General features: G+C 44.6%; 2 protein-coding genes across 10 annotated transcripts; one reads left to right on the top strand and one right to left on the bottom strand.

Moving 5' to 3' along the window:
- Positions 1-67,943: 67,943 nt before the first annotated feature.
- DGKA (diacylglycerol kinase alpha) lies at positions 67,944-238,233 on the top strand. 4 transcript variants are annotated; one of them, XM_088473074.1, is made up of 26 exons: positions 67,944-68,177; positions 68,308-68,368; positions 163,908-164,083; positions 174,715-174,805; positions 174,966-175,042; positions 175,828-175,975; positions 182,403-182,483; positions 189,167-189,216; positions 189,928-190,002; positions 190,658-190,777; positions 192,366-192,483; positions 203,600-203,688; positions 203,837-203,956; positions 208,988-209,086; positions 209,267-209,353; positions 211,767-211,840; positions 213,130-213,204; positions 213,311-213,396; positions 213,588-213,677; positions 214,697-214,857; positions 219,156-219,220; positions 221,579-221,669; positions 224,254-224,446; positions 226,826-226,946; positions 232,977-233,037; positions 236,702-238,233. In XM_088473074.1, the coding sequence occupies exons 4-26, from the start codon at positions 174,733-174,735 to the stop codon at positions 236,780-236,782; spliced, it is 2,235 nt and encodes a 744-aa protein (XP_088329200.1). In that variant the 5' UTR covers positions 67,944-68,177; positions 68,308-68,368; positions 163,908-164,083; positions 174,715-174,732; the 3' UTR covers positions 236,783-238,233. The 4 variants fall into 4 exon arrangements, with proteins under 4 accessions (XP_088329200.1, XP_088329199.1, XP_088329201.1 ...); XM_088473073.1 differs by having other exon boundaries at positions 67,944-68,368; XM_088473075.1 differs by lacking the exons at positions 67,944-68,177; positions 68,308-68,368 and adding an exon at positions 68,667-68,732.
- Positions 238,234-241,704: 3,471 nt separating this feature from the next.
- PMEL (premelanosome protein) lies at positions 241,705-279,963 on the bottom strand. 6 transcript variants are annotated; one of them, XM_088473077.1, is made up of 13 exons: positions 279,894-279,963; positions 252,022-252,119; positions 249,853-249,984; positions 249,358-249,504; positions 247,883-248,023; positions 247,621-247,782; positions 246,826-247,185; positions 244,611-245,015; positions 244,336-244,488; positions 244,145-244,238; positions 243,477-243,679; positions 242,343-242,430; positions 241,705-242,094 (listed from the first exon to the last, which is right to left on the bottom strand). In XM_088473077.1, exons 2-13 carry the CDS (start codon positions 252,083-252,085, stop codon positions 241,947-241,949), a joined length of 2,097 nt encoding a protein of 698 aa, XP_088329203.1. In that variant the 5' UTR covers positions 252,086-252,119; positions 279,894-279,963; the 3' UTR covers positions 241,705-241,946. The 6 variants fall into 6 exon arrangements, with proteins under 6 accessions (XP_088329203.1, XP_088329204.1, XP_088329206.1 ...); XM_088473078.1 differs by having other exon boundaries at positions 252,022-252,149; positions 279,894-279,941; XM_088473080.1 differs by lacking the exon at positions 279,894-279,963 and adding an exon at positions 279,811-279,830.
- Positions 279,964-288,358: the final 8,395 nt, after the last annotated feature.

Below are 288,358 nucleotides of genomic sequence, written 5' to 3'. Positions count from 1 at the left end.
GACACAGCTTCACTGGCTTCATCAGCATGAATTTCCCAGCCATTATGAGTAACCTAAGGGTTACTCAGATGACCGATGGGTACTACTACAGGGGGGGTACTACTACCGATGTTCACACAGATAATCTGATGCTGCATTCTTGGATCCAGCAGCGGATCAGAGAAGCCGACAGGAGGCGTCTATTTCCACAAGACGCCTTCTGCTCATTAGCATATTAATGCACAGCCGCTGAAAAAAAAGAGGCAACGACTGTGTGCTATATGTCTATCTCTAAATCAGGCCCTATATGCATTTAAAGCAGAGGCGTATCTATAATACGGGGATCCGGCGCTGTAAAAACGTCTGGAAAATGGCCATTTTCCTGTCGTTTGCACATGCGCAGTACAGGGAAAATGGCCGCCATGGCCATTTACCCGGTGACCTGCGCATACCCAATAGACTCTGGGCACACTCTAGTGCCCAGAGTCTATAACTCCGGCGCTGGCCGCGCACAGCTCAGAGCGCTGCCGGCTGCCGAAATGGAGAGGAGGGGGCCCATGACGGAGACTGCACATGGGCCCCCTCCTCACTAGAAACATCCGTGATTTAAAGCTACACTTGAAAAACTGAATTCACCTTTATGAAAGGGCATTGCTAAGTGTGCAACCACCCAGAGAAGTGTGCAACCACCAAGTTACTCACTTAGTACGTTTCAAATGTAGAAGGGTCCAGGGTATGGCTGTGATTGGTGGAGCCTGAATTTCTGCAGATTCAGGCCCACCACTGTGATTGTGAGATCTCACTGCCTCTGGACCCATGGCAGCTTCCGTGGCCTGGCGGAGGCCTCAAGCAAGGTGGCAGCCCTGCACCCCGGGGGATCCAGTCCCTGCTCGCTAGTGCAGCAGAGTTCGGCAGCAGCCATGCATCCAGCGGTGGTGGGAATCCATGAGCACAATGCCAGACCTGAAGCTGCAGAGATTCAGGCCCCGCCAATCAGTGCATTTTGAAGATGGCTTCATGAGCGAGCCAATCACAGCTCACCATGATGCAACTTCAAGATGGCTGTGGTGAGCCAATCATGATGAGATGCCTTATATTAGCCAGCATGAAGCGGTGGGAGGCAGTCTGATGGTGGTGTAGGACTGGGGAAGAGCTTTAAAGGTTAAGGAAGAAAGAAGATGCTGGAGGCTCTGGGAAGCATCAGCCATTGCAAAAGAACTTAAACAGGCCACCCACCACGTGAAGATAGAAGAGCCGACTCCCGATGAAAGAGCGGTCGGTGAAGATGCTGTAAGCCCTGGGGCAGCAGACAGTGGCCATTATAAAAGAACACTCCAGGTGAAGGTCAGCACCACGGATGCTTGAAGCCCTGAGGTGGCGAGAAGTGGCCCACCTCAGGTGAAGATGGCCAGAAGACCTGAGGCAGTGGGGGTTGGCCCACCTCAGATGAACACTGCACAGGAGTCTCTGGCTGATCCAGGATTGGTTCAGCTGAAGACAGGACCAGTAAGTCTACGATTGTGCCCCATTTCCACTAAATGCATGGATTGTGCACAGGTGGATGCTAGACCATGGTGGGCATTAGGCTATTAGACTATTGTGTAAGAGTCTACTGATTAGGCGGGCACCACACTCAAGCCATTGTGGGCATTAGGCCCTTTAGTAATTGTAAGAGACTCCACTGACAGACAAGCACTAGGCCCAAGGCTGAAAAAGGGCATTAGGCCAATTTAGAGATCGGCCCGTAGCACAGAAGGGCACTAAGCCCCGTAGTGTGTAGGCCCCTATTGCTATGTAACATTATGTCATTGCATCTCCTACAGTATGGCCCTCATTATAGGTAGGCTGATGGTAAAGTACCTGCTTGTTTTTATTGCATTGTCTTATAATTGTATTGTTGGGGAATATAGTAGTGTGTTGTCAATAGGTTAGTGCACTACCCCAACCTGTGATTGTCATTGTTGTTTCACCGGGTCAGTTAGAATTACAGGGTCCATATATCTTCTCCGTAGTTAGGCTGTTGTGGGTAATACACGCTTAGGGAAAAGGTCAATGTAGTACAGGCGTGTGGGTGGGCTATTTGTTGTGCTTATTTGGAGTTACTGAGATTGTGACAGTGCATCCATCAAGGTGACAGGAGTACCCCCGGTGAGGGTAATCTGCATTGTGTTTGTAACCCCTACCCTCTTCCCTTCGATGGGCTTTGACCTGGGGTGTCACTAAGTTTGAGGCCAAGTGTGCAAATGATGTTCTTCCACTAAACCCAATGTCTGCCTTCCTTTGCAGGGTCCTGGATCAGGATTTTTCCGCCTGCACCATCTGCATCCGACCTGCATTCCAAGACCATCATTTATCGGCAGCCTGAAGGTGAGAGCAAGTGGAGCAAGGTAAGTGCCCAACTACATCTGCACGGCAGCAGGCTTTCACTCGCATCCCCCAGACACCTCTCACACGCTCATGTGAGGAAATCACAAATATTGGCTCTTGCTGAGGTGGAAAATTTACCCATAGCAACCAATTAGCCTCTATCTATCAGTTTATAGAATGCACTTGATAAATGACAGCTAAAAGGTGATTGGTTGCTATAGAAACTTGTCCTTTTTAGAAGGTTTGATACATCTCTACCTAGGATGGGGTTATGATGTGGCTATATGGTGAGAGTGTACAGCGTGTCATGGATATTAGAGTGTTTATGATGGACATATTAAAACTGAGCCATGATTATAACCATGAGCCATTGACAGTACCTATACGCCACATACATTATTCAAGCCAGGACACTCACTAATTATATTTTAATATTTGCCATTGATTTTTTAAAAGAGCACATGACATACCTCTATCACAGTCTAAAATATGCTCCAAGCATTTTGAAATAAGGGCAAAACTATCTCCGCCTAATTATAGTATCTCTTATTTCAAGTTTATTTAAACTTTTGTCACAGTCATAACTGCTCCTCTGGGTTAGAAAGAATTAGGGATGTGCGCCGACCCCCGTGTTTTGGTTTTGGTTTTGGATCTGTATCTCCTTTGAGGTTTTGGATCTGGATTTGGTTTTGCAAAACTGCCCTTGTGTGTTTTGGTTTTGGTTTGGGATCTGTATTTTCTTTAAAAAATGTATTTAAAAAACAGCTGAAATCACATAATTTGGGCCTGTTTTGTTCCTACAGTATTATTAACCTCAATAACATTAATTTCCACTCATTTCTAGTCAATTTTTACCACCTCACAGCTCACAATATTGTTTTCATCAAGTTTAGGCCCAAAATTTCACCAAGCTAGCTGGCTGACTAAGCTGAGCGGCTGCGGTGGGCGGCACAAACACGTGGCAGTTCAACTCCCAACATGGTAATACAGAAACATATATTTTTATAAATCAAGAGACCTGAGGGAGATAGAGTATGTATGTAGTTAAAGGCAGGGAAATGAAGGGTCGATTCATAGTAAATTTAATTTCATTTTTTTATTCCAAAGCAAATTTATGAGGGAGGAGGGCAGAGCATGGGTGAACAATATGTCCCATGTTTTGCCCACAAAATCAACTTGGTGGTTCAGAATATTTTTTAAACTTAAAGGGGCATGCAGGAAATGCTGTCCGTGGCCATAAACCATTCTGGACATTTTCGGCATTCAGCAACCGCATGTCAAAGATTGCAGCAGCTGTGGCAGTTCAACTTCCAATATCAACATCAATAAACAAATGTTTTTATTATTCAAGAGGCCTGAGGGAGTGGGAGTATGTATGTAGTTGAATGCAGGGAAAGGAAGGGTTGATTAGTAGTAAATTTAATTACATTTTTGGATTCCGAAGCAAATTTATGAGGGAGGATGGAGGCATTTACAAAAAATATTTTTCTCATTCACATCAGTCCTTGCCTCAGTGGAGCTTCTCGGTGGTTCCGAATATTTTTAAGAGAATCAAAGGGGCATGCAGGAGATGATGTCTGACACAGCACACAAAACGGATTCTCTGAACAGGAAGGGGATAGAGGGATTTTAAAGCCTGGTACTAAACATCTCTTATCACTGTGCTTCTGGGATTATGTATGGGAAGGCTGGGAGGGGAGGACGGAGAACACCTCCAGATACCATCACAAAATAACCTCTCCATTTGGTGTTTGAGTTGCATCTGACCAAACATGGCTGTTATGATCAAATAAATCCAAGCCCACCAGGTTGGTATCTAAAAATCAAGGTTGAAAAATGGCATAAGAGTATTTTGCAAGTATGCCTATTTGTGATTTTAGTTGAAATAAATACAGTATGAAACAAAAAAAAAACGAAGCATTAGAGCAGCGGCACATAAGCACGGCAGTTTAAAAAAAATAGGACCTCTATGAAACATTTGCCACACAGCAGTGGCAGATAGGATGGCAACTTAATAAACTATAAAATTAAACATGTTAGGCAGCAATGCCTCAAACAGCACATAATGAAAGAAAAGAGGTGCAATGTGGAATTGTCCTTGTGCCCTTCCACCCACCCTTATATTGTATATAGTAAACAGGACATGCACAGTTTAACAAACCAATCACTTCAGCAACAGGTACTGCCAATTGTGGCTGAAGCGATTGGTTTGTTTGGGCCCCCACAAAACAAGTTACCAACGGGCAGATGAGATTGCTGGCAATGATCTCTCCATGCACAAACTAGCTTTACAGAGGCAAGATGTCACCATCATCATCCGATTCTTCACCCTCATCAGTGTGTACATAATCTTCACACAATATTAATTCATCCCCGCTGGAATCCACCATTACAGCCTCAGGTGCCTCTGTAATGTTTGGATGTAATTGGCAGTAAAGGTCTTCCACGTGAAATTTGTAGTTCATTTTGATGAACATCATCTTTTCCACATTTTGAGGAAGTAGCCTCCTATGCCCATCACTGACAAGGTTCCCGGCTGTGCTGAAAACTCTTTCTGAGTACACACTGGAGGGTAGGCAGCTCAAGTAAAGCAAAGCCAGTTTGTGCAAGGGCCTCCAAATTGCCTTTTTTTCCAGCCAGTAGTAAAAAGGACTGTCTGACATGCCTATTTGGATGCTTTCATTAAAATAGTCCTCAACCATTCTTTGAATGGTGACCGTCACAGATGGAATCACAGTAGAGGTGTCAGGACCTGGGGGGTTTTTGGGCCCGGGATGGAATCAGGAGTCGAAGCAGGAACGGTCTTGTTAAACTGAAAGGCAGCTGGTTTAATGGGGGTATTCAGATTCATGGAATTAAACAAATATATAAATACTATAACAAAGTAACAAAGGTCCATGGGTGAACTGAGGATAAGTGTCTGGCAGAAAATAATAGTCCAATTGCTGTGGAATTGCAAAACAAGTGTCTGATTAAAAAAACAATTCCAATAGAAGCAGAGAAGCAGGTGTCTGGTAATGAATGAGTCCAGTTGATGTGAGGCAGGGAAACAGGTGCTTGGTAATGAACTGACAGGGAAGAAAATCCAATAGAGGTATACCGAGGATCAGAAGTCTGTAAACTGCAGTGGGATTTGAGTGCAAGCGGCTGGTGGGCAACCAGTGGAGGGTGAGACGTGGGGTATAGTTGGTGCAGGAATCCTGGGAACTGCCTGGAATGCTGACAGGAAGCAAACAAGACACTGCTGAGACTGCAATATACCAAGGATAGGGAGCACAGGTAACTCTCACACAGCAAGGCTGAGAACATGGTGCACTGGCAACTAGAGCAGGACCGCAACTAGGAGGGGGCTGGAGTTGCACATGCACCTGGTGCGCTGCTGCACCCACCGCCAGTGTCCTCCAGCCTGTCGCCACAGGGGGGCTCCAACCTGGACGTCCACTGAGGTTTTATTACCAGCGGGCGCCCGGCACCTTCCCTGCAGCGCCGCGGTAGCCGGAGGCTGGAGTCCTCTCCTTAACTCCAGCTTCCGGCTTTCCCCACGGGCACTATGGGAGAGACGTCATGACAAGGGCACTACTACAGGGGCACTACTACAGGGGCATTACCATATGGGCACTACTACATGGGGCATTACCTCAGGGGGCATTACTATATAGGTGCACTGCTGAAGGGGGCATTACTATAGGGGCACTGCTGCGGGGTACATTACTATGGGGGAATTACCAGGGGGGGCGCCAAATTACTGTCTTGCCCCGGCTGACAAAAATCCTAGTTTCAGTCCTGACTAGAGGGTGTGCTGAACACCCTTAAGTACCAAAGGAGGGTGCAAGATAGGCTGCTGAGAGTCACATGCAAGGCTCCAACCTGATTGGCCCATTCAGGTCACATGCCCAAAACTAAGATGGCGGCACCCAGCAGTCTGCAGCATGGAGAAGCTGCCAGTCTTACCTGTACCAGCATGGCCTGTTCCCCCGGGACCTCTTCACGCACCTCACGCCAACCTCCAGGAACCAGCACCCCCACCGGTAGGACCGTTCCAGAGCGCACGCACAGACAGAGACCGCGAGCCAGCAGGTAAGGACACTCTGGTTGTGACAGTACACCCTCCTCTATGGGTGGCCTCTGGACACTTCCCAGGCTTCTCTGGGTTGGAGGTATGGAACTTGCGGATGATACTAGGAGCATGGACATCCGCAGTTTTGATCCAACATCGCTCCTCAGGGCCATAACCCTTCCAGTCCAGCAAATATTGTAAGTGTCCATATCGCATATGAGAGTCTAGGATTTGTTTCACCTCGAACTCCACCCCCTTCTTGGTAAAAACTTTAGGAGGTGACAGCATGACTTTGAGAAATTTGTTAAGAATAAGTGAAATATGGAAGGAATTAGAGATCCTGAGGTAGGAAGGAAGCTGCAGTTTGTAAGCCACTGGGTTGATGACCTCGATGATGGAGAATGGGCCAATAAATCAAAGTGCGAATTTCATAGATGGAACTCTGAGGCGTAGGTTGCGAGTAGACAGTCAGACATGATCCCCTACTTGCATTCTGGGAACAGTTCTGCACTTTTTATCTGCACCCCTTTTGTTTCGCTGAGAGGTCTTGAGGAGGGTAGCATGAACTTGTGAACAATATCTGGGCAAACCTCTGCAGGGTAGAGTCAACAGCGGGAACATCATAGACTGGCAGGTCTTTAAATTCAGGAACCCTTGGATGGAGACCATAGACAATATAAAATGGTGACTGACCAGAAGACGAGTGATATGAGGAGTTATGTGCAAACTCAGCCCATGGAAGAGACTCTGACCAATTATCCTGGGAGGACAACATGTAAATTCTCAGAAAAGTCTCTAGGTCTTGATTCACCCTTTCTGTAGATCCATTGCTTTGAGGGTGGTAGGTTGTTGAGAAGTTTAATTTGACTTGTAAGATGGAACAGAGAGCTCTCCAAAACATTGCCACAAACTGAACCCCACGATCTGGGGAGTCCGTGCAGGCGGAATATGCGAAGTACAAATAGATGAGCTAACTCAGAAGCGGAAGGTAGTTTTTTAAGTGGAATGTAATGGACCATCTTGGAAAATTGGTCGACTATCACCCAGATGGTGGTATATCCATCGGAAACCGTCAAGTCTGTCACAAAATCCATGGACAGATGTGTCCATGGATGGGTTGGAACGGGAAGAGGCATCAGGTCTCCAGCAGGAGCTTGTCTAGGGGTCTTGTGTTGGGCACACTGAGTGCAAGAAGCAATGAACTCAGCCACCTCTGTTTTTATAGCGGGTCACCAATAAGAGCGCTGCAGAAATTCCAATGTCTTGTGGTTACCTGTATGGCCTGAGAAGCGAGATGCATGAGCCCAGGACAGTAATTGTGTCTGTAATTCCGGGGGCCATGAAGGTTTTGCCAGGGGGAGCTTGCACTTGAATACTGGCAAAGACTCTGGAGTCGAGGACTGGTGTGGACTTCCTTATCAGCCTTTTGGTTGAGGGATCCTGAACGAAAAGTCAGTGTGAAGCTGAAGCGGGCAAAGAATATGGCCCAGCGAGCCAACCTAGGACTGATACATTGTATATTCTTTAGAAACAGCAGGTTTCTATGGTCTGTATATACTGTGAAAGGATACTTGGCACCTTCGAGGAGATAACACCACTCTTCTAGGGCTAACTTGACCGCCAGCAAATCCTGTTCCCCAATGGCATAACTCTTTTCTGCTGGAGAAAACTTTTTAAAAAAGTAGCCACATGGGTGGATCCTGTTGTCTTCAAATCTCTGTGACAGGACAGCTCCCACTGCCTCCGAAGAGGCATCCACCTCCAGAAGAAAAGGCCTGTTGGTGTCTGGCTGCCTTAGTACCGGAGCTGAGATGAACGCCTGTTTTAACAGCTGGAAGGCTGTTTCTGCCTCAGGAGGCCACTTGGAGGGACTGGCTCCTTTACGGGTCAAGGCTGTGATAGGAGCCACCAGAGTAGAGAACCCCTTAATGAATCATCTATAGTAATTAGCAAAGCCGAGAAGTCTTTGGACTGCCTTTAAGGAAGTGGGGTATGACCAATCCAGGATTGCTTGAACCTTTTTTGGATCCATCTCCAATCCGGAGCCCGAGATGATATACCCCAAGAATGGAATGGAAGGGACTTCAAACATAAATTTTTCAAGCTATAGATGGTTCTCCCTCAGCTGTGACAGGACTTCTTTGACGTGGGCTTGATGTTCTTGGAGAGTAGATGAGAAAATTAAAATATCGTCCAAATATACCACCACAGAAACGTAAAGCAGATCTCTGAATATCTCATTCACAAAGTTTTGGAAAACTGCGGGGGCGTTACAGAGTCCGAATGGCATCATCAGGTATTCGAAGTGCCCATCTCGGGTATTGAAGGCAGTTTTCCATTCATTACTGGATCAGATCCTGATGAGATTGTATGCCCTGTGAAAATCAAGCTTTGAGAAAATAGAGGCACCCTTGACTCGGTCGAACAATTCCGTGATGAGTGGTAGCGGGTATCGATTCTTTGTAGTGATATCGTTCAAACCTCTATAATCAATACAAGGTCGGAGACCTCCAACCTTCTTAGACACAAAGAAAAATCCGGCACCGGCCGGAGATGTGGGTGGGTGGATGAATCCCTTACACAGGTTCTCCTGGATATACTGTGACATGGTTTTGGTTTCAGGTAACGATAGGGGGTAGGTACGACCTCGAGGATGAGATTTGCCCGGCATCAGATCGATTGGACAGTCCCAGTCTCTGGGGGTCATTCAGACCTGGTCGTTAGCGCTGATGCGCTCGGACCGGGTTGATGGCCCCCCACAGAGCATGTGCACGATGGCGCCGGTGCCGTAGTGCGCATGCGTGAGACCCGCTACGACCGACAGCGCCGGTCGTAGCGGGTCTCGATCCAAAGGGGGCAAGCTGTCGATGTTGATTGACAGCTCGCCCCGTTTGGAAGGCGGGCCAGGGGGGTGGCAGCCCAAACGGGGGCGTTCCCATGGGAATGCCTACCGTTTGGGGGCGGCCCCACTGACATCACTAGTGATGTCAGTGGAGAGCTTCCGGCTCAGACAGAGCCGAAAGCTCTCTGGGGCTTACGACAAGGGAAACCCTACCCTAGGGTCTCGTCATAAGCCCCGATGGTCGCGATGGTCTTGACCATGTGTTAACCCACAGCCTTACCACCGCAAAGGAGGACGTCTTGAAAATTCAAGACGTCCTCCACTCATTCAGACCGACCGCACGCTCTGTGCGACCGGCTCTGAATGAGGTCCTCAGTGTGGAGGTAAGATATTAGCTTTGTTTTCAGAAAACACATCCGAGAAGGATCTATATGCCTTAGGGATTTGCAGGTCTTCTGATGCCTGAATTTTCCTTATAGGTTTAATAATCGGCAGACAAGACTTCTGGCAAGCATCGTCCCAGGACTGTACTTGCATGGAGTGACAATAGATTTTGGGATTGTGTTTACACAGCCAGGGATATCCTAATATCACATCATGTGACGCTTTGGGTATAACTAAAAAACTGATGAGCTCAGAATGAAGGGCTCTTATGCGAACTGTTAGGGGTTGGGTCCATTCAGAAATTGTACCATTGACAATTTGATGGCCATCGACAGCCGACAGGGTAATAGCATGGTTGAGGGGAATACGAGGCACTAGAAGCTTTCTAGCTAGTTTGAGAGTAATAAAGTTCTCTGCCGCACCATAATCCAAGAGGGAACAGATGAACACAGGGCCTTGCTTCAAGTCTAGGGCTATGGGTAGAACAGACTCAATATTTCCTGGGGACGGAAGCACTACTCCCAACCGAGTGTCCCCAGAACCGGTTAGTTTGTTTGTTCCAGGAGTAGGTCAGAACTGGAGGCGATCAGGCCTATTCTTCTCGGCCTGTCATTCCCTGAAGCGGAGGTCCACCTTGTTGCACAGAGAAATTAGGTCATTGAGGTCAGTAGGGAGGTCCTGGGTGACTAGATCATCCTTCAAATGATCAGAGTGGCCATTCCAGAAAGCCGATGTTAGCGCTTCCTCGTTCCATTTTAACTCTGACGCTAAGGTCTGAAATTGGATGACATACTGACTGACTAGACGAATCCCATGTCTGAGGCGCATAATTTTGGATGATGCTGAAGTCGACCTCCCAGGTTCATCAAAAATCCTCCTAAATGCTGCCAAAAAGTGAGAATAATCATCCAGTAGAGGATCTGATCTCTTCCAGAGTGGGGAAACCCAGTCCAATGCGCTCCAGATAGCAGGGACACAATATAGGCCACTTTGGTTTTCGGGGTAGGGAAGTTAGAGGGTTGAAGTGTAAAGTGCATGTTGCACTGTTTGAGAAACCCCTGACACACCTTGGGATTGCCATTAAACTTATTGGGTGTAGGTAGGTGCAGACGGGGTGGAGCACAGGGAGTAGGGACCATTGGTGTGGACTGGGTGGCAACTGCTGGGGGACCAGCTGTGACCAGAGAGGCATGCAAGGTGTCTTGCCAGAGAACCAACTCCTGGAGAAATTGTGCCATTTGCTGTTGCATAGCCTCCAGGCCTTCTAGCCGATTGGCGATACCGTGTAACAAATCCGTTCTGGACTGTGGTCCAGTGGCTGAATCCATTAGGCCAGTGCAAACTGTCAGGACCTGGGGGATTTTTGGACCCGGGATGGAATCGGGAGTCGAAGCAGGAACGGTCTTGTTAAACTGAAAGGCAGCTGGTTTAATGGGGTATTCAGATTCATGGAATTAAACAAATATATAAATACTATAACAAAGGTCCATGGGTGAACTGAGGATAAGTGTCTGGCAGAAAATAATAGTCCAATTGCTGTGGAATTGCAAAACAAGTGTCTGATAAAAAAAACAATTCCAATAGAAGCAGAGAAGCAGGTGTCTGGTAATGAATGAGTCCAGTTGATGTGAGGCAGGGAAACAGGTGCTTGGTAATGAACTGACAGGGAAGAAAATCCAATAGAGGTATACCGAGGATCAGAGGTCTGTAAACTGCAGTGGGATTTGAGTGCAAGCGGCTGGTGGGCAACCAGTGGAGGTTGAGACGTGGGGTATAGTTGGTGCAGGACTCCTGGGAACTGCCTGGAATGCTGACAGGAAGCAAACGAGACACTGCTGAGACTGCAATATACCAAGGATAGAGAGCACAGGTAACTCTCACACAGCAAGGCTGAGAACATGGTGCACTGGCAACTAGAGGGTGTGCTGAACACCCTTAAGTACCAAAGGAAGGTGCAAGATAAGCTGCTGAGAGTCACATGCAAGGCTCCAACCTGATTGACCCATTCAGGTCACATGCCCAAAAACTAAGATGGCGGCACCCAGCAGTCTGCAGCATGGAGAAGCTGCCAGTCTTACCTGTACCATCATGGCCTGTTCCCCCGGGACCTCCTCGTGCACCTCGCGCCAACCTCCAGGAACCAGCACCCCCACTGGTACGACCGCGCCAGAGCGCACGCACAGGCAGAGATCGCGAGCCAGCAGGTAAGGACGCTCTGGTCGTGACAAGAGGTCTCATTAATTGTAGGCAATTATTTTAGGCCCGACCAGGGTGTTGACTCATCTGCATCACCAGTGGGTCTTTTTTTGGGAAAGTTTATTTTTTTCCTGGCAGCAGCATTTGCTGCAGAAAATTAAGGAGGAGCCATCGCTGCATCACGTGCTGCTTGAGCTGACAATTTGCTTACCAACAGTTATTTGCATCTCTTCAAATCTGTGTCCACAGGGAAAAAAGACACAACATATGACTTAAACCTAGGATCCAGCACGGTCGGCAAAATTTATTGATCCAAGTGTAAGATCCTGACAACCCTTGGATCCTGTTTGATATAGAAAAAGAAGAAAACTGTTGCACAGGAAAATATTAACAGAGTGAACATGAAAGGTACTCCTAATAATAATGATTATCAATCCTAATTATAGTTGGCGGTGCTACCACGGATCCAAGAGATACATACCTCGTATATTGAAAAAGAGAAAGAAAAGGGATCTGTATATGGTGCACGTGTGTTAAAATCTAACCTTTATTATATTTTTTTATATTATTCAAGTAACACAAAAGCAAAGCAAAGTATTTTGTTAAAATTATAGAGAAAAGTTGTGTATAGTATGGAAAAAATGTGCTTAAAATAAAAGAATAAATATTCTTTTAAATAGTCGAGTTCCTTATTCTCATGTCTTTCAATAAAAGGTTCAATCCATACCCTAATATTGATTTCTGGTTTTATTGTATATATATATTATCCTATATACTGGTACGATCGTACATAAATTAAACTGCTATTCCCACAAAATATATCAAATTGATTCCAGTTAGTTGAAAATATTGCCTATAATTGGATTAATTCTGTATCTCTGATACTAATGTAGTGTATTGAAACAGTGACTCATTAACTATATCAGATACAATTGTAACTTAAATGAAAAGGATACAGTTACCCCTGGCACAGTTATTTAAACTATTGCATTCCCCACTACATGAATGTCATGCAACCCTTTACTCCGTGAGTTATAATAATATATCAGATATTCAATATATAAACTGTGGTTGGGATTTATATATATATATGTTAGTAATTTATACAATAATCCTTACGGTAGCATATCAGAAATTGAATATATAGAATATATGAGATTCCAATTCATAAAATCTCATGAGGATAATATAAAAATTCATATTATGATTTCAAATGATCAGATATCGTATATATGTGGAAGTAGTCCTTTATTAATTAGTATTCATTACCTGATAATTAGTCTAGTATAGAGTATGTATCTTTCACTTTATTGAAAGAAAGTAGTGAGCAGTCTTCTAATAAATAGATATAATCTGATGTATTCAATTTATTCCAATAATTACAGTGACACTGCATCAGTAAGTCAGTATTAATACATATCTGTGATATAATATTATTATCAATATTACACAGACAAGTGGGTCACTCTTCCTTATCATATGTGTATTATGCCGCTGTGGTGTCTGTTACTACCACTGTATCCTTATTCTATATAACATGTATTTAGGGATCAGTCTGATTAGGCTGAATCCATGGTTAGTCAAACATTTTGGAGGACACTAATTAATTTTTTTTTAACGTCTCTGTACAGGCTGGTAATTGCTTTTCTAGTGTAGTGGAACCTAGATGAGATTTGGTAACGGGGACACAGGACCTCAATTAACTGTCTAAAACCCACTGCACTAATGGCGGATATCAGACACACATATAATATCAGCATAGATATTATGGTGTCAGTGATCCGTTATGCAACTGGGTGATTGCTGTTATACTTGCTCCCCCTTACAAAGTATTGTTTAACAGTCAATTGTTTTTTAGAACTACTACTAGTAGTCTTCCTGGTCCCCTTCTAGGATAAAGATCCAAACAAGCAGCTGCAGCTGCAGCTGCAGGCGTAGCACTAAAGGATTCTTCTGAGGAATCCAGGATAGGGGAGGACTGAGTTAGCCATATCAAATTGGATGCAGGACTACTTCTGATCATGATTGAGGATATTGTTGAGGAAGGTGTTAGTGGTGAAGATGCCTGGTGCTTGGATTTATCAGAGAGAAGGGGAGCTAGCTGATGCTGGACTGCTTGTTGTTACTTTTTAGCCAAAGTTTCTGAATTTTGCAAACACTTTTGATGGATGCTCTGTAGATGATGTAACAGGAAGGTGGTTCCTAAATGGTTAGTGTCCCTACCTCTACTTACTCTGGCATGACAATGGGTACAGATTTCTTCACAATTGTTGTCCAGATTTGGGTAGAAATTATTCCACACATAAGAAGTGGATTTTTTTGGTTTTATGCTCAAGCATGACAATGGTTTTTTCCTTACCATGGCCAACAGCTGTTTCCACTGGGGCCTGATTTACACAAACAACATCCTCATCAACAAAATCCTCATCATCAGCATCCTCATCATCAACATCCTTATTAGCGTCAGCTCAACAAATATCCTCCTCATCCTGGTGCACTTCCACAGAAGTATCCTCAATTTTTATGTCATCATGCTCATCCCCACATTTGCAGAGCACATACAAGTGGTGGAAGGAGGCTCCTCTTCATGTACAGTTTTGGAAAGATCAGGCTTACACATGGCACCTGCCGACACACTTAGACTCTCCTCAGGGATTTGTGACATTTCTAAGCGTACAGATTGTTCCCGTGCCTTAATGATTTTTATTTTTTTTAAACGTCTACAGGGAGAAGGGCTTACATCATCAAAAGAGGCAGAACCACCAGTCATAAATAAAGACCAAGGCCTTAGCCTTTCCTTGCCACTTCATGTGGTGAAAGGCATATTGCCAATTTTATATCTATTTGCAGCTAACTTTCCTTTTGTTTTTTTCTTTACCACTGTAAAAGATTGGTTCTTTGATTTTAGGTGCCCTGACTTAAGCCCTGTATGCCCTTGGACATCGGCTTTAGTAGATTATGTAGACGGACTAGTATCCTCATGACTGGTGGCACTGGCAGCAGCTCCAGCACTAGTATGTGGTTCCCGCTTTCTCAACTGATCATTCTGCATATCAACAAACATGAATGCACTGCACACACATCAATTTGTACCAATTTTAAATATTACACTGCAGTATCAATGACCTACAGTGTCACAATATTTTTTATTAATAAAAGAATAACACACTGCGCTACCACTTACAGTGTCACAATATTTTTTATGAATTACACACTCTGCTAACACAGTGTCACAAGATTTTTATGAATAAACAAATAACACAGGCCCTGATTCAGAGCCGGACGCTGTGACAGAGCGCTAGCTCTGAATCAGGGCCGTCCCTCCTCCTTTTTGGAGCGGCCTCCTGGCTATAGCGAGTGGCCAAAATGATGGTCACGATGGTCAAGACCATCGCAACCATCGGGCTTGCGACGAGACCCTTGCGGTAGGGTCTCGCTGCCGCAAGCCCTGGAGTGCTTTTGGCTCTATCAGAGCCAAAAGCACTCCCACTGACATCACTAGTGATGTCAGTGGGGCCGGCCCCAGACGGTAGGCGTTCCCATGGGAATGCCTCCATCTGGACAGCCATGCCCCCAGCAATCACCATCGACAGCACACCCCCTTTGTTGCGAGACCCATAACGACAGTTTGACCATCGTTATTCGGGTCTCGCACATGCACACGATGGAGCCGCCTCCATCGTGTGCATGCGCACTTGGGCAACATTGACCCGCTTGTGAGTGCTCAGCGCTTGCGAGCGGGTCTGAATCAGGCCCACAGTGTGCTACCAATAACAGTGATGTCATTATGTTTTATATATTACGCATGTTATTTAGCACTTTATTGTGGTCTTGTAGTCGGCATGTACAAACTAATCATTTATTCATGATTGAGGAAAAATGCAAAGTACAGTGTCAGAATATTTTATATGAATAACAAAAGAATAACACACAGCGCTATTTACAGTGTCACAATATATATATATATTTTAATCTGTTATTTATAGTAATAGTTGATGCAAAATACTATTAAGTAATTATCCAACACAAAATATATACAGATAATTACTAACAAAATATTATTTCCGAAACAGTGTCACAATATTTTTTATGAGTAAAAACACTGCGCTACCACTTACAGTGTCACAAGATTTTTTTAGGAATAAGAAAAGAATAACACACTGCACTATGACTTATAGTGTGACAAAACGTGGATGATGTCTGGCCAGCAATGTCACCGAATAATATTTTTTTTTCCACTGGGGAAGAGCACCCTTGGACGAAGCAGCAGCCCCTTGATGAACAGCACCCCTTTATGGACAACAACCCCATTATGTACTGATTACTGAAGCCCACCTTTATCTACTGCAGCCCCTTTATGGACAATACAGCAGCAGCCTACAGCCTCAGCCCCTGACAGGACAACACAGTGACACAGCAGTACGTGCACAGACAGAGCACATCTGTTTTGTACACTCTCCACAGCCAAAATGAAAATGCAGCCGATCACCGGGACCTTTATAGAATCCAAAACCTGCGTGAATCCAACAGCGGGAGGATGACCTTTTGCCTCGATTTTGGATCTGAGTTAGATGGCAAAAACTGAGCCAGACTCAGATCTCGGCTCGTATCACGAGGTTCGGGTGGGTCAGGATCTCGGAGAATCAGACCCGCTCAACTCTAGTTACTACCATTCATTGCTGCTTTTAGATGTTCTCAGCACTTCACCATAGCTGCATTTATTCTGTGGATATTAAAACTTGTACATGACTGCAATTAGGTGTTCTCAGCACTTCACCAAAGCTGCATTTGTTCGATGGACATTATTAGCTGCATTTCTCTACTATCAGGTGTTCTCAGCACTTCATCATTGCAGTATTTATTAAGTAGATATTACTACCATTCATTGCTGCTTTTAGATGTTCTCAGCACTTCACCATAACTGCATTTATTCTGTGGATATTAAAACTTGTACATGACTGCAATTAGGTGTTCTCAGCACTTCACCAAAGCTGCATTTGTTCGATGGACATTATTAGCTGCATTTCTCTACTATCAGGTGTTCTCAGCACTTCATCATTGCAGTATTTATTAAGTAGATATTACTACCATTCATTGCTGCTTTTAGATGTTCTCACCACTTCACCAGAGCTGCATTTATTCTGTGGATATTACAAGCTGTACATTATTGCAATTAGGTATTCTCAGCACTTCACCATAGCTATATTTATTAAGTAGATATTACTACCATTAATTGATGCCTTTAGATGTTCTCAGCACTTCACCATAGCTGCATTTATTAAGTAGACATTATTGCCATTCACTGCTGCTTTTAGGTGTTCTCAGCTTGTCACTTCAGCTGCATTTATTCTGTAGATATTATAAATTGTACTTTAATGAAATTAGGTGTTCTCAGCACTTCACCGTAGCTGTATTTATTAAATAGACATTAGTATCATTCATTGCTGCTTTAAGGTATTCTCAGCACTTCACCATAGCTGCATTTGCTTTATGGACAATACTACCTGTATTTTACTACTACAGGTGTTCTCAGCACTTAACCATTTCAGCATTCATTAAGTAGACAGAACTACCATTCATTGATGCTTTTAAATGTTCTCAGCACTTCACCATATTTGCATGAATTCTGTGGACATTAAAACTGCAATTTGGTGTTCTCAGCATTTCACCTTAGCTGTATTTATTAAGTAGATATAACTAGCATTCATTGCTGCTTTTAGATATGCTCAGCACTTCACCGTAGCTGTATTTAGTAAGCAAACATTACTACCATGTATTGCTGCTTTTAGGTGTTCTTAGCACTTCACCATAGCTGCATTTGTTCTATAGACATTCCTAACTTTATTTTACGCTTACCAGGTGTTCTCAGCACTTCACCATTGCAGCATTTATTAAGTAGACATTACTACAATTCATTACTGCTTTTAGATGTTCTCAGCACTTCGACATAGCTGCATTAATTTTGTGGACATTACAACCTGTACATTACTGCAAATAAATGTTTTGAGCACTTCACGATAGCTGTATTTTTTAAGTAGACATTACCATTCATTGCTGTTTTTAGGTGTTCTCAGCACTTCACCATTGCTGAATTTGTTCAATGGACATTACTACATGTATATTTCCATGACCTGGTGTTCAACTTCTTAGGACCACTTCTGCTGCATTTGTTCTATGGCCCTAATACCTGTTTTTACTATTATTTGCTGTTTTCAGCACTTCACAATTGCAGCATTTATAAAGTATATATTACTACCATTCATTGCTTCTTTTAGATGTTCTTAGCATGTCACCATTGGTGCATTTATTCTGTGCATTACAACCTGTACATTATTGCAATTAGGTGTTCTCAGCACTTCACCATAGCTGTATTTATTAAATAGATATTACTAGCAGTCATTGTTGCTTCCAGGTGTTCTCAGCACTTCACCATAACTGCATTTGTTCAATGGAAATTACTACTTGTTTTTTGCTATTTGCAGTTTTCAGCACTTCAGAATTGCAGCATTTATTAAGTAGATATTATTACCATTCATTGCTGCTTTTAGGTGTTCTCAGCACGTCAACATAGCTGCATTTATTTTTTGGAGTTTACAATCTATACATTAATGCAATTAGATGTTTTCAGCACTTCACCATAGCTGTATTTATTAAATAGATATTACTAGCAGTCATTTTTGCTTCCAGGTGTTCTCAGCACTTCACCATAGCTGCATTTGTTCAATGGAAATTACTACTTGTTTTTTGCTATTTGCAGTTTTCAGCACTTCATAATTGCAGCATTTATTAAGTAGATGATATTACCATTCATTGCTGTTTTTAGGTGTTCTCAGCATGTCACCATAGCCTCATTTATTTTTTGGAGTTTACACCCTATACATTAATGCAATTAGATGTTTTCAGCACTTCACCATAGCTTTATTTATTAAGTAGACATTGCTACTATTCATTGCTGCTTTTAGCTGTTCTCTGCACTTCAACATAGCTGCATTTATTCTATGGACATTACAACCTGTAATTTACTACTTCCAGGCATTCTCAGAACTTTACCATTGCAGCATTTATTCTTTCGAGTTTACAACCTGTACATTAATGCAATTAGATGTTCTCGGCACTTCATCATAGCTGCATTTATTCTGTGGACATTACAACCTGTACACTACTGCAATTAGGTTTTCTCAGCACTTCACCATAGCTGCATTTATTAAGTAGAACTTACTACTATTCATTGCTTCTTTTAGGTGTTCTCAGTACGTCACCATAGCTGTAATTTTAATATAGACATTACGTTTTGAATTTTACTACTACCAGGTGTTCTCAGCACTTTACCATTGAAGCATTTGTTTAGTAGATATTGCTACCATTCATTGCTGCTTTTAGGTGTTCTGAGCTCTCACCATAGCTGCATTTGTTCTATGAACATTACAACCTGTACTTTACTGCAATTAAGTGTTCTCAGCACTTTACCATAGCTGTATTTATTCAGTAGACATTATTGCCATTCATTGCTGCTTTTAGGTGTTCTCAGCTTGTCACCTATTTACCATTGAAGCATTTATTAAGTAGATATTACTACCATTCATTGCTGCTTTTAGATGTTCTCAGCTCTTCACCATAGCTGCATTTGTTCTGTAGATATTATAACATGTACTTTAATGAAATTAGGTGTTCTCAGCACTTCACCGTAGCTGTATTTATTAAATAAACATTACTATCATCCATTGCTGCTTTAACCACTTGCCTGGCATGGACGTCATTTTCTGCCCACACCAGGCTGTGCTTTATCTGTACTGGATGTAAAATTTAGACCAGTCAGATAAACATGAGGGCGGCTGCAGGAAGAGAATCTTCCCGCAGCTGCTGCTCTCAGAGGGACCTTCCGGTCCCTCTGCTTGCCAGCATCCTCTCCCCCTCTGTCTGCTGTGCTGCCGATCACTGCTGATCATCCAGCAAGGCAGGACCCCCTACCCAGTACCTGCAGAACTGTGCAGCCGCTGGGGAAAAGTAAAGTTAACCTCCCCCTAATGCCCCTAACATACCTGGTTCCTGTTTCCAGTCTCCAATTGAACATCGCAATGGTCACGATGTTTCTGATGTTCCGATGGTGGTTCCAATGTTCAGTTATTTTAAAAACTTTTTTTTATACAAATCTTAAAAAAAATTATTTAATTTTATTAAACCATTTTGGATAAGTTAAAATGGATGTTCCTCGCCTAATTCACTCATAAAAAAACCCAACAATTTTGGAGAGGTTTTTGGGAAAAAAAAAATCGTCAGTTAAGTGGTTAAGGTGTTCTCAGCACTTCACCATAGCTGCATTTGTTTTATTGACAATACTACCTGTATTTTACTACTACATGTGTTCTCAGCACTTCACCATTGCAGAATTCATTAAGTAGACATTACTACCATTCATTGATGCTTTTAAATGTTCTCAGCACTTCACCATATTTGCATTAATGCTGTGGACATTCAAACTGCAATTTGGTGTTCTCAGCATTTCACCATAGCTGTATTTATTAAGTAGACATTACTAGCATTCATTGCTGCTTTTAGATGTGCTCAGCACTTTACCATAGCTGCATTTAGTAAATAGACATTACTACCATGTATTGCTGCTTTTAGGTGTTCTCAGCACTTCAACATTGCAGCATTTATTAAGCAGACATTACTACAATTCATTACTGCTTTTAGATGTACTCAGCACTTCAACATAGCTGCATTCATTCTCTGGACATTACAACCTGTACATTACTGCAATTAGATATTTTGAGCACTTCACTATAGCTGTATTTTTTAAGTAGACATTACAACCATTCATTGCTGTTTTTAGGGTTTCTCAGCACTTCACCATAGCTGCATTTGTTCAATGGACATTATTACATGCATATTTCCATAACCAGGTGTTCGACTTCTTAGGACTTCACTACTGCTGCATTTATTCTATGGCCATAATACCTGTTTTGCTATTATTTGCAGTTTTCAGCACTTCACAATTGCAGCATTTATAAAGTATATATTACTACCATTCATTGCTGCTTTTAGATGTTCTTAGCATGTCACCATTGCTGCATTTATTCTGCACATTACAACCTATACATTATTGCATTTGTGGTGTTCTCAGTACTTCACCGTAACTGTATTTATTAAGTAGACATTACTAGCAGTCATTCCTGCTTTTAGGTGTTCTCAGCACTTCACCATAGCTGCATTTATTCAATGAAAATTAATACCTGTTTTTTGCTATTTGCAGTTTTCAGCACTTCAAAATTGCAGCATTTATTAAGTAGATATTGTTACCATTCATTGCTGCTTTTAGGTGTGTTCTCAGCACGTCACCATAGCTGCATTTATTCTTTGGAGTTTACAACCTGTACATTAATGCAATTAGATGTTCTCAGCACTTCACCATAGCTGTATTTATTAAGTAGACAGTACTGCCATTCATTGCTACTTTTAGATGTTCTCAACACTTCACAATAGCTGCATTTATTCTGTGGACATTAAAACCTGTACACTGCTGCAATTAGGTTTTCTCAGCACTTCACCATAGCTGCATTTATTAAGTAGAATTTACTACTATTCATTGCTTCTTTTAGCTGTACTCAGAACTTCACCATAGTTGTATTTTTAATATCAACATTACTTTTTGAATTTTACAACTACCAGGTGTTCTGAGCACTTTACCATTGCAGCATTTAGTAAGTAGACATTACTACCATTCATTGCTGCTTTTAGGTGTTCTCAGCACTTCACAATAGCTGCATTTGTTCTATGGACATTACAACCTGTACATTACTGCAATGAGGTGTTCTCAGCACTTCACCATAGCTGTATTTTTTAAGTAGACATTATTGCAATTCATTGCTGCTTTTAGATATTCTTAGCATGTCACCATTGCTGGATTTATTCTGCGCATTACAACATGTACATTATTGCAATTAGGTGTTCTTAGCACTTCACCATAGCTTTATTTATTAAGTAGACATTGCTAGCAGTCATTGCTGCTTTTTGGTGTTCTCAGCACTTCACCATAGCTGCATTTGTTCAATGGAAATTAATACCTGTTTTTGCTATTTGCAGTTTTCAGCACTTCAAAATTGAAGCATTTATTAAGTAGATATTATTACCATTCATTGCTGCTTTTAGGTGTTCTCAGCACGTCACCATAGCTGCATTTATTCTTTGGAGTTTACAACCTGTACATTAATGCAAGTAGATGTTCTCAGCACTTCACCATAGCTGTATTTATTAAGTAGACATTACTGCCATTCATTGCTACTTTTAGATGTTCTCAACACTTCACCATAGCTGCATTTATTCTGTGGACATTACAACCTGTACACTACTGCAATTAGGTTTTCTCAGCATGTCACCATAGCTGCATTTATTAAGTAGAACTTACTACTATTCATTGCTTATTTTAGCTGTTCTCAGCACTTCACCATAGCTGTAATTTTAATATGGACATTACTTTTTGAATTTTACTACTACAGGTGTTCTCAGCACTTTAATATTGCAGCATTTGTTAAGTAGATATTATTACCATTCATTGCTGTTTTTATGTGTTCTCAGCATGTTACCATAGCTGCATTTATTCTTTGGAGTTTACAACCTATACATTAACGCAGTTAGATGTTCTGAGCACTTCACCATAGCTGTATATATTAAGCAGACATTACTATCAGTCATTGCTTCTTTTAGGTGTTCTCAGCACTGCGCCATAGCTGAATTTATTCTGTGGACATTACAACCTGTACAATAATGCTATAAGGTGTACTGAGCATTTCACCATACAGTAGCTGTATTTATTAAGTAGACAGTACTACCATTCATTGCTAGATCTCAGAATTTGACCATAGCTGCATTTATTCCTTAGACATTACAACTTGTACAGTACTGAAAATAGGTGTTCATAGCACTTCACCATAGCTGTATCTCTTAAGTAGACAATCCACCATTTATTGCTGCTTTTAGGTGTTTTCAACACTTCACCATAACTGCACTTATTCTTTTGATCTGGTAATCTGTACATTATTGCAATTAGGTGTTCTTAGTATTTCAAAATATCTGTATTTATAAAGTAGTGATTACTATCCTTCATTTTTGCATTTAGGTACTCTGAGCACTTCACCATAGCTGCATTTGTTCAATAGACATTACTACCTGTATTTTGCTACAACAAGGTGTTAAACTTCTCAGCACTTCACTATTGCTGCATTTGTTCTATGACCATACTACCGGTTTTTTGCTATTATTTGCAATTTTCAGCTCTTTATCATTGCAGCATTTATTAAGAAGATTTTACTAACATTACTAACATTCATACCTGCTTTTGAACTTCAGCCAAAGCTGTTTTTATTTTTTTTTACATATAGCCTCTACATTACTGCAATTTGGTGTTCTCAGCATTTCACCAGAGCTACATTTGTTCTATGGACATTACTACCTGTATTTTACTACCAGGTGTTCTTAGCACTTCACTATTACAGCATTATTAAATAGCCTTTACTACCAATCATTGCTGCTTTTATATGTTCTCAGCACTTCACCATAGCTGCATTTATTATGTGGATATTACAACTTGTTCATTACTGCAATTTGGTTTTCTCAGCACTTCAACATAGCTGAAGTTATTAAGTAGACATTACTACTATTCATTACTTCTTTTAGGTGTTTTCAGCATTTCACCATAGCTGTATTTTTTCTTTGGACATTACTACTTGAATTGTACTACTACCAGGTGTTCTCAGCACTTTACCATTGCAGCACTTATCACGTGGACATTACTACCATTCATTGCTGCTTTTAGATGTTCTCAGAAATTCACCTTAGCTGCATTTCTTCTGTGGACATTACAACCTGTACATTACTGCAATTAGGTTTTCTCAGTCTTTCACCATAACTGTGTTTATTAAATAGACATTGCTACAATTCTTTGCTGCTTTTATGTGTTATCAGCACTTCACCATAGCTGCATTTGTTCAACAGACCTTTCTTCCTGTATTTTGCTAAAACCAGTTGTTCAACTTCTTAGTACTTCACTATCGCTAGATTTGTTCTATGGCCCTACTACCTGTTTTTTGCTATCATTTGCAGTTTTCTTCACTTCATCATTGCTGCAATTATTAAGTAGACATTACTACAATTCAATGCTGCTTTTAAGTGTTCTCAGCACTTCACCATAGCTGCATTAATTCTGTGGACTTTATAACCTGTACATTAATGCAATTAGGTGTTCTTAGCACTGAAGTTGTATTTATTAAGTAGACATTATTCCAGTCATTGATGCTTTTAGGTGTTCTTAGCAGTTCATCATAGCTGCAGTTGTTCTAAGGACATTACTACCTGTATTTTACTACTACCAGGTGATTTCAGCACTTCACTATTGCAGCATTTATTAAGTAGACAGTACTACCATTCTTCATAGCTGCTTTTATGTGTTCTTCGCACTTCAAAATAGCTGCATTTGTTCAATGGATATAAATGCCTGTTCAACTTCTTAGGACTTCACTACTGCTGCATTTGTTCTATGGCCCTACTACCTGTTATTTTGCTATTATTTGCAGTTTTTAGCACTTCACAATTGCAGCATTTATTAAGTAGAAATTACTAATATTCATTGCTGCTGTTAGATGTTCTCAGCATGTCCCCATTGCTGCATTTATTCTGGACATTATAACCTGTACATCAGGGGTCTTTAACCTTGGCCCTCCAGCTGCTGTGGTACTACACATCCCAGCATGCACTGCCATAGTTTTAGCATGCTGTTATATCAAAAAGGTGGCAGTGCATGCTGGGATGTGTAGTTCCACAGCAGCTGGAGGGCCAAGGTTGAAGATCCCTGCTGTACATTATTGCATTTGGTGTTCTCAGCACTTCACCATAGCTGCTGTTATTCTGAGGACATTACAATCTGTACTTTATTGCAATTAGGTGTTCTCGGCATTTCACCATAGCTGCTGTTATTCTGAGGACATTACAATCTGTACTTTATTGCAATTAGGTGTTCTCTGCATTTCACCATAGCTGCTGTTATTCTGAGGACATTACAATCTGTACCTTATTGCAATTAGGTGTTCTCGGCACTTCGCCATAGCTACATTTATTAAGTAGACATTGCTACCATTCATTGCTGCTTTTAAATGTTCTCAGCACTTCTCCATAGCTGCATTTTTTCTATAGACATTACTACTTCAATTTTACTACTACCACGTATTATTAGCACTTTACCATTGCAGCATTTATTAAATAGAACCTTTCACCGGTTTCCCCGGCCAAAGCATTACCTCTGACCGCTAGTCAGCCCAGGCAGGGGATCCCTGGGAAGGTGGGAACCCCCCAATAAAGGGGTCCCCCTCTCAAGGGCATCCCAGGCCTAGGCTAATAGCCCGGGGCTATCCCCGGCACCCCTGGTTGATGGGTGCCGGGTTGATAGTGTAGATGTGTTGTGTAACATAAACTGCAATCTTAGGTTCTGATTCAGGTTGGTTTGCAAGGCTGTGTTCGCACACAACCTGGCTCGCTGCGAAAACATGCTAATGAATGCAATGCCACACTACCGCAGTACTATACCAAGATGCCCATCACTGTATAAAGCCTGCCCACTTCCCATGACATGCACCCACAAGTCAGCAAAAACATCGGTACCATCGAGTAACATCGGAACCATCCACACAGTTGTGGTTGACCTGACCCTACCGCAGAAAGTGCTAAACTTCCTGACGCCATCTAGACTCCTGCCAGCGTATGCTATCGCAGGGGCTTAATAATGCACGCCCCTGTAATAGCATTTAAACACCCAGGCACACGCCTGCGTTTCTCTGTACACTCCCCCCCCCGTCACTGTGTGAAGACTCTGCGTGCTCACTGCGATTGCTGTGGCCGGTTCGCGCATGCGCACTGTATCTTATATGCATGCACAGATTGCAAACATCGGCTGGCTGCTTGCGTACCAGCCTGAATCAGGCCCTTAGAGCATGAAGTTCTATACGAGTAGTAGATGAAATGGTATATTTGTTGCAAAATAAGTTTTTCAATAATAGGTCATTATTTCACATCTATAGATTGTAAGCTTGCGAGCAGGGCCCTCTTACCCTTATGTATGTCTTTTATGTATGTATGTATGTCTTTTACAACCCAGTATAATGTTAATGTTGATTCAAATTGTAAAGCGCAATGGAATTTGCTGCGCTATATAAGAAACTGTTAATAAATAAATAATAAATATGATGCAGCATTGTGTTATATTGTTATAGCAACACCGCATGGGTCACATCAAATCATAGGAATAACATATGGTTACAGATCATAAGCATCATATTGTAACCAGAGGCAGCCAGTGTGTGATAACCCTTTGATGATATATAATTTGGAAGGGGTCCAATAAAAGTAGATACAGTAGTTTGTCCTTAATAAGATGAATATCGCAGACAGATATTTTATATGAACAGTAAGTTGCTACAGGACAAACAAAATATTCTTCAACAGCCAACAAAAAATATTATCAAGTAATCACATATCACTAATTTCAATTGAGAAAAATAAAATGCAGAGAGATAAAGTGGACGGATATAAAGATAATACATTGGAGCTGTATCAAACCTTCTAAAGACAGGTGATGAAGTTGCCCACAGCTTCCAGCTATCATTTTATAGAAGGTACTTGATAAACAAAAGCTAGCAGCTGACTAGTTGCCTTGGGCAACTTCTCCACTTGACCTCTTTAGAAGGACCCCATGGCCTCACACTGACATATTTACTATGGTAAGCGGTGCTCCCCCTTTGTCCTATGCAAGGGTACTACTGGTGCAAAGGTTCTCTGTACAGATATAAGGCTACTCACCCTCCTTGCAGTAATGTTTTTCTGCAGCCTTGTTGCACAGCACAGTGCCCTTCCCCCGGCCCATAACTAGGGGTGTGTAAGTGGTACAGTCACACAGAGCGCAGAGCTGTGTGGGCAGCACCGTCACTGCCCTATGGCCCCTGCATCTGGTTAGCAGGTTGCCTGAAACAGCACCCCACAGCCAGTATCGCTGCTGCAGTGCTGTCCAATGTGTCCTTTAGACGCCCCTGACAAGTACCCTGCAATCTGTACAGCGCTGAGGACAGCTTTGGGCACTGCTGCACTTCCCATAGGCTTAGTATTGCATGCTGGGGCTTGGTGCATATGAGAAATGTGGTCAAACCCCTGAAAACTGCATTTTTGGGGGTTTGACCACATTTCTGACTTTGGTGCATCCCACCTACAGGCTGCTACAGCTGACAAGTAAGGTTAGGAGGGACTGGGGGCAGACCCAGGTCCCTGCTGGGCCACTCCATCAAGCCTGGGTCTGGGCAATTAATACCCGCTCCCCCCCATTTCAGTGCCCCAGATTCTAACCATGAGTACCATACAAGGCAGCCATCTTGGGGACACTACCTAGGTTACAATGGGCAGAGCATTATAAACACGGTATGAGTGACATTATATAGCCTTCATATTATCATTCCATGTCCTTTTAATATCATTATTATATAAATCCATCTCAAATCATTCTCTCTCCCCCATATCATCAAAGCTTCCTTAATTACATTCTACCTTAAATATCATTCCATTTCCTTTATATTGTTCCATGTACAGTCTCCCATATCCAAATATTCCAAAATACGGAATATTCCAAAATACAGAATAATTTTTAGCATGACTGAGATAGTGACACCTTTGCTTTCTGATGGTTCACTGTACACAAACTTTGTTTAAGCCATAAAATTATTAAAAAATATTGTATAAAATGACCTGCAGGCTGTGTGTATAAGCAGAGTCGTCCCTAGGTAATTTGGTGCCCTAGGCAAAATTTTGACTGGTGCCCCCTAGCAGATAATCCCACCAGCAATCTAAGTGTTTATATGCGGATGTAGTTATATTGCTGGTGGATGGGTTGCCAGCTGTCCATATACTGATGCAAGAATCCCTAACGTCCATACTTGGGTAAGTATGTTAAGTTTACCCAGAATGTGGGGGTTAGATTTAGGAACTCCCAGGGGGGGAGTGATTAGGGATAGGCACCCCCCGTAGTGTATTAGGGTTAGGCTACGGGGAGGGGGGTTAGGGTTAGGCACCACTGGGGGGGAGTTTAGGGTTAGGCACACCCTGGGAGGGTTAGGTTGGTTTAGGGTGCAGGAAAGGGGAGGTCAGTGTTAGGTACCACTAAGGGAGGGTTAGGGGGGGAGAGGGGGAGGGTACTTATCTCCTCTGTTGGGATCTTCAGTGATCGAGCTTCCGTCTATTTAGCCGCCGGCATATCATACTGATCCCACACATATATATATATATGTATATATATATATATATAGATAGATATATAGATATGTATATATAGTGTGTATATACTGTACATATATATAATGTATATATACACATATATATTTACACATATATATATATATATATATATATATGTATATATACACATATACATGTACACACAAATATATTGTACACATACATACGCATTCTATAAATATATATATATATATATATATATATATATATATATATATGTTGTATAATGAAGTGGCACTCTGAGACTTGAAAGCAGGTAACGAATGTTGTTTATTCCATAAGCTGGAAAAGCGACCGCTTTTCCAGCTTATGGAATAAACAACATTCGTTACCTGCTTTCAAGTCTCAGAGTGCCACTTTATTATACAACATATTTTCCTCCATTAGGAGGCACCTGAGCATCGTTTTGATGGTGGATTTACTAGAGTGCCGGACTATTTGTGTATATATATATATATATATATATATATATATATGCACACACACACATAGGTCCCAGTGCCTTCAAAATTAATTAGTAAAAGCTGCCTCACTTACTTTTTCTAGCCGGCAGACTGCATGGCCACGTTCCTCTCTTCAGAGGACAAACGGCTTCCTTCCTCCGGCCCCCTTCTTGCTTCAGCCTGCCAGTCACTGAGCCGCAGGCTGCACAAGCCATAGGACAGCTGAGCCGTCGCTCAGCTGCCCAGTACCTCTCTGCGGCGCCGGTGGGTGTGACTGTCAGGCAGGTGCGCTGGTGATCGGATCACTATAGAGATTCGATCTCTGGCAGGAAGGCGTAGCGGAGGGGTGGGGGGCATCGACAGAGCCCTGGAATGCCCCTAGGCATTCCAGTCGCCCCCTAGGCATTTGCTTAGAATGCCTATGCCTAGGGCCGGCTCTGTGTATAAGGTGTATATGAAACATAAATGCCTTCTTTGTTTAGATTTGGGTCTCATTCCAAAGATATCTCATTATGGTATGCAAATATTCCAAAATACGGAAAAATCCGATATCGAAATTTCCCCTGGTCCCAAACATTTTGGATATGGGAGACTCAACCTTTAGTACAATGCACATATCAATACATTTATACAATTCAATGTCAACAAATTACTCTTAGGTTACAAAATACCTTTAGCGCTAAATTAACTGTTGGTTCTCTTCACAACACGTTACAATAAATAACTTGCACGATACAACAATTTACCTTTACCAATATTTTAATGTTATACTGCAATATAAGTATATAAGTAACCTTGGTTTAACCAAAATGTCTTTACATTTGACCTAGATAATGAGCTGGGTGGTGTACACTATTTATTTGCTTTCTCTTGTAATATACACAGGATAATGTTTGACTGACGATTGTAAATATAGCCAGTGTAAGCTAGAATCACGTTAGAAGAAACTGCTATTGCACGTCAGTGTAATGTTAGGCTTTTCCAGTGAGCATCTTAGTTAAACAGTTGTTGTTGTTGTAGCTAAAGGTTTATAAATGGAGAAGTTTAATTTAAAGTTACTGAGTCTGGGCACTGTACCCGAGGTGCGTCTCAGAGTCGGAGGCCGTCCCCTTCTTTCTGACTGCTCATCAGCGTTGATAGGGCCCAATGTATCTTCCAACAGCCAGATATCTCTGCCCAAAACCTGTCAATCTCACTGGCTCCACCTCAACTCCCACTCTCACACCTCCACTGGAACTGGGCATCACAGGAGCGACATGCCAGACACAGTTGGCGGAATTCAAATGATTCCAGCCCCTATCACACCAGACAGAGCTATTCAATTCTTGCTCCTGTCGGGTGCGATCAGCTGCCAGCGCTACATTTCAGCTCGCAGCCCCAGGGGGATGAGAGCTGAAATGTGCGAAAAGTGACCTGTTTGGGCGCCCAAACAGCACTTTTCGCGGTCGCGCCCAGCACTTTGGTCGGGTTTGGCTACTTTACGCTGCTAAACCTGACCTCTATGGGCACGATCAGCGCAAAAAAACGGCATCAATTGAATAGCGGCCCACGATCTCCTGTCACTTTAGACGGGAGATCCGGACCACGTAATCAATTGAATTCTGCCCTGCTGGTAACCTCAGGAAAAAGACACTCAGGGTCCCAGCGTATGCAGCTTCCAACTGCCACTTCCAACTGCCACCCGTGTGCCAAGAGAAATCTTGGGCCCCGGTTCAGCAACTTCCTGGGCCCCCACCCCCCCTAGACTGGGTGTGGCTACAAATGTCGGGAGCGTGGCTACGCTATGGCAATAGGGATTAATATATATATACAGTATACACATTATATATATATAATATACATATCTATCTGTACATATCTATCTATCTATATATCTATCTATATATATATATATATAGATATTTATATATATATATATATGTATATATACACACTATATGTATAATATATATATATAATTAGATATCTATACTCAGTAATATACAAGCAACTTCTCTCAACCATCCAAGAACAGTTTGGTGATGAACAATGCCTTTTCCAGCATGATGGAGCACCTTGCCATAAGGCAAAAGTGATAACTAAGTGGCTCGGGGAACAAAACATTGAAATTTTGGGTCCATGGCCAGGAAACTTCCCAGACCTTAATCCCATTGAGAAATTGTGGTCAATCCTCAAAAGGTGGGTGGACAAACAAAAACCCACAAATTCTGACAAACTCCAAGCATTGATTAGGCAAGAATGGGCGGCCATCAGTCAGTATGTGGCCCAGAAGTTGATTGACAGCATGCCAAGATGAATTGCAGTGGTCTTGAAAAAGAAGGGTCAACACTGCAAATATTGACTCTGCATAAACGTAATGTAATTGTCAATAAAAGCCTTTGAACTTATGAAATGCTTGTAATTTTACTTCAGTATACCATAGGAACATCTGACAAAAATGGCTAAAAACACTGAAGCAGCAAACTGTGAAAACCAATACTTGTGTCAATCTCAACACTTTTGTCCATGGCTGTATACTACTGCTATTGTGGTCATGATTCCAACTGCTGGACGGATCAGGTCTGCACATGTGTGTTTGGAAATTCATTTAGACAGACTGTGTAGAAGAAAGAAAAAGAGAGAGAGAGAGAGAGAGAGAAAAAAGAGAGAGAGAGAGAGAGAGAGAGAGAATAATTAAAGTCGATCTACAAGACTATGTGAAAAATATACTTAGAAACCCAGCATTTAATGAGCTGTAATCTGAGATTGTTATATTTCTACCTCTCCTTCCCCACCTCTCCTATTGTGTCTTTCTAGTATGTCTGTTTGTCCATATGTGGTTACATTCACTATGTAGATATATTTTACAAGATATCTTATATAATATTAACAATACTTACCATAAGCTTGGATTTTGTATAATAGTTATATACAAACAATTCACCTATGCCGACTCTATTTAGACTCTAACTCTACTTTTTCTGTTGTAATGATAATGATATCTGTTGGACTGGGTATAATCGTTTGAGTCTATTAATATTTGTATAGGCTATGTTATACAAAATATTTACAATGTATGTAATTCAATCTATTATAAATCCTAATAAACAGATTTAAACAAAAAATAAAAAACTGCTAAAATCAAACAAAATAAATAAATAAATAAAGTACATTTTATTCCTACATTTTGATTATGCTAATTGGAAAGCAGAACAGCTAATATCTGCATAAGCTTTGAGAATGCTCTAACCTCCAACAGGTTGAGCTTGTTTTATGCTAAACATAGCAGGTGCACAAGTGTATTCATTACTCATACCCCTTTCACACTACAAGCAATAACCTGGGTTACTGTGCAGTGTGAATGGGCCAGGTTGAAGTAAGCCGGGTCGAGCAACCCCGTATTTCAACCCTGGTCACAAGAGGGGTTGAACACATGTTTAACTCAGGTCACGGCGTAGAGTGAACAGGTAACCCAGGTCTATGTGACCCGGGTGTCATAGGAAGAGCCGGCGCTTAGAGATGATCTCGTCTCCAAGCGCCGGCTCAGCATATGATGATGGTGATATCATTGACCCGGCATTAGTGCCGGGTCAGGCCGCCAGTCTGAAAGGGGTCTCATATGGGTAGCACCTGGGATGGACCTGTGAACAAATCCCGGATGCGACCCAGGTGGAGCTAATTATTCCACTTGTGATTATGTGAGGGAACCTGGAAAACATGCACCGTTTGGGGTCCTGAGGACCGAGTTTGAGAACCTGATTGCTAAACAAATAGTTTACAATGGTCCATGCTATACAGCAATTAAAATATGGTTAACACAACAGGTCCAAAAACATGTCAATCAACTTTCAAGTCATCTAATTACTAAGTGCAAATTATGCATTGGAATGAATCTAGGCAGCTGTTGTTGTTTACTTCCGGTCGCTCAGCGAACCAATGGTTGAGGCTGTTTAGTTTGGAACTTGCAGGGTCAGTGATGATAGTCTTTTGTCCATTGTATGCACAATATGGTGCAACAAATAAAAACAACACAATACTATTGATACAATATGTCCTTAAAAGAGAACGATGGCAGACTGTGGACCTGGTTCTGAGATTTACGCTAAGGCAATCGCAACTGCAATTTCTTACAGACTGCATTAGCGATAATATGCTAATATCTTCCAAAGTGTAGGGACGTCCACTGCTGCCTTTTCATATTCGTCTGACGATGCACAACAGCATAAACATTGGTAACATTGACGCAGATCGAGCAGCCATGCCGCTTCTGAGTAAAGTCTGACCTGCCTTAAATACTGCGTCTCATGCTGCAAAGGAGATGGCAATGGTTAATTTATGCACTATACGTACTATTAGGAATTTGCATGTTAGGTTTGGTGAACACAAACGGAATATCATGAAGGGGTATTAGAATAGGGAAATTCTTGGTCCCTTACCAATCTGGACATTAGGTTACTGCCCTATACTCTCCTATTCAATCCACTACTATACAAGGTTACATTTATGATGGGCAGTCGCACCTTTTAGACATAGTATTTACTTTTGTCCATATTGTAAAACCCAAGTGTATACTCTTTTGTTGAACTGTGGACCATAAAGCCCTAGGCTTGATTAAAAGATTTAAATCAATAAGTTTTTAGGTCAGATACTCATTCATATGTTTATGGAAAGCTTGAAAAGGCAGCAATTAAATTGTCCCCTCAGGCAGCAGAATGACTAGGTGCATTCCTGAGCGTGGAAGAATCGTTAAAGGCGAGCATAGTTTGCAGCATGGTAAAGGCCCATTAGTGTCTGATCAGGCAGTGCTGTAGCAGGACGGCAGTGCGCTCTGTGCTGCACTGCCGCGCCTCTCGCTCCCCCTCGCCCCCTCCTCCCCGTAAGCGCACATCTTTTCACCCGCCCGATGGGTGGAGAGCGGGAATTCCTTTAGAGAGCCTCGTTGCACTCCAGGAGGTCTCTTCCTGCAGACCACCGGAGCCGGGCAGGTAGCGGCTGGTGACCTTGCAGGATTCCGCCCTGTGCGGAGGCACCGGCCACACCACCCTCCCTACAGCCCTGTGATCAGGTGATGTAAGATGGGACAATATAGTTCTGTTCAGTGGATCTTTATTTTTTTTCAGTAGTAACTCAGGGCCTGATTAAGCAGTGCACGTTACTGCTGAACGTAGATTCCTGATGTTTGGGAATCTGTGCAGGTGCCAGACCAGTTCTGCGCATGTGCAGAAGGGGCCTGCGAGTCCGAGACCACTTGCAATCCGGTAGCAGACTGTCAGTGATTTCCTGGCCTCTTCCTGTAAACTGCGGCTGCTGGCTGCGGGACCCTATGGGTCACAACAGCCGGCCAATGGTACGCAGATTAACCAATGCTGCGTTGAACAACGCAGCTCGGTTAAGTAATGACATGGGGGCGCGATGCCTCCTGTGCATTACCATATAAGCAAGGATCGCAATTTCAAAGCTGCCTGAGTGTAGCTTTGCAATTACGATCCTTACAGAATCAGGTCTCTGGAGTACCTTTACTAACCAGCAGGTTGCTAAAGCCACTGTCATCATAGGCGGATCCGGGGGAGGGCACGGAGACATGTGGCCACCACTGTCTTTTCTGGTGCTTTTTTTTCCAATAAGTTGTAGCGTTCTGGAAGCGCCCCTCCATCTCCCTGTACCAGAAACGCCCCTCCGCTGTCACCAACCGGAAGACAAGACCCAAAGCAAGGCAAGCAGGTACGTCTGCTGGAGGGGAGGGTGTGCTACAAGATGGGCAGTAAAGGGGATGTATGTGATGTGAGGGGGACATTATGTGCTGTGAGGGTGACAGTATGTGGTGCTACAAGGGAGACAATATGTGCTGTGAGGGTGACAGTATGTGGTGCTACAAGGGAGACAATATGTGCGGTGAGGGTGACAGTATGTGGTGCTACAAGGGAGACAATATGTGCGGTGAGGGTGACAGTATGTGGTGCTACAAGGGAGACAATATGTGCGGTGAGGGTGACAGTATGTGGTGCTGCAAGGGGGACATTATGTACTGCAAGATGGGCAGTGAACAGGGAAGTATGCATTATTATAAGGGGGACATTATGTGCTGTGAGGGGGACATTGGGTCTCATTCAGACCCGGTCGCAAGCACTGAGCGCTCACAACCGGGTCGATGTTGACCCACTGGGCATGCGCACGACGGAACCGGCTCTGATATGCGAATGCGCGAGACCCGGTTAGCGACGGGCGGTCAGTCGCTATGGGTCTCGCACCAAAGGGGGCGAACTGTCGATGTTGAATGACAGCTCGCCCTGTTTGGGAGGCGGGCAGGGGGGGTGGCCGGCCAAACGGGAGGTGTTCCCGACGGAACGCTTGCCGTTTGGGGGCGGCCCCACTGACATCAGCAGTGATGTCAGTGGGGAGCTTCCTGCTCGATCAGAGCAGGGAGCTCCCTGGGGCTTGCCCTTACCGAGACCCAACCTTAGGGTCTCGTCACAAGCCCCGATGGTCGCGATGGTCTTGACCATCGCGACCATCACCCTGGTCGGTCGCTAAGCTGTGGGTGGTAACCCACAGTTTAGCTAGCGACCAGGAGGCCGCACTTCAAGATGCAAGTGGGCGCCCTCATTCAGAGCGACCGCTTGCATCTAACGACCGGATCTGAATGAGGACCATTATGTGCTGTAAGGGGAACAGTAGGTGGTGTTGTGAGGAGAACATTATGTGCTTTGAGGGGGACAGTGTCTGGTGCTGCAAGGGGGACAGTGGGTGGGATGCATGACGTATCGCATTCAGGATGCGATGCATCCCACGACTCTTCGCATGCATGCTGGTGTTAATTACATCGGTATGCATGGCGGAAATGGCAACGGACAGCTCTCTCTGTAAAAGTTGTCCTTTTCAAATGGGGGACTTCCGGGTCTATGACCCAGAAGTCCCTCTGGCGTTCTTCTGCACATTCTGGGAGGGATCCGATTGGGGGACCATCGTGAATAGAAGTTCATAGGCTTTAATTGGATGCCCACCACATCAAAGCCCCAGAAAATATCACATTCCTGGGCTTAGTGCATATGAGAAATGCGGTTTGACCACATTTCTTGCTTTGGTGCATCCCACCCCTTATGTGCTGTGAGGGAGGCAGTGTGGTGCTGTGAGGGGGGCAGTATGTGGTGCTGTGAGGGAGGCAGTATGTGGTGCTGTGAGGGAGGCAGTATGTGGTGCTGTGAGGGAGGCAGTATGTGGTGCTGTGAGGGAGGCAGTATGTGGTGCTGTGAGGGAGGCAGTATGTGGTGCTGTGAGGGGGGCAGTATGTGGTGCTGTGAGGGGGGCAGTATGTGGTGCTGTGAGGGGGGCAGTATGTGGTGCTGAGAGGGGGGGCAGTATGTGGTGCTGTGAGGGAGGCAGTATGTGGTGCCTTGAGGGAAGCAGTATGTGGTGCTGTGAGGAAGGCAGTATGTGGTGCTGTGAGGGAGGCAGTGTGGTGCTGTGAGGGAAGCAGTATGTGGTGCTGTGAGGGAGGCAGTATGTGGTGCTGTGAGGGAGGCAGTATGTGGTGCCTTGAGGAAAGCAGTATGTGGTGCCTTGAGGGAGGCAGTATGTGGTGCTGTGAGGGAGGCAGTGTGGTGCTGTCAGGGAAGCAGTATGTGGTGCTGTGAGGGAGGCAGTATGTGGTGCTGTGAGGGAAGCAGTATGTGGTGCTGTGAGGGAGGCAGTATGTGGTGCTGTGAGGGAGGCAGTATGTGGTGCTGTGAGGGAAGCAGTATGTGCTGCTGTGAGGGAGGCAGTGTGGTGCTGTGAGGGGGGCAGTATGTGAAAGTGATGTGAAATGGTTTTTCTCCCATGTTGCATTTAAGAGGTGAGGTGGGCAATGAATGGGGCAGAATGTGATGTGAAGGGGCAATATGTGCTTTGAGGTGGACAGTGAAGGGGGAATATGTGGATTATGTGAAGAGGGAAAGTGTAAGCTGTGGGGTGTGTCAGTGCTGGGAGAGGTCAGTAAGGGAGCAGGGATGGCCATCAACCAACGTTGATTCCAAATAATCAATGGTTTATGGTTGATGTTGAATACTTTTACCATCGATGACAGAGAACTAAATGGTGTCCTGCCATAGATGGTAGCTGTATGCCCGATGTTGATTGGATGCCTCTTTTACAGGCTGAGCTGTCATTCACAGTTCTGTCCTGCCCCCGGTTTTCAGTAAGAAGCAGAGCCAGCTGCAATAACAACGATGGCAAGACCATCAATAGTACCAGACTGAATAGTAACCATCAATGGTTTGTGTTACCATCGATGGTATTACCGATGGCCATCCCTATAAGCTAGTCAAAGAGTGCTGTAAGGTGGGCAATGAGAGGATTATTGTGTGTGTGAGGACTCAGGGCCTGATTCAGACCCGCTCGCGAGCGCTGAGCGCTCACAAGCAGGTTGATGTTGGCCCAGTGCGTATGCGCACGACGGAGCTGGCTCCATCGAGCGCATGCGCGAGACCCGGATAGCGACGGGCAAGCCGTCGCTCTGGGTCTCGTACCAAAGGGGGCGTGCTGTCAATGGTGAGTGACAGCACGCCCCCTTTGGTGGGTGTGCCGGGGGCATGGCTGCCCAGACAGAGGCGTTCCCATGGGAACGCCTACCATCTGGGGCCGGCCCTACTGACATCACAAGTGATGTCAGTGGGAATGCTCTCAGCTCTCGGCTCCAGGGCTTGCGGCAACGAGAGCCTACCACAAGGGTCTTGCCGCTAGCCCGATGGTCGCGATGGCCTTGACCCACAGCTATACGAGCGGCCAGGAGGCCGCTCTAAAAATTAAGAAGTACGGCACTGATTCAGAGCGAGCGCTCTGTCAGAGCGTCCGGCTCTGAATCAGGGTCTCGGTGTGTGTGGGGCTGCAAGAACTAGGCGTACATGCTGATGGTGTTGGTCCAGTGATTGAGAAAAGATAAGAATGTCATCCAAATAAACAACCACAAATTTTCCCAGGAATTCTCTAAGGTTGTCATTAATGAGATCTTGGAAGACCGTCGGGGCGTTGGATAGACTGAACGGCATTACCAAATACTCATAATGTGCGGTGTGAGCACTGAAGGCCATTTTGTATTCGTCCCCACTCCTTATTCTATTCAAGTTGTATGCTCCTCTAAGGTCTATTTTTGAGAAGATACTGGCCTGGCGCAGCTGATCAAAAAGTACCGAGATGAGAGGAAGCGGTAAGGAGTTTTTGATGGTAATGTTATTCAGACCTCTGTAATCGATACATGAACAAAGAGACCCGTCCTTTTTCTCCACGAAAAAAAACCCAGCCCCCACTGGTGACTTATAAATCCCTTCGCCAATACGTCTTTGATGTAATCTTTCATCGCCATGTCCTCTGGAACGCAAAGGGAATACAACCGGCCTTAGGGTAATTTGGCACCGGCATTAAATTGATGGCACAGTCGTAAGCTCGGTGCGGAGGAAGAACATCTGCCAGCTGCTTGGAAAAATATTGGCGAAATCTCGGTACTAGAGTGGGATGGTCGGAGGAACCTCAGCAACTGCAGGATGAACTGTCCGAGCATCGAGTCTCACAGGCATGGCTCCATTTTATGATTTCCCCAGAAGACCAATCCACTATGGGGTTATGATCCCTGAGCCAGGGGAGACCGAGAACGACAGGGGCCAAGGGACAATGGAGGAGATAGAAAGACATGGTCTCTGAATGAAAAATTCTGACTGACAAACGGAGAGGAGGAGTTTTAAACTTAACATGACCTGACAAAATCAATCCTCCATCCAGTCCACAGATTGGGATTTTCTGATCCAAAGGGATAGCTGGTACACCCAGTGTGAGGAAAAAATGGAAATCCATAAAGTTGCCAGCCACCCCACTAAGTAATCAGAGTGGAGTTGGCAAGTTGGATAGCTGCTGGAACTGGCACTGAGTTTTTGGAGAAAATGGGAGCCAGGCCTAAGTGCAATTCCTCCTGAACACCTAGGCCTTGCCTTTTACTGGCTTAAGTGGACAATTATTCATGGTATGCCCCTTGTCTCCGCAATACATACAGAGGCCTAGAGACCGCCTTCTGTGTCTCTCTTCAGGTGATAAGCAAGATGCACCAATCTGCATTGGCTCTTCTATGTCCGAAGGCGGAACCCAACTGAGAGAACAAGGCAACCTAGTGGGAAGGTTCTGTTCTCGTCTTTGTTCCCATAGACACCGGTCAATCCAAATGGCCTGCTGCATGAGATCATCCAAGAACTTAGAAGGAGAATGCTGTATGAGAATGTCCTTGATGGCCTCAGAGAGACCGAGACGGTATTGGCTGCGTAGAGCCGGATCATTCCAACCCGAGTCGGTTGCCCATCTGTGGAATTCTGAGGAGTAATCTTCTGCTGCCTTCTGACCCTGTTTGAGGGAATGTAGTTCAATCCGGGTCATCATATAACAGGCCTACGGCCGTGAAGAAGGCATCAACGGTCTGTAATGCAGCATGGGTTGAGGGCAACCCGAAGGCCCAAGTTTGTGGATATCCCTGAAGCAGAGAGATTACCAGTCCCACTTGTTGCAAGTGTGTCCCTGAAGAGACTGGATGAAGCCTAAAGTACAGTTTACAACTTTCGCAGAAGTTTAAAAACTATCGGCGATCCCCAGACAACCAATCCTTGGAGAGGAGCTGGAAGAACAGGAGAACGGCTCTCTTTGACAAGTATGGAGAGCTCCTGGACCTTCTAAGTGAGAACCTGAATTTGAGCTGCAAGCACCTGGGCAGTGTTCTGCGCCTGTTCCATGTTATGCGTAGCTATCAGTCTGATATTGCTCTTTCTTCCACTTCTTTTTGGCCGACTATAATGTTATGAATTCCAGGGACCACTCCTAGTAAGCCATCTAGAACTCAGGCTACGAGGTCTTCCACCACTAACAACCGCCCGTTGTTCCCTTAGAGACAGTAGCTCACCGGTACTTAGGCGGCCACCTAGTCTTACTGCTCGGAGTAGTAGCAGCTTACAGGAGTGTCGGTTGGAATCCTATGATGAAGGAAAGAGTTGCAACAGGAAGAGTCAATGGTGTAGTTTAGAGAGGTGCGGCTTGTGTGCCGATGGTGTGGCAAATGTGCCGATGGTGTGGCAAGAGTCGATGGTGGAAAACTGATTATGAGTGCTGCAGTTTTGAGAGCTGATGCAGCGGCAAATGTGCCAATGGTGCAGCTTGTGTGCCGATGGTGCGGCTTGTCTGCCAATGGTGTGGCTATAGCCGATGGTAGACAGTTGGTAGTAGATGCTGCAGCTTTGAGAGCCAATGGTGCAGCAAATGTGCCAATGGTGCGGCAAATGTGCCGATGGTGCGGCTTGTGTGCCGATGGTGCGGCTTGTGTGCCGATGGTGTGGCAATAGCTGATGGGAAACAGTTGGTAGTAGATGCTGTAGCTTTGGGAGACGATGGTGCGGCAAATATGCCGATGGTGCGGCTTGTGTGCCGACGGTGCGGCAAAAGCTGATGGTAGAGAGTTGGTTGTAGGTGCTGCGGCTTTGAGAGCCAATGGCAGCAGGGTTGTATTGATGCGGCTAGGAAGCCATAGAAGAAGCTGGAGAGCCGGGGACAGCACGGAAGCTGCTGGTGCAGCTAAGGTGCCAATGGTGCGGCAAAAGCCGATGGTAGAGAGCTGGTTGTAGGTGCTGCGGCTTTAAGAGCCGATGGCAGCATGGTGGTATAGGTGCAACTAGGAAGCCATAGGAGAAGCTGGAGAGCCGGAGACAGCACGGAAGCCACTACAGGAAAACCAGAATCTTCACCACGAGGAGGAACAGAAAGCTGACCAAAGGCCGAGCCTAAGGAACCCACAGGAATGCTATAGTCGATGAGGCGGCAAAAGGCCAGTGTGTACAAATAGGAGAACCATCCAATCACACAGTGCTAAGGATAGCATGTGATGTCCTGAGGAACCGAGGGAATTGGAACAACCGCATCCAGAGAAGGCGAACTGCTTGAGGGAGACAAGTTGTGACCGCAACTTGTAACAATTGCATACACTATACTTTGTATGTATGATGTATATAATAGCTGGTTAAGTGCTAATTATGGCCCTGATTCAGAGCCGGACGCTCTGACCAGAGCGCTCGCTCTGAATCAGGGCCCACCTCCATAATTATGGTGCGTCCTCCTGGACGCTCGTATAGCTGTGGGTCACCACCCACAGCATATACGAGCATGCAGGTTGATGGTCGCGATGGTCTTGACCATCGCGACCATCGCCACTGCGAGCCAAAGCCTGCGGTTGAGTTTCTCAACTGCAAGGCCCGGAGTGATTTTGGCTCTATCAGAGCCAAAATCACTCCCACTGACATCACTAGTGATGTCAGTGGGGCCGGCTTCTGACGGTAGGCGTTCCCTTGGGAATGCCCCCATCTGGGAGGCACGCCCCCGGCACGCCCACCAAAGGGGGCGTGCTGTCAATCAACATCGACAGCACGCCCCCTTTGATCAGACACAACGAGCGAAGAAAAAGTCCTTCGCTCATCGCGTCTCGCGCATGCGCACCATCGACCCACTTGCGAGCGGACAGCCGCTCGCGAGTGGGTCTGAATCAGGCCCTATGTCCTCTTCATGGAATGGACACACTTGCTTTAAAATAAAGCATTTGGAAACCCACCTCTAGAAATCCTGCGTTTGCCACTGAGTCCCAGGGGAAATGCCCCTGTGTGTGTACTCAAAAGAATCAATCCTGAATGTAGAGGAGAAGCAAATCAGATTTATTCACACACACAGGGTACAGTGCAGGACATAACAGGTGGGAGGCACAGGTTCAAAAAAGGTCAATAATTAATTACTTTAGGAAAGACTAAGGAGCTCATTCAGACCCGCTCGCTAGCAAGCGGCCGCTCATTGCAGACGATGTTCGCTAATGTGCGCATGTGTGTAGTTTGCAATGCGAATGCGCTAACTAGTACGAGCGATTTTGCTCGCTCGCCCTGCAAAGACAGCCCAGTGGAATTAGTGACAGGAGAGGCCATTTGTGGGTGGTAACAGGGGCAGGGCAGCAGTAACGGGGGAGTGGAGTTGCCAACACAGGCATGCCAGAGTGTTTCCACACCGTTTCTGGGGCGTGCATAATTAACAGGCAGTGTGATAGTACACGTCACCTGTTTGAATTATACACTGAAATGCTCGCAGTGCTTGCGGTAGGGTACAGTCAACCGCAAGCGCTGCGGCTAGATCCGATGTAACCTGATGTACCGATAGTTGAATATATTTCCTGGAGATGACGTACGCAAGTGGGCGGCTAAAGACAGGCTGGTGGGCGTCTATAAACGCAAAGTGATCGCTCGCCAAGACATAGTGGGCGTGCTTATGCCTTGCCGAGCGAGCAGCTGCCTTGACATCACTTTGCAATATTTAAATACGCTGGGAGCAAGCAACCGCAATTATCGACCGGGTCCGAATGAGCTCCTAAGTTATACCGCTGAGCTGAGGGCAGAATCAAATGCACTTGAAAATGCACATGGGATGTGTTGCAGACAAAAACAGAGCACTTTGTAATGTTGGTTTAAACAGTCTTAGAACAAATAGCAGAATACTGTTTAGAACTAGGGGCCTGATTCAGAGCCGGACGCAATTAGCGCTCGCTCGTCCAGAAAATAGGGGTGGCTATTCAAATGAACCGTTCGCTGTTTGCGGTCTGTTCACGCCTCTAGGTCTGAACGAGCATACAAAACTTGCGGTCGTTTTTTAGGAAACTACGCCCCCTGGCCGCTCGCATCCTACGTCATGTCCGCTATTTATTAGATTAATCGAGTACATCGAACAGGGTATGAACTGCTCGCTATTCTTGTGGTTGGTTTTTGCTACCACAATTTTGCGAGCAGTTCTGGCTATAAAATAACCCAGTGACGTGGTCAATGACGCTGCTGTTTTAAATATGCACACCCATAAAACGCCCATTTTGACCTTTAAGCACGCCTGCGATCGGATCTCCACTCCCCGTTTTCAAGCACCTTCCCCTGTTACCACCCACATACGCCTCTTTCTGTCACTCAAATTAGCAGGCATTCGCTATTTTGCGAGCACATGAATTTCGGCCGCACTGACTGGTTTGCGCATGCGTATAACGATCCGTACGCATGCGCAGTTGGGCAAACATCGCTCAGAGCGAACGAGCTGCCGCTTACGAGTGGCTCTGAATCAGGCCCTAGGAGTCTTATAACTGAACAGGCTGTTCAGTCAATATGATTTAGCTTTAGAGTCCTTGACGCAATAACAGACTGTACCAGGTTGAAGACACAGTAAACAGGTTCAGAAGCACTTAGCAGATGCAGACTGAAAACACTGTTGAGGGTCGGGGACACTATAGTAGATTGCAATCACACAGGTCAATCAGTGGTGAATTGTTAATTCAACAAAGTACAGAAATAAAAGAAGCACTATGAACATAGCAACAGAAATACAGTCTTGATATATCTAAAATAATGCTGTACACACATAGGGTCTGATTCAGAGCCGCTCGTAAGTGGCCGCTTGTTCGTTCCGAGCGATGGTTGCCCAACTGCGCATGCGTACGGATCGTAATACGCATGCGCGAACCAGTCAGTGCGGCCGAAAATCGTTTGTTCGCTAAATAGCGAATGCCTGCTATTTTGAGTGACAGGAGGAGGCGTATGTGGGTGGTAACAGGGGAAGGTGCTTGAAAACGGGGAGTGGAGATCCAAACGCAGGCGTGCTTAAAGGTCAAAACGGGCGTTTTATGGGTGTGCATAATTAATACAGCAGCGTCATTGACCACGTCACTGGGTTATTTTATAGTCTGAACTGCTCGCAAGATTGCGGTAGGAAAAACCAACCACAAGAATAGCAAGCAGTTCATACGCTGGTCGATGTACTCGATTAATCTAATAAATAGCGGACATGACGTAGGATGCGGACATGACGTAGGATGCGAGCGTCCAGGAGGCGTAGTTATCCAAAAAACTACCGCAAGTTTTGTTCGCTCGTTCAGACATAGAGGCGTGAACAGACCGCAAAGAGCGAACGGTTCATTTGAATAGCCACCCCTTTTTTCTGAACGAACGACCGCAAATAGCGTCCGGCTCTGAATCAAGCCCATAGTGAAGATTAGCGGCAGCTCCTATCCTCTTAGAGGAGAGGGGCTGCCACGGCCAAAAAGACTCATTCGAGGGGGACTCACCGTTGGAGTAGCTGCGCCTGCAAAATTGATGTGACAGGCACTGGGACCGACGCATGCGCACTAGCGGCAGGGAGCCGCGCATGTGCATTTTCACCGGCTTCCAAAGGGCTGCATCATCTGCAGCCCCTAGGAGCCAGGTAGGGCAGGCTGAAACACAGAGTAGCGGCTTCCTCCTGGAAGTTGCTCTCTGCAATAGCAGCCAAGACTGGCAGTCTCAGGGGGAGTAGACACCTCCCCCTGAGACTGCCTGTTGTGTATCTGACTGGCAGATGGCGCTTCTAATAGGAAGCCACTGCCAGTCACAGTGTAGAGAGTGCAGTCACGGGCTGCACTGACTACACTGAGGTGGCAAATTTTACTGGGTGGGCTGCAGCATCGCAGCCCCTAGGCAAAATCCCTCACTGGTGAAGATTTCAGGTAATAACTGAAGAAGCTAAATATGGTCTTACTAAGAAGTACCAGGATAACCAGACAGAATGGCAGTGTAGGGAATAGAACTCAGAACCAGCAGTACAGATGCCAAAAGTAGTATTGGAAACTGGAGCTGATAAAGAGAGAACTGATTAAAGTATGCAGCAGGTGTGATTCTCAAGCAGCAGAGTTTAGTGCAAATTAACAGGCACAAATTTCCATGTATGTAACTGAGCACAATTGAACTTGCAAGCTGAATACAGGAACAGATACAGTAACAAATCAGAAACAGGAGACCAGACTCGAGTTGAGACAGAATACGCTGATGATCCGACACGGAGAACTAGAACAGAAGTTCTGACACGGTGAACAGACACTGAGCTTCCTGACATGATTCAGCAAGGGAAGCATTTTGAATTAGGTATTTCGCAGGCAGTCAAAGGTGCAGCCCATAATACAGACTGGCTTGCAGAATTTTGGAAGGCAGAAAAAAAGAGATTTGCCCTCCAGCACACTGCAGCAAAAACAATACTTAAATCCTACATGATAATAGCGATTCAGAGGTATTAGTTACATACATTTGCAAATATATGAATAAGCGCCAGGCCAATCGTCAAGGCTCCTCTATACTGGCGTCCCTAGCATTAAGGGGTTCACGTCCGAGATGCAAGGCACCCCAAAAAAAATTCCAACCAAGGGCCATCCCCAGGGCATCACACGAAAAAGGGAAAAAGGTGATAGTGAAGTATAAAGAAAAGATGTGTAAGTATAAATCAATAAGTGTTAATGAAATGAGAAAGAATTAAAATGACATAAATAATATACAAACAAATAGAAAAGTGATAAAGGTATTCTATGAGAATTAAGTGGTGATGCCATGAGAAAGGCCCAGTCAGAACCCCCCCGGGGGCCCCACTCCCAAACGCTCACCCCAAAATAATTATTGCTACATAATAGTAGCACCCACTCTGGGTCATATAATTACAATTGATGTACTGCATGATAACAGTACATATATAAGCTGAGAGCTAACTTACCTTGGAGGTACCCCAAAAAACCTCCACATGGCACTATAAGCATCAGCACATCCTCCTAATGCTGACTGCCTTCATGCCTCTCCAAACTTGCAAAAAAAATGGTAGTTGCTCAGATCAGCTTAATTGCATAACACAGGTGCTTGTAAAGGGCGGGGTTTACTCAGAACACAGAAAAAAAGAGATTTGCCCTCCAGCACACTGCAGCAAAAACAATACTTAAATCCTACATGATAATAGCGATTCAGAGGTATTAGTTACATACATTTGCAAATATATGAATAAGCGCCAGGCCAATCGTCAAGGCTCCTCTATACTGGCGTCCCTAGCATTAAGGGGTTCACGTCCGAGAATTTTGGAAGGCCATGGGACTAAACAAGATGGAACATACTGACAGGCACCACTGGGTACAGCAGCACCATTGGCAGGAGAGTGGTACTGCAACAGATTGTGACACCTAGTTACCAATATACAATACAGAGAGCATTGTAGTGACCACCATACTATACAGAGTGTGTCATAGTAACCACCATACAATACAGAGAGCATCATTGTGACCACCATATCATACAAAGTGCATATTAGTGACCGCCATAAAATATAGAAAGCATCTTAATGACTGCCATATAATGATTAGAATCAGTGGTGGCTCCAGAGGTGGGGCTTCAGCGCAGTCCAAAATTGAAATGGGGAGCCAGTGATTCACTGCCAGGCATGGGCGCAGCTATGTTGGTTCATCTCACCTGATAAGTCACCTCCAATGGCAGCCCTGCTAGTCTCCCAGCTGATCTCATGATACAATGACCAGCTTCCTAGGGGTATTTAGGTCCGACTCCTGCAACAGGAAGTTGCTGTTCAACTTAGCTGTTCCTGTACTGTGCTCTCTGGTGTTTCCCAAGAAGAACCTACAGTTTCTTGTTGCAGCCCTCACACTGACCACCAGTGCTGCTTATATTAGCTTCCATGCTAAATCCCTATGAGTTACTTCAGTTCTCACAGAACTCCAGTGTGTTTTGTAAAACCCTGTGTTCCTGTGGTGTCAGCTTTCATGCTAATTGCTAGTAAGCTTTCAGCTGAAGCTCTAGCTATTCCCAGTACATATCTGTGTCCCTTTCCTTTGTGTTTCTCTGTGCAAACCAGCACTTGGACCTCTAGCTATTCCCAGTACATTCTCAGGTTCTTCATCAGTGTTCAAGTATTTACTTCATCACCAGTGTGCAAGTATTCCATTCATCGCCAGTGTTCAAGCATTCTCAAGTTCATCACCAGTGTTCAAGCGTTCTCAAGTTCACCACCAGTGTTCAAGTATTCTGTTCATCACCAGTGTCCAAGTATTCTGTTCATCACCAGTGTTCCAGCATTCTCAAGTTCTACACCAGTGTTAAAGTATTTACTTCATCACCAGTGTTCAAGCATTCTCAAGTTCATCACCAGTGTTCAAGTATTCCATTCATCACCAGTATTCAAGTATACAGCTCATCTACATTGTTCCCATATTCAGTTAATCTCCAGTATTATAGTATTAGTTTATACTCTATTCATTTAATATAGATCCGGTCTTCTGCCACTGCCAGGTACCTCTCCAGGGATTCAGTATGATTGACCACCGGCCGCCTGGCCAACGGTTCAAATCCCAACAGCAGCATCCCAGCAGCAGTGAAAATCCTGATTGTCCCAAGGTATTTCCTACCCTATTCTACCCCCTAACCCTCCCTTAGGGGTGCCTAACCCTAACCTCTCCCCCAAGTGCTTAACCCTAATCCCCCCTCTAAGTGCCTAAACCTAACCCCCCCTTCCCTGCCACCTAAACCTAAGTCCCCAGGGGGGGTGCCTAACCCTAACCCCCCACCGGGGGTGCCTAACACTAATCCTCCCTTCCCCTAGCCTAATCCTAAATCCAGGGGGGTGCCTAACCCTAAGTGCCCATCAGGAACCCTAAACCTAACCCTCCCCCCGCAGCTGTTTGTGCCCAGCTTACCTTCGATCAGTAAGCCAGGTGTCAGGCTCCCAGCGTAGGTAAAATGACAGGTGTCGGGTTAAATGACAGGCGTCGAAATCTCCTTGCCGGGATTAGACATTCGGGAAGCCCACAGTCGGGATTCCGGCCGTCTGCTTCCCCTATCTAAAGGGCTGCGACCTGCCCACTTGGTGCAGCGAAACCAAAATTCCGTCTGGAGGGGTCACTGGAGAAGACCACCAAGTAGGTAAGACTCCGCGCCCCTTGGTAGGTCTAGCCAAACCTGTGTTTGGTCGCAACTTAGTCATTATCTTCCTGTCATTTACATCACGGCTTATCCTAACCCCCCCGGTTCTCGACCTCAACAGAGGTCTTCCTAGTGCCCAAGCTTGATGGTCCAGAGGTAACCTAATTCTGGATGTTAAATGTCCAGCATTGCAAATGTTATGTAGTCCTGCTGCAATGACTGCAGCAACTGCTCATTGAAACTACATGAGAACATGATATCTGCTGCTGTCGAGATAAGAAGTGTGGCCAGCAACCAGAAGGAATGTAGTCAGTCACCACAGAGGGACTTGGTCAACAATTAGAGAGGACATGTAAAGAACAGGGACCATTTATAAAGGAGGGGGCATGGGTGTTTCAGGACCACCCACTTTGATTTTTGCAGGAGCGCTAACCTTGGTGTAGTTTTTATAGTAACAAATAAAGTATCCAAGTTCATTCTTGATCATGCTCCACCAAGTCACTGACCCCTAGAGGAGGCAGTGCAGGACAGAACAGCAAGTTCCAGAAGAAGAGAGTGGGTAACTCGGAAGTTGGCCAATTGTGGCAGGTGAGGCTGAAAGAAAAAAAAAAGCAGTTATAAATGTTATCAATATAAGAAGGAGGAATAGAGGAGAGGTTATTGGGCGTGCATGTGCAGTGCCACATCCCATGTAGAGTGAATGGGAGCATTACAGACCGCCTGATTAATTAATGCAAAAAAGCTGGAAAACTGCTATTTTCAAACCTTACATACGGTACCTCAAATCGCCATACCGTAATTTACATAGAAAAGGTGGGCTGTGGTATCCTTTCAGTCCTTTTGAATTCTCTCAAGGTTTACTATGTCTTTCTTGACACCTGCCCAAACTCCTGTACAATATATCTCACAAGTAAAGTGTTTGCATCCCATGTATCTATGGGCACAGCTCTCGCAAGCGGGTCGATGTTCCCGCACTGCGCATACGCGAGCCCCAGCGAGCGACGGCAGCTCACTACAAGATGGGGCGGCTGTCGATGTTGATTGACAGTTCACCCCGTTTTGTAGGCGGGGAGGGGGGTGGCTGCACAAATGCAGACATTCCCTTAGGAACGCCTGCCATTTCTGGGCGGCCCTACTGACATCACTCGTGATGTCAGTAGTGGACTTCCTGCTCTATTAGAGCAGCAAGTCCACCTGGGCTTGTGGGAGCAGAGACCCGCAGGGTCTCGACGCCCACCAGGCCGCTCACACTAGCTGTGGGTGGTCACCCACAGCTTTGCGAGCGGCCTCGATGCCGAAACAAAATTTAAAAAATGCCCTGATTCAGAGCGAGCACCCGCAAACAGCGAGCGCCTCTGAATCAGGCCCTATATCTCCTTACGTCCTAAATGCCTTTTCTGATGCCAAATTCTATTCACATATAAGTGGTGTTAATGTTAATTTCTTCTTCATCATCTTCCAAATAAGGTCACCTTTAATTTAAGAGTTAAACTTGAAGCTAGTCTGTAAATCCCAAATGAAAACATACATCTGTCACATATCAAGGTATCGAACAATACAATAAAGAAGCTAACAAAAATCTGAGAGAGAGAATAGGGGGTAAAAATTTACTAAAGTGAAAGTTTTTAGAAGAAAGTTTTAAAAGTGATGTTGCCCATAGCAACCAATCAGATTCTACTTAACATTTAACTAGTACCTTCTAGAAGATAATAGCTAGAATCTGATTGGTTGCTATGGGCAACATCACTTTTAAAACTCTGGGCCTGATTCAGACACGCTCGCGAGCGCTATGCACTCGCAAGCGGGTCGATGGTGGCCCAGTGCGCATGCGCACGACGGAGCCGGCTCCGGCGTACGCATGCGCGAGACCCTGATAGCGATGGGCAAACCATCGCTCTGGGTCTCGTACCAAAGGGGACGTGCTGTCGATGTTGAGTGACAGCACGCCCCCTTTGGTGGGTGGGCCGGGGGAGTGGCTGCCCAAACGGTGGCGTTCCCATGTGAATGCCTCCGTTTGGAGTGGCCCCACTGACATCATGAGTGATGTCAGTGGGAGAGATTTCGGCTCTGTGAGAGCCGAAATCTCTCTGGGGCTTGCGGAAACGAGACCCTACCACAAGGGTCTCGACGCAAGCCCGACGGTCGCGATGGTCTTGACCATCGCGACCAATTTCCTGGCCGCTCGCTATAGCTGTGGGTGGTCACCAGCAGCTATGCGAGCAGCCAGGAGGCCACTCTAAAAAACAAGAAGGCCGGCCCTGATTCAGAGCAGCTTCTGGCTCTGAATCAGGGCCTCTCTTCTAAAAACTCTTACTTTAGTAAATTTACCCCTAAGAATTTAAAAAGCACTGTAGATTGGGATTCCACTTCCAGACCCATTCTGATATTCTGGGATTTCAGGATTACCAGGAACCATTGCTATTAAAGGTAAAGTGGTAATAAAAAGCAATAATGTTTTAATATATTTTTATTTGTTCACAACTAAAGAGTAAGAAGAATAAGCATAACAACATAGGGGTCTATTTACTAATCCTTGGATGGAGAGAGAGTACCAACCAACCAGCTCCTGTCAGTTTTCAAACACAGCCTGTAACATGGCAGTTAGGAGCTGATTGGCTGGTATTATCTCCATTCACTTTATCTCCATCCAAGGCTTCGTAAATAGACCTATAAGTTTCTTTAAACAGGTGAAAAAATCTTTTGCAAGGCAAAATAATTAAAATAGCAATAAAATATTACATTTACAGAAATATCTTGGTTTTTAAAACAGTCTTTTTGCAAATTTGTAGCTCAACATGAAAATTGTTTTAAAGTCTCCAGTAGTAAAAAAAAAAAAAACTGAATGAACGCCAGATTGCGATTGTAAAAAAAAAAAGAAGTGAACAATGCCGCTGACAAAGATAAGTAAATGATTAAGTAACTTTATAAGTGTTGAGTAAAACTACTTCTTTACTCTGTTGTCTATTCTACCTTGGAAGTTATGCCGGGTACATACTAGACAATATGTCGTCCGATACGGCGGATCGGAGCGGCATATCAGCACATCGGCCAGTGTGTTCCCGCTATGTCGCTGATGAAGCACCTCCGGCTCATCATCAGCGACATCACCCGTCGGACCTGCATGCAGGTCCAAAGGGCGATATCGGCATCGGGGGCCCTGGTGTCAAATGCAGCAGGGCCCCGATGACGTTTCGTCGCTGCCGGCATCGGCAAGTGTGTACGTACTTGCGGGTCCCATCACTAACGAGGTTGGTACACACTAGACATTCTGGCTCTCCACTGGTGGGCAGACTAGACAGTAGGTACTGGTACAGCTCCAACTGGTTATCTCCTCCCTTGTATAGTTCCATATCGTTTTTAACTGTCAATGCTATTCCAGTTAATTGAATTTCTGGATGTGCTGGTTTCATTAATTTTGCAATTTCAATTTCAGATATTTGCTTTAAAGTATAGCAAGTCTATGCCTGGGCCTAGTGTTTTCCTTGCTATTCTTTCTGATTCTATAATGCTTTTGCGACTGGCTCATTTGTGCATATTGCTAGCCTCTCAAACTTATTTTCCATATACAGTACTTCCTTATTATTGCTTGACGAGTTATCTATATAATAAGCGAGAAAGCGTGTCTGTCTGTCCATCTGTTTTTTTCCTTTCATGCATGGCCAGAGTTTCTGACCTAGCTCCACCAAATTTGGCATGGTGGTGTAGTTTGACCAGGATTAGGTTTTTGCCTAGGTTTGAACTACGTCAGAGCCACATACTGTAACACAATTCCTAACAATGGGGACACTTTTAAATTACACAGATTCCAGGGCTGGCTCCAGGGGAAATTGGCAGTCTGCCAAAAACCTGTGGGACAGCTACAAAAGTCATCTTTTAACCTCAGTCTGAGCAAACTTGATGACTCATGCCTCCCAACTGGCAGCGCTGTCTCTCCATGACTGCCAGCCAGTGTGCAAGATGTAATCAGCTGTCGGGCCAGTACCAAATCAACATGGCTGGCACCTGGGTGTTAGGAACTGGAGGTTTAGTCAAGGGATATAGGGGGTCATTCAGACCTGGTCGTTAGTGCCGATGCGCTCGGACCGGGTCGATGGCCCCCCACAGAGCAAGCGCACGACGGCGACGGCGTCGTCGTGCACATGCATGAGATCCGCTACGACCGACAGCGCCGGTCGTAGCGGGTCTCAATCCAAAGGGGGCGAGCTGTCGATGTTGATTGACAGCTCACCCCGTTTGGAAGGCGGGCCAGGGGGTGGCAGCCCAAACGGGGGCGTCCCCATGGGAACGCCTACCGTTTGGGGGCGGCCCCACTGACATCACTAGTGACCGTGCCGCCAAGATGACACTAGCGGCAAGTAGTATAAATGCGGACCGTGCCACCTAGATGACACAAGCGGCAAAAGCAATAAAGCTGACTGGATGCAGGAAACTCGACTGAATACAGGAGACAATACCAGATATGGAAACACGTGGAACACTATCACCGGCATCGGAGCAGAGTCCACACAGGGAGGAAATAGAGACAGGAACCAATCAGGATTAATCCCAGCATGATGGACAGGAGGTAGGAGGAGTTTCATCCGGCGTTCACCTCATCCTGAAGCAGTTCGGCGGCTTGTGACTTTGAGCCCCCCTCGACGGCCCTGACTAGACCGGCACACCTTATGTGCATGACTGGGTGCAGGGGGAGCATCGGGCCACAGAGGCAGATCTGGCACCATAGCAGCCACACCTCTTGCACCTACGGTAGTTACGCCACTGTTTGCATGCATGTTAGCAAACAGTGGGGTCCTTTTCGGGATCAATGGAATGGGGTTATAGGCGAGGACAATGTAAACAAATAATGGCTGCAGGTGAACTTCAGGGTCCTAACTTCAACCCAGACAATGCCGGGTATCCCAGCTAGTATTGAATGTAAACAAAGTTTTTTCTGGCACATGTTCCCTCATTTGGAGAGTCTATGATATTTCTTAAAAAGCCAGGATTTATTAAGAGTCCATCATCTACTACAGTGATTCTCAAACTTGGTCCTCAGGACCCCACATGGGTAATGTTTTCAAGGTCACCAGCAGGTGCACAGGTGTAGTCATTACTCATGGACAAATTTTAAAAGATCCCCAGGTGGAGCTAATTATTTCACTTGATTCTGTAAGGAGACCTGGAAAACATGCACTGTTTGGGGTCCTGAGGACCGAGTTTGAGAACCTGTGTTCTACTATATAAAAGTGAAAATTTGTCCTTCTGTCTGTCTTTCTATACAAATCCACAGTTTACAAGCCAAGATCATGAAATTTTACATATGAGCGTATTAAAGCACAGCAGAGGCACCTAAAAATTTTTTAAATCTAAATTAATTACTGTTAATTTTTAATTAATTAAAAAGCACAATTTTTGCATAGCATTTGCCCTCTACAGGTCAGGTACGGAATTAGAAAAGGATTTAGCCCACAGTTTACAAGCTAAGGCCCTTATTCAGAGCCGGACGCTCTGACCAGAGCGCTCGCTCTGAATCAGGGCCGTCCTATTTAAATGTGGAGCGGCCTTTTGGACGCTCGCATAGCTGTGGGTTACCACCCACAGCTTATGCGAGCGTCCATGATGATGATCGCGATGGTCAAGACCATCGGGCTTGCGATGAGACCCTGCGGTAGGGTCTCGTTGCCGCAAGCCCTGGAGTGATTTTGGCTCTATCAGAGCCAAAATCACTCCCACTGACAACACTAGTGATGTCAGTGGGGCTGGACCCAGACGGCAGGCGTTCCCATGGGAACGCCTCCGTCTGGCAGCCACGCCCCCGGCACGCCCACCAAAGGGGGCATGCTGTCAGTCACCATCGACAGCACGCCCCCTTTGGTGCGAGACTGTCCGGGTCTCGTGCATGCGCACGACGGAGCTCCCTCCGTCGTGCGCATGCGCATTGGGGTAACATCGACCCGCTTGCGAGCGTCCTGCGCTCCCGAGCGGGTCTGAATGAGACCCTAAGATCTCTCATGGTTATACACCTAAAACACCAAAGAAGAATAAAAGCATTGTCCTGTTTGGTTTATTGTTAGATGCAGATTTGGACAGCATTCTTCTTGGGCCATCTGCAAGGTCAATAATAAAAATATTACAATTTTATTTTTGTTTCATTTCATAATTTGATTTTATAACATGCATTTTGCTACATATTAAGGAAATATGAATTTTATGCTGTAGCATATAATCTAAGTATCTGAACATCATTTACTATGGCTCTCGCGTGGAGTTTACAGTACCTTTTATATGCTGTATGAATTTATTAGGGATGAGCGGATTCGGTTCTTAGAGAACCGAACCCACCCGAATTTCGGGGATCCGGGGCAATCCGAGCCAAGCTCAGATCTCCCTGCCTGCCCCGGATCCCTCACCCGAGGCAAAACCTTGCGATGCCGCTGTTGGGTCGCGAGGTTTTGTATTGAGGGTGCTTAACGCTAATTGCCTGAGAGAGCTGTCTGTCATGGCTCTCAGCCAATCAGTGTTAAGCCCATTTAATATGCACACAGGAAGCAAAAGAAGATGGCGCCTGCCACCCCCCGCTGCTGACAACGCCGGCACCTTCACTGGCAGCATCCCCTGCTGCTGACACCACCGCTGTCGACACTTCCGGGACACCCGTGCAATGCTGCCCCATGTACTGAGGACACCGTTAGTGACCCCCACACTGCCGACACTGCCGGCACTCCCACACTGAGGACACCACAGCACCCCTGCACTGCCGACACTGTCAGCACACATGCACTGAGGACACCACTGGCAGCCCCGCACTGCCGACCTCGCCAGCACCCTGCATTGAGAACACCCCTGCACTGCCTACACAGTCATCAAACCTGCACTGAGGACACCGCTGGCACCCCCGCACTGCCGACATCGCCAGTACCCTTCACTGAGGACACTGCCAGCACCGCAACACTGCCATTCCATGTACTGAGGACACAGTCAGCAACCCCGCTCTGCCGACACTGCTGTCACAGTTAGTGCTAGTGTTAGTGTATCCAACCCACACTGTATAATACACTGTATCTGTGCTGGAAACTGGAAGCTGAACTGCCACATGTTAGTTCCGCCCACTGTGTCTCTTAGCTTAGTCAGCCAGCTAGCTGGATGAAACCTTTTGCCCTTAACTAGATGAAAAAGATAATATTGTGAGGTGGTCAAAATTGATTGGAAATGACTGGAAATAAATGTTATTGAGGTTAATAATACTGTAAGAACAAAAACAGGCCCATTTTATGTGATTTTAGCTGTTTTTAGGATATTTTAAGAAAAAATCCAGATCCAAAACCAAAACCGAAAAACAAAACACCAAGGAAAAAAACCAAAACCAGATTCAGATCCAAAACAAAAACCAAAAAACGAGGGTTGGCGCATATCTCTAGAATTTATAACCACTATTGATATTAAGCCAGGCTTATTATGAGTCTGAATATGGTAAAAATTGATATCTGCATCCATGAGGAGAGATCCATCTGATTTACAATCAGGCCCATAACGATGGCAACTACTGTATACTGGGATGCAATAACGCAGCTCTGCAGCACAAATTTTTAGTTACACTTGCTCATGCATCAGCTTACACAACTAGATGGTGTCAACAGTGGCGACCAAACTTTTTTGTCTACCTACTTGGTTGGTGGACCACACTATGGAACGCACAGAGGCTACTTCCGGTTCAATCCTTTGTCAGCCCCTGAAGGGTAAAACCGATTGGATGAATCTTATACATCGTGGAGACCCTGAATGCCGGAAACAGCTGCACAAGGAACTGGAAGTAGTTGCTGTGCATTTCCTAGTGCGATCCAGCAACCAGGAAGTACACAGTCATCCTGGTATCAGAGCAACAGAAGCTCTTGGCCGTGTTTACACTGTACATCCGACAAATTTTGAATGCTTCTATCTCCAAAGTTTGTTTTACACTGTTACAGGTCCTACTTCCTTCATAGACCTTAGGACTGTGAATGGGGAAGTTTGTCACACTTTTCGTGAGGCCTGCATAAGGAGAGGTTTGTTGGAGGATGATGTGTAAACAAACATTCTTAAAATCCTGGGCAACGCTGGGTACTCCAGCTAGTAGATAATAAAATCAATCACATCTGTGTCATTAAAGGCAACAATCAATGATACACGTTTCATGAGACCGCTGCCCACTTCTTCAGACACATTATGCCTAAAATTTTTCTGCTGATTGAAATTCCAAATCGTGGTATAAATATAGCCACATAATTCCTTGCAGAGTACCAGTACTTCACTTAGCCTGTTTCCTGTCAGGAGTCCAAACCTGAACTCCTGACAGGAAACAGGCAAAGTGCTTGCACTCTGCAAGGAATAACGTGTGCTATTTTTATCCCAAGATTTGGGATTTCAATCAGTAGAAAAAAATTTAGTCATAAACTGTCTGAAGAAGGGTGCAGCAGTCCCGTGAGACATGTAACAAAGTTTATGCAGAATTTATGTATGCTGTATCAGATTGATGCCTTTTAAGACATTGATGTGATTGAATGTATGATCTATAATGAATCCTTAATAAATACTGTTTTTTTTTATAAATATGCTAGACTTTTCAGGTGGGGGAACCTGGGCCAGAAAGGGCTTAGAGGTATATTTACTAAAGTGTGGGTTTATAAAAGTTGAGATGTTGCCCATAGCAACCAATCAGATTCTACTTATTTATCTAGCACCTTTTAAAAGATAATAGCTAAAACCTGGTTGGTTGCTATAGGCATCACCACCACTTCTATAAACCTGCACTTTAGTAAATATACCCCTTAGTCTACATTGGATCGATATCGATCATCCAGCACACCCGGGTGATCGTACAACAATATCGTTATCGTTGTCGATCATCCCGTGTGTACGCACCATAACCCTCAACCCTGCACATGCACAGTGCGACTCCTGCACATACTCAGATCTGCAAACATCGGAGATGTATGTGAATATCGAATTTCCGTACATCTCTGAATTAGGACCATTGTTATCATTCTATTTTCTTTTCTTCCTAGAGAGCAATTTTTTTACTGTGTGATACTATCACTAGAGGTCATTAGTAGCAGCTTCCTGCGTGTCTGCCCAATGTTTTAAACAATAATTTAAAAGGCACATTTCAAATTATTGCCACATGAAAACATCAGGCAAATTCGCCAGTTTTAGACCACAAAATGTTCTTCTCATTAAAGACGCTCCTAGTGGTCAATGCTAATGCAAAACTCATGAAAACTTTATATTGTTGGTGAAGGGGCCAGGAATTGCATATAACAATGATCTTTGGAGAAGGTGTGTAGTGACTTAAAATCGGACTTGATATGAGCACCAATATCATATCAGCTGGTTATATGTCTATACATTTTCATACAATGGGCGGAATGTACTAAAGGAAAAATGCGGTAAAAACCCAGTTTTAGTGTACTAACCCCGGCCGCCCTATTTTCCGTGTGGAGGGTAACGCCAGAAAAACCTGACATTACCCTATAGAAGCCTATGTGCTTTTTACCGCATCATGCTCCCAAAGCTTCGCCGCCTGTCCACCCCGCAGTCGACCAGCACTGGCCCCCACTCACCTCAGTCTCCTGTATGCCAGCCCGTGCTCCTCCTGGGTCCTCCGCCTCCTTCTCCTCCTAATCTTCCAGGTGCAGGGAAGAGGAGGAGGAGCCCAGGACTTCCTGCACAGGTCACCAGCAGGAAGCTCCCGGGGCTCGGAGGGGGTGGAGACCTCGGAGTCCCCCTCACCCGGCGTCGGCAGCTTCGCAAAGGGCAGCTTTTATCGCAAGAGCTGTCCTTTGCGATACTAATCGCATATGTTAGTACATATGCGATTAGTCATTTTGAGGAGACTAGCGGGATGTACACTGCAAGGTTAGTACATCCCGCCCAATGCCACATACCTGGTTACCTGTCAAATACATGACTGGCATCATGACAAAGTTTTAGTAAATTGAGTTTTGTGATATTGTTTATTAGGGGTCTAGTCATGTTAATTATCGGGGTCCGAGCGGACCACGTTAATTAACATACTAACTCGCTGCAAGCGCCGTAGCAATTCATCATTGCTCCAGTGCGGAGACAGCTGATCCGAAAATCAGCTGTCTCCCCGAATGGCTTCACTGCTTCTTTCAGAGCAGTGAAACTTAGCACTGACGAGTCTGACTTGGCAGTGCTAGTGCGCCTCCGTGAACAATATGCGGGTTTGTGCAAACGCACAAACCCGCATCATCTGGGGGAAGGAGACGGACAGGAGTGAAGGGATCCCAAAGGCTCCCTCTTCGCAACCCAGGACTCCTTCCTGTAGGCAGGCTTGGACTGGGCTGCCGGGGATTCGGGGGATTCCCCGGTGGGCCCCAGTGATTTATAGCCACTCCCTCTGCTGCAGGAGGGCGGGGCCTAGCCCATGTCACTGGTACCCTAGCCCATGTCACCGGTGCCGTGGTACAAACTGCAGCTTCTTGCCGGGCAGTCAATTTAGTTGACTGACCCAGCGGCTGCAGGAAGTGGGGAGCGTGCGCTGGCATCAGGTAACATCATGGGGAGGAGTCATAGCAGTGCAGACGTTCCCCTCTTGCCGGGTCAGAAAGGCTCCCCGTTTTACTGACCCGGCTGACGGCTAGGAGGTTTGCGGAGGCAGGAGCCGGCAGGTGAGCGCTGGCTTATATTCATGTTGCGGCAATCTGTATGTTTTATAAAAGCAGCAGCTGCCCGCTGCTTACTGTGTTAATGTCACGTGCAGCCAGCCGGGGGAGGAGCCCAGGCTGCACAGACACAGAGCGGAGGAGCCGGCCCAGGTCTATTCATCACTGACAGACATATCTTCACTCTGGGTAGGTAAGTGCATGTGGTGGTGTGAAAAATGTTTGTGTTATTTAAGAAGGTAGGTATATGTGGGGGGAGGGGGGGCGATTTTTTTTTTCTGGGGGTGTTGCAGTTTAATATTGTCTATGGTGAGGTGGAGTATTAATGTTGTATGTGTGTGGGGGTGTATTAATATTGTGTGTGTGGGGGTGTATTAATGTGTGTATGTGAAGGGTGTATTCATATTACTGTATCTGTGTGACACTATTATATAGTGAGCACTGCGACGCTCTGCATTATATGGTGTTTACTGCGGCACTCTCTGCATTATATGGTGTTTACTGCGGCACTCTCTGCATTATATGGTGTTTACTGCGGCACTCTCTGCATTATATGGTGTTTACTGCGGCACTCTCTGCATTATATGGTGTTTACTGCGGCACTCTCTGCATTATATGGTGTTTACTGCGGCACTCTCTGAATTATATGGTGTCTACTGCAGCACTCTGCATTATAAGGTGTTTACTGCGGCACTCTCTGCATTATATGGTGGGCACTGCGGCACTCTCTGCATTATATGGTGGGCACTGCGGCACTCTCTCCATTATATGGTGGGCACTGTGGCACTCTGCATTATATGGTAGGCATTGCGGCACTTTCTGCATTATATGGTAGGCACTGCGCACTCTGCATTATATGGTGGGCACTGCGGCACTTTCTGCATTATATGGTGGGCACTGCACACTCTGCATTATATGGTGGGCACTGCGGCACTCTCTGAATTATATGGTAGGCACTGTGGCACTTTTTGCATTATATGGTGCTTACTGCGGCACTCTCTGAATTATATGGTGTTTACTGCGGCACTCTCTGAATTATATGGTGTCTACTGCAGCACTCTGCATTATAAGGTGTTTACTGCGGCACTCTCTGCATTATATGGTGGGCACTGCGGCACTCTCTGCATTATATGGTGGGCACTGCGGCACTCTCTGCATTATATGGTGGGCACTGTGGCACTCTCTGCATTATATGGTGGGCACTGTGGCACTCTGCATTATATGGTAGGCATTGCGGCACTTTCTGCATTATATGGTAGGCACTGCGGCACTTTCTGCATTATATGGTAGGCACTGCGCACTCTGCATTATATGGTGGGCACTGCGCACTCTGCATTATATGGTGGGCACTGCGGCACTCTCTGCATTATATGGTAGGCACTGTGGCACTTTTTGCATTATATGGTGGACACTGCAACACTCTGTGTATAATATTGCGATCACTGCAACACTACTATATGGTGGGCACTGCAAAACTCTACATTATTTAGTTGCCACTACGACACTCTCTGCATTATATGGAGGGCACTGTGGCACTCTCTGCATTATATAGTGATCAATGTGATGCTCTGCATTTTATAGTGAGCAATGCAACACTCTGCATTATATGATGGGAGGGTGAGGTTTAGGGTGCTGGGAGGGAGAGTTAGGTTTAGGCACTAGGGAGGGTTAGGGTAGAGCAGTGGTTCTCAAACTCGGCCCTCAGGACCCCACACAAGTCACGTTTTCCAGGTCACCCAGCCGGTGCACAGGAGTATTCATTACTCACTGACACATTTTATAGGATCCACAGGTGGAGGTAATTATTTCACTTGTGATTCTGTGAGGAAACCTGGAAGACATGCACTGTTTGGGGTCCTGAGGACCGAGTTTGAGAACCGGTGGGGGAGGGTTAGGATACCGACTGAAAGGTCATGATTCTAAACGCCGGATACTGAGCGCATGGTATCCCATACCCAATCCATTTTTCCCTCACCGTACATACTGTACATTTCAGACTTTAAAATGCGGATAGCTGTATCCAAGCTAGCTCAGTGTGAGAGCTGCAGCTTCTAATTCCTGCCTTCTGGAGACTGGACATCAAAATTATTACTTACTTGGTTTTAAACTATAACAGATTCAGCATTATTGTTGTCATTTTTTTATTTGGCTCTGGACCTGTGCAGTTTTTTTTATTTTACTTAATGCTCCTCTGCTAGCTAGCCACACCCCCAGCTGGCCACACCCCTTCAGCTTTGTGCCGCCTCTTTTCAGTGGGCACCTACCATTGTATCCCCCCTGTGGGCCCTTCATGTCCCAGTCCGACACTGCCTGTAGGGAAGGAGCGGGGTGAGTTCTGCAAGTGGGAGCAAACACCATCCGAAAATGGCGATTGCTCCCACAGTGGAGCTCTGAAAATATTGTATTTATAACCAAGTAAAATCGAATCGCTCATCTCTATTTAAAAGGGCAATGCTTTTACTAGCCGTGTTTTGCTACTAAAAGCATTGTCCTTTTACATTTTGAGAATAAAAGCAATTGGCATGTGCAAGTGTTCATGAGGCTGCGATTGTACTCAATGTTACCGATGGTTTCGCAGTCTTGCTAAGTATTACGGCTGTATGTAAGGTAGAGCAGGCGTCCTTATGTTAGGCTGCGTATGGCATTGCGATTGCAATCATTAGCATATCTTCGCAGTGAGACTGCGTGTGTAATCACTATTGCGATCGCAATAGCAATCCTTACTGAAACAGGCCCTGAATCCAGTAGACTTACCAATAGACGAGATTACTTAAATTGCTGCCAATTTGAGCTATCCTGTCTGCACTATATGAGATGTATAATGCGTTGGTAAAAGAATTGTCAGCAATGTTCTCAGGCTACAGTACATACCTTGATGAAGCATTAAACAGGTTAGTCTACATCAGTGGTTGCCAACCTTAATTGAGGTCTGAGCTACTTTAGTAAAATGAAACCTCTTGAAGAGCTACTAAAATTGTAGAAGAAAAATCTAGCTAATAACCGGACAATTGAAGGTCATTTAAGGAAAATTTAAACAAATGTTTCACATAAAATAACAATGTATTTAATTAATACAGTGATATTGTTGTAGTTTGTAAATAAAATGTAAGCACAGGCACATTTCACTGTTAATTACCGTCTCGATATCGAACTTCGAACATCCAGCACATGCAGGACGATCAGACAACGATATCTGATCATTGTCTGATCACTCCGTGTGTACAGAGCTTATGTGTGTGGCAGCAGTAGGATCTCTAGCCAGGAAACAGGTGCAGCAGTGGTGCTACAGGCCCTCCCATCCCCATTAATACAGTATGAAAATAAAATCTGCTTACATAACAAGTCATAACATACTCCCCTATCATAGTGCCCTCATTATATTAATAATAAGTATTATTGCCCCTTATCCATATTTTTTACTCTCCCGAAATGGCTTGGAGCCTCCCAAAAATCGGGTGGTGCTCCCAACCTCCCAGAAAAGCAGACAAGTCTCCCGGCCGGCTACCCACCCCCAGATATCTCCGCAGCTCCCACACAATGAGGGGCGATTAGGCGATTCGTGCTGAGTCGCATCATCAAGGTAATCTCAGCATTGTGTAGCAGGATGGAGATAAAATGACCTGATCGCATGGTCATGCCCTCTCTGCTCCGTACCTAATGCCGGATAATATTTCCGGCCACGCCCACTAGCCCTCGCCATGCCCCACCCCGCTATACGGACCTGGCTGTCCCCTCCCAGAAGGGGCAGCCAGAATGTTGGCATGCATGCCCTTATCCTTTGGCACCGAGGACCTGTGTGGTTAAGTCCATGTCCAGACATTAAGTAATTTCTACATGATTAGCACTGACTTATGTAAAGAGGTTATTTATAAAGCTTGAAGTGAAGGAGATATACAAGGATTAAAAAGCAGAAAGTTGTTGTCCTCTAATTATGGCACACTATATTACATATAAAACATAACTTTTATTATTTTTCTCAATAAAAAGAAAATTATATACATAAATTTGTTCCAGCGAAATGTTAAAAAATAGTCTCTAGACCAGGGGTCAGGGAACTTTTTTACCTTTTACCCCAAAATATATTTAGATATACCGATGTTACCCCCTTGATTTGAAAGGAAGGAAATCATATAGAAGTGTCTGCATATAATGCCCCTGTAGTAGTGCCCCCATAGTTATTCCCCTGTAGTAGTGCCCCCATATAATGCCCCTGTAGTACTGTCCCCATAGTTATGCCCCTGTAGTAGTGCCCCCATAGTTATGCCCCTGTAGTAGTGCCCCCATATAATGCCTCAGTAGTAGTGCCCCCAGTTATGCCCCTATAGTAGTGCACCCATAGTTATGCCCCTGTAGTAGTGCCCCCATATAATGCCCCTGTAGTAGTGCCCCCATATAATGCCCCTGTAGTAGTGCCCCCATATAATGCCCCTGTAGTAGTGCTCCATATAATGCCCCTGTAGTAGTGCCCCCATATAATGCCCCTGTAGTGCCGCTTGTACAAAAAAACAAACAAAAAAAACACTTACCTTAATCCCCGCTCCTGCATTTGCCGCCGTCCTGCTCGCCCGGCTGCTCCTCGGAACTATGGGAGAGATGTCATGACGTCTCTCCCATAGTGCGCATGGAGAGAGGCGGAAGCTGGAGTTCAGAAGAGAACTCCAGCCTCCGGCTAACGCGGCACTGCAGGGAAGGAGCCGGGCGCCCGCTGGTAATAACATCTCATTCTATATTATAAAATGTTTCATATGCATGCCCGGCTGTCTGTCCATTACCCCCAGGAATTTCATTTTTACCCCATGTGGGGTAATTTACCCCTGTTCCCCGACCACTGCTCTAGACAAAGACAAACATATATAGTGTAGACGTGACACGTAGAATGGAAATGTGCTTAAAAACTTTATGTCCCGCTGTGTACTTATTATAAACCAGCGGTGGCCAACCTGCAGCTCTTCCGTTGTTCTGATGCGGCTCCCCTGACTGACACTGACTGCCTCCTCTGTTCAGAGGAGGCTCGTCCTTTGCTGTAACAGTCTGCTCCGCTCCAGAAGCATGTATGGACGTTGCGGTGATGTCACGCAACAGTGTAAGAGCTTTTGGGGGGTTTTTATTTGTTTTTTTTTTCATTTTATTTGACATGTGGGGGGGGGGGGCTGGAGTGGCCCGTGGAGTGGGAAGGAGTGTGGGGGATGGTGGCTGGACTGGAGTGGCACATGACACATGGACACATGAGGCGCTGCTGTAGTGACACATGGGGGGTTGCTGCAGTGACACATGGGAGGGCTGCTGTTATGACACAAGAGAGGCTGCTGGAGTGACAAATGAGGGTCTGAAATGACACATGGAGGGGCTGGAGTGACGCCAGGGGGGGTTGGATTGCATTATATGAGTCTGTTGTGTGCATGTGCTTTTACATGCTCCTACGAACATCATACCAGGGGCGTGGCATAGCTGACCACAGCCCTTTTTGCATGTGCGCCTTCGGCGTGCGCATGATCTCGACTCTTTGACATACCTACAGATATTTTTGGGCTCTTTGCCTCTGACTGGTTGGCCACCCCTGGTCTAAACTATTTATCATTATACCTTTGTAGTATAGGCTTAAATCGATGCACATGTATTTAGGATCTCCAATTACTCTAATTATTGGGGATATTCTTTATAAATATATGTATATAAATCCCTTTATATTATAGTATCAATGGCTCGTCTTTAGCAACATAAATTGCAAATCCCAATTGCTAAAGACGAGCCATTGATACTGCATAATTAAATGTTGCAATTATGTGTCAATTCCCGGGATTGTTAAAATGTTGCAATTGTTATGTGTCAATTCCCAGGATTGTTCACATAAAATTTTATCCCAGTGACATCTATTCATTCATATTCTCAATTTACGGTCAACTACTAAGGGATTATCTTTAACAAATACAGCAGTAGGAGATCCTACGTACTTTTGTATCACAGTCTATAATATTTAGGCCTCACTGTAGCTTCTGGCAGTTGTAGCAAAAAAGCTCATGTCACAGCATCATGGGCATAACTGCACATGATATTGGGTTGGTAAAAGCATGTAATTTTCCCTTGTAAATTTGTACGTAGCGCCATTTGTGTGTGGAAAGATGACAAGCCTTTTGAAGTCTGGCAAGAGAGGTTATAGGAAGGTCTGTCTTCCTGGGTCAGCCATAAATCTGTCACAATGCATAGGACATAAAATAAATATGTCCGTGGAAATTATAGGACAGCTGGCCAGACCCTTGATAAATCAGTCATTAGGAGCCCTGTGTCCTGTTTGGAGACAGCAATCAAAAGATAGACACTGGTTTTAGCAGTGTGAATTTTGGCACCTAGTCGCAGCCTGCTTCCCATCTTCACAGAGAGCTGAATGTATAATTAATGAACCCCTGCTCATGTGGCCAGGAAACCCTGAGCTTCAGCCAGCTGGACTATCCACTCTGCTGAAAAAGGGTTAAAATCACCCCAGGGAGAGGGGTGGGGGGGTGCCTGGAAAAGCAGACATAAATATGTGACTTAAGCCTAGCTTATTGTTCATCTACATGAGGCTATCGAAGGATACAGATGATCCAGAGTTCATCATTGGGAAGACCTCATCCCAGAACCATTCAATCCAACTGAGTGGTTTGTTTCCCCAATTTGTTATTTTATATTAGTTTTGGAAATTGTAAGTAACTGTGTGATGCTTTTTAACATTCTGATATTCTTTGTAACTTTTTGTACATAAGCTTTTAAGATATTCTTGATTTAAACATTAGTTCTAGTTCTGGATCTGTGTTTTTATGACCCAAGGCCTCATATGGCTCATGTTACCTATTTTTCTAAGTATTGACAATTGTGTATGCAGGTGAGAGAGGAAGCTCACCTTATGCTTTAGCATTAAAGTTTTCTTCTGATGGTGGCAGTTACCAGGTTTAGTTAACCACACGTGCTGAGGTAACTTGTAAAAGTCACTGGTGGCGATTCTCAGATTGGCGTATCTGGAGGGTCAGCTCGCAGGACCGTGACAGCAGTGGTACCCAAACTGGGTGCCGTGGCACCCTGGGTTGCCTTGGGGCACTAGCCGGGGTGCCACGGGTAGGTGGTCCAGAAACCAATCAAATTATTTATGGTCAATGTGTTAGGAAAAGCTAGTGTTAGTACATGCCAATTATAAGATATATGGACAAACGGAGCACAACCCTGTCCACCACCATATAACAGAACCTACAGATGACATAAGCACAATTTACTTAATTTAATAATTTTTGCTAAATTCCTCAATAAGAAACCTTTGGACTAGGGGTGTCATGGAACAAATGCTGCTACTCTAGGGTCCCGTTATTCTAGAAAGTTTGGAAACCACTGGCCTATGGGCTTCACTTTGCAAAATGTAACTGTAGAGGGTTACTCCAGAAACCTCCACAACATACTTACCGACTTTCTGGCCACCCCCTCCGGGAGGGAGCAGCCAGGTTGGTGCAGGAGGGTGCGTGGCGGCAGTGCGGGGGGCGTCGCAGTGTGATTGCGTCATCCTAGCACGCTTTACAATGCCAATATTACCGACATTTTAAAGCAGAGTGCGGGGCTACGATTATGCAATTCTGCACAAATTGTGTCATCACCCCGCCCACACACACACTTTCTCTCGATATGGGGAGCGGGGGGGGGGCAGCAGCCAGGAGCGTATTGGGCCACCAGGAACTCGGGAGAGTTCCCGCTGGGCTGGATCCCTGCGGCTTGCCACCGGACCACCCTTCAATGTTGCGGGGCCGGCTGCTTTGATCGAAGCTCGGCTCCTATCAGGCAGCATTGGCAGTTTGGAGGAGCCCTGGCTGTCTGTAGTAATCTCTGTTAGCTGCACTGCTGAGACTCAGAGACTGCCGGAGAGGAGCCGCAGACAGAATAGGAGGGAGCAGGAGCACCAGAAAGACACTGATTACTGTGAGGCTGCTGCGTGGTGTGCTGCTTGGCTGAAGTGTGTGTGCTCGCTGGAGGACTTTCAAAGGCTCATACACGCCCTATAACTCACTCTGTTTAGGAACAAGTTGTGAGTGGGGCTGGAGGGACAGGTTACAGCATCAGCTACAGTACAGTAAATATAGTGAGTTCGGCTGCCACCTTCCTCCTTCCACCAGAGCTGAATTTAGGACTGTGCCCTGCCCCTGTTACCTCTGTCCTGTCCCTGTTAACCCTGTCCCTTCTGTTCTGGGCCTGTCACATCTGTCCTTGTCCTGTCCCCTCTGTCCTTGCCCTCTCAATGCTGTCCTGTCCCTGTCACCTCTGTCCTTGTCCTGTCCTTTCTATACTGACACCTTGATCCCGTCATCTCTGTCCTGTTCCCACTGTCTGGACCACCAGACATATTGGACAGATATATCTATAGGTGTGTATGCACACTTAAGCTGGCCACACATCTAAAGATTATCTGTCCAGCCAGCCAACTAGTAGATTGGTTGGAATGAAAATCTGGTAAGGAATACAATCTGCAACTTGCTCCCAGACGCTGAAAAATGGACCGAAACTGTTGTATAAACAAATAGTTTAAATCAAACATTTAACAAACTTGTCAGATGACCATTTTCATCTGCTTTCTGGCATTTAGGAGTAAATTTCTGATCATCATTTACTCCCATTCCTTACCAGATTTTCATTCCAACCAATCAACAAGTTGGCTGGTTGGGTGTAAGTTGTTCTAGTGTGTGGCCAGCTTTAGACCAGTTTCACATATGCCGGTTTTGACCGGCCAGGCATGAATCGGGCGGTAGCCATCCAGGTTTTTCCAGGCACTGTGTGCCTTTCACAAGCAGCGGCTTCGAGCCGCTTTGTATGTTTTTTTAAAAAAAAGAAAAACAATTGGGCATGCGCAGCAGCAACTGCTGCCGCTCAAGCCCGGCCGGCAGAAGCCAGTGTGTGTGAAAGGAAACATTTTTTCCTTAACACCACTGTCGTGCAGGGACGGCACAGGCACGGCACGGCACCGTCCTGCACAGTAGATATTTCCGGCTGCAACACGGCGACCGTGCTGTGGCTGTGCCGTGTGACAGGAGCCAGCAGATTCCCTGCATTACTATATTTCACAGCCGGCTAAAAACCGGGCGGCAAAACCGGCAAATGTGAAATAGCTCTTAGGATTAATGGCACAAATATCAGAAAAGTTAAAAGCTGGCATATCAAGGTCAGACAAACCTGGTAGTAAAAAGCGTGTCCAGAGGAGTCACAGATGCAACGCAGCAAAAGACACAAGGAAGGCCAAGGCTCCTTCCTACTCAGAATCAGGCCTTATGAGGAGGGAGAATCCCACCACCTCCACAGACCCCGCCCCTCAACAGACGCGCCCCCATTATGGCTGCTTCCAGAAATTTCCCAGGCTGGTTTTCCATCCCAATCCGCCCCTGGCAGCAGCCAACCCGGGAGAGCTGCCTGCTCTTGCGGGGGGACCAGGAGCACCACAGGATTTTCGGGAGGCTTCTGGCAAAATCAGAAGAGTAGGCACGCATGCTCCACAGCAAAGGCCGCTGCACATGCATGCACAGTAGGTCGCCAGGGTGTCCCAATATAGTAGTGCAGGGACTACTAATGCAATAACGTCACTACTACTAACACACCGCAAGGACAAGATCCTTTCGGAGCCCCTGTCCCTGCATACATTCAGGTAGTAAATAATTTATTATTGCCACAAATAGTGGTGATTGGAGATTACAATTATTAGGTCCAAAACCTGATAGTTGATAAATATGCTCCATAGTATGGATCCAGCTTCTTCAATGTTTAATTGGACAGTTTGTACTGTATTGTAGCTGTACTGTACATAGTATAACCACACTGATCACTGCATTGCTGCTAGGTTTAGAGCTAGCAGACAGCAGAAAGAAAAATGATGGGAGGATTCCCCAGCCAGCCAAATGTCCCTAGTCAGCAAATAGCCGTCATCCCAGTGACGGGAGTAAAGTGCTTTGGTCACACACACACATAGTGCTGGCTGCTTCTTCCTGAATAGTACAAAGATCAGACACGTACAGTGAGCTGGGGAGTCCTCAGGCTACTCCGCTGCTGCACATGTGTGTGTGTGCCGGGGGGAGAGGCCGAGCTCAAGGAGGGTGTGAGCTGACTGGAGTGTCTCCAGCTCCTCTGACTCAAACCTGTTTTAATCTCCTCGCAGTCTCTCTGAAAAATGCAACCACTATTGTTACACTGGTAAAGTTTCACTTCCTGGCTCGACTTCATCTCCACATTATTACTTTTATTTAACGCCCACTTCTCTTACTCCTTGCTGGTCTTTTTATCTTTCTTTTGTTTTGTTGCCACATCCTGTCTGCAAAAAAAGAGATAGAAGAGAGAAGACAGTTGTTGCAGGGTAGAGACCCCCCTAAAGTGCTTGGAGCCAGGTAAATGAGGATCTATCTGTATCATGCTGCTTGTTGTGTTGTACAAGGTGGGAGTGTCTGTTCTGTAGCTGCAGATCACCATTAAAAATGGATTTTGGCCAATATCATGATATTTCTATATTACTGTATTGTTGCACTGACAGAGGGGCGTTGGTGGTATCCCTGTCTCTTGCAGGGCAGTTCATGTAATCGTGCATTCATTGCAGACATCTGGTTTAACCAAGCTAGTCATAAACACTGCTCAAGAAGGATTGTGGATTGTTTATGAAGTCAGAATGCTGCAGTGTAAGGGGGGCATACATGCATTGTAGATGTTAAAACATCATTCCTATGTCTGTGTTTTCAAGTTTTTTTTCTTCTAAAGGTAACAGCATGTGTGTGTTAGTTATGTGAGTTTGCACATATGAAGTTCCTGCACAAATAGCAGCAGATTTGTGTGGTTTGACAGAAGTAAACGACCTATGGCTCTCTAACTGCTATGGCACTGCAAATACCAGCATGCCCTGTCAGCAGAGGTTGCTTAACAGTTCTGTAATGCATTGCCAGTTTTATGTGAAAATGAAAAGTCCAAATAGAGTTGGCATGCTAAAATGTTGTTACATATTGGACTAATTGCACTTTGTCAATTATCATTTAGATTAGTGTGGATCACTTGATTGTCACATTGTACAGACCAGCTGTTATTGCATAAGGACATATTTGCTGTTCCCTGTTTATGATTACTTACTTTTGACATTAATTAGTAGTTGCACCTCCTGAAACTTTCACAATTTTGCCTACATCTATTATACATTTAGGGGCCTATTTATCAACCCTTTTTTTATTTCATATAATTATGTAGAAACTGCAATTGCTATGTACTAACAGCCTAATGCACGTGATTTAACAGAAATCTCCTACAGCAGGCTACTTAGTGCTGCAGATTGCAGTCCTCATTATTTAGAATGGGGACTACGGTTTGGCCCCTATGTACCAAACTCCGTAACGTGAATCTTAAGCTGGGCACACACTGATAGATATATTGCCCGTTCCATTGAACGGGCGATGTATCTATAGTGCATTGCCAGATGTGTACAGCGGATTGGTCTGTGAACACTGTCGTTCACTTCACACACATATACCCGATCTGCTGTGCAGCACAGCAGATGACCGATATATCTTTCAGATATATTGGCTATCTGCTGGTGTGTACGGGCGGCCTGCCGATCACCAGTACACATGCTGCAGCACCCGAAGGTGATTGACAGCTCAACTGGGTGAAAATATCTGTTACGCAACTAACTGATAATCGCGGCCTCTTAATTTTTACAGAGAACCTCATACTAGTTATTCTGATGCCATATTTCTTGCTGTACTACATGTATATAGTGCATTGCACACCAAAAAATTAAAAACAAGTTTCCCTAGGAGAGCATTAAATCCAGCTCCCTCTTTAATGCAGTGATTCAGATTAATGTTTCAGAAAGCAAGTCGGGATGTTCGAGTAGTGCTAGTACCAGCTTCCTTTATACTTTACAGATCTCCTCCTGTGGGAAGATAAAGCCAGACTAGGAGAGAGCATAGCACATAATAAGAACACAAGATTTGTGGGTCTATATATCAAGACCCCTTGTAAATGGAGATTTTCTATTGCAGTGATAGAAAATCATTGTTCTTGCAATTTATCAAAATAGTCCAGTGGTCCTCAGGACCTCACACAGTTCACGATTTCCAGGTCACCCAGCATGTGCACAGGTGTATTCATTACTCACTGACACATTTTAAAAGATCCACAGGTGGAGCTAATTATATCACTTGTGATTCTGTGAGGAGACATGGAAAACATGCACTGTTTGGGGTCCTGAGGACCGAGTTTAAGAACCTGTGAAATAATCAATAGGACAGTTCATAGATAGATGTTCAATAGATGTTCATCTACCCAATGACACTGGGTGGCATCGGTAAGAATAGTCTTACCACTTGCCAAGCCAATCAGCTGTCAATCAGCACATACACGAGCTGGCTTCCAAGCTCCCACATGTGCACTAGAACTGAAGCCTGCTGTGGCTTCCAGTTCCAGATTAAAAAACCAAGATATAGATAATATATATAACAGTATTTAACAGTAAAGCATTTTTTTCCAGTGGGCACCCCCAAAAAATATAATTTCAGGTAATCTGAGGTCAGCGGCAATACTTGTACTGCCACTGTCCAAGATACATAGGCTTCGTGCATGGGTTATCATTGCAGGACACCCTAGTGAAGACTTGTACCGGTGAGGAGTGCTTTGATATATACAACCTTTAATGTTATTTCTTGGATTAACAGGATTACATTTTTCCCCCATGGTGCATAAGGTTCTACGGAGTAAAGCGCTAAAAACATATCGGGGAATCTGATGACAGATTCTATTTAATTTTGTATTTTGTCTAGTAAGATTAATTAGCAGGATGCTCCTCCGCTCCTATTGTTTCCTTGTTACCCTATTCAGAGATACTGGCATGTTACTGCTCAAATCACGTATCGGGCTTATAACCTTGTGCCAGTTTCCCAGGCACTGTAATGTAATCCGGTCATGCTGCAGCGCTTGCCCTGATAATATCCCCGCAGCGTGGCAAGGGTGTCTCATCTGTAGGTGTGCTTCCTGCAGCTGGCCCTGCTTGTGTTCTGTAATCCTCTTTCTTTTCCTAAAATGGGTGTCAATGAAAATGTGTATTTGCAGGAGCATTATCATATAAGGATTTGTCTCTTGCTTTTTTGTGTTTTTTCTTTCAATATTTTTTGTACAATTTTAGTCATAAAGAACCGTGGTGCATTTGCACACACTAGCCTAGAGTACAGTATGGACAGTTGTACATATGCCTGTGACACAAAAATATTTGACTATTAAATGATGTACAAATTGAACACATAAGAGAATACAATAGCATGTACAATGCAAAATATGTTTATTAGTATTTAACTGCTAGAATTGAGATGTTGCATAAATATATGAATTACTACCATACTTGCCTACTTTTGAAAAAGCTTTTCCGGGAGATTGTGATAGCAGCACCTATGAGCGCGATGTACTGCTACACCAGAGAGGCGTGTCATAAAATTGCTTTATATCTGAATGTAAATGAGTCCCAAAGCAATTAGTAAGATCTACTTGTTGATGAAAACACACTGATACTCATAAAATGCATGTAGCCATAGGGAACATTGGGCCTGATTCAGACCCGCTCGCAAGTGGGTCGATGGTCCCCCACTGCACACGCCGAAGCCGGCTCCAGCGTGCGCTTGCGCGAGACCCGGCCAGCGCAGGGCGCTCCGTCGCTACTGGTCTCGCACCAAAGCGGGGCAGCTGTCGATGGTGATTGACAGCTTGCCCCTTTTTGGGGGCAAGCGGGGGGGGGGGGTGGCTAGGCAAACAGAGACATTCCTGCAGGAACGCATGTCGTTTGTGGACGGCCCTAATGACATCAGTAGGTGGACTTCCTGCTCTAATAAAGCAGGAAGTCCACTGGGGCTTGCGGCCACGAGACCCTACCACAAGGGTCTCGTTGCAAGCCCGATGGTCGCGATGGTCTTGACCCATTACTTTTGGCCCCTTAAAAAGTGGGAGGCACATATAGAAACCGTTGCAATTCCTACACCATTCACCTGATTTGGATATAATTACCCTCAAATTAAATCGGAAAGTCTGCAGTTAAAGCACATCTTGTTTGTTTAATTTCAAAGCCATTGTGGTGATGAATAGAGGCCAAAATATGAAAATTCTGTCAATGTCCCAATATTTATGCACCTGACCTGTATATTTACAAAAAATTATAAGGACACCTCGTCTCAGGTAAATGAGTGGTAACACTGCACTTAATATAGCGTTACCGCTAGGCTGTTTTAGCAGGGTGCCACGCCCCACCTGATTTCAAATCGGCAAAATGTGCCCTCTCCTTATGGCGGTGCCTTGCTGAAACAGCCTGATGGGTGCCTCCCCTCCTGTGGACCTCAGTGTCCCACGTTTGAGAAAAGTTGTGGTGCAGCGCTCTCCGCTGGTGAATAGTTGCCGTGCGCATGCGCACTGCATCTTTTCAGAGTGAGTGGAGACCTTGGGTGCAGCCCAGCATATCTGTAAGTGCTACAGTAGGTATACCCCCCAAGAGTGATAAAAGGGGGAGCGTCTTAAGGACACACCCCCTTTTCTTGTGGCCATATGGGCTGCCATCAGAGATTGTGGGGCAGATAGCTTCATGTGTAAGGTGTGTGTGACCGCCATGTGATAGGTTTGAGTCCTGGATATGAAAGTATTTTGAAATGTGTGTGTTACATAAAAGAGGATGTGACTGAAGGTTCTTGCGTAAATGGCCAGATGGAGGGGGGGGGGGTCAGCCGGGGAGGAGATAGGGGCAGCCTATCGCCTTTTCTTTTATCCCCAGATGCTGTTGATAAAAGAAAAGGAAACTGTAGGGAGAATGATTATAAACAGAAAATTGACAGGCCTGAACAGCGCCCCCTGCCCTGCAGTGCGATGTGCCATGGAATATGTCGCACCACCCTAGTTACGGCCCTACATAGCACTTCCCCAGATCTGTATGGGAGAACTTCAAGAAATATCTATTGAAACGCTCGGATAGAGTAATGTAGGGTACACACTTGAACGATGTTAGAAGCGACGTCCGAGTTAACGTTGTAAGAAACGATGCACAACAATGATATTATGCACTCACACTTGCCAATCTGCTGCACAAGAGCCCATAAAAATATTCCTGCAGCCAATATAATGGGGCTGATTCAGAGATGTACACAATGCCGGTGATTTACGCAGTTGAGCGTTTATCCGTGAAACTTGACGCATGAGTAGTGTGACTCAGACGCATGCGTCAAGTTTCATTTTCGTTGTCACTCGCAGTGAGAATTTATTCACAAACAGTGGCGTGAGTTCTTTCCAGACGCCCGGAGGCAAGTTATCATTTAGTGTCCCCCTATCCCCCATATTTACAGCTCTAAGTGGGGTGAATATATTGTGGGTGATGGAGGAGATGCCCCTTCAGTGCTGGCGCCTGGCGGCAGGTGTCTCCATTGTCTCCCATAGTTCTGCCCCTTTTCACAATGTGTTTGACAGACAGGGACCATTTGTGGATGGCAATGGGGGGAGTGGTAACTGAAATACAGATTTGTTGCGACCGTTTTCAGAGCGTGTCTCTGTATGCAGTTATAATGGATCTGGCGTCTCAGTTCCCACGCACACTCTGCATGACCATAGAGTTAATCAGCAGTCCGATAATCGACTGATCTGCGACCGAAGCTGTGTTTTTGGACGCAGTTGCTTGAATTTGCAAACCAACTGGTGGGCATCTTAATAAAAATCCTGGCGGTTGAGAGTTTTGCATAATTTTGCATAGCCGCTGTGTACACATTAGCGTACATCTCTGAATCCGGTCCATTGTGCAGTTGTTTGGTCGTCTGTACATACAACAAAATGTGGATGACATATCTCAACGATATATCGCATCTGCCGTACAGCGCGGTGATGTGAAGTATCAGTAAAATACGTTCTTCGTAGATGTATTGAATGTTCACACTTACAGATGCTTGTGACTATAGTTGATCGGCTGTATGAATTATATATCGTTGTGTACCCAGCAATAGACCTTCTGCTCCGGAAGCTGGCTCTCCAATTCAGATAGCAGGTTAGTCCTGTGCTGGACATGGAGGTGGGGGGAGCGCCACATTGACTAAGAAGGTGTTGTCCAAATGGATTACCAGTGTAAGGCCTCTATAGGATCAATATGACTGTAAAGCTGGATATACACGTAAAGATTTTCTGTCCAACCATCCAACTAGTTGATTGGTTGGAATGAAAATCTGGTAAGGTATGAAAGCAAATGACAATCAGCAATTTGCTCCCAAATGCTGGAAAATGGACAAAAACTGTTGTTTGAACAAATTGTTTAGATCAAACATTTAACAAACTTGTCTGATGACCATTTTCATCTGTTTTCTGGCATTTAGGAGCAAATTGCTGATTATTTACTCCTATACATTACCAGATCTTCATTCCAACCAATCAGCTAGTTGGATGGTTGGACAGAAAATCTTTACGTGTGTATGCAGCTTTATAGTGACAGACTTGCTGGAGATCCCATTTACTAAAGCCTGCTCTTTGTGTTTAGACCTTATAATCTTGCCTCACTTTGTCACAGGTGGTACAAGAAATGTAATTCTTGAATAGACAGGGAACCATCTGTATAAAATATACAATGCAAGATAAGAATCATGATATATGCTTTATGTCTTTAGTGAACCTTTAATGCCAGAAATGGCCATGTTCAGATGGTAGATGTATAAACTACACTCTGGGTAAATATTAAATGCAATGTATTGTCAAGGAAATGTCAATGTTGGGCGGCAACGACTAGCAAATATGAGATTGATTCATCGATAGATAAGACCAGTAGTGTGCAGTAGCCTTGGTTAGGTCTCAGCCTGCTAAAGAAGATTACAGAGAATGTGTCAGTGGAGTAGTGATGATGTGTTCCGATATACAGAACAAAAGTTTTGGACCCAACCGTCGATGGGTTGTTAGCTGTTGTGCACCCCCCTCCCCTTTCCCGTCTCACCCCCAACCGGTATTTCCACCTGTCACATATGACCCACAAATAATATAGCTTTCTTAGGTGCACATGTGTTTTTGTTTTGGCTTGAAAAGTATTTATTTGTAATTGTGTGAGAACGTCCATAGTGTATGACCTTATTGTACTCTGATTCCCCCTTTCCCGGTAAAATCAGAGAGAAGCATAGGAGACCTGTATGTAACTTCCTGTCAGCATGTATAAGTGAGTCCATGGTAAACTGGATTTACTCGTTTTCAGTGGCTCTAACACTCCTGGAGGTTGGGTAGACCGATTGGAATTTTTTTTTACTGTAGAAGGTCTTAATTATAAATGACGAAGAGAGTTCTACTCTTATTTTCTAGCCCTATAACTAGTAAATCGTCTATAAATGTATTATTTATTAATTGACACCCCTACATTGAGGAATTAGGCAATAAAATGTTGGGGTAAATGGCTGGCACTGTGATAGGCATTGTTTGACAGTATTTTTGTCATAAATTGAAAACTATTTTGCTTTATAGTATTTAGGCTTTTCTCTTTCCTCCACTAGGGGGCACTGGAGGTTGCTTACACTGGGGTATAGAGGCGTGGATAATCGGAGCTGGCACTTTAAATAATTTAGAAGTGTGAAGCTCCTCCCTCTCTATGCCCCATCAGCCCTCAGTTTAGAAAGTGTTCCAAACGGATCTAATCACAATCTGCTGTGCTCCAGCAAGACACTTGATTTTATTTTATTATTTTATTTATTCTTTTATTACATCTTTTACACCGTTTTGGAGGTACCCTTCGCCTCCTCTCTAAAGGTGGGGTCCGGGTACCTGGTGCCCTGTTATTCCCCTCTGGGTTAACAGGAAGGAGTGTGCAGTGCTTATCCAAAAGCAACTTGCAGCTCCTTAACGCCAAAACAGCACTTCTACACACTGAGAAGAAACCAGCTGTCACAGAAGTGCTGTTCAGAGGGAAGCCGTCCAGGGGAGCGCAGTGAGTACATACACTGCATATCCCCCGTCTCCTGCCCCGCTGCCAGCATTTAGAGAGCGCTATAGTGCTGCTCCTTAATTTCTACATCTCCCCTCTCCCCGCTGATGAGCGCTGCTCGCGGCTCCTACTCAGTGGGGCTTACAGCAGGGGGAGGCGATTACTGCAGCGTGTGCAGCCAATTTCAAGCCCTTAGGGAAGGGGGCGGAGCCTAACAGTGAGGGCTCCCTAGGGTAGTGGGGCCGGTGCCATCGCACAGGGAATCACATGTCAGGGAGCACTGTTTGGGCCTGTCAAATTTCTGATTCTTATCATTCTTGCTTGTAGCTTCCTCTTATTTTATCCCCAGCATCTCCTGGCCTCCCCTATCTCTTCCCTGGCCCTTCCCCATGAGGCCATTCCCCTTTTTTGGGTGCATTATGTCCCTTTGAAAAATGAGGGGGGCGCCACTGCTCTTTCTGGCATAGGGCACCAAAAAGTCTAGTTACGGCTCTGGCTGTGAGTAATTCTCTGGGGTGTAAGTACACGGAATCTTATTGGGGGAAGGGATTGTATCTCAGTGTAAGTCAGAGGTGCTCACACGCAAGCAAGAGGCGGCAAAGGTAGAGGTCAGCCACACATTGTTGCATGTCGACAGGAGTCTAAACCAGCTGAGAAACAGGTGGTATGATGGTCTACCGCCCCACCTAGGGGTCTCCTGCAGTGGGAGCCAGTTTATAAAAAAAAATAAAAAAAATGTCAACAAGCAGTATCTCGGTTCTTCACTACTAGTCTGCCAATACCTGCAGACAAGGTCAGGGTTCTACAGGAGGCTATCCAGTCTCTACTAGTATCATCGGTGCTAGTTCCGGAACATCAACGAGGTATGGGATTTTACTCGAACCTGTTTGTAGTAACCAAACCGGAAGGAAATCGGTCAGGCCCATCTTTAACCACAAATCCCTGGATATCAAGGATGCCTATCTTCATGTTCCCATTTGGGAAGCACATCAGGCCTTCTTGCATTTTGCCATATTGCAAAATCACTTCCAATTTCGGGCATTGTCGTTCGGGTTATCCTCGGCTCCACCCATTTTCACCAAACTCATGTCAGTCATGATTGCTCTCCTTCGGTCATCGGGAGTGAACATAATCCCTTATTTGGACAACCTGTTACTCTAGGCTCCATCAGTATCCCTTCTATCAGACCATGCCTTGCTGACATATCACACCGTAATGGAAGGCGGGGAGAGGGGGTGGCTGGGCAAACGGAGGCGTTCCTGCAGGAATGCCTGCCGTTTGTGGGCGGCCGTACTGACATCACTCGTGATGTCAGTAGGTGGACTTCCTGCTCTATTAGAGCAGGAAGTCCATTGGGGCTTGCGACCATGAGACCCTACCGTAATGGTCTCGTCGCAAGCCCGATGGCTGCGATGGTCTTGACCATCGCGACCATCACCTGGCCGCACGCATAAGCTGTGGGTGGTCACCTACAGCTATGCGAGTGGCCAGGAGGCCGCAACATAAAAAATAAGCGCCCGCCCTGATTAAGATCGTGAGCTCGCTTTTTGCAAGCGGCTCTGAATCAGGCCCTCAGAGCGATTTACAATGCTCTGATAGAAGCAACAGAGTTTCTGAAGACTCGTCCGGTAAGAGTTCAGTCCGACAACGCAACGGCCTTTGCTCACATCAACCGCCAGGGTGGGACTCAAAGTCGCATCGCCATGCGAGAAGTAAATCAGATTCTCCGGTGGGCCGAGAATCAGTTAGTAATCCTGTCGGAGGTATTCATCCCGGGAGTGGACAACTGTGAAGCAGATTACCTAAGTCGCCAGGACATCCATCCCGGGGAACGGAAGCTTCATACAGATGAGTTCAACGCGCTGATATGCTGATAGGGGTGTCCTCAGGTGGACCTCATTGCGTCACGTTTGAATCATCAGCTCCCAGTATACGTGTCAAGAACTCGAGATCCGCAGGCGGAGGCAGTAGACAGCTCTGTGAATCTACGACTTTGTTTACCTGTTTCCGTCCAATTCCACTTCTCCCTCGTCTTCTAAAATGAATAAAACACGAGTCAACCTCTTTCTTTCTCGTGACTCTGAATTGGCCTCGGAGAAGTTGGTTCTCGGACCTTCGTTCCCTATTTGTAGACGACCCGTGGCCCCTTCCTCTGTGCCTGGATCTTCTACAGCAGGGTCCTTTCGTCCATCCCAACTTAGTGCAACTGCATTAACGGGGTGGCTCTTGTAACCGACATCTTAAGATGTAGATGTATCCCAGACTCTGTTATTCCCACCATGCTACGCACCAGGAAGCCAGTTTCGGCTGCGCATTATCATCGCATCTGTCGCTCTTATATCTCATGGTGTTCCAGTTAGGGGCCTCAGTCTAGGAGTTTCGGTTGTTCTGATTTCTGTTTTTTCTCCAGACGGGGTTGGATTCTGGCCTTTGCCTTGGAACTTTAAAGGTGCAGGTTTCTGCCCTTTCCATTTTCTTTCAACGGGAATTGGCCCTCATTCCTGAGGTGCAGATGTTTCTTCAGTGGATCTTGCGTGTGCATCCTCCTTTTGTACCTCCAATAGCTCCCTGGGATTTTAGCTTAGTGCTTTGTTTCTGCAGTTGCCCAAGTTTGAACCTTTTGGAAGAGGTTGATATGAAGTACTTGTCTTGGAAGAGGGTCCTTCTCCTGGCTTTAGCTTTGGCTCGTAGCATTTCGGTATTGGGTGCTCTGTCCTCTAAGCCACCTTCCCTTGTGTTTCATGTAAATAGGGCGGAACTCCTGACGGTAGCCACCCTCCTTTCCAAGGTTGTGTCGGCTTTCCATATCAATCAGCCCATTGTGGTACCGTCATTGGTGGAGGACTCTGGTGGCTTTTCTACCTTGGAAGTTGTTAGAGCTCTCTGCATCTATGTGGCCAGGACAGCGTCCCTCCGCCAGTCGGAGTCGCTTTTTGTCCTCTATGATGCTGTTCGGAGGGCTTGGCCAGCGTCCGCAGATGTGGACACGTTGGATTAGGCTGACTATTCATCAGGCTTAGGTTAATGGCGACCATCGGCCTCCTTCGTCCATTTCGGCTCATCCCATTCATTGTCGAATGTGGATGTGTCATGGGCAGCTGGTAGAGGCACCTCCATGTCATGATTGTGCCGTGCGACCTCTCGGTCTTCTGTTCACACATTTGTAAAGTTTTACATATTTGCTACTTTTGCTGCTTCGGCATCACGTATTGTCCGTCTTGTTCTGCAGGTTACGCAGAGCGCTCCCGCCCGTGGGCGAAAAACTTTGGGACGTCCCCAGCGCAAGCCACCTCCAGTGTCCTCTAGTGGATGAAAGAGAAAATGTGATTTTGGTACCTACCTGTAATCCACAGGGGACACGGCCTGATTCAGAGCCGAATGCTCTGAATCAGGGCCCTCCTCCATGAAAATGTAGCGTTCCCCTGGACGCTCGCATAGCTGTGGGTGACCACCCACAGCATATACGAGCGTCCATGATGATGGTCGCGATGGTCTTGACCATCGCGACCATCGGGCTTGCGACGGAGACCCTGCAGTAGGGTCTCGCTGCCGCAAGCCCTGGAGTGATTTTGGCTCTATCAGAGCCAAAATCACTCCCACTGACATCACTAGTGATGTTAGTGGGGCCGGCTTCAGACGGTAGGCGTTCCCATGGGAACGCCTCCGTCTGACAGGCACGCCCCCGGCACGCCCACCAAAGGGGGCGTGCTGTCAATCAACATCGACAGCACGCCCCCTTTGGTGCGAGACCCCGAGCGACGTATTCCTCGTCGCTCGCCGGGTCTCACGCATGCGCACGACGGAGCTCCCTCCGTCGTGCGCATGCGCAGTGGGGGAACATCGACCCGCTTGCGAGCGTCCTGCGCTCGCGAGCGGGTATGAATGACCCCCACTGGACGCCCACCTCTGCGCTCTTAGTCTTCCTGTTCGGTTTGTTCCGTAAGTTGTATGCTTTGGTTATTGTGTGTTCTTCTCTCCCTTTTACTCAGTTTGTTCTCAATCTCCTCTCGGTCTTCATTTTCTAAACTGAGGGCTGATGGGGCATAGAGGGGGAGGAGCTTCACACATCTAAATTATTTAAAGTGCCAGCTCCGATTATCCACGCCTCTATACCCCAGCGTAAGCAAATTCCAGTGTCCCCAGTGGAATCAGAGAAAAGGATTTACCGGTAGGTACCAAAATTCCATTATTTCAAATAATACATCACATTTTAGTTAACAAAATTGTACCAAAATAAAGTCATGTATTTGCTAACGACACTGGATCAGAACCTCTATACACACCTTCCTATACCTTCTAATATCCTGCCTATACCTTCTAAGGATGATGCTAATTTGCGTACGCAGTCATACAGTAAATAAAGACTTAGACCTGGAATCTGTGGTTCCAAAGCACAAGTATTATTCAAGTAAAAGTACAGTCAGTTACACGCTATTGATCCAGACACAATTTAGGCGCAAAGGAATTATACAGACCCAAGTACAGTATACATATGCAGCGCTTCCGGTACCAGATGTTAGGCATCAGCAAGAAACCCCTCGTCTATCAGCATTCAGCACGAAGACTAAAGACCCAGTGTTGGAGCACACATATTTGTACCCCCCAGGGATAGACAAAACAATAGAGACGTTTGTTGCTGATGCTATTAGTTCCCAAGGGGGATCCATCTGTTACGGAGCATTTAACAGGCTGATTCAAATAGACTCATCCCAGCCTCTAACAACTGGGGGTCTCTGCCCTCCCACCCCATGCAATCATCCTAACAGTTGTTCATATAATATACATTTTGTTGCTTGAAGTCTCTGCGGTCCATAAGTCGAGAATGCATGATGCGATCTCCCCACCGATAACACCGGAATACTGTGGAAAGAGTACGCATCAGTACGAAACCAAACACGGCTTACTTAGCATGTATAAAACCTTAGTTACCAAATAATCTTTATTTCACAGCATTTATACTAAATGAACAAACTTAAATCTTATACCTTTAAAGCTAATGGAACCTTGTAAGTGAATATGTAATGTGTGAGTGTACGGGGTTTGATATGAAGACGCTAGTTAACTGGGGACAGATGCATGCGCATTTAGCTACTAAACAGTGTTTTTCTTATGCATTCGCTAATATGCGACTAGTTAACAGCGCTATTATGCGTATTATTGTGTACATGAAAAATGATGGAAGATGCAATCGCATGGTGCTAATAGTAATGTCGCCATATGTACTTAATCGTGAGTTTATCTAAAATGGCGCTTGGGCGGTCATTCGCAAAATGGCGTCTTGCGATCTCATTTCCAAGATGGCGTCTTGCGGCCAGTCACAAGATGGCGTCGCCACAATTCAATTTTAAACTGAACTTGTCTCAGCCAATTACTCAGCATCGACATTGCATACATGCCTACCTTCCCGGAAGTCTCCCCCGATTTTTCGGGTAGCACCCCTGGAAGGGTGGGCACTTCTTCCGCATTTTGCTTACTTCCTAGTGAAGTGGTCAGAATAAGGAGAATTTTCTTGTGGACTGGCGGGTCCGCGAGTAGGAGGCGTGACCTAATGACGCGATTCTATGAGAATTGCGTAATTTTGGCCCTGCCCCTTTAAATTTGCCATTCGCAGCCAAATAGTCACGTGGGGGCGGGGATTAATGACGCAACCTGTCCGGCCCCACCCCCAACACCTTCCACCTGCTTCTCCTCCCTGGGCTTCTCCCGGGGAGGAAAACTCCAATGTCGGCAATTATGTGTATTTGTACAACTAAAGACAAGCATTGGAAAAGTTTTAAAAAAATGTAATCCTAGTAAGCAGACATGCCTCAGAAACCTGGACATTGGTCTGTTCATTAAGGTTCTTATGGGGAGATGTACTAAGCCTTGGCGAGAGATAAAGTGTAAAGAGATAAAGTACCAACCAATTAGCTTCTAACTGTAACATTACAGGCTGTGTTTGAAAAATTACAGTTAGGAGCTGATTGGTTGGGTCTTTATCTCTCTCCACGTTATCTATCACCAAGCCTTAGTATATAGTGTTCCCGCTACGCTGTTTTAAAACAACCTGCTTGAGCATTCCCCACCTGCGGGCCGTTGTGTCCCGCAGGTGGGAAAAGCTGTGGTGAACAGTTACCGCAGTGTGAAGGCATCTATTCACCGTGAAGGGAGAGCTTGGGGGAAGCCCAGTACATTCATAAGTGCTGGCCATGCCCCAAAGTGTGATAAACTGTAGTTGGAGAAGCCCACAGAGGAGATGCAGCTGACAGCTTTGGAGGTGGGCTCTCAACGTGATTAGGCCCCACACCCATCGCGGCAAGATGCCGCGATATGAGGGTCCGCTGGGAGGGACGGGGTCAAAATGATGAGACTTGCTTCATTTTAGCCCCTCCCCACCGTACAGACCCAATATTCCCCCTACTATCTACCCACCCAGCCCACTTCTCTAGGAAGTGTGCGGGATGCGGGAGATCCACTTACTCTTCCGGGGGGCTACCCAAAAAATCGTGAGTCTCCCACAACTTCCCGAAGAGTAGGCAAGTATGCTGTGTTGACATTCTTAATGTCGACATTTTATACCATACCCGTATAACCCATCCAACTAAATTTGTAGGAATTGCCGCACACCAATGATGGCTAAAAAGAATCCTCAATATGAGCAAGTCTATGCAGACCAAGGATTTCCACTATTAGTGTTTAGTCCATGTTTCTGTAAATATTACTACTATTTGTTATGAGAGTGCACGTTGCCTAGCAACAAACCAGGCCTAGCTGTGTGTTGGACTTCAATGGCTGAGGTTGGCAAGTAGAAAGTATATCCTTTGTTATTCTTACTTTATTAATCTGTATGAGTGAAAGGAAAGTTGTCACAGAGATGTGCTGTGTGAGATGTAGATCTCTGTGACATGGAGACAGGGCTGGGTGTCTATGGCTATGAAAGATTGTATCTTTTTATGCGAGTAGCTGGGCAGATTGGGCCTATTATTATTATGGTTATTGATTGGTGAGGCTCCGCAGCACGGAACAGTGGGGAAAACAGAGTGTACATAGGACTGGGACAGAAAGGTAGAACTATTGGACGTGATAAAGTCACATTTAAAAAAGGGGTTGTGGAATTTAATCTCAAGAAAAATCGCCAGAAATTATATTTCGTGAACTATATGTAATGAAGCGGCTGCATTTGATGTCCTTTTAATTGACATGTGTGTGTCCAGAGGGGCTGATGGATAATCTGCGGTTTAGACTGAAATACCCTTTGAAGCCAGCCACACCAGGACGAGGGGGTGATAACGATCTATGGCCCTGATTCAGAGGCGGACGCTCTGACAGAGCGCTCGCTCTGAATCAGGCCCGTCACAAGACCATCACGACCATCGGGCTTGCGACGAGACCCTTGTGGTAGGGTCTCATCTGCCGCAAGCCCTGGAGTGCTTTTGGCTCTATCAGAGCCAAAAGCACTCCCACTGACATGTCAGTGGGGCTGGCCCCAGACGGTAGGCGTTCCCATGGGAACGCCTCCGTCTGGGCAGCCACGCCCCCGGCACGCCCACCAAAGGGGGTGTGCTGTCACTCACCATCGACAGCACGCCCCCTTTGTAGCGAGACCCATAGTGCACGACTGACACGGGTCCGTCGTACGCATGCGCACTGGCCCAACATCGACCCGCTTGCGAGCAGGTCTGAATCAGGCCCTATGTCCATTCCTGCGATTTGAGGAATGTTTATATAAATGTGGGGTCTATTTACTATGCAGTGTTAGAAGACAGAGTGAAAAGTGATAAGAAAGTGATAAGGTGCCAGCAAAACCGCTCCAAACTGTCATTTTTCAAACACAGCCTGTGAGATGACAGTTGGGAGCTGATTGGCTGGCACCTTATCACTTTCTTATCACTTTTCACTCTGTCTCCTAACACTACTTAGTAAATAGACCCCTGTGTCTTGTCTCCTAAACAGACACTCATGGGGTTCTTTGACCAGTTGAGGAAAATGTGAAATTGTCTTGTGTTATTTGAAGAGCAGAATGTGTATAAGTCACATAATTTATTAATAGCTGGCACTGGGAGAGTTAATCAGAAAGGTGGGGGCTAGGAGGGTTCTTGCAGGATCATAAGAGTGCAGTTCTTCCAAAACAGCTTGTCACTCATTGGGGATCAGACGGAAGTGCTGTGAGTGCACCAGGATATTCTTGTGGGTGAAATCACCCACCCCATCAGCAGTGCTAAGAACTTCATTGTAAGTTGTCTTAGGAACTCTGAGTTATTTCTCTTTTATTTTTAGGAAATATTTGCATTATAATCTGTTTGTCATTTTATTAATATTTTTGTAACTAAGCCTTGAAAATATTTTTTGGATTAAACACATTTGATCTAGCATATTCTCCATGATTCTTACTGAACTTGCGAGCCTGTGAGGCCCATGCTACATATCTGTGTGTAATTGAATGTGATTTATTAATAATCGGAGATCGCAGAACTCCAGAAAAATCTGTGTGGTGGCAGAAGAATCGTGTATTTTGGTACGTGACCGAGGTACTCCAGCATCACGACCAGCTGATCCAGATTGATGTATCTGTGAGTCAGCCTGGGTTTGTGACAGGGGTGTTTTGCTCCAAAGATGCATGCATGGAAAAAATTCATATATATGCCCATATGCAGAGTAGCGTGCATCATGTGACCGCCCCAATATGTATGCAGGACACCCAAGAGGGGGATGAGGTCAGATACCAATTACCCGGGCTCGGACCTGTTTGAGCCGCCCTGTGGGTAATTAGTATCTGTCCTCGTCCCCCTCTCTGCATCCTGCATACATATTGCAGCGAGCGGCAACGCATAGTATATTACTGTGAAGTTTTTGAGGGGTGTGGCCTCACCTCCCGGGTTTGGCCACGCTCTCTCATTACCTGTGCCCCATGGATGTCTCAACGGCCCTGCATGTACATCTGGTTTGCTACTAGCATACTTGCCTACTTTTGAAAAAGCATTTCAGGGAGATTGTGAAAGCAGTACCTGTGAGCGTGGCGGTACAGTGGACGTGTACTGCTACATCTCAGAGGCGTGTCATAAAATTGATTTACATCCAAATGTAAATGAGCCCAAAAGCAGTTAGTAAGATCTACTTGCTGATGAAAACACACTGATACTTTTCAGAAAATGCATGTAAACATAGGTATCATTGTGCCTTTTAACCAATGCAGGGAAATTTATACTAATAATCCCATGTGAAAGTCTATATCTATGTTTTTTTATATACCAGCTTCATAATGGGGGTAAGGTGCAATCAGGAAGATTGTTAGACTCTTCAGGGAGTCAGGGAGATTGCTACTATTTCTGGGCGTCTCCCTGACAATGAGGGAGAGTTGGCAAGTATGACTACTAGTTATCATCTGCTGGCAACTTTACATCTCATACTTGTGTCGCTTCATTTCATGGAAAAACTCATCTATGTCTACTTGTAAACTGGTATATGTTCAACTTTACATAAGCCCCATTCAGTGCAGACATGAAAACAAAGCATAGGGAGGGCCCTGCCTGCCAGAGCTTGCAGTCCTTCGGCTTGGTGCATGAACTTTCCAAGTTTTGTATCCAAATGCAAAAACAAGATTTAAATTTGCAAGATAAGATGTAAATGAGATTTAAGGGGGAAAAAAGGCACATTTAAGGGAGTGCCCCCTGCTTGTTGGGGTCTGCAGAACATTTTTCTTTCCACAAATAAACATGATTGCTACTGGAGGTAGTATACACAAATTTAGACCAATATTAAAGACTGAAACATACAATTGACACCTAATAAATCAGTACTGATGTCTCCCCTCTCTCATGACGAATTATGGAAAACAGCAGAAAAGGTTACAGTAATGAAGGGTTAGCCCTAAAGTTACAATAGGCAAGACATTTTTAGGGACTTAACAAAATACACACAATAAAGCTACCACCACTATTAGACCTAGTACTGTCACACTTTAAAGTGGCTCCTATAACAGGATACCTAAAAGCTTGGTTGACTTGATATCATAAGTGCGCATACTAAATTGGTAGCTAGTTCCACAAAGCGGTGACTGACTGAATTGCTAATGACACTCCTTATTACAAAAATATATGAAACAATAAGAGGCTAATTAAATTATTTTATCAGGCACCTTAACGATTAGATGCCCGAGGAGGCAATTCAATTGTTGCTCCGTTCGGGTGCCCATGCTGCGCGTGCACGCCCGACAGCACGCGCAAAGTTTTTGCCAGCTTCTTCCAATTTGTAATCTGACAGCAACTGAGTGGAATTAGAATTCTAGATATTCTCATACTAAAAGCGTTTTTTGCTAGAATAGCACCTAATTTCAATTATCTATTAGATAATTTACTCACTTACTGGTTGTCCATACACCATATATGAGACGCCAAGCGCAACTGACACTCCAAAAGAAGTAGCACACCATATTTTTCTTCAAACTTAGGGATCTATTCATGTAACAGAGAAGAGCCCTGTTTAGCTGAACTCAGGGCTCTTTTTTTCTTCGTGCTATTCATGGAGCAAGTTTACTGTGGAGAAGTGTTTTCCTTCTCCAGCAGTGTACCCGCTCCATGCCTGCATCGCATCGCCATACTATTGTATAGTGAGTGTGATTCATAAAGAAACGGAAATCTCAGCTTTCCTTTCCACTCCTGTGGTACAGATTCTCCATCTGAGGATGGCGCAGTCTGTACCGCAAGCTGAGCAGAGCAGGGAAGCTGTATACTTCCCTGCTGTCTCACCGGCGCTGGCCCCGCCCTTTTTCCTAGCATTCATTGCAGCAGGTCCGATCTGCATGCGCAGTGAGGAGCAGACATATCTTTCTCCCAATATGTCTGTCTTCTCACTGAGTACAGGGATCGCGGAAGGGCCGGACAGCACTCGAAGATACCGGTGAGGTTAGTATAAACGAATGGCTACTAAACATCACTAAATATCGCATCGATGTGATGCGATATATAGTGATGTTTATCGTGAGCCACCTCATGTTTTATATGAATAGACCCCTTTGCATCTTATGCCGGGTACACACTAGATGATATGTCATCCAATCCAGCGGATCAGACGACAAATCAGGCGCATCAGCCAGTCTGTACCCACTAATGCGCATCATCAGTGATATTGCCGAATGTAGCATGGCCCCCACTGTTGCGCCCAGCATCGACAAGTGTGTATGCAGTTGCCGATGCCAGGACCCGCCACACGAGACATCAGGCTGGGTACACATCGTTAAGTGTGTACCCTGCTTTAGTCTCATCACAGAAGCAGCGACCAATCATATACAATGTACCAAAGACACTAGGCTGTGACTTTAATGGTGCAGAATTTGGTTTTACACACGTTCTAGGTCACAGACATATGTGAAACTGGGGGGTGGACTGGGGGTGCACCGAAGCACCCATTAGCTCTGTTGCACCATATTACATGAAGGCAGAGGTTGCTATTTTAGACAGGCCGCCTGCTGCCACTGGGCAGGGTGTCGTGCCCCCCCCCCCAGGCCGCACCATTACCTAGAGTCCCGGGCCGCCTCCACCTGTAGTAACAAACAGCCCTGGTGGTACAGTGGTTGATGCTGCCGCGATCCGTCTGTTGGCAATTGCGGACGCATAATTATACTCTTCTGTTACATTTATGGCGTGTCCTTCAGGGCTACAGAATCCCTTTAGGTCCAAATTTAGTAACAGAAAGCTGTGGCTGTGATACTGACGCGCATAGGCGGCCGTATCACCATTGGAGACTGCTTGTGTGCAGATGTGGCTATGCTCAGTGATGAGTCACAGCTGACAGCCTCAGCACAACCAACAGGGCCAGTGACTGAATATATTAGTGACACAGCCATGTCACCCTATATCCCCCCAGAGATTTTCAGGTGCCCCCAATACACCCACCCCCACATTAAATAATAAAAATAGAGTAAATTGGAGTCTCAGTCTAAATAGGAGGCTCCCATATTTATGAATATTAAAATATATGGGAGTGATTAATGATTGACTCATGTGAGTCTATGGGCCTGATTCTAAGTTGGAACAGTCTTATGCTAATTCCGCAGGCGATTTTGAAAGACTGAGACACCAACTTGCGGTGTCTTGCAGCTGTGCAAATCTGTCTTGGTTCTTCTTTAGATGCACCATCGGACGATTCATCAACTTGCACAGCACCATTGTAAGTGCAGTTTCCCCTTGTGAGTAGGGCGTCCTGTGTGAGTACTTATGCATCTTCGGATAGTCACTATCAGCGACACGGGCGCATCTGCCTAGCCGCCTCCCTGCTACCTTCCAGGAACACCCACTAAAATCCACGCTACCTGCATCCAAATTCGTTCTGCTTCTTGGTGTGGTAACAATCGGGCTGCATATGCAGGGTGACTCGGGGTCTGATTCAGCAAGGAACGCACGGATGCAGACGCATGCACCTGTCCGCTGAGAGTATATCCTAATAAATACATATGCACGCAGAATAAACAGACGCCTAGCAAAATACAATACCTCCCACTTCCCTTAACGTGCATTGTTATACCACGCAAAACAGCAGAAACATCGGTAACATCGAGAACCATCGAACATATTAGTGGTTTACCTGGCTCCACGCAGGATGTGTGCCGCTTCCTGCGTGCAACAAGACCTCAGTCTACGGCCGTCGCCGTAAGGGCATAATTATGCATACCCCTAAAACGCCGTCCAAATGCACAGACACGCCTGCGTTTGCCCGTCCACCCCCACATAATGGCACTTCCTGTCAATCACTTTACTCTTAGTCTGCGTTGCCTCTGCACACGCAGTACCCATCGCCACCTCCCCTGCCCGCCTACCAAATGGGGCGAGCTGATGATCAACATCGAATTTCTCACTCGCTCCGGGGCTCGCGTGCGCAATGCCCCACCATCGACCCGCTTGCGAGCAGGTCTGAATCAGGCCCTAGGTCGCTATCTCCCCAGTCACTGCTGTGCAGGTTTGAACGTATTACGTTGCTTCATTTGTGACTGCAGTGCAAGAAAAAATGGCTGCCCCATTTGTGATTTGCACAAAAGGAGCAGCATGCAGTGATTCTTTTTTTGTGGTGTGGGGTGTGTCTGGTGCCGATATTTATCGAAGACTTTGTGCACAGTATGGAGAAAGTGTTTTGTCACAAAGAAGTGTGTATGAATGGATGGAGAAGTTCAAAGAAAGTCGCACAAGTGTCAGTCGGACCCCCATCCACGTCCATGACTGATGAAAACATTGAGCGTGCATGTGAACTGATTCTGTTGGATAGACGAGTGTCATAATGGATTATGTTGTAAATAATTTGCAAATCAGCCATGGCTCTGCCTATGCAATAATCAGACTTGGGTTTTCAAAGGTTAGTGCAAGATGGGTACCGAAACAACTCACGGAAGAGAACAAACAGAAGTGTTTGGACATCTGAAAACAATATTTGGACCGATACTCTAAGGAAGATGAAAGTTTCTTAAAAAGAATCATTACTGGTGACGAGACATGGATTCATCACTACGAGCCTGAGATTAAACGGAATGGAAACATCCTCAATCGCTGGCCAAGAAAAAGTTCAATAGTCAACCATCAGCTGGAAAGTTGATGCTTACAGTTTTCTGGAATTTTCAAGGCCCAGTACTGGAAATTTATCAGGAAAAAGGTTCAATAATCAACAGTGCTCATTACAGTGAGATTCTTACTGAAGAGATGAAGCCTACAATTCAAACAAAATGCAGAGGTCTGCTATACAAGGGTGTAGTGTTGTTGCATGACAACGCACGTCCGCACAACGCTGTTCATACGGTCGACACTCTCCAAAAACTTTGTTATGAGGTGTTAAAGCATTCTCCTCTTGGTCTTGTCCCATCAGACTATCACCCTGTTTGGTCCCCTGAAAGAAGCCCTAAGAGGACAATGATTCGTGTGTGATGAAGAGGTGAAGACAGCGGTGCATTCTTAGCTCGCAGCTCAGCCTAAAGCATTTTTTAATGAGGGAATACGAAAGCTTGTTGATAGATGGACAATTGTGTATTGAAAAGCAGAGAGATTATGTTGAAAAATAATGTATTTACCCTATAGAAGCCTATGGGCTTCTCTTTGCAGATTGCTGTGGGAGGGATCCGATTGGATCCCTGCCAGCACACCCGCGGTGCTCATGCGCAGAAGGACTCTAGAGTCACTTCTGGGTCATAGACCCGGAAGACCCTCATTCGCAAAGGACAGTTCTTACCGAGAGAGCTGTCCTTTGCAATTTTTTTCATGTCTACCGGCGTAACTAACGCCGTTATGCATGCATGCGAAGGGAGAAAAAGAAGCTCATGCAACTGAGTCGCCCGGGACTTGGTGCTCCGAGTGGGACTATTTGGCGCAACTGAAGTTACAGTAAGAAGGACACATCTGTAGGTGAAGTTGCCCATAGCAACCAATCAGCTTCTAGTCATCATTTTATAAAATTACTTGATGATAGTTAGATTCTGATTAGTTGCTATGGGTAACATCTCCTCTTGTCCGCTTTAGAAGGTTTGCTACATCTCCACTTAAGTCTTGGGACTGTGTGATTCTATAGGGGCAGCGAGGGGCTGTGTCGCTGCAGGGCTATTTTCAAAGCTTATGGGGCAGATTTAATTAGCTGCAGTGTTTGTAGCACGGGTAAAGCTCCGGGTTTAATGCCCAGAGCTATTCAACTATTATGCATTTTTCTGCGTTATGTGCCTGGAATTTTTTTTTTTCTTGCAGTTACTGAAAAATCTGTATTAAGTGCACTCACTAAGGCTTAACGGGCAGGATATCGACACTCAGTTGGATAGCTCAGGGCAGAGCAATTAGCTGCTGGTAAACCTTGTGGCTAATTGAATGTGCCCCTGTGTCTTCTGATTGGTCCTTGAACTCTCACTTCCTTCTTCAGGTGCTTTAAAGTAGCCAACAAAAACATCCACCACTATAGGCAATGATTAAACTTTAATATTAGAATATATAATGATCAGTCATAACATTAAAACCACAGACAGTCGAAGTGAATAACATTGATCATTGATTATCTCATTACAATGGCACCTGTCAAGGGGTGGGTGTATATTAGGCAGCAAGTGAACAATCAGTTCTTGCAGTTTATGTGTTGGAAGCAGGAAAAATGGGCAAGCGTAAGGATCTGAGAAGCTTTGACAAGGAACAAATTTTGATGGTTAGACGTCTGTGTCAGATTATCTCCAAAACATCAGGTCTTGTCTGGTGTTCCCGGTATGCAGTGGTTAGTACCTACCAAAAATGGTCCAAGGAAGGCCATTGGTGAACCATCCTCAGGATCACAGTTGAACAAGGCTCATTGATGCACCTGGGCAGCTAAGGCTAGCCTGTCTGTGAATTTACCTGTGGAAGAGATGGCAGTAAGATGCACTGTGGAAAGAAGGCAAGTCAATGGAGGCAGTGTGATGCTTTGGGCAATATTCTGCTGGGAAACCTTGGGTCCTGGATGACCAAGACAGACCAAGTACACTCCTTCCTGGCAACGGTATTCCCTGATGGCAGTGGCCTCTTTCACCAGGATAATGTGCCCTGCCCCACTGCAAAAATTGTTCAGCATTGATTTAAGGAACATGACTAGGTGTTGACTTGGTCACCAAATGGCACAGATCTCAATCCGATCGATCATCTGTGCGATGTGCTGGAGAAGCAAGTCTGAACCATGGAGGTCCCACCTCGCAATTTACAGGACTTCAAGGATCTACTGCTAACATCTTTGTGCCAGATACCACAGGACAACTTTAGAGGTTTTGTGGAGTCAATGCCTCGACAGGTCAGAGCTATTTTGGAGGCACTATATGCACAATTAGGCAGGTGGTTTTAATGTTATGGCTGATCGGTGTAAGTATACTATGCACTAATGAAAACATAATGGTTCGATAGTTAAAAGGTCACTGTTCATATAAATGTGTCATATTTAATTTAAAATGTAGCTATCGTGGGAAAGCCAATCTGGAAATATAGATTTCTGAGAAGTGATCCATTGTGTTAATAATACGTAGGTCAGTGTAAAAGGGACTTATAGTTCTGTTTCTACCTCTTTTTGTGACTGTTCTACAGATGAGCACCGTTTGGTATGGTAATTTCCATGTTCATAGTCATCTACGGTGTTTTGACAAAGTACTTATTTGTTTAAAAAGATAATAGCACTCTGACTGGCTGCCAGGTATTATTCAAATTAAATGGAGTAACATGAAATGAAAACACTAATGCATATCCAGAGATGACTTTTTAATAAGATGGATTGAATCAGTATATGGGCCGGATCCAATTACCCTCCCGGGCTATTAAATTGCAGCCTGCGGTAAACCTGCAGCTGCACATAAGGCAGGTCTCTCTTCGCACCCTCCTGAAGAGAAATCTGCGGTAGTAGTGCTATCTGCCCTTACTGCAGCCACCACGAGCACATTAACCCATAGCTGCAGGCATTTAACCCAGAATGTATGGGTTAACGCATGCTATCCGCCAGCAAATGGGCTTGTAATTGAGTAGCTTCGGGCATTAAAGCCGGAGCTACAAGTCCACGATAAGCACAGCGTCCGAAGTCTATGATGGTTTAATATAACTATTCTTTTACTCTCTCTCCTTCCTTTTATATTTGCCAAAGCATGTGGGGGGATAAGGGAGGAGGCAGGGAGATCATGGTAAATGTGATCTGTGACTGTAGGTGACATACAGGTATCAAGTGTCTCCTGTATCTCAATGGAGCTGATATCAGGGATGTGAGCAGAGCAACTCTGAACATTTTCACCTACTTTTGTAGAAATTAAGAATCGGGGCCATTCATTACATTACATAGGTAATACAGGAGATATCACGGATATCTCCTACATACCTTTCATTTCCGGTCTGTCCTGGTGTCCTACAGTAGTAGGGGACCTAAATTCATCAAGCAAAGAAAATTCTAAATTTTCAGAACTTGACAGTTTAGATGCAGTTGGGTCCCGGACCCCTGCTCCTTCCTATGGGAAGGAGGCCCAGGTTGTGAAAAAGGAATCCTTCCGCCCCTGTTCAGATTCCTTCGCAGGATGTCGGTATCTTTATACGCATGTGTGAACCCAGTACAGTGCTGAGTCAGACTTGGCAGTGGTAGCTCTCATTGCAACCGAAGTTGCAGTGTTAGGCCAGTTTCACACCTGCCCGTTTTGGCCGTCCGGCTAAGAAACGGGCAGAAGCCGGATAGTGTTTTTCAAGCACTCAGGGCCTCATTCAGAGACGGTCGGAGGATGCAAGCGGTCGCTCAGAAACTGGGCGGCCGCTTGCATCCTGACCGCCCGCCTTTGTTTCGGTCGTTAGGCTGTCGGGCGACCATCGGGGCTTACGACGAGACCCTAGGGTAGGGTCTCACTTGTCGTAAGCCACGGAGAGCTTCTGGCTCTGTCAGTCCCGGAAGCTCTCCACTGACATCACTAGTGATGTCAGTGGGGCCTCCCCCAAACGGTAGGCGTTCCCATGGGAACGCCTCCGTTTGGGCTGCCACCCCCCCGGCCTGCCTTCCAAACGGGGCAAGCTGTCAATCAACATCGACAGCTCGCCCCCTTTGGAAAGAGACCCGCTACGGTGCTGTCGGTCGTAGCGGGTCTCACGCATGCGCACGAAGGAGCCGGCTCCCTCGTGCGCATGCGCACTTGACAAACATCGAGGCGGTCGTAGACCGTATGGCTGCCTCTGAATGAAGGCCTCAGTGCCTTTCACAAGCAGCGGCTTTGAGCCGCTTTTAATGTTTTTTTTTTTTTTTTTTATTATTTATCTACTGGGCATGTGTAGCAGCAGCAGCTGCTGCACAAGCCGACCGGTGTGTGTGTGTAAGGAAACATTGTTTCCTATACACCACTGGTGTGCAGGGATGGCACGGCGGAATCGGTATGATTTACCGCCGGATGCATTTCCGGTGGTTGGAATCCCGACAGCGGCTGCCCGACATGGGTGAAAATCCCGATCGTCCCTAAGGTAAGTATTGACTAACCTAATTTCCTCCCCTAACCCTCCCTTAAGGGTGCCTAACCCTAACTTTCCCCCCAGTGCCTAAACCTAATCCCCCCCCTTCTCCGCTGCCTAACCCTAAGTCCCCCCCGGGGGTGCCTAACCCCCCTAGCCTAAACCTAACCTCCCGGGGGGTGCCTAATCCTAAGTCCCCCCTGGGAACCCTAAACCTAACCTTCCTCCCCTCGCGGCTATTGGCGCCCGGCGTCCCTTCTATTGGGATGCCGGGCGTCGGTCTCCCGGCATATGTCTAATGACAGGTGTAGGCATATCGACGCCTGTCTTTAGACACTTGCCAGGATATGACAGTCGGGAAGCCGGCTGTCGGGATTAGGTTCGCCGGCTTCCTGACTGCATACCGGCACGGCAGCCGTCCTTCTCTTGTAGATATTTCCGGCTGCCCGTGCCATGCCCGGGCCGTTTGAATGGACCCACCTGCTTCCCTGCTTAACTCCATTTCACACCTGGCAAAAAACTGGGCGGCTTTTTGACGACCAGGTCAAAAACCGGCAAGCGTGAAACTGGTCTTGGAGATTGCAGGACAGCGGATTTTAACGCTGCTCAGGAGGTGATCTATTTCAAGCTTCTGTTTTGGCCCAAGTTTGCTCAATATACAACCGTGTTTGCAATCACGATTCTTGGTAAATCCCTGTGTTCTATTCCTATCTATGGAAAGTACCTGCAAGTTTGGCCGATAGTGTATTTACTTTTATTTGTGTATTCACCTGTGTTTAACAGAGAGAATCATGATTTTGCAACTGTATTTGCCTTTGGTAAGTCTCCGTGTTTGAAAAACAGGGAAAGCACACCAATGAATGGCATCTCGGCCAGACACGATTCTTAGAATATTTACCCCTTAAGCTGGGTACACATTTAAACGACTTGCAAACGATGCGATGTTGTCAACGATTTCCCCTAAACTCCCCGGAAATCCTGGACTAACGATATAGGGCCTGATTCAGAGCCGGACGCAATTAGAGCACGCTCGTCCAGAAAATAGGGGTGGCTATTCAAATGAACCGTTCGCTCTTTGCGGTCTGTTCACGCCTCTAGGTCTGAACGAGCGAACAAAACTTGCGGTCGTTTTTTGGATAAATACGCCCCCTGGCCGCTCGCATCCTATGTCAGGTCCGCTATTTATTAGATTAATCGAGTACATCGACCAGCGTATGAACTGCTCGCAATTCTTGTGGTTGGTTTTTGCTACCACAATCTTGCGAGCAGTTCTGGCTATAAAATAACCCAGTGACGTGGTCAATGACGCTGCTGTTTTAATTATGCACACCCATAAAACGCCCGTTTTGACCTTTAAGCACGCCTGCGTTCGGATCTCCACTCCCCGTTTTCAAGCACCTTCCCCTGTTACCACCCACATACGCCTCATTCTGTCACTCAAATTATCAGGCATTCGCTATTTTGCGAGCACACGAATTTCGACCGCACTGACTGGTTCACGCATGCGTATAACGATCCGTACGCATGCGCAGTCGGGCAAACATCGCTCTGACCGAACGAGCGGCCGCTTACGAGCGGCTCTGAATCAGGCCCATAGTACATACACTGTGCAATTTTCCCAATGACCAAGCGATATATGATTTGTCGTTAACGATTTCCAAATCGTTAACGATATATAGAGTGCTTGCCAAAACACCTATGACCATCTTAAAGATTTCTGCTTTTGTGCATGCATCTGTGTAAAATCTTGTAAAGTGTTAAATTAAGTAAAAAAATTATGTGGGGTCCCCCCCCTAAAAGCACAACCAGCTCTGGACTTTTCAGAGCCAGTCCTGGTTGTCTATATACGGTGGACAAAAGACGTAGGGGTCCCCTGTATTTAGCACAACCAGCACTGGGCTAAGCGAGCCGGTCCTGGTTTTGGAAATACAGGGGACAAAATTAGTATGGGTCCCCTGTGTTTTCCATAACCAGCACCGGACTCTTCCTAGCGGGGGGTGTAATGCCACAGCCAGGGGAACCCTTTGACTGGTTCCCCCGGCCAAAGAATTACACCTGACCACTGGTCAGCCCAGGCCGGGGATCCCTGGGGAGGTGGGGACCCCCCAATAAAGGTGCCCCCCTCTCCAGGGTACCCCAGGCCTGGGCTGATAGCCCAGGGCTATCCATGGCACCACTGGCTGGTGGGTGCTGGGTTGATTGTGTATAGTATGGTGTAAAAAATAGATTAACTAATATTGTTTTTTTCTGGTGAACTACAGCTCCCAGCAAGCCTCTCCCACATGCTGGTACTTGGAGAACAACAAGTACCAGCTTGCGGGGCATTACGGGCCCGCTGGTATCTGTAGTTCACCTGCGAAAGAAATATTAAACTCAAGCCCGGGGCTGTTTGTGCTTTTAGCGGGGGACCCCACATCATTTTTTATTTGATACTTTACAAGCTATTTACACAGATGCATGCACGGATCTCCCTGATCTGTGCATGTATCTGTGTCTGAAGCAGGTATGGGAGGGGAGTGGGAATGCCTGTCAAGTGACAGCTGCATCGGGCAGGTCTGAATGACATATCGTTTGTCGTTCTGTAGTGCGTACACACTGCATGATAAGAGGGGAATCTGCATGTACAAAAGATCTGAAGATGCGACCAACAACCCGCTGGAACGTGCTTCGGGATCATGATAGATTCTACACACTGGGCAATATGAACTATTTGTTGTTCCGATGCGTCGGAATTGTTCAAATCGTTAAAGATATCATCTAGTGTGTAGGGGCCTTTAGAGCTTCTTATTGTTCTAGAGAGAAAACCGACTTACAGTAGATCACGCAGAAGCAGTGGAGAAACAGAGCCCTGCCCAGCAGAGCGCTCAGCATACAAGCCAGGCTTTTATTATTATCTAGTGGCTAGTTAAATGAAATTATGTTGGTAGTCCATCACTGAGCAGAGAAAGAAAGATTACTGCATAATCCACTTATTTTGTCTCGCGTTTATACCAGAGTCACTGGTATTAGGCATGAAGTGCTAAAGGGAAGAGAGGAAACCAATTAAAAAACAGTAAATAATTAAACTGGTGAAGGGTGCTGCACTAACGGACCACAGTACACTGAAAGAATAAACACTGTGATTACAGCTATATTGAATTTAGAAGCCATTGGTGCAGATGTATTAAGCTGTGGAAAGTGATAAAGTGCAGAGTGATAACCGTCCAGCCACTCAGCTCCCTACTGTCATGTTACAGGCTGTGTTTGAAAAATGTCAGTTGGGATCTGATTGGCTGGTCGTTTATCACTCTCCACTTTATCACTTCACAGACTTTCATACATCTGCCCCATTGGGTCATAGGATTTTCTGTAGAAATGTATTTAAGTAAAAGCTAAAAAGAAAGACAATATGAAAGCAGGGGATAATTTAGTGTAGAGTTCTACACAATTGTGCAGTGGTAAAACCAACATTTATGCAGTTCTAAGAACACCTTGCTTACGACCACAGAGGTAATACTTCCCTCCAATAAGGACTCAGCACACACTCCTCTGACCCTTGATGATAAACGTGATTGAGAATGAGCCAATAGAGACACTGCAGCATGAATAACATTATAGCATCTGTGCCAGCATATTCACCAGTGTCGGACTGGGGCATGAAGGGCCCACCAGGGGATTGCAACAGTAAGGGCCCACTGAAGTTGCGTAATCATCTGTCAAAGTGGGTGTACCATTGAATAGAGAGGTGTGGCAATAATATGTGCAAATAGATGGAGGAGTTAACTAGCAATAGACCTCCAAAACGCCAGAGCAAGGGTTGTCCTGATTAACAAATAGACTGTCATGTTCTGGCAGTGACCCATACACTCACGTGACCCACGTGTGTGGTCTGGTCAGTGTGTGATGTTCTAAGTGTATGGCCAGTATGTGATGTCCTGACCCAGCACTCTATATGAGCTTATACACATACACAATATAAAAGGCAGTAGAAATATACACTTATACTTCTTTTACACCAAAATCACGGGTCCAACCCTGGAATTTGAACACTGGTCAATCCCGGGTTGAACTCGGCTTCAGACCCCGTTTACACTGCAACTCGACCCGGGTTATTCCCGGGTTTGCCCCGTTTACACTGAACCCTGGTAATCCCTGCTTTTCTCTATAGAAGTCATTAAAAATGGTCTCCTTTAAGGTCTGACAAAGATGGTCACAAAAGGCAGCAAAAAAGAGGGGTGGGGACTGTTTCCAGCATTGCTACAGGCTGCTGTTCTGGCTGTGGCAGGCTGTGTGCCTGCCTGCTTTCGTGGCTGCTGGTCAGGCTGCTGTGGTGCAGGAGGTTAGGCAGGCAAGCGATGGCTTCATGTGAGTCTCTCTATGCAGGGCACTGACAAATTACATCATCTGCCAGTGCCCCAGAAGCTCCAATCAGCATCATTCAGAGCTAGCCGGGTCAAATAAGCAGGGTAGTACCCGTTTACATTGCCTCATGACCCGGGAACAACCCGTTTTCAACCCGAGTAAGATTGCCTGGTAAATCGACCCGGGTTATGTTTTTGGGAGCCGCTCACACAGAGCCTCAACCCTGATCGACCTGGCAATAACCCGGGTTATTTGTTTGGTGTAAAAGGGGTATAATACAGAAAGGGTTGTCCTAATTAATAAATAGACTGTCATGTTCTGGCAGTGACCCAGAACATGCATGGCAGCGCAGGTTTGGATTGGGATGGAAAACCAGCTGGGAAATTTCTGGAAACAGCCCTTATTAAACAGGGGTGGGGTCTGCGGCGAGGCCTGTGGAGGAGGAGGACAGAAAAGAATGGAGATCATTGACTATATATCATGTACAGAGGATTTAAGGCTGTTCACTATGTGCTGTACTAAGGACATCATACTAGTCTTTTTTCTGTCAGATATCTGTCTAATCTGGCTGGTTGGAATGAAAACCTGGTAATGTATGGGAGCCAATGACAGTCGACCATATGGTTTTAAACACTGAAACAAGGACAAAAAAAATTGTTCAAATTGGTTAATTTGTGTGTTTTAACCAATTTGTCTGAACGACCATTTTTGGCTGTTTTCCAGTGTTTGTGAGCAAATGGACGACTGTCATTTGCTCCCATACATTACCAGGTTTTCATCCCAACCAGCCAGATTGGACAGATATCTGACAGATAATTGTATAGTGGATGCCCAACTTTAGAATTTAAATACTATATGGTGTGTGACTTAATGGGTCTTTTGACTAGAGGTCAGTGTGTGATGTCCTGAGTGTGTGGTCTGTGGTCAGTGTGTGATGTCCTGCGTGTGTGGTCTGGTCAGTGTGTGATGTTCTAAGTGTATGGTCAGTATGTGATGTCCTGACACAAACACTCTACAGGACCTTGTACACATACACAATATAAAAGGCAGTAGAAATATACACTAATGCACCACTATGAGGAAGATAATGCTGTAGATGTACAAGCGAAAAAGAGAGATCTAACAATCCAGAGCTCAGAACACAGCAGATAGTGTCAGCACAGCAACATACCAACATATAAGGATCTATAGGTGAAAGCACAGACCTACAGCATGGGGACACCTTAGTGGTATACACTTGCTACAGCCTGTATACATAGACTTACCATACTATCCCTTTAAACCGGGACACTCATGAATTCTACAGGCTCTGTAGCTGGCTGACTTCATTCCTGCATTTCACCTGGTTTTTATCAGCCGCAGAACCTGTGTAATTCATGAGTGTCCCGGTTTAAAGGGATAGTATGGTAAGCCTATGTGTACACTAACACAGAGCTCTATATAAAGGCCGGTACACACTAGACGAGTGTGTCCCGACCTCGTAAGCGACGGCAAATGGCGGGGTGCCAGCATCGGCAAGTGCATACACACTTGCCGATGCATGCAGCGACGACGGGGGCCATGCTGCTTTCGGGGTCTGACAGGCGATAACGCTGACGATGCACGGGAGCGGGCATTGTCAGTGACATTGAGGGTACACACTAGACTATTATTATTATTAATATTATTATTATCCTTTATTTATATGGCACCACAAGGTTTCTGCAGCGCCTTACAATGTACATAAACAAATGAGCACACAAGAAAACAGTTATTAACAGTACAAACAATGCAGGACAGATACATGATTAATACATTGCTGCATAACACTTAGATAAGCAGCATGGTGTCAGCAACCAAGGGTATGGTACTGTTGTATATTAAAGTATAATTAAGTGAAGGAGAAGCACATGAGGGAAGAGGGCCCTGCTCGTGAGAGCTTACATTCTAAGGGCAGACAGACAGGGGTGACACAGATGGGCTGGATACAAGGGTGACAGTAATATAACATTTATGGAAAGCTTAGTTTAAACTTAATAGGAAACGACAATGAGTTGATCCAAATTTCACCAAGCCTCAAGATTTGGGGGCCACAATGTGCCCAATATGTCGTCTGATCCGGCATAGTGTGTACCCGGCATAACACTGCAACACCCTATATACAGTACCGACACACAGCTCTCTCTAACACCACAGCCCCCTGTATACCAACACACAGCTCTAAATAACACTGCTGCCCCCTATATACTGACACACAGCTTTATATAACACCTCAGCCCCCTATATACCGACCCACACCTTTATATAACACTACGGCGCCTATTTACAGACACACAGTCCCCTATAAAAGGTAACACACCCCTATATACAGACATGCAGCCCCCTATAGGGTAAAAACAGCACCTATGTACACAAAGCCCCCTATAGGTAAAAATAGCCCTTATTTACAGATACACCTATAGAGTAACACAGCTCCTATATACAGACACAGCCCCCCTATAAGGCAACACAGTCCTTATATACAAACACACAGCCCCTATATACAGACACATAGCCCCCATATACAAACATCCCCCTGCGGGGTAATACAGCTCCTATATACAGACACATAGTCCTTGCATACACACACACACAAAGTCCCCTCAATAAAGGTAGCACAGCTCCTATATACAGACACACAGCCCCCATATACAAACAACCCCCTATAGGGTAACATAGGTCCTTTATACAGCCATACAGCCCTTATATACAGACACACAGCCCCCATATACAAACAACCCCCTATAGGGTAACATAGGTCCTTTATACAGACATACAGCCCTTATATACAGACACACAGCTCCCATATACAAACAGCCCCCTTTAGGGTAACACAGCCCCTATGTACAGGCAGTCCCCTGTAAAGTAACACAGCCCCTATGTACAGGCACACAGGGCCTGATTCAGACCCGGTCGCTCTGACAGAGCGCTCGCTTTGAATCAGGGCCGGGTTTTTTCTTTTTTTTTTTTTTTTAGAACGGCCTCCTGGCCGCTTGCATAGCTGTGGGTGACCATCCACAGCTACAGCGAGTGGCCATGATGATGGTCGCGATGGTCAAGACCATCGCGACCATCGGGCTTGCGACGAAACCCTCGTGGTAGGGTCTCGTGGCCGCAAGCCCCAGAGAGATTTCGGCTCTGACAGAGCTGATGTCAGTGGGGCCGCCCCCAAACGACAGGCGTTCTCGTGGGAACGCCTCCGTTTGGGCAGCCACCCCCCACCGGCCCGCCACTCAACACCGACAGCTCGCCCCCTTTGTTGCGAGACCCGGAGCGACGGATTGCCCGTCGCTAGCCGGGTCTCGCGCATGCGCACGACGGAGCCGTCTCCATCGTGCGCATGCGCTGTGGGCCACCATCGACCGGGTTGCGAGCGCTCAGCGCTTGCGACCGGGTTTGAATCAGGCCCACAGTCCCCTATTTACCCGATTTTACCCGATTCCCCGGCAGTCCAAGCCTGGTATTCACACTAACATGAGCCCTTTTGGCGCTGACCCAGGCAGAGGCGTTGTAATGATTTTATGTTGGGGAGGCAACATAAAATCGTTCTGGAGCCCCCTCCCACGCCTCTCCCCTCCTCCCTCCCTCTACCTCCCTTCCCTCTCCCTCCCCTCCCTCTCTCTTACCTGAGCGGCGGCTGCGGATGGTCAGGGGCTGTGCATTGTAGTAATAGGCTGCACAACCCCTTCACCGCACGGAGGATGCGGTGTTTTAACTTAAAGACCGCACATTACACCTCCTCCGTGCAGTGCTTGGGCCATGCAGCCTTTTGCTATAAAGCACAGCCCCTGACTGTCTGGGTCGCCGCTCCATTCAAATGTTTGGGGGGGAGGGCGAGTCATCCTCTTGACCCCCCTCCTGTTCTGATGCCCATGGACCAGGCGGACAACCAGAATTTGCAGACCCCCTTTTGCCTGATAATGGGGCTCTGCCTACTTAGGCAGAAGTTTTTAATTAAAGAAAAATGTAATTTAAATGCTCAGCAATGGATGGGTGGCAGGTCACCTAGGACCCAGGTGCCTGTCTTAGTCATACTTGACTACTTTGGAAAAAGCATTTCAGGGAGATTGTGAATACAACGCCTATGAGCACTGCGTTAAAATGGACGTGTACTGTTCCACCTGAGTCGCGTGTTATAAAGTTAACTTACATCCAAATGTAAACGAGCCCCAAAGCAGCAGTTGTTGCTCAGTAATACCCCTTTTACACTGGAGCTAAAACCCGGGTTATTGCAGGATGAAACCGGGCAGCTGCTTGGTGTAAAAGGGGTGAGGGTTGGATCGCCGGGTCGAGTGACCCGGCAATCCAACCCAGGTAAATAGCAGGGTTTACCACGGGCGTAGCCCGTGAAACCCTGCTGTGTGCACGGCGCACTCCGGGTCTTGATGACCTGCAGTGCGCCGCAAGCCAGCTGATTGGTCCGGCTTCAGTGGCGCTTGGAGATGACGTCATCTCCAAGTGTCCACTTTCACGCCGGAAAAGCCGGGTCTGCGGTGTGAGCGGCGACGACTTGGGAATTGGGACTTGGGAATATCCCGAGTCGGCGCCGGCTAAATTCCGGGTCTGATCCGGATAGGAACCCTGTTCCAACTCCGGGTCAGACCCGGAATTTTGGTGGAAAGGGGGTATAAGATGTACTTGTTGATTTAAACACACTGATACATCATTGTACCTTATAACCAATGCAGGGTAATGGCACTGATCCCATTTGAATATATATATATCTTATTTCTTTTTTTTCCAAATGTATAACAGCTACATAATAAGGGTAAGGTGCAATCAGGGAGATTACTAGGCTCTTCAGGGAGACAGGGAGATTGCTACTATTTCCGGGAGTCTCCCTGACAATCAGAGAGAGTTGGCAAGTATGGTCTAAGTTGCCTAATGTGTAATTTTGTACTGTTTGCAATGACAGTTCAAATACACTCGAGTGTAGCATACAGTGGCCCTGATTCAGAGCCGGACGCTCTGACAGAGCGCTCGCTCTGAATCAGGGCCGTCCCTCCTACTTTTTGGAGCGGCCTCCTGGCCGCTTGCAAAGCTGTGGGTGTCCACCCACAGCTATAGCGAGCGGCCAAAATGATGGTCGCGATGGTCAAGACCATCGCGACCATCGGGCTTGCGACGAGACCCTTGCGGTACGGTCTCGCTGCCGCAAGCCCTGGAGTGCTTTTGGCTCTATCAGAGCCAAAAGCACTCCCACTGACATCACTAGTGATGTCAGTGGGGCCGGCCCCAGACGGTAGGCGTTCCCATGGGAATACCTCCGTCTGGGCAGCCACGCCTCCGGCACGCCCACCAAAGGGGGCGTGCTGTCAATCACCATCGACAGCATGCCCCCTTTGGTGCGAGACCCTTACCGACGGCTTGGCCGTCGTTATTCGGGTCTCGCACATGCGCACGACGGAGCCGCCTCCATCGTGTGTATGCGCACTTGGGCAACATCGACCCGCTTGAGAGCGGGTCTGAATCAGGCCCAGTATTCACTGGGTAGGTACATGTAAATGGGATTAGCGTTGCTTCCATAACTGCATTATTGCTTTTCCCACCTGATACTTTTTAGAGAGTGACTTCCCATGTAACATGCGTAGTGTAGACATTATACTGTTATTAGTGACATTTAACAAGGTATAAGACACAAAGAGGAGTTGTGTCATATTCATACTTGCCTATTTTTTGACTCTCTCCTCTGGGAGCAGCCCAGAGGAGACACACAGCTGACTTGTGGCGTGGACGGGGCCCGGCGGTATGTGTCACTAAGCCCCGCCCCCTCAAGATGCAGCGAATTGCGGGGATGGGGCCAATATGATGTCATTTTCTTAAAAATACGTCATATTGGCTCCGCCCCTTCACTGTTTAACTGTTGTTTGTGGGATTATCCTCCCCAAAGCGCCAACTTCACTAGGAATTGGCAAGATGCAGGAGGGTTGCCTACTCTTCTTGGGGTGCGGGGGAATGTCTGTAAATTTGTGAGACTCCCGCAACTTCTGGGAGTAGGTAATATTGAGCCATATACCTTCAATCTTGAAAAATGAGATTTGAGCTGCAGATAGGGAAAGTAAGACAGTATAAAGTGATTAACGCTCTAAAATAGGGCAAATACAGTAATAAAGTACTCAGGGACACCACATCAAAATTGAAAATTAATACAATATTTTTACAGAGATAAATATTGCTACTGATGAAAAGTTTTATGCAAGAGATATCACAGATATTTCACTAGTTAAAAATGCAATTCTAGAATATTGATTTGTCAATAAAATAAATGGTAATTTTATATTATCGCAAATTATCATGTTAAAAATCGTGATCATTTTGAAGATTTGTTTGTGCTAACGAACGCCATCTATGTCTTGCATTATCAGCATGTTTTAGCTGTCTTGTGCCATTTTAGTTGTTTTGTAGTGAGGGGTAGAGGGATGTTTTCACCTGTCCTGAGATTCATGCAGGTGAGGAGACTGCAGTACACAGATTTAACAATGTAGCCATACCATGTATTTATGTTGTATATTTGCCTGTTGAAGTTTCTTTTTTACATAAAATTACATATGGGCAGCAAGGTTGGTGTAATGGTTAGCATTACTGCCTCACAGCACTGAGGTTGTGGGTTCGATTACAACTACAGCCCTCACTGTGTGAAGTTTGTATATTCTCCCTGTGCTTGGTGGGTTCCCTTCGGGTACTTCAGTTTCCTCCCACACTCCAAAAAAATATACTGGTAGGTTAATTGGCTCCTGACAAAAAATTAACCTTATGCTGGCCATACACTAGTGCGATTTCGGGCCGATTGCACGATTTTTGATGAGTCGTACGATGAATCGTGTGGAAATCATGTAGTTTTTAGGTAGGTTATGGTCCGATGCGCGTTCCCGTCGCTCTTAAAACATATCGTATGATTAGATGTGCAGCTCATATTATCTATTGTATCGTATGGAGATCGTGCCGTGTATTTGCACATGCGATTCATCGTGCGTTCGACCGCCGTCATTTCAGTGACATTTTCCTGATGGTCAGTGAGGCACACGATCGATCGCATTGTGAGAATGTATGTACATCGTGTGTAAATTGTGCGGCCGGGACTGCCAGGGAGCTGCCGAGGGGTACAAGGGAAATCGTCCGATGAATCTTATTTTATGCTGGTTGTACTAGTGTATGGCCAGCATTAGTGTGCAAGTATGTGCGTGTACATGTGTTAGAGAACATAGGGCCTGATTCAGAGCCGGACGCAAGTGGCTGCTCGTTCGCTCCGAGCGATGTTTGCCCAACTGCGCATGCGTACGGATTGTAATACGCATGCGCGAACCAGTCAGTGCGGCCGAAATTCATGTGCTCGCAAAATAGCGAATGCCTGATAATTTGAGTGACAGGATGAGGCGTATGTGGGTGGTAACAGGGGAAGGTGCTTGAAAACGGGGAGTGGAGATCCGATCGCAGGCGTGCTTAAAGGTCAAAACGGGCGTTTTATGGGTGTGCATAATTAAAACAGCAACGTCATTGACCACGTCACTGGGTTTTTTTTAAGCCAGAACTGCTCGCAAAATTGTGGTAGCAAAAACCAACCACAAGAATAGCGAGCAGCTCATACCCTGTTCGATGTACTCGATTAATCTAATAAATAGCGGACATGACGTAGGATGCGAGCGGCCAGGGGGCGTAGTTATCCAAAAAACGACCGCAAGTTTTGTTCGCTCGTTCAGACCTAGAGGCGTGAACAGACCGCAAACAGCGAACGGTTCATTTGAATAGCCACCCCTATTTTCGGGACGAGCGAGCGCAAATAGCGACCGACTCTGAATCAGGCCCATAGATTGTAAGGTCCACTGGGGCAGGGATTAATGTGAATGGACATATATTCTCTGTAAAGCGCTGCGGAATATGTGTGCACTATATAAATAACTGGTAATAAATATATAAGCGATATGTATTTTAGGTTATTTATATACTGTGTTTATGATGGTACACCTTCAAATCAAAAGACTGTTTGTTTATATTATATGTTGTCATTGTTTAGGCCACTATGCCTTTCCAATCGATTTCGTTTTGTGTCTCTCATCATCTTGTTTTTTTATATTGTGTCTGGGCCTCAAACATGTAATTATAGCTCAGACATGAAAAAAGTTTGACATCCTTGTTCTAGAGGTCAGTATAGATAATATCCAGCGAGTTCTAGCCACAGCTGCTATAAAAGAACATCATTCCATTATGTATTTATACAGTAATCACTGTAAGACTTTTAGTTGCAGTAACGCAGTGATGTCTTCTTCTTTGGGGAGCAATAATATTAATCTGGAAAGAAAAGAGAGGGTAACAAAACACTAGGAGCTGTAAATTTTGATTTGAGAACATCTGCTGAGTTGTCTCTTCTTTTTCTTTCATGAATTAGATTTGCAGCCAAATGTACTTCCAAATATAAACTTTGGCAAAGATCCATGCTGTGTCTAAATTATACAGCGTGCAGTACTTATTCTCTTAAAGGTCTAAGTTCCCATAAACACATTTATTATGATTAGTAAAGGACGGTTCTTTTCTTATGCTTGTCAATCATATTTAGGTGATTTAAAGTCGTCCCATACTGGATCCACACCCACTTGCTACAATATTGCAGTATTCTCATGTTCCAGAATACTGGGCTGCCAGTTAGGCGAGTTATTCTTCTTTAATAACTGCTTAACATATTTACTGTTTACATTACACATTAATTTAAATCCAAACAGCAGCCTCTCTGTTTTCTTCACAGGTAATGACACAAGATTGCAATGATTAGTCATTATATTGCAAATGGCATGTAAAGAGAGCGGAGAGGTTCTCTCTATGGGGTCTATTTACTAAGCAGTGTTAGGAGACAGAGTGATAAGTGATAAGGTGCCAGCCAATCAGCTCCCAACTGTCATCTCACAGGCTGTGTTTGAAAAATTACATTTGGGAGCTGATTGGCTGGCACCTTATCACTTTCTTATCACTTTTCACTCTGTCTCCTAACACTGCTTAGTAAATAGACCCTATGTGTTCTGTCCCAAGCACTTGTAAGCTCATGGAGGCAGGGCCATCAATATTTTCTGTTTCATGTCTGTATAGCAGTGGATCTCAAACTTGGTCCTCAGGACCCCACAGAGTTCCCTTTTTCCAGGTCACCTAGCAGGTGCACAGGTGCATTCATTACTCACTGACACATTTTAAAAGATCTACAGGTGGAGCTTTATTATTTCACTTGTGATTCTGTGAGGAAATCTGGAAAACATGTTCCTGAGGACCGAGTTTGAGAACCTGTGCTCTATAGGTTATTTGTATCACAAACCCTCAATGCACATAGCCGCAGTATATGTCAAAACTTTGAAATAAATTACATAATAAGATTATTGCTATTTTATTTGTACTTGGGGGAAATTTTATAAAGCGTTTAACCTGTGTTTTATATCTGCATCTTTTAAAATATATGCATGAAATAGTGGAAAGCTCTATCTGTAAAAGAGAAGTAGTTTTGTAGTTTTTCTGGTAAATATATATAATATGTGTATATATATATATATATATATATATATAATATATTAGTGTGCGTGTATATATCTTGAGCCATGTAGATGGCCATATTGGGAAAGATCTGACCATTGGTTACAATTGTATACTGAGCTAGTGCCCTCTATGCACCACAACCTATTTCATCCATTCCTAGTAAATACCTGCTGACATTCTTGATTAGAAAATCAAGATACCTAAGGCCACCCAATCAATGCATTCTCTGCCCAAACAATTGCCTGGTCTAAGGGTAAGCCCATATTAGGTGCTGAAATCTCCGGATTGTCTGTGGACTGTTTCCAGGTATGCTAATGGGTATCCGTTTTGTATGTAGTGGTGTTGCTGTGTAAGTTTGTGTAGCAGTGTATTTCCCCAGGCAATTATGTATAATTGTACATTCACATTAAGTTTGTTTCTGTAATGCGGTTAAGTTAGGTTTGAATTGGCAGGCACAGTGACCATAGATATTAATGTGCTTTACTCGTGGTCAGTGCATTGAAAAATAAAAGCGTGAAAAGTCATTAAGTTTAAGGCTTGTCTTATTTTATTTACTAGTAAGCCACTTTCCTTTCCCCCTCCACTTACTGTGGGGGAGATATATCAAACCTTGGAGAGAGATAAAGTACCAACGAATCAGCTTCTAAAGTGGGAATTCAATTGTTTTTAGGGCGCCCATAAGGAATAGTCATCCGACTGGAGCTACTCAATTGTTTCTGCTGTTGGGTGCGAATGCCACGGGTGCCCGTTATTTATGCTCGCACCTTCCTGAGGTGGTCTGGCTTTTGAGTTCCCAAACACAGTTGCGCCTAGTACTTTGGACAGGTTTAGCCGCTTTTCGTGTCTAATGTGTAATGAGCGCCCAGTTACTCACGCCTGTCGGTACAAACAATTGAATATCGCTTTGTCACTTTATATGGGAAATCGGGCATGAAAAACCAATTTAATTCACCCCTAACTGTCATTCTTCAAAAACAGGGTGAGATATACTACAGCTAAAATGCGGCCAAAACTCCAATAACGACCGCATTCCCCATATGTGCCAAGCTCCGTAATGCTACACTTTCCAGAGCTTGGACCCAATAGGCAACCCCATCAATAGATGGTATTGCCTAATAGAAGCCTATGAGAAATTCTGTCGCTCCGGAGCTCGCTACCAAAGGGGCGGCTGTCGATGCTGATTGACAGCTTGTCCCGTTTGGTAGGCGGGCCGGAGGGGTGGTTTCCAAAACTGAGGCGTTCCTCGCGACCATCAACCTGGTCGGTCGTTAAGCTGTGGGTGGTAACACACAGCTTAACGATCGACAAGGAGGCGGCCGTTCAGGATGCAAGCGGCCGCCTTGATTCAGTGCGACCGCTTGCAACTAACAACCGCCTCTGAATGAGGTCCTCAGTAACTTCTTTTAGAAACAAAAAGGTCTTTATCTTCAATAATAAATACTATTTGCCAGTCCTAGAGGTTTACAATTGTAAAACCAGTATCTATATTAGACTTCAGTTAAAATACAGTATTATTAGATATGTATTTATTATTATAAAAACATAAACATGTTCTAAATGACTTAAAAATTTTTTTTATAGTTTTATAGCACTTTGTTTTTCTTAAAACTTGGTAGTACTTGGCATCATAAACGTTCATTCAATCATAGGAGTTTATTTATTGTGATCTAGTATTTAGGGGGAGATTCCAAAAAGTGTTACTGCAGCTAAAGTTATTAGTCCTCTGATAATCATTGCTCATGGAGTAGGGCTTAACATTTGTGCTTGCCTCCTTAGCATGCTCATATACCTTTTCCCAACAAAAATGCACTTAGGGTCTGCCAATAATCGCACGTTTGCGCATGCATATGCATCAATATGAGCATGCGCGAGTCACTCACTGCACTCACTGGGCATCTTTATACTCCGGTGTGGGCATCTTTATACTCCGGCGTGCGCTCACTGCCGTGGCTCTCTATGACATAGAGGGCGTCCTTAAGCCATTCAGTGCGGTTGCGGTATTTGCATACCCGGCCCCTTTTGGCAGCGGGAGAGCGCAGCTTAGCGTCCAGGTCTGAATCGAGCCCTTAGTTTCACAAACATTATAGTAGGAAACATGACTAGCCCCAAATTCCTACTACACCCACAGAAGGAAAGTCATGTGATCTGTCATTTCAGTGTTGTAATGGTCTGCAAATAAGCCAGTTTTATGTGCAGAATTGCTGACTACTGTCTGTTGAGTGAATTTGCTCTGATTCCCTGAGCTTGTACAAAACCGCACATGCAGTATAATTATTACCACTTGAATGCATCATGACAGTAGCGATAGCATTGCCAAACTTCATGTTAGATATTATGTATTGCAATTAGCTTTGCAGATTGTGGTCCACATACAAGATATGTGTACATGTTTTCTTTGTGTAAGTATCCACTTTTTTCAAATTTCTGGCATTTGCATCCGCTGGATTTAAAGGGGAAATAATACTAAATACAAAATATGCCAGGCTTTGTGTATAATATTATTACCCCTTTAAATCCAGCAGATGAAGGCATAGTGGTTTGAAAAGCACCACCTAGTAAATTTACCCCAGGAAGCAATAACGCTGAGATGTATTAACATCTCAGCTGCCGGAGTGGGGGAGAGAAAACTCCCCTTTCCGGCTATCCGTGCAAGACCCATAGTGCATCAGCCTAGTGCTGATGAGCTGTGTCTTACCCCCTGGCCGGCCCTACTGCACATGAGCGAGATCTTGCAAACATTGCCAGATATCGTGCGCAGCCCGACCCTTACAGAAGCCGCTGCAGGTTTGTACACAAGTAATCTTGCCAAAATGTTAAGATAAAAAATGATATGCCACAAAGTGCACTTATTGTTTTTTAATAAATGAGTTTATGTAATCGCTAAATGTTTGCAGATAACGTAGAGAAAATAACCTCTCTAAGTTATCTTCTTTCGTACATACCTAGGTTTGTTGTAGTATCACATAGTGCTGGTTATAGCACATTTACTTACCACCTCTTCTTACATCTCCTCCCATCTCTTAAAGATACGCATAAGTCAAAATTGGATAAATTGCAGATCTTTAAATTAGGAACAAATGGGTTTTAAAAACTTTTAAGTAACGTTCAGTTTGCAAACCAGCGTGTGTTTTGCATCTTTTAAAACAATCAGACATTATATCTGCTTTTACGCAAGCAGCAGATTAATAAATGCTGTCAATTGTGTAATAAAGTGCATCAAGTGCATACCGTAGATTGCATAATATAATGTCATTTAAAAAAACCCGCAAATGCATAATTTTCTTCACACTTGTATTACAAGATTGAGAACCCCAGCTTTTTCTTTTATTTCCCTTTATGTATTATGCTACCGTTTGTTTCTCATCTTTGTCAGACCATTGTCCTGTAAACATTGACCTCATCCACTTGTATGAAACAATATTTCCTATTATACTAGAGGCAATAAGCTGTTATGTTGTGTACACACGGTACGATTTTAATGAACGATAACGATATCATTCATATTGTTGTTGTGCCTTTCACCCCTCAAACGACTAGCGATGCGCAGGCACGTATGGACGATAATGATATCGTTCATCGGCCATGCATGCAGGCAGGCTAACCTGGACGATATTGTCCAGGTTACATTGGGGGTTGCTGGCCCGTTGGTGGTGGTGTGCTGGATGAACAATATCGATCATCCAGCACACCAGGAAGGTGCAGGGAGATCAGTCAGCGATATCGTTATCGCTGACTGATCGTCCCGTGTGTACGCACAATTACAGTTGTTTTTGAGAACTCTTCCCAAGTGAAGATTTTTGTTTTTTGCCTAAATGATGCACAGACTACCTTCCTCTGCAGAAATGTGTTATATACAGACATTTTTAGTAGCTGGTGACTAATTGGAAAAATATCATCAATGGCTTGTGTCCTACAAATAAGCCCACTTGTTCTACCTCAAATATGAAATCCTATCCTCCTACTTTTTTAAAAATGAACCTGGTTTTTCTAGGATGTCCCCCTATAACTCCGTATTACCATGGCTACATCACTTTAGGGGTACTGGTATGGATGTTACAACAAAGTGGTTCTCAGTTGGAAACATTTGGTATCAACCCTAAATGCTCATTAGTGATGAGAGGGACGCAGAGGAGTACCTCACTAGATTTGTTCTTCAATAGTCCAAATGTTCTATCACACTCCTAGCTATGTGTGCCTCATTGTATTTGTGATCAACTGTAATCTTTGCCCATTAACTAGGAGTTATACTCATATATACTAAATTACCTGAAATGTCACACAGCAAACATTTTAAATCTATATTGCTTTTAGTCCATGTGAAGCAAAGGCCAAGAAATGATGCAGGAAACAGAGTTTATTGTAAAGATGAGCGGTTCAGTTCTAATCTGCTCTTTTCGCCAAATTATCATCAGTTTGGAGTTATCTTAATAGCTATCCAAAATACGCAAGAGCCAGATAGCCCATAAGATGTCGTCATTTTTCAGATCCAAACGTAACCGAGTCGAACTGAACTGCTCATCTCTAGTTTAGTTTATTGTATGAGGGTGGTTCAATAAATAAGGTAACAAGACCTGTCATCCAGTAAATGTATTTAATTCATACATATACTAATCAATAGTATGGGCTTAGCACAAATAATTTTTCTACATAGTCTCCATACTTGTTTAAGCAGTTGTTCAAATGGTACACCAAGGCATCTATCCCGGCATAGTAGAAATCCGTGTCAAGCGCCTGAAGCCAGAACACGTCTGTTGCGAATCACCTTGTTTTGTATTTCTTTGAAGGTGGAGCCTATGTGTGTTTCCATGTCATGGATGCTTGCTTTGTCTCTGGTGTCACATGATGCAGCCATATTTTATTGCCTGTAACCGTACGCTGCAGGAACTGAATTCCCTCTTCGTGGTACCACGTCAAGTGCATGAGAGACAATGCCATCCTGTTGGTTTTGTGAACTTCTGTGAGTTGCTTCTGTACCCAGTGTGAACACCTATTCCTGTACCCCAGTTGCTCATGAACGATGTTGTGCACAGTACCCACTGAGATGTTCAATGCATCAGTAATATCACTAACTCAAATGTGTCTGTCCTGAATCAGACTTTCAATGGTGCACAAATTGTCATCTGTGGTGGATCTGCTCATCGTCTGTCCTGCCATGCGCCAAACACAAACCTGTTTCCATGACATGACGTTATCATCGTACACCTCAACAAGTTGGCATTTCATTTCAGCTGCTGATGTGCCCTTTTGGAGGCAGAAATCTGATCACATTACACGTCAATGTTTGACCATGTGACCGCCGGCCCCGCCATCTTACACCTGATATTGTGACAGTATAACTGATATGAGGCAGTGAGGAGAAGCAGTGGTCTATCTGCTCTGGCCTGGTGGGAAATTACAATGAATTAGAGAACATTACACACGTAAGAGGTCTTGTTACCTTACTTATTGAACCACCCTCGTACATACCAAGTAGCCAGAAATCTGGAATTTGCCCACTGTCAGAAATCTGGAAGAGGCCTGACTGGTGCAGGATATAGGCATCATGTCACAGCCTAAGCTAAACATCACAGGCATCCTCATGTTAGCACATACTTACCTACATTGCTGGGCAGCTTTCCGGGAGCAGCAGGAGGGGACCTGCTGCTCTCCTCTTCGGGGGGCGGGGCCAGACTATAGACAACATTAGGCCCCGCCCCCTTTACAGAAAACCCCCGTGATTCGCGGGTCCGTGAGGAGGGGGCGGGGATAAATGACGCGATTTGCCTAATTTAGCTCCGCCCCTTCCTGACGGACCCAATCATTTCAGGAAAAATCTCCCCATCCTGCCCACTTCACTAGGAAGTGGGCGGGATGCGGGAGATATGCCTACTCTTCCGGGATCGCGGGGGGTTACCCGAAAAATCGTGAGCCTCCCGCGAGAGTAGGCATGTATGTGTTAGCATCACAGACCACCTACACATTTAGGGGTATATTTAAGTTTACGAACATCAAACTCAGGAGAGAATTCACGCAAGGACGCTTCAATTCACCATCGCCCAAACTTGAGAGCCTTTTCCCTAGTAAAGAGGATTCAGGAATTAACCAAAAATCGAGTTTTCTAACACGCACGAGGACAGAAAATACGCTTGTCAAAATTCGGGAAAACAATTCACCTGTCTGCGAGATGCGAGTTCTGCAGCAACATACACAGATCAGTGTGATCCGTGTATGTTTCTGCCTGTAATTAGCTCCTCTGAGATCCCCTCCTCTGAGATTCTCTGACTAGCTTAGGGTGTTAATGCTTACCGAGGTGACCCGGTAACAGGGTCCCCTGGCTGTGGCATTAATTACACCCCAGCTAGTTTGAGTCTGGTGCTGGTGTTAAAATTTTGGAGACCCCCCCCAGACTATTTTGTCCCCCATATTTTTAGAACCAGGACTGACTCAGGAGCCCAGAGCTCGTTATGCTTTGGCGGGGAACCCCACGCTGTTTTTAGGGGAAAAAAAAATAAATGAACCCTTTTTAATACAGAAAACACACATGCAGCCTGCACGCATCTCACAGAAATATGCGGTCTGCATGTTCGGGTGCGTTTGGTTGCGGTCAGACACAGGGAACTTGCCAGAGAAAAGCAATCTCATTCACATTGGAAAACTAATTTAATCTAACAGTCGATTCTTTGTAAATTTAAGAATTTGATTTGACAAAACTATCCCGAGTCCTGACGAAGCTCAGAGTGTTTTTGTCCTCAAGCAAACTCGATTCTTAGTAAATGTAACCCCTTACAGTGGAAATTAACTCAGTTGATCTACACTTCTCTCCTCAGATGAGATGTTCTCTGCCCAATATATGCACAATCTATGGCACTCAGGACATTAGGTATCCCTCAGACAATATAGAGGCCTAACTTAAGGTCATGTCACTCTGACTCCTGATAGGGGGAAGCATATACGAGTGTGTGTGTCACAATTTTTGGAGGACATCTAACATTTAGCTTAAGTGCTGTGAAAATCTTGATTGTGCAATGCATAACACTTTTAGCCTGTGGTGATGAAGAGTATTTCACACAATAAATTGTGCAGCCTAGCCTGCATAGGCCTTTGAAATCTCCCCTACTCACTAAAGCTGTACTGTTGAACTGAAACATCCGCACAACCTCTTGATCTGAGAGGGAGATCTGAGCCAATTGAACTCAAAACACATGAACACGGCGGGATCTGCGTCGATCCTAGATCTGCTGCTGGCACTGCTCCTGCTCCTCTCTCCCGACTTTCCGTTTTTAGGAGGAATGCCTCCATAATCAAATGTCCAAAAATTGTACTAAACTTAGTGGTATGGGCAGGCCTATATATGCTGCCTGTGCTTTAATAGACCATTGGTGTGCAATTTGAACCATTTCACCTCTTTTTTTTTTTCTGGATTTTCAGTGCGTTTTCTCCTCAGTTTAATATATACGACAGTTTATATTTAGAATGTGGTATTAAACGGGATGGCGATTTGTGGCTAGTTGGGTTTGAAAATGGCAGCTTTTCTGTAATTTTCCCGCAGTTTTGCCTTTGATAAATCTGGTAATTTGGCAGTTTAAGACTCCCTCAAAAACAACCGAAAACCTTTGATTTTACCAATTGACTATATCAGTGGTTCCCAAACTTTTTTGACTCACGGCGCCCTAGATTATCAGCATTGTTTTCACGGCACCCCTAAGTTTAAGTTTGTTGTTGAGAAATTCAGACAAAAATAAGTAAAGTAGTAAAGTGAACTAAATTGTGCTTACGTGTCATCCATAGGTTCAGTTATGTGGTGGAGGACAGGTTTGCACTTCTGTTTGTCCAGATATTTATATTACATTGGCTATAATAATTTGATTTGGTGCTGGACCACCAACCTGAGGCACCCCTGCAAGTGTCCCGAGGCACCCCAGGGTGCCACAGCGCCCAGTTTGGAAACCACTGGACTATATGATGAATCCCGCCTTATTCCCAGACATTACATTTTTTATAGTAATACCAGTTTGGCTAAATTACATATGATACAATAATTGACGCCAATCTATTATATTTATTGCACCAACTAAATACCCTCTTAAAGATCTATTTATTTCCCTGTATAGATAGAAGAGTAAGTCAGTTTTGTATCCAAATAGGCTTCTGATCTGAAAAGACAGCTTATTGACCTAATTTCACTTGTGCATTCTGGATGCGCAACTGAATAAAGCTTCCTGCTAAGACTATCTCCATTTTTGCCTTACATAAGAAGAGATTGGTACATGACTTGCTGGCATATTATCTGAGGCATGGCAAAAGCCAAAGTGTTCTACTTAAAGATTCTTACATAATGTACCAGGTATGTCACTACAAGAAAGAAAATAACTTTGTTCTGTAAGCTTTTTGTCACCAACCTTCTGGTCATTGTTTCTTTGGGAGAAGCAGGGTAAATACTCAATCATATTTAATAAAAAAATTAGAGTAAAAGTAATTCTAATTTCTGGACTCACATTTGGCCATATCGTTAAAGTAATACCCCTTTCACACCGCCGCGAAAACCCAGGTCGCGGTTTGGTGTGAAAGGGTCCCCGAAAAATAACCTGGGTCTAGTATACATTTTGGGGAGGGTGGTTAGTGCCAGGGGTTAGATAGTATGTACTGAGCCCTGATTAGAGTTGCCGGTGAGCGTTCTGGAACACTGGTACACTCTGGAGTGTCCCCAAAATGTTGTGTTCTGGCAGAGTAAACAAAGCGACATGAGTCAAAAGGCAGCTTCTACAGGGGAGAAAGGGTGTTGGACATTAGGCAAGGAAGTAGAGGCATTTTAAGAGAGGAGAGAGCCCGTGTGCAGGCTCTGTGTGTGCCCCCTCCTCTCTGGCAGCACAATAGAGCCACAGTCTACTGCGCATGCACACATCTCCAGGAACATGTCGGCTGTGCCACATTCCTGAACACTCTATTGTGCATGCGCCAAACACCGGGAAAATGGCAGCTGCACCATTTTCCAAGTGATTTATGATGTTCTACAGTGCCATCCAACACAGGACACCGTAGAGGTAAGTATTTATTATTATGGGTGCAGTGTATGTGGTATGGGCCCGTGTGTCCCGCAACCCCTGCACCCATTATAGATACACCAATGCAAGGGAGTATATATAGCAAAATGGCGGAAAGACATAGAACAGGGGGCAGCATGACCTAAGGGGGTCACATGCTGAGAAAAATAGTCAAGGGGTGATCAGACATAGGGCAGGATGTATGACGCATCGCATTCGGGATGCGATGCATCCCACCACCCTTCGCATGCATGCCGGTGTCCGATTGGATCCCTCTCACAGCACTCTCCCGATAGTAGCCCATAGGCTTCTACACTGTAACGCCATCAGGAAATGGTGTTACCCACCGCAACCAAGCGCCGGGGTTTGGTGCATATGGGAAATGTGGTCAAACCACATTTTCGGAGTTTGACCGCATTTCTCCCTTTGCTGCACCCCGACCATAATCTCATGTCCGGTTGGATATGACACAACTCTGATAGACAAAGAGTAAATATTAGGCATGGTAGAAAATGAATTAGAGATATAAAAAATTGCTGCACATTTCTATACTTTAATAATTACTAATTACCTGCATGTCCAACACTTACAGTCCCATTGATACCATATGCAGCCTTAAACCCCCCTCATACACTTGCATATAGTGCTCTCCCTGGAAACTGGTGTTGGTTTCTAAGCTTTTTGACTTGGCATGTTTTACAATTTACTCTGTTGTGTATAGAAATTATTATTAACAGCTACTTATATAGCGGCAGTATATTCCGTTGTACTTTACAATTGGGAACAAACGGTAATGAAACAAGACTGGGTATTGACAGACAGACATAGAGGTAGGAGGGCCCTGCTCGCAAGCTTACATTCTACGGATCAGCGCTGACCAGGAGTCGGGCCAGATAGGGAGCCAATGTGTTTTTTAAGGTTTGTGATATCCGTATGTCCTGTGTATAGTGATCAGTGTGTACCAGGTATGATATCAGTGTGACCACTGTATAGAGATCCATGTGTACCAGGTATGTGATATTAATGTAACCTGTGTATGGTGAGCAATGTGTATCAGGTATGTGATATTACAACATATACTTTAATAACGTCAATAATATTAGTGCCAATTCAGGTATCCCACTTAAATGTTAGTGGAGGAAGGGTGGGGTAAAACAACTCCATTTATGGATGAATTCTCTATTAAGGGGGTGTATGTATCATTTGTTTTGATTTGCATTTTGGAAACATTGAGAGAACATGTACAACACAGAGCCGTGACTCATTTGTGTACTGCTTACAAGGAGTAACCTGCTGCAGTTGCATTTATGTTCTGAAAGTGAACTGTATTCCTGTAAAATTACCTGACAAGTTTATATAGATCATTTCCATTTGCAGTAAGCAAATTCATTTAGATTCGGGGAATGAGGTGAGCGTGTCTATATATTATCTATTTCTACTTTTTTTTGTCATGTAAATTTCTGTGATTCCAAAATGTTGTAAAAATAAATGCCCTCAGGAAGATAATACATTGCTTTGGGCATTGAGGAGTAAGTGCCATGAAGTTGGCTGTCTTTGTTAGCTATAGCTGGAGCTTACAAATGAGTTGCTGGTCTGCTTTGCTGGACTGTCGTCTGTGCCGACTGAAGAAGTGAGATTCGACCTTGGGCTGTCCAGATCAAATACGTCATTAACACCTGCAGTGTGGGAATCACTGTCATTTTAGACCATGTCCCTTTCTTTGGGGGGGGGGGGGGAGGGGGGGTTAGGCACCAATGCGCTTTCTTGCACGGGGCATTAAAATGTCTGGTTACGGCTCTGCCAGCATGCCAGTACCGTCAGATGTATTTATGAATGGGAGACACTGTGGCACCTGCTACTTTCACCGCAGACCAGAAAGTTAGTGGTCTTCACATAGATTGCCTTTAATCTTGCTAAACATGATATGACCAAAAACAAAGCCATGCATTTTATTTACCTTTTTACATTGTAAAGTATTGTTTGCAAGTCAGCAATTCACAAACTATCACATATTAAACGTAGAGGATCCATTTCACAACACTGACCACCACCGGACATCACTCCACTGAACTAATGTATTTACTGCTGCTTGTTAACCCACAATATACCTAGGTTACATTGGGAAACACCATGCTTGTATCTATCTGCATCATACAGAGTATAATGGGTTATGCCCACTGTTAAATTCAGCAAATCCTTTTCCTAAATAAGGAAAGGCAGTGCTTTGCAGGTCTTTTTATAGGATTCAAGGAAAAGTACAAAGTGTTTTATCATTACGGTCGTTCCCTCTAAGGAAAATACACAGCTTCCCTCGAGCTTCACTGTTCCAATTGAGGAATAATTCCCAGCACAATGTGCTGTTTCCTTGGCAGCCCACTCAGACTACAAGCCAAGCTATGTTCTGTCAGTTTTAACCCATGCTCTCTGCAGCACCATAGTGGATCGGTACAGATGTGTCCTCATACTCATCGCGAGACACCTGGTGCGGCACTCCAGGAGGCGTAACATAACGTCTTTGGCCCTCATTCAGAGCCACTCGCAAACAGCAGTATGCTCGTTGCGTTCCGATGTTGAATAACCGCGCATGCGTCGGTGTAACACTGCGCATGTGCGTACGGCAGATTGCGAGTTTTTTGGGTCTCGTTCGTCAAATACCGTACAGGAAGTGACATGTCAAATGTGATTGACAGAACAGGGCGTTTTTGGGTGTTGACGGGGGTGGAGATGGAAAAACGCAGGCGTGGCGAGGCGTTTTTTGGGGCGTACATACATTAGCAAATGCGAGCGTAAAATGTGTTCAGACCGACTCATACGTCACTGGATGATCCTCTTTCCCTTCAAAATGCTCGCACAGCTTAGGGTCTGGATTACTCGACCACATTGGCGATGGCCTTCTCCTCCATCCCGGGACTCCACGATGTTGTTGCGATTAATCGCGGGAGGGCTGAAAAGCAATTAGTGTTGGATTGAAAACCGGCTTGGTATGTGTTTTGAAATCATTTTTTTGGGATAGCACAAAACCGTACGCAGGTGGAACTCAGAGCTGCTAATGTCAGGATGACACAATCAATTTGCGTACATTTGTGGGGGTTTATTTTGCCCTCAATTTGGTGGTTAGGGCCTATTGTAACAATAATGTCATCATGTTTTAATTTTCGCACCATTTTATTTTTACCTCTTGAATTTGCCTCGTTATATGATTTTTTAAACGTTCCTTAAAGAGCCCATTTCTTTTTTTTTTATTTTTCTTGTTTTTTGCCAGTTTTTGCCTTTTGGTCCAGGATTAAATGTAACCCATTTGTACAATAATTTCACAATCCAATGTCAGATTTTTTGTTTCAATTTATTGCTCAAACAAAAAAATAAAAAATTAAAATATTGGGGACATCTTTTTTTGCCAAAGATATGTCCCAAAATCAAACAAATTGGCCCAACATAACTGTTGACATAAACATACATCCAAAATTTAAAAACATTTCACAAGAAAGGAGAGGGAAGTTTTGACCAGAAAGGAATATGAGCCAAGCACAGAAGGATTGTGGGAAAAGTCACCATTGCTGTCACCGTTTTTTCACCCGTTTGGATGGGGGAGGGAGGGCGCCAGACCGGGTCCGGGATGTCATCGGGCTGGCCTGTCCAGAGGCAGATGTTGTGGCCTCTGGACTAGGCACAGGGCTAGGCACATTTGGAGGATTGGCTGATGTTGTGCCAGAGGTGGAGGATCCTGATGTTCCGGCAGGAAGGGAGGTCGGCTCCACCATGTGCTGGCGAACGAGCTGCTCCAGGGCATTGGCGATGCGGATGTTGGCCCTGGTATTTTCCGCCAGGGCCTGACCAATGGTCACGTTGGCCGCAGCATTTTGCTCCAGGGCCTCAGCCACCCGTACCAGACTGGCGTCCATCCTCTGCAGAATCTCCGTATGGAAATCCGATTTGAAATTGAGTTCTGTGAGGAGGGACACTGCCTGCGAGGGGGATTGCCCTGGACTGGCTTCTGCAGGGTCCTCAGCCGGATGTACTGGTTCCTCCCCTGCCGAGCCAGCAGAAATTCGGCGGCCAAGGCTCCCCTCCGGAGCAGACTCATCCGCCTGTGTCTCTGTTAGGAAAAAAGAGAAAAGCCTCACATTAGAATCTACATATTGGCACAATAACATTTCAGAGTTGATGACATCAAAAGATTTACCTGGGACAACATGAGGAGCCGCAAAGTCTGGCATGTCCGTATCCATGTTGGACACGCCAAACACCTCCACAGGCTGCACACACCCCTGTGCCAGCTTTTCTAAATCCGTCAACTCCAATGACACAGGGGTGGGACCCCCACCTGTCCCCCTTGCATGCCTAGCCCTGTCCGCGAGTTTTTGCTTTAGGCGATATTTGAAGTCGCCCCATCTGTGGGAAAAAATGGAAGCCATTATCCTTTTGTTTAAAATGGTGTTTGTTTTTAGGGGGGGCAAGTGTTTACTTACCGCCGTTTGACTTCCCGGACGGACATAATCACCCACCCTATTGACAGCAACGGCTACCTCTTCCCACATTCTCCCCTTCTGGCTTAGACTCATATTCCTGTCTGCCTGTGGCAGGATGTCCACACACTTCTGTATCAAAACCTCCATCTCCTTTCTTGTGAAATGTGGCTGCCTTTTTTTTTGGCAGCTTTGGCCGGAATACTGGGCCCAGCAGCCTCTTCCATGTCATCCTCCTCACCTATTTGTGTAGATATTCAGATTTCACAAAATCACAACTTGCCCAATCTTATGTTTCAAATTAATCATTGATACAAAATGCATGAAAGACTTACCGCCTGACTCTTGGGCATTGTTTCCCTGGTCTGTCGCCATGTCTGAGGTCCAAACAAGAAATACACCAGAATTTTAATGTGTTTTCGTGACGTATTTATGCATGCGTCCTTATTTTGCGGCCGCATCATTGATTGTGCGTTCCTATGATCCCTCCTTAATTTGTGCGGGAAACGAAACACTATTTATGGCTTGGTGTGTCTCGAGTCTAGGTGGCGTTTTTGGATTGTTGGAGGTTACCTTGGCTGGAGTGTATTGTTTGCGTATAAAGGAGTTGGCGGTTGGAGATTATTTTGTTTGGTAGATTTGCGTTTTTATTTTCCGTTCTCTTTTTTGCTTTTTATTTTTTGGACCTCGTTTCTTGATTTGGTAAGTTTTGTGAAGTCTAACTTTTGATCAATTGTTGTTTCATTGTGTTTATTCGTTTTTTTAAATTTTGGATCCCTATTTTCATCTATTTTAGCTTTTGATTAATTTCGGACCCAAAGACCTTTTGATTTGGACTCTTATATATTTGCTCTTGGTAAGTCCATTTTTTATCTTGTATTTGCGAACTAATTAGCGCATTTTTACTACTTACTATTGTGACTTGTATTTGCGAACTAATTAGCGCATTTTTACTACTTACTATTGTGACTTGTATTTGCGAACTAATTAGCGCTTTTTAAAATGCTTATTAATCATTTTTATATTTTTGAGGTTGCCCTTTCGCTTATTGTGCAAACATTTCAACCCATTTTGATGTACTGTGTGCAATGTCGTTTTGCACTTTTGCCAAATGTGTGTTTCGCATATTTTAAGTTTGGTCTAGCACAAAATTTAGAAACAAAAATGCACAGAGTGAAATTTGTAAAATAATTTTTGTGATTAATTTCAGTTTGGACGTATCATGACAATACCCCGGCATGTAAGCAGCAATGGATGGTATCATCAAGCTAAGTTGTTTTGAATTTTCTTTTGGGGTGGGTCCAAAGCCTTACATTCCAATCTTGCCATTTCAGGTTGATCTAGGGCGGATTGTTCTGGCCATGCTCCCGGAAGCCGACCAACCTCAATCTCGTCCCAGGCGTAGGCATCGTAGGCGTGCAAGGCCCCAGATATTTCGAACACGTGTCACCCTTTTTGGAATGCCCGATGATGAGGTTTTAAGACGCTACCGTCTTCCTCCCAAAATCATCATAGACACTCTCTCATTAATAGAGAGTGATCTTGAGCGGCAAATTGACAGTCCTACAGCAATACCACCACTTACGCAATTTATGGCGGTGTTACATTTCTGTGCCTCAGGATCGTTTCAAACAACGGTGGGAATAGTGGCGGGCATCTCACAATCCTCCTTTTCCCGGATCCTGAGGGCAGTGATGGAGGCACTTTTCAAGCACCTCCATCATTTTATTCAAATGCCTTTGGATATGGGTGCCCTTAGTGTGGCCAAGGCCAATTTTTACCAAATAGCTGGCTTCCCACACATCATAGGGGTTGTGGATGGTACTCACATACCACTTCAGCCTCCAGCACGGCTGGAGGCCATATTTCAAAACAGGAAACACTATCACTCCCTGAATGTAATGGTGGTATGTGATGCCTCCCTCCAGATCCTGTCCCTGAATGCAAAATTACCAGGAAGTGCACATGACTCCTTCGTCATCCGGCAATCAGGGATATGGCACAAATTAAACAACCTACAAGCTGGTGATGCGTGGCTTCTGGGTAAGTGGAGACCTTTAGTACATAACAATGTTAAGCTTGATACACAGTGATCCTGATGTTGTCTATTCTTTTTCACAGGAGACAGTGGATACCCTTGCATGCCCTGGCTGCTCACTCCTTACTTGGCTCCCACACCAGGTCCACAAAGTGAGTTTAATACCACACTTACAGCCACCAGGCAAGTGGTGGAGCGCTGTATCGGCCTTTTAAAAGGCCGATTCAGATGCCTCCACCGCTCTGGTGGCGAGCTCATGTATTTGCCGGATATGGTTTCGAAAATTGTGGTCCTGTGTGGGATATTTCACAACATCGCCATAAGGAGTGGTGTTCCAATGCAGCCAGAGGATGCCTTACCTGAGGATGGCCCCCCCCCGAGGTTGGTCGGAGGTCAGTATGTGGGGGGGCCATATGCGATGATGTGGTGGCCCGATATTTTAGGTAATTATTGATCAAACAACAGTGTGTATACCCAATGTGTTCCGTTTTTTTAACGTTCATCTTTTTTTATATTAATTCTTGCACCATCTTCTGTTTGTTTGCATAATCTTTGGCACTCCCACGATGACTAATTCCTGCTACCCTTCCAAAACCTTTCTGTGGAAACTTCGGGAATATATTCTGACACCAATATTGCAACGCCATATTTTTGAAATCATGTGGACATGGACCTTCGTCAACCAGTTCTTGATTTGTTGTGTGTTTGTTTAGTTTTTTTGGTATGTGGAGTTTTTCTGATTATCACTGTGTGTTTTGTTTGTGAGTGACCACTTTGGATTTTGATTTCTGTTGTGAATAAATATTTGGAGAGTGTAATTTGTTTCCTTTTTGGGCACGTTAGAAGCATGTGTAAACAAACTCCCAAACGTTAATTTTACCTAAGGGGTAACCCAGTAATGAAGCAAGTGGAGCTAAAATGTAATATGTTTTCGGGGTACTAACCAACACAACAAGGAATCGTGTACAATCAGTTGCCTTCGTAAGATTGTCCTGAGCAGTTTGGCCACCAAATAGGAACCTGAAAAATGGTGTAAACTATCATGTTGACCACCACAAAAAAGGAAAATGACATTGGTACTGGGAGGTGTTTCTTGTGCCTGTTTGCATTCGAAATACAACACACAATCTGTAGTGAGTTTCTGGGGCAAACCTTGCTTTAAGAGTCTACTTATGTCAGTGTAAAGAATCTTGGATTTACTCCAAACGCATGAGACAGAGCTTGATTTTAAACAGATTTATTAAGAAACAATTTGTAAAAAAAATAAAAAAAAAACTAATTCCTATGGAGGACCAACAGATGCTCAAGGCCCAGCATTAGCCCGGTGACCTGCTCCCGCATACGGCCCACACAATTCAGAATCTCTTCCCGACGCCTCTGTTCCTCTGTGGGTGACAAAAGTTTGGGGATTAATAAATCGATAATGAAGCAACATTGTAAAAAAACAAAAAACAAGCAAACACAAACTTACAAGCTTGTGGGCCAAAAAAAAATTACACGGATAAAACCCAGAACCCCAAAATGTCGTATGCCAAAAATACAAGGGCCCTAAAAAAAGGCACACAGGTGTGATATGTGTATGGTGACATCAGCAGGAACAGGTACAGACAACCCCCAAAAATACCCTAAGGCGAAAAAAAGTAAAAAAAAATGGGGACGACACATGATTACATACAAACAGTTTGTGGTGTCCAAAATAAACTTTAAAAACATACCGTTCTCCAAAACGAGAGAGCCAGAAGCCACTCCCTGGACCACCTCGGAGGTGGCTAAATTCCCCAACCCGAGGGGCAGGGTGTTTTCTTGATCCTGGGAGGGGGTATTTGGAGGAGGGACGGATGGAGGAGAGGGGGAATTGGGCTGGAGGGGAAGTAGTACAGAAATATGGGCCACAGGGTCTGGGGAGGAGGGGGGAATAGAGGAATTGGGGGTTGGAGAGAGGGGCCGGGACCGGCGTCTTGTGTGGCGATGCCGCCGTAGTGTTTGCTGTGCCCCTAAAAAATGACCAAAAAATTGTTGTTAGTTTCAACAGGAAACCAAAAAAAAAAAAAAAAAAATAGGACAGACATAAAAACATGCACATGCAGATATGACTACAATGACTCAATAGGACAGACATGAAAACATGCACATGCAGATATGACTACAATGACTCAATAGGACAGACATGAAAACATGCACATGCAGATATGACTACAATGACTCAATAGAACAGACATGAAAACATGCACATGCAGATATGACTACAATGACTCAATAGGACAGACATGAAAACATGCACATGCAGATATGACTACAATGACTCAATAGGACAGACATGAAAACATGCACATGCAGATATGACTACAATGACTCAATAGGACAGACATGAAAACATGCACACGCAGTTAGGGCCCACAAGAAAAACTTGAAAACCACAGTCCAGAACACTTACTTTCCGCAATCTGCATGCGAAAGCATGCCAGCAAGCGGGGCGTCCGCCGATGCATGTCCGACCACCTGCGCTCCAGCTGGCCAATATGTCGGCGTGAGCCGAAGGAGCGCAGGCGTCGACGTACCTCCGCATATGCGGAACGCTTGCGCCTATTGGAGATGGGTGGAGGCTGACTGGTGATCCTCCTGTCCATCACCTCCGTCAGCACCAGCAGTTCGCGCCTGGTGAATGCGGCGGATCTCATGATGGCAATGGTGTTTTTTTTACAAAATATTTTTAATAAAGCACCCAAAAAAAATTTGATTGGCTAATGTATTTGTGAAATTAACAGGACCAATTCTATTGGTTAGTGTATGAGTCATGTGTTCGACAGGGCCAGAAATCTCTTGAGAGTTATGATAGGCTTGATGCAGTGACATGCGTAAGCTAATTTAAATAAAGCAATGAACCACAGAAAAATTGTGGGGAGACAAACAAATAGAACAATTGTTTAATTGGGGCTAACATGTCTTTGGAACAATAAAAGCGAAGGTTTCAGCCGTACGTATTCTGCGAGCAAATACAAACACGGACAAGATTAAAGTTTATTGCATTGTGTTGAAAAAAAAAAAAAATTAAGCTAATTGATATATTGATTGGCATGATACGATTGAGGGAGGTAGGCCGAAAAAACGAGCAGGTAATCGGAATCTGACAGTCCCACTTCCGGTTTGTACTTGTGCGTGCGTTCCCTTCAAGCCATTTCGGGGATGTACGCTCGCTATTTGGCACGCTCGTTAGTCAGAGGAGGGGTCGCCTGAGTTTGGGGCGGATTTTTAGCTGCGTAGGAAAAAACGAGCGAGTGCTTGAATTTAAATATTTTTTTACGTACGGCGAACGTGCGTACGCCCACTTGCGAGTGGGTCTGAATCAGGGCCTTTGTCTTTACATTTTGCCTCTTATTCGCATGGCAGAAGCAGTGAAACAACACTCAAAGTATATTGGAGACGCTGGGCGTGCAGCTTAAATGAATTGCACACAGAAGTATAAACGTCGCACAACAAATTGATCGGTGCAATCTAGAAAAGCAGTTTTGATGCTTCCGGTTGTTTTATTTATGCAAATGAGATGCACATTTTGGGCGACAAAGATGCTTGGTGCGGCTTAGTCGAACTGGACAGGCACGCGCAGAGGGGCTGTTTGGGGCAACTGAAGCCACAGTGCATGAGGACACATCTATATCTGCAGCAAACCATTACATGGTCCAAGTTAGCAGAGGAATAGACTAGTCAAGACTGGTTATCCTCAAACCTGGTCTAGTCAAGACTGGTTATCCTCAAACTTCTACAGTTCTCAAGTTACAGATGATAAAACATTTTAAAATGATATCACTAATGTTTGTAAAGGGTAGATCAGATTTTTAGCAGTAAGGCTTGATTATGGAATCCGCTTGTATTGTGCTTTTTTTGAAGTATAGTTGATTACTCTTCTGGAATGTCCGGGAGTCTCCCGAGTTAGCGGAAGAACTCCGGACATCTGTGACCACAGCCGATTTCCTCAAGGGGAGTGGGGACATTGTATGATGATGCAGACTTTGTCAAGAAGCCGCTACCATCCAGTGAGGAGGCAAGGGTCTGGAGATGCATTTAATGTCATCATGCAAATTGCCGCCCATGATGTTACAAGTTATCAAGTAGCGCTCACTGAGGTTTTTTTCATACCTGCATTCCGCATCTCCTAATTGGCAGGTATGAAAAGTAGGCTAGGATGTTTTAAAACACAATTCTGAGCTTAGGTGAAAGGTCAACATTCATGTATGGGTGAAGACAGAAATGAGCTAAAATCTAATTATATGATTCATTTCCTAGATGTGAAAAATTTGGCAACCTAGAAAGTACACACAAATTAAGCCACACATGGGATTTCAAATAAAATGGCTGCTTGCAGTATGGCCTAATCTGGGTGCTGTGGGGCACTTGCAGGGGTACCATGGGTTGGCGGTTCAGGGCCAAATCTAATTATTAATGATCATTGTGATAGGCAAAACCAGTGCTTGTGGCTGCCAAACATAAAGTGTGTGGACAAACTGAAGTGCCACCCTTTCCACCACCACATAAATGACCCTAAGGATGACTGGTAAGCACAATTTATTTAATTTAAGAAACTTTTGGCCTAGTGGTTTCTTGAAAAAATGCTGATACTATAGGGCGCCGTGATTCATACTTGCCTATTAGTTTCAGGGAGATTGTAGGTAGTAATAGAATGTGGCACTGGTAGCGTGGCATGCCGCTGAGGAGGCGTGTCATGTTTCGTCCAAAGGGTGTGTTTAGCTCTGCCTGGGGGCGTGTCTAGCTCCACTTGTGGGCTTGTGTATTGTCACTCAGAGGCTCTGCTTTACATATATTGTGCTTTTTGTTGTTATGTAATTAATGAGGGATGCAAGACATTGTATAGGAATAACAGCTGGACTCCTAACCCTATGCATGGGATTTACATATCAAAAAGGATTATTCCTCTACCGGTGACAAGCTTGGTAATTATACCCAATGGACAGTCTTACTCTCTCATGATTGAGATTGAAATACTGTTGCTATTGCCTGACTTATACCGGAAGTATATATAGGAACAGGCTCTATATATTGTGGACAAATATAAGGGTGAGGCACTCTGCTCATGTTTTAAATGTTTTTTATGGATTATCCTTTCTTATTAAAGTGACAACATATTTTAAATATTCAGTAACTTACTGCATTTGTTTGCTCATCCATGCATTATTTATACATTGGTTGTAGCGCTACTACATTGTTTTTGTGTTTGTGCTTATAGTTTAAAGGGCTGGACTACCCCTATTTTAGTAGCTGCTTTGTTCTAACAGATCATCTCAGCGCCTGCAAATAATCTTTTTGGTATTTCTCTGATTCAGAAATGGACCGTAATACGATCGCACGGAAGGCAGCTTGCGAAAATAGGATAATAGTTCCAGAGCTTACTACAGCATAGAGATGCCCACCGCTGCCTTCTCATATGCGTGCAAATATCGGTAACATGTTTTCCTTTTATGTGAGCTTGTAAGGCCACTGTACAAGAGACACTATTAAATTGTCAAAGACAGACAGAGCAGACCCAAGTAAGTGCTGACAGGAGAAAGGGAAGAAACTGGGTGCTGAGTGTCACAGGCATTACCTGCCCCCAGAGAGGGCACTCACTGACCAGCTCTGTTGGTGTACTAATTTGCTTAATAATTCCCTTTCCCTTACATTTTAACAGGGCCCCCGTACCTAAGAGAAGCCACCAGTGCCACCTCTGCTGCTGATGCCGTGTCTGCCGCTTCCGCTACTAAAGCTGCCAGGCACCCAGACAACTGCTCAGTGATAGGCGGCCACTGCTACCCATAACCCCGCAGTGGCTGACCTTTAAGTAACATTGCGTTGTGTAGCGTTGTGAATTCGCGACGTCTCCCGTGCAGGCCCCGTCCCCCGGCATCTGCGGACTCATGCACGCACAGTCCGGATTTTATTAGGGGCGCAGTGGGAAACCGGGAGAAGCGCTATGGTTTGCGGGGCAGAGGAAGTCTCTCAGTATAAAATCGGGAGACTCCCACTAAAAGCTTAAAGATTTAAGAAAGTTTAGGAACTACTGCCTTAGAGTAATAGTCTGTTTAAAACGTCCATATTTGTTTTCTTGCCAATATGAATTAATTAATAATGCATGCTACGTCTGTTGTTAAGGGTCCTGTTCCGTTGACCTCACCATAAACATTACAGTAGAATTACAATGATCCAAACATTATTTACAGTTACCAAATATAATATTTGTTGTTTTTTTAGCCAATAGAAACTACATTGTATCGTATAATTATGAAGAAACATACAGTTTAATACATGTCTATTTATTCCCCCAAAAATTATTTTTGAGCTATCCTGGGTGCCAATTAGTTTCATATAATTGTGTGTCTTCTGTTGGCGGTACTCTGGCAAAGATCTTTTATTGTATTTATGCCACTCATAATTAATGTTACCAGCCTGTCTATCACTTTTAGATGAATCCATAAGCCTAGCTGCCGACTGTCCCTAATTTCCAGTGAATATCCCTGGTTTTAACGGTTGTCCCATAATTTTCAGTAGTCGACAACCATACTATAAATGCACCATTTTACATGTTAAACACAATTGCCAGCAGCTGTTGTTATGTTTAAGAATTAATAACTTAATATATATATAATATATAGTATATATTGCAGAGCAGAATTTTAAATTCCAATTTTACAAACACAACATTAGTATAGTACCCTATGGATGGTCAACTTCATGCCAGGGGGTAAATTTGCTAAGAATCGTGTCTGATCGAGTTTTGCCGATTAGAAACTCGATTTGCATCGCTGAAACTCGGGTGATTTTAGGCTTCTGAAACACTAAAATTTACAAAAAAGTGTGTTTAGCTGAGATCGTGTTTTCCGATGGTGTATGTGATTGAGATTTCTCTCCCGAGTTCCAAGTGTCTGAACGCAGCCAAACACTCCTGAACAAGAAGCCTGCACATAACAGTGAGATATGTGAACGGTGCTTGTGAGTTTTCAATGTAAAAAAAGGGTTAAATGTGAAAAAAATGACGTTGGGTCCCCCCCCCACAAAAAAGCATAACCAGCCCCGGTCGCCTCAGCCAGTCCTGGTTCCATAAGTACAGGGGAAAAAACATGTATGGTTCCCCCGTATTTTAGGAACCAGCACTGTGCTGCTGGGCTAGTCCTGGTTTTAAAAATAGGGGGAAATTGCGTAGGGTTCCCAATATTTTTAAAACCAGCACTGGGCTCAAATCCGGCTAGGGTGTAATGCCACAGCCAGGGGACCCTTTCACCGGGTCTCCCCAGCCAAAGCATTATCCCCCCTAAGCCTGTCAGCCCAAGCCTGGGATCTCAGGGGAGGTGAGGAATCCCCTTCTCCCGAGCACCCCAGGCTTAAGAAGAAGCCAGGGTCTCTCCCCCGCACCCCCTATAATTAAACTATTGTTTTTTACAGTGGAACTATAGGTGCCAGCGTGCCTGTCCTTTGACACTTGTGGAACTACAAGTACCAGCAGGCGGCCGGCACCCGTACCCAGCTGTAAAAAAAATAAGCCATTTTTTCCCCCCGTATTTTTAAACCAGGACTAGCTCAGCAGCCCAGTGCTGGTTCCTAAAATATGGGGGAACCCTACTTGTTTTTTTTGCCGTATTTTTTAGGAACCAGGACTGGCTGTGGCGCCCGGCGCTGGTTATGCTTTTTAGGGGGGACCCTACGTAATTTAAATTAAAAAAAAATTAACACTTTAGGTAGTTTCCATGCAGAAACATACAGAAATCGCACTGATCTGTTTATGTTTTTGCCAAACTCGCAGCTTAGGAGGTGGTCTATATGAAGCTTCTATTTAGGTCCCAGTTTGCTACAACTGCACCCATAATTGTAATCACAATTATTGGTAAATTCCCGAGTTGTATCTCTTTCACTGAAAGATTGGTGTATTCAATCGAGATTGCATTCTCACCTGAGATTTTGCAACTCAATTGAGAAATCTCTCTCAAATTTGCCTCTAGTAAATTTGCGAGTTGGTGAAAATGGCAAAACTCATCTGAGATTGCAATCTTGACCAAAACACAAATCTTAGTAAATTTACCCCCAAGAGTGGTGCTGAGCTGGTGCATCTGCGCACATGAAAGTGTTGGTGGTAATTATGCTATAAACTATGACTTTATATCAGCAGACGTGCATTTCCATTACCCATTATGTACAATCTTGGTTCCTGGATACGGTTGTTTTCAAGCCATTGGGCTCAGCATGTCTTGTCAATGAATATAATGAACTGTGACTGATAATCTTAATATATGGCAACAAAAAAAAAACAGAAATGTGTTTAGCTTAAATTGCAAGAAAACTTGTACAAGTCATTAAATCTTCTGAAGTAGGAAAAACACTTTACTTTGTGTTCATTACATTTTCTAAAAGCATGTATGTGGGCATGAGTAGCAAAGGTTCCAGTGTAATCTCTGACAATAAAATGAAAACATTTACATTCTTGTTGCCAGACAATGTTACTAAGGGCTTTTTTGCTCTTGTGGATTTGTCAAATTACACTGCATTCCAAATGTAACACAACGCAAGTACACGATCAGGTAAATAATATTGACAGAGGTTCTATTAATCCCTATGTCATCCAGCACACACTGCCCACTTGGACAGCAATGAAATCCATAGGACTGAGGTAACCAGTTCTATGCTGCTCATTTTATTAGATCATGTGACGGATGCAAATACTGCGCTCCTATAAGGTATTCTGGTAATAGGCTTCCCATAGACTGCCTTTCATCTTCATCTTACAAATAACTTTTATTCTGAGATATTTATTCCCCATATATGGTAACCTGTTGCTAAAATGTCTTTTGGATGTATAACATGTGGAAAATCTGAATTCACAGCATTGTAGCGACCAATGGGGTATAATATATATATATATATATATATATATATATATATATATATATATGTATGTATGTATATGTAGAAAGGGAAAGGCGGCACTCACAGGTCTGATGAAATGAAAGAATCAAACTTGACAACTGTGTCTGCCTTGTTCAACGTTTCAGTCTCTCATGACTTTTATCAAGAACACTGGTGTTCTTGATAAAGGTCATGTGAGACTGAAACGTTGAACAAGGCAGACACAGTTGTCAAGTTTGATTCTTTCATTTCATCAGACCTGTGAGTACTGCCTTTCCCTTTCTACATATGTAAGTGGGTGTTCAATTGAACTTCCAGGAAGGCACCAAGGCAAGTAATTTATTTTGCATTTATGTGGAGTGCCAGCCATTTGACTGTGTGTATATATATATATATATATATATATATATATATATATATATGTGTGTTGAAGACCATTAAGTGAATGTAAACTATCCTTAAAATTAATGTATTGTAGGAAGGCAAATTTATAGTGTGATATATCCCTTTGCACAAATAGGAAACATCTCAGCTGTAATGAATGTGAATTAAAGCTAATACCTGTAACTATTTTGCTATGCAAGGCAATGATTGTCAGGGAAAACAAGCACAATATGTACAGTTTAGTGCATCTACGTTAACATTCTTCAGCCTGGTTATGCGCCACAGTTATGCACCTGCAGTATGTATCTATTGGGTCTAGTTACTAAGCCTTGGATGAAGATAAAGTGAATGGGGATAAGGTACCAGCCAATCAGCTTTTAACTGCCATGTCATAGGCTGTGTTTAAAAAATGACAGTTAGGAGCTGGTTGGCTGGTACCTTATCTCAGTTCACTTTATCTCCATCCAAGGCTTAGTAAATAGACCCCGTCTGAATTGTTCTTCGGTGGAAGGTATTACTCATAGATATCATCATTATTTAAACCACTTTTGGTTTGATTGAATTTGATCTGTTTGCAGGATTCTGAGTCTTAAGCCATCGCAATTTGGGTTCAACTGCTGCTGCCGAGTTCATGGTTTATTATTTATTATTAGTTTATTTAATATCTTTCCCAAGCTTTAAACCTGTACAGGGTTAAAGCTTGGTAAAGATACTAATAAACTAATAATAAATAATCTGTTCAATCCTAAATTATCTTAAATTGCTACATTATATTGTATTTAGCAGACTAGCCAGAAACCTGTCGCCCAGACTATTACATATAACAATACATACACTCCTTTACTATGAGAGCATATTTCCCAAATTATAAGGGAAATATTTCAAACCTTGGAGTGATATAAAGTACCAACCAATAAGCTCCTGTCATTTTTTAAACACAGCCTGTTAAGTGACCGTTAGATGCTGATTGCTTGGTACTTTCTCTCTTTACATTTTATCTCTCTCCAAGGTTTAATATAACCTAGCACCATAGCATCTACAAAAACTCTCACGTAAAGTAGAACGTCAGTGGCGAAAGTCTCGCACTCCAAGTGACTTCCTCACATATAAGTCTATCTACAACTCTTATCATACTGCTCTGGACACTGCCAAGCAAATATATTTCCAATCTCTTATCTCTGCTCAAGCCTCTAACCCCAAGCGACTTTTTAATACATTTAAACTGCTTCTTACCCCTCCCTCACCCAAGCCACCTGCTACTATCTGTGCACAAGATCTTGCTTCCTATTTCAAGGACAAGATTGAAAATATCAGAAATGAAATGTTATTCTCTTCCTCAGCTAGTGACCTACTCAATTCCCTACCTGAACCCTCTGGCACATTCTCTTCATTTGACCCCACAAATGAAGATGAAGTATCTACACTCTTCTCATCCTCCTACTCTATTACCTCTCCTCTAGATCCTATACCCTCACAAATTAGTAAAGCTCTGTCTCCTGTGCTCATCCCAACCCTAACTAAAATCTGTAATCTCTCTCTTTCTACTGGCATCTTTCCATCACTGTTCAAACATGCAGTGATTACTCCCATTCTGAAAAAACAAAATTCTGACCCTAACACTCTCTCTAATTACCGTCCTATCTCCCAGCTCCCATGCCCCTCCAAGCTACTGGAGAGACTTGTCTACACCCGCCTCACACACTTTCTTAACACCCACAACTTATTGGACCCACTTCAGTCTGGCTTCCGTTCCCAGCACTCCACAGAGACAGCACTGACTAAGGTAGTAAATGATTTGGTCACTGCCAAGGCTAAAGGCCATTACTCACTTCTAATTCTTCTAGATCTCTCTGCTGCTTTTGACACTGTTGACCACTCTCTTCTCGTACAAACATTACAATCCCTAGGTCTTAAGGACACAGTCCTTTCTTGGTTCTCTTCCTACCTATCTGATCGCTCTTTTTCTGTTCGTTTTTCTGATTCTGCCTCCTCTTCGCTACCTCTATCAGTTGGAGTACCGCAAGGCTCTGTCTTAGGTCCTTTGCTATTCTCAATCTATACCACCTCTCTTGGCAAACTAATCCGCTCTTTTGGATTTCAGTACCATCTGTATGCGGATGATACTCAAATCTACCTATCCTCTCCAGATTTATCACCATCTGTATTGGTCCGTGTCACTGAATGTATTTCTGCCATTTCATCTTGGATGTCATCTCGCTACCTGAAACTTAATATTTCTAAAACAGAATTAATTATATTTCCACCGGCCAATAACAGTTACCAATCTGATCTCTTTATCACTGTTGATAACTCAACAATCCACCCCACCCCACAAGCTCGTTGCCTTGGTGTCATCCTTGATTCTGAATTGTCCTTTGTTCCCCACATTCAATCTGTCTCAAAATCATGTTACATACATCTAAAAAACATATACAAAATTCGACCATATCTCACACAAGACACTGCAAAAACTCTAATCCATGCACTCATTATTTCCCGCATTGACTATTGCAAAAGTCTCCTTACTGGTCTTCCCAAAAACAGGCTATCGCCATTACAATCCATTATGAATGCAGCTGCGAGGCTTATCTTCCTTGCCAAACGTTCATCGTCTGCTGCCCCGCTCTGTCAGTCCCTCCATTGGTTGCCGGTTTTCTACCGTATTCAATACAAAATACTGTTACTTACACATAAGGCCATTAACCGAATTACACCAACATACATCTCTTCACTCATCTCAAAATATCTCCCAACCCGACCTCTCCGCTCAGCACAAGAACTGCGTCTCTCATCCCCACGCATTACTTGCTCCCATTTACGGTTACAGGACTTTCTTCGGGCTGCACCCACGCTATGGAATGCCTTACCACACACAATAAGTCTTACCTCTACTCTTCAATCCTTCAAGCGTTCCCTGAAAACTCACCTCTTCAGACAAGCTTATCAGATTCCAGAACCAACCACATAACCTTCATAGCTTCCATGTCTTATCACATCCCCTCTCACAGTCCACACATTACCTCACATATTGTCTTTCTTTCACATACTCCTGACATTTTGCCGACATTCCTATGTGACTGGATCATGCAGCCCACCAAGAAACTCAGCATTCTGGCCAGACCAAATTGCAATATATATAGCACCTATCCTTGTGTATCAATGCCTGTTGTTTCCCTATAGATTGTAAGCTTGCAAGCAGGGCCCTCTTACCTCTATATCTGTCTGTTATTACCCTGTTTTGTTCTATCAATGTTTCCAATTGTAAAGCGCAACGGAATATGCTGAGCTATATAAGAAACTGTTATTATTATTATTATTATTATTATTATTATTATTATTATTATTAACTCCCTCCAATGTCATTTACCAGCTCTTTTGAAACTGCTGTCGCTGATAAAGGGGAGTGTGTGGATGTAATCACAGGTCAGTAAATGTGCTGTGTTTACCTATATACACAGAGTTTACATGTCCTCTTAGCAGGTGTAAAAATCTGCCTATTTATAGTCCTAAAGAGCTTTTCTGCCAAACGCAAACGAAGAGCAAACCTTTGTTCTGTCAATATTCCAGGCTCACAAAGCTGACATGCTTTTACTAGTCTTGTGCTTCACCATTAGGTACAGAAAATGTGCTTATCTAACGATGTCTATAATAATCTTATACCCACTCTGATCTGCCCGGTGTCCCACCACATTTATGTTAAACTCACCTGGCTGCCATGTGTGCAGCAGAAATCACCAGCTTGGAGTGTACAAGCAGCATTATAACGCAAAACTACATTTTCCATTGTACGGCCCATTTTTTTACACTTATGAATCCATTGTTATTTTGAGAGATGATTTGCAGGTGAGGGGGTTGTAGTGCTATGAATCACGTCATTGTGGCCCCACTCTGCAGTTGTGCTATTGAACAGCAGGAGATGGGGCCTTGATAACGAACTGCACAGTGAATAGCTTCTGTACCACCTATTCACTGGGTAGTGGGGAGAGAGAGAGAATTATGTTCAACTGCTGAATTACAGTGGGGAATAAAATGAATATATGTGACATTTTTGTTGTATCACAATCCTTGATAAGCAGAAAGGCTCTAATTGTTTAAACCCAAATCATTTTTAATGTACTGTCAACATATATCATGCAAAGTATAAAAATAATAATTGCCAAAAAAAAAAAAAATTGTTTCCCATTTAGTTGTTATAAAATGTCTAATAAATATTCAGCACAATTTGTTTATGTTTCAGATTTTGGACACATTTTAGGCAGCCTGTTAAAATATTAAACTTGCCAGCTCTAGAGGGATATACATGTGGGTGCCAGGAAAGGCTGTGCGACTGTAGGAGGGAAATGCTGTGAACTGCACAAGTGCCACTTGGACAGAGGCAGATCAGTGTATAAAGTGTAATGCTGGCCATACACCTGCACGATTTCGGGCCGATTGCCCGATTTTCGACAAGTCTTACGATGAATTGTGTAGAAATCGTGTATTTTTGGAGTAGGATATGATCTGATGCGCGCTCCCGCAGCTCCTAAAACGGATCGTATGATCAGATGTGCAGCCCATATTATCCATCGTATCGTGTGCAGATCATACCGTTTATTTTGAGCATGCGATGCATCGTGCGTCATTTTAATGACTTTCCCTGACAACAGATCGTGTGCAATGAAAAACAACAAATCGTGCCGCCGGGACTTCCAGGGAGCTTCGGGAAATCGTATGTGAATCAGCTGGTCGTGCAGGTGTATGGCCAGCATTAGTCTATAGACTCTCGGCATATGCTCTTACATTACAGCACTCCTGACAGGCAGAAGTCTGAACGCTCATCCATTTCTGAGGCACCCTTATTCTGGAGCAGCATAGGATTTCTCTGTTAATATCATATATCTGAAGCCATGAGTGCCAGATACATTATATGTGTATGTATACAGGAGAACTTGTACTGGACTTGTATAGCATGCATATCTTTAATCACATATAATAATTTAGTAACCATAATGAGACAAAAAAAAAAGTCTATTATGATTAGCAATCTATTTAGGACCTGTCATTCGTTGAATCGCCAGTGCGATCCTGCCCCGGAATTGCAGTGTTTCTCTGTCTCCCCGCCTCCAACTCCTGTCTGTCTGTCTCTCTCTCTCCTCTGCAGAATCTCTTTCATCCCTGTCCCCATCCCCCTCTCCGTTCTTCTCTCTATCTCTCTCTTTCTTCTGTCTCCCATTCCCTGTCCATTTCTCATTATTGTCACCCTTCCCCCCATTTCTCTCTCTCTCATCTCTGTAACTCAGTGGGTGGTGAGTTGCGGTTGTGGGGTTTGCTTGGGGCGTGCATGCTCCAGATGCTGGCAGAACTCAGGAAACTTTTTTTTTTTTTTTTGCATACAAACAGCGCTGGGGTTGAAGAGAGGCTGTGGCAGCCAGTGAGCTGTAAGGGGAGGGAGTGGCCTTTCCATCAGGTCTCATTGCACTTGTGCAAGACAGTCATTTACACAATTATACAACAGGGAATATTTTCACTACTACTGGTCTAAAAACTATACCGCTGCCAGATACTTTCCAAAGTCTAGAACTATCAGTGACTGTGTATTTTGACGGAGGACATGTTCAAACGGATAATCTGCACTTCCATAGGGATGATGCAATGTTCGATGATGCAGCTGATGTTGCGTCTTAGGGCCTGATTCATCTTGGATCGCAATTGCAAACATCAATGCAGCCGAGCGATTTTTATCGTGTGCGTATGCAGCATAGTGCATGCGTGCGATGGCAGTCGCAAGCCAGCGAACATGCAGAAATGGTCTGAAAAACGCAGTAGTGTCCTACTGTTTGGACACCGTTTAATGGACGTCCATAATTTAGCCAGTGTGACCACCTCCACAGCACAAGAGCTTGCCGCAAGTGGTCGATGGTGGCCAATGTTCCTGATATGTATGCTGATCTGTGTGTGCCCTTGCAGAAGAGAAGGCAGCAGTGGGTGTCTCTATGCACGGATAAGACTGTGGCTGCATCTACATATCTTAGCAGCTGCGTTCTGTCAGGATTCGCAGATGCAATTGTGATCCAAGCTGAATCAGGTCCTTAATGCATACAGCAGCGGATTGGTGCCGTCTCTGGGCCTGATTCAGACCCGTTCGCAAGCGGTGAGCGCTCGCAAACGGGTCGATGGTGGCCCAGAGCGCAAGCGCACGACGGAACCGGCTCCGTCGTGCGCATGCGCGAGACCCGGATAGCGACGGGCAATCCGTCGCTCCGGGTCTCGTACCAAAGGGGGAGTGTTGTCGATGTTGAGTGACAGCACGCCCCTTTTGGTGGGCGGGCCGGGGGAGTGGCTGCCCAAACGGAGGCGTTCCCATGTGAATGCCTCCGTTTTGGGGCCGGTCCCACTGACATCACTCGTGATGTCAGTGGGAGAGATTTTGGCTCTGTTAGAGCCGAAATCTCTCTGGGGCTTGCAGCAACGAGACCCTACCACAATACCATCGCGACCATCTTCCTGTCAGAGCGACCGGCTCTGAATCAGGGCATCTGTGCGAAATCCATCTGCTGCGGCATTAACATAAAGATGCGCGCGGCTGCAATAGCGTGCACCCTTGAATCAGGCGAAGATTGTATATTTCCTTTCTCTGCTCTCATTCATTTGCTCCTGTGTGTGTGTGTGTATAAAAGGGTTTGCGCCCTGAAACGTTGATCCACACCGCTAGTGTCGGGATATTGTGGATTTAAGTACCTTAGCGACATCCGCCGTTTTATGCATATATATATATATATATATATATATATATATATATAGGCAAAAAATGAAAAGAATACTCACTGAAATTGAAGATTTGTACAGGTACTTTATACAAAGGTTGCTGACTTCAAAGCATGACCAGTTAGACTGCAGACCTAGCTTATATTTAACAAGGAACTCCACATGTCATGGAGGGAAGAGCACACAGGTATCAGGACTGGTTGATTATATCTGTTTGAGCGCTTTGGGCTCAGAAAGTAGAGCAGCATGTGACTGCCCGTGATGTTAGATGTGTGGGAGGATGTTATTTTCCTGTTTTGAAAAAAATGAATAGGTGGGAGGATGATGCACAGCGGAGACTGGTTGTCCCTGACCTACAGTGATTCAGATCAAGTCTTTGGTCCAGAAATGTGGTTTGTGAATCTCTTTATGATAAAAACATACATATTTATCAGACTTCTTTATACCTCTCCCACACTTTTGTCGACAACTATATTTCATTAACTACATGCCAAGCCAAGAACTTTAACTTCTTTTGTTTATGTGCCAAGTTTATCATGTCTGACTGCCATCTTGTCACGCCTAAGGGTTGATTTTGCATTGGAACAGGCGTGGGGAGACTTAAGAGGAGATTTGAGATATGTGGATGAACTTAGGGGGTTTGAGCCAGGGCCTACTCATGTATAGATGTGAGGAGGTAAAGATACAGCAGTGGATGATGAGCCCGAAGGCGAGAACAGGAATAGGAAGTCTTTATTGAACAGCAGGTTGGAATGGAGCTCTGGGCCTGATTCAGAGCTGGACGCTCTGACAGAGCGCTCGGCCAGCAAGATGGTCGCGATGGTCGGATTGCCCGTCGCTATCCGGGTCTCGCTCATGCGCATGATGGAGCCGGCTCCATCGGGCGCATGCGCACTAGGCCACCATCGACCCGCTTGTGAGTGCATAGTGCTCGCGAGCGGGTCTGAATCAGGCCCTGAGTATATAATAATGAAATGAGCAGAATCAGATTGGGACCGATGATGCTGGATTGAGAACTGGATCGGTTTGAGACCGATGTTGATGATTTGAAGAACTTGATGGGATTGAATCCGATATTTAAATAATTATTGAACTTGATCGGTTTGAGATCGATGCTGATGAATTGATGAACTTGATCGGTTTTGGACCGATGTTGATGAATTGATGAAATTGATCGGGTGGGACCAATTTTGATGAATTGAGGAACTTAATTTATGAGTCTGATGTTGGCAGCATCGGATGCGACGATGGTTGGAGGTTTCGGCTGGAACCGATGGTTGCTGTAAGAACAAGTCTCAATGGTAAAACCAGGCTGGTGTGCAAGATGGTATAGGAGATTTGTTTACCAGATCTAGGAACTGGATATAACAGACTGGGAGCCTGATTCAGCAAGGAACGCAAATGTGCGCATTCATGCACTCGGCCGCGTGCGTATGAATCGTACTGTGCATGCGCGAACCAACCAGTACGATCAGGAAAGGGTACGCAGAGCAAACGCAGCATGCACGCAGACCCCTTAACAGTGAGTGACAAGAAGTGCGGTTTGTTGGCAGTGACTGGGAGTGGTCGTGCGAAAGCAGTCGTACCAGTGCATTCCAATGCCGTTGCAGAGGCATGCATAAATTAGCCATTGCGAGACTCTACGCAGCCGGAGCTCTTACTGCGTGCAGGAGATGTAGTTGTGCATATGGTATTGATGGTTCTCGATGTTTCCGCTATCTTGCAGACTACTCGGGTTGTGAGTAAAGGGAGGTGGGCGGCATTATGTATTGCTGGGTGTCTGCATCTTGTGCTGCGGTTGCCGTGCGTATGCACAGATTAGCATATACACGAAGCGGCTAAGTGCGCACATTTGCGTTCCTTGCTTAATCAGGCCCTGGGATCGTTCAGATACAGAGTACCTGGGAGCTCACTGCTCAGTACTGAGCTGTAACTTCAGCAAGAAGTGACATTGTACTGGCAATGAGGGCCAATCAGGGAATAGAATTTATAGGAGTGGATCCCCAGGGATTGGATGCTGCGATCGGCTGGTCTCGGAGCAGCGCTCTGAGCAGAGGAAAAGCGTCAGGTGTCAGAGTCCAACATGGCTGCACCCATACTGTTGTTCTGGAGGGAACTCTGGCGTGCAGTTTGTATACCATCATGCTGGGGAGACACGCTGTGAGCAAGAAATTGTGGAGGTCCATCTCCATGCTCAGTGACAGGACCGAGCAGACTGGGCAGGAGTAGATCTCAGCACCAGCCGGGAGCGATGTGCAGCGTGAGCGGACCTCTGTGCTATCTGGGAGTGATGCACAGCGCGAGCGGACCTGGACAAGCATCGGAGCGGTAAAAAGGTGGTTTTAAATGTCCGGAGCGTGACACATCTTTACCCTGATTGATGTACATGCAAACCTAAGACATCAAATTTCTTGTCAGGTTTAAAGGCTTCAACCCTGCTTCATTTATATGTATAGATAAATATATACTAATTTGCACACTTGGCCCGTTTCTTCCATATGCTAAGCTGGACATCCTTACTCCACATGCTAAGCTCAACACACAGTTTTCTCCACATGCCAAGCTGGACTCACCTAATATCCCTCAAATTCCAAGATAAACATACATAGCTAGTTTCCTGAATATGTGAAGCTCGACACACGTTGTTTCCTCTACATGCTAAGCTGAACACACTTATACCCCTTTCACATCTAAATTCCGCATCCGATCTGGGTTAATGAACACGATTTCAAGCCGTATCACAGCTGCTAAAACCCCTTTCATACCGCATGTTGGACCCAGATTATTCCCGGGTCGTTCCCTTTCACACTGCATCCGTGTCTGCCCTGCACACCTAATGAAGTCAGTTACAGTTGAATTTACAGGCTTACAAAGATGAGTCCTACAAAGTGGGTGCATTCAATCTGCAAAATGAGCAGCATGTAAACATAACTTGGGTCACCCCTGTCACACCAAAGCGTATCCTGGTCGGTTCCAGGACACACAACCAGGTTGACCTTTCACTCCAAACCAGGACCCGGGCTGCCCCAGCAATATCCTGTGTCAGGGGCTCAGTGTAAAAGGGATATTACCGAGTTTTCTCCACATGCAAAACTCAACACATTTACCCATACTTGCCTCATTTGAAAAAGCATTTCAGGGAGATTGTGAAAGCAGAACCTATGAGCGCAGCAGTGAAATGGACGTGTACTGCTACATCTAAGAGGTGTGTCATAAAATAGAGTTACATCCAATTGTAAAACTAAAGCTGGGTACACACTGACAGATATATTGGCCGAATAACTGATTGGCCAATATATCTGCTGCCCATCGGCCAGTGTGTACCAGCGATAGGTCTATGAACATCGTCGTTCAAACATATCGCATTGGCTGTGCTGCACAGGCGATGGACAGATATGTCTGCAGACACACCTGTCAATCGGCAAGTGTGTACAGGCTGTCTGGAGACCGCCCTTACACACACAGCGGCAGCCGTGGGGAGGGGGTGGGGCATGCCCCCGACCCGCCCACTGGCTGCCGGGTCCTGCCCTCTGGCCGTCGGGACCCAGGGGCACAGGCAGATGATGGCCGTTCAGTGTGTATGAACAACCATCATCTGCAGAAATATCTGCAGATCACTTGATCTGCAGATATATCTGTCAGGTGGGTATGCAGTCGGGATGCCCACAGTCTAAATGCCGACCATCGGCATCCTGACTGTCTAATCCCGGCAAGAGTCTAATGACAGGCATCGAACTCCCGACGCGTTTCATTTTACCTACGCCGGGAGCCCGGCATCCCGATCGCAGGTAAGCCGGGCGCGGACAGCCGTGGGGGTCGGGGGGAGGGTTATGTTAGGGGCTCTTGGGGGGGACTTAGGGTTAGACACCCCCCCCCCCCAGGAGGGTTAGGCACCCCCGGGGGGAGGTTAGGTTTAGGCAGCGGGGAAGGCGGGGTTAAGTTTAGGTACTTAGAGGGGGGTTAGGGATAGGCACCCCTAAAGGAGGGTTAGGGGGGTGGGTTAGGTTAGTTAGTACTTACCTTTAGCGCAGTCGGGATCTTCACTGGTGCTGGTCTGCGTCCGGCGGTAAATCATACCGATCCTGTCGGGTGTGTACCCACAATTACAGATTAGTAAGATCTATTCTTAATGAAATCACACTGGTACTTTTCAGAAAATGCATGTAGCCATAGGGATCATTGTACATTATAACCAATGCAAGGAAATTATACTAACAATTCCATTTGAATGTGTATATCTCTGTTTTTTTATTGTATATAACAGCTTCATAATTGGGGTAAGGTGCAATCAGGGAGAGTGTTAGACTCCTCAGGGAGACAGGGAGATTGCTACTATTTCAGAGTCTCCCTGACAATCGGGGAGAGTTGGCAAGTATGTAATTACCCAGTTCCCTCCTCATGCTAAGCAAAATACCTTTACCCTGCTTCTTACCACATTGAACAAATTTGCCCTGCTTCCTCTACATGCAAAGCTAAATATATTTACATACCTACTGTATATAACACGGAAAGACAATTGTTGTATGTGCTGTCTACAGTCGCTGTATGTTGATACATACATACATACATAGGGATTTTGTGAAATACTTTCTGTTCATGTGAAATTTAATAAAGATCATAAAGGCAGTACAAATTCATTATCTAGTTTATACTGGTTTCTCTAAGTACTTTAAGCCTTGTTGAGTTACTTACCTGAGTACATGTGCACATGAACACTCTGTTACATTTGTTCACACTGCGAAGCGCGACCTTTGAGCGGCATTAAGGCTCAGGTTTCAGCCATATAGTGATCTATTGCTATATCGAGACACCGGTGATATTTTACATTGTTTACACTGGAATCATAGAAGCAAGGTAAATAGAACTCTTTAAATAATATCTGTATAAACAGTGAATATTGATGTTATCTCATAACCAGTGAGTCACAACAGATAACTGTAATGCTATGCTTTGGCATTATATTCTGGGCTTTTTCCATATCAGCGTTTCTATGACAATGCATTCTACCTCCATGCTTCATATCTGACCATTTTCATATTGGGGGTTTTGTTGCCAATGTGTAATGTATACAAATACCAAGCGATACCGTTCTGAGAATTCCATAACGGGCCAGGAAAGCAGCACTATGCAGCAGCTGTGTACTAAGCGATACATTGTGCCTGATTCAGAAGTGGACTGTAATGTAGTATTGCAGACGCTACTGCGAATGTATGCTAATGCCGCAGCTGATGGGCTGTCCTCTGAGATGCTCTGCGGGTGTAATCCGCTGCAATGCGCAAATAGTCGCACTAGTGAGTGCACACCAGACGCATCATTAGACATTAGAGCAACCTAATGACACCGGCACACACCCTACACGCCCGCCAATGAAATCCATCCCCAACCATTGCCAGGAACGCCTGTTGGCATTGCATGGATATCTGTGTCCTGGTGTCAACCATGGGGACACGTGCAGTGCATCTCGGACACATGCACAGATTTAAAACATCAGGCGTCCACCTCTGAATCAGGCGCATTGTCAGTAGCAGAACATGAATTCCTCATGGTAATAAGCAGCAGATTTCCTTGTTTGCTCATCTATGCGTGATGGACAGGAAATAAGAAATATACATCAGTGGGTGAAAACGCTGCTTACTTGCTATTTACAAGCTCTTTACATCTGGAAAGCAGGGACAGCAAATAGCAATGTGGGAACTCTATGGGGTATATTTACTAAACTGAGAGTTTTTAGAAGTGGAGATGTTGCCCATAGCAACCAATCAGATTCTAGCTATTATCTTCTAGAAGGTGCTAGTTAAATGTTAAGTAGAATCTGATTGGTTGCTATGAGCAAAATCTCCACTTCTAAAAACTCTCACTTTAGTAATATACCCCTATGTGTGTAACACTGCAACAATTGTGAGAATCAGGCACACTTATAAGACAATACTAACCAGCAACTGTTACACAACTTCTATGCTATCTTAGTTCACATAGTTGTGACAATACATATACACTGGTAATTTAGTGTGTGTGTGTGTGTATGTATATATATATATATATATATATATATATACATACATACACAGTACAGTGCTATTTTTCAGCAGGAATGCCTTTCCTGAACCTATATATATATATATATATATATATATATATTGTTTTTCTATAGCTCCGCCCACAGTTCCTGAACCTAGTTTTTCCAGTAAAATAGCTATATGTATATTTAATATATCATCTATAGATAAACACAGGCATTACCTAGCAGGAGGCACTACATAACAAAAGTAGATAAGTATATTACCACAGTGTATATTATAAACAAACCCGGACAACCTGCAAACATGTTAATTTACACCCACATAGACAATCTGCTACCTGCAAGTACATAAACATTAACACCCACACACACAGGGACATAATCCTGATACCTGCTATGCACAGACTCCCGCACTGAAAGACAGAATGCTTCTCCATATACAAATCCACAATGGAGGCAGCTATTACCTATAACTCACTTTACATGGTCAGTATTATAGTGTGTTCAAACTTCAAACTCTTGCAAATGAGAACATCCTTAAAGACGGGATGTACTAAAGGAGAAATGCTGTAAAAACGCAGATAATGGGGTCTTTACCGCATTTTTATATGCACTAAGCCCCGGCTGCACTATTGTTGCTGCAGAGGGTAACGCCCACCCTATAGAAGCCTATGGGCTTCTTACCACACCCGACGCTTCGCCACAGGTGACCAGCAGGAAGCTCCCGGGGCTCAGAGGGGGCAGGGTCCCACAGAGACCCTGTTACCCGGCGTTGGCTGCTTCGCATAGGGGCAGCTCTTATCGCAAGAGCTGTCCTTTGCGATACTAATTGCATATGTTAGTACATATGCGATTAGTAAGGTTGCGGTGACTGGCGGAATGGTCACCGCAACCTTAGTACATCCTGGCCTTAGACTGATGTACAAGAAAATGATACGGGAGGCAGAAATCCAGGTTAAGTTTCTCGGTGACTCTCCTGGAGATTTGCCATGAGAGTAGATGTGATGTCTCACTGGCTAGCATTAGGCATCCCTCACACAAGCCGCCAGAGAGACTAAATAGCCTATTTTCATTAACATGGTCCATGGGAGAATTGCATCAAATATATAGAATAACAACAATTGTTCTGTGTAATTGTGTAATAATGGCTGGAATAAGTTGTTAGGGAATGAATATCACTACACAGAGTGTCCACCCCCTGCCCATACACACATTGGGACTGATGTAGAGTTGAGCACAAATTACAGATGTCCTATCCTATCCTTTTTGTGCCATAGGGCGTGAGATGCATGGTGCAACTTAGACGCTTTGCCATGGGCTGCGTTTCCCAGACTTTTGTGCTTATTGCTGAATTTAGCATCTTATTCTCATCATAGCTGCATCCAAAGTCGCTTATATTGTATATTGGATTTGTATGTTTGCTGCAAAGGAGTTGGCCACAGATTAAGCACAACAATGCATGGCACGGCTCACTCATATCGGTCCTCATTCCTTTGCCTATTTTTCCAGGTTATTGTCCGAGTTACATAAACCAGCTGCATGCAGTGCCAGCACCGATGTCCAGGGTACTCGTGCATCGTACTTTTTTTGCATTAGTGATGTATATAAGACACATTTTTGGTACAACAGTGGGCCTGATTCAGACCCTTTCGCAAGCAGCTGCTTGCTCGTCCCTGGCCGATGTTCTGCAATTGCGCATGTGTATGCACCGTTATGCGCATGCGCGACTGAGTCTTTGCGAACAGATATTAATTTGCTCGTACGCACTGTGAGCAGGAAGTAACTTCCGATAGTTGATTGACAGGGCCGTTTGTGAGTGGTGACGGGGGGGTGTCTAAAAATGCAGGCGTGCTACAGCGTTCGCACACCGTTTTCGGGGCGTACATCAATTAACTGCTGCGAGAGAGAACGAAGAGTGGACATAGTAATACGTCACTCGGCGAGCAGGCCTCAGGTCGGGATGATCGACCAGCTTGTGGTAGGGTAAGGTCTCCCGCAAGACTGATAGTCTTTTCGTTAATACCTAATGCTGGGGTGTCCAACCTTTCACCTTCCCTGGGCCACATTAGAAGATGAAAATTTGGTTTGGGCCACACATAAAATAAAATAACAGTAACCGATACCTGATCATCCAAAAAAAACATAGAAAACATAGTTAACATATTAAACTTACTTAGAAATGAAGTTAGTGAGATGTTTGACATTGTTTCTCAGCCACCAATGCATCCATATTTGCTTCGATGGAAGTGCCCCCTCCAGTATATATGCCATGCCAGTGCCCCCTCCAGTATATATGCCATGCCAGTGCCCCGGCTCCTGTACCAAGCTCTCTCACCCATCCCCCACCCCCTGCATCAAGCTGAGTCCCCCACCCCCCCGGCTCCTGTACCAAGCTACCCCAACACCCCACAAATCCCCTGCCTCAAGCTGAGTACCCCAGTCAAACACCCCCACACAGCTACTGTACCAAGCTCTGCTTACCAGGCAGTATCGCTTGTAAGCAGAGCGCAGAAATCACCCGACGGAGCCGCGGCCACCACAGAGTACTGCTACGCCACTGTGACCGCCCAGCATGCGCAATTACGCTGGCGGCACAGTGAGTGAAGGAGAGCGTGGGGGCGTGGTCTGGGGGCGCCGGGACTACAGTGAGCAATCCCGGAACAGCGGGACATAACGTGAATGTCCCGCTGAATCCGGGACACTTGAGAGGTATGCGGGCCGCATTACGAGCCGACCTGGGCCGTATGTGGCCCGCGGGCCGCGGGTTGGACAAGCCTGACCTAATGTAACCGATGTAACTAGTGATGTTACTATTTCGGAGCCAACAATGCAATCACCTAATAGTCTGCAAACTTCTTGCTAATAACAGGGCTAATTGGATGCCCAATTGCTCTGGTGCGTTTGTAGGAGCGAATTGGCTTAATTAACCAAATAACTGTTGGTGCTTATCGAAACATGTTAGTATAGCAAAGTATCCTGAAGCTAGTATTATTTTCTTCTTTTGCGTAAATGTTGTTTTATAAACAATTACCTTTTAAGTGTGTGTGTTAATTTTTATTTTTTTTTTATAATTAAAAAAAAAAAATCACGAAGGGTTAACCCAAAAAAAACACAAAGGAAAACATTTGTTCAACACGTATGTTAATTAATTACATTATACCCCTCATTTGCTTAACATATGCTGTGATAAACCAATAGACAATTGAAAAATCACATGTTTGCAGGGGGAAAAATCCCTGCGAGCACAAACGCCAAAAAAAAGATTACAGAGTGGTTCATTCGCTAACTTCTGTATCTCGCTAGCTATAGGAGGAGCATTGCAGAATAATGGGGGCGTCCGTTTTGTTATGGCGAAGGCATTGATTAGCATATTCTCATTTGCCCGCCCTGCGGGCGAGTAGCTGCTTGCGAACGGGTCTGAATCAGGCCCAGTGTGTGAAAGGTCACCTGGCGCGCTGTAGTTTTAAAGTCTGTGGCACACCAGACGGGGCTATTTGGCGCAAGATTATGGATAGGTTCATATGCATATCTCATATCAGCAGTATGTGCAACTGTTTTGCGACAAGTCATCATCATCAGCAGCCTGTATTTTAACCTGCCCTATAACATGTACCACAGATATGCCACATTACAGTCGTATATACACATGTAATGCATTAACTCTGAAATTGTGCATTTAGATATGTTTGCATTCTGGGAATGTGCAGTGCTGAAATACCCTATGCCAACTAATGTTACGTAGTGCTCCCTCTGCATCAGCCCTGGCATGTTGTGCATTTTAAAATGCAGATGTTAAAATTAAATGATGCCTGAAAACTACTTCCACTTTTTGTAGAAACGCATCTGTTCTGGTAATTCAATAAGCCGGGCAGATGGTACTATACACAAGTTGCTATGGAAATGTTTCCTATGACCATGTAACCTCTGAGATCACTGCCAGTCAACTGCATATGTAAAGTTGTTATGTGGAATTCATTAAAGGTTGCCCAAGCCACTGCATATTTTCAAAATGAACTCCTATAGAGAATATACCCGCACAATAGGGATAATGATAACAAACCTATAGCCAAGCAAATACAATATTTTTTTTTTTTTAAAGTACAATGTCATTCGGGTGTCGGTTGGTGCACCCCAGAATGCTGCACTAACAACACAAAAGGCAATGAAAAGAACAATATTCCAATTGGTTTAAATACATTAAAATCTTTATGGATGTGTCATGGATCAACACTTTTTAGGCTGCGATATATGGACGTGACAAAGGATTAATCAAAAACAACCACCTGGTCTATGTATGAAATATTAATATCCCTGTAATATCACACACTCACTATCAATTTCCAAATTCTGCCACCAATAAGGTTTATTTCCATAGTTGCCATTTTCACCCAAGAAGCCATTGAAAAGAAAACATTGATGGTCTGTAAACATCAACCATCGATGTTCATCCCTAATGGACATCAGTGGCCTCTCCCACCCAGGAATGAAATGCACACAGCTACTGACCTCTCTTCTCATGTACACAAGCAGGACACTGGAACCCAGTGGAGAGATAATCAGTTCATTTAGCCTTCAAAAGTTAAACTTTATGGGGTCTGTGTTATAGGTTGCGAGCTGCAGCCGCTGCGTTAATCTCTGCAAGTCGTCCCGTATTTTTAAAGTCGCAATAATTTTAAAGGCAAAACCAAGCTGGTTTTGTCTTTAAAATTGTTGCCGCTTTAAAAATCCGGGAAGACTTGCAGACATTCTCGCAGCGGCCACTGATACGGGCCTGCCCACCAGCGTCAAGGTCACCTCATTGAGCAGGTCCCTTACACTCTGGGGTTCACATCTGGGACGCAGGTCACCCCAAAAGTCAGCCCAGCCAAAGACCTCCCCAGGGCATCACAAAAAAAAAAGGGTGACAGTGAAGTGTTAAAGTATCAGGTGTGTAAAGTAATTAACAAGTGTTATAATAATGATAAGGGTAGAATATGTGTGGAAAAATACATAAACAATAAACAAACATGAAAGTGATATACAAAGTGACTATATGTATTAAATGGTGATGCCCTGGAGAGGTCCAGCCGGAACAGCTCAGGGGGCCCCACACCCAAACGCTCACCCCAAATAAACTGACACTAACTATATAAATAGGACTTACTGTAATTATGCCTGGTGCAGTGAAATGCTAGGTCCCTGCTTAAAAACATATGAGAGGGTGGGGGGAGGGGTGCAAATCTAGACTGGAGCAATCTCAGGCTTCAGATGTGTGTATAAATACACAATATGGAGTATATGTATACAGTAATGATCGCATAGTGCATCTGCAACTCTGTATTTTGTATGTCACTTTAAAATCTCAGCATGATGGCACCTTTCATTACTATTAGGGTGTGCAGTCTAGAGCCCCTCCTTATACTCTATATTGTGTATTATATATATAATGCTCTCTCTGGCACAGGGAACCAAAAAGTCTAGTTACGGCCCTGGCTCCCACAGACTCCTGGGTGAGTGGCCAGCCTCCCACATCCAGCCACTTTTCCCAGTGTAGTGAGCGATTCCGTGGCCTGACGCAATTGAGGTAAATCACATCATCATAGCCCCGCTGCTCAATGGCGCAAATCATCATATTGACAGGGGTGGCAAACCAGTCAGAGGCAAAGAGCCCAAAAATATCTGTAGGTATGTCAAAGAGTTGAGATCATGCGCACGCCGAAGGCGCACATGCAAAAAGGGGCATGGTCAGCTAGGCCACACCCCTGGTATGATCGTAGGAGCATGTTAAAGCACATGCACAGAATCACCATGGAGGAAACTATTAAAGGGAAAGAAAAAGCCAGAACAATATAAAAAAAAACATTGAAAAATCCAAATAAAATACACTGGATCAAGCCAGATCCACATAAAATACACTGAAAAAGCCACATCCACAGAAAATACTTTGAAAAAAAAACCAGCCTCATATAATGCAATCCAACCCCCCCTGGCATCACTCCAGCCCCTCCATGTGTCACTCCAGTCTCTCGCATGTGTCATTTCAGCCCCTCATTTGTCACTCCAGCAGCCTCTCTTGTGGAACCCCCCATGTGTCACTTCAGCAGCCCCTCGTGTGTCACTCCAGCAGACCCTCATGTGTCAACACAGGAGACCCAAATGTGCCACTCCAGCACCCCCGTCTCTCCCCGGGTCACTCCAGCCCCCTAACATGTTACAAATATAATGAAAAAACAAATGAAAAATCCCCCCAGCTCTTACCCTGCTGCGTGACATCACCGCATCGCCTATACATGCCTCCAGAGCAGAGCAGACTGCTACAGCAAAGGACGAGCCTCCTCTGACCAGTTGTGTGCCTATCAGAGGAGGCAGTCAGTGTCAGTCAGGGGAGCCGCATCAGAACAACGGAAGAGCCGCATGTGGCTCAAGAGCCACAGGTTGGCCACCGCTGGTATTGCGCATTGGGGGCACGCTGCAATGAAGCCTACGTCCCTGGCACTTCCTACCTTGACATTAAAAAAAAATTGATGTGACGTTTAAAAATTGTGTAAACAAAAAGTAATTGATCCTCTGCACTCACTGTACCCTTAGCTGGGGTAAAAGCCAATGTCAAACTCGGTCCTCAAAGTACCCTAACAGTTCAGGTTTTAAAGATTTCCATGCTTAAACAGAGGTGCTTTGAAACAAGTAATGGGTTAAGGTGACATTGACGGCAGTTACCATGTCAACATTCATAATGTTGACACCACAATGTCGACATGGATCGAGAGGCACCATATCGATATCCTCAGATTGTCAACATGTTCACAGTGTAGACATCTGAAATGTTGACATTTGCAAAATGACGACAATTAGGGTTAGGCTACGGGGGTTGTTAGGGTTAGGCTGCAAGGGAGGTAAGGGTTAGGCTGCTGGGAGAGGTTAGGGATAGGCTGCGGGAGTGGTTAGGGTTAGGCTGTGGGGGTGGTTAGGGTTAGGCTGCGAGGGAGGTAAGGGTTAGGCTGCTGGGGGAGGTTAGGGTTAGGCTGCTGGGGGAGGTTAGGGTCAGGCTGCTGGGGGGAGGCTAGGGTTAGCAACCTGGTGGAAAATACTGACTGGAACCACCGCTCTGTCAGAGGTCAGCCCTGGAAGTGGCAGTCACATGACCACTGGGTTCATTCATTCAAAAGTAATTTTTTCACTTCTTTAAATATTTCACCTTATGATTATTGGAAAATAATTGAATACAGGTATACCATTTATACTCGGGTATAAGCCGAGTTTTTCAGCACATTTTTTTTGGCTGAAAAAGCCCCCCCTCGGCTTATACTCGAGTGATGCTCCAGGACCACAATGAAAAGTACCTGCTTGAGGTGGCCGGCGGTAGCAGTGTCAGATATCCCCTGGGTACGCTGCCCTGTCTGATTCCACTGCGCTGGTGACCTGCTCTGCTCTGTATGCTTCCGGGTGAGCGACGCCCGCAAACCCCCGCCCTCCCCTGTGGAGCCATTTGCTCTGTCTGCTTCCGGGTGAGCTAGGTGAGCGGCGCCCGCAACCCACCCCCCGTGGACCGTTCGCCAGAGCAGTTAGCGGCGAGGGGTGCTGATGAGAAGCCAAGATGCCCTCACTAGTTGCAATGCGCACATCCTGACAGTGGGGTCACTGTTATCCAGAGCAGCATAACTGCTGGGTGCCGCTGCTTCTAATGAATGTGCTTCCACTGTAGTGGAAGCCTGGGGTCTCAGCTGAATGTATAAAAGTAAAGTAAAAAAAAAAGAAGATGAACATAATAAAGTGCATACATACATGGTTTGCGGAGTAAAGGTCCATACACACCCAGCGTGTATGGACAGCGATGATCGTTGTCATCGCTGGGGGGAAAGCCGCTCAGTGTATACACACTGAGCGACTTTCCCCCTGCCCGGCGCTGTCAGTGGGGGGCGGACGGCTTTCCATAGCACAGCGCTATGCAAAGCCGTCCACAAAGCTGCTCATCTGCTGGTAATACCATATTTTTAAAATTTACCTGTAGCTGCTGCATTTCCCACCCTAGGCTTATACTCGAGTCAATAAGTTTTCCCAGTTTTTTGTGGTAAAATTAAGTGCCTCGGCTTATATTCGAGTCGACTTATACTCGAGTATATACGGTAGTTATGTTTACATATAGTCAATCCAAGTGACTGGCGTGTTGAAAAAAACAAACTATAGGTAATCTATATCAACTTGTTTAGTGAAATAAAGTGCAAAAAATGTGCAATATATATACGTGCTATATTAATCAAAAAGTATATAGTGAAATAAAGTACATAAAATAATTAGTTTTAGCTTCCAGAAATAGCTTTAAAACATTTTATTCACATGTATAAAAAGAAGGGCCAAACATATATCAACAAAATCAAAATCAATAAATCCGCAAAGATTAATTATAGCAGCAGCTAGTTACTCTGCAATTGTGCAAACAGTGCTACAAAGTGCTATGTGCTGTGCATGATATATAAACAATCCTTTTGTTGTTTCATACAGATTTCAGATAATTAATCTACTTAATAAATACCATAAAAAGCTTTCACAGAACTATAGGTCAGTCATAAAAATACACAGAGGAAAAAATGACATATTTAAAAGTAATAAGAATTTTTTAAATAAATTCTTATCTGATAAAACAGTTTAAAGTTCATAAGGCAGGAGGAGGCAGCTTCCCAGCATGTTTCATCCACTTAGGACTTCACCCCTTGATGCAATTTACCACAGACTTGTGGCTCCATGCTTTATCACCTGGAGCAGTCATTGAATAGTAGAGCTGCAGTCATAAGGTAAGCCCCTGCGGCTAATTGAATCGGCCCCTATGACTGCCTCCAATTGATATAGTCAGGGGCGTCTTAAGAGAGGAGAGGGCCCGTGTGCACTCCTCGTGCGGGGTCCCCTCCTCTCTCCCCGGTGGACGGCAGCTGACTGACGCGGCTAGCCATCCACCGGAGCCTTAGTAGACTCCGAGCAGTAGAGTGGCCATTTTTCTGGCGTTCTCCACATGCGCAGTAGACTCCGGGCACACTCTAGGTGTTCTGAGCAGCGCAGACAACCGACGTGGGACCACGGACAGGTAAGTCTAAAATAATATGGGTGCGGTGCGGGGCCCCCCTTCACCCGGGGGCCCCGCACACACTGCACCCATTATAGATACGCCACTGGATATAGTGTTCATTTGGGTGCTTCTTTGTTTAAGTGAAGTCCTTTAAATCAGATAGTGAAGCTGAAATAGATTGAAGTATAAAGTATGACACCCCCTAGTGTTCTAGTTTTGGAAGGGTTTCAGTAATACCCCTTTTCCACCTAAATTCCGGGTCTGACCCGAAGTTGGAACAAAGTTCCTATCCGGATCAGACCCGGAATTTTGCCGGCGCTGACTCGGGATATTCCCGAGTCAGCGCCGCTCACACCGCAGTCGGGTCTGCATAGACCCGGCTTTTGCGGAGTGAAAGTGGACGCTTGGAGATGACGTCATCTCCAAGTGCCACTGAAGCCGGACCAATCGGCCGGCTAGCAGCGCACTCCAGGTCATCGTGACCCGGAGTGCGCTGTTCCCATAGCAGGGCTTCACGGGCTACGCCCGTGTTAAACCCTGCTAGTTACCTGGGTTGGATTGCCGGGTCACTCGACCTGGCGATCCAACCCTCTGCCCTTTTACACCAGGGAGCTGCCCGGGTTAACCCTTCAAAAACCCAGGTTTTAGCTCCGGTGTAAAAGGGGTATAACTTATAGAACTCACAGCTGCCAGTGGATTGGGTATGGGAGACCGACAGTAGGGATGCCGGTTGTCAAAATGCTACGATGCTCAATATCCCGAAGCGGCTCCGTAAGTATGCTAACCCTCCCCCCTTCACTTCCTAACCCGCTTTTCCTGCAACCTAACCTCCTCCCCGCACCCTAACCCTTCCGGTGGAGGTATAATAACTACATACCCTGCCAGCTACCGAATTTTCTTGGGACAGACCTAGGATTTCTGTAACAGTGCCAGGTCCAATGTTACAAGATATTTTTAATGTTTGATTTTAATATTAATTATTTATTTAACTCCTCCAACTTGACAGAGTGGTGCTCACTGTGACACTGGATCTCCTGTGGCCAATAGAAGCTTCAAGTGTGATAGTGAGTTCTGCCAGGGCATTGCTATAGTTAGATCTCCAGCCAGGAATTTGGAGAACGAGAAGATGATATTAGCTCCTCTATAGAGTGATATGTTGGATGTTCCTTACTGGTCATTACCACAGCAACTAATGGGCAGCTTATTATGTATTGCTGATAATGGGTATGTAACTGGCACATGCTAATAGCGCTATTGGGCATCTTATTGCCCATTCTTCTAAAAATAGACACTCCCCATAAGCTGCCCATCCATTACATGATGCGGGGACGATGGCACGATTACGACGCCGTCCTCTCCCGCGGGGTGAAGTGCATACACTGAACGTTCAGACGTTCAGTGTATATAGATCAATCATCCCCGAACATGGCAACCTGACGGCGGTCGTCAGGTTGACCGTCATGTTCGAGCAATGATTCATGTTAAAAAACGATCAGCGGGCGCGCGCATCGCTGGTCGTTTTTAACCTTTTACTGCCCGATTTGCGGGCGATTACCAAGCGATGGAGCAATAACGACCGTCGTTATCGCTCCATTGCTAGGTTTAATCGCCTAGTGGATGGGCAGCATTACTCGACAGGGTCCCTGGACACTGCCACAAGGTCAAAGAGCAGTTACACTTATGCCCTGGCCTAATCCAGACACACAGATATGTGGTTTTACTATTGAAACTGTCACAGCTGCCTTGTCAGTAATATTTGTGTATGTGTGTGCAGGGGGAGGAAGGGGGAATGTTTTTTAAATGTGATCCTACCTACTAATTTGCATAATCATATTCCCATAATTACATCACATGCTCCATATTGTGACACCCCCACATCTAATTATTGTTTTGAGAGTGTCCCTGGAAAATGTGAGGCAAACACACCCGCTCTCTTTTCTTTCTGTGCAAATGGTGTAGGTGGCACAGGGTGGATATTATTTGCAAGTCATAATCAGTTTTGTTGAGGTTTATCGTTTATGCTACAGATTTATGCATAAATAGCAAAAGTGTACTGTTCATTAAACAGCTGAAAAGGTGCCTGAATTTGTCATGAGGAACCAGGTGGCTGTTGCAGCTACTGTCGTTTCTGCTCAATCCCTAGCTCTTACCATGTTCTGCTTAGCCATGGTGCTAGTAATGCGTTTGACACAGACATGCAGTCAGAGCATAGCCTCCCCTGTCATACTCCCTCCTCTGTCATACTCCCTGTCATGCTCCAGTGTTTTTATAAAACAAACTGTGTTTTTATACATGCGTGCCTCCCCAGCCATTTATACATGCGTGCCTCCCCAGCAATTTATACATGCGTGCTTCCCCAGCAATTTATACATGCGTGCCTCCTCAGCCATTTATACATGCGTGCCGCCTCCCCAGCCATTTATACATGCGTGCCGCCTCCCCAGCCATTTATACATGCGTGCCTCCCCAGCCATTTATACATGCGTGCCTCCCCAGCAATTTATACATGCGTGCTTCCCCAGCAATTTATACATGCGTGCCTCCTCAGCCATTTATACATGCGTGCCTCCCCCTAGCAATTTATACATGCGTGCCTCCTCAGCCATTTATACATGCATGCCTCCCCAGCAATTTATACATGCGTGCCTCCCCAGCAATTTATACATGCGTGCCTCCTCAGCCATTTATACATGCGTGCCGCCTCCCCAGCCATTTATACATGCGTGCCGCCTCCCCAGCCATTTATACATGCGTGCCGCCTCCCCAGCCATTTATACATGCGTGCCTCCCCAGCCATTTATACATGCGTGCCTCCCCAGCCATTTATACATGCGTGCCTCCCCAGCCATTTATACATGCGTGCCTCCCCAGCCATTTATACATGCGTGCCTCCCCAGCCATTTATACATGCGTGCCTCCCCAGCCATTTATACATGCGTGCCTCCCCAGCCATTTATACATGCGTGCCTCCCCAGCCATTTATACATGCGTGCCTCCCCAGCCATTTATACATGCGTGCCTCCCCAGCCATTTATACATGCGTGCCTCCCCAGCCATTTATACATGCGTGCCTCCCCAGCCATTTATACATGCGTGCCTCCACAGCCATTTATACATGCGTGCCTCCCCAGCCATTTATACATGCGTGCCTCCCCAGCCATTTATACATGCGTTCCTCCCCAGCCATTTATACATGCGTGCCTCCACAGCCATTTATACATGCGTGCCTCCCCAGCCATTTATACATGCGTGCCTCCCCAGCCATTTATACATGCGTGCCTCCCCAGCCATTTATACATGCGTGCCTCCCCAGCCATTTATACATGCGTGCCTCCCCAGCCATTTATACATGCGTGCCTCCCCAGCCATTTATACATGCGTGCCTCCCCAGCCATTTACCTCACCGCATGTCACTGGCGTTTGATACTGTGTTATGAGATACTGGCCCATAGGGCACTTTGGACCATGCATGATGATTCATCAGTGTATGCGCCAGGATTGCTCCTCTTTTCACCATTTCTTCTAATTCACCTTTGGGCCCTCTTTTATGCATTCTCCAGCAGACACTGGATTTCCAGGGTATCTGGGTGGGGTGGTCATGAAATGAGGTGATTTTTGCAGATGTAAATTTGTCCTATTTTCCCAATCCTGCCCAATCATTTTCCGTAAATTCATCTGGAATAATAAGCGCCCACTTTATTGGGGGTATCAAATTGCAGCCAAATGGTAGGATTAACTTTTCCAATGTGATTTCCCATATTCCTGTATCTATTCTCTATCCTTTTAGAGCAGTGGTTCCCAAACTCTGTCCTCAAGAAACCCTAACAGTTCAGATTTTAAGGAGATCCATGGTTGAGCACACATTGCTAAATCAAATTGACAGAGGCACTGAATAAGTCACCTGTGCTCAAGCATGGATATCCATTACACCCTGAACTGTTAGGGTGCCTCGAGGACAGAGTTTGGGAACCTCTACTTTAGAGAATGGCTTCATGGAACTGATGTTATACAGATGTGTCAACATGCATCTAGCCTCGTTGCGCATTAAGCAGTGCTTCTAGTCGCGCCATTCCGTGGTATGACTCAATAGCGCCGAGCATCTTTTCATGCGACTTTTCCTCTTAAAAGCTATGCAAAAAGGACGCACAACTCTGAGTCAGGTCCATTGAGCATGCAACCTCCATTATAGAAACTCCAGTGGCCCTCCGCCATGATAGGCAGGTCAAAGGCTAAACACCTAAATCACAAAAAAGTAGGTTAGTATAAAGAGACATCACCATATCTGGTGACACCCGGTGCGCACCTATATTTCACCCTTGTCCCTGCACGCCGAAGTGGTGCCCACGCCCAAAAATGGGGCATGGCCTAAAGTAAAGGGGGCGTGGCCTCATGGGTATTCCAATTACATCCCTTCAGGGGTAGCCCAGCATCACCAGAGATGCTGGGCTGCTCCCGGAAACTGAGCTGTCGGCTTCTCTTCTATGACAAGAGCCGAGTGCTGCAGGAGAATGTCACATAGTGTCGACCCCTCCGAGGGTGACTCCCGGGTACGGCCAGCACCCGCCCACATGACGCCACTCTTAGTACATTTTATTTTTATTTTGCAACTAATGCTCTGTACAAAAACAGTAAAGCCCTGTTAATAGCAGTCACTTTAATGGAACAGTAAAAATAACAAGCTGAGCCTAGAATCCTGTCGTTACAGAAGAGCGAGTGCTCTGCATTATATTGCACAGCATTATCCACACAGCTGCACCATACAGAGGCAGACGTCTAATGCATTAGATTAGTGTTGGTAGTAAATGATTATGGGATGTGCTAATAAGGAAGCTGAAGGCTTAATTGGGAATTAGAGAATAATGTCCTCATAATGCTTTATTCTACTAGACCATAAAATGGTTTTAATGTCAGCGCTACATAGAAATATACAGTGTATAAATGCCCTCTCTTGTCTTTCATCTGCGCTCCCTCTCTATCTCTTTCCTTGCTGGCTCACTTATTACTTCCCATCATCTATTTATTGATCTTCTAGCACCTCAAGCTGAATCCTAGATATCTTATTAATCATTGCACTGATTCATTCCTATAAAGTTAATTGGAAGAAAGAGACAAGCGCTGGTTGAATTGTCAGGTGGAATGGGAAAGAAATGTGCATTGCAGCTATACTGGCTGTGATAGGTTGCGCTTCTTATGCATGTCATTTGTTATGGCCACTGGGGACATTCTGCTCATTTCAAAGATTATTTTTACATATTACAGTATGCCAGTTACTATCAAGATGATCACTTTGAGGGGCTGTACAAGTGGTCAGGCCACATTAAGAGATCAAGGAACATTTAGCGAATCCAGTAGATTAACATGTGGCTTGCTGGTCAATCTGGTGATATTGGTGATAAAACACCACCACCCAATCATGATCTAACCAGCTACATGCAGTGTATGTGTGTGTGTGTATGTATATATACTGTGTGTGTGTGTGTGTGATTGTGTGTGTGTGTGTGTATGTGTGTATATATATATATATATATATATATATATATATATATATATATGGCCTGATTCAGTGATGACCGCCAATGCCACAGCAACTGTGATCCCGAACGCAGCAGTTATGCGAAAATATGCAGCCGCCAAGATTTGTATTGATACGCCCTCTTTTGCATCGCCAATCAGCGACTTGTACACAGACGCATCTATCGCATGCACATGGGCCGATCATTGGATTTCTGAGTAACCATATGGTCGTGCAGAATGGCTGAAGTATATAAGTTGTGGAAGTGATTTGGACTGCGTACAGGACCTCATTCGCTAGCTGTGGCATGCCCCCGTGGCGGTCATGACACACCTGCGTTTTAGTCACCACTTTTCTGTTACCCCCCACAAATGCTCCCGATCTGTCAATCACACTGCGGGCAAATACTCACTGAAACTGACGGCTGTAATGTAATCTGGAGCATGTGCTGCGCGACTCGTATGTACAGACCACCGATAATCACTCAGCTGCGAAAGTATCGGGTTTGCTTCCATCTCTAAATCAGGCCTATAGTGCGCTCACTCTCGTCATCTTCCTAATGATACATTAGGAGAAATGACTCCAGTCAGGAGGGCAGCATTTCACCACTTTCAGGCCAAAATCTGACCCTTGGGCCGCCTGTTGTTTATCGCTGGTATCTATTGTCAATTTTTAATGCTTATTAAAACAACTGCTCTAACATTTGTCCATACTAGGCAGTTATGTCTTTCATCATTCATAGTAACTTCTCATTATCTTTACTGTTGGTATTGTTTAAAGCTCTTATGAAAAAGTGCTCTGCATTGAAAACAATGGGCCTAATTCAGAGTTGTACGTAAACCCAATGTGTACGCACATCTCCAATGTGTTTAGTTCTGCGCATGCACAATAACCGCACTGCACCTGTGCAGATCTGGGGCTGCGATGTCGCTCGCAGTGCCCCAAATACCGCAGCATTATTGACATGCTGCTGGCGGCGTCAGGAAGCGTTACAGAAAATTGGGGTGTGTCGGCTCTGTTTTCTGGGCATGCCGAAGCCAGTGGCAGCGTCCTTGGATTCAACTTCGCTGGACCTGGCAGCCTGATGTGACTGGATGTCCTGAGTAATTTGAGGCTTACTGAGATGTCTGATGACCACGTAGTTTATCCGGGCGCAGCAGCTGATCATAAGAGGCCTCCTGCAGTTTTCTCATATTTTAGCACAGTTGCTGTGTACAAAATGCAGCAGCTGTACTAACTGCATCCATCTCTGAATCAGGACCAATATCAGAAGTGATACCGTATCACTGTGGAAATCCAAAAACAATGCATTTTTCCCCCTCGTACATATTTAAGGCTACACTGCATTTTTCCGACCACACCAGCCTGTGCGTTATCTGATCTGGTCGTAATAGTGCGACCAGTCAGATAAAGTGTTATCTATAAATTAACCCCCTCCCTAAAGTGTGCCTGAAGCCGCTGTGAAAATGAAAGTCGCGAAGGTCACGATGTTCCATGGTGGCGTTCCGATGTTTGAAAAAAACCTACTGCTGCTTAGGGGTATACCATTACTCATACTTACATTGTGATCTTCCTCCCGCCCCGGGGAGATCTGAGGGACATGTACAGGGGGGCATGGTGACCCGATTCACATCTTAGCTCCACCCCATGCTGCACAATGAATTCCACAGAACTGTGAGGTCTATTTACTAAGCAGTGTTAGGAGACAAAGTGAAAGGAGATAAGGTGCCAGCCAATCATTTCCCAACTATCATTTTTCAAACACAGTCTGTGATATGGCAGTTAGGAGCTGATTGGCTGGCACCTTATCTCAATTTACTTTGTCTCCTAACACTGCTTAGTAAATAGACCCCTGTATCTGGATGGTGTATGATGCTTCACCTACTGACATTAGAGACTGGAAACATCAATATTTTGCTGGGAGAAAAAGGCCAATGCCACTTATTAGCCATCTCTTCACCGTATTTTAACATTCTTGTCCTGCATGTGGATGCAAAGTAGGCACATCAATGCGCCTAATACATACTCAGCAAGGCAGAGACCCAAATCCTCTCCTCAGGTGGTGCAATCTATTGTATCCCCACAGAGATCACAATTCCACCTGCTTACCTATAAAACATAGAAATAGACGTGATATAAAAAAAACAGTGTTAATAAACCTAAACAATTGTGTTAACCTCACAAAGCAAAGAAGAACATAAAGTACGTAATACAGGAAAGAACTGAGTAGATTAGATCCTGGTTCTGCTGTTCTCTATCTCCCATCGTACGTCTGTTTCCAAGCTCTGATGTATGAAAGAGGTTTTCTGGAGAGTATTGTGAGTCTTAAAAATAATAAATAGCCACTGCATGTTTGTCATTACGACCCCAGCTCCTTCAATTGGGTTCCACTAAATTGACTTAGCAGGATGCATACTAATTAAATTTATCATTTTGAAGAAGAAAAAAAGCTCATTAAAGCATCACTGTGTTCAATTGGATTATATGGCCTTTAGTTGATGGGCTCATGTTTTAAATAGAATTATCTGCTTTTCTATTTATAGTAAAGTCATTATTAGTGACTTATTAAAAGTGTTTTATTGTGATCCCTCCTGGGTGTGGTAGTCATAACCTAACATTTACAGAAGTTTGTTCTGGGTTGCTATCTTACTTTGGTTATAGCTACTCTTGCAGCTGGGCATGAACATATATTAGTACATGATGTCAAATTAAATATCATTTTTCAGCACAGTTAATTTGATGCTATGTTATGCTTCTGTTCAGTATGTCTGGCCGTACTTCCATACAGGCTGCTTGTGTCATTGTTGGTTTAATTACTTTATAGATAAAAGCTTTCCTCATACATAAAATACACAGGCGGTTACACATTTTCTGATTTTGTGACACACATGCCGCCATGTCATACACACGCCCATGTTGCACAAATAGGGGTCTGTGTAGGAAGCCTTGGAGAGAGATAAAGGACCAACCAATCAGTTCCTATCACTTTTACAGTCTGTGTTTGAAAAATGACAGTTAGGAGCTGATTGGTTGCGACTTTATCTTTCTCCATTTTATCTCCCTCCAAGGCTTAGTACAAAGACCCCTCAGTCTGGAATTGATTTTGCTGTCGCAGGGATCGGCTGCGCATTATCCTTTAATACGTTAGCCAGACATCACTAACATTCCTCCTCACCTCTATGGGGTGTGAGAGAAACTTAGCGTTGGTACTGGTCCCAAAGTACATTTGCCACCCATTCCGAAGGCACTTCACTGCCATCATGCGGAGTACAATCCCGCACCTATGACTGTTCTTATATAGCCTCAACATTCTTGTGAGAAATCCAGTCTGGTATTGTGATAGGCAGATATGTCCTGACACACTTATAGGCAGACACTGCCCATTACATAAAGCAATTGGAGATTTGTGCAGAAAGTTTTGAATTATGCATCCACCTGAAATGATGGTCGTCTTATTTTACTTGGCAACCTGCAAAAGTTTTCTTTTTTAAGTGATGTTTTCTTTTTTAACCAAAATCATATGTGCTCAGCATGTCAGCAATCAATACATGCACGCATTATTATTATTATCCTTTATTTATATGGCGCCACAAGGGTTCCGCAGCGCCTCACACAGTACAGAAACAAATGAGCACACACATGCATGTATTGTTAATAATAATAATAATAATAATAATAATATTATTATTATTAAAGTGATGTATTATTATTATTATTATTAAAGTGATGTATTATTATTAAAGTGATGTATTATTATTATTATTATTATTACTAAAGTGATGTATTAGTATTATTATTATTAGTATTATTATTACTAAAGTGATGTATTATTATTAATATTATTATTATTATTATTACTAAAGTGATGTATTATTATTATTATTATTATTATTATTATTATTATTACTAAAGTGATGTATTATTATTATTATTATTACTAAAGTGATGTATTATTATTATTATTACTAAAGTGATGTATTATTATTATTATTATTATTATTACTAAAGTGATGTATTATTATTATTATTATTATTATTATTATTATTACTAAAGTGATGTAGTATTATTATTATTATTAAAGTGATGTATTTTTGTTTGCAGGAGGATGAAAGCACAGTAGTCTGCAGGCTACGCAGGAGGACTATGAGACAAGCCCTTGGCTAGGGCCAGGCAGAAGGTGGAGGGTCATAGCCGGGTGCAGTAACAAATTGGTCTTCTATCCAGAGTTGTGATTTAACACTACACTACTTATTGGGAAATCTTCAAATAAAAACAAAGTATGTTAATGTATGTAAAGGAAACAAATGCTTGAATGATTGCAGATGTATATATCTCACAAGAAAGCATCCAAATGGGTTTTAGGGCCTAATTTATATAACCTGACAAAAGAGTTATGTGTTCACATCATCTTGTAGCTCTGGTGAATTGAAGTTGTACAACCTCTGGCTTATGCACAACCTCTGGCCTGCTAGCAGTAGCAGGCCAGAGGTTGTGCATAAGCCCTGGGAAAGCCTGATGGGTTATTATAGCAACATTATTTGAATACTATCACTGAAGCTCATGATTTGTAACTGGCCACTTATACTATATCCACAGCTGGATTTAGCTCTGCCTGTGGCCTAAGGCTACTGTTATTGATGCTATCTGAATAAGGGATATTAATGTTCTCGCTGGATTCAACATTTTCCTGCTTCAGGTTATCAACTAAATATATCTCCTATATAAAGTTCTGTCTATTTCTGCTTCATTTTTTTTTTCCCCGTTGCAAAAGTGTCCTTACTGTACCTCTCATCCAGCTATTACGCTATGGAAACGGCACTTTGTATTCTCTCTGGCCTAACCCTGGAAAGTAATTACGTAGATAACTGTGTGTATGTACCATACATATATATGCCATGAAACGGAATGTAAGAGTGATTTACAGCTTCCAGTAATAAGAGAGAAATGAAAGTCTATTTATTTTGCCACCAGCAATATGTTCTCTTGTGTACTTGGAAGTCAATAAATGCCTCAACCTTACGCTTAACTGTTGCATTTGCTTACAGGGATATGTCTGTTCAGGGACACGTTTCCATTGCGTAGGCCTCTGTAATGTGATTTTATAGCTCCCCCTCCCACCTGTGTGTGCCCTGTTATCATGTAGCATTACGTGATTATGAAAGTGGGCTCTCAAAGAAGAAACCTTTGTTGTCACAGCAATACCCGGAAAACATTAGTGAATGAGGTACTGTTCTCACTGTATGGATCATCGCTGTACAACTAACTCCAGATACTACTTCATAGTTATTGTATAGACTGTAAGCTGTCTGCCTAAGGTCCACTCACTCAAGGTGATAGTACTACTCGTCCATTTCAGTCATCCCATCAACTTTTATCATTTAACTGTAAAGACATTTTGCAATAGTACAACTTTTCCCAGTAGCAATTTATTTGATTGATGTGTGCACATTGGTAAGTGGATATATTCAATTACTGGCAGAGTACACTTATTTTATACAAGTGAGTGATATGTGGCAGATATTGGGGATGTGGGGCTCAATTTTGATGGAATAGAGGTTGGGAAACATCAAAAGCTGCCTAGTTGGAGCAAGCCTTATAAATCTGAGCCTAATTCAGCAGGTGCACATCTGGAACCTTGTGGTGTATTATAATGCCGACAGTCAGGGCTACAGCATGAGGCACCATTCTTATCTATTGCTGGCAAAAAGTAGTTGGAAAAGCTGAATTTGAACTGGCCAGTACAGCAGAGAGAGAGGTTAGGATCAGCTTAGGTTGTCAGCGTTGCGATCTCATCTCTTAAGAAGCATACACACTAGACAATATGCTCCCTGAGCAATATCGTCCAGTGTGTCCCTGGCAGGGTGTGCTCAATGTCTTCCATGACATTGAGCACACCCGCTGAACAATATCATTAACGATATCGTTCAGCGACGGGCTCTCTACCCCATTCTCCAACATGCACAAACCTGACAATATCGTCAGGTTGGCCTGCATGTTTGCCAGATAAACGATGAAGACGAACGACATGCATCGTCGTCATTATCGTTCATCGTTTAGGTAAAAAATGGACGATAAAGTGAACGATAACGATATCGTTATTGTTCAGTCGTCCACTTTAATCGCCCAGTATGTATGCACCTTAAGTACTCTCTATTTACACTGAAGGTGATCCTATTATCCATGCAGGCCCACTTCATGGTCTGTGGAAAGCAATCTCCAACAAGCTATGTAGATGAATTTGGAAAATTGCATGGTGTAACATGAAGCACGTCACCTCAAAGTTACCCCTGCTGTCACTTTAGGACCACTCCCTTCTTTATTATCTGTATTGTGTTTTCTCCTAAAATAGTAGCGTTTTGCCTTATTTATGGCTTAAATAAACTGGGAGAGATGATTTGTTGATATTATCCTTGTTTCATCCTCATTGAACTGCTCCCCACTTCTCACCTTTATCTTGTATAAGGCCTGGTTCTCTGCTATAATGTGCCTTACATGTCTTCTCTAACATACTTGCTGTGTAATCGTGTATCATATGACGTGGCCAGTAAAAGGTTTGCTTTATATAAATAACATAATAATGGTACAAAAGGCCAGGTTACCATGGAAGATGGTGCTCTCTTATATTTCAGCGTCTATGGCAAAGTGTCTAGAAAATGTAATTACAATTTGTTACCATGCGTTTATCTGTTTCCCAATGTTGTATTTTATCTTCCATTTTTTGACAATAAATGTATATTCTCTCTAACATTCTCTGCACACTTATAAGGACAGGAAATACGGCCAGACACCTATTAATCATCAGTTACAAGTGTTTTTGGCTTCAGATTATTTTAATTGTACTCGTATTGAAAACACAAAAGTGATCTCTGTTTCATAGTAAATCATAGGCCCGAGGCGTCCACCTCGGTTAGGGCTGTTAATGATGTTATGCTGCTATTTTGTGCAGTATAAGATGCTCCGCAGGCTCCTTTCTGGCTAGTAGCAGCACTGCACAAATCCTACAGGTATGTTGGAATAGGCACTGGCGCCATATGAAAACATGTTGGAGTGACTTTTATTCTGTGTGACATTCCTGGCATTACAGTTCAGAAATTAATTTGAATGCCTGGAGGGGTTTTATTTAGCTAGGGAGGATGTTAGGGGAGAAAGTAGCTTGTGTATTTTATTTATTTTTAATTTAATACATGTTTTTATTTTTTTATTTAAGTTTGGAGACTCATTTGGTTCAGCAGGGGCTTTGTTAAATCTCTCATGCACCATAAAATAAAACAGATAGCTCAAGTGTTATGTGGCTGCGATAGCAGCTTATATATATATACTGCTATTAGATCCAGGCTGCAATGATTTCAGTATTACTGTGAGATTTCAGTTTGGAACTCCCCAACACCCCTACAGGATTCCCCACATAGAAAGGAAACCCGATGACATCATGATGATGTTTTCTGGTTTCATAGCAACCACTGAGCACACAAAAGCAGAAGTCCTTGTGACTCCTGTGTTTTGAACACAGTGCTTAAATGCTCAAGCTAGAAGGTACGCAGGAATGTAATCAATTGTTTCTTGCCTACTCCCCAGAGAATTAAGCTGTCAGTAACAGCCACGCTTCATTAACGTACTAGACTTTTCCTAGGCCTTCTCTCAACAATAAGGAAACATAGAAATGCAGTAGGCACATGCCAAGCAGTTATTGCATCATCGGGAGGTGATGCATTTTGTTTTTGCATGCATGAAAAGTAGAACACACGTGACGGGCAGGATGTAGCGCTGGCCAAGGATGCAACCCCACCCACAGCTCATGCTTTGTGGATTTTTTTTAATGTTCAAGCAGCATGTAGGCTAGATCTGTCAATGCAATGAATGACCCTGCGGGAGCGTGCATACTGCGATATAGTACACGTGGACGATATGTCGACCGGATCAACCGACTTATCGCATACCTCCCAAGTTTTGAACTCGGGGAGGAGGGACACTTGCGCACGCCCGAATATAGGGGGTGTGGTCTATAGGCAAGGGGCATGGCCTCTGGGGAATGTCGAACCCGTGAGCCACGCCCCATTTTCAGCATGCTGGGGGGCTTGCCCAGCGCTCTGGGAGCTGCTGGGCAGTTCTCCAGCCTCTTCCAAAGCCGTTAAAGTATAGATGGATGACGCGTGCATGTGCACATCATCCAGTCAGCACTGCATAGCTATGCAGAGCAGCGGTGTGAGGGTGTCCTCCCCAACTTTCACCCTCCCGCGGGACACTGCAACTGACGAGTGGGACTACAGGACAGGCCTTGTAAAATAGGACCAGTTGGGAAGTATGCATACTCACTTTTAGGAGCTGATTGGTTGGTACTTTGGACCTCATTCAGACCCGGTCACAAGCACTGAGCGTTCGCAACCAGGCTGATGTTTAGCTCCTGCGCATGCACAGCGGCCGCACTGCACGTGCGCAAGCCTCTGAGCGAGAGAGGAATTCTCTCGCTCCGGAACTCACTATAAAAGGGACGGCTGTCGATGTTGATCGACAGCTCGCCCCGTTTTGTAGGCGTGGCGGGGGGGTGGTTTCACAAACGGAGGCGTTCCTTAAGGAACGCCTGACGTTTTGTGGGCGGCCGCACTGACATCAGCAGTGATGTCAGTGGGGAGCTTACTGCTCGATCAGAGCAGGAAGCTCCCTGGGGCTTGCGGTTGCCGAGACCCAACCTTAGGGTCTCGTCGCATGCCCGATGGTGGCGATGGTCTTGACCATCGCGACCATCAACCTGGTCGGTCGACCAGGAGGCCGCATTTAAAAAAGGCAAGCAGCCGCCCTCATTCTGAATGAGGGCTTTTATCTCTGTTTACTTTATCTCTCTCCAAGGCGTAAGCTGGGTACACACTGGAGCGATATCGGCCCGATATGTCGCTTCCAGCCGAATCGGAAAGACATATCGGCCGGATTGTTCAGTGTGTATAGCCAATCTGTGTGCTCCTGTGGCAGTTAGCGATATCTTCCGGTCGGCCATTCCATCCGAGGGATCGTTCCGTCCTTCATTACAACTTTCTGAGGATACGATATGTTGGCCGGACGGCCGCCGTATGGTCTGGGTAGATATCGCTCCAGTGTGTACCCAGCTTTAGTACATAGAGGTGTATGTACTAAGCCTTGTAGAGAGATTAAGTGGATGAAGATAAATTACTAACCAATCAGCTCCTAACTGTCATTTTTCAATACATGTCTGACCGTTTAAACGCCATTACATGGACGTGCATAAATTAGCCCTTGCAATCTCCTACGCAGCATGAGATTCCTCCGCATGAAAGGAGAGCTGCCAAGTTTGCGGCTGGAAAGACCTTCCTCAAGGACAAAATGGCCGCTCGATGTGTGTTGATGTTACCGATATTTACACAGGTAAGTGATGTTGTACGCATATGAGAAGGTAGCGATGGACATCCTTCGGCTCGGGTTAGATTTGGAACTATTAGCATATTTTTGCTGCTGCATACCGTGTGCAATCGCAACTGCGGTCGCATTAGCATCGATCTCTGAATCAGGCCCTTAGGCAGGACAGTCTTTAGGACAACTGGGTCAGTAATCATGCCCCATTCTCAAGTTCTTTATGGCCATCTACAAGTTGGGTGGTATGGTGTATAGGGGTTTTTTGTACTAAGCCTTGGAGAGAGATGAAGTGGACGGAGATAAAGTATCAACTAATTAGCTCCTAACTGTCATTTTTCAAACACAGCCTGAAAAGTGACAGTTAGGATCTGATTGGTTGGTACTTTATTTCCGTCCATTTTATCTCTCTCCAAGGCTTAGTACATAGGCCTCTATCAGTCCCATTTATCATTGATCGCTTTTGCAGTAACGCCGCTGATCACTTTGCAAAAAGCGATCTCTTCGGCTAGTGTATCATCCGGGGACATGCAGGGACGGGCCCCGAAAGGAGCCCGTCCCTGCGATGTCTCCGGAGAGCGGCCGGCCACTGCAGGGGGTGGTGCACATGCACATCCGCCAAAGCCGAGGAGGAATGCGGGGTATCCCATCCGCCAGTTAATAGTCCACTGTGTAGCCCATAGGCTACAGCGGCTAATGCCACTTTCCCTATGAAACCTATGGGGGAGGCGACTGCCAGCGATGGCCTACTGCGGTTCCTCCTTAATACATCCAGGGGGTACTTAGTATTTGAGGTGTTTTGGGGAATTTTACCTCAAATAAATTTTGATAAATGGGCCCCTATGTGTTATAAGTGTGTGTATGTGTGGCAAAGATTTTAATACTGTAATCTCCAGAGTGGCAATCGCTGAATAATTAAATACTCTCTCTATAATATGCTGGCCCTATATTAATAAGAATAATAATGTATATATGGTGGATATTAATGAGAAATTGAGGTATGGAAATTTTACCTTCATTTGCTATTCAATATTGTCCTTTTATTGTACTCCATTTTTGTAGCATTACAGCAACATTTTTTCCCCACCACTTTAGACCTTATGCCAATGAGTAAACAATGAGTATAGTTTAGTTAATGCCACAGTACAATTTCACTTGCTTTTTCTTTCTGACTGACTCCACGTTAAAAACAAAATGTAGGAAATGATCCATCACCACACAGCAGGGGCAGCCATTTTGTGGGCTGTAACAGTTTTCACCCACATTTACTAGTAAACCGTGCAAAGCTCAAAGTCTAACAGTTGGAAGGTAATGTGTCTAGAATTGTAGACCAGAAGCGCTAAATAAATACCATCCAACATGACCCATTCCAGGAGGGACAAAATGGTCGAATCTTGGACTTCCCTCTTAATTTAAAGATTGCCGTTATCTGTGTTGAAACACCTTTCTTATCAATTAACTAGTTCACCGCAGGTCATACTTGCCAACTCTCCCTCATTGTCAGTTAGACTCCCATCTCCCTGACTCCCTGAAGAGTCTAGGGGGTAAATTTACTAAAGTGAGAGTTGTTAGAAGTGAGTTTTATAAGATATGTTGCCCATAGCAACCAATCAGATTATACTGTAGCTATTATCTTCTAGAAGGTGCTAGTTAGATGTGAAGTAGAATCTGATTGGTTGCTATGGGCAACATCTCTTCTAAAACTCACTTCTAAAAACTCTCACTTTAGTAAATTTGCACCTAGCAATCTCCCTGATTTCATCTTACCCCCATTATGAATCTGTTATATATAATATATACAGAGATATATACATTCAAATGAGATCATTAGTATCATTTTCTTGCATTGGTTATTAGACACAATGATCCCTATGGCTACATGCATTTTCTGAAATGTATCAGTGTGTTTTTATCAACAAATAGATCTTACTAACTGCTTTGAGGCTTATTTACATTTGAATGTAAGTTAATTTTATGACACACCTCTCAGATGTAGCAGTACACGTCCACTTTAATGTCTGGCTCATAGGTGCTGCTTTCACAATCTCCCTGAAATGCTTTTTCAAAAGTAGGCAAGTATGACTCAGGTGACAGCAGTCATAAATTAAGAGGGAAGTCCAGGAGCAGAGCATTTTGTCCCTCTTGGAATGGGTCATGTTGGGAGGTATGCTGAATACGCTGTTTAAAACAAAGTTTTGCTGATTTGTAGGGCAGGGTGATATGCAGACTTTTCCCATGGCAGCATTCAATTAATATGAGGTTTGTTTTTACAGCATATTACATTTATACACATGACAGCATTGAAAAATGCCATGAAAGTTAAGTTAAACTTAGTTTTGGGAGGTGTTAGGTGAGGGACCTCCAAGGGAAAGCGGGTCGCAGATTTTGTAACATATTTTCACTCTAAACCAAGTTGTTGCTTGATTTTTTACTTTGTGTTAAAGTGTGACCCTTGAATATAAATATCCATGTTATATTGAGATGCTGTCTTCCTTCATGTGTAATAGAAAATTTGGGCAGTAGTGCCAGCCTGCAGTGCAGACCATGCATATGCTGTTCAGTTTGCTTGACAATTAAAAGAAAGCCCAGATGCAGAATTATCCCTTAAAAAGAAGACTTTTCTTACCTGGAGTCTGGAAGCAGGGTAATGCCTCATCTATCTGTCTGATGGAAGACACTCTTCTGTCATTCTGCATTCCTTACAGTATCCAGCCAATGGGAATCTGACCCCGCAAACTGAATATGTCTCGTCACCCAACTAGCCGATAAACAGATCTAGAGCTCATTTTCTTCTGTTGGGTACAATACAGAGTTATTTTGTCATAAACTTCTCATCACTAAACCCTAATCTCTTGTTATGTGCATGGAAATGTCCATATAATTCTCCTGACTGATTTACTAATATTCTATCTCTAATTTTATTTTATATTTGTGGGTGTGGGCCCACCAGTAAGTAACTACCTTCCTTTCATTTAAGGCTTCTTGTGTGTCCATGACATAGGTCAGTGCTTACTTCTTTGCTGGTTGGTGCTGTACAGTGGTGTAGGGGTAAGGGCTTGTATATGAGTAATGTGGGAATGTCAGACTCCGTCTGGAACTTTATATGTAGAGGTCATAGCCTGGTGAGCAATGTATGGATAGGCTGGTCTCATGCAAGGTGTGGTAAGCATGGGCTGGTATAAAAGTGTAAGGAAGGCACATGGGTTGGAGCCATGTGAAAAATCTGGTCTTCTAGTGGAGGCCAATGTAGAAGCTGGAAAACATGGTTGTGTGGGCACATTGCTTGTATATCACTTGTGGTGGCTACATGGCTGGTATATCTCATGTAACAGTTTACATATGTCATCCCTATAGCCTTCCACCATCCTCTGTACCTCCTGGTGATTCATTTATACCCAATTCTCTTATTCAATACCTTCCATATGTAGCATAATTAAAGTACAAAGTCATCCCCAAGAAATGTCACACGTAACTAAAACATACTACTTTCCTAATATAACAATCAACATTAAACATGTATGTAATCTGTCACGAAACATTAATGTGCCAGGAACCACAACTTGTTACACACCCTGAATGCCATCCGTATTACAGAGCAGAATATAGCAGCACTACACTGACTCATTTATCCACTACTACTCATTAGAAGAATTTTCCCAACATAGATCCCATCGCCCTCCCCCCCCCCCCCCCCCCCCGTGGTGACACCCACATATCTGTTCCTTTTATTCTTTCTCTAAGGTCAGTTCTCTCTGATGAACGTAGATGTGTTGAGTAGCGTGTAGTCAGGCCCGTCTGTGTACAGTGGATGATGATCATGTACTATAAAGCTATCATGGCAGCAGTGTACACATGCATTACAAATGCATTTTCATGGGCTGTAAGTATGCCTGTTGTCAGGCCTTCTGCTTTCCTGCCTGAAGGTAAGGTCCCTTGGAAATTCAGACATTTCTATCCATTTTTAGAGTGAAATGTAATTTCCATGTATAGATGGAAGGATTACTTATGACACAGCTGCCCTGCTATTAGCTGTTTTTGCCTACTGACCGTAAAAGCTGTTCTTAGAATCGCATTATGGCTTCACTGAATAGTAAAGGCGGATGTGAAGTTGAAATATTTGGAAAATGAAGTTTCTTTCTCGTTTTTAAATACTCAGGAAAGGTGCATTAAATATTTAAATTGATGCCTATGAAAGAGAATGGTTTAACCCTCTGTGTGCCGCTAGCATGATAAAGTCATTATATAGGATAGTCATTACTTCCCTCTGCTGCTTCCGCTTATAAATGCGTGGTCGTTACACTAGGACTGGAGTCTGAGGACCTGACAGTAATATATGATGTGCATAGCGCTCACCTAGGACATACAGAAGACTCGTGGAGATGAGCTGAACTTGTCCAGGAGATTTGTGGTACTAGGAGCCGGCTGCTGTTCCATATTACTAGGAGCTGTCTGTGACATCTGCTCACTGTACATGAAGCTAGGAGGATCGTCTGGTGTGCTCTGTGGACAGGGCTCGTTGCCCTCTTTGTCAGAGGAGGTCAGAATGCCCAGACATGATACTTATAGAAAAACAATGTTTGATGATAAATAGGATTACTTCTGTCAGGGTGATTTGCTTACTATTACTTTCTAATAGTGTCTGGAGAGGCTTATATTAATAATAGCTGGGGAACCTTTCTCTTCTCCACGAATAGACATCAGCCGGAGTGTAGGACCTGGCTCATTGCATCCTGTTGCTTTGGACCAATAACTCAGATTACAGCAGATGTGCAAAACTTCAGTCCTGAGATTCTCAATCAGTGAAATATGTTGTTCGACGTACTGTAGGTGTAGAATGGGTATCACCTAGAAGGGGCCCTTAGACCATACGGAATTGAACTGTGTATAGTATGTTCTTTATAAGAACTACGATCTGTCATGGACATAGAGACTGCCAGTGGAGGACAGAACGAATGTAGAATTTATATCTTGCTAATCTGCCTGAATTTAGTTCTGCATGGGGGGGGGGGGGATCTGTGTTGGTATTCTTACTTACCTTTACTTTGTCTTTAAATCTGTAACTCTCCTCCTTTCTGCACAACACCCACCAGTCACTGCTGGATCTCCTCTCCCCCCGTCTTCTGGCTCTTTCTCTGCCAGTTTCTTTAACAGTTATTATTTGCTCTCACCTGGAATTTAGTATTTTATCTCTCTCTTCCCAGCCATTTAATTCCCCCCCTTTCCTGCCTTATCTTTGTCAGTGTCCGTTTTTCTCCTGTGCACACATTCAGTGTGTATCCCAGGCTGTATCTGCTCTCTCCATCCCCTTCTTGCCTCCCCCTCTCTCTTTCTGTCACACTGCCACTCAATCTGTCTCTGTCTCATTATTACAGCAGCATAGTGGCTCTGGAAAACTCGGGGAGAATGTGTTAGATCAGCTAATATGTAATCCAAGGTTTGAGCCAGAATCACACCCCATTTATCCCCAGGCAGCATCCTCTATCTCTCATTATTTATCCTCTCTTCCTCGCTTTGGATCAGCTTCTCTCCTTTTGCTGTGTTGCCGCAGGGTTGTCGCAGAGCCAGAATGAGCGAGGAGAACAAGGAGTGGGCAATTCTGTGCCCGGAGGAGTTCACCCAACTGCAGAAGTACATTGATTGTGAGTTAACATCTCCTTTATGGTCTTCAGTATATTCCTTCCCTTTCAGAGCTTCAGGTTCATGTTCTACTGATCCTCTGTGAGGTCCCAGACAGTGAGGACTGAGTGCAGAGAGTGCCAGAAATCTACATGTTCAGATCAAATGCTGTTTTGTTTCCAGACAGTACCAAGAAGGTTCAAGATGTGCTGCAGGAGTTTTATGAAGAGGGCACCTCAAGTCATCCTCTACCTGACGAGGTGAGAGATCCTGCAGATGTCTATTTGCATTTGTTATTTATATTTTGGCACAGTGGTTGCCTCTTCTGCAGCAGATTAGTTGTCGTGTGGCTTTAAAAGTAATTTTACCGTACATCAGGATATATTTCCAGACTATACTGAGATTGTTAGAAGAAGAAATGGTTTTCCATACAAACATTATTTTGTGGCTACAGTTGTATCTTGAGTCTGAACACGGGACCTTCTCTGTTAACTTGTTTTGCAGTCTGCTGTGCCCTCTACATCTGCCCTTTAAATAATGAAATAATCATTTTCATTCTAGAAGAAGCTCAGCCATACTTGGATTATACATAACTGCAAACATAAATAAACTATGTATTGGAATAAGAGGAAACATTACATATAATAGTACAGCTAGTACTGATATATGTATGTAAGTGTGTAACATCACATGTGAAATTAGGGGGATGGTATGAAGAAAGAATTGCACCAGTAAAGCTAGAAAAAGCCCCCAGTGCAGTGTGTTATAAGTGATGGAAGAACATCTACTATTACAGTGTTGTTTGTCATCCAATCTGTAGGATTAGCAGGAAATCTCTAATGCTTATTTCATTTCAGCTGCTTTTAAGAAAACCACAAATCCTAAGTGCCTCCCTGCTGAAATCAGAGAAAGGATACAAATGTAGATTTAGCTGCCTGCCATTAGTACATATTCTCTGTTCTCTCCCCCCTGGGCTGCCTTAAACATAAAGGTGTGATTTGTATACTAACATGTATCTAAAACGTAGCTATTATTTTTTTCCCAGTCAATAGATCTGGAAGGCTTTAAGCGTTTCATGAGAACATACCTGGAGGCAGATGACATTGGTCCGGATCTCTGCGAGCGGCTATTTATGTCTTTTCAGGCAGTACCGACTGTGGATGGAGAAGATGATCAGACAGATGGGTCAAAGGGTAGGCTTCATGTCAGACACACAGGATTGTACTGTATATTGTTGATGACCACTACAAACATAGGTTAACACATTGTCGGGGTTTATATATGAGACACTGTGAGAAATGGTATTATATTTATAGAATACATTTGTTTTGACTGATGAGACCCTATACACTGGGCCGCCTGCGGTTAAACCTGGGTGTCTCCCACTCCAGTACTACTCTTAAAGCTGTGCTATCGAGTTAGTGGCTCAATGTATTCGTTTTTGCTCGCCATATTAAACTGGCTGCAAAAGTGAAGTGTGAACAACAGGACCAATCAGACGCTGTGATTGCAGCGCCATCGCCCAGGCCTCTGGGAGTGGGTGGAGCTGTAACACGCGAAGTGGTAGTTCTGCTTTAATACTCTAAAATGATTTCTCCTCACTGTTCTCTTATCTTTTCACTATTTTACTCACACATCAATACACATTAAACATAATGTTAGTCTCTGGTACCTACATGCTAATCATGTATCATATATAACTTGTTGAAATGCACATAAATTTTAAATGATATATAATAATTTAAAAATAAAGCAAACACGCTCATTATATTTGTAGATCACTTAAATAATAAAAACAATTTACTCACATACATCAAATGTACATTTGCACAGACTTTTATTGTTAATTACACAAAAGAGGAACCTGGACCTCATGCGCTATAGTCTTTGCCCCTGTTGATGTCACACACTGTCAGTGTGCATTGCTTGGAGTATGGTAGACAGAAGGCTAAGCGCTGTGTTTGCCTTTATAAGCTGTGCCTCCAGTGTTACAGCACCAATCCATTTTAATTAACAATATTGTGTCATTCGCCAAATTAAGCAGTTTTAAAAGATTTGACACTTGATAATGTTGGGCACTCGCAGCCCAAGCAACCACTAATATCATATTTTTCAACTTGGTTAAATCTGGCCCATCTGTGGTTTTCCGCAACACACAGAGGACTGTTGTAGAGGCTGACAGAAGACCGCACACAGGTTGTCTCCCTGACACGGTTTCAGGCATGTCTGAAAGTTATATGATTAACTTTGTATCATCGTCAGGCATGCAGTCATGTTGGTGAAGGGTCAGTGTTTTCCTTTCACAAAGTTTATTTACATAAGACACCCTCAGTGCAACTTATATATGTACAAAGAATTACATGTTACTATAATTACAACTGGTGTATATTTCTGTAGTGCATTAATAGAATTCATTCTCGCCTAAGCTCCGTATTAATTAAAATATTTGGGAAGTAAAGAGCATAAAGAATTCAGGACAATGAGATTTCAGTGCAAGGTATGCATGCGGAAAGCCATCATTTTTTATATAAGCACATAACCACCTAGCTGTTCCTCACAGAGGGATCTATGTACTAAGGCTTGGAGCGAGATAAAGTACCAACCAATCAGCTCCTAGCTGTCACTTTACAGGCTGTGTTTGAAAAATGACAGGAGCTGATTAGTTGGTACTTTATCTATATCCAAGGCTTAGTACATCTATCCCAGAGAATTGTATACTCAGTACACCCGCTAAATCCCTGGTCTCCAATTGCTGCCATTGGGCTACTTACAGTCTTCCTGCATGCTACCCGCCACAAGGCTGATTTATTTAATACTGTGGTCAGTCAGCATTTTGCATAACGCTCAGTAAATATTCTTCGACATTTTGTATTGCTTTCCCCCCGCCACTGTATGATGGAAGCCTACTTGATTTTTCGGGATGGGCGGAAAAAGTTTGTGAGCCTCTCCCAGCTGGCTGATGATTGGTTTCTAACAGTAACCAATTAGAAGTAGGCAGCCCAACCATAACTTTCTTTCAATTAACATGATGCACTACATATCTCTATGGAAACACTATTGCTGTAGTTGCAACAAGTCTGATTAGGTAGAGATGGTGAGATTATTGGGCACTACTACAGCAGGTGATGTTACATTACAGCCAGTGTCCCTATTAGTCATTAATGCTAATGACAACAAAATCGGTCATTATAACTGGTTAGAAGGTTGCACAATGATATTTACTTGGGGGTTATTACTCAGCAATGCTATTACTACTTAATATATTATAAACATTACTTTGTTGGCATATTAGTTATTATTACACTTACTGTACTGTACTTATTGTAGCTACAGCTGTCTAATCACTTGGAACACATACTGTATTGCCCCATGCCTCTAGGGAAATTAGCAACACAGCTGACTAAGGACACTCTCAATCCTTGTGACAGGCACTGTTCAATATAGCGCGGTTTATCATGGTTCCTTTACATGTTGTCTGACAATTTCTAAGCAGCACCAAGGACAGATACTCAAAGTTCTGCTGCTCTCTGATCGGTCACAAGCAGCTTAGTGCAGTTCTGGTTTCTAACAGTAAAGTTATAGAGCCACCTCGCACCATGTTGGACCCAAATTAACTCTGTTAAATGTAAATAAAATGTATTATTTATTTAAATTATGATTTATGGGAGAAAAAAAATGTTCTGCATAATTAACCACTAAGCTGCAGTTTCTACCTAAAAAGCCATTTTAACCAGAACAGCTTAAACCATATAGGGCCAGAGATGTACGTGAATGCCAGCGCAGCAGCTGTGCAAAAATATGCAAACGTTGCAGCCATTTGTACACGATCGCAGTTGCAGGCTGACACACCCTGAAAATAGTCATGCCAGTGTTTGAGTCGCCTCCCCCCCTGCCACAAACGGTCCCTGCCTGTCAATCATTTTGCAAATAAAATGCGAGCGACAGCTGTAATGAAACTTGATGCATGCGCAGTGCCACTCAGATCACCGATAATCCATCAACAGAATAAACATCTGCATTTTTTGAATCGCTGATTTTCTGCAATTTTCTTGGCAGGTTTCTAAATGACAAATTTATGAAAGGCAAAGTCAGCGTGTTGGCTTGGAAAATATTTTGCCGTTTGGTGTTTGAAAGTCTGCTGGGAAAATTTCGGCTTGATAAATATTGCACTAGCGGACTAGTAAATAGACTGGTCCTGACTGAAGACTAATGATTGAATAACGAAGGGCCTGACTCAGAGATGGACGCATATCCGTTGTTTACTAAATTGAGTGATTATCTGTAATCTGCGTATGCTGAACGTCTCATGCAATGAAGATTTATTTGCAAAGTGAGTGTTCGTAGGCAGAACAGAGTGGTGGTGACTCAAACGCAGGAGTGTCGCAGCTGTTTTTCGGGCATACCTTTGATTGCGATTTCGTACACAGTAAAAATGGCTCTGGCATCTGTTTCCACGCCCATTCTGTGCAACCACAGGGTTACTCAGAAGGCTGATTATCGACTGATCTGTGACTGATGCAGCGACCAATGCTGCATATTTGTACGCAGTTGCTTGGATTCGCAAAGCCGCCAGTGGACCTTTTTAATCCAGGCTGCTGCGACATTTTTCATATTTTCGCACAGCTGCTGCATACAAATTTGGTGGCATTAGTGTCCATCCATGAATCAGGCCCTATGATAACTCCTGATTTCTATTGACGATATCTAAGCTCTAGATGTCATAACATAAGTGGTTTTTACTGCGCTGATAATATAAAATATTTGTTGTTCTATTGTAATACAGTATTTACTGATTCACTGGTTGCATTTGCTCTGAATGTATTTATTATTTTTGAAAAAGCTGGAAAACAATGAGTTGTATAACAGCAGCGGTAGTAGACAATTATGATTAGATTACATGTTAGAGATGCTTTAAGTGGAGAAATTAGCCAATGTAGTCGCAATGGATAGTCATAGGAAGAGCCATTATATTATATATTATGTCTCCTGTGCTCATCCCACCCTAAAATCTGTAATCTGCTCTTCTCTACTGGTATCTTGCCATCACTGTTCAAGCATGCAATGATCACTGCCATTTTGAAAAAAAAAAAATTCTGACCCTAACTCTCTCTCAAATTACTGTCCCATCTCCCATGCCCTTCCAAGCTATTGGAGAGACTTGCCTACACCCGCCTCACACACTTTCTTAACACCCACAACTTATTGAATCCACTTCAGTCAGGCTTTCGTTCCCAACACTTCACAGAGACAGCACTGACTAAGGTAGTAAATGACCTGGTCACTGCCAAGGATAAAGGACATTACCCACTTCTGATTCTTCTAGATCCCTCTGCTGCTTTTGACATGGTTGACCACTCTCTTCTCATACAAACACTACAATTGCTAGGTCTTCAAGATACAGCCCATTCTTGGTTCTCATCATACTCTTGGTTCTAATCGCTCTTTCACTGTTCACTTCTCTAATTCTACCTCCACTTAGCTACCTCTATCAGTTGGAGTACCGCAAGGTCTTAGGTCCTCTGTTTTTCTCAATCTATACCACCTCTCTTGGCAAACTAATCAGCTCTTTTGGTTTTCAGTATCATCTGTACAACGCGGACGATACTCATATCTACCTATCCTCCCCAGATTTGTTACCATCTGTGCTGGTCCGTGTCACTGAATATCTCTCTGCCATGCCATCTTGGATGGCATCTCGCCACCTCAAACTTAATATATCCAAAACAGAATTAATTATATTTCCACCAGCCAATAGCAGTTACCAACCTGATATCTCTATCACTGTTGACATCTCAACAATCAATCCCACCCCACAAGCTCGCTGCCTAGGTGTCATCCTTGACTCTGAACTGTCCTTTGTTCCCCACATTCAATGTGTCTTAAAATCCTGTTACATACACCTAAAAAACATATCCAAAATTCGACCATATCTTAAACAAGACACTGCAAAAACTCGAATCCATTCACTCATTATTTCCCGCATTGACTATTGCAATAGTCTCCTTACTGGTCTTCCCAAAAACAGACTCTTGATGCTACAATCCATTTTGAATGCAGCTGCGAGGCTGATCTTTCTTGCCAAACGTTCATTGTCTCCTGATACTCTCTGTCAGTTCCTCCATTGGTTACTGATCTTCTACCGTATTCAATATGAAATACACTCAAACATAAAGCTATTAACCAAACCACACCAACATACATCTCTTCCCTCATGTCAAAATATCTCCCAACCCGACCTCTCCACTCATCACAAGATCTGTGTCTCTCATCTCCACATATTACTTGCTCCCATTCACAGTTACAGGATTTTTGTTGGGCTGCACCGACCCTGTGGAATGTCCTCCTATGTACAATAAGACTTTCTGCTAGTCTCCAAACATTCAAGCGTTCTCTGAAATCTCACCTCTTCAGACAAGCTTATCAGATTCCGGAACCGCCCACATAACCCTTATAGCTTCCCTATCTAACTCCCTTCTTATAGTTTACACATATCACATTTTCTCTTTCTTCAATTTCACATCCTCCTAACCCTAGGCCAACTTTCGAGTGTGACTGGATCATACAGCTCACAAAGAACCTCTGCAATCTGGCTGCACCAATTTGCAATATGTAGCACCTATCCTTGTGTATCAACACCTATTTCCCTATAGATTGTAAGCTGGCGAGCAGGACCCTCTTACCTTTATGTCTGTCTCTTACAACCCAGTTTTGTTCTATTAATATTGTTTCATATTGTAAAGCGCAACGGAATATGCTACGCTGTATAAGAAACTGTTAATAAATAAACAAATAAACATATACAGTATGTCATATACTGCATAATATTATAATCTACCGATTATGTGAGGGAACTCTCTTTGTGGTTATTGACTTCATAAGTGTCAGTCCCAGTTTCAGTATTTATTTTTGCAGCTTAGGTCTTTGGCATTTGCAAATAGAGTGGAAGACAATTCATGCTTTCTCCCGGGCATGGGGAGCAGTGCGTTGAGGTTATACATTATGAACGGGTTAGGTACAGGATGCTGGCAGTCAGAATCCCGACGCCGGCATCCCAACAGAGTTAGGATACCGACACCTGGCAGTCAGTATCCTAACCCTCCCCCTCTCCCTGATCCTCCCTCCCCGCTGCCTAAACCTAACCTCCGCCCCTAGTACCTAAACCTAACTTTGCCTCCTATACTTAACCCCCCTCCCCCCCTTAGTGCCAAACACTCCCCCTAGTGCCTAGCCATAACCACTAATCCTCCCCCTGACCCCAGTATTTACCATCGGGATGCCAGCGCCAGCATTCCGACTGTCGGTATTATGACCGCATGTCACAAATGCAAGGTCCTCTTTAAAGTAATTGTTTTAGTTTTTGCTTAGAGCCTCATGTGCATGTGTGACTACTATATTGCAAGATGTATTTTCATAACAACCAAAGTGTTTTAGCTTCCTGTAAGAGGAGAAATGAAAGCACTTCTGTGACAAGACTTGTGTCTACTCCTGTAATGACAGCAACTTGTATGGGTTTCATCAATCTTACATACATCTTAAGTTAGACAAAAGCATAAAGTATATGTTCCCCAGCATTAGCTGTGTCATGTTTTCATGATTTGTATGCCATGTTTTCCTTTGCAGAAAATGGCCGTGTCAGCCTGAATGATGTGTCCTGTTATTTTTCCTTACTGGAAGGGGGAACAGCTGAGGACAAACTTGAGTGTGAGTAGCAATCTTCCACTGATACATGAATACAGTATACTGAGAGGTGTTAGAGGCTTACCAGGAATTTTGTATGTTGCATTGACTGCAGCCCCTAGAAGCTAGATAGGGCTCACGGCAAGGCAGAGGAGTGGCTTCCCGTTGGAAGCGCTCTCTGTGCTAATCGCTGTCCGGACTGGCAGTCCCAGGGGGAGAAAACACCTTCCCTAGGACTGCCTGTCTGTCTGTGATTAGTGCCAGGGAACACTCGCTGGGGGGGGGGGGGGGATTTTACTGGAGGTAAAATTCAATACTGTGTATTATATACATTGGTCAGCCATAACATTAAAACCACCTGCTTAATATTGTGTAAGTCCCCCTTGTGCCACAAAAACAGCTCTGACCTGTCGAGGCATGGACTACTCAAGACCTCTGAAGGTGTCCGAAGGTATGTGGTACGAAGGCGTAAGCAACAGATCCTTTGAGTTGAGGTGGGGCCTCCATGGCCCAGACTTGTTTTTTCAACACATCCCACAATGCTCAATCAGATTGAAATCTGGGGAATTTGGAGGCCAAGTCAACACTTTGAACTCTTTGTCATGTTCCTTAAACCGTTTCTGAACAATCTTTGCAGGGCGCATTATCCTGCTAAATGAGGCCACTGCCATCAGGGAAGACTGTTGCCATGAAGGGGTGTACTTGGTCTGCAACAATGTTTAGGTAGGTGGTAGGTGTCAAAGTAACATCCACATGAATGGCAGGACCCAAGGTTTGCCAGCAGAACATTTCCCAGAGCATCACTCTGCGTCCACGGGCTTGCCTTCTTCTCATAGTGCATACTGGTGCTATCACTTCCCCAGGTAAATGACGCACACGCACCCAGTCGTCCACATGATATAAAAGAAAAAAAGATTCGTAAGACTAGGGTACCTTATTCCATTGCTCAATGTTCCAGTTCTGGCGCTCACGTGCCCATTGTAGGTGCTTTTGGGGGTGGACAGGGGTCAGCATGGGCACTCTGACCGGTCTGCGACTACACAGCCCTATACGCAGAAAGCTGTGATTTACTGTGTGTTCTGACACCTTTCTATCATAGCCAGCATTAACGGTTTTGTGCTACAGTAACTCTTCTGTCAGATCAGACCAGATAGGCTAACCTTCGCTCCCCACGCGCATTAATGAGCCTTGTGCGCCCATGACCTTGGTTCATAGGTTGTCCTTGGACCACTTTTGGTAGGTACTAACCACCGCTTACCGGGAACACCTCACCAGACCTGCTGTTTTGGAGATGATCTGACCCAGTTGTCTAGCCATCACAATTTGGTCTTTACCAAAATTGCACAGATCATTAAGCTGCCCATCCACTACAAGATGCAGGACAACAGCACGATTGCGACATCATAATCGTGCCGTCGTCCCCCTAGGGGTGAAGTGCAATCACTGAACGTCTGCAGATCAATCATCCCCGAACATGGCAACCTGACGGCAGTCGTCAGGTTGACCGTCATGTTCGGGCGATGATAGATGTTAAAAACGACCAGCGGGCACACGCATCGCTGGTCGTTTTTAACATTTTACTGCCCGATTTGCGGACGATTTACAAGTGATTGCACGATAACGATGCCTGTCAAAATCGCCTAGTGGATGGGCAGCATTACACTTCCCAATTTTACCTACTTCTAAAACATCGACTTCAAGAGTTGAGTGTTCACTTGCTGCCTAATATATCCCACCCCTTGACAGACGCCATTGTAATCAAATAATCAATGTTATTCACTTTACCGGTCAGTGGTTTTAATGTTATGGCTGATCGGTATAAATTCAACAGCAAACTTTAACTACCTTAAGCTCTGGGCTTGTTCAATGCATTGACCCTCACTGTACATTTTTCCAACAATGGTTACGAACATGAACATTTAACAATCATTAATGTCCTCTCAGAGATTGTCATTTCCACTCAGGAATGTACGATCTGGACCGCTTTAAAATAAAAAAATTCTAAGGCACAGCCTGCCCCTCAATGTAGTGTTTTAATGTACACAGCAAGCCTTATACTCCCGCACCTTTTGCAATAAATGGAGGGAACATCACCTTAGCTACATTTAATATTCAGTAATTCCCAACTGTGTCTAGTCTTGTTCTTTCTTGAACCACTGAACTTGAGTCCTAGGCTACGTTCTCACATGTCCTTGGTATAATCTATTACTGTCTATGGAAATTAGCCACAAAGCCAAATTTGCAACATTGTGCACACAACACAAAAAGAACAGTGAACAGCTGGGCTAAGTCCTGACCTCACAGTCCACATTTTGCTAAGGATTGGATGTATATAGGTTATGTGGGTTGCAGAGTCTATGAAACATCCCAGGATAAGGAAAGACACAATTCCTTGATGAAAGGCCACAATGAATCAGTGGAATCGGTGAACTACAGATGTAATGTTCTGATTTGAATCTTCCTTCCAAAAAAAAAAAGGTCTATTTTAGACACATCAGCTAAAACTACAGATCTGAGGATGCTCCTACAGCCACATCTCAGCGTAAGTGTGGTCAGAGCCCACCCAAACTCTCCACTATTTGCAGGAAGATCTAAGGCTAGAGACACTGAATATATTCAGCACATTCATTTCAGCATACCATAAGGAAGCTCACATATTGATTTTGTGTGGCTCAGTAAACATACAGCCCTCAGCTCTCTTTATCTAATCTTTCTTCCTGTGAAGCCAGCTGTAATATCACATGACACTGGTCAGTACACAATTCAAACATCTGTCTGCTGACTGTTTCAATGGTATTGAGCCCTGCAGTATGTTACATTAAGGTAAACTATGGATTATTTTTTTCTTGTTTTGAAATTTTTTTATTAGTAAGCTTCCTTTATTGTTTGTTCCTGAATGCAGAACAGCTATAACTGATAGGAGAGCAGGAGATGTAATTATAGGAAATATAAATTATGGAAGATGTGTCATGATCTCCACTTCCACCCATCTTATCCCATATTAAACCCTTGTTAAATACAATTTTAGCTGTGGAAGCAGAATGTTCCCTGTTCTCAATAGTGATGAAGAGAACCATTCTCTATTAGCAGTGGCATAGTATCAGGTAGTTGTTTAGGCTTTGGACATTTACCATACTCAATTCTGCTTCCTGCTTCCCTCTTGGTTACCACATGGGGGCAGTGAGGATAGTTGCAGAGTAGAAGACACATTGGGCCTGAGTCATTACCGACCGCACCCGCGATTACACACACAGACGGACGATTGTTGCGTTCTGCGCATACGTATGCATCGCAGTGTGCGTGCATGAAGGTTTCACTGCGATCTGACTGCGATTGCAGGGACTACGCAGACTCATCGCAGAGTAATTGATAGGAAGTGAGCGTTTGGGGGGGTGGTTGGAGAAACGCAGGCGTGCCAGTGCGTTTGAATGCCGTTACAGGGGCATGCATAAATTAGCACCTGCAATGCCATACGCAGCTTGGCCTTTCACTGCACACAGACCTTGTGCAAGTGTGCGTGAGGCTCCCATGGTACTCAATTTCGCAGACTTATGTTAGGCTGTGACAGCATTGTGATAGCAATCATTAGCATATTTTCGCAGTGAGACTGCATGCGTAATTGCTGCTGCGATCGCAGTTGTGATCCATAATGAATCGGGCCCATTGTCTGTATATAACGTCAGTCATGCTGCTCTGGGAGGCTTGTACACACGTGATTTTCCCGTCTTAATGATCTGTCTACTGAAGAATACTGATCTTGATGTACTGAGATAAAATCACCACAGGGCATAATATTCTGAAATAATTGTCAAATTATGTCTTTTAAAAACATATATAAACTTTTGGATAGTCCTCTCCAAAGCTCCCCTGGCAAGGAGATGTCTCTGCCTTCCATTTATTTACATTGAATTCCCTAAGAGGTGCTTGGAGCAGGTTATTGTAGAAATGACAAATCTGCCTAAAATGGAAAAATAAACAGCTACAAAAATAGTATTTGGAGCCAGTCTGTGATTGGCATCCCAGGTATTCAGAGACATGGCCAACTAGACCCAAGACCATGATCGCAGCTGCATAGTGTTCAGTACAACCCTGTGCTGTATTCACTGTTCCTTCAATGACTGCGACCTCGGGTCTAGAGATGGCAAAGCATCTGAAAGCCAATTATTCCACTCTGGATTATACCGTTGGCATTTGGCAAATTTGAGACAGACAGCAAAGTTCTTTTTAGCACCTGGGTGTCTTGGTGCCCTCCTCCCATGTTTTTCTTCACTGAGTTCTTGGTGATTAGCGAGATTTCACCATTCAAGAGGTCTGTAGATCCCTAACCATTACCCTGCGGCTCTTTCTGACCTGGTGTATCTATGCCTTGCTCTCAGTGATTTCTGATGTATAACCGCTCCTGGGAAGAGATTTCTGATGTATAACCGCTCCTGGGAAGAGTAACAATGGTTTGATGATTTTATTTTTACTTGGCGGTATCTTTCTCACCATGGACTGATGGAGGCTGTTTTATCTAACCATTTCCAGTCTCGTGAGGACACACATTTCTTTTTCTGTGGTCTTCAGAAATCCCTTCGCCTGAGGCATGATTCACTCCATTGAAGGCTTGACAGCAATTGTGACATCTAAAGTTAGTAGTGTTTTCTAATAAGGAAGAAAGCTACAAGCTCGTACATGTGACTCAGATTATCGTCTTAGCAGAGCTGATCATAACACATACTCACATATTTTTGCAGCAAGGATTTTAAATACTGGATCAATTTATTCAATAAAGACACAAGCAATTACATTAGGTCTTACATTTAGTCTGGCTGATCATATCACTGAAATAAATGCATTATTATTACAGGTTACATCATTTAAAAGTGTTATTTGCAGCCTTTGTGGTTCAAGACTTATTTCCTGGTGACAACTCCATATTAAACAAACAACTTCATGCTGACATATATGGATAACAAAAGAAAAATAGCATTCTTTTAAACACTTGTCTCTGTCTGTAAACAATACCAAAAATGTGTGTAAATGAAACATGCAAACATCTTATCTCATACTCCTTCCTCTCTGCTGATCGCTATAATAAAATGTGCTGCTGATGATAACTGACATTTGCATGTTATATATTTGTACTCTGGCTATGAGTACATGTAAAGTAGAAGAGCGCCACCTTTCTGTCAGAAGGCAGTATGCAGCTAGTTTGGAAGCAGGTTTACTGTAGAACACTTTACACCAGTGGTTCCCAAACTGTGCGCCGTGGCACCCTGGGGTGCCTCGGGACACTTGCAGGAGTGTCTCAGGATGGTGGTCCAGCAGCACATCAAATTATTTCTGGTCAAGGTAATGTAAATATGTGGACAAACAGAAGCGCAAACCTGTCCATCACCACATAACTGAGCCTGAGGATGACAGATGAGCACAATTTACTTCACTTTATTACTTTACATTTTTTCTGAATTTCTCAGTAACAAACTTTTGGCTTAGGGGCGCCGTGAAAACAATGCTGATACTCTGGGGCGCAATGATTAAAAAAAATTTAGGAACCACTGCCTTACATTTTACTCTATTGTTACAATGTTTCCAATCTCTAGAGGTCATTTACTAAGTAGAAAATGACAGAAGTGTGTCGCCTAAAAAGTTGGGTAGTAAGAAAAGAAGAAATGTAAAAAGTTTGGTTGTGCTGTGGGCCTTGTATAGCACAGGTATGCCTAGATTTCCTCTGACGCACATGGGGTTACAGAGAGAGGTTGTGCCGTTTGTGGAGGTGCAGAAGTTTGCAGCGTCTGATGGGCGGAGTTGGGAAGAAAAATGGCATTCCTTGTGAAGTACAGAGTAAGTGCACTGGTGGGGTGTGATATGCGGCCGGCGGTTCAACTCCCAACAGCAGCTGCCCGACAATGGAGGAAATCCCGATCATCCTAAAGGTAAGTATTTACTAACCTAACCTAACCCCCCTATCCCTCCTTAGGGGTGCCTAACCCTAACCTCCCCCCCTGTCCCTAACCCTAACCTCCCCCCCTGTGCCTAACCCTAACCCCCCCTTTCCCGCAGCCTAAACCTAAGTCCCCCGGGGGGGTGCCTAACCCTCCCTCCCAGTAGCCTAACCCTAACCTCCCGGGGGGGTGCCTAACCCTAAGTCCCCCACGGGAGCCCTAAACCTAACCCCCCCCCCCCCCCGCTGCTGTCCACTGCGGCGCCCGGCATACGCTCGATTGGGATGCCGGGCGCCGGTCTCCCGACGTCGGGCAAATTACAGGCGTCTACATTTAGACGCCTGTCATTCGTCCCTAGTCGGGATAAAGCAGTCTGGAAGCCGGCGATCGGCATTTAGACCGTCGGGTTCCAGACTACATCCACACTGGTGAGCTTCAGACACACAAAAGTGGCACATCTGATAAAGATAGGCCCGGTGTCATTAATGAGGCTAAACTGAGCTAAATCATTTTAGCAAAGAAATGTTAATTAAAAGGCTGTTTCTAAATGCAGTGTTTGGCACAATGCGCGTCGTCGGATGTTTCCTCCTCCCTGTACACCTAGGTGCCCTGGTTTGCAGTGACGTTATCTGAGACTGGTCATACATCTTTATATGTGCAGGGCGGACCGTCTAGATGCATGGGTGTAAAAGCAAGTCCTCCATTGTGGGAATTTTCTATAATTACATTATGCTGATGAACTCTTACTTTTGTTGTAATGACTTTTCTTTTCTTTTACAGTCACCTTCAAATTGTATGATAAAGACAGCAATGGACTTCTGGATAGTTCTGTGAGTTTATAAATGTCACGCCTTATTTTGTATCCTTACCTCTCATCATTTAGTTTATGGGTTTCTTCCATTGGAATGTGTAGGACAAATTCTGTATCTACCTAGCACATTAAAATGTTCACATATACAATCTTATCGCCAGGAACTAGCCAGCTTTAGGATATGTATAGGCAAGGCCTACAGAGGCAATATTCTATGTCTTACATAAGCTTGACGGCATTGAAAATACTCAATTCAACTACTGTTTTACTATATTTACTTCTTTTAGTGTATTTATTTTACCTGGCAGAGTTTTAGGGCGGATCTCTGTGATAGTCAATGGGGGATGGCTGGAGGGCAGGGCCAAGCTTATTTTCAAAGGTGTTCCTTTAGTTACACAAGATGATACCGCAGGGTTGTAACTTTTTAATTAGTATTCTAATGAAATGATGCCCCAGTCACAGTGCACTCAAGCCATCTGTACAATTACATCTGTATTACAAGTGTCAGTAGGAAATGTTGGGCACAGCATTGAAGGATGGAAATATTGGTATTACTTTCTATTATTTCTACAGCCTAGAATAGTTACAATTTAAAAGACCCTCATTTTATTCCTATATTTTTGTACTTTGTTCCCCCTCTTGCTCATATGTTACCGTCTAACTTTGAGAGATTCACTGCTTGTATTTTTTGTGCTACAATTTGTGTAAAAATGTTTTTTAATGATAATAGGAGGTGGATCGGATTATAACACAAATGATGAGAGTTGCTGAATACTTGGACTGGGATATCACTGAACTTAAGCCGGTAAGTGATCATGTTCCTCTCATGTTCCATGAGAATTACAGTCATGTTGGGCTCTTATCTGTGTGCTATTATAGATATGCCCACATTCGCTCATTAATATTACACTTGTGAGGTGCACTTATGGTTTATCCATCTAGTTACAGCCATTTTAGACTTGTATAACTTGTCACAAATCTACGTGTTCAACCTCATCGCTGCACGTCCAGATGTGTGTGTAATGTGGCCAAATAGTTGGATTCCATAGTCGATCCCAAGTTTAGTACATTTGGCTAATGACCACATACACATAGCGATCATGGTTGCTTAGTGATTGTGTTGTAAACCACAAATGATTAAATTCCAATGTATTGTAATTGTTCTCCTCCATCACTGGTGATAAGTGCAAGTGTGATGGATGTTAGGTCACTCTGGCCTAAATGGATCTGAGGAAAACAACAGTTCTGCTGGCTTTAGCATTTAACACAAATGGCTATATGTACAATGTAACTCTGATTCTGAAGCTTAGGGTTTTTACCTCCAACTAATCCCAGTTTGAGGCTTTTTTCTTTTCTATTAACTCAACTATGAATATCAAATAAATACAGTAATTTATAACAAAATAATTTATTTATTGAGTAGCTATTTTTGCAATGACTTCCGTATGCTGCTCCTGCAGATGCTTGAAGAAATGATGAGACAAGTGGACTATGATGGCAATGGGACTGTCTCCTATGAGGAGTGGCTGAAAGGAGGACTCACTACAGTGCCCCTATTGGTGCTGCTGGGAATGGAAGCAGTGAGTATAATCTGTGTTACTTCAGCCTAAATGTAGTAAGTGAGGAAAACAGTCACAGGCTCACTCTCAAGATAATTAACAGTCACCAGTGATCACTAATATCAGTAAGAGCCCTGTATATTGTTGCCAGAAAAATTGCTAAATAACACGTAAATATAAAAAATGCCAGTGCACATAAATGGTCTTAAATATGAATATACAGGAATGGATTATTGTTCTCATAAAGAAAGTAAACCTAATATACAAAACACATGATAATGTGGTGATTAACTGCAAAATCACATAATCAGAGCCACTATCTAAAAAATAACTAAAAAAAAAAAATCTAAATTATTGATCATAAGTAAAAAAAAATAAAAAAATAAAGCTAATAAATAACAATAAACAATATGTCCTAATATGTTTGTTTTCACACACAATAATCCTTCATTTTCCATGATAGTTATTGTGTCAATCCTAAATATATTGTAGACTATTTAGGATTTATATAATAACACTGTTATGGACACTTTAGGGTCATTCTGGTGAGAATGCATAATAACATATTGGGACATAGGGCCTGATTCAGACCCGGACGCTATTTGCGGACGCTCGTTCTTAAAAGGGGCTGGATATTTAAATTGTGCGCTCGCTCTTTGCAGTGTGTTGATGCCTCTATATCTGAGCGAGCGTCCGAAAAATGCGCTCGCTATTTTGTAAAGACGCCCCTTTGCCGTTCGCATCACACGTCATCTCCGTTATTTATTAGATTAATCGGGAACATCGAAAGGCATCTGAACTGCTCGCAGTGCTTGTGGTAGGATTTACTTCCCGCTATCACTGCGAGCAGTTCAGGCTAAAAGACAACCAAGTGACGTGGTCGATGACGCTCCTTTCCTAATTATGCACTCCCATTAAACGCCCTTTTGACCTTTAGGCACGCCTGCGTTCGGATCTCCACACCCCCGTTTGCAAGCGCCTTCCCCTGTTACCACCCACAAACGCCTCATTCTGTCAAATTAGCAGCCCCTCGCTGTTTTACGAGCGCACGATTTCCGACCGCAATGACTGGTTTGCGCATGCGCATTGCAAACCATACGCATGCGCAGTTGTGCGAACATCGCTCAGAGCGAACGAGCGGCCGCTTACGAGCGGCTCTGAATCAGGCCCATAGTTTCAATGTTATTAAATTGTGAATTTGTTAGGAATGTATTATTTGTATTAGGTCGAATGCATTTGTATTTATAGATATTTATAGATATAGATAGTGTCTCTGATTATGTGATCTTGCAATTATTACCCCAAGATCATGTGTTTATATATGTTAGGTTTACTTTGTTTATGAGAATAGTCATCCATTATACGCTGATTTAAAGTCATTTATGTGCACTGGAATATATATGTATTTACATATTTTAAGTATTTGGTAATAGGTTTATATTTTATGCACCAAACTTCAAATCAAACAGGAATGCTGTGAAAGGAAAGAATACCCATAGAAATCAGATGACCTTTTAATAAAATGAAACATTTTTGATACATTTGAGTGAATAACAAAGCGTCATCTCTCTTACTACACTATTGTGTGCTCCATTTGTAATTTGCACAGAATATAAAAGATGATGGACAACATTTGTGGCGTCTTAAACATTTTAACCGCCCTGTGTACTGTAATGTGTGTGAAGCGCTGCTCTTTGGGGTCAGGAAGCAAGGCCTGTGCTGCACATGTAAGTACATAGACCCATCTATAATACCCTGGCACATTGTCATGACAAGTGAGCTACAAATACTACTGTGCATTGTTATAGTTACTGACATAACCACTGTGGCATCTGAATTTGTGAATTGGAGGGTACTGTAGGATCAGGGGCGTCTTTAGAAAGGAGGGGGCCCGTGTGCATCCCCCATCACAGGCCCCCTCCGCTCACTCCGGCAGATGACTGACGCAGCTGGCTGGCCACCGCAGAATCAATAGACTCCGGGCACTAGAGTATGCCCGGAGTCTATTGTGCATGCACAGATCGCTTGGGAAATGGTGCGACCGCCATTTTCCCGGTGATTTCCTCACAGCGCATGCGCAGATCGCTTGGGAAATGGTGCGGCCGCCATTTTCCTGGCGATTTCCTCACAGCGCATGCGCAAAACACCGGAAATATGGCCGGCGGCCATTTTCCGGCATTTCAGCAGCGCTTGGAGACCCGACGCAGGACCTCGGAGAGGTAAGTTTTACATAATATGGGTGCAGGGTGTGCAGTGTACACCACACACCCTGCACCCATTATAGATACGCCCCTCTGTAGGATACATTTACAAGTGGAAGTAACAAAAGCTATTTCAAGGTGATTCCTCTAATGCAGGGGTCTTCAAACTTGGCCCTCCAGATGCTGTGGAACTACACATCCCAGCATGCACTGCACATAGTTTTAGCATGCTGTTATATCAAAAAGGTGGCAGTGCATGCTGGGATGTGTAGTTCCAAAGCAGCTGAAGGGCCAAGTTTGAAGACCCCTGCTCTACTGGTTAATTGGAATACCTGCCAGCGTTTGACACTACAAATCTCCTTTTCTTATCGGATTCATTTGCCAGATGAAGTGTCTTTAGTTCTGCATGACCAGTGTGGGTCACTGTCCTATCTGGGCACACACTGTATGTGTTAGATCTGCCCATTTAGCCATCAGATCAAGCACTTGCAGCTTCACAGGAAACTGTTAGTGAAGTTGTTGAGTCCAATGCAGGCATGTTGCTGACTGTTTTGGGGGTCATGTCTCAGCCTGTGCCTACAATTCCGTATGCAGTAAAAGTGTCTCCTGCGTCTCAGTTCCTGTGGCCATTCTGCGTGACCGTAGAATTACTTTGAAGGCCGATTTTTGATTGATCTGCGACCAATGCTGTGTCTTTGTATGCATCGGTTGGATTTGCGAAGACACTGGAGAGCGTCTCACTGCAAGTCTTGGCGGGCTGCGACATTTGCATATTTTCCACAGTTGCTTAGTACACATTTGCTGCAGCGGCAACATTGAAACAGGCCCAATGTGCTTCCGCACAGACACGATCACTAAAATACAGTAGGTCATACTTGCCTACTTTTGGAAAAGCATTTCAGGGAGATTGTGAAAGCAACACCTAGGAGTACAACGGTCAAGTGGGCGTGTACTGCTACATCTGAGAGGCGTGTCATAACACTGACTAACACCAAATGTAAATGAGCCCCAAAGCAGGGAAGCTGGATACACACTTGTCCAATCCATGGCAGATTAGTTCCCAGATCAGACTGTTTCCCTACTGCAGACCTGCTCCTCGCAGATTCTACAACCAATACTCGATTTTGAAAAAAATCATTTGGCTGTGCAGGAAAGGGGATTTATTAATGAGGAATTTAATTATAATGGGGAAGAGGGCAAGGTTGAGAATTAATAACCTGATTATTGGATGGGGACAGGATTTCAGATTTCCAAAAAAAACCAAAATACAACAGTGTGGGTGTAGCGGGGAAGCCCATTTCGTCTTGGAATCGGCATATTAACAAATTGTACTGTTTACATTGTATGTAATATCTGTCTATTTGCTGTAGGAAAAATGTCTTTTAAATTGTATAGCTGAGAGGTAATTGACTGGCGAGTGTTTACTTATTGCCCTAGGCTCAGTGTATAAGTTGTTAATGTATGTGGTGTTCTCAAACGGATCAAAGACTGGGGTCTGATTATAACCCCATTGGAGCCAGGCTTACAGGTCAACCAGAGACAGACCGACCAGCAAGGTATCAAATCTTTCTCCTAGCCAGCTGAGCTTCAAACAGGATGGAGTGAGCAATTACCTAACTCCTGCTCAGGTGACCAGGAAACCCTGTTTCACAGTCACCCAAGCAATGGAAGGGTTAAACTATCCCAAGGGGTGGGGGCGGGAGTGACCCAGAGCAGCCTGTGAAAGGGAATATAAATGTGTGTTTGATATGAAACACTGTTCATTCTGCATGAGGCTATCGAAGGATACAGATGATCCCTAATTCATAACTGGGAAGACCTCATCCCAGTACCATTTAATCCGACGTGAACTGAATGGTTTGTTTCTCCCGTTTATTATTTTCTTTTATTTTCTGAAAAGTGTGAGTAATGGCGTGATTCCTTTTTAACATTATTATATTCTTTGTAACATATTGTACATAATATTTGAAGATATTCTTGAATTAAACATTAATTCTAGTTCTGGATCTGTGTTTTTATGACCCAAGGCCTCATATGGCTCATTTTACCTATTTTTCTAAGTATTGATTATTGTGTATGCAGGTGACAGCAGAAGCTCACCTTATGCTTTAGCATTATATTCTTCTGCTGGTGGCAGTTACCAGGTTTAGGTAACCACATGTGCTGAGGTATCCTGTAAAAGTCACGGACGGTGATTCTCAGGACCGTGACAGTGGGGTTCCCCCCACAGAGGCATAACCAGCCCCGGGCTCTTTGAGCTGGCCCTGGTTCAAAAAATACAGGGAACAGAACTTGTAGGGGACAGACCGACCAACAAGGTTGCCAGCTCCGGTCTCCGCAGCATACACACTACAACATCTGTCACCTGGGTGGCGGTCGTGTCTCTTAGTTTTTAAGCATGTTTAAAAACCATGAGACCCGACAGGCAACCAGGATCGGGTCTGCGGGTCGGTCGGCGATGGGTACACACTTGTCCAATGTCGACCAGGAGTCAGATCTCCCGAAGATTGGACAAGTGTTTCATTGCTTGTTCATGTATTGTGTTTTACAAGGGGTTCCCTATATATGTATGTCGCCATAGGGATCAATGCAGGGAAATAGCACTGAAATGGCACTGATTATTCCATATCTCTGATATATTTTTTTCCCCAAGTATATAACAGCTACATAATGAAGTTGTAGTCAGCAACCTGGCAGACGGGACGCCGGCGGAACAAATATCAGTGCCGGAATCCTGACCTTCGGCATCCCGAAGGTAAGTATCGGGGGTTAGGGGGAGGGTTAGTTTTAGGGTTAGGGTAAGGCACTAGGGGAAGAGTTAGGGTTAGGCACTAAGGGGGGAGGGTTAGGTTTAGGATGTGGGGAGGGAGAGGTTAGGTTTAGGCACTAAGGGAAGAGGTTAGGTTGAGGCACCAGTTAGGGAGGGTTAGGGGTAAGGGTTAGGTGTAGGGAACTTTCCTTCCACTGTCTGAATTGTGACTGTCGGGAGGACGGCCGGGATCCCATACCCAACCCACATAATGGGGTTAAGGTGCAATCAGCTAGACTCTTCAGTGAGTCAGGGAGATTACTGCTATTTCAGAGAGTCACCCTGACAGTCAGGGAGAGTTGGCAAGTATGCAGTAGGTTCCTCCAACATCGGGGCAGATCCTGAGTTGGGAGCAAAGCAAAAAGAGTAAGCATCTGGAATAAATCGTGCTGCAATGCAAGGGCTGCAAATACATTGATTATTTTTTGCATGTGGGGTAAATACTGGCTGCTTTTGAGTGTAGCCCAAAAATGCTGGACAGCTTTATTTTTACACTGCAATTTAGATATGAGCTTGGACACGACCCTCTCTTATCTAAATCTCTCTAAATATTTTAAATCTGTCCCATCTGCAGTGCTACAGGGTTTTGCCAATGTTATTTTTTTACTTTGCTTTGGAAACAAAAAAAGTGTTCCGGCGCTCTCGATCTATTGTAAATTAAAACTTTTTTGTAATGTTCTCGATTTGTTCAGAGATATATGAAAAAAGAAAGAGAAACAACAATTTCTACTTCAGGGTCCATAGGGTATCCACAGGATACCTTGGGGTATAGGTGTGACGTCAGTCGCAGGGCACCAAAGAGTTAAGCTTTCAGCCTCCCAGGATGCACTAGGTCCCCCTCCTATACCCCGCCCCCGGGCCAAGGCACCTCAGTTTAGTTTGGTGCCCGGCCGGCGTCGGGTGCACCTGTCGGAGTGGGGGCTAGAAGAGCCCCTGAAGCTTTCTTCAGTGCAGCTGTGGCTGCACATCTGGATGTACAGCATGGACAGTCAGTCCTGACGTCCATGCTGTCTTCCCTACACCCCCGCCGGTACCAGAACGCCGGTACCGATCCGGGGATGCTGGTGAGCATCTGGGGTCACAGCTAGCGGTGACCCCAGATGTTCCGGACCATGGCCGGATCCAAGCGGGACAAAGGTAAGCAGCGGGGTCCCGCGGTGGGTCCCCGCTGGTCACATGGTCCTAAGTCCCCAGGCAGGGGGCTCCCTGGGGACTGGCTACAGCGTGGAGCCAGGTACTGAACCTGCGCTTTCCACTACCCCCTGGGACAGCGGACCGCAGCAGAGCAGGGGTTAAATGCATGCCAGGGGAGCGCGCCTTCCCTGTCTCACAGCCGGCGCCTCCCCCGCTGCACACAGCCCTCTCTGCACTGTGCTGACTGGCCCTGTGTCAGCGCTCCTCCCCCAGGCCAGCTTCTCTCTGCTCCTCGGCGGCCATCTTCTCTGCAACGCATGGTGAACGCTGCTGGAAGTCTGGAAGGAAGCATCGTGGTCTGGGTCCCCCCGCATACCTCTCCTCCGCTGTGGCTCAGGTCTGTGTATGCAGCGCTGTGTCCTACCAGGCCCTGTGTCTGTGTAGTTGAGTGATCAGCGCTGTTAGTGCTGGAATTGTTATTTCTCTGCATTGTATGTGACTGTGCTAGCGCTGCCTGTAACTTTTCTTCTCTAAACTGTCAGCTTTATTACTGTCCCTGTTCTTTCTGCTAAAGCCCTTGCGGTGCGGTGCTGCAGGGTGGTCTCTCGCCTATTTAATACTTAATTGGTGAGAGAGGTCACATACGTGGTGCCATCATGTCTGAAAGTGATTTTCCCCTCCGGCTACAGTGTACCACGTGCAAAGTACCGTTAGCGGAGGGGGAGGGTAGCGCGGAGGGCCTTTGCCGGCAGTGTTTGTCCATGGCGCGCGCTTTTTACGGTTACAGCACCGGTACAGGAGCCGCCCTGGGCTTGTTTCGCTCAGGCGTTAACAGCTTTAGTGGGCCAGTTAGCTCCGCAGCCCGCGTTTACTCCGATGGGTTTGTCCCAGCAGTCTGTGGTGTCGTCACCCATGCAGGGGTTCCCACGACAATTGGTGGTACCCCACAGTCTCCCTATTTCCCCGCTCCCGGGTTCTCAGGAGCCAGCGTGGGTTAACTCCCTGACGAGTTCTGTACAGCACTTGTCGGATGTGTTGCAAGGGGAGTCTGTGATGCGGCCTCATAAACGGCCGGTGGCGTCTCTGTCCGCTCCTTATGAGGATGACGAAGGGACGTCTGATGATGGGGAGATTCTGGATCCTTACGATCAGGAACCTCTCCATACTAAGGACGCTGATGCTAAGTCCAAAGTATATATTCCTGGACTTATTCGGGCGGTCCGCACAGCGTTGGTGATTGAGGACGAAGTTCCCCCAGCGGCTAAATCTAAGTATGCCTTTTTCAAAGATGTGAAGGGCGATGCCACAGTCTTTCCTCTTTCGGGTCAGTTGGTGGACCATTTAGAGGAGGCGTGGAAACAACCTGGCAAAAGATACCAGCCGCAGAGACGCCTGGCGGTGGCTTATCCGTTCGCGGATAATTATTTTGCTAAGTGGGAATCCCCTCCACAGGTGGATTCTCACGTGACCCGTCTTGTCCGTAGTGCCACATTGCCGATGCCATCCATGTCCTCCCTTAAGGATGCTACGGACCGCAAGGTAGAAATCTGCCTGAAGTCCGCTTATTCCCTAGCAGGGGGGGCAGCACGGCCGGCTATGGCCATTTGCTGGATTGCCAGAGCGATGGAGCGCTGGGCGGATTCATTAGAGGCTTCTTTTGAATCCGACTGTCCGGCCGAACAGGCAGAGTTGATTGGCAATCTCCGTGATTCGGCCACCTACATCAACGAGGCGGCTCTAGACATTAGTACTCTGGTGTCTAAAATTTCTTCAGCAGCGGTAGCTGCTCGTCGCACCTTGTGGCTGCGATCCTGGAAGGCGGACGCAGATTCCAAGAAAGGTCTGGAAGCGTTGCCGTTTACCGGAGAAGTTCTCTTCGGTCCGGATCTGGATAAGATTGTGGCCACGCTGGCGGCAGCCAAATCTGCTTGTCTCCCGTCGGCCGCTGCTCCTTCTGGTTCTGGACCATCGTCCTTTCGGTCATCTAGGGCCCAGGGCAGGCCCAAACCACAGTCGTTTCCTCGACAGGCTGGCCCTAAGAAATCGGTCAAGCCCCGGAAGCAGGCATGGAGTACCAGACGTCCGGCCCCCAAGCCAGATGACAAGCCTGCGGCCTGACGGTCGGGCCTCCCTTTGGGGGATCCCAGGGTGGGAGGCCGCCTGCTACAGTTCGCCCAGTGTTGGTCGACCACTACGACAGACACTTGGGTTCTGGAGGTGGTTTCCCACGGATACGCCCTCTCCTTCCGGCACAGACCCCCGGCTCGCTTCTTCACCACGGGTCTACCATCAGACCGGAACAAGGCTACGGAGCTGCGGAAGGTATTGCATACTATGCTCCAGGCTGGAGTTATAGTGTCTGTTCCATTCTCCCAGAGGGGCCAGGGTTTCTATTCAAATCTATTTTTGGTACAGAAACCCAATGGGTCATATCGTCCGATTCTCAACCTCAAAGCACTCAACAAGTCTTTGCGGGTCCCGAAGTTTCGGATGGAGACCCTACGGTCCATCATTCTGGCGCTGGAACCTGGGGACTACATGGTGTCATTGGACATACAGGACGCTTACCTGCATGTCCCTATTCTTTTGCGCCATCAAGAGTTCCTTCGGTTTGCAATCCGCAGCGACCACTTCCAGTTTCGGGCGTTAGCTTTTGGCCTGGCGACAGCACCACGTGTTTTCACCAAGGTGATGGCGGTCATGGCGGCTTCTCTGCGGCTGCAAGGAGTCCGCATGTTGCCGTACTTGGACGACCTGTTATTGGTGGCAGGATCTCCAGAGCTCCTGTTACACCACTTGGACCTGACCATTGCACTGCTGCAACGGCACGGCTGGCTAATCAACTGGCAGAAGTCCACTCTAATCCCGTCTCGGAGGATTCTGCATCTTGGAGCCTTATTGGACTCGGGACAGCAAAGGATCTTCGTGACGGAGGACAAGATCTCTGCTTTACAGTCAAGGGTGCGCAGTTGTCTGCACAGCCGCCGGGTGTCCTTACACTCGGCGATGAGGTTACTGGGCTCCATGGTGTCGGTGTTCGACATGGTGGAATACGCCCAGTTTCACTCCAGACCTCTGCAGCACCTGATCCTGTCCAAGTGGAACGGGCTGCCTCAGTCTCTGAAGTTCCAGACGATTGTGCTCACCCCGGAGGTTCGCCTGTCCCTTGCGTGGTGGTTAAAGACGACCCACCTCAACAAGGGATGTCCGTTCTGGGTTCCAAATTGGGTCCTGTTGACAACGGACGCCAGTCTTCGGGGCTGGGGAGCAGTTTCGGGTCCACACTTGTTCCAGGGCAGGTGGACGCCGACAGAAGCGGAGTTTCCAATAAATATCTTGGAACTCCGTGCGGTCTTCAATGCTCTCCTGCAGGCACAGCGGTTTCTCCAGGGTCACCTGGTGCAGGTCCAGTCGGACAATGCTACCACAGTGGCCTACATAAACAGGCAAGGAGGAACTCGCAGTCGGGCGGCTCTCGTAGAGGTCTCTCGGATCCTGGTTTGGGCGGAGCGCAATCTTCCGGCCATATCAGCGGTCTTCATCCCGGGAGTGCTAAATTGGGAGGCGGACTTTCTAAGTCGCCAGGACGTTCATCCAGGGGAATGGTCCCTGCACCCGGACGTTTTTCAACTACTGGTGGACAGGTGGGGTCTTCCAGAAATCTACCTCATGGCGTCCCGACACAACAACAAGTTGCCGGTGTACGGGTCTCGCACAAGAGACGAAGGGGCATCTCTGGTGGATGCTCTGTCCGTCCGGTGGACGTTCAGGTTCGCATACCTGTTCCCTCCGGTCTCCCTTCTTCCATGGGTAATCCGGAAATTCAAACAGGAAGGAGGGACGCTCCTGTTGATAGCTCCCGCGTGGCCCAGACGGCACTGGTTCTCAGACCTTCAGGGTCTGTCCGTGGACAGTCCTCTGCGGTTGCCGCTACGACCGGACCTTCTGTCTCAGGGTCCTTGTCTTCACCCGGACCTGACTCGGCTGTCTTTGACGGCGTGGCTGTTGAGACGGCCATGCTGAGGTCCCGGGGGTTTTCCAGCTCTGTGGTGCGTACCATGTTACGAGCTCGGAAACCGTCTTCCGCGAGGATATACCATCGCGTGTGGCATACGTTCTTCCAGTGGTGTCGACCGAGAGGTTATGCACCGCGGGAGTTTCGTCTGTCTCGGATTCTCGCCTTCCTGCAAGCGGGACTAGATCATGGGCTTCGCCTTGCTTCTTTGAAGGTACAGGTTTCGGCCCTATCTGTCTGGTTTCACCGTAGGATTGCTACAATCCCGGATGTGCGCACCTTTATGCAAGGTGTTCTCCGTATTCAGCCGCCCTTTGTTCCACCTGTGGCGCCTTGGGATTTGGCTGTGGTCCTGAGGGCTCTCCAAGGACCGCCGTTTGAACCACTGGGCTCAGTGGATATTAAATGGCTAACAGCTAAGACTGTTTTCCTTCTGGCCATTGCTTCGGCCAGACGTGTTTCTGAGTTAGGGGCTCTTTCTTGTAGACCCCCTTTCTTGGTTTTTCATGGGAACAGGGCAGTGCTCCGCACTCGGCCCGAGTTTCTTCCCAAAGTTGTTTCCCAGTTTCATGTTAACGAGGAAATAGTTGTTCCGGCCTTTAACTCACCGGGTCTTTCCGTGGGTGAGGCCTCTTTGGATGTTGTGCGGGCCTTAAGGACTTATGTTGACCGCACTTCTTCGTTTAGGAAGTCGGACGCTTTGTTTGTCCTCTATGGCTTCCGTAAAAAGGGTTGGCCTGCTTCAAAGCAAACTTTGGCAGCCTGGATCCGTATGGCTATTTCTGAAGCTTATCTTCATGAAGGCCTACCGGTCCCTCCTTCTCTGAAGGCTCATTCCACTAGGTCTGTGGGTCCTTCGTGGGCAGCTCGACGTGGTGCCTCGGCAGTTCAGATCTGCAAGGCTGCTACGTGGTCTTCTGTCCATACCTTCGTGAGGTATTACAGGTTTGACACCTTCGCCTCTCAGGATGCTTCCTTCGGGCGGCGGATTCTCCTTTCTGCACAGGAGCGTCCCCACCCTTAAAGGATACTGCTTTGGGACATCCCCAAGGTATCCTGTGGATACCCTATGGACCCTGAAGTAGAAAATATGAGATATGGTAAGAACTTACCCTTGTTATCTCTATTTCTACGAAGTCCATAGGGTTCCACAGGACTCCCGCCCTGTCGCACCTGTGCTGCAGATGGGCTTTGCTCTGGTCACCGGTTTTCCGTCTCCCTCTGGTGAGAATGTGATTCTTGTATGTGTCCAGATCTTTGTTCTCTCTCTTCCTTCTCCTCCTCCGGCCTATGGCTTGGTAACTAACTGAGGTGCCTTGGCCCGGGGGCGGGGTATAGGAGGGGGACCTAGTGCATCCTGGGAGGCTGAAAGCTTAAGTCTTTGGTGCCCTGCGACTGACGTCACACCTATACCCCAAGGTATCCTGTGGAACCCTATGGACTTCGTAGAAATAGAGATAACAAGGGTAAGTTCTTACCATATCTCATATTATCGTGTGATAACGTAAAATAATTTAGTTCTTATAAGGGACAAAATATGCACTCACCCTTTTGAGGTGATAAATAGGTGTTGGACACAATTTTCATCGTGGTCCTACTTTGGTTGCAGAATGCAACATAGATCCAGTTAAATTGTTGATGATGGGTCACTCCAGTTCGATATGTTGATGGAGTAAAAATATAAAACAAGCCTCCTAGTGCAGATCAGTGTGCCCAATACAAGTTCCTACAAAGGTATGTAGTATATTCAACTTGAATGGGGTGAAATGAAAGCCTTGGACATTTATTTCGTATAACTCGATGTCCGTGGGTATAGTATGGATGGATGAAACATTTCCTGGATCTCAATAATATTCCTAGGATCCAAATTTAAATGCTCATACAAAATCCAGTTATTTCCATATATAATATTTATTGATTTTTTTAGTGGTTTGGTCAAAATATAACAACAATACAAATTGCACCAAAATAAAAGGTTGTTTCCCATAAAAATTAATACAATAAAACTCACATAAAAAATTCATTAAAAATAGAATAAAAAATATTAAAAATGGAAAAATGCTACATTTCTATAGACATTGAATGAGTCTAGAGTACCAATGAGTTATTTCCCTTCTCCCAACTCTAAATGAGCCCATTGACTCCATGTACATCGCTAAATCATGTATTTAGGGAAGGAATGCCACGGCCAGTGCGGGAAAAGGGAGTGATCATTTCTAAATAAAATGTAATATATTGTAGGCAAGGTGCTCAATGCTCCAAGTCCCAATAATAATAGATTCCGTAACTTTCAAATAGAAGCAGTGACGGCTACAGAGCTGGGGCTACAGTGCAGTCCAACATTCAAATAGGGGAGCCAACCAACTGCCACTCCAAAATCTGCCATACATTGCTGGCTGGGACTCACTGGCAGTTGGTATGGCTCCCCTATTTGAACTTTGGACTGCGCTGCAGCACCACTGTAGCCGTCACTGTATAGAAGTGATAACTATGTAGGTGGTCTAGGAATATGTGGAAGGGCGGCTTGTGCTCCTGCCCATCAGTTGGACAGTGTTGATTAATTTAAAAAGAAGTAAATTAAACAGTATTGCAAATGTACAGTTTGTATGTGTAAATTTGTGCATGTAAATGAATATGTATAAGAACACAACACGTCTGAGAACTATCTGCGCTTTTCTCTGCAGTCTGTAAGTTTACTGTGCATGAACGCTGTGCTCGGAAAGCACCAAATGACTGCATCAGCACCTATGCCAAGTCCCGGAAGGATGCCAGTGTAAGTGTCATGAAACCAGTCCAGTGTTACACTCTATATTATTATATCTTTTCCTTCTTGCTTTTCTGTACATACCTGCACTGATTTCTCCCTCTGCTGTGTGTCTTGTTTCATTTATTATTTGTACATTTTGTTCCTGCTGACTCAGGGACAGACTCACATATGGGTGAGAGGAGGCTGTGAGGCCAGCAAGTGCGACAAGTGTCAGAAAAAGATAAAAAGCTTCCAGAGTCTAACTGGTCAGCGCTGTGTCTGGTGCCACATAAAGGTAAGGAGTCTGGCGTTGTAACACAGCCTGTCCTATTGAGTAGAAATAGTTTGGCCTGGAGAATGTCACTCAGAAAGCTGCGCTTAGGGCCAGCTGCAAAAGAGCTCACACAAAGTGTTTCACAGTCTTGTTTTCCCTGTATCTGTCATTTCACCGAGTGACCAGCTGCTGTACATTGCATGGATGGTATATGGACTTTCTTAGGTAGAACTCTTCCAGCTAACACTGCTCTGATATTCATGAACTTCTATCCCTGACCCTTCTCCTGCTGAGCCTGAGTAATAGCAGGAAATATGACAAGTTTAGTTTACTCGCAAGGTGAAATATAGAGTATAGGGATGGTGGGCAGGCCTGTATCATTGGCCACTGATATGCTAACTACCTCTGAAATTATATTTCATTATAAAATACATTTCTCTTTTGTCTGGGCCGGGGGACACTGGACCATGGGTTGTAGGTGGGAAGGCATGGATTTGGCACTAACACTGAAATCTATAACTCCTCCCCTCTGCAACCCCTGACTTCAGTGTAAGTTTAGTGCCTGTGGAAGTAAGGCACGTTTTTTCTAGGGCTGCTCAGCAGCCTTGGTTGTCTAGCATAGGATTTTATTTGTGACTGGATGCAGGGGCTTTGTGTATGGACTGTCAGCTGGGGCCCACGTGTGCGCAGCCAGCTGGGTGAGCCACTCCGCTTAGGGAGGAGCTGGCATGGGCTCAGGCTATGAGCCGTTCACTCTGACCTGGCGACGTTGCTCTACCATAGAGAGGAATTAGCCCAAGCAGCGCCAGCACCTGTTTTGCCCTCACCACCTGCTGTTGCAGGGGGTGGTTACCAGGGTCCTGTTCCTCCTTGGGTCCGTACCATGGAGCGCTCTGCGGTAGGGGTCGAGAAAGTATCGGCCTTTATGGAACGCTTCTTTGAGGAGTCTAAACTACGCACTACGCATAAGCATCTTCCTCCATCCAGTGTCTTGTTGGAGTCAGATACCAAGGGGGAACTCCAAGAGAAGGTTCTGCCCGACAAGGAAGGTTCAGAATCTGCGTCAAGTCAGGGCGTAGAGGACCTTACTATGGCAGTCTTTGGACTGCCTGGACCTTGACGCCTCAGCTAGGGCGGAAGGGCCATATAAGCGGAGGCGTAAGAGGGTCGTTTGTTTTGTTTCCCAGTGTCTCAGGATCTTTCAGATCTGGTAGAGGAAGCCTGGAAGACCCCAGATAAAGAGTATGCTACTCCTCGTAAGTTTGCAGCCCTTTATCCTTTTCCAGAGGAGCAGGTCGCTAAGTGAGAGCTGCCTCCAAGAGTGGATGCAGCTGTGGCTCGTTTAGCAAAGCACACAGCTCTGCCGGTGCAAGGGCCGGCCTCCTTTAAGGATCCGCTGGACAAAAATTGGAGGGATGCCTTAGGAGTATTTTTATGGGCGCCGGATTGGTTATTTGCCCATTATTGGCATCTGCATGGTTCTCTCGAGCCATGGAGAAGTGGGCTGACAAATTAGTGGCAGGCCTTGCCGGTGACTCATACAGAGAGGACTTACTGGTACTGGTGGAAGAGATTTGTGCGGCTGCAGACTGTGTGTGTGAGGCCGCACAAGATGGAGCGCAGATTTCCTCTAGAGTCTCAGCCACGGCAGTCGCGGCTCGCAGAGCACTCTGGCTTGGAGCCTGGGAGGCGGACGCTGAATCTAAACGCGCTTTAGAGTCTCTGCCTTTTTGTTGAGGCATCCTCTTCGGCTCTGAGCTTGATCCTATTATATCCCAGGCGACAGGTGGAAAGAACACTTTCCTACCTGTGGTGCCCCAGAAGCTAAAGGGCTCACGTTTCCGAGTATTCCATTCCACCTTTCGAGGAGGGGGAACGATTAGAGGTCAGGGGGCCTGGGACGCTCTTTTCTCAGTAGGGGTTCTGCCCCCAGGGGTGGATTCTCCGGCACATTCAGGCGCCCGGGTGCTAGGGCATCTGAGAAGCCGAGTACCCGATAGGATCTCAGCCCATCCGGTCTCATGGAAAGTAGGGGGCCGTCTCCTTCTTTTCTGAGACAGGTGGGTAGTTTCGGGAGTAGATGCTTGGGTAAGGGGCATTGTCTCCTGAGCTTATGTGATCGACCTAAGGGGGCAGCCGCCACAACGTTTCTTTGCTACAGCATTACCCAGGGAGGAGGAGAAGAGACGGGCCTTAAACCAGGCTATCAGTTCCCTCTGTTCAGAAGGGGTTATAGTTCCTGTTCCACAGGCTCAACAGGAACAGGAGTTTTACTCCAACTTGTTCCTAGTCCAGAAAACCAACGGCACTTATCGGCCGATTTTGAATCTACGGGCCTTGAATGCCAGCCTGTGGGTGGATCGGTTTCACATTGAGTCACTCCGATCAGTGATGTAGGGTATGTCGGCAAACGAGTTTCTGGTGTCTATCGACATCAGAGATGCATATCTCCACATACCGATTTGAGCAGGGCATCAGTCTCTACTCAGGTTCGCGGTCGGAAGAGCCCATTACCAGTTCCATGCTCTGCCGTTCGGTTTGGCCACAGCTCTGCGGGTCTTCACAAAGATCATGGCAGCAATGGCAAGCTTACTGCATTCCGAGGGAATAATGGTGATTCCCTATTTGGACGATTTGCTAGTAAAGGCGAATTCTGCTGCCCAATTTCAGCTCCACCTGGATCACGGTGCAGGTGTTACAGCATCATGGGTGGATACTGAATCTCGAGAAGAATCACCTCAGGCCGTGCCAACGTCTGACGTTTTTGGGGGTGATCTTTGATAGAGCACTGGAAAAGTTTTTTTTGCCCAGGCCCTTCAGGGCTTAGTTAGGAAAGTGCTGTCCGCCCCTCGGCCATCCGTTTGGCTGGGCATGAGGTTATTAGGCACGACGGTCTCTACCTTCGAGACCATCCAGTACGGCTGCTTCCATTCACAAATTCTCCAGTGGGAGATTCTCCGGAATTGGATGGGCCGCTTAGACGACCTTTCTTCTCAGTTGCTGGTTCTGTCAGACAGCACTCATCAGTCACTTAGCTGGTGGCTGATTACCGATTACCTTCTCCAGGGTCAGTCCCTGGTGACTCCCAACTGGATTATTGTCACAACAGACGAAAGTCTCAGAGGTTGGGGAGCGGTGACGGAGAACCTCTGTCTCCAGGGGATCTGGTCGTCATCGGAGATAGATTTCCCAATAAATATGCTGAGCTCCCGGCCATTTATCTGGCACTGTGCAGGGCTCAGGCCCTCCTGGCGGGCCGACCAGTGAGGATTAAATCAGACAATGCCACGGCAGTGGCATATGGAAACCAACAGGGCGGAACCAAAAGCGCACTTGCCATGGCAGAGACCAGTCTCATTTTCTCTTGGGCGGAGACATTCCTCCCGGCAATTTCAGCAGTCTTCATACCGGGGGTGGAGAATTGGGAGGCAGACTACCTCAGCAGGACTACGTTCCTGCCAGGGGAGTAGTCTCTCCACCTCGAGGTTTTCCAGCAGCTGGTCCAGAGATGGGGCTGCCGGAGTTGGACCTGATGGCGTCTCACCACAATTGCAAGGTCCCTCGATTTTGTGCGAGGTCCTGAGATCCTTTGGCATTTGCAGTGGATGCCATGACAGTTCCCTGGAACGTCCGTCTGGCGTACATTTTTCCTCCAATTCCCATGTTACCAAGAGTACTCCGTCGAGTCAGGGAGCAGCAAGTTTCAGTCACAAACGGGGCTGGCCAGCCACAAAGCAGACCATTGCAAAATGGCTCCGCTTAGTGATTTCAAGGGGATGTAGTCTGGAAACCGACGGTCTAAATGCCGACCGCCGGCTTCCAGACTACTTAATCCCGGCGAGGGTTGAATGACTGGCATCTAAATCTAGACGCCTGTAATTTTACGGACGCCGGGAGACCGGCGCCCGGCATCCCGATCGAAGTGATGCTGGGCACCACAGCAGACAGCCACGGGGGGGAAAGGGTTACGAGTAGGGCTCCCGGGGGGACTTAGGGTTAGGCACCCCCCGGGAGGTTAGGGTTAGGCTAGGGGGAGTGAGGGTTAGGGTTAGGCACCCCCGGGGGGAGGTTAGGGTTAGGACCTTCTCCGGCGGACTTAGGTTTAGGCAGTGGGGAAGGGGGGGTTAGATTTAGGCACTTAGAGGGGGGGTTAGGGTTAGGCACAGGGGGGGGGAGGTTATGGTTAAGCACCCTAAAGGAGGGTTAGGGGGTAGAATTAGATTAGTTTCCGCTGTCGAGATTTGAAGGCCGGCGGTAATGCATATTACACCCATTTCAAGGGCTTACTTAGAGGCGGGGCGCCCGGCACCAGCTAGGGTGCTAGCTCATTCCACTAGGGCCGTGGTGGCCTCCTGGGCGGCGCGTCACGGGGCCTCGGCTGAACAGGTTTGTCACGCAGCTACCTGGTCCTCTGTCCACACGTTTATGAGGTTCTATGTTTTTGCCCAGGGGATGCCCATTTTGGGCGTACAGTTCTTCGGTCTGGCAATCTGAGCGTTCCCTCCCATGGGGGCGGCTTTTGAACATCCCATGGTCCAGTGTTCCCCCAGCCCAGACGAAAGAGAAAATAGGATTTTTGGGTACTTACCGTTGAATCCTTTTCTCTGAGTCAGGCTGGGGGACACTACGTTCCCTCCTTCACCCTCAGCGGTATTGAGTATGAGTTATGATTTTGGGTCGTATGGACCGTCAATTTCATTTTTATTTTTCGGAGTGACAGTGTCACTGAGTATTGCTTCTCCTTACCAGGCACTTTTGAAGTTGTACTGAAGTCAGGGGTTGCAGAGGGGAGGAGTTATAGATTTCAGTGTTCGTGCCAAATCCACCCCTTCCCACCTACAACCCATGGTCCAGTGTCCACCAGCCTGACTCAGAGAAAAGGATTCAACGGTAAGTACCCAAAAATCCTATTTTAAATGTGAACAGTAATGATCGCATAGTGCATATGCAACTCCGTTTTCTGTGTATAATGCAAGGTGAAATAGCCTGTTTGTAATTGAGGCATTATATAGCGACACATTTTTTCACTGGTAAACGTTCTTCTTATTTTAGGTTCACGATGAATGTGTTCACTTTACCCCTCTGAAGTGTGACGGTGGCATCCTGCGAGATCACATATTGCCTCCTTCATCCATTTATCCAGTAATCCTGGTGGGTTCATTGTGCCCATCAGTATGTGCTATAATGAGGTGTCTCCTATGGTCAATCTTACTATAACTTTCCATCCATCTTTTGTATATCTTTCCTTTCATTTATATTCGTGCTATACGTCCACTGTTCCGCCCTTTACCTGGTCACACACACGTCAGTTCTCACTGCTTTGCTTTGCAGGAACGGCAGAACAGCCAGAAGAACCTCATAGCTTCCCCAGAGGACACATCACAGAGCTTCAGCAGTGCAGAGGGACAGGCATTGCGGGTGAGGGTCGCCGTAACCTGACCATTGCATATCCTGCATTCACCTACTGACTTTTTGTACCTTTATCTGTTGTTATGCTGAAAAACGTGTCTAATTGTTCCTAAAAAATCATTACTACTTCAAAATAAATATAATGGGTTAAATTAATGCCAGGTTATCATTATCTTCACTATTCTCTTTAAGGACAAATTATTTAAGTAACAATTAAACTTAAAAAGGTTAATTATTCAGAGTAGGATGTTAAAATGTAATGTCAGAACTTACCCTTTCTCTGGCAGCCAATGGCATAGCCATAGCGATGGTTACAAGTAGTGGTGTAATCCTAGTGACACAGTATATTGTGTGGAAAGTAACACAAGCAGTCATGCAAAATTATGGGTATGGCTATATTAAATAGTGGGTGGCATTTATGTAGAACAGATTTAAAGTTTGGCTCAAATAACCTACAAGCAGGAAATGTGAATATTGTTCTGCTGTAACAGTCGGGTGTGGATCACTAGGTCTACAATAAAAAGGTAAACAATGTTTAGGTAGACAATACGAGTTAGACAGGCAATAGTTCGACAGGGTCTGAAGGTCGACACACTAAAGGTCGACATGGACAGAAGGTCGGCGGTGTCATTAGGTCGACACACAAATGTTCGGCACAGAAATAGTCGACACATGTTTATTTTTTTCTAGCCCTAATCTTCACCCTATCCCTCCCCTTGGTGCCTGACCCTAACTGTCCCTTCTAGTGCCTAACCCTCCGGTAAGTGCCTAACCCTAACCCTCCCTCCTGGTGCCTAACCCTAACGTCGGGGTAAGTGCCTAACTCTAACCTTACAAAAAAAAAAGTTGTGACCACCTTTTAGTCGACCATTGTGTATCGACCTAATGGCCCTGTGGACCTTCTTACTAGTCGAACTGTAGTGCGTCGACCTTTAGACCTTGTCGACCTTCAGACCCTGTCAACTTATTGCCTGTCTAACTTGTATTGTCCACCTAAACATTGTCTACCTTTTTACTGTTGACCTAAAGACCGGATACCTTAACAGTCGGCAGGGGATTGCTGATCAGTAAGTTATTATTAATATTATCATTTATTTATATGGCGCCACAGGTGTTCCCCAGCGCCTTACAAAGTACAAAAACAAGTAAGTGAGGGAGAACGGAATTCTAGGGCAGGAAACACAAAGGATGGGTAGGTTCAGACTACAGAGAAGGAACTATGACTCAAGGATATATATAGCAAAGAGGGATATAACAAGCAAGGGTGAGAGCCACATAAAGACCTCAGCCAGGAACAGGAGTTCGCCAGTGCTGTGGACATAGGATGATTACCAAAATAGGTAACCAGACATGATCAGTACCAAGAGCCAATATAAACATACACAGACTTAAAAAAATATGACAAGACTTGAGGCAAGAGTAACAAGAATAGGGAAGAGAGAGAATCTGACACCAAGCTATATTCTGGGGCTATAGCAGCCACCTTTTCCCTTGTGACTGTCCTCAGGTATGTTGAGGCCCCCAGGTCTTGGGGTCATGAGGAACTTTGGAATTACAACAGGGAGAGTTGGAGAAGGAGGAAAGGGTGCCGTGCAAATCAAAATCGAGAAACAAGCAAAGGTTAGCAACAATAACTGAAAAGGGCAAACACAGGTTAAACATAGAATACACAAGATATATTGTATTGTGAGGATGACAGGACACACAGCCACAAACTAAGACAAGAATGACTGGAACAAGGCCATAGCCTATAACAAGCACAGATAAGAATATCTAAAGTAGAGTTGGGCACAGAGAAAAGCCACAAGACACCCCTGCAACCTCTAGTGTACCAACAGGCCTTACATACTCCTTTAATTTGCTGGGAAGTCACTACACATGAGTTAGGGCAGATAAGACAGACACAGAATAGAGAGGCAATCACAAGAGATTAGTGACAGAGAGAAAGAGAGAGAGCTACTACAATCAGTCCTGGGGTCCAAGGGTTCTGGCCGCAGAATCACTCAGCACAGTGTTGGGCACTTCAAAATAATGTCTCAATGTATGTTTCTATATTTTGATCAATTGTTTTATCATGTATATTTGCTGTAATAATATGGAAACAGCTTGTTATTCTAATATTGTAACTTTGTGTCTGTGTACTGTATCATTTACAGGTCTAAGGGGTCTATTTACTAAGCAGTGTTAGGAGACAGAGTGAAAAGTGATAAGGTTCCAGCCAATCAACTCCCAACTGTCATTTTCCAAACAAAGCCTGTGAGATGACAGTTGGGAGCTGATTGGCTGGCACCTTATCACTTTTCACTCTGTCTCCTAACACTGCTTAGTAACTAGACCACTAACTGTGTCGTAATGTTCTGCTTGTGGTGGTTTATCTCTCCTCCAGCAATACATATTGTTACATATGTCTTTGTGCTTGCAGATAGTGCCAATGTTAGACACACACCCTCTACTCGTCTTTCTCAATCCAAAAAGTGGGGGAAAGCAGGGAGAACGGTGAGTCTGAGTGATGCTAACCTACCATCAGAGAATGGTCATCATAAAGCCTGTCTGTGACTTCGATCCAAAATAATGTTCTGTGTGTTCATAAAATTCAAGTTTACTAGGTTCATTAGCGTATTTAAAGTATGTATACCATCAGGACACTGATGCCTTACTAAGAATCTAATAAATGAATAGTTTTTAAGTTTAGTTAAAGAACTTTTATGCTAAAATCTCAAATAGAGCAATAGTGATTGTTATTAGGGGAAACTTACCCCATGGGAGAGGGCCCAGAGCATCTCAGAAAGGTGCACCACACCAGTCCTTCATATGCACTTATCAATATTACTTCAAGGTCTATGCTAATCCTTGATTTGTATGCTTCAAATCCTCTTCCCAGACATCAAAGGAGCATCAGAGAATTATCTTATTGACTCATTTTAAAGGTTTTTAAGTATGGTTAAGCAATGTTGGTAAGAAGGTATAAAGCAGGTCAGCCTCAACAGAGAAAAAGGCTGAACAGGACATTGACGGGAGATTTAACAGAGTGCAAGGGATTGAAGACATTTACAAGATAAAAGCAGAATTTGATAGAGGGTTAGCCGAGGAATTGGAACAAAGGTGACCTATATATATTGTGTTGCATATAAAAGAATTACTTGTAACTAACATATACTGTATGCAGCCATTTCAGATGCCCATTTGTACTAAAGATATTTGGAAAAGGGCTTTGATTGCAGGTCTGCCTTTTGTCGCAGCCTTTCTAATTCTCATATTGCTGATAAAAATGTACTCCTGTCATGGGGTTGGGTATGGGATGACGGCATTCGGTATTCCAGCGGCCAGAATCCCGACGCCGGCATCCCGACAGGGTTAGGATACCGACACCTGTCGGTAGGTATCCTAACCCACCCCTCTCCCTACCCTGTGCCTAAACCTAACCTCCCTCGCCCCGCACCCGAAACCTAACCCCTCCCAGTGCCTAAGCCTAACCCTCCCCCTGGTGCCTAACTCCTAACGCTAACCCCCTCCCATAACCCCACTACTTACCTTCGGGATTCCAGCGGTTGGGATACTGGTGCCAGGATTCTGACAGGTGTCGGGATTCCGGCGCTGAAATCCCAGTGGTTGGAATTATGATCACATCCCCCCTGTGATGATATAGCGAATTTAACACATTTATTTGTGTAAGATTTGTTATACATAAATTACACTGTTCTATGTACCTGATAAGCTGCTTTTACTCAGTACAAGTGTTGAGCTGCTGTTGTTTAATTGTGATGAATATCTCTCCTTCATTACAGAGTTCTTCGCAAGTTCCAGTATCTGCTGAACCCCCGACAAGTCTATAACCTGCTAAAGGGGGGTCCTGCACCTGGGTAAGAAGTGTTGTGAGAGGGGAAAAGTAACATTATAGAAATGTATACTGCAAATACAAATGTTTCCTATTTTGTTGTCTATGTATTTGCTGTTATTTATCTCCAGGCTGAATTTTTTCCGGGATGTTCCTGCTTATCGGATTTTGGTGTGTGGTGGGGATGGCACAGTTGGCTGGATATTGGATGCCATTGGTGAGAGGAAGAGACATTTCAGGGGGTTGCATTAGGCTTCTAATAAGTAATATTGGTAATAAACCAGACCATTGCCCAACATCTAAACCATCATTACACTGATTACAGCAGAAATACATATGATGGCCTATAATGATTTCACGTTGTTTTGCAGCCATGTACTTTGTCTGATTAGATCTTATCTTTTGTAGATAAAGCCAATCTCCCACAAAGACCACCTGTTGCTGTGCTGCCACTAGGCACTGGCAATGACCTTGCGCGATGTCTCCGATGGGGAGGAGGTGAGGGTCCGTTAAGTTATGTTGGAGTAATCTAGGTATCCTGGTCAGTCGTACAAAGACAACTCTGTAGCCTGCTTGTGGAGGACCAGATCACAGACATTTGGCCGAAAAACTCACATACCTGACAGTATCATTGGCCATGCAGAGATTTCATCTTACCCAGTTAACCCAGTTTTGTCCAGTCCAGTATGATCTAATTTATATTGTGCATGATGAGAGCACACATGCTAAATTGTCTAACGTTACCAGATACATTTTAGCCAAATAAATGTGTTTCAGATTGTTCGGAATAAAGAATTAGGGGTCTAGTTACTAAGCAGTGTTAGGAGACAGAGTGAAAAGTGATAAGGTGCCAGCCAATCAGCTTCTAACTGCCATCTCACAGGCTGTGTTTGAAAAATGACAGTTGGGAGCTGATTGGCTGGCACCTTATCACTTTTCACTCTGTCTCCTAACACTGCTTAGTAAATAGACCACTTAGGGGGTCTATTTATCAAGCAGTGAAAAGTGTGGAGAAGTAAACCAGTGGAGAAGTTGCCCATAGCAACCAATCAGCTTTCAAGTAGCATTTATCAAGTACAGGCTATAAAATAATAGGTAGGGGCTGATTGGTTGCTATGGGCAACTTCTCCACTGGTTCACTTCTCCACACTTTTCACTGCTTGATAAATAGACCCCTTAGTTTGAAATATGTTCCCATTCACTACAGCCGAGAGATTAGATTGTGATTGTATGTATTAACGTTGCCTGTATGTACAACTGTATTTGTATAGTATCACAAAGACCAGTGTCAGTGGTTATACAGCACATTACTACAACGCATAGACACATATAATACAGGTTTAATGGCTTAACATATAAGTGATTTATAGCCTCAGTGGTGGATACATTGCACAGAGTAGAGTGAATGGTGGTGAGTGGATTGCTGCAGCGGTTACAGCAATCAATATGGAAAAGTATAAGAGGCTGAATGAGCATGTTGCCACTGGAGACACATAACTTTCATTCATTATTTGCAGGCTATGATGGAGAAAATCTTGGTAAAGTATTGAAAGACATTGAAAGTAGCACAATCCTATTGATGGACCGATGGAATGTTGAGGTCATACCCGAGAACCCTAACGAGAAGGGAGACCCTGTACCATATGAGATCATCAATAACTACTTTTCCATTGGAGTGGTATGTACCTAATGTACAGTAGTATAAAATAATCATGTTTATTTTCATGCCAGTAATCACGTATCTGCTTTCCTATCAGAAAGTTAGCACAAAAACAGATGCATAATACAGAAAATAGTAAGGACATTCACTGCCAGCAATATGAAGGATAAGTGTCATTTGTGGACTTTTTTGGAGGTTACATTTACAAAATAGACTAAATAGTCCTTTTAACTGTTTTCTAGATCCACCATGTTGATCCCTTTAGTTATGGCCCTTCTCCAACACTATATCATCTTGCTGATTTTGCCAGACTAGTGTGATAAGCTATCTCAAATAAAATATAATTCTGGCGCTTAACAATATTAACAGATATCGTGTAATATAATATAGGATACAGTATAGGACTGCAGCAGATATCAAACTCTGTGTCAGTTTGAAAATGTGGTAAACAAAAAAACAAAAAAATCTGCGCTGTCTCTATATTATATCATTATATGATTTAAGATAGATGCGAATGGTGAGTACAGACCATGTACATGTCTGTATTCACCATTCGCATCTATCTTAAATCATTTAGTGATATAATATAGAGACAGCGCAGATTTTTTAGTTTTTTGATAAGCTATCTCCCTTGCTCAATTCAAATGTAATGATGTCCTGATTGGGAAGTGGCAGAGGGAGTTACAGCAGCTGTATCTAGATTACTCGGTTGAGTCTACTGAGAAAATGTGGAACTAGCAAGTAACAGGGTGCTGCCCTGCAGCTGTGGTGAGGAGGCAACCTCCCTTTTCAACAATTGGTTAGGGTAATCTGGGCCCCTCAGCGCACACTGGGCCTTAGAACAAAAGTTTGTTACCTAATGATCCGGCTACAGTGTTTATGTGTTGTTCACCATTGTGCAGTATTTGGCAGACCTTTAAAACATTGCTATGGGATCAACAAGTGTTTTGTAATACTCGTGTTGATCCTGCCAGCTACAGGAGAGGCAAGTCCTAGATACAATCTATTAGATCACCTTGGGATTTTACTAGCAAAATGGCCTATTTAAGAGGTAGCTAGCCCCATCTGCAAATCTATTGCCCTAATTCGGGCATGACTACCAATCACCTGATAATGTTCACAGAATCCCCAGCACTACAAAAGGAGCCATTTCCAAATGTAACTCTACTAAACATCTGAGTTTGGTTTTGCTTGTTTTTCAATGGATATATAACTAACAGTAAAAATATTTGCAGTGATAAAACATAGTAACAAAGGGCCTCATTCAGAAATGTATGCTATAAGCCGCTGCGTCTGTACTAAAATATGCATAAGCCTTAGGAGCCATCTTAAGGCAAAAGACACCCACTGCCGGCTTCTCTGATCCGCTGCTGCATCCAAGGTCACAGCATCGGATCAACTGCTTGAACATCGGACATCTGAGTAACCCTCAAGTTGCTCCGGATGTCTTGCAAAATCATGCTGCCGATGCTAGTGAAGATGCATTCAAGAAAGCAGACACTGGCTCCGACACACCCAGAAAAGGGGGCCGACATGCCCACGTTTTCTATCAGAGCTGCCATCAAAAATTGTAGGGCCTGGGACTGACAAAATAGGCTTCCCCCCTCCCCTCTGTGTTTCTTCAGCTACAGCCCTGCAGTGTCTCTCCAGCTCCAGTCAGCCCCCTCTGTCTCCCCAGCCAGCACCTCTTCTAACTCCCCAGCCAGCACCCCTTCTGTCTCCCCAGCCAGCACCCCTTCTGTCTCCCCAGCCAGCACCCCTTCTGTCTCCCCAGCCAGCACCCCTTCTGTCTCCCCAGCCAGCACCCCTTCTATCTCCCCAGCCAGCACCCCTTCTGTCTCCTCAGCCAGCACCCCTTCTGTCTCCCCAGCCAGCACCCCTTCTATTTCCCCAGCCAGCACCCCTTCTATTTCCCCAGCCAGCACCCCTTCTATTTCCCCAGCCAGCACCCCTTCTATCTCCCCAGCCAGCACCCCTTCTGTCTCCCCAGCCAGAACCCCTTCTGCCTCCCCAGCCACCACCCCTTCTGTCTCCCCAGCCACCACCCCTTCTGTCTCCCCAGCCACCACCCCTTCTGTCTCCCCAGCCACCACCCCTTCTGTCTCCCCAGCCAGCACCCCTTCTATTTCCCCAGCCAGCACCCCTTCTGTCTCCCCAGCCAGCACCCCTTCTGTCTCCCCAGCCAGCACCCCTTCTGTCTCCCCAGCCAGCACCCCTTCTGTCTCCCCAGCCAGCACCCCTTCTGTCTCCCCAGCCACCACCCCTTCTGCCTCCCCAGCCACCACGCCTTCTGCCTCCCCAGTCACCACCCCTTCTATTTCCCCAGCCAGCACCCCTTCTATCTCCCCAGCCAGCACCCCTTCTGTCTCTTCAGTCACCACCCCTTCTGTCTCTTCAGTCACCACCCCTTCTGTCTCTTCAGTCACCACCCCTTCTGTCTCTTCAGTCACCACCCCTTCTGTCTCTTCAGTCACCACCCCTTCTGTCTCTTCAGTCACCACCCCTTCTGTCTCTTCAGTCACCACCCCTTCTGTCTCTTCAGTCACCACCCCTTCTGTCTCTTCAGTCACCACCCCTTCTGTCTCCCTAGCCAGCACCCCTTCTGTCTCCCCAGTCAGCAGGGGTGTATCTAGGGGTCCGAGGACCCCTGCAAAGAAAGAGACTGGTGCCCCTACCTATATATTTTCAGAATATTTACACTCTGTGAAGGGTACACTGAGTGCAGCCGTACAGTCCTTGCTTTGGTTCACTTCCCTGCCTGTGTGATTGTGCTTCCCCACTCCTCATCTGTGTTATTGTGTCCTTCCCCTTCATTTCATCTGTCTTATTGTGCTACCCCCCTTCCTCATCTGTGTTATTGTGTCCCCCCTCCTCCCCCCATCTGTGTTGTTGTGCTCCCCCTCATCTATGTTATTGTGCACACTCCCCATCTGTGGTATTGTGCTCCCCCTTCCTCTGTGTCTGTTCTGCTCTCTCCCCTCCTCCTCCCCATCATTGTCTGGTTTTCTGCACTTAACCCCCCCTCCTCCTCCCCATTAGGCTTTATCCCGCCCCCTCATAACCATCAGTGTCCATTATTGTGTGCTCCAGTCCCCCACCCCCACACTACTCTGCGCCTCCTTCACTGTCAGGACACCTCCGCGGGTCTTCGAAAGGCTGGGGTGATGGTTACAGCTAGATCCTGGGTGACTGGAGGGGCAGACAGGCAATGACAGCGTGCGTGACCTGTGATGTCTCCCAGAGGAGCTCAGCGGCAGTGCTGCCCGGTCCGTTCTGTTCTCTTACAAGTCAGTGTCTGGATTCGGGCAGAGGAGGTGGAGCTAGCCTGTGATCTGGGGTATTGCCATCCCCTGCTCCGCCTCCGGCCGCCGCTGCGTTGCCCGACTGACGTATCATATGTGGCCGGATGGCCCTGGTCACCCTCCACTCTCCTCCTCTCCCTCTTCGACAAGCGCTGAGGCTTGCTGATGCTTCTGGCTTATAAGAGAGCAGCAGCAACACATACAGATTTGGCCGCGGGTGGCAATGCTGGGCGCCGCCCCCCTATCGGCCGGCGCCCCTGGCGAGTGCCATCCTGGCCAGTAGGTAGATACACCCCTCCAGTCAGCACCCCTTCTGTCTCCCCAGCCAGCACCCTTCTGTCTCTCCAGTCCCCTGCAGCCCACAGACACTTCCCTTCTCCTGTATCTTCTGGCTGTTCCTTTTCGCGCCACGGCCGGTTCCTCTGAAAGTGTTGCCGCGCGTGTGATGTCATGCACGCCTTGTCTCAATAAAATAAAAGTATTGCATGGGATAGATCCATCTATAACCGCTGCCTTCACCGCTGCATGATAAGCACGGCGCAACTGTTGCAACTGTGGGCCAATGCTTCCATGGCTTCTGGGAGTGTCGGCACTATGCAGCTCTACGGGTATCGGAGGTAAGGGCGGGCCCTCCTCTCTGTCCAGGCCCGGGACTCCAGTCCCGGCAGTGCACCCCGATGGCGGCCCTGCTTCCTACTGCCGACCCCAAATGCCAGCTGCATGTCAATCATGCAGGGCTTTGGGGCACAGCGACAGACGTCACAGAAATAGATCAGCACATGCGCAGTGTGGCCCGTGCGCTTGGGCAGATCTGCAAACTTTGGACAGTAACGTAAAAATCCACTTTACGTATGTCTCTGAATTAGATCCAAAGATTAATTGTAGTAGCATAATTTTAAAAGCGAATATTTAGTATATGGTTTTTCTGTTTCAAATTTAAAAGCTAATATTAGTTCTAACTTCGCTGACAAATTCGTAGACTCAAAAAACTCACTTGGTGTCTATTTTCTACAGGACGCATCCATCGCTCACCGGTTCCATGTTATGAGGGAGAAATATCCTGAGAAATTCAACAGCAGGTGACTATGACCTGTCATAATTCAAGGGTACTCTTGGGGTAACAATATGTTTTGATAAAGTTAGAACTCTCACAGATCCCTTTGACGCTAGTGTAAAATGTTTGCTGAAATGAAATGTGTTCACCTCCTTTTCGCTATGGAAGAGAGGCGTGTATCAGCACAGCTCCTGATTGGTGGATGTCACAGCCATTCAATCAGGGGCTGTACTGGAACATGCCTTGTGGCTATAGCAGGTATGTTTGCCTCTTATTCAGCAGCATGTAACTCAGTGGCTCTATGGAGATTATAGCAGACTCCCAAAGTTGTGGGTCAATATCATTACTTAGAAAAGGTGGGTCAAAACACAATAATCATCCAATATTAATAAATTACCAAGTGGCCTTTCGTATGGGGGAATAGGCGACCATGCATAGCCTATAGGACCCTCTGTTGGTCTTGGGGGGAGGGAGGCCTGGCCCTACTGGACCTGCACCTCTATTATCTGTCAACCCAGTTAGTTCACTTACGAGAATGGGTTAACCCACGGAAACAGGGCGATGCTCCCTTGGCCCTTATAGAGAAGGCTGGTGTACATTTTACCCCAATACAGTTTATTCTGGCTAGATCCACGCTATCTAGATGCCGCCCTTTATTGAAGCAGGCATGTAATGTCTGGCTAGCTGTGGCTAAGGTTATGGTGGACTCAGAGCTTGATCCCTGCTCTCCACTTTGGAGTAACCCTTCCTTCCCAGAGGTACATAAACTTGAGGGCAGATCTGTGTAGCTGCAATTGGTCAGTTATATCATGATGGGTCTCTCCAATACTTTGCTTATCTATGCTTCACCTTTGTCCTCGTAGCCCATCTATTTTTTAGGTATCTGCAACTACGACATGCTCTATGTGCACAGTGAGGGAGGGATACCCCTACTATCTCTCAATTTCCGGTTGTTAGTCTTTACTCTCCCTGGTCGGAACTTTACTTCCCTGGCTGCTCCGCTCTACTCTCACATCATGAGGCTGATGGGCTGTGCGACTGGAGATTCCAGTGGGCTGCAGACCTGGACTTCTTGTCAGATGAACACTAGAAGTCCCTACTGGGATCTCCCCGGGATGCCACGGTGTATGCCAGATATCACCAAATCCAACTCTATATCTTACACAGGGTCTATTGGCTTTATAGCTTTGGTGGTCGGTCTTCGGATGTCTGTCCCAAGTGTACAACCCCTTCTGCTGGTTTCTGGCATCTGCTTTTGTCCTGCCCTCATGTTGCCTCCTTTTGGTCTAGGGTTGTTGCTTGTATACAAGATACGGGTATACAGATTCCCCTGTTAGACCCCTGCAATTGCCTTTTTAACCTCTGCTTGGTGGATCCTCTCTGTGTCCTTCCATTTATATGTCTGAACATTTATATGTGAGTAATCTATTAACTTTATCCCATGTGTGTATTACTCGCACATGGAAGGCTTCTGATCCTCCTCCTTTTGTATCCTGGGTGTCGCTGGTTAACGTAACCGTTTTAGTTTTATGTATCAGAATCGAAAGTGCCCCTAAAATTTGATAGAATATGGACCCTCTGGCACGAGTCCAGATATGTCCTTGAACCTCCTACCCCCGTACACTCATTGGGGTAGATGTACTAAGTCTTGGAGAGAGATAGAGTGGAGAGAGATAAGTACCAACCAATCAGCTCCAACTGTCACATTACAGGCTGGGTTCAAAAATGCCAGGAGCTGATTGGTTGGTACTTTATCTCTCTCCACTTTATCTTTCTCCATCGCTTAGTACATCTCTGCTCTACTAATCTCCACATGGTGACCTCAGCTGAAATGCCTCTGCCGGCAGATGCCTCCGTCTCTATGTATGATCCGTCTCTATGTATGATACCTGCCGGCAGATGCCTCTGTCTCTATTTATGATCCGTCTCTATGTATGATACCTGCCGGCAGATGCCTCTGTCTCTGTGTATGATCCGTCTCTATGTATGATACCTGCCGGCAGATGCCTCCGTCTCTCTATGTATCTATGTATGATACCTGCCGGCAGATGCCTCCTCCTCTATCTGACACATTTCTGGCCCTGTATCGACTATTGACTATTGATCACTTATCATAGTCTTTATGATTGTTCCTGTCCCGTATTTACTCTAATCCCTAGAAGTATGTTTTATTGGTGGTGGTTGTATTTTATGCTGCGCATTTTACCATATTGTGATCGTAATGTCTGTTTGTTGTATCCTATCGCTTTTACTATGATTATTATGTATCCTCTGTTTTGTTTTTGTTTTTTATTATTTTGTAATGCCAAAAAATTGTTCATTTAAAGTATTTGATTAAAAAAAAAAAAAATACCAAGAGGCATTTTGTATGTTTTACTGAAAGGATGAAGAACAAGCTGTGGTATTTTGAGTTTGCTACATCAGAGACTGTTTTCTCTACATGCAAAAAGCTGAAGGAATATGTTACAATTGAGGTTAGTGTTTCCATCAGATGATATTCACAAGATAATGATCAAAGCCTTAGGGCTATTCAATTTTAACATTCTACAACACCTAGAACCTTTTAACTCAGAGGAAGTATTCAAAATATCTATTTCATATATCAGTTTTGTTATATAGTAGAATATGTGCCTGATTCATTAAGGATCGCTATTGCGTAATCACATGAAGGTCTGCTGCGAAAATATGCTATTGATTGCAATCGCAATGTTGTCGCACTGCCAGGATAGAGACGCCCACTGCCTCCCACTACTGATATCTCACATCCGTAATACCTTGCAAACCTCCATAGACATCGGTAACATTGAGTGCCATCGGCACTCAAGCAGAATTACAGCCCTGACCTTACTTAGAAATTGATAACCTCGTTGCATGCATTAAGTACTCAAGCTGCGTATGCAATCGCACTGGCTAATTTATGAACACTCATGCAACGGCGTTCAAATGGACAGACACACCTGTGTTTCTCCAACACCCCCCCCCCCCATACCCACCCCCGTCACCACCCCTAAATGCTCAGTGCCTGTCAATCACCCTGTTATGGCTCTGGGTGATTACAGTGCGATCCCAGTGTTGTCTTCGCGCACTGCAATGCATACCCCTGCACAGTACGCAACAATTGGCCTTCTGCGTACGCTTTAGCAGTTGCTTTCCTTAATGAATAAGGCCCTATGAACCTAGAGTCAATTATAAGGCTAGTAGATGTCACAGTGACGTTATATGACTATATAAATGCATAAGATTGCTGTCACTTTTATTTATTACTAGCTAGAATGCCCGGCGTTGCCCGGGGTGAAGATTGGACCCTGAAGTACACCTGCAACCTTTATTTGCTTACATTGTTCTCGCCTATAAACCTATTCCATTTATCCTGAAAAGGACCCCACTGTTTGCTAACATGCATGCAAACAGTGGCGTAACTACCGTGGGTGCAAGGGCTGCGGCTGCTAAGGGGCACGACTGCTGTTCGGCATAATGTGTATAAGTGTTACTACTGTGTGGCATAACCTGAATGGGATCTTTGTGGCATAACATGAATGGGTTCTGTGTGGGGGCAAATCTATGTGGGTTTTTTTACCTCTGGGAGGTGGGGGGCGGCTTTTAAGATCTTGCTATATGGCCCACAAAGTTCTAGTTATGCTCTTGCATGCAAAACACAGAGGACTAACTAATATATATGGTCACTTTAAAAAGAACCAACTCTGGCTTTAAGGTGAACTTGCATGAGTCATAAAGTTTGCTCAGGCTGTGAGGTTAAAAGGATACTTTTGTAGCTTTCACACAGGATTTTGGCAGACTGCCAATTCCCAATGGAGCCATCCCCGGAACCTGTGTCATTTAAGAGTGTCCCCATTTTTAGGGTTCATGTGACAGGAATTGTATGCGGCCGGCGGTTCGATTCCCGGCAGTGCCTGGCCGACAAAAGCAGAGTTCCCGGCAGCGGAAGCCCGACAGCGCTGGAAATCCCGATCATCGCTAAGGTAAGTATAAACTAACCTAACCTAACCCCCTAACCCTCCTTAGGGGTGCCTAACCTCCCCAAGTGTCTAACCCTAACCCCCCCCTTCCCCGCTGCCTAAATCTAAGTGTCCCGGGGGGGTGCCTAGCCCTAAGACCCCCCCGGGTTCCCTATACCTAACCCTCCCACACCCCCCCCCCCTCCCCCCCCGCGCGCGGCTGTCCGCTCGCGGCGCCCAGCATCCCTTCAATCGGGATGCCGGGCGCCTGTCTCCCGGCGTTGGGGAAATGACAGGAGTCTAGATATAGACGCCCGGCATTTCACCCTCACCGGGATATGACAGTCGGGAAGCCGGCTGTCGGTATTAAGGCAGCCGGTTTCCCGATTGTATACTGTGTGACAGTGTGTGACCCTGATGAAGTTCAAACCTAGGCAAAAAACCTAATCCTGGTTAAACTTCACCACCATGCCAAATTTGGTGGAGCTAGGTCCAAAACTCTGGCCATGAATAAAGGACAGACAGACATGCATTCTCCCTTATTATATAGATTATTTATTAATTGTTATTTATATAGCGCATAGATAATCCACAGTGCATAGCACAGAATTGATGATGCTCGACACTCTGATTAAGTTCAATAGAGGATTCTCTCAATGGTAATAGTAAGATGATTGTAAATGCTGCCTTTTGGTGAAAAGAAAAACATATTGGGCTGTGTGCTTAAGAATTCAGCTGATATGTATCAAGTCAGTTGAAAAAGATATTGCCCGGCATTGCACATCACCCCCCTTTTCCTCCTAATAGATAGTAACTTGCTCTGCTGAAATTTTTTTATCTAACTTGGTGCTGCGGAGATGCTGACAAGTGTGTTGTCTTTCAGCAGTAAAGCATTTATATTTTAGGCTCATTTAGATCCTTTTATTGTTAGATAGCTAATTGCAGACAGTTGTCTGTACATGGTCATGTGGTTGAAAACATTAATTTTTTTTTCAAAGTGAAAAAAGTTAATATAATGTTATTGTCCGTAAGTGCTGTAGTCAATTACCTTATGGTATGTGGTATATCATTAATTCCTTATTTGTTCTTCTGTCTACCGTAGTGTTGTGGCTCCTCCTTGGATCTCAGTTCTGTATCACTTGAAGGTATAGCAGTCATTAACATACCCAGCATGCATGGCGGCTCCAATCTGTGGGGAGAGACGAGGAAACCTCTGGGGGAGGCACGAAATGCTTCATGTCATAACCAACCAGAGGTCATCACTGATCCTGAGGCCTTGAAGTCATGTGTCCAAGGTGAGCGGAACAATCTGAGTGAGTTGCATCTGTCTGGAAGACAGATGCAACTATAGATGTGAAGTCCCCTAAATACACAGCTCCTTTCAGGAGACAGTAGATGGTGCAGTTAGCTGTCATAGCTTTTTAAAGCCTAACCGACTAGTAAGTAATGTGAAAAATTCCATCTAGGTTCTAACCTTTAATCTGCAGGTATATGTATGTATGTATATATATATATATATATATATATATATATATATATATATATGTACAGTGTATATATATAAAACAAAACAATTCACATAAGCTAATGTACATTTCAGAGAAATATTAATGCTGTTATAAAGCTGGACATAATATTCAAATAGACAACTTGTAATCCTTTGATTGCATTGTTAAGCAGTAAGATATACTTTTCTTGCAGTGGCATTCCACACACACTTCCCATCTGAGACGGTACTTATACTGTCAGGGCGGCCAAGAGCCGCGGCGGGCCCGGGTGACAGGAGGCGTGGCCTAATCAGGGGAGGCGTGGCCACGTCCCCTTAGGAAAAAAACACAGAATAAAAAAAACATTTTAGCAGCGCCGCTTCACTGGGAGGGGGGCACTGTGAGCCCCTCAGCCTGGCGCACAGCCAATGGGGATCACGATCAGCATGATCGCTCCCCCCATAGGCATAGGAGACTGCTCCAGCTGCTGCGAGCAGTCTCCCACTGCAGCCCAGCACACAGCAGTGTGTGCTGGGCTGCTGTGATGTAGGAGGGAGGGGGGGGCTGTGCCGGACTAGGGCCCCCGCCGGGCCCCTCCAGCAAGCCTGGGCCCGGGTAATTTGTACCTGCTCCCCCCCCTCTCAGCGCCCCTGTATACTGTGTCCTACTCTTCTCCCTTCTATCTTTTGGCCCCATAGCAAACATTTATAATGGACCCCATGTACCACCAGCGCCTTCTACTATGGTAGTTACACCTTTGATGTGAGGAGTACCTTCAGGAAAGGGAGAATACTTGTTCTCATTTTGTCAATCATATCACTTCAGTGATTGCAGGAGAACTCGTGTCACGGTGCACGCCTTCTGCTGTCAGTTGTTGCAGAGCGGCCACTGACAGGTGCGTGGCTTCTGCTGTTAGTTTCTGCAGAGCGCCCACTGAGGAACATTCCTGCTGTCAGTTGTTGCAGAGTGGCCGCTGGTTGGTGCACTCCTTCTGCTGTCAGTTGTTGCAGAGCGCCCATTGATCGGTGCTCTCCTTTTGCTATCAGTTGTTGCAGAGCCGCCCCTGACCAGTGCACTCCTTCTGCTGTCAGTTGTTGCAGAGTGGCCACTGACCAGAGCACTTCTTCTGCTGTCAGTTGTTGCAGAGCGGCCAATGACCGGAGCAATGGGGGAAATGGGAAATGTATTTTCTGCTGTATCTTGGTTAGAAACAAAGTCCAAGGGGTAAATTTACTAAAGTGAGAATTTTTAGAAGTGAGTTTTAAAAGAGATGTTGCCCATAGCAACCAATCAGATTCTACTTAACATTTAACTAGCACCTTCTAGAAGATAATAGCTAGAATCTGATTGGTTGCTATGGGCAACATCTCTTCTAAAACTCACTTCTAAAAACTCTCACTTTAGTAAATTTACCCCCAAGAGGGGTAAATAAAATCATAAATTACTTAATTGCTTGAAGAATAGCTACAGCTATGAAAGCAGTAATACAATATGGTATTTGGAGAGTACAGATTAACTAGAGAAAGACTTCAGGGTGGATAATTGAGACAATTGTAAAGCAGGTAAGCAGGATAACCAGACAAGAAGTAAAGTAAGGGCAGAGGGATGAGCAGGAGCGGTATGGTGAATATACTGTACCAATCTTTAGTTAGGCCTCACTAAGAGGCATATTTATCATAGAATATTTGTGGGATGTCCCCCGAAAACACCTGCAAATATTAAAGTTCCCCTCAATGTATCTACAAGGAACCGCAGCAGATATCAGAGATATCTGTTGCAATCCTGTTTCAGATTGCAAGAGCAGCTCCTATAGGTTTCTATAAGAGCATCTTAAATGCCAAATTTACCAAGTTTGGACCTGGTAGCTAACACCATTAACCGATGTAACCTACTGTATACGCTATAGATCACAATGGTGAACAATAGCCACTTTCTTTTACACATGGCAGAGATGGGCACCTACCGGAGCCCCTGTCCCTGGATGTGAGTTTTGGTAAATGTCAGCGCTTTTTAATTTCTTATTTTTATGATAAGAAATAATAATCTGATCTAAAACACGATAATTAATAAATAGGCCCCTATGGAGCTGCTGTCGTATTCTGGAGCTTGGCCACAGTAGCTGATTAGGCGCTATAGGTACAATTATGATCATATTATAGGTGTTTATTGGCATTTCTCTTACTACAGATCTTAGTGATAAGAGGCTAGAAGTGGTGGGATTGGAAGGCGCTATGGAGATGGGCCAAATTTATACTGGTCTAAAGAGCGCAAGAAAACGACTGGCGAAATGCTCAGAGATTACTATACGGTGAGATATTAATTCATTTCACTTTTAGCTTCAATAAGTATTTTTCCTCATCACTATTTGGTAATAATGTGAGATGTAATTTATTATTAAATTAACTTCATGTTCTTAATCAGATGTTTTTACAGTGCTATTGTTAGTACTGTAGTCCAATATAATAACTATTAATAGTGATCTGCCATTCACTAGGCATTGTCTGTGTGTATGACATTGATGTGTTCTTGGAGGTCATATACTGGGAAAACTTCATGGATGAGGCACAAACATGATAGTACTGTGATTGTTCATCAATAGGTTATGTATGTCACTTTACACTCTGCCAACTCATTCTATACGGATCCTGAGCAGGCACAAGGCTGTCTGGGTACTATTGTGCTACTGTATACATTGAGACCAAAATAATCTTTGATAATGATAATATTGTTTTTTTTAAATATGGAAACCTTCAGAAGCATCTTTGTATCATTGTTTATGGGATTGTAGGGTTATTAAGAAATTTTGGATTGAAGTAAAGCAATATGTAGTCACAGATTTGATTAACTATTTGCCATTAACACCAGAATGGGCTGTATTGGGATATATTCCAGGAATAACTAGAATTTCTAAGGAATGTAGAAAACTATTATTAATTATCTCGGCTGTAGCTAAAAAATGTATCCTGCAACAACGGATTGCTCCTACCCCTCCTTCATTAAATATGTTCAAAGAAAAATTATTTTATATTTTAAAAATGGATTGGGTCGACTCCTCCCTTGACAAGGAAAAAAAAACAGAACAGTTCTTCTTAATTTGGGAGAGCTTTATTGATACCTTAAACTCTGAGATTAAAAGGCAAATACAACAATGTTTCAAATCAACACAATGGTATGAAACTAGACTGCTTTTACAAGATCCCCCAACAAATGACACTTAAAAATGATCAAGGAAGACAGAGCATGGTAGGGTTGGAGCCGGGAGTGTATGGCTCACACCCCCCTTCCCACCATATCCCCTCCTTGGTGTTTTTTCTTTTCTCTTTTCTTTTTTCTTTTTTATCCTAATACCCGTTTCTTATTTTCTTTTCTATTATTTTATTGTGGTTGAAATTATAATAACAATTTCTTGAATATTTTTTTTTTTACTTTTATGGAATGGTAAAAGGAGAAAATTGTAGTGAAGTTATTCTTTCTAAAATGTGTTAATAACGTGTATATGTTATGACTATGATACATGTCTGTGATACATTTATTTGTATATTACGATCTGTTTGATGACTTCAATAAACACATTTTTGAAAAAAAAATAAAAATATGGGAACCTTGGACTGCAAACTTTAGTGCCCATGTTCCATTATTAGTGTAATTATTCCCTACTCTGAGGACTCTCACCTTGGTTCTTTTATTTAATCTTTTGCAGACCACCACGCCGCTACCACCTTCCTCTTCTTGTTGTTACTTCTACTTGCTTTAAGCATAAAAAAAATGTCACCTTTTCCTTCATTTATTTATGAACCGTTATTTATATAGTGCATATTACATAGCTAATATTTCAGTCATTCATCAGTCCCTGTCCCAGTGGAAGTTACACTCTATATTCCCTACCACATGGACACACATTTGAGTTAATTTTTCTTGTCAGAAGCCAAGTAACATACCACTATATTTTAAGGGTGTGGGAGGGATCCGGAGCATCCGGAGGAAACCAACACAAGCACAGGTAGAACATACAAATACAGATAGTGACTTGGTCAGGAATAGAGCTCAGGGCTGAGAGGCAGTAATGCTAAGCACTGTGCCAACCGTGCTGCCCAAGAACATTCCGATGCCGGAATCTCACCGCCCTGCATAATGCCGATGCAGATACCCCGAAGGACATCAGCATGCCGGCGTTTGCATACCGAACGCCGGAATCCTGAATGTCCAGCCGCGGATGGGGGTTAGGTTTAGGCACCCGGGGGGACTTAGGGTTAGCCACCCCCCGGTTAGGGTTAGGCACCACTAAAGGAGGCTTAGGGGGGGTGAGAGGGGAGAGTTACTTACCTGCCCTAGCCGGGATCTTCAGTGATTGGGCTTCCAGCATCGGTATTTCAACCCATCCCATTAAGTACTACTATTCATGTTCTCTCCACATGACATATGTACAGTATTATAATACTGTTATCTTATGTTTCCATTAAAATAACTACTTTGAAATCAGTTCAGTACTCCTTTAAAGGACTTATTGCAGGGATAATATTGGAAAATATAAACTGAGAAAACCAGCGCTTATATATAATATTAAATTAAATAATTTGAATTGGATGGATAAGATCTAAAAAATTACACACATATTTATTATAAAAAATGAACAATATTAGTAAAATTGTTATATAAAAACAATGACTCAACTATGAGCATCACAACACAGGTTCCTATAGTAAGGAGTATATATTAGGAACTTGTTCAGTTGGTCTATTAAAGCATCCAGTTTTTGGGCAGCAGGTTATTACCAATTGTGTGGAGTGTAGGCCAGAAAATCCTCTTGGTAACGATTTGCAATAATACCAAGTTAGAGGTGTAATCCACTAGGCATCAAAAAAGCTGCAGAAGTCTGGAACCAATGGAGGTGGATAGCCAAGCCCAAAAAGGTTTCAGTCCTCATGCAAAGTTCTGGATCCAGTGAATAATGTGGCTAGAGTCAAGTTTAAAAGCTTAACGCATTTTCCTGGGCAGACACACCCAGCTTCGCCAGAAGCATATTCCCAAATGTCTCCAGGTGACCTCTTATATACCCCCTCAATTGGAATAATAGATCTATTTTTCAAGCATATTGAGATACTAGGAAGGCCCGTGAGGATGGTAGTGGTTTGAGTGAGTAGCTGGAGACTGTGTTTTGGGAAGGTACTGGTGAGGAAAAGAGGTTGGATAACAGAGGCTTAGATGTTTTTTTTAAAAGAGTGGTATAGAGTTGGAATGAATGGTAAAGAATAATTGTGGGGTTATGGAGAGTGTGTTTAATCCACTGACTGCCCTCTACACATACATCACACTGACCATGTGCCCTTGACACAATGACGATTCAAAGTTCTACTCACTGCTGCACTCTTTACTTTGCTTTTTAAGTATAAACTGTAATCAAGTGCGGATGTTTTTATTGCAAGAGTGTTGATGGTTTAGCCTTTGTAATTTGTTATCACTTGCTTGGCTTAGATCTTTTCTGAAGTCCTAATCTTTGTGTGAGTATGAACCTGTGGTCCAGCAGTTTTGATAGTTAACATTGTATTCCTGACGGATATCGGAAGTGCTGCAGTTTCCTTGTGTGACCCGGTCCTGACTATGATGGACTGTAAAAAGACTTTGTTAGAGGAGGATAAGTCCCTTAGATTACTTACTTTGGCTAAACTCTGCATCATGCAATCAGCTCTAGCTATATAGTTTATGCTGTCCGGTTGGCTGTGGGCTTGATTGGGAGAGAGCAGTTTTGTGTTGTTTTGTATTTGTGTAAGATAGCTGATCAGTGGCGTAACTTCATCCCAGGTGCCCAGAGGCAAGATAAATGTTGGAGCCCCCACAAATTAAAATGTACCACCCCCCCAGCACCTATGCCAGCCCCAGCTGCCGCTGCCCCCTATGCAGTTCCTTTTATACAATGCCCCCAGTAGTGGCCCCCCTATGCAGTGCCCTCAGTAGAGATCCCCCTATGCAGTGCTCCTCAGAACTATGGGAGTGACATCATGACGTCACTCCCAGGAGTGAGCTCCGTCCTCCAGCTACCGCCGGGGGGAGAATAGGAGCCGGACACCTGCTGGTAACACACTCACCGGGCGTCCGGCAAATGCAGGGTGCAGGGAGTGCGACCGCACCCCCTGCACCCTCCATAGTTACGCCACTGGAGGTGGAGCACCGATCAGCGGCGCTCCTTCTCCATGCAGCTCCTGGTGACAATGGAGCCAGTTGCCTATCAACTGTATTACATTGGCCACCTTCAGGTGTTTCTCTCTAGATTGCTCTCAGATTAGTCAGGCTTTTGATAATGTTCAGTCACCGTTTTTGTTCTAGCGTTTGAATAGATTTGGCTGGTTTGGTTCTTTGATTTGTTGTGTACATGTGAGACAATATCATGATTAAATAAAGAAATAAAATCTCTTCATCATTGTCCTGCACTGAGCTGTATCCTTCTCTATGGATCCTGTTTTGAATGGCTATAGAAGTTTATTTCACTGTGAAAACTATGTGCCCGTATAAAGTACACATTCCTCCCCTTCATGTTCAGTTGCTAGAGCTCCATACCAGAAGTGGCAGGAACTCTACGTGGGGCCACCATTGTGAACAAGCTTTATAGCTTCTTAGAAGTGCTGGCCCTAATTTTAACAAATTTATCCAAGAGGCCAAAGTCATTGTATATTTCTGACATTTTACAGACAGACCACTTACGCTACTCAATTGGCAGAATTCAGCAGTTGCCATTTGGTACACACCTAAGCTATATATCTGCAGATCGAGGGATCTGGAGATATATCTGCAGATGGTGGTCCTTCACACACCGAACAACCATCATCTGCATACTGCAGCGGGTTCCGGCGGCCGGGGGGCGTGTCCTGGTGGGCGGGGGAGTGTCCCGCCCCCCTCCCTGCGGCTGCCACTGTGTGTGTATGGGTGGTCTGCAGACATACCTGTCCATCGGCTGTGCAGCGCAGCCAATGCGATATGTCTGTGAGCGACGCCGTTCACAGACATATCGCTGGTACACACTGGCCGACGTGCAGCAGATATATCGGCCAACATATCTGTCAGTGTGTACCCAGCATTATCCATATGTCTTTGTGCAATATTACTAAGCATCCTTGTCACTTCTGTACAATGTACTTTGGATCATATCTCTGGGCTCCATATTAAGAGCGTTGATTTAGATTACAGAAGGTCCTTCAGATGGTAATTGTCTGATTTAGAGTTTGTGCAGATTTAATCAGCTCTGGAATATGGTTACTTGTCCTTTACTATTGTGTCTGAAATTGTATTTGATAAGTTTACATTTTTTTATTAATATTGTACAGGTAAGTAATATATTTACCTATATATTAGTTATTTTATACTGCTAGTATTGTACAGGTAAGTAATACATTTACCTATATATTAGTTATTTTATACTGCTAATATTGTACAAGTAAGTAATACATTTACCTATATATTAGTTATTTTATACTGCTAGTATTGTACAGGTAAGTAATATATTTACCTATATATTAGTTATTTTATACTGCTAATACTGGATAGGTAAGTAATACATTTACCTATATATTAGTTATTTTATACTGCTAATACTGGATAGGTAAGTAATACATTTACCTATATATTAGTTATTTTATACTGCTAATATTGTACAGGTAAGTAATACATTTACCTATATATTAGTTATTTTATACTGCTAATACTGGATAGGTAAGTAATACATTTACCTATATATTAGTTATTTAATACTGCTAATATTGGACAGGTAAATAGCACATTTACCTTCTGTTTTCAGTTATACAGTTATACTATTCTGTTGTTAAAAACTGAAACAGTGCCTTGTTCTGTGCTAGCAGGGAACAATCAGGAAAAACACAACTGTAACACTTTGGGGTATATTTACTAAAGTGAGAATTTTTAGCCCATAGCAACCAATCAGATTCTGCTTAACATTTAACTAGCACCTTCTAGAAGATAATAGCTAAAATCTGATTGGTTGCTATGGGCAGCATCTCCAATTCTAAAAACTCTCACCTTAGTAAATATACACTTTTTTTGTTTCTTGAAACTGAGGCAAGGTACAGGAGCAAAATGTAAGGTCCATCTCACATGATGGGAGGACTTTTCAATAGATATAGGTGTGACAGTGGCAGACATCATTCATCTCACAAGGCAAGTGCATCAAATATAGTATTACAGATGTTATAAATATCCAGTATTATATGACGAAAAAGTGGTGTACCATGGCAGGGAAACCTGTGCTAATACACACATTGTACTAATAATTCTGTAACATTGTCTGCATGCTTTATTATGCACTCCTTATATTTCCTTTCTCTTCCCACAGAACCACTAAGCCATTACCAATGCAGATTGATGGGGAGCCCTGGATGCAGCCACCATGCACAGTAAGGATGTACAGGGAAATTAATATTACTTCTCATCATTTTCCCTTTCTGGCAGCATTATTCTTCTTTTTATTATCCTTCATTTATATGGTGTGGCAAAGGGTTCACAACAGTGCACCAAAATATACAGTACAAATATAACAGATAAGTAGTTATTGACATCCACGTATATATGTAAATTGATCTGGCTTAACCTGTACCCCAGTTGAGGGGTGCAATAGACACTGATTGCAAAAAAGAATACCAAGGAGGAGAAGATGATGGCTAAGGTCAGAAAAGGAAGAGTAAGCAAGGGAAAGAGGGTCCTGCTCGTGAGAGCTTACAGAAGGAGGGGCAGTAGGACATGAATCGGTGTGCAGGGACACTTATCTGGTCAGAAGGTTGAATGTAGCCATGTTGACATTCATAATGTTGACATGAATAAAACAATCAACATGCACCAGATCGACATCCTCAGACTGTCGACCTGTTCACAATTTTGACATATGAAATGGGAGTGTTAGGCTGTGGGGGGGGGAGAGAGAGTTAGGGATAGACACTAGGGAGGGGGTTAGGGATTAAGGTTAAGTATAGGGAAGTACTACTTGCTGGAGCGCCGCTCCTCAGACGTCTAGGCCGAAACTGATGCCCGGAAGAATGCACCGGAGCCGCCAGGACAAGGTAAGAGACCACTAGTCCACCAGGGAATATTTGTAGACAGTTCACCATGTTGACATGCAGCCATGTAGACACGATGAATGTCAACATGCTACAGTTCATGATAACTGTGGAACAATCGTACCTAACCTGAGGAGGAGAGTCTGATCGGGAGAGGGAGCGAGCGAGTGAGTTCCAGTGGTGCACAGGAGGAGCCCTGAAGACTGGAGTGGGAAGAGGTAATGAGTTGGGAAGACAGGTGGCATTACAAATGGGTTTACACTATTTCCACCCTTTATATTGACAAGATGACTCCCTCCATCAGAAGATTAAACTGACACCTGCAGACCATCTCCCCAGACTGTGTATTTAAATTATTCTAAATTTGTTTTTTTTTTTACCTGTTTCTACCTGTTGCATTGGAAAGTGAAGCAGTATCAACATTTTATTTAGACCAGAATACGCTCTGAAAGAACCAGCACATTTACCTTGTAATAACTGATGAAAGTATAGGAAGGGGCGCAGTTGGCTCACTACTTAGTAGTATACAGTAAGTAGACCCTCTAGTAGAAATGACATTCCGAAATCTTAGGAATGGCTGTTACTTTAGTTCCTCTGGGAAAGTAAGGCTGTCACACCCTCTGCAAGACTTGTATCACCATAGTTGCTGGGATTGTGAGTTTTAGGTGTAGGTTTACTAAATCTTCTAAAAATGAAAATCATTTCTCTATTGCATCTGGTTGGTTGCTACAGGCAACACCACCCCTTTTCATTTTTAGAAGCTTTAGTAAAACTACATCCACTAGCTGATAAAATGAACGATTTCGCAATTGTTCATAATATCGGGCAGTGGATATGCAGTTAAAGAACCAGTGATACGCGCTCCCGCTGGTTGTTGACGACATCTATCATCGCCTGTACTTGCAGGGCAACCGGACGATATTGTCAGGTTCTGCAAGTACGGGGATGAGGGAGGGTGACGTCACTGAATGAGATCGTGATTGATATCGTTCTGTGTGGGCGCTTATGTTATTAAGGACAATGAGCACAACACTGCCGGGGACACACTACACGATATCGCTCAGGGAGCAAATCATGTAGTGGATATGCTCCTTTAGATTGCTGCACGTGTGAGCATAAATGATTTATGATCTAGAACAGCATTACATCATAACTGGTGGAAGATGCGGTTGGGTATTTAACACATCATGCATCAGAATCGTTTAAACAGCCCATACAGTACCTGGTGAAATTCTATAACAGCAGCCCTTAGGCCCCTTACCCCAGTAAAATCCTCACCCGCAGGGACTTCCCATGGGAAGCGCTCTCTGCTATCGCAGTCACAATATATTGTTCATTGATCAATCAATATATCGACAAGTGTGTACCCAGCATAAAACAGTATTTGGTTTGTCATTGCTCATAACAGGACCTAATGTGTGTTATCTGGCAATTAACTTCGGCACTGGTAATAGTGTATTTTTTTTTTATCTTGCAAAGACTGGTTATAAAAGAATAAAGTCACTTGTATAAAAATTTACTTTTGCATATTATTGAAATGCTAATATAAATTGATAGACTAACAGAGGGCATCATTTGATCACACGTAAATATGACCCATAATGATCATATTATTTGGTTAATTTCCAATCGTAATACCAGGCCCAAGTAAAGGAAGAAGTGATCCAACGCTCAACCCCTGCTAGTGTGTGTGTATGTATATATATATATATATATATATATATAAGCAGCTTCGGATCGGCACTCAATACAGCCACAGCAACGTGCCCTCTGGCATAGAAGTGGATTGCAACGATTTGTAAACAAACAGCGGCACTTGGGGGATTGTGACAAAAATATAAATAGTGTATTGCGGTCAATACATAATCCCAACGTTTCGGGACACACACGTCCCTTAATCAAGGTGTATGGACATACAAACATTAACTAACCTTATAAAGGGAGAAGCCCACACACCGAAAAAGACCCGGAAGTTGGTCATCAGTGGACGTCGCGGCCCACATTGATGACGTCATCACAATGGACGCGCCCAGTCACCATGGTGATCAGAACGCCGGAAGTAACTGTGCGTATAGACAACATGTAAATAGAAATGGCCAAGTCTCAGAATAGTACCCTGTCACCCACCTAACTAATTGAAAAAGAACCAAGTGACTACATAGTCCAATAGCCGAAAGAAAAAAACTGTAAGATACAGAGCAGAAATCAGCAATCAATAGGCATTATAAATACACATACATGAAAGCATATATAAATATATAAATTAATAATGAGAACAGGATAAAAGAACCATGTTTTCTATGTCATATAGAGCCAACTGACTTTAAGACTGGATGTAACTAAAAATTAAAATAAAACAAATATAGTAAAGATAAAAATGAAATATGTAAATCTATAAAAAATATAAAGAAATTAAATGTGAAAATGTGTGAAACAATGTAAAAAAGGACAAAAAATTTCCTAAAAAAGAAACTAAATAATGTGAATAATATGGTGAAATAACACGACGATGTAATTTACTTTTGCATATTATTGAAATGCTAATATAAATTGATAGACTAACAGAAGGCATCATTTGATCACACGTAAATATGACCCATAATGATCATATTATTTGGTTAATTTCCAATCATAATACCAGGCCCAAGTAAAGGAAGAAGTGATCCAATGCTCAACCCCTGCTAGTATTGATGTATGTGTGTGTGTATGTATATATATATATATATATATATATATATATATATATATACACACACACACACTAGAGTTAACACAACAGGCTTGACCACAGTTTTGAATGACCAGATCTCTCAAACAGTTTGTCTGCAATCCATTTGTAGGGGTAACTTGAAATGTGATCCTGTTGCTTGGTGCGTTGGTCAAAAGTTAGTATTGGCTCTTGTGTGGCTAGCTTCAAGGGGAAAAATCGTAGAAGTCAATTCAAAAGATTTTAAATGAGTTTAATTAAATTTTATTTGCTGAGTGATTAGTACATCTTGTCTTTCAGATTAAGATCACACACAAGAATCAGGCACCAATGTTGCTGGCCCCTCCACCACGATCCTCAAGTTTCTTCTCCCTCAAGTAACATGTAGGGTCAGCAAGACCTTAACCTGTCAGTGGTGCCCTTTTCTACCATCAGAAACCACGAGTCCATGGACATTTACCATAGCCCTAGGCCTATACCCTCACATTCTTCCTGCTGTAAACGAATTGTAGGGTCGGCTCATCAGTGGAAACCCTACTTGCCTTCATCGATGCTTTTGACTAACAACTGGGCTGTCATATATCATTTTAAGAGAAATTTGCGCTATATGAGCAGTATGTCAAACAAATCATTTTCATCTTCTGTAAGAGCTTTATATACTATGGATTTTCAAGCATTCTACAGTGATATTTTTCCCTAGAGGCCTGTTGGACATACTACTCTTGACATTCATCCCACTGTATTCTTAAAAACTACTATACAGATATCCACTGAAGCATAGCACATATACTAGGATATGAATATATTTTCCACAAAGCTATTCTAATTGTGACTTCTCCATTCATATTTCCATTGAGATTGTATGTTTAAAAAATTCAGCATTTTTAGACTAGAGTTATAAAGGAAGACTTGCATTAGGCTCTCAGGCATAGAAGAGAATAGAAAGTAGACGCTTACCGGCCGTATGTACTAATAGCTGCAGTTTATAGGTATATCCTATTGGGAACGTGGCCTATCCCCTATTGCAGTTTAAAAAAAAAAAGGTACGAACCGTATAAACTTAGGTAATCAGATTACATTGCACTGTTTTTATTTATATTAACTTATGACGTATATACTGAGCAGCTATATGAGTGGTAGAACTTAATTTAGATAATCATTTACATGATAGTAAATAAAAACATACATTGATTACTGTCTGTGGAAATAGAAGCAGTGTGTTGCCAAGTTCAGGTTACAGAATGTTGTACATGGATATTATAAACTATTAGTACCGCATGGTCATGTTTTTTGTATATAATCACCAAAATCTTTTAGCAGAAATACACAAAAGAAAAACCCAACAAGGCTTTTTATTTAATCTATAAATATGGGATAATGTAACTGCTACTGTAAATTGTAAGGATGAGCAGTGATTGATTTATACCCCCTGCTGTCCCTATCATACAATGATCGCAATCCTTATGATATTCATGTGCTGATGAGTTGTGACCCTGCTGTCAGCCCATGCACTGTGACACCCCCAACTCTAATGTACACGTCACACAATGGAAACTGGGTCAAGGCCAGACATACAGAGGAAATAACACACCTACATGCTGGCTGACAGCAGGGTCACAGCATTGGTATCATCCTCTGCCAGTCTACTGGCATCAGCTTGGGAGGGTAATTACCTGTATAGTTATTCATTTTGATATCAGAACATGCCAGATTTACAAATATTTACAGGAACACCAATATAAAATGTTAATTGATGTATATTATAATGCAAAGGACTTAAAACCTCTCATCTGTAAGTTATTACTGCCAGATTAAACAGATTTATAAATATGCATTATTATTATTATTATTATTATTATTGATTCAGCTCACAAAATGCCATTCCATGATGTGTTGCCAGTAACCAGGTCACTGCATGACATTGTTCATTTATCTGGTGGGACAGGGTTGAAGATAGACTTTGTCTCCTGATGCAAAGACAGTTAGACTTGCCCCCAGCACAGCGACCACAACACAAAACATAGAGCATCGCAGTGGTGGCAATATAATGGAGAGCATCGCAGTGACGTCTATATGATAGAGACCACCACACTGGAAGCCATATAATAGAGACCACCACACTGGAAGCCATATAATAGAGACCACCACAGTGGAAGCTATACTGTATAATATAGTGCAGAGCAGTGTGACCACCCTATAAGAGTATTTTTGATCACCTTACAATAGAAGTCCCTCATCAATAATTAACCCTTCCTCAAAAACTATTACTACTTCAGCATCATCACAACTTTCAATATAATTAACCCCTTTACAATAATTACATTTCAAAGTGTTCATTAGAGCCATCAAATAATTGTTTATGTACATTAACCCCCTAATTACCTTCCTTTGTCTCATTGAAAAAAAAAAAAATCATCATCAGCCTGTCAGCAATCCAGTACAGGCCCTGCCAAGCCTGCTGTCCAGGGCCGGATTAAGGCCCACATGGGCCTGGAGCTGAAAATGTTCAAAGACCTATACTGAGAAGGATTGGTGCTGTGAGTGTGTTCAGAGTCACCTTGGTGTGTACAGCCCCTACACTTTGAACACTATGGCCCCCATTTACTAACGAGTTTTATCACCAAAACGAGTAATAAATTTCACTGTGTGTGATAAATGGTGCTCCAGCCAATCAGCTCCCAACTGTCATTTTTGTGACAGTTGGGAGCTGATTGGCTGGAGCACCATTTATCATACACAGTGACATTTATCACTTGTTTTGGTGATAAAACTCGTTAGTAAATAAGGCCCTATGTCTCCCTAACTACATAGAAATAGCAAAAAATAATTTTTTTTGGGGGGGGGGGGACTAGAAAAACTATTTAAATACTTAAAATGTATGGCCAGTTAGGCAGCTGGTAATCATGCTGCCATGTTGATGGGCCTATTTTTATGTGGAGGCCTGGAGCTGTAGCTCCATCCGCCCCATTGTTAATCTGGCCCTGCTGCTGTCAGTGAGAAGGGACAATGCAAAGGCTGGCTTCATGTAGCCTGTTCCTGCAGTGCACAGCGCTGGGAGGACATATGCAGACTGCCCTCTCACAACTGCTACCCGGGCTTGGGGCTGCAACTCTGGCTCCTCTTCCTCAGTCACCCAGAAAAGGTGTCCCATCTGCCCCTTTGGTGGGAGGGGTAATGCCACTAGGAGCAAATGTTTTAAAATGATTGAGTTATAGGAAGCACACAGATCTAATGTGTCAGGAACAGCTGTATCATATTAGATGAGGAGTGAAATGCAGTGCTGAAGGAACCTATGCCATAGCTATTTACCACCACCTAATATCACTGGAAAAACTGCATTTGGCACATACAGCTAGTTTCTTGTTGCCATGTACACACTTCAGTCCATGGTGTATATTTCTGTCACCTGCACAGATTGAAGGCAGCTATGATGGGGTTGCAGCACTATGCAGGAGGATTTCACCTATCATTAGATAACAGCACCTCATGCCTGTCAGTGAGTGAGGTCTGCAGTTCTAGCACACTAATTCTGGGCTGTGTACAGGCGAGAGTCATGTTAAGCCATTTGAAGTATAGTACCAGCACACTTATTTTTCAATTAAAGCTCCAAAATAAATAAATATATAAACAAAGGAAACTGCGGCACTCCGAGACTGGTTGCATAAAGAGAGGTTATATTGTGTATAGAAGAAACAGATGTTTCAAAGCCTCCAGGCTTTTTTTCTATCAAGGTACACAACAAAAGACATACCTTGATAAAAAAAAAAAAAGTCTGGAGGCTTTGAAACGTCGGTTTCTACACACAATATAACCTGTCTTTATGCAACCAGTCTTGGAGTGCCGCAGTTTCCTTTGTCCACTGTATTTATTACTGAAGGCAACCAAGCAGCTGCTCTATTATTTTAAGTGCCGGTCCATACTGCCATTGTGTGTGTGTGTTTTTATATATATATATATATATATATATATAACACACACACACACACATCCATGCATGCTTTCATTTTAGCCTCTTTTATCCAATGAAGACCCGTTTGGGAAGTGTTTTAACTTGTTGCCTTATTTAAATGTTATCGGATTATAAACCCATATGCTGGGTCACCTCAGTCTCCGCCCTCCACTCTGTCAGACCCCAACCCCTCCCTTACCTTGTGTGAGGAGATGGGACAGATATTACGCAATGTAGGTAATGACTAACACATGTACATAAAATTATGGTGGTGTTGGCTAGAATCTGGTTACAATGGCCATCATTTCTCTATTGCATTCTAAAAAATAACTAGAGAATCTGATTGGTTGCTATGGGCAACACCACCGCTTTGGTCTTTTGCGGTTTCTGTCCGATTTTAAGGGATAGATTTACTAAAGCTTCTAAAACAGTTACCTAAAGCATTAGCTCTACAGAATTTAGATTCATTAGAGGCCAAGCATTGCCTAGATATGGAACAAGAAGTGGGGGGGTCTTCTGTAGACCACCAAGCATTAATGCATTGTAGTGATGGGCAGCCTGTGTCAGATTGGGTCATGAAGACTGTCAAGTTCAAATGTCTCCACCACTAGGAAGCGAACCCCAAAAGGAAAGAAATTGAAGGGTTAAGTATTCCTACAAGGAGTGACCTGTGAGATTTACAATAACTCATGTACCAGTGTAAGAAGGCTTCACATACGTGCTTTACTAGATGCAGTGTGTACTACAAACGTGGGGTCCTCCAACTACTCATGGAGGCATAAAATAATCGGACACCCCTAATGATATGTGGTTGCTACAGCAGTGACATTGGGCAAAAGTGCCTCCTCCATCTGCAGCAGTCGATCTTTGTTCATGTAAATGGATATCTGGTTTAGATCTTGCCAACTTTCCTTTTGTCACCAATATTAGTGTGATCTACATTGCCATCAGCCACTTCTATATTTCATGGTTTAGTTTACATCACCTACTACTGTTATTTATAGCTCCTGATTTTTTTAGAGGACTTGTGCATTCACTGTAGCAACTGTATGTTCTATATTTGCCAATTTGCTGCAAGTGATTCCTATACCAATATTGATCTAATAGGACATTTGCATTATGTTTATTTTTCTGAATGTTTCCTGTATATACATCACTCCTTACAAATTTTTGCATTTAGTTTCTCATTCAATAAACAGTTTGGTATTGAATTAACTTTTAGTTTGTTGAGTATCATTGAAGTTGCTACTTTTCACTGCATGGATTTGATTAAGGGCCAATTGATATAACATCCTAGTTAGATTGGTCCCTGTAGATAGTGTATAAAATAAAAGCCACATGATGTTTAGTGAAGTTTTTTTTATTTGTGGATAATAACCCATAGAATGTTATGGTGCCAGTTTGCTCTTCACAAAACGATAAGCCACTGGTACCTACAGTGCTTTGTTGATATTTTAGATTTCCAGGTCAGATGTAACATGCCACTTGCTTTTTCATAGTAATTATAAAACAAATGTAACAATCCTTGCCCCCATTCTCTGTACAACCTTCATGCACAGAGCCTGAAGTGATTTGGAGCTTGGATTTCTGTCAGCATCACACAACCCGACCATTTAAGAGGGGGCTGCTTTCTCCACTCAGAGCGTGACCAAAGACATTTTGAATAAACAGGCGAAGAGATGGACGATCAGGAAACCAGTTGACAGAGTGTCCTGTGCCAAGTAGTGTGTAGGACTTTGTGTGCCTAAGTAGAAGGAAAAAAAAAGGTCATAAAATAAAAATGTAATTATTTTCTTTAAATACCTGTAAAGCGAAGGGAAGAGTGAACATTCATAGAACGGATTCGCGTTTGACAAAATTTGGGAAACAGATCTGGTAACATAACAATAATAGTAGTATACCAGGCCTTAAAGCATGTGTAGCATGCTACTTTGTAGCTTTAGCACTACATTTAATGAGTTTTTCCAATTATAGATAGGCATAGTTACTTACCTGTAAGTGTAAGCTACAGTAGCCACTGCAAAGGCAGTTAGGAGTACACCAACTATTATAGCAATACCATTAACTGAAGACACTGCACCTAGAGCGAGGAGAAAAACCTTTTAATACAAATTTGGATGCAGAGGGTAATTGTAGAAAGACTTCTAAAAGCTGACAAGAGTGTCATAGGCGTATGACAGCTTAATGCTACCAGGACACCCCTCCCCCCCTTTGTCTCACAATGCACAATTCTCAAAGCTCTCATACCAAAGCACATCATGATCAGCTGGTCTTATTACACCAACAGTACCTTAGAATAGTGGTGGGCAATAAGTGGCCCCCCAGCTGTTGAACTACAAAGACAACATGCCCTGCTACAGTTGCGACATTTTTGGCCATGCTAAAATGGTTGCAGTGCATACTGGGATTTGTAGCTCAACAGCTGGAGGGCCAGTTATTGCCCACCCCTGCTTTAGAAGGTGCATAAACATTTGATACATTCGTTAGACAATGGAAGTTGGATTGCAGAAGTAGTCAGAGGTCCAATGTGTACACACAATCATTGCATCTTCTCATCTGCTGTGCTCTTCAAATGAGAAGATCTTTAATGAGGTGGTGCACATCATACAGTGTATACACCCAACCGGACAACCGTAAGATATATTTGTCCAATCTTTCCTCTGAAGAAGTCACCTGAAATGCCAGTGATCTACAGGATGATTGCATAGTGCGTACGCTCTATATCGTGTTCTGGGATGAAGGTAAATTAGATTGACCATCAGGTCTTTTGTATATCGTTCTGATGTGTACCCAGCTTTAGAATGGCAATTCAGTGATAGAAAGAGCATTACAGCTTATTATGGGAGTCTGGTCCCAAATCACAACCCCCGGTGCTGTAATACACTAGTATTACTACACTCCTGGAAAGTAGATCTAGAGACCCAAGGGGATATGAACTAAGCATTGGAGAGAAATAAAGTACCAATCAGCTCTTAACTGAATTTATATGCAGTTTGACAAATGACAGGAGCCTATTGGTTGGAACTTTAATGCTCGCCAAAGTTATTGCATCTCCCCTCAATGCCAAGTGTGAATTGGAAAAAAAAAAAAAAGTGAAGTTTGCCTTTATAAGCAGCTTGTACTTACCTGCTGAGACACTAACTTGTGCACTGGCGACAGCCAAGCTGACCTCATTTGCCAAAGACACATTAACACAGAAGACTCCAGAGTCATTGAAAGCTTGCCGCAATACTAACTGACAGTCAGAGGGCGCCACTGGGTTACAGACAGTCTCCTGTGGATTCTCACAATCTGCATCAGATATTATAGTGCACACTTGTCTTGGAACACTAAAAAAAAAAAGTTGACACATTTTGGGCCCGTACAGTTGGGATCCATTGTGGAACCAGCTTGATCCATCTAAAAGCCAGACCTTTTCCAATTTGAAGACCAAAGATGGGGTAACAGATCCTATTTGCTGATCCCAGTCATATTTTGGTCGGGTTGATTTCACTGCTGCCCTGACACCAGGTTCTGGGGGTGGGGTGGGGTGGAGAGGAATCAGGGAATTGCCCCATTCCATTGCAGATGTGTGGGGTCTAAAGCCTAGTTGGGGTGGAATGTATGAACTAGTAATTCTATGTCAACAGTTATAGATCTAATGCTTTACACCAATTCTAATCACAGCAAAGACCTGCCCTCCATCATTCCTCTTGGATGAATTTACCCTTTCCTCTGTAAAGACTTTAAACTAATCTCTGAAGCTTTCAGAAGGAGTTTGGTTTTAACATCTGTTAGAACCATTGATTTCTTACCTCCCTTGGCAAGTAATTGTGAGGTCCACTGTATTCTCAAGTCCAGCTGCTACAATTGGCTCCACTTGCACAATTTGAACACTTTCAATTCCCGCTAAAATGTGTAGCAATATTAAAAAAAACAAAAACAACACACACCTCATTAGTAAGCCACACAGGTGTTAAAAAGACTGCACAGACTTCATACTTACAAACAATTTCCAGGTCAGTAGCAAATGTTCCATATCTATACAGTAGACATCCTACAAATGGTCCCTCAGGAGCCTGGCGCTTAGCAATTAACAGTACTTCTCCATTAGTGGATGTGGCAGGTACAGTTTCATCAGATGCAACCAAGTCTGTTACTATAGTCAAAAGAATTTAGTATTGACAGTTACTATTTATAACATTGGTAACATTAATGGGTGCTGTGCCATGAACAGACAAGGAAATGCAGATATGTTAATGCCAAGTTATTTGCACCCACCTTGTGTGGGTGGTACGCCAGTGGAAGCCTCCACAGCTTCAGTACTCTGTGCAGCACTTTCTACAGGGATCTCATCAGGTTGTGTTCCAGTTTCTACAGATTGGCTAGGTACAACTGCTGGTGATGGAACAACTTCAGGTAGTGTTACAGCTGGTTTACTTTCAGTAACTTCTGCGGTAGTTGTGGTGCCCTCCTCAGTGGGGACAGCTTCTATTATTGTTGCAGCTTCAGCCTCTTCATTCACTTGTACCCCATCTTCGGGAACAGCAGCAGTTTCAGGTCCTGGTTGCACAGATGCAGATTCCACATCATTGTCAAGCAAAGAAACAGTGACTGCGAGGTCAGCTGCAGTATCCACAGATGTAGTGTTACTTGGAACCGGCACTGATGTACCACTGGGAGCCACTGTAGATTAACAGTTTATACTTGTATTAAGATTTATAGGCACCTGCAGTTCTAGATTACATTACTATTGAGCATTAACCAGCAAGAGGGTGTGGAGTGTTCAGTATTGTTACTTCATGTGGATTAATCCCAGATTTAATCCAATTCTGGATTGAATAGAAACACAATAACCATATTATTCACCCAAAATGGCCATAAATATTGCACATTAACACCCCTGTAAGAGTTTCAAATGTTGCAAAGAGTCAGGTTAAATCAAGCTCAGCTACAGTGTCTGCAAGAGATTAGGACACACTACTGGACATCAGAAATAAGGAGCCTTGGGACCAAGAGACTAGATATGACAACCTGATTGGACAAGGGACAATACTATTGGCCCATGTATGCAGTTCCATTAAGGCACCTGCAATTTTAGGAGAGCTCTAACAGCTTGGCACAGAACCTAGTTTAGTTAGCCCACTTCTGCTGCTAAACCTTAATACTTGGTTTAGACTAGGGGTGGGCAATCAGCAGCCTGCAGCTGTTGAACTAAATATCCCAGCATGCCCTGCTGGGATGTGTAGTTCAATAGATTGAGGCCCGCTTATTGCCCTCCCCAGGCATAGACCATATCTTGTGGATTGCTGGATTTAGCTGCTCATGTAGAAGTAGAGTTTCCAAGCATAGGATTGCATGAAATAGGTTAACTTGAGATTTGGCTAGTCCATGTAAAAGTCACATCACCAAGATGTGTTACCAGCTGAAGAGAGACTTTTACATTTCCTAAGGACCTTTCGCTGGTAAGCAGTCCCCAGCGACAATAGAACCCTGTGTGCCACCAGTTTGGATAACTGATTCAAGCATACCTGTAATGCTTACTGAAGGGTCTAAGGCAGAGGTTCTTAAACAGGTCCTCAAGGAACTCCAACAATTCAGGTTCTAGAGATCCATGGTTGAGCACAGTTAAGTCAAATTGACTGAAGTACTAATTAAATCACCTATGGTCAAGCAAGGATATCCTTAAAACATGGACTGTTAGGGTGTCCTGAGGACAGAGTTTGGGAACCTCTGGTCTAGGGGTTAATATAATGAAACTTTTGCATGAAGTCACATACATAGTTTTGCAGCATAAAAATCTGCTGAAATATTTTAGGAGCCACCTTTATACTTATTACAAGTTAGTGTTTATATAAACAGAAGAACTTCAACATAATTCATACAAAGTTTTGTCAAGGAAAAGCTTAAAGCACAATCCAATAAAAACTGTTATACTTTTATTTTACAGTCATTTACCAGATCTGGACATAGCGACTAGGCAACTCCTGCTCAGAACATGTTCTGAAGTGTTAATTATGGAAGTGTTTTGGGGTTCAGATTTGTAGGATTTGATGCCAGCTAGTGCCCATGCCATCTTCCCTGCCAGTTAACCTTGGCTGTGCTGGAAGTAAACCAAGACATAGGTCTAGCCACCTGCATTTACTGGAAGGCACACCAGTTTGGTCTATTGGTTGTGCACCAGCTCAATCTTATTTTGAACAGATTAAATTAACTGTGAGAGATACTATAATAAGTCAGCATGACCGTAACCTCACTCCAGATGGTCATCCAGCCTCCAAATGTGCAGGGAGGGAACACCCCCTCAATGCAGCCTGTGCACCCCCCCCACCTAACACTCGGTCTTCTCCTCTTTGTGTCCACCCATAAAGATTGTAAACTCTCCTAAGCAGGGCTCTCTTCCCTTTGTTTCAGTTATGCATCCGACTTTATATACTGTCTGTGCTTATTTTACCACGGTAAAGACTGAATAAGACACAACCACACGCTAACTTACCAGACTCTAGTCCACCATTTGTAGTAACCTCAGCAGCTTCAGTTGTGGGCTCAGACAGTTCTGTAGTAGCCATCTGTGCAGTTGTTCCACATGGAGATGTTGGAATAGCAGCTTGCACAGTAGCTTTTGCATTGAACACACCAAGGGACACATAAGTATGAGTGACACCTGCATTCCTGGTTATTAGAATACCACTCTGATCTCCAAAATCCCAGGAGAAAGATATGTCAGCTGCCTTGAGGTATTCACTTGGGTCATGAACAGCTACAGAGAAGGACACAGCTCGGTTTTGTATAAAACGCTGGTCATTCTGGTCCAAATCAAGGACTTGTGTTATGGAAACAGAGATTGGAATCTGATCTGTAAAACAAAGGTAAAAAAACTCAAGCACAGAGTTTAGGTCTGCCATGTGCCCACCCTCTAGTTAGCTTGATCTTCCATGATGAGTGAACCTTTAAGCACTATAGTTTGCCCACATGCACCGCTGGTTTTCCAAGCTGTAGCAGTTAGTAAATTTAGTGCATTTAAGTTCCTGGACAGAAAACACTCTAGCCTTCCCAACTTGATTGCAGCATGATTCAGGTTATTCATCTAGGCCAAACACATTGATAGGATATACATATTAACAAATTTGTAGAACTTTGTACCATGAAATCTAGTTTTAGGCAGGACCCTACTGCACCTAAACTGTATACAGTAAATTACATACTACACGGTTTTAATCTTACTACAGTTATAGTTTATACCACTTCATCTCTAGTACAGTTTGCTTATGGCAAGTGTACTAGTACTTACCAGTTATTGTGAATTGAGAGGAGGTACTGCCAATAGGGATGAATTTCTGTCGCCCACGATAATGGTAAACAACAACTTCCATTGTGTAGGAGCCGAGGGGAACACCATCTGTCTCTACAGTAAGATTGGAAGATGGGCCATCTACCACCTGCCAGTACTTTCCTAGAAAAAAAAATAGGGCTTGAAATTAGTAGCATATATTCTTACACAAAAAAGTATGCTGGAGGGGCTACAGCTAAGGATGAGTGTATGAAAATCTTACCCCATGCTTGCCAGACGTAGACAAACTTGCTGCGTTTCTGTTCAGCTTCTTGAGGGAATGGACGACCATCTGGAAAGGTGCATTTAGAACCTTCTGTTGACCCATCAGGGTAAACTGGCTCACCTGAGGGCACCCAGGTACCTACATGTGAGGTTTGCAGTAATATTTGGAATTAGAGTCAAATTTTATTATGCAGCATTAATTGTACAGTAACAAAAGATGTTGAATGATCACATTAAGGTATATTGGTCCCTGCCCATATGAGACCAATGTGACATTATTACAGAACTGCTTCATCACTACATAGTAGATTGGCCATGGGTTACACCATGATGTAGGCAGGGAACCTGTGATGCAGTGTCCAAACATTGAATTAGCTGCAGAGTTTGTGTTGCATAGTAGCTAGTCAGATTTTAATTAGTTCAAGCTATAAAGTGTGTAATGGCAGCTAGTAAGACATTCATCACTGGTTGGACTTTGTCTCAAATGTTCCGAGAACTACACCAACCAAATTTCATCCTTGCTCTATGTACCAACTATAAATTCCACGATTATACAAATTTAGTGCAAGAGAAACTGCAGAGTCTTACCATCAGAACTCCACACCCATGAGAAACTGCTTACTCTGACAAGACATTGTATGAAATTTTACTGTGCTCATCACTACTTTGCTTTTAGGTGCAACTCTTTACACCATTGAACCATACAGAGGTAGTGGCTTGTGTCAGTACACCACACTTCCCAGAAAACAAGGGAGTTTGCGATAGTCATGAATAATCTACATAATGACAGAATTTTTCTTTAATGTGCTGCTAACATGTGCTGTACTCTTGTACCACAGGCTAACCATTTTTCCTCCACCATCTTAGATATATGAAATAAGTCATATTGGGAAGGACTATACAAGGGTCTATTTACTAAGCCAGTGGTTCACAAACTCGGTCCTCAGGACCCCATACAGGTCACCCAGCAGGAGCACAGGTGTATTAATTACTGACACATTTTAAAAGATCCACAGGCAGAGCTAATTATTTCACTTGTGATTCTGTGAGGAGATCTGGAAAACATGCACTGGTTGGGGTCCTGAGGACAGAGTTTGAGAACCTGTGTACTAAGCCTTGGATGGAGATAAAGTGAATGGAGATAAAGTTCCAGCCAATTAGCTCCTGACATTTTTCAAACACCACCTGTAACATGGCAGTTAGGAGCTGATTGGCTGGAACTTTCTCCGTTCACTTTATCTCCAGACAAGGCTTAGTAAATAGACCCCATAGTTGACTGGTGACAAGCTTCCTCTCAGTAGCACTGAATAACTGAAGTTCTATCAAGGTTCCAGGAATTTTAAATAAATCTGGGCCAGTGTTCCTACTAGCTGACATATAAGGCAGTTTGTAATAAGCACTATATATTTTCAAATATTAGACTAGTTAAGTAATACAAATAACTTCCAGCTAAATAACTGATTCAATACCAACCATTGTTAGTGCAGTTTTGGCTCCAAACGACCTGTCCATCAGGCAGCACAGTTTGATTGTGGGGGAAGTTCAGCTGAATGAAGAATGTCGCCTTGGCACCAGTCAGAGTTGGGGCATCATTATGCAAATTAAAGGTCACTTGGCCCCCTAAGTGGAATGATGCACAACAACATTTCAATATTTATTTATATTTATGGTTGACTGAACTTTTAGAACCACACCCAAGAGGTAGAAAATACAAAAACCCAACCCCATGCACCAATTGGTGCCCATAAGCCCAGATTAATGCAGACTATGACAAGGCCACAGCATAGTTGTAATGAACATTATTCTGTACGGATACTGCAGCAACCATCCTTACATTAATAGTTAGAAAGCACCTAGACGCTCCACTGAATCTGAGCTTACGTGGTACAGAGTAGGATTTAAAGATTATATATATATATATATATATATATATTGGGTTGGCTCATATTAAAACAACCAAGTTCCTACCTTTCCAGCAGTCCCTTTTCTGGGCTTCACTTCCTTTCCAGATAGGATACATCTGGCTGTTCCATGACTTGAATGGGGGGCGTTTGTTACTGTGCCCCTCAGTATTACTCTGCTGTATCCTATTCCGAGACCCTTTTGCGGGGAAATTGAGAATCAGTATCTAAGAGCATGTACTTGATGCACAATATGTTAGAACACAATAGAGCACTATCAAGACTAGATAGTCACATGCTACAGACTTAACATATTGATGCGGGGCATCCACAGGAGTCTCTCCCTTACAGGCCCCCCTTCCCCCTCAAGAACACTTTTTGGCTTAGCAGAGCTCCTGGACTTAGCACGACTCCTGCTTGTACATCACATGCCGAGGGGCTCTAGGCAGTGATGGTCACATGGGCATTCAATCCCTCTTGGAATCCTACATGTGACTCTCAGCTGAGGTGTCTAACCTGAGGCTGTATGGGATCATCAGTGTACATGACTTACGCCAGTCAGTTCCCATGAATTGAAGTCAAGACAAAAGAAAAGCTACACCCCATACACATTTTAAATGAAAATGTTGTTCTATCAAGTTATAGTTTACAGGTCAGATCATTGAGTTTCTCTTCATTAGACATCTCAGACAGCAAATTGAAGGGACTCAATTTTAACACTAGTTGTGCAAATGTATAAGCCAGGGACATTTACCCCAGTTCAACTGCTTATCATTCATATGCAGATATTTTAGTTTGGTATGAGAACAGCATAGTATGACATCCCACCCCAGGCAGCAGAATTGTTAGACTCTCACAGGCTTACATTGTACAGTATGTTATCAATAGTTTCAGAACCATGGATAGTGTTTGTGCTGCACAATCATTCTTAATAGTTTACACCAAACCAGGGTTACGTCAACTCAGGTTTCAAAGCCCCCTAACAATTCAGGTTTTAAGGCTAGCAATGCTTTATTGCAGGTTGTTAAACCAAACAAACGTACCAATAGTCATCTGTGCTCAAGTATGGATATCCTTAAAATCAGGACTGCTAGGAGACTTGGAGGACCATGTTAATGAAACTCTGCACTAGAAAGGCAGGAGGTATTGCCAGCTAGGAGATGGGCATCAGGGGAAAGTTTCACCGAGGCAGTTACTGAAAACTGCACCACTATGTTAATAGTACATGTTTCCTGCATTGTAAGCTTGTTTGCTTTCATGCTTATGTGCTATAGAGAAACGCCAGCCACATGTACCAAGGCTAGTACCTTGTTCTGGCTTTGCTATATGGCAGAGGTTCCCAAACGCAGTCCTCAACGCTCCAACAGTTCATGTTTTAGATTTCCAAGGTTAAGCACAGGTGGCTTAATTAGTACCTCAGTAAATTTCATTTAACCACCTGTGCTCAACCATGGATCTCTCTAAAACCTGAACTGTTGGGGAACCTCTGCTATATGGTTAACACTTTGCCACTAGTTATATGGTTGGTTGAACACCACTTGCCAAACCCAGTCAGTTAATGGAAGATTTTAAGCTCAAATCTGGAATCCGTTACTATGCTAAGAGTAACATTGTCTCTACTTGCTTTGAATAGGTTTGACAACTTCCATGTACTCCATTTTAGTATTAGTTATAGTCAGATGAATTTATGAAGTCCATACATGTTAGGTACATTATAGGTAGGTGAACCCCCAACTACAATAAAACTCACTGAAGGGGAGTCCAAATTAACCGCCAATCATACCAGGCACACACCATGGTGTATTATAGGGGCAATCTGCTTTTTCTTCCTACAAGTTATGAAACTTGCTGAAGAGGTGCGCTGGTTTGCACCCCCGAACTACATTACAGTTTTTCCTTCTGGGTCACAAGATGAAGACTGGTGACTCAATGATTATTTGGTTTAGTCCCCAGCCTAAGTTTGTTTTATTCAATATTATACTTAAATATTGTGGCATACCACTCGCGTCTATTGCAAAAAAAGTTTTTAGTAGGATTTTAAAAAAATATATATATATAAGCCATAGGGGGACCACACTAGTGTATTTGCATTTGTTTAAAGACATTTAAGTGTGAAGCATTTCAAATCTCATATGGATGAAAACTGATCTTTTGGTGTAAAGAATAAGGTCAGTCAGCAGTTTTGCTTTGCAGCTGAATAGTGGAGCTATAGAGAATACATCAGCTTCATACTCACTGTTCTGAGCGTCTATCCCAGCACAGAGCAGCCAGAGGACAGCCAGGAAACAGACTTCTTTCATCTTGTCTTCAGTTACCTTCGCCTCCCAGCCAGGACTGTAGTGCGGGGAAAATAGTAATAGCTTCCTATTAAAACCATGAAGTGCTCATTAGCATAGCCACACCTTCCCAGGATTAATACATTCCTGTTGGAATCAGTCAATCCTGTCCACAGTGGACAGCGAGATTAGTCCCCAGGCAAGTTATTCCATGTGATTTTCTTCTTCATCAAGATATAATTGGGCCACTTTCCTTACACAAGAGACCCTGCATGTGTTCTTTAGGGGCTGAGAGACAGCTATGAAACCCAATAGGTGGCAATTTCATGGCTGTCTATTGGTAAAAGTTTCATGGACAGTTTTGCTGCACCTAGCAATTAAACATTCAGATACAGTAAACACTACACCACAGTATTAAGAGCTCAGACCATTGTGTGACCTGAAGTGTGCGGGTGTGCTCAGGCCATAAGTACTATCCCCCTTACCCAGAGACCGCTAAGGTACTGCAATTCAGCCCGTGCAGGGGTACTTTTGCTTTATAGTCCCCACAAGCTTACACCTCCACTCCCATATTTTTTTCAGGGGGGGGGGGGGTACTTGCCTAGGACACACTTGGGAGCACTAGATTTTACTATGCTGACAGATGTAGGAATTGATTATGTTAATTAAAACAAATTAGTAACGACTGCAAATGTATACTGCCATTAGAGTTGAAATACTGTACCTACTCGTATGAGTAAATATGACCCTGTGTAAGGTGTCAGGAACACTGACTATAATACAGGCATACACTTTGGGCTGGCAATATTTACATCAATTACCAACAACATCATGAGACTAATCTAGGATTTTGAAAATTTACTTCAGAACATACATATATACATTAAACCCAAAGGCTAGAAAAAAGGGAATTTGGCCCTGTAATTTACAGTTGGGAAATTTGTAGCATCCAAATTAGGAAGTTTTAGAAGACCTACTTAGCCCTATCAGGCAACCTTTAAGTACATACACTACCAACATGAAATCACACCACACTACTAATATCCCTTTTTCACCGGAGCTAAAACCCGGGTTATTGCAGGGTTAACCCGGGCAGCTCCCTGGTGTAAAAGGGGAGAGGGTTGGATCGCCAGGTCGAGTGACCTGGCGATCCAACTCAGGTAAACAGCAAGGTTTAACACGGGTGTAGCCCGGGAAACCCTGCTGTGAGAACAGCGCACTCCGGGTCACGATGACCTGGAGTGCGCTGCTAGCCGGCTGATTGGTCCGGCTTCAGTGGCGCTTAGAGATGATGTCATCTCCAAGCATCCACTTTCACGCCAGGAAAGCCGGGTCTGTACCAGACCGGGCTAAATTCTGGTTTGATCCGGATAGGAACTCTGGGCCTGATTCAGAGCCGGACGCTCTGAACGAGCGCCCACTCTGAATCAGGGCGTTTTTTTTTTTTTTGCGAGGCGGCCTCGTGGACGCTCGCATAGCTGTGGGTTACCACCCACAGCTTATGCGAGCGTCCATGATGATGGTCGCGATGGTCAAGACCATCGCTACCATCGGGCTTGCGATGAGACCCTTGCGATAGGGTCTCGTCTGCTGCAAGCCATGGAGTGATTTTGTCTCTATCAGAGCCAAAATCACTCCCACTGACATCACTTGTGGTGTCAGTGGGGCCGGCCCCAGCCGGTAGACGTTCCCATGGGAACGCCTCCGTCTGGGCAGCCACGCCCACCAAAGGGGGCGTGCTGTCAATCACCATCGACAGCACACCCCCTTTGGTGCGAGACCCATAACGACGGCTACCCCGTCGATATTCGGGTCTCGCGCATGTGCACGACGGAGGCGCCTCCGTCATGCGCATGTGGGAAACATCGACCCGCTTGCGAGCGCTCGCAAGCGGGTCTGAATGAGACCCTCTGTTCCAACTCTGGGTCAGACCCGGAATTTTTTTGGAAAAGGGGTATAAATCAGCAATGTGGCAGGAAAAAAACTCAGATAAACCAAATTTTTTACAAACACATCACACTGATATTATAGAAAACCCCACACACGAAAAAAAAAACCAGAAAAAAAAAAAGTCTTCATTACCCTCTCACACATTTGCTGCATACACACACAACGATTTAGTAAATGAACGATTTTAGTAAACGATTTTCATTTATTTTTTCAAGGGAAAAATTAACGAAAATCGTTCATTTACTAAATGTAATGAACGATTTTTTTGAACTACAAACGATTTTTGCATATTACCTTAATGAAAATCGTTCAGTTGGTCAGTCTGACTGAACTACAAACGTGAACGCGCATGAACAATAATCATTCATCGTTTTAAAAAAATCGTTGTGTGTGTACTATGCACCTTTACTTTCCTCCATCTGAGGTCCCTATTTATATACAAGTCTTTCAGTTCAGCCCCTCCTCACCTGTCCATGTTCATCTCATTAGACCAGACTGCTAATGAAAGGCTCTGCTCCTAATAAGTGGTCATATGATCTTTTGATGCCTCTGAACTGTGACATCCTGGCTGTATAATCTCTGTACTACATGCTTTTATCTTTCAAGTAGCAAAAAGAAATGTTACAAAGAGGGCCTGTATATATATATATATATATATATATATATATATATATATATATATATATATGATGACACATATCCTCTGATTTTCTATTTTTTTTTATCACAAAATGCATAATTGTCATACATCAGTCTTTTATTCTTCTTCTATGGGCCGGATTCAATTAGCGGCAAAGATGTCCGTTTTCGCCAAAAAAACAGGAGAAAGGTTTTCTCCATCTCAGACCTGGGGGGAGATGTACTAAGCTCTGAAAAGTTATAAAGTGGACACTCATAAACTGCCAGCCACTCACCTCCTAAAGCTGGGTACACACGTAAAGATTTTCTGTCCAACCATCCAACTAGTTGATTGGTTGGAAAGAAAATCTGGTAAAGTATGAAAGCAAATGACAATCAGCCAGAAAATGGACAAAAACTGTTGTTTGATCACATTGTTTAGATCAAACATTTAACAAACTTGTCTGAACGAGCATTTTCATCTGTTTTTTGGCATTTAGGAGCAAATTGCTGATCATCATTTACTCCCATTTACTCCCATACATTACCAGATTTTCCTAAATGCCAAAAACAATGCCAAAAAACCAGATGAAAATGGTCGTTCAGACGAGTTTGTTAAATGTTTGATCTAAACAATTTGTTTGTGAGCAAATTGCTGATTGTCATTTCCTTTCATACCTTATGCTGGGCATACACTATGCAATTATCTGTCAGATATCTGTCCAATCTGGCCGGTTGGAATGAAAACCTGGTAATGCATGGGAAAGAAATTACAATAGAAATTTGCTCCCAAACTCTAGAAAATGGACCAGATTTTCCTTCCCACCAGACAGATTTGACAGATATCTGACAGATAATTGTAGAGTGTATGCCCAGTATTACCAGATTTTAGTTCCAACCAATCAACTAGTTGGATAGTTGGACAGAAAATCTTTACGTGTGTACCCATCTTAACTGTCATGTTTCAAGCTGTATTTGAAAAATGACCGTTGGGAGCTGATTGGTCAGTGATTTATCACTCTCCACTTTATCACTTTCCAGGTTTTAGTACATCTAGAAAAAATAAGAAAAATCAATATTTTTGGCTAAAAATGTGGGGATTTCTTTTAGAACCCTTTGGACACCCGCTCTAATGATAAATTACCCCAAAACATTTTCGTAAGTTGCGTACTTAAGCTAAAAACAGGTTTGCAAAGTTTTGGCGAAAAATAAAATAAAATTGTTGAAAATGGGTTTAAAGTTTTGGGTCTGGTTTTTTGGGGGGCCACATGGATGCGACGAGTGCTTTAAACATTGCACGTGGCTGCAGCATGCATTTTTATGAACGTTTTTTTAAACTGTTCACGCTGAATCGTGTCATTGTAGCTCTGCCCACTGCTTTATAATGTCGGTAATATCACCATTATAAAGCGGGGGGCGGGGCCGCGATGACACAATCGCGGCGGCACACCCCCGCATCGCTCACTTCAGCCGCCCCCACACCCCCTTCTGCACCAACCTGGCAGCCCCCTCAGAATGTCAGTAAGTATGGTTTTAAGGATATCCATGCTTAAGAACAGGTGACTTAATTAGTACCTCAGTCAGTTTGATTATGCTATCTGTGCACAAGCATGGATATCTTTAAAACCTGGACTGTTATGCCGCACATCCACTTGCCGAATGTGAAACGAGAGCACGATTACGACATTGTAATCGTGCAGTTGTTTCACAGTATGTGATGTGCCTACACTGAACATTTAGTCATTCAGTGTAGACACATCAATCTTCCCCGTACATGCTCAACCTGACGTTATCGTCAGGTTGACCAGCATGTTCGGGCGATGATAGATGCCAAAAATGACCAGCGGGCACACGCATCGCTGGTCGTTTTTGACTTTAAACTGCCCGATTTGCGGACGATTAACAAGCGATTGAATGATAACTAAGTCGTTATCGTTCGATCGGCCTGTTTAATCGCGTAGTGGATACACACCTTTAGGGAGCCTTAAGCTGGGTACACACTGGAGTGACAGGCATTGCCCGTGCACACTTGAACGAGTTAATGAATGACGAAAGGATCACTGGGCCTGATTCAGACCCGCTCGAGAGCGCAGCTCGTAAGCAGATCGAAGTTTGGCCCCTGCGCATGCGCCGCCTCCGGCATACTGTCGAAGCTGGATAATTGGCTAAGACAAGATCAGTTTAAAATTGGATCGCAGCAACGCCATCTTGCGACTGGCCGCAAGACGCCATCTTGGAAATGAGATCGCAAGACACCATTTTGCGAATGGCCGCCTAAGCGCCATTTTATATAAACTCCCACTTTAGAACATATGGCGACATTACTATTAGCATCATGCGATTGCATCTTTCACCATTTCTCATACACACATTAATAAGCACAATTGCGCTGTTAACTAGTCGCATATTAGCGAATGCATAAGATCCTGTATGAAAACGCTGAATATTAGCTTCATGCACACGCATCTGCCCCAAGTTAACTAGCGTCTTTACATCAAACCCCACATACTCACACATTACATATTCACATACAAGGTTCCATAAGCTTTAAGGTATAAGATTCAAGTAGGCACATTTACTATAATTGCTATGAAATAAAGATTATTTCGTAACTAAGGTTTTATACGTGATAAGTAAGCCATGTTTGGTATTGTACTGATGCGTACTCTCTCAACAGTATTCCGGTAATATCGAAGGAGAGATCGCAACATGCATTCTCAACTTATGGACCGCAGAGACTTCAAGCAACAAAATGTACATTATATGAACAACTGTTAGGATTTGCATGAGGCGGGAAACCAGAGACCTCTAGTTGTTAGAGGCTGGACTGTGTCTATTTGAACCAACCTGTTAAATTCCTTGCAACATATGCCCTCTCCTTTAGGACCAATGGTATTAGCAACAAACTTCTCTATTGTGTTGTTTATTCCTGGGGGGTATAAATATGTGTGCTCTGACCCTGGGTTCCTAGTCTTCGTGCTGAATGCTAATTGACGAGGATTTTTTTGCTGATGCCTAACATCTGGACCAGAGAACGCTGCATATGTATAACTGTACTTGGGTCTGTATAATTTCTTTGCGCTAAGATTATATGAGGATCATAGTGTGTAACTGCTGTACTTTTACTTGAATAATACTTTGTGCTTTGGAACCACAGGTTCTAGGTCTGGTGTCTTTATTTACTGTATGACTGCGTACGCAAAATAGCATCATCCTTAGAGGTTTATAGGAAGGATATTAGAAGGTATAGGCAGGGGTATTTATAAGGTTCAAAGGCAGTATCGTTAGTTGGGGGCTCGTAGTGAAGTCACTTGCCCACTCACACGGCACTTATTATCGATTTCTCACCAAAGGGTGGAGTGGCCACATGCAGGGTTTACCTGCAACCGCTCGGTGCTGAAAGATCGCTACCCGTTTTCGTGTGAGCCAGGGACGCTGACTAGAATCCAGGGACAAGAGAGGAAAAAGTTTGTTTTCCTTTGTTGATAGAACCTAACATTTAAAGGGGTGCCGCAGTATTGAACACGCGGCTGAATCACAGTTTTGCGCACAGTAAAGACGCACTTTAGTGTATGCAGCTAAAGGTTGTCATACGGTTCTGTGGTAGTCGCATTATTGTGTATGCGACTGGTCGCACAATAGCGTATATGTACTTCTGGTTGTGCTGCCACGTGTTTAAACAAAGCCGTTGAGATTTACATTCTTTTCAATTGTTGTCAATATCTGGGTTAACGCGTATTTTTCTGCACAGGAAAAAAGTGTGTAATAGTGAGTATTTGTTGGTAGGGGTAACTTGTTCCCTAAAGTTAGAGGTACCGTATGACCTTTAAGGGCTAAGTGCTAGCCGCTCGGTAAGCAGCTTACCGTTCTATACACAGTAGCAGGTGTACATGTTGTCTTTGTTGTAGAGAGGTGCGTGGAAGTAGCCGACTTAAACTTCCATAGGTGTGGAAGTTGCCTTCTTAAATCTTATCCGGGTGGGAGGAGTAGCCTTCTTCAAATCTTCACAGGTGTGTGGGCGCTGCCGTTAAATCGTCCACAGGTAAGTGAAAGTATCTTGACTGTCTTTCACCAGTTTAAATCTTTATTGAAAACCGTAGGAGTTGTCTCAGAATGGGAGCCATGCAAACAATAGAGATGTTAGACAATGATGTGCTGCTAATTGAAGCGCCGCTTGGATCGGCCCGTCGTATTATGCATACTAAGTACGGTACTTATGCAATAAGGTATTGTGATGTATGGTTTAAAATGACGATGAAGAGTGTTAGACCGTTTCCCAGAATTGGTAGTTTTGATAAAGATGTGTTAGATAATGTCCGGGATCACATCAGTCTGATGCGCTCCCGAGAGAAAAAGGTTAAATATTATGAATATTTAAAGATGTGAAGGGGATGCGTGGCTTAAAAATGTGCAAGCAACGCAAACTAGCGTTGCGAGCGCATTGCCAGAGAATACATCTGCGACGCTGAATTGCAATACGGGCGAGCCGCAAAATGGCGCACACATGCAGCAAATTAGCATTGCGGAAGGTATTGCCAGCAGTTCACGCGCACCACCCCCACCTTATGTGAATGGAGGTGCAAGTACAGTTATCAAAAATACCCATAAAAATGTAACAAGCAATATGTACCCTCTCTTAACTAACTATAAAGAAAATGTTCATGATGTGGATGATGAGCCTATTGTAATGTCTGCCATTTCCCATGCTGTACAAATGATAGATAATACGCCATGACAATCACAAGTGGTGCCGCCATCTCCATCGGTAGCAGCAAGGGAAGTGCTAACACCCTCTGCACCCGTAGAGGAAGTACTTACCATACGTAGCAGCAACAGATTAAACCCCCAGCCAGGTAATAAGGTCAAAGGTAGCAGCGCTACCAGTCTGCATCCCATTCAGACAATAACTGTTCCGAATGGAAATGCAGATGCGAACGGTGTAGTGCCCAGGAGGGAAGTGATAATGCATTGTCCTTGGACAAGAGCAGAACTAAATTCCATCATAAATGATTTCCCCGATCCCAAAAAGGAACTAGCCAAATGTCAGAGATTTTTGAGGAATTTGGGTAGTTCTCATGAGCCAACTAATAAAGATTGGCGTGTGGTGTTAAGGGCCTGTCTACCACGCAATACCGACGTGACAAAATTTATCATGGATTGTGCATTGGATGATGACGTTCCCTTAACGGACCAAGTAAACCAAGGTAACATTTCCCGCATTGTAACTCAATTGGGTATATATTTTCCGGTGGTAGTTAACTGGAACAAAATTTTTACCATAAAGCAAAAGGAGAGTGAATCTGCAGAAGAGTATTGCGACCGGGCTTTGCAGGCTATCACCCAATACACTGGGATAGAAGATATTAAAGATAGCACTCACCACAGGGGAATGATAGTCACGGTACTCATGGACGGTCTTAAGGAAAACTTAAAGACTCGGGTTCAGACCTCACAACCTGGCTGGAGGGGAGTCACAATAGATACACTCATAGAATCTGCCATAGCACATGATAAGAACATCTCAAAGAGAGACCCAGAGCGAAAAATTAATGGCTGTCAGTATTCAAGCTCTGGAAGGAATGACGGTAACACCACAGCCAACAGACACACTTGCATCTACCCACACACCTACACCTGAACAGTTATATGCCCTCACTAATCCCACGCAACAACAAACACAGCTCTATTCTACTAACCCTACACAACCACAGGTCCCACACTACTCACAAACTTCATATCCCCCACAATACCCTTATCCTCCATATCCCTACCCATATCCACCACCTTTTCCCCCTGCTCAAACCTCACAACAACCCGTGTCTCCATCCGATCCACGAATATGTTTTCATTGTAACCAGCCAGGACATTTAAGTAAAACCTGCAGAGTAAAGAGGGTAGAACCCCCAAACCAGAGAGTACCTGGATATCCCCATAAGGGATATGCACAGAGACCAGCAAATATGCAGCAAGCACCAGCTCCAATTGTGGCCGTTAATGCTTTATTGGAGAATGGTAGCCAACGCTAGGGGTCAGGTCATACCTGTAGTCTACAGATAGTCAGGTTAACGGGAAGTACTAGGGAAGAACCGGTCATGATGGTTGATGTAGCTGGTACTGAATATCCTTTTCTTGTAGACACAGGGGCGACCAGGTCAGTGATAAAATCTCCCGTTAATTTACAGGTGACCAACGAGGCAGTACCAACAATGTATGTAACAGGTAAAGTGGAACATTATCCTTTAACAAAGTCCACAGAGGTTACTATTGGGCCGTTGCATACCAGGCATTCTTTCCTTCTGGCTGCTGCGGCTACTACTAACCTGCTTGGTAGGGACTTGTTATGTAAGATGGGATGTGTTATATATACCTCCCCTGATGGTGTATTTTTAGATATCCCTGAGAGAGTTGCGCACGAGGTGGGGGATATGTTGAACACTCCCCAAAGGATAATGTATCACTCTACCAGTGTAAATGAAAATCCATCCCAGGTAGATCAAATGTTGTCCTAAATTCCAGATTCCCTTTGGACTAAGGATGGACCGGACACTGGATTAATGGCAAACGTAAGCCCAGTAATGGTAATTTAAAAAGCGGTAGGCAAGCTCCAAAAATTCCCCAGTACCCACTAAAACAGGAGGTAGAATTAGGGGTTTTTCCAATAATTGAGCGATTATTGCAACAGGGAATTTTAGTTTGTACAGCTAGTGTAGCCAACAGTCCCATCTTTCCGGTGAAGAAGAGTGGTGGGAGGGGTTATAGGGTGGTACAGGACCTTAGAGGTGTTAATAAGGTAGTAGAGAGCCAATTCCCCGTAGTGCCAAATCCAGCTGTCATTCTTATGCAGATCCCTCCAAACGCAACCCATTTCACTGTCATTGACCTCTGTTCTGCTTTCTTCTCTGTGCCTCTCCACCCTGACTGTCAGTATCTATTCGCATTTACATACAGAGGTGGACACGGTTGCCCCAAGGTTTCATAGACATCCCCAGTATCTTTTCTCAGGCATTGCACAACTGTTTACAATCTTTTCAACCTGCAAATGGATCTGTTCTAATTCAATATGTGGATGATTTATTGCTGTGTTCTGATTCGTTTATGTCATGTTTGAATGATACTAAACTTTTGTTGCTTCATCTCTCGCATACAGGACACAAGGTGGCTAAGGACAAACTACAGCCGTGCCAATCCAGAATAAAAATTTTAGGACACTGCCTAACCCAGGGGTTAAGACATCTCACAAATGATAGAATCCAGGCCATACAGAACATGACACTGCCGCAGAATCAACAGCAAATTCGTACCTTCTTGGGAATGTGTGAATATTGTAGAATGTGGATCCCAGGTTTTTCTATTTTGGCCTTGCCTTTACAGGACTTAATCTCTTCCTCAAAGCCTGATCGTGTCATACACACAGAGGAATCAGATCAGGCTTTCCTTAATCTTAAGGATAGTCTGACAAAAGCACCTGCATTGGGAATACCTGATTATGAAAAACCTTTTGATTTGTATTGTACGGAAGCCGATGGTTGTGCTGCAGGTGTCCTTACACAAAAACATGGTGATGCCAGTAGGCCCGTAGCATACTACAGTGCCCAATTGGACACTGTGGCGAGATCACTCCCCACCTGTTTGAGAAGTGTAGCAGCTACCGCTTTATTGGTGAGTAAAAGTGAGGACGTAGTATTGGGTCATGATATGATTGTATACACTCCCCATGCTGTATCTGCTCTGCTGAACTCTGCTCAAACCAGACACGTCTCTTCGGCTAGGTTTACCAAATGGGAACTAGCTCTAATCGCACCTGCAAACATCACTGTTAAACGTTGCAGCACACTGAACCCAGCAACGATTTTACCATATGTACAACATGATGTACAAAGGGTGGAAGGAGACGAGTTGCTGACGGAGGGTGAGTTCAGCGGACATAATGATACACACGATTGTATGGAATATCTGAATCAGACCTTTACTGCTAGACCTGACATACACGACACACCTTTAGAGAATGTAGATGTGACTTTTTACACGGATGAGAGTTGTCATAGACAAACAGACACAGGTGAATTATGTACAGGTTATGCTGTTGTAAATGACAGAGACATCATAGAAGCTAAACCTCTTGGTCGTCCTCACTCAGCCCAGGTGGCAGAGTTAGTAGCACTAACTAGAGCGTGTGAACTGGCAGCAGGCAAATCTGCTAAAATTTACACTGACTCGAGGTACGCGTTCAGGATGGTGCACGATTTCGGAGCTCTATGGCATCTGAGAAATTTTATGACAGCAGCAGGCACACCAGTTGCACACTCCCGACACATAAAACATCTTTTAGAAGCAATCCAACTGCCCAAAGCGGTGGCAGTAATCAAGTGTAAAGCCCTTACATGTGAGGATGACCCGGTGTCACTGGGCAACAACAGGGCCGATGAAGCTGCAAAATGGGCAGCAGGGTTAAAAATGTTTTCTCCCATTGATAAAATTACGTCTTTCCAAACTATTGATATGCTGAAATTAATTGAGATGCAAAATTTGTGTTCAATTCAGGAAAAGTCCATTTGGAAGTCCAAGGGATGTGGGCAAGAGTCCTCCGGGCTCTGGAGGGACGGACAAGGTAAGCCAGTAGCCCCCAAGGCATATTACCCCAGCCTGGCTGAGGCAGCACACTGTCTGACTCATCTGGGAAAGCAAGGTATGTGCAAGTTGGTGAGAGTGTATTGGTGCGCACCAGGTTTCTCTTCACAAGCAGAAAAGATAGCAATGTCCTGTCTGACCTGCTTGAGGAAGAACATAGGGAAAGCGATCCCTACCAAACCGTCCCACATTCCACCTACTGATGGACCTTTCCAGGTGATACAAATTGATTTAATCCAATTACCACCCTGCAAGAATCTTAAGTATGTATTAGTGTGCACTGATGTATTTTCTAATTGGGTTGAGGCCCACCCAGCGGCCACTAATACTGCTGCGTTTACTGCCAAGAAAATAGTTCAGGAATTTGTATGCAGATACGGTATCCCTAAAATCGTTGAGAGTGACAGGAGTACTCATTTCACAAGTGATATTTTTCAAAATATGTGTAAGCTGATGGGGATTAATAGCCGACTTTACACCCCCTACCGACCGCAAGCCAGTGCCAAGGTAGAGAGGATGAACGGGACTATTAAAAATAAGTTAAGTAAAATCATGGCAGAGACTGGACTAGGTTGGCCAGAAGCATTACCGTTGGTCCTGCATAGTATAAGAACCACTCCCAGACCCCCTCTAAATCTGTCTCCCTTTGAAATACTCTTCGGTAGACAACCTCATTTGATTATAAGTCCACAGGAAGACTTGAAAGGTAACAAAGAGGTAACTGTAAAGTATCTTGTATCAATGAGTAAGCAGTTAAAACAACAGTAGCAGAAACTGAAATTGTTGTCCAATGATATGCCTGAAACTAACTGTCATGATGTTGAACCAGGAGAATTATGATCAGAAATTTCTTGCGTTTAGGTTGTTTGACTGATCGGTGGGAAGGTCCGTACCAGGTGCTGCTGATAAGTACTACATCTTTGAAAGTGGCTGAGAGAGATACCTGGGTCCATTCCACTCACTGCAAAAAGGTCAACCAACCGGTGGAGAAACGAGTCGGAGACAAGGCTGATAGCGTGAACCTGTCGCTCGTGAGCTTGTTCCGGGAGGATTGAAAAGGTCGTAGTGAGATACCTGAACTAAAAGAAATCTGCAGGTCTTGTTGTGGCAATGGACGGGTCTGCTGTGTTCATTTTCATATTCTCTTTTGAGTGTTCACCATCCTGGTCGTTTCGGGAATGTCCGGTTTCTGTGAAGGGGGACCGATTGTGGAGAGGGGAGTTGATGGCAGTGCTGATGGAGTGGAGTCAGAAGGAGTGCAATGCCAATCAGGGGAGTGTCTAACCAATCTTAGTACTGTTATTGTTAAGAGAGCTGTTATTCCGGATACTCAGGGACGGTGTGGAGGTTTATCGTCTGAAGATTCCTGTATTTGTGAACTTTGTGGGTCCCTAGTTGATGAGAATTGTATCAAACGGTGCCAGCCTAATTATAACCCATACTGGGGTGGGTATCCTTTAGAGGATTATCATTAGGGGTGTGCACCGGCCACTTTTCGTGTTTTGGTTTTGGATCTGGATCTTTCTTCGTGTTTTGGATCTGGATTGGTTTTGCCAAAACCACCCTTCCGTGTTTTGGGTTCTGGGTTTTGTGTTTTGGATCTGTATTTTTTTTTAAAAAAGCATAAAAACAGCTAAAATCACAGAATTTGTGTGTTTTTCTGCTCCTATGCTATTATTAACCTCAATAACCTTAATTTCCACTCATTTCCAGTCTATTCTGAACACCTCACACCTCACAATAGTGTTTTTATATCCAAAAGGTTGCACCGAGGTAGCTGGATGACTATGCTAAGAGATACGAGTGGGCGGCACAAACACGTGGTCCATCTAGGAGTGACACTGCAGTGGCAGACAGGATGGCAGTTTGTAAAACTAGGCCCCAAACAGTACATAATTCAAAGAAAAAAAAGAGGTGCAAGATGGAATTGTCCTTGGACCCTCCCACCCTTATGTTGTATAAACAGGACATGCACACTTTAACAAACCAAACATTTCAGTGCCAGGGTCTGCCACACGACTGTGGCTGAAATGATTGGTTCGTTTGGGCCCCCACAAAACAAGCTGGCAATTAATCTGTCCCTGCACAAACTGGCTCTACGGAGGCAAGATGTCGTCCTCATCCTCCTCATCCACCGATTCCTCACCCTCTTCAGTGTTGTGTACATCCTCATCCTCACAGAGTATTAATTCGTCCCCGCTGGAATCCACAACCACAGGTCCCTCTGTACGTTCTGGAGGCTGGTCTCCCTGGAAGAGCTGATAATTCATTTTATGAACATCATCTTCTCCACATTTTGTGGAAGCAACCTCCTACGCCTTTCGCTGACAAGGTTCCCGGCTGCACTAAACACTCTTTCGGAGTACACACTGGAGGGGGGCAACTCAGGTAAAATAGAGCCAGTTTGTACAGGGACCTCCAAATTGCTTCTTTTTCCTGCCAGTACAGGTACGGACTGTCTGACATGCCTACTTGGATGCTGTCACCGATGTAATCCTTTAACAGACAGACGCACGCTTGTCGCTGCTGCTTTAAGGATGCAGGTGCGGCTACAGCCCACACATTTCACAAAGACAGAAAAAAAAAGAAGAATTTTTTTATTGTTTGTGGAGCGCACTTTGACTGTTACACCACCCTTTAACAGACAGATGCACGCTTGTCGCTGCTGCTTTGAGGATGCAAGTGCGGCTACAGCCCACACAATTCACAAAGACAGAAAAAAAAGAAGAATTTTTTTATTGTTTGTGGAGCGCACTTTGTGGGTTACACCACCCTTTAACAGACAGACGCACGCTTGTCACTGCTGCTTTAAGGATGCAGGTGCGGCTACAGCCCACACATTTCACAAAGACAGAAAAAAAAAGAAGAATTTTTTTATTGTTTGTGGAGCGCACTTTGTGGGTTACACCACCCTTTAACAGACAGACGCACGCTTGTCGCTGCTGCTTTGAGGACAGTATCATATGCAGTGACAGTAGACTTGTCAGAAATTGTTGGCACGTCCTTCAGTCCGGACCAGATGTCCAAACCGGCCCTTGACTTATGACACAGGCGCACGCTTGGCGCTGCTACTGTGTTGATGCACGTGCGGCTACATCGCACACAAGTCACAAACACATAAAAAAAAAGTTTTTTATTTTTTGGAGCACTTTGAGGGTTACACCACCCTTTAACAGACAGACGCACGCTTGTCGCTGCTGCTTTGAGGATGCAAGTGCGGCTACAGCCCACACTATTCACAAAGACAAAAAAAAAAAGAAGAATATTTTTATTGTTTGTGGAGCACATTTTGAGGGTGTCACCACCCTTTAACAGACAGACGCATGCTTGTCGCTGCTGCTTTAAGGATGCAGGTGCGGCTACAGCCCACACATTTCACAAAGACAGAAAAAAAAAGAAGAATATTTTTATTGTTTGTGGAGCATACTTTGAGGATGTCACCACCCTTTAACAGACAGATGCATGCTTGTCGCTGCTGCTTTAAGGATGCAGGTCCAGCTACAGCCCACACATTTCACAAAGACAGAAAAAAAAAGAAGAATATTTTTATTGTTTGTGGAGCACACTTTGAGGGTTACGCCACCCTTTAACAGACAGACGCACGCTTGTCGCTGCTGCTTTAAGGATGCAGGTGCGGCTACAGCCCACACATTTCACAAAGACAGAAAAAAAAAGAAGAATATTTTTATTGTTTGTGGAGCATACTTTGAGGATGTCACCACCCTTTAACAGACAGATGCATGCTTGTCGCTGCTGCTTTAAGGATGCAGGTCCAGCTACAGCCCACACATTTCACAAAGACAGAAAAAAAAAGAAGAATTTTTTTATTGTTTGTGGAGCGCACTTTGAGGGTTACACCACCCTTTAACAGACAGACGCACGCTTGTCGCTGCTGCTTTGAGGATGCAGGTGGAATCTAGACGGGATTTGGAACCGGGCACACACTACCTCCATCAATTGTCTAAATCCCACTGCACTAATGGCGGATACCGGACGCACGTCTAACACCAACATAGCAGTCAAGGCCTCAGTTATACGTTTTGCTTCAGGATGACTGCTGTCGTACTTCATCCTCATCGCTAGGGACTGTTGGAGGGTCAATTGTTTAGTAAAAGTAGTGGTGTTCCTACTTCCTCTCTGGGATGATGAACAACTCCCAGCAGCAGCAACAGCACTAGGAGGAAGTGGTTCTTGATCTTTCCCTATTTTATTTTTATCGGAGAAAGTTTGGTCCTCCATTTATGTTATATTGATATATACGTGCGGCTAAGGCGCACACAAACACAGAAAATATTTTTTTATTTTTGCTGGAGAGTAGTGCACTTTGTGGGTTACACCACCCTTTAAGAAATGAGCCAGCCGGCCCTTTACTTATGACACAGGCGCACGCTTGGCACTACTTTGTTGATGCACGTGCGGCTACTGCGCACACAATTCACAAACACAGAAAATATTTTTTTATTTGGTTTGGAGTGTACTTTGGGGGTTACAGCACCCTTTAACGGTCAAGCCAGCCAGCCCTTTACTTATGACACAGGCGCACGCTTGGCACTACTTTGTTGATGCACGTGCGGCTACTGCGCACACAATTCACAAACACAGAAAATATTTTTTTATTTGGTTTGGAGTGTACTTTGGGGGTTACAGCACCCTTTAACGGTCAAGCCAGCCGGCCCTTTACTTATGACACAGGCGCACGCTTGGCACTACTTTGTTGATGCACATGCGGCTACTGCGCACACAATTCACAAACACAGAAAATATTTTTTTATTTGGTTTGGAGTGTACTTTGGGGGTTACAGCACCCTTTAACGGTCAAGCCAGCCGGCCCTTTACTTATGACACAGGCGCACGCTTGGCACTACTTTGTTGATGCACGTGCGGCTACTGCGCACACAATTCACAAACACAGAAAATATTTTTTTATTTGGTTTGGAGTGTACTTTGGGGGTTACAGCACCCTTTAACGGTCAAGCCAGCCGGCCCTTTACTTATGACACAGGCGCACGCTTGGCACTACTTTGTTGATGCACATGCGGCTACTGCGCACACAATTCACAAACACAGAAAATATTTTTTTATTTGGTTTGGAGTGTACTTTGGGGGTTACAGCACCCTTTAACGGTCAAGCCAGCCGGCCCTTTACTTATGACACAGGCGCACGCTTGGCACTACTTTGTTGATGCACGTGCGGCTACTGCGCACACAATTCACAAACACAGAAAAAATTATATTTTTTTTAGCACTTGGGGGGAGCACCCCTGACGGACAGAGCACCCCCTGGACAACACTACAGCACCCCTTTAGGACTGGGACACTGCACAGGACTTTGGAGTGGACACAGCCCCTATGGACAACTGACTGCACAACACAGTCCAGCCAGCCCCTATGGACTTTGAAGTAGTGGAGCCCCTATTAACAACAGCAGCACAGCACAACACAGCCAGCGCCTATGGACTTTGAAGTAGTGGACACAGCCCCTATGGACAACAGCAGCACAGCGCAGCACAGCACAGCACAACACTACTCTGCACTACACTACACTACACAGCCCAGCCAGCCCTAACTCCCACCCTCCCTCTTCACTGTCCACAGCCGAGTGAGAAAATGGCACCGACGCGGGTACCTTATATAGGATCCAAAACCCGCGAGACCCGGAAGGCGGGATGATGACGTTTTGCCTCGATTTCAGATCCGCGTCAGGCGGGAAAAGTCGAGCCTGACTCGGATCGGCCTCGGATCGGGGGGGCTCGGGGGGTTCGGATTTCAGAATTCTGAACCCGCTCACCCCTACTTTGAAGTAGTGGACACAGCCCCTATGGACAACAGCAGCACAGCGCAGCACAGCACAACACTACTCTGCACTACATTACACTACACTACACAGCCCAGCCAGCCCTAACTCCCACCCTCCATCTTCACTGTCCACAGCCGAGTGAGAAAATGGCGCCGACGCGGGTACCTTATATAGGATCCAAAACCCGCGAGACCCGGAAGGCGGGATGATGACGTTTTGCCTCGATTTCAGATCCGAGTCAGGCGGGAAAAGTCGAGCCTGACTCGGATCGGCCTCGGATTGGGGGGGCTCGGGGGGGTTCGGATTTCAGAAATCCAAACCCGCTCACCCCTAATTATCATAGTATGGTAGGCAAAGTGTTAAATCAAACTGATTGCTGGGTGTGTTCACATGTGCCACAGGGACAGCATAATGTAGGGTTGGTGTCATTTCCGCTGGATATCACGGAAATTTTAGAATTACAGAAACCACATCCAAACCACCTCATTTCAAACTCTACCAATTCCAAGTAGATGGATCACTTTTGTGTTTAAACATAACCAACCCCAATAAACCCGGGAGTTGGGAAGTGACAGGGAATAATCAGACGATGACCTTCTCACAAAGAGCTGATAAATGAGTCTATAAACCATGATCTGTTACGCTCAATTAAATCTAGTGGGAGACATTTTAGGTACCGGTATGCATTGAGTTTCACCAAAGAAATTATTGGTAAGGTGCCAGATGGTTATTGTGCTAAAATAATACAGCCAGAAACTTGCATGTACCAGATGGAAGACCCAGAAATAGGATTGTTTGCAAGGGAAATGTGCTTAATGATAATGATGCATACCATTCCTTATGTTCTCCCTGATAATGTATATTTTATATGTGGAAGAAAAGCGTATAAGTGGCTCTCCCCGAGTTCCGAAGGTTTGTGTTACCTAGGAAGAGTAGTCCCAGAAGTTATGACCCTCACACATGTTGAAATGCTTGGTATACATAAAAACACACACCGTCACCATATCTTCACACACAATATGAACACAGAGGCAAACAAAATATGATACCTGGTGACGTGCACAAAGCCACTCAGTTAATTAGTGAGACAACTGGCTTTCAAGTTTTAGTCACATTGGATCCCACCAGGATTTCTCGGGGTACATTAAATTTTAGATATATTCAGGAACTTGCTAAATTGATAGATAATATCACCGAGATGTACGATGACACATTCAGGTATACAGGGAGAGAATTGCAAGCGTACAAGAAAGAACTGTTGCAACACAGGCTAGTGTTAAATTATTTAACTGCTGTTACTTATTGCGTAACATTGGCCACCCAATTTGGAGTAAAATGTTGCACCTATGTCACCAATGATACCAGCGACCCTAAGGAAGTGATAGACCGGAAGATGGATAAAATTCTGCAGCTAAAATGGGAATTTCGTAAGAACCACAATGCTTCAGTGGCTGAAGTAGGGGAGAAGATAGAAGGATGAGTTTCATGGCTGAACCCAGTGAAATGGTTCTCAGGTCTAGGGGAATGGGTCCAGGAAGGCAAATTCCAGCATAGGCAAATTGATCCTTATACTGATTGGCATCATGATAATTGGCATATGCGTCCGGTGTGTTCCTATTGTGTTAAAGTGCAGAAAATTTAAAAATAGAGTAAAATGAAAGAACAAAATTATGATGGTGGTCAGTATGAATACAGAGGTAAATACAGAACTGCATTACAACCCTGAATTAGGAAATACCATCATTTAATGTATTATATTTAGACATGCATAGAATGTATTATTGAAATGTTATTTCAAAACACCTCAGATAATGTAAAGTCTCAAATTTCCCCTTCAAGACTGCCTTTATAGGACTGGTGTATCCCCACACCTTTCGCATGATCTTCCAAGATCCGCGGTGTGCGTATAATAGTAGTTTTATGTCCCCACTCAGAGACACATTATTTATGGATTAAGAACCACCTGGTGCCATCCCATAATAACACTAAATAGTATATAAATGTAAGCCTAAATTATAGCATGTTGTTCGCTATCAAAGGGTGGACTGTCGGAGCTGGATAATTGCCTGAGACAAGATCAGTTTAAAATTGGATCACAGCGACGCCATCTTGCGACAGGCCGCAAGACACCATCTTGGAAATTAGATCGCAAGACGCCATTTTGCGAATGGCCGCCTAAGCGCCATTTTAGATAAACTCACACTTTAGTACATGTGGTGATATTACTATTAGCATCATGCGATTGCATCTTTCACTATTTCTCATACACACATTAATAAGCACAATTGCGCTGTTAACTAGTCGCATATTAGCGAATGCATAAGATCCTGTATGAAAACGCTGAATATTAGCTTCACGCACACGCATCATCCCCAAGTTAACTAGCGTCTTTACATCAAACCCCACATACTCACACATTACATATTCACATACAAGGTTCCATAAGCTTTAAGGTATAAGATTCAAGTAGGCACATTTACTATAATTGCTATGAAATAAAGATTATTTCGTAACTAAGGTTTTATACGTGATAAGTAAGCCGTGTTTGGTATTGTACTGATGCGTACTCTCTCAACAGTATTCCGGTAATATCGATGGAGAGATTGCAACATGCATTCTCAACTTATGGACCGCAGAGACTTCAAGCAACAAAATGTACATTATATGAACAACTGTTAGGATTTGCATGAGGCGGGAAACCAGAGACCTCCAGTTGTTAGAGGCTGGACTGTGTCTATTTGAACCAACCTGTTAAATTCCTTGTAACATATGCCCTCTCCTTTAGGACCAATGGTATTAGCAACAAACTTCTCTATTGTGTTGTTTATTCCTGGGGGGTATAAATATGTGTGCTCTGACCCTGGGTTCCTAGTCTTCATGCTGAATGCTGATTGACGTGGGGTTTCTTGCTGATGCCTAGCATCTGGACCAGGGAGCGCTGCGTATGTATAACTGTACTTGGGTCTGTATAATTTCTTTGCGCTAAGATTATATGAGGATCATAGCGTGTAACTGCTGTACTTTTACTTGAATAATACTTTGTGCTTTGGAACCACAGGTTCTAGGTCTGGAGTCCTTATTTACTGTATGACTGCGTACGCAAAATAGCGTCATCCTTAGAGGTTTATAGGAAGGATATTAGAAGGTATAGGCAGGGGTATTTATAAGGTTCATTGGCAGTATCGTTAGTACGCATGCGTAAGCCTCAGCGAACGACGGCAGCTCCATCGCTCCGGGGCTCACTACAAGATGGGGTGGCTGTTGATGTTAATTGACAGCTTGCCCCATTTTGTAGGCGGGGAGGGGGGTGGCTGCACGAATGCGTGGCATTTGTGGGTGACCCTACTGACATCACTCGTGATGTCTGTAGTGGACTTCCTGCTCTAATAGAGCAGGAAGTCCACTCGGGCTTGCGAGACCTGCGACCCTACCGCAGGATCTCCTCGCAAGCCTGATGGTCGTAATAATCACGACCATTGCCAGGCCGCTCACAAAAGCTATGGGTGGTCACCCACAGCTATGCGAGCGGCCTGGAGGACGAAACAAAAAAAAAAACCAAAACGCCCTGATTCAGAGCGAGCGCACACAAATAGCGTGCGCCTCTGAATCAGGCCCACTGTTCCGTCCTTCATTAACTTACCACAGGTTGCTAGCGATGTGTGCAACACATCAAACCTAGCGACCATGGGAGTGCGCAATCACCCGTACGCACTGAGCAATGTAGGTGATTTGTCGCTTCGAAACTGTAAATCGGCCGACATCGCTCCAGTGTGTACCCAGCTTTAAGGCCTGAGTTTAGGAAAGCCTGGAGTAGGCAGTATTGATCCACCTCATTTTTCAAAGTAGTAGAAAGAAAAATGAGGTAAATGAGTTAAAGTTAAATGATTTAAAGCCATCGGCGGATTTACCTAGGGGGCTGTAGTCCTCCAGTATAATCCACCACCCGCAGGGACTACCTAGAAGTGGTAGTGACTTCCGTGGTTACACAATAGTATTACCAATTAAAATTATGCTACACAGTAGCACAATCTTATTCACATTACACTGCACAGGTGCAACTGATTCATATTACACCACATAGTAATGTCCCTTAATCTTGTTATGACACACAGTAGTGCCCCTTTTACACAATACCCACATTTGTGCCCCTTATACACAATTCCCACAGTAGTAGTGCCCCTAATATACATACTGCCCACAGTAGTGGTGCCCCTTATACAATGCACACAGCAGTAGTGCCCCTTACACATAATGCCCACAGCAGTAGTGCCCCTTATGCAGTGCCCCCAGTAGTGGTGCCTCTTTTGCAGTGCCCACAATGGTGGTACCCCTTATGCAGTGTCCACAGTGGTAGTGCCCCTTATGCAGTTCCCACAGTGGTAGTGCCCCTTATGCAGTGCCCCAGGAGAGGTACCCTTTATGCAGTGCATCCAATGCAGTGCCTTCAGTAGTAATGCCCCTGTAGTTGTGCCTCTATAGCAGGCCGAAACTAGGATTTCTGTCACACGGGGCAAGGCAGTAATTTGGCGCCCCTTACAACACATTATGCCACATTAATGCCCCTTACAACGCATTATGCCACACAGTAATTCCCCTTGCAACACATTATGCCACAGTAATTTCCTTTACAACACATTATGCCACAGTAATGCCCCTTACTACACATTATGTCACAGTAATGCCCCTTACACATTATGTCACAGTAAGGCCCCTTATACATTATGCCACAGTTATGCCCCTTACACATTATGCCACAGTAATGCCCACCAGTGACAGCAGCCCCCCCCAGAACTGACAGATGAAACACTACTACAATCGGACTTTCACATTAAAATGGGATCTCCCAGTAAACCAGCTCCCTCCTTTTACTTGCCGGGGCCACGTGGTGGGTGAGCTCAGGCGGCACGGGATGGGATGGAGATGCCACATGCCGGGGATCGGTCAGCGCCACTGTCATGCTAATGTGGCCCCAGTCGCAAACCAATTGGAGCTCGTGGACCAGCAGCCGATGCTGATTGGCTGCCGGACCACAGGCTCTGATGGGCTTGCGACCGGCATCAGATTAGACCACAGGTTCTCAAACTCGATCCTCAGGACCCCAAACAGTGCATGTTTGCCAGTTCTCCTCACAGAAATTATTAGCTCCACCTGTGAGTATAGAATACACCTGTGCAATTGCTGGGTGATCTGCAAAACGTGAACTGTGTGGGGTCCTGAGGACCGAGTATAAGTACCACTCGATTAGACTGACGGCGATGCTGTGTCTCTCAAGGCCGGGCTGCAGGAGCCAGGTGGTTGCCTGCAGGTCCCGGCGTGCGGCTCCAAAGCCACACGTGCAACTACCTGGGGCCCCCCACCTTGGCAGCCTCTCCTTGTCACGCCCTCAAGTCCGGCTTGGGGCACGTGCCCCCTTAGCTCCCCCCCTAGTTGCGGCCCTGCCTATAGTATATACCCCCTGTAGTAGTTGCCCCTGTAGTAGTGCCTCAGTGGTAATTCCTCTGTAGTAATGCACCCTGTAGAAGTGCCCCCCATAGTAATGGCTCCTGTAGTAGTAACCCCAATAGTAATGCCCCCTTTAGAAGTAATGCCTCCTGCAGTAATGCCCCTTGTAATAGTGTCCCCAATAGTAATGCCCCTTGTAATAGTTCAACCAATAGTAATGCCACAATAGTAATGCCCCCTGTAATAGTGCCCCAATAGTAATGCCCCTGCAATACTGCCCCCAATAGTAATACCCCCTGTAATAGTGTCCACTGCAGTAATGCCCCCTGTAATAGTGCGCGCACACACACATCGGTCCGCTGCCGTCCGGTCCACCTGGCTGCTCTTCAGAACTATGGGAGAGACGTCATGATGCCTCTCCCATTGTTCCCATGGTGGGATCCGGAACCTGGAGCTCAGGAGTGAGCTCCAGCTCCCACTGCAACTGGTGCTACGGAGAAGGCAGGCGCCGGCTGGAAATAAAATCTCACCGGGTGCACGGCAAACGGAACCTTCCTACAGCGTCGGGCTGAGATAGGCTGGAGAAGGCGGAACTGTTTCCGTCTCAAAGCAGAGAGAGAGAGAGAGAGCGCTCTGAAAGACACTCCCTTGCTATAACGTCAGCCCTAACTGGCTTCTTGGGGCTGCAGCAATGCGATCCATAGAAGCAGGGTTCTATGCACAGTTTTTTTAAATTTAATTTTCCCTGCAAGACTCTTTTGCGCATACACATGGCATACCAGGTCCCAGGCCGATGCAGACTGCAACTGCCACCCAGTGATCTGGTGACATGAGCTGCCGCCAAGACAGACAGCCCCCCTCTTTCATAAAGGTAGGAACCGCCACTGGTGTCAATGGACCTCCTCCTGTATTAGACCATGCAGAATCAGCAGCAACACAAAAGGTGAGCAGAGGCACAATGCTGCCGGCGACTCTCTTACTTCCAGCATGTGGACAGGGCTCCGGACTGCTCACACACAATTCCTCTGCACTTGGGTGGAGGTTACTATAGGGGGATCATGTGGGAGTTTGACTGGGTAAGAAAGTCCCAGCACACAGTCACAGTTATCATCCAGAAATGGGGAAACGGGACTCCCACAGCTCCTCGCACACAGTGGGTGTCACGTTGCAGGCAGTGGGAGCTGGGAGGCTGAGTCTGGTGGATATCCAGAGTGGAACGAAGGCACCCAGCAATAGGGATTGCACTTGCAGTGAGTGGCCGGTGGGTGAACAATACGGGTTTCGTATCCAGGGAACCCCTCCCTATGTGACTGCACCGCTCCTGGCTTCCGTCATTTTGGTGTCACCCCATCAGATGATGTCACCCAGTGCGGTCCGCACCCACCTAGTGACGCTGCTGAGCGGTTGTGCAGTTGCACTTTTAGCGGCTTTTCTTTCCACATGAGTTTTGCTTAGAGGTGCTCTTTGAACCTCATCCTTTACTTTTAATGTGGCTCGTTTCTGTGTTTTTTGGCTGCTAAGATGATAAGCAAATTATATTACCAGAGTCTATCAGAATTTTAAGAAGGAAGACTCCAAGGGTATATTTATTAAAGGTCGATTTTAATAGATTTTAATCAAACTAAAAATCAATGAAAATCTATCAAAATCGGTCAACATCGATGTTGTGTTTCTGGGGCTAAATCACACATTTACTAACAGACAATTTCCGATTTTGTTTTTTGAGTATTAGTAAATAAAAGACCTTTGAGAGTACTATGATCAACTTCTGAAAAAAAAAATCAGTTTCACTTTGTCGCAGATGGGAACAATTCATGAGCACATGGAGAAAGGGCCTGATTCAGGTTGGTTCGCAATGCTGCGTTCGCATGCTGCCGACCGATGTTAGCAATCTGCGCATGCGTATAAGATACAGTGCACGTGCGCGAACCAGGCAGTGTGATCGTGAATGCGATTGCAGCCAGTACGCAGACCATCACTAATTGATTGACAGGAAGTGGCGTTTGTGGGTGGTGATGGGGGTGTGGTCATGTGAACGCAGGCGTGTCAGTACGTTCGAAAGCCGTTGCAGAGGTGTGCATAAATTATTCACAGTGAACCCATACGCAGCCTCAGTACTCACGGCGTGCTGGAAGTTTAGCAACTTCTGCAGCAGGGTCATGTCAACCACAAGTGTGTGTGCAGCTCCGATGTTACTCGATGTTACCAATGATTTGTATACTTGCACATTAGTACGGATGTGAGAAGAGGGTAAAGGGGCGGCATTATGTAGTGCTGGGCGTCTGCATCTTCTGCTGCGACGGCAGTGCAAATGCATTCATTAGCATATTTTCGCAGCGGAAGGGTGCGTGCAAATTCAGCATTGCGATCAAATCTGACTCAGGCCCACAGTTCTTGATGCAGGAAGCATTACACACATGGGTGAAACTACCATAGGTGCAAGGTGTGCAGCGCTATGGGGCCCAGAGCTGAGGAAGGCACATCTTCCTTATCAAAGTTATCTACATTTTTCAGCACTGAGTGGTACATAAGGGCCCTTACAAATTTTTACTATAGGGCTTTCAAATACCTAGTTACGCCCCTTGCTCAGCTGGCCGGTGACGCACAACATCAAGACTTTCCAGGCTGCGACCTTGGTCGTAGTGCTGGGATCACAGAAGATGACAGGAGGCATCTCTTCACTTCAGACACCTCCTGCAACATTTGAATTTTTGCAGGAAAGAATTGCAAAGCCGCTTGTGTTCGGCTGTGCAATTCTGTCCACTGCTGAATCAGCCCCTATATTCACTACTAGCTGGGATACCTGGCATTGCTCGGGTTAAAGACTGGACCCTTAAGTACACAAGCTGCTTTTTTTTTACATTGTCCTCTCCTATAACCTGGATAACTATGCAGTACAGGCAGGCGTATTCTCATACCGTTTGGAATGGGGTATATCAGGAGCTGACTGACTTACAGAACAGAAATCAGTATAGCTTCCAAAATCACTTGAGTTTTAGAAATCACTGCAGAACAAAGGGGGTGATTCATCTGCAGACGGATATGCTATTGCAGCTGATAGTCATGACATCCAGTAATATATGATTTTCAGACGGTTAGAGTTGATTTTCCTGTAATAGGCTACTGCAGGATAATGAGAAGTAAAGCATACTTGCTGACTTTTAATTAATCTTTTCCTGGAGCAGCCCAGTCATTTCTACTTTAGGGGGCGAGGCCAGGCTACAGCTATCATTAGGCCTGTCCCTTTGCTGGAAAGCCTGTGATTAGCGGGTCCGCAAGGAGTGGGCGGGGCTAAATGAGATAATTCGCATTGTTTAGCTCCGCCCCCTGCATACGGACCCGCAAATTTGTCCTAATATCTCCCCATCCTGCCCACTTAACTAGGAAGTGGGCGGGATGTGGGAGATATGCCTAATCTTTCTGGGGTGCGAGGGGTTACCCGAAAAATCGGGAGCCTCCCGCGACCCCCGGGAGAGTAGGCAAGTATGAAGTAAAGTAGTTGATACATGAGGGAAGTCGATCAGGTACGAGTTTGAGAATGCAAGTTTGTTTCATGAAATTCGCACACTTCACACTTTTGCGCACACCCGAGAAATGCGCAATCCAATTAGAAATGCCAATTTGCGTTAATAGGACATTCATCACCGGACTCCCTGTTTGATCATTGCAGAAACTTATTTGAGAAGATACAGTTGTGTTCCCACACCAGCCACTCACTTACTTTATAGCTGTATAAGTGGTGTTATGGGGATAATCACCGTTCTATTGTATAGGTAATTATTTATTGTACCTTCAGACGAATCCTGTTAGCATACAGGAGTGCTACTAATGCCCCTTTATGTAATTGCTTGAAAGACAAATAGAAAATAAAAGAAAAGGGGTTTGCTTCTTTAGTGCACTAATCCCCTAATAGCATACAAATATAATATGTCTATCCAATGTATTGATGTATTAACATGAAACATAGGGCCTGATTCAGAGCCGCTCGTAAGCAGCAGCTCGTTCGCTCCGAGCGATGTTTGGCCAACTGCGCATGCGTACGGATCGTTATACGCATGCGCGAACCAGTCAGTGCGGTTGAAATTCATGTGCTCGCAAAATAGCGAATGCCTGATAATTTCAGTGACAGAATGAGGCGTATGTGGGTGGTAACGGGGGAAGGTGCTTGAAAACGGGGAGTGGAAATCAGAACGCAGGCGTGCTTAAAGGTCAAAACGGACGTTTTATGGGAGTGCATAATTAAAACAGCAGCGTCATTCACCACGTCACTGGGTTATTTTATAGCCAGAACTGCTCGCAAAATTGTGGTAGCAAAAACCGACCACAAGAATAGCGAGCAGTTCATACCCTGTTCGATGTACTCAATTAATCTAATAAATAGCGGACATGACGCAGGATGCGAGCGGCCAGGGGGCGTAGTTTCCCAAAAAACGACCACAAGTTTTGTTCGCTCGTTCAGACCTAGAGGCGTGAACAGACCGCAAACAGCGAACGGTTCATTTGAATAGCCACCCCTATTTTCAGGACGAGCGAGTGCTAATTGCGTCCGGCTCTGAATGAGGGCCATAACTTTTATTGAAAATATTTCTTAAAATAAATTACTGGATAGCAGTGAAATATTAAAATGATAGTTGTGCATATAGATTGTGAATAGTGTTTAAAATCTTCCACTAGGGAAGAGTGCCCTTACGTTTCTTATTATTAGTATTCCTATAAGAGATTAACACTTAATTTATAGGATATTTGGTAATCTATTTTAATCTGATTAATAAGGAGTTAAGTATTATTCCTTTACATATCCGTGCTAAATACTTGATATGACTTTCAGTGTTATTCATACATATCTAGTCTATCTGAGCTCCGTGTTTAGATACTTAGGGGTAAATTTACTAAGAATCGAGTTTGGTGGAGTTTTTATTTTTTTCAACTCACTTTGCTTCACCAAAACTCGGGTTGTCACGGCCAGGGTATTTCAGCATGGCGCTAGGCGAGGGTTACCTGTGAGGTCATTGTGGCGCGGGCTGTCTGGTGGCGGAGCTGGTGTCTGGCGGGGGGCTTTGGCTGCGCGCGTTGTTGTGCGGGCCTGTTGTCACTCTGCGCTGGTAAGGCCTGGCGGCGTCTCCATTCCGTTTGGCATGGGCGCCGCCATCTTGCCTTCTGGCCATGTGATGCGGCTGGCCAATCCTGGTGAGTCACATGTTCCCTCCGGCCAGTAACAGCACGGCATGGGGTATTTAGGAAGGGTCAGTGCCTTCCTTCTTTGCCAGTGCAACGTGTATCTCAGCCTAGCTGAGAGGGAGTTCTCTGTGCTTACCTGTTCCTGTGAATTCGCTGTCTGCCTGTCAGCTCCTAGCTCCCACTGGACTACCCCGCTTCCTCCATCACCCTTGCCCATACCTGAGTGCCTGAGCCTGCTGACATCCTGCGCTTCTGTTCACTACCTGCAAACCTGGCTTGATTATTATCAGTTCACTACCTGCAAACCTGGCTTGATTATTTTTCAGTTTCACTACCTGCACACCTGGACAGCTCTAATTATTTCTACTTGGACATTAACCCTTCTACTCCCACCACAGAACTCTTGAGCACATTTATATATTCCTGGACTTTTATTTACTGCCATTATATGTCTACTCAAGCACTTCTTAAAAATCCTAGTTTTATTTTCAAATCTGCTTCTGTGTTCGCTCCTGCTACCACCCCGGGTCCACAAACAACCCAGAACATCACACGGGTGAGTTTTCCCTTTTAAAACTCACAAATTTACTAAGAAGTGAGTTTATCTGAAAGTGAGTTTTCGGATGGTGAAGCATAGAGAGATTTTTTCCCCAAAATTACAAGTTTAGATGAGATTACTTACTTGAGATTGCAGTGTTTTCTCTCTGAAAAACTCACCGAGCAAGCAGCCTGCACATACCAGTGAAATATGTGAAGGCGCTTGCGTATTGAACCTGTAAAAACATTGTTAAATGTTAGAGAAAAAATTACATAGGGTCCCCCCCCAAAAGCATAATCAGCCCTGTACTTGTCAGCCAGTCCTGGTTCCTAAAATTACGGGGAACGAGTAGGGTTCCACCGTAATTTAGGAACCAGCACCTGGCTACAAGGCCAGTCCTGGTTTTAAATATAGGGGGAGAAAAAATGCATAGGGGTCCCCCAATATTTAAAACCAGCATGGACCAACCCGACCGGGGTGTAATGCCACAGCCCAGAGACCCTTTCACCGGGGCTCCGTGGCCAAAGCATTACAACCCAAAGCCGGGAATCTCGGGAGGAGGGGCACCACAAAAAAGCCCCCCCCCGAAACCCCAGGCTTGGTCTGAAGCCCGTGGCTCTTCCCCGCACCCCTGAGCTGTGGGGATGGGGGTAATAGTTTACAGTAGTAAACTATTGTATTTTACAATGGGACCAGCATGCCTGCCCTTTGGCACTTGTTGAACTACAAGTGCCAGCAGACGGGCGGCTCCCGTACCCCCACTGTAAAATAAATAGTTAAAAAAGCACAGTACACATACACCGTGACAAGTAAAACTTTATTGCATACACCTATCCACTCACACATACTTACCTGCTGCCAGGTGATCACATCCCTTTCTCCAATGTAGAAATCCATAAGGAGTACCTGCAAGAAAGATCCTATACTTACCTCCTCCATCGCGCTGGTCACTTTCCGCACCTAATTGAATATGCCTCTAAGGCAGACTTCCTTCATTTTAAATTTATGCTTTCATTCTACAGTGCTGTCCATTCCCTCTCATATTTCAAGAACCTCATCTCCTCCCAGGCATTAAACCCCCAGCGTCTCTTTGGCACTTTCAACTCTCTCCTCTGCTCACCACCTCCTCGCCACCCCTCCTCGCTCTCTGCCCTTGAATTTGCATCTAAAATTTACTCCATACGTTAGGACATCATATCCCACCACACCTCAGCACTCCACCTCCTCCTTTCCCAGACCACCCCTTCTCATCCATCTTACCAACTCTGACATCTTTCTCTCCTGTATCTGGAGAGTAATGCATGGCCCTCATCCGATCCCCCCATCCACCACCCACCTTGAACCTAACCCTTCCCGTCTCCTCCGCTACCTCTCTCCTGCTTCCTGTTCCCATCTTGCCCACCTCGTCCATCTCTCCCTCTCATCTGGTACTGTCCCTTCTGCATTCAAACATGCCCTCGTCTCCCCATTCTTAAAAAATATACCCTTTATCCTAATACTCTCTCCAAATACTGACCCATCTATCTCCTCCCTTATGTCTCCGAATTCCTTGAGCGTATTGTTTACAACCCCCTTACCACCTTTCTATCCTCCCACTCCCTCTTTGTCCCTTTTCTGCCCTCACAATAATGAGCAATGATCTCCTTGCTGCCAAATCCAAGGGCCACTACTCTCAGCTCATTCTCCTCCACTGCTCTGCTGCTTTTGACACTGTAGACCACCGTCACCTCCTGAAAATCCTTCACTCTCTTGGTCTACGTGACTGTGCCTTCTTCTGGCTGTCCTCCTCCTTCTCTGACCACTCCTTCTCTGTCTCCTCTCATGACTCCTCTTCCCCCTCACTTACACTTACAGTAGGTGTTCCCCAAGGTAATGTTCTTGATCCCCTCCTATTATCCCACTATATGTCCTCTCTAGGTGAACTCATCAGCTCTTTTGACCTCCAATATAATCTCTATGCTGATGGTACTCAGATCTACACTTCCTCTCTTCACCCCCCGCCCTCTCTCCTCACTCGTATGTCCAACTGTCTCTTTGCTATCTCTTCCTGGATGACCCAGTGCTTTCTTAAACTTAATAAGTCTAAGACTGAGCTGATCATCTTTCCACCCTCCAGCATAACCTCACTTCCCACAATTTCTTTATCAATTGATGGCAAAACTATCTCCTCTAGCCACAAAGTGCTCTGTCTTGGAGTTATCCTGGACTCCTCCATCTCAAAAATATTTCCAAGTTCAGAGCCTTTCTCACCCAGGATGCTACTAAAACCCTCATCCACTCACTGGTCATCTCCACATTGGACTACTCTAAACTCCTCCTATCTGGCCTCCCTGCCACCCACCTTTCTCCACTCCAATCTGTCCTCAATGCTGCTGCTCGGCTCTTCTTCCTCCACAAATGTTCTACATCTGCTCCCCTCTCCTACAAGACCTCAACTGGCACCCCTTCCCCTTCAGAACCCAATTCAAGGTTCTTAGACCCACTTACAAAGCTCTCACCCAATCCTCTCCCAATTACATCTCCCTTCACACTCCTGTCCACCCTGTTCGCTAAACAAATGCATGCCCCCCTCCTGCCAACTGATTACTTCCCTTCCCCTTCAGGGAAGGGAATGGATGTGAAGTACAAGTGGGAGATCAACTGTGTTAAAAGAAGCAGAGAGGATCAGGAGGAGGAGTATGGAGAAGTGGCCATTAGACTTTGCTGTTACTAAGGGGTTTATTTATCAAGCAGTGAAAAACTAAAGGTGCGTATCCACTTGCCGATAGAGGAACGACAGTACGATTACAACATTGTAATCGTACAATCGTCCTTCATCCTGTAAGTGCCTACACTGAACGATATGTTGTTCAGTGCAGGCACCCTCCCTCATACCCGAACATGCACAATCTGTCGTTATCGGCAGATTGACCTGCATGTTCAGGCGATGAGTGATGTCGAAACGTCCAACGGGAGCGCGCATCGCTGGTTGTTTTCGACTTTTTAATGCACGATATGTGAACAATTAATGAGATATTGAACGATAACGATGTCGTTATCGTTCAAACACTCATTTTAATTGCCTAGTGGATACGCACCTTTAGTGAAGCGGACCAGTGGAGAAGTTGCCCATGGCAACCAATCTGCATTGAAGTAACATTTATTAAGTACAGTCTATAAAATAATAGGTAGGAGCTGATTGGTTGCCATAGGCAACTTCTCCACTGGTCCGCTTCACTAAGTTTTTCACTTGATAAATAAACCTGTGAGCTAGAACTTCTATCAAATAAACTATAATACATTGTATACAGTCTAAGGGGTATATTTACTAAAGTGAGAGATTTTAGAAGTGGAGCTGTAGCCCATAGCAACCAATCAGATTCTACTTAACATTTAACTAGCACCTTCTAGAAGATAATAGCTAGAATCTGATTGGCTGCCATGGGCAACATCTCCACTTCTAAAAACTCTCACTTTAGTAAATATACCCCTAAGAATCATTAGTGTGAATATATTTTAATTAACATTGCCCCCAACAAAATGGCAACTGTCAATGATCTTAGTTTTTGATTCTTGTGTATTATTTTTACCTATGTTTTGGACCTGATTCAGCAAGGATAGCAGTTGCTAAGACATACACAATCGGCCGATTGTTGCGTACTGTGCATGCGCAAACCGGCCACTGCGATTGAGACTGCGATTGCAGTGACTAAGCAGATCCATTGCAGAGTGATTGACAGGACGTGCCATTTGTGGGTGGTTACGAGGGGGTGGTCGGGCGAACGCAGGCGTGTCAGTGCGTTTCCACACCGTTGCATGGGCATACATAAATTATCCACTGCGATACCATACACAGCCTGAGGCCTCATAGCGTGCGTTGAAGTTAGCAATTCCTGAGTGAGGTCTTAGCTGCCTTAACTGTGTGTATGGGTACTCGACTGTACCAATGTTTTTGCAGTCTTGCTAAGCATTACAGATGTGCGTGTAGGTGAAGTGGGTGTCCCTATGTAGTGCTGCAGCAGCATTGCGATCGCTATGGATTAGCATACCATCGCAGTTGAACTGCGTGCATACGCTATATTGCGATCCGTAGCGAATCAGGCCCCAAGTGCTCTAGGGGTAGGATTTACTAAAACTTCTAAAAATTAAACATTGGAGGTGTTGTCCACAGTAATCTAGTCTTCATTCTAGCGCCCTGCACCTGTCACAACCCGTGCAGTTCCTCTTTCCTGGCTGGGGTGTCGCTCTCTGCTCTGGTGCTTCTAGCACATACTGGACTGTATAGACGTTTGTTTCATCAGCTGAGTGTGCTAAAAGCGCCAGAGCAGAGAGCGACACCCCAGGCAGGAAAGAGGAACTGCACGAGTTGTGACAGATGCAGGGTGCTAGAATAAACACTAGTAATCAATCAGATAATAGCTATAATTTTCAAAAATGTACTAAATGATAGCTAGAATCTGATTGATTGGACAGTACCCTCTTTTCCTTTTTAGACGTCTTACTTAGATGTCATTTTCAGCAGCTGGTATAATAGCAATTCCTTTGTTCTGCATATTCTGGGTTACATTTTTTTATTTGGCATTGTGGCATGATAGGTGCTTCATGTTAGATAGTTTTCCTGGGCTCCTTCTATTGTAAACCCAACTTTGGTTCTACCACTCTGATATACAACCTTACATTCCATGCTCTGATAGTGTTCCTTGCCTCACTTGCATCTTCACATAAAAACCGCAGCTTAAATTCAATTATTAATTATGCGATTCCCTTTCAGGTGGGGTTAGGCTAGAGGGGAACGATATGAAAAACAAATCTGCTGTGCAACTACCCTGATGCAACCCGCATAGCCCTGCTCCCTTCCCTGAATGGCCTGCCAAGTCCTGCCTCTCAGTGAGGGCCATTGCACTGTTGGCTGTCAATAATGTGAACGGCAATGGTTTTCTGCCATCGATGTAAAAGATCAATAACACTATTGATGGACACCATCAATGGTAGACACATTGACAGACATCCTTACTCCTCAGTATCTCAATCACTTGTTTTGTACTTATGAACAAATATTTAGTTACCACTATTAGATAGCATCTGACACTATGGTTGGTATTCAATTAGTTTCGCACCCGTGATGCTTTTTCGCCTGCCGGACTTTTCGTCTACATCGCATATTTTAGCCGCGGAAACTTATCGCGCTTGTCCCCGCGATTCACCGTATTCAATTCCAAAACACGTGAAAACACAAGCCAGGGAAAAAGTGTTGTGAGAATTGGGGAAATCAGTCTGACACCCCCTAAAAGATGCACTAACATTGGGGATCAATGTACATGCCCCCGAATAGCCCTAATAAAGTTATTTGGGGAACTTAAGTGGTGTAATTTTCTTCAAATTAGTGTCTTTGCACAAGTGGTGAAGAATAGCATTAAGCAGTTTTTTTAGGAGAAAATAAGTACTCCTGTCAAATTTGGGGTACTTAAGGTGTGTCAATTTCTTCTAATTAGCATCTTTGCACAAGTGGAGAAGAATAGCATTAAGCACTTTTTTTTGGTGAAAATAAGTAGACCTGTCAAATTTGGGGTACTTGAAAATGGGTGCAAGCATGGTTTAAAGTCGCTAAAGTAAAGTTTTTAAAAATGTAAAAAACGCACCTGATGCAAGCACCTGCAATAAAAAAAAACACCTCACCCCTACTTGCAGACCCCCCAAAAGTCTATTTAGCTAGTTTTTAAGTTTGTACCCCCACTGCATTTTTTCTCCCCCTTTTTCAAAGTCAATTTTTGGTGGGCTGTTCCTAGGGTGCAGAGTGGTTTCCCCACTTTTGCACCCCTAAACAGCGATTTTGCACTTTTTTTTCTCCATCTATTTATAGGCGAATGTTTTTAACCTATTACATTGCATCGCGTTTTCGCGTACGCGAAAAGCGAATGGAATTGAATACAGCGATAATTTTCCGACAAGCGAACCCTGTTATTTTTTGGAGGCGTGGCCACATCTCCTTTAAAAAACTAAAAAAGGCGCAGTGTGCTCCACAGGAGGCCACCGTGTGCTCACCCCCTTTCCCCACCTCACTGCCAGAGGAGGCTGCTGCTGCTGATCAGCGGCAGCAGTCTCCCTGGTCCCACTGAAGCCTAGCACATAGCAGCGTGTGCTGGGCTGAGAAATAAGAATAACACTACCGGCCACTGACAGGTTAAGGGAGAGAGTGGGCGGGCTGCGGACCTTGGCCTCTGTGAGGTCCCTCCATCAAGCCCCGGGCTCACATAATTAGCACCCTCTCCCCCTCCCCTCTCGGTGGCCCTGGTATCTCCATTCTAGAAATCCTGGCATAGTAATACACAGAGGCAGAGTGAACTTAGGGCCTGATTCAGACCCGCTCGCTAGATGCGTTCGCTCGCAGCCGTCAGCTGCCAAAGTATGCAAATCCCGCAATCGCACAGCAAGACATTAGCATGCCCACTATGTCTTGGCGTGCGATCAAGGTGTGTATTTAGACGCCCACCAGCCTGTCTTAAGATGCCCACTTTCCCTTAGTGAGACACATCATTTCCAGGAAGTGTATGTAACAATCGGTAACATCAAGTACCATCGGACCCATACGCAGCACTTGTGGTTGACCATACCCTACCGTAAGCACTGCGAGTGCTTCAGTGTATAAATCAGCCATGTGACGTGTGTTATGACGCTGCAGCTTAATTGTGCACGCCTCTGAAACGGCATTAAGACGCACAGACACGCCTGCGTTCGCACCGCCACACCCCCATTTCTCTCGACCAACCCCTGTCACCACCCACAAACAGCTTGTCCAGTCACTTATTCTAGTGAGGCGTCTATGTACAGGGGCGGTCGCATGGACTGGTTTGCGCACGCACACTGCGACTTATACGCATGCGCATATCGCAAACATCGGCTCGCTACGAGCTAACGGGTCTGAATCAGGCCCTTAAAGCGGCTCTGGAAAAAAAATCTGAAAGTAAATCCATATAGTAGGGTCTCAATAAACTGTACAGATGTGTTCTCATACACTGTGGATTCAATCGCGCCAAACAGACCCTCTCTTGGCATGCCAGATCCTGGGATGACTTGTCCATGCCGAGCGTTTTTTCTCTCAAAATGTGCATTTTATTTGCATAAATAAAACAACTGGAAATAACAAAATTACTTTTCTAGATTGCACTGATAAATTTGTACATATTCGCACACATCTGTGTGTGAATGAGTCTGAATCTGCAATATGTAAAGAAAAAGATGCTACACTACACACTGTATGGCGTATTGTGTCTAGGTGTATGAAGACACATCTGTAGGTGGGGAAAATACAAAAGTAGGCAGGGTTAAAATACAAGAGCTCATTCAGACCCGCTTGCTAGATGCGTACGCTCGCACCCAACGTATGCAAATTTGGGAAGACAGGTGATCGCATGGCAAGGCATTAGCACGCCCCCATTGTCTTGGTGTGCGATCGCTCAGTATATGCAGACGCCCACTAGCCTGTCTTAAGACGCCCACTTGCGCACGTCATCTCCTGGAAGTGTGTGAACCATTAGCACATCGGGTAACATCGGATGTGATCGTAGCACTAGTGGCTGACCATACTCTACCACAAGCACTGTGAGCACTTCAGTGTAAAAACCAGCCAGGTGACGTGTACTATGACGCTGCCTATAATTTATGCATGCCTCTGAAACGGCGTTGAGACGCTCAGGCACGTCTGAATTCGCATCTCCACTCCCCCTTTTTTCTAGCAGCCAGCCCCTGTCACCACCCACAAATGGCTTCTCCTGTCACTCACTCTGCTGGGCTGTCTATGCACAGCGAGCGAACGCTTCCCGATCTCTCGATGCAGTTCACATACGCGCACTGCAGTGCATACGCATGCTCACAATGTGAAAATTGGCCGGCTACGAGCGAACACATCCTAGCGAGCGGTCTGAATCAGGTCCACATTTCCTTATCAGTTCACAAAGTAGTACGAAAAATTCAATCACATGAACTAACTGTACCCAAAACTGTACTAGTGACATACAATACAGGGAGCATCCTAGTGACTGCTATAGAATGACCGCTATACAATACTGAGAGCAGTGACTGTCATACAATACAGAGAGCATCCTAGTGACTGCTTTACAATACTGAGACCATCCGAGTGATTGTCATACAATACAAATAGCATACCAAA

Source organism: Taudactylus pleione, unplaced genomic scaffold (assembly GCF_031769625.1).
Source record: "Taudactylus pleione unplaced genomic scaffold, aTauple2 ptg000130l, whole genome shotgun sequence".
Lineage (NCBI taxonomy): Eukaryota > Metazoa > Chordata > Amphibia > Anura > Myobatrachidae > Taudactylus > Taudactylus pleione.
The sequence above is the reverse complement of the archived record's forward strand: the minus strand, read 5'-3'. Positions and strand labels throughout refer to the sequence as shown.

Coding starts and splice junctions, on each gene's coding strand:
- DGKA (XM_088473072.1), top strand. CDS start 173,638: ATGAAGCTAGGAGGATCGTCTGGTGTGCTCTGTGGACAGGGCTCGTTG. Junction 214,858..219,155: donor ACTACTTTTCCATTGGAGTG/GTATGTACCTAA, acceptor TATTTTCTACAG/GACGCATCCATCGCTCACCG. Junction 219,221..221,578: donor CCTGAGAAATTCAACAGCAG/GTGACTATGACC, acceptor TTTTACTGAAAG/GATGAAGAACAAGCTGTGGT.
- PMEL (XM_088473077.1), bottom strand. CDS start 252,085: ATGAAAGAAGTCTGTTTCCTGGCTGTCCTCTGGCTGCTCTGTGCTGGG. Junction 248,024..249,357: donor CCAAAACTGCACTAACAATG/GTTGGTATTGAA, acceptor CCTCACATGTAG/GTACCTGGGTGCCCTCAGGT. Junction 247,783..247,882: donor CTACGTCTGGCAAGCATGGG/GTAAGATTTTCA, acceptor TTTTTTTTCTAG/GAAAGTACTGGCAGGTGGTA.